Source organism: Schistocerca cancellata, chromosome 2, assembly GCF_023864275.1.
Source record: "Schistocerca cancellata isolate TAMUIC-IGC-003103 chromosome 2, iqSchCanc2.1, whole genome shotgun sequence".
Taxonomy (NCBI): domain Eukaryota; kingdom Metazoa; phylum Arthropoda; class Insecta; order Orthoptera; family Acrididae; genus Schistocerca; species Schistocerca cancellata.
In genome coordinates, this window is record NC_064627.1 from 702623475 (window position 1) to 702911832 (window position 288358).

Consider the following 288358-nt stretch of genomic DNA (forward strand, 5'->3'; position numbering starts at 1 on the left):
AGGTGACTTTATAGAACCACAGCTGTTATGTATCCCAGTCTATGTATCCCAGTCTATGTACAGTAGCTTCAAGACTACATGGTGCAGCTGCAACTGACACCTCTGTGACGCCATGACGAGCACAAGACTTTCATGCACCACAACCTCAGGTTGTACACTCATGTAATGCCTTGAGACTCGGGCCTCCAGTCGGGTAGACCGTTTGCCAGGTGCAAGTCTTTCGATTTGACACCACTTCGGCTACTTGCATGTCGATGAGGATGAAATGATTATGGTTAGGACAATACTACACCAAGTCCCTGAGCAGAGAAAATCTCCGACCCAGCCAGGAATCAAACCCGGACCCTTAGGTTTGACTTTCTGTCGCACTGACCACTCAGCTACCGGGCCGGACTACTCATGTAATGCTAAACATCAATAACTGTCAGCCTCAACTCTGCCCATGGAACTCAGGCCTTACCTCATTCTGCAGAGAAGTGACAAAAAATTCATTGGGCACCTCTATGGTGCCCACTCAGTGGTGTTCATTGACAGGCTAAAGCCAGATTATGTGTTCACCATTGATATCGTGGATGCACCACCAGCAGTCAGGGTATCCTTGCCAACCACTGACATCACGGATGCCACTGCTGCCACCAAGGCTGCCCTGACACAACCAGTGCCTGGATCCTAGGTGCAGCCACATTGTTCCTGTTCTCTACCCCTTCTGCCACCGATCCCGAGCATACAGACCCTGATGTCAAAGGCACAACACATGACATCGAGATCCATGCTTCATCACCGCTTCCTGCTTGATGCACCACTCCTCTGATACCCCAACGGCCCTGGCACAGCCCAGAACGCAATCTCCAGCACCCAAGAAGCGACGCCTTTCCTACAGCCATGCCAGGACGCCACTAGGGTGACTAGTAGATGGCAGACACCTGGAGCGCTCACTGAAGCCCGCACACTCCAGCACATGTTGCACCACATGTACTGGCAGCACCATGCGTGGCCACCGACGTTCTGCCTACCCTATTTCCTCAGTGCCACCACGCGTCCAGCGAGACTGCACTTTGGTGCAGCTCCTGATGCTATGCGGCCCACTTCCTGCATCTGTCACCACATCACGCAACACCTTCTTCCCTGAGTTGCAAGCCCAGCTGTGCGTCTCATGCCCCAGGCCACCACCCACTGTCACATAAAGCACACAGCTTGGACCAAGACTATGACGCTGCAGATATACGCCGCTGCCACCGCCACTGCCGTGGCGCAACTCCGCCTTGCAGCAGTCAGCTGCCTTCACCTGATGGTTGCAGCACATGCACACCGGAACATAAACGCAGGGGCTGTCAAGCTCACGGACCATCTGTGACTAACCGCCCGCCACTGCTGACCCACCATGCCGGCCGGCGTTAGTTGCCACACGGCTTCTCTGGCCACACCCAGGTGTCTACGTGGTCGGTGCCAAGGTCACAGACCAGCTGCGTCCACCTGCCAAACGCTGCATTCCCACCACCACATCCTGTGACAGAGGCCCAGCTGTTGCTCTGCATTGCACACTGCTATGTTTCGCTCCTAAGTCACGTGGTGGGCGTCGTCCATGCAATCTGTTGTCAGACAGGTGCCTCTGAACACCCTTGTCACCTACATTCTACACTCCCATCATCAGCGACCGATGATCCAGAACTGCACTCAACATCACTTACCTGGCATCTGCCTCTCGGGGTGGGGGTGGGGGTCTTATTTTGAAATCATTGAAAGAAACTAATTCAAATATTTCGGTTTTGAAAAGTGTCGGCCCGAGCAGTTGCTACGAAGGCACTTGTATATGGTTTATCACTATCAAGCAAGTTTTGAGTGACATATCTAATATCATGAATCAAAAGGAAGAGTGTGGTAATCAAGCTTACGGACTAGTTTCGAAGATGGTAAGTTGATAAAGAGAATAATGACTATTGCTTTGAATGAAATCCTAGAAGGCTTGCGAGAGACAAACGCTTCCTTGCAGTCGTCTGACCAAGACACCCTTTATAAATCGTTAGATGGGTACATCCGAGCATTGTAGTCCACATTCTCAGATACTGATGCAAAAGCTAAAGTGCCGATCGGCTGTGAAGAATAGAAGCAACAAACTTCAAGGTGACACAAGCAAAACAGAAAGTGTGACCAATTCAGGGGTCTGCTACACTCGATGCAGCATTTTGAAGTTTAGTTCTTTATTGTCATAATTGATAATGAGCCATCTGCATTAGTAGCTAGGCGCATGGAAGCATACCATTAGGTGACTGGTGTATTCAGAATACTTCAACAGCAGACGAGATATTGAAAAGAATTTTAATCACTATCAATGTTTAACCCAGACGATTTGGAAGGAAGCCTTGGTGACGAACTGGCGCAATTTGTGAAGCTGCTCAAAATAGATGTGATGGCTGCTATAGACGGCAAAAAGGGCAGTCCCTGGAACTGCAGTCTTATAAAGTTACAATGGCAAATTAGTTGAAATTGTGTTTCCCAAATATAAAATAAACTTATTGTAGGCGTTTACTTGTCATTGATGATCACCAACTGCAAGCTATTTCAAAGAGCATTAAAAATGAGTTAAGGGGCTCCGGAACGCCCTATACTTGCAATGTTAAAATAACGCTTATAAATTACATCTTTCCTCACAAAGTATTTGAGGTAGGAAGTTGAACTTTTTACAGATTATTTATTGAAATATGGGCTACAACTTAACACAGGGATTTTACAAAATTTTAGTTCAGTTGTTAAAGATAATTTTTTTCAATTGTAATGAAAATTCACAACATTTTTTTGCAATTTTTTATTTATATATTCAAAAATATACAGTTTTTTGGAAAAAGGCTGTGTTAAATTATGCAGAAGGTACTGTGTAACATTTACTGAAAGTTTGAAACAAATATGGTTGGAAGATCCTTAGAAAACATGTAATTAGTATGAGAAAATAAAAGTTTTGGGAATCGAGCGACAAAGATTGGATTAACTTTTTAGTGCATTCCAGGTCCATAGGATGGATTATCTTCATCCTCTGCAAACTCCTTCTCCAGCTTCCTCTTGTTCCTCCTCCTGTTTACTCTTGCTTGTATTTCTAGACTCTTTACAGCCCTGTCTGCAGCCCAAAGGCGTTCCTTGTCTAAAGCAAGCATCGCTCGTACCATGTTAGAACCAATCTTCATTCCCATATTTCTAAATACCTTGCACCTTACAATGTTGCCATCATTGAAAGTCGCAACAGCATCATACACAGCAAAGTGAAGTGTTTCTATTCCAACAAATACAGTCTTGGGGATTCTTGACCATATAACACTATTTACACTTTCATTGGGGTTTTGAGTTTTTCCGTGAATACACTTTTTCAACAGTTCAGGTGCTGCTAAGTCTCTGAAAATAGGTTTTATCACCTCCATTATTGCATGAGGCAGACTATGCTTATGAGTGTACACTTCACCAGTTAGCAATCCTTTGTTATATTTACACCAACTGTCTTCTTCTTTGAGACACAAGCTATGTTGGGGATTTTCATCGGTTGAAGAAGTATGAAAGAAAAGAGCCCAAACAGCCTTCTTCATTTCGTCGACACTTTGTGTATTTTGCCTAATAGCCATTCCATAATAGTTCTGTATTTTGTCAATTACACTGTCAGTTAACCTTCCCTTCCCAATGAACCCTTTACCATCACTGAGTTTTTGTTTTTTGTACGAAGCTTTCAGTCGCCGAAGTCTTGTTCCCATTCGCTTCTGTACGTGTCCAATACACTCAAATTTCTGCACTACAACATCATCACCATAGGGCTTCAGTCCTTGAACATGTTTGAAACTTTTAGAATCATGTCACCAAGGTAATTAACATATCGCACTTTATCACACGCCTCAGAACGCTGGAATATACTGGCAACACCAGCCACTTCCATTCCTCCACTACTGCCACTATGGTTAGCTTTGCAATTATTTTCATGTGTACCTTTATATTTTTGTGGACATCTACAATACTTTGATATTACTGCTACATCTAAAACTTTCCCTGTATACATACTGGTGGCAGATACTACACCATGAAGAGATGTGTGTCCCCGTTTATGCCAGGTACCATCGAACGCTGCAGTCAAATCTCTGGAAGATTCATGATGCCACAGAAAATTGCACCTGCAGTAGCACCCTTACCAACTGAATGCAAGGAATAAACAAATCTAATGTTGAGTTCGTAGATTTTGCTACCATTTTCTTCAGTTGCAGTTACTGCAACACTGTTCCAAAAGGTGGTCATGTATGAACACTTATCACATTTCAGTTGCATTTCACTAGCAAGTCCTACGTGCTTTATTATGGAGAGTTCCAGACCAACTTCACTACAATGAATACATCTTACACAGTTTGAAAAAATTCCTTTGAGAACAGACATATCAAATATTTCATTCACATCCGATTCGCCCATAAAACATTCATAGTTTTCACTCATTGAACTAAGCTTCTTCTGTGAAGTATTTTCTTTCCCACTTTGATTGCTATGGGCAGGTGTACTTGAGAGGTTAGGTTCACTCACTTGGTTATCGTCTTTATTGTTTACAGTAATAACACATACCTTTGACTTTCCAACATTTCTCCTTTTCTTAAAAGCCTTCAGAGGATTTCTAATAACTTTACTTTTACCCATTATTATACTTCAACAAAACAGAGACTCAAGAAACAGAATTAATTACGAATATTTTCGAGATAACGACAGAGTAAATAAACAATTAACAATCGACAATCACACCAACGATATATATTGAACCATCACAGGTTAGCCACAACACATACTTTATCTCACATCACTAAAATGTACCTGATGAACACGGACGTTAATAATAACACCATTTGACAGCAGTTTAACAGCGCCACAGTGGGTCACGCCCATGTCGAACACATTTCAAAATTTTTTTAAAAATAGTTGTAGTCTTCGGAATTGAATAAATTATATATCTATTAAAAGGTGATAGTCTGCAGATTCAGAAAACGCAAAAAAGTAAAAATTGAACTTTTCATGATTTTGAGCCTTTCCGGAGCCCCTTAAGGAACACCAAATGGAACAAGAACATCTAAATGATCTCACTTTAATGAACATTGAATGTGATTTGCTTAGCCACACTGACTTGACTAATGTTACCTCTAATTTTTCCAAATTAAATCGAGAAAAGTTTGTTCGTAAAGTGCTGTTTTATTTTATATCCTAAATCTTTTGAGGCCTAAAGCAAACCAAGGGCCTCTTCTTAGTATTTGCTGCGAGCCCCGCGCTGGCGTCATCCAAAATTGCAACAGTGACAGTGACAGAAATCGCCCAGAGTGAGTCGTGGGATTGTTGACGGTATTGTGTCAGCCATACGACGCTTGCGAAGATCCGTTTGTTATGTCTGGTGTAGCTGATACAGTATTCCTGAGTAGAGTTATTTCTCAAGTAAGAACACATATCGTACTAGTAGGTAATATGAACACGTGCTAAGGAGTGTTATGCGTTTATCGGTATCACATGCACGGAACACTATTAGTTTAATCATATAGTGTTGCAGACAACATGTTTAGTACTTCTTTCTTCAGTGATATAAGTAAGGACTTTTTTATATCTTATAAACGTTTTCTGCTATCTGTAGAGCGCAAGATGAAACGACAAACAGATGGAAATGCTCACTGTCTTGAAAGCTTAGAATCAGAAGCAATATTGCTTTATTGACTAGAGCCGCATGTGAATCTCTTGGAATGCGGAAACTATACATTAGATTAGATTAGATGTACTTTCATGCCAGTTGATCCATAGTAAGGAGATCCTCCAGGATGTGGAACATGTCACAAAAACAATAATACATGACAAATATTTACAACTGAAACAAATAAGCTAATAAATATGGTAATGCGGTGTTTGTGGAATGCGTGTAGACGGCTACCGTAACAAAGTTGTGTGAAAGTTCGTACATCCAGGTGTAAAAAAGGAGAGACGCCCTATTTTCACCCAGAGGCAAAAAGTTTTTCATTGTCCTTCATTATTGTTCTGTAGCCAAGATGTGTTCTCAGTTTGGGATATTGCTATAGTTATTACAGTTTTTTCACGCGTTTATATTCTCATATGGATACTGAATTTCAGTAATATTTTTATATTTTTTGATTCGTGCACCGGTATGGTTATTAATTCGAGTGCTCACAAAATTTTAAGTAAGAAATTGATTAAATTGCACTGTAGACACATGGTTTGCAGAAATTTTGCGGCACTCGGTTGCAGTTAATCCATTTACTTCTCAGCATTTGCAGAGCATACGCTATAGAATTCTGTTCAAATGGTTCAAATGGCTCTGAGCACTATGGGACTCAACATCTTAGGTCATAAGTTCCCTAGAACTTAGAACTACTTAAACCTAACTAACCTAAGGACATCACACACACACCCATGCCCGAGGCAGGATTCGAACCTGCGACCGTAGCAGTCCCGTAGTTCCGGACTGCAGCTCCAGAACTGCTAGACCACCGCGGCCGTCTAGAATACTGTCCCATCGCCTCTGTGGAGATGGAAAATGTAGGAAATGTCAGTAAAATGGACGAAGTAGAGATGTGATTTCAACAAAAGAAACTATTAGGCTAAAACACACCAGATCGTATCGCGTAAGTGGATGTGATCGGTTATAGGCCAATAAGATATTATTTTTCAATTGTGCGATCGAAGAAAGTCTGTTTGTCTACTAAGTTGAATCCAAATTCTGCATTTGAATAGATTTTATCACAATGTTCCAGCAGTCGGCTCATGAATATTTTCCTTACTTTAAAATTTACGCAGTTATTCTTCATATTTTTTATTTCTTTTGGTATAAGAAACATAATATTCACAGAAATTAACCCACATAAACTATTTAACTTTTGTTGCTTCATCATCAGATCCATCCAAACAGGCTGAACGGAATTCTATATTCTCATTGTAGTCGGAAGACTCGTCATGTGAGAGTCAGCAATTCGATGTCATTTGTATATTTTTTATTGGATTACCATCAACTGGCCCAACTTTTTCCTGTGTTTCAAGCTATGTCCTTCATTTTTGTTCCCAACCCCCCCCCACCCCCACAAAAAAAAAAATTGTGTGGAAAAGTGATGATTTTCTGAGTACAGTTTGACAGAGTGCATAATTAATCATTATTGTTTTCAAAAAAGAACCTTTTTTTCTTGAATGGACTAATGTTGCCCCATTGCACGACAACTTTACCCCATTTACAGTTTTATTTTTGGAAAATTCTGTAAGATGAAATAAGGTAGAAAAAAAGGCGGTTAAAGTTATGAACTGGTATTTTACGGAATATTTTACTCAATGAAAATGTTATACGTAGGAGTGCAACACAAGTAGGGGAAGTGTCAGTTTACGTACGAGATCAGAAAAGAGTGAAGTTAGCCCGGACCAAAGCACAGTAATATCCTCTCCTAATTGTCTTGGGCTCATTTAGTCTCGTTTTTTATCTGAAAAATCATGTGTCATTACATCTTCTTTCCCTTCTGCTGGCCACTTCCAAAAATTCATAGGTTTTTCCCCACGCATCACTTAAAATTTTTTGGTTTTTTTCTGCTGTGACAAAACAAACAGGTTTGACTGAGTAGTGGTATCCATTATAACTGACTGCAGAATCATTGTTTTCTTTCTGTTAATCTTTCGTGATTGGTCCTCTTTTTGAGTAGGGTTTTCATTTGTGTCACAACCTTTTTGCCCACACTCCATGTCATCATGTACAGAATCATTCATACTCGTCACTCGTCACTAGGGGAGCCGAAACATCAGTAATTTTTCTTGGCCTTCACACCATTGTCTTCTTCTCATTTACAGGTGAGTCAAGCATTTGCACTTACACGTTTGCAGGTGTGATTCCTCTCCCAGGCTCCACATTTACCAATTTCCCTTTGTTTTAGCACACAACAGATGTAGCCTCTGCTCTCTTACTAATTACCATTTCATGGAATGGTTCACTGACACATTCAGTTTTCACGTACCTTGCAGCACCAAAAAGCCTTTGAGAACAACATTGGCATCCAAAGGATAGATGCCACAACTTCTACAACTTTAAACCATGTTTTCTTCTTTTCCCTGTGGAGAAGAGATTCTGTCACTAGCTTCTTAATAATTTTGGGAACCCGTCATTAGGCATAGTCCTCAATTTTTCTCCATACTTAATTTTGTGCCATGAATAAGTGTATTTACTGAAACTGGGGCAGCTTTGGTCTGGGACAGAGTTGTTCTGGACAGCCTATATTGCAGCCCCAAGTGTGATTTTGAAATGTTGTAAAACAGCACACAGAAATTAAGCTTTATGAAAGGGATCATATTATTTGATACTAAATAACATTGATGAACTGGTACTTATTCAAATTTTAAGAGTGAAGTTAAGATCCACACACAAGGGAGTTGTTATAGGACTTTAACATAACCAAAGGGGGGAATCCCTTGTAACAGTGCTTCTAACATGAAAACAGAGTTGGAAACCAGTGTGACCAATTTAAGACTTGAGATTATACATACTACTGAAGAGTATAGAATACCTGGATTTCCAGTGCCTTCGGCATAAACTCTGGAGGGAAATAATATATTTTCTTTCTGTATGTGGATGAAAGTTGCCTTAAAGGGCCAAAGATGGCCCATTTTACAATACATGTTTTGATCACTTAGGATCATGAAATATCTAAGTAGTTGCATCACAACATGTCTTGTTTACTCAGAACACATGTCAGAGTACTGGAAGATGATCCTGAGTGAGTGAAACATGTAATCTAATTTATAATATGCAACTGAGTCCATCAACAATTGAGAATTATCTTGAATTCTATATTCACTAAAATAAAACTAAGACAAGCTCTCGAGACATCTATTACCCCACAAAAGAAAGAAAGAAGATTAGACTTTGACACTTTCAGTCTTAGAAGTTATTTAAAACAGAGCACTGACTGAGATAGAGGCAGAGGGAGCAGGGAGTTTACCCTCTCCTTGTTGGAATAACTGTTCCTGTATTTTCCAGAATGGCTTTTGGGAAACGACAGATAACGTATCCCAGACATTTGAATCCTGGCAAATTCTAAATAAACCGATGGAAGGAATTGTAGGAGAGAGCATAACATTCCATCAGTGTTTACTAGAAATGGAGTGCAAACTCAGACTGTGCAAAGATGGGAAAGAAAATCAGCTGTGGCCCACTATGACAAACAAAACGGACGTATAGCCTACATCACATGATTGTGGAGTACAGTAAGCAAACAAAAACATGAATCTGAATGCCTGAATAGGGTTTTGACCTCATTCCTTCTGAGTGCATGCGTGGTGCCTCAACCAGTTCACACCCGGCTCAGCTCATCCAATAGCACATCAAAAATTTTCAGTAGTGTACCCCAGCAGTGAAAATTAATTGTTTTGAAATGATACATAAGATACAATCAAGCTATTCTGTCCAATGCATTAATTTATCTCTGAGCTCTAATCCTACATGAAATCTAGAAGAGTGCTTGTGGTGTTTAACTCCCCCCCCTGCCGCCCCCCATTCCGTATTTCATGGGAACCACTGACTTCGATGTAAGAGCTGCATTGTGTACTAGTGTCAACCATCATGAAACCACAATCAAGATGATACACTTGTAGGTCATAAGTAGTTCTTTCCTAAATCAACTATTTCTTTTTAACTAAATATTCTGTCCAAGTATGTTGTTCACTTTGAAAATGATATGGCAGTCTGCTGAAGATTGAGGAAATCTAGTGGGTTATTGTTATGGATCGTACGAATTTACAGCAGTTTACTATACACTTTCATATAACACAAAGTGTGTTGTAAATACTAGCATTTTCTTTTAATAAATTGAAGTTTGTTCACTATAATATTTTCAAACATTGACAAATTATATAAAATATTCTGGATAAATTTCCACTCTGCTCATTAAGAAGGAATTTTGGACACTTGCTTTATCGGTTACATTACTCGTACAGATGTTTATATGTGTACTAAGTGTTATTCCTTGTATGACACAATCTGAGGTATACTCCCGTCTCGCTCATCTTCAATTTTGTTGAAATTTATGCAGATTGTACCTCACAGATCTGTACGAACTTCCACCAAGTGTCAGCATCATCCACGTTCTCGTGTAGATGCTAGAGCCCCTTTTCACAAGAAATGAAGGTAGTTTCTATCTCATGGTTTTGAAACATTACATCTTTTAAGTATTATGGTTTTTTGTATTAATACTTCAACAAACACTTATTTTATACCGTTGTTGTGGACAATGACATGTTATAATTCTACTTTGAGAAGTTTTTTTGCAATGTTCATTCAAATACAGAGTTTTTGAAGACACCTCTGATGTCTTTGGAAAATCATTTGTGTTATTCAAGAATAGGAATGGGTCAAGTATCATACCATGTGGGGCACTAGTTACCATGGAAAATCATTTATGTTATTCAAGAATAGGAATGGGTCAAATATCAAACATTATGAGGCACTTGTTTCCTACTTTGAATTTAGTTTCGTACCTGTGGAAACATCTGTTAATATGAACCTTTCTCTCTCTCCTTTTTTTTCCCCAGATGTGAGTCCATCCATGCTAGGTAGATTCCTTTAGCACATTTTAATTCTTTGCCAGTTTCAGTACAAATTATTTTTGTATACTTCTATGTTATAATGTTATTTACAGTTTATTCCACACTGCCTCCTTACATTTACATGTTTTTATCCTTTTGTTATATTACTTTTTCTGTGTTAGTGACCCCAAGTGTGACATTACATTTTACATTAATGTTGTACAAGATACCATTTTGTTTACTAGAAACTAGAATTAAAGATACTAACTACACTTACCAAAATCACAGGATAGAAAAAATCAACAGAAATTCTTATTTCTCTCTCTCCTTCCCCTCCCTCTCCTGTCCCATCCTCCCCTCACTCCCTCTCTCTCTTTCTCTGTCACTCACAATCACTGTCTCCCTCCATTCCTTCTCCTTTCCCTCAATCTCTCTCTCTCTCTCTCTCTCTCTCTCTCTCTCTCTCACTCACTCACTCACACACACACACACACACACACACACACACACACACACACACATACTGCATCTCATTTCTATTAGATGTCAGGCACATTTCCACTGGTGTTTTGTCAAATATTTTCAGTATTGTTTAGTTTTTGAAAACTCATGCATGCTCAGCCCAGTCAAATACTGCTCATCATGTGTTTCATGTGCTGCAGAGTGTCAACAAAAGCGTTGACTTGTTTCTCATCACAAAAAAATGGTACAAAGAGAAACGTTTTGCTCTTTTTGATGGAGTGGTCCCAAGTTAATGTAGTGCAATATTCAGTTTAATGAAATGCATTCAGGGAGAGCAAAATACAAATAATAACCAGAGCTACAACAATGACTGGGTAGTACAGGAAATGAAACAGCTGGCCATACTGTGAAAAATCCCTTCAAAATGATACTGTTTCAGAACATATTAATATTATGGCTGCATGGTTCGCTCTCTGTCTATAATGGAGCTGATAACAACAACAGACTCTAAAAAATTGCTAAATATTTGTCTTCCATGTCTTTCTTGCTATGTTTCATTGGACTCACAACACCCTAACTGTTTGCTATTGCCATGCAACACTGCTGCTAGTGAGATGGTCTATGCCACTTTGTATGTTAGTAACTTGCAGCAGTGCTATGTAGTTGCTGTTAGAGTACTGGCAGTTATTGAAGTTTTGCTGTTCTTATTGATACTTATTGCTGAACCAAATATCACAATAGAGATGATTTAATGAAAAAGCACATAAAATTCGTCTTAAAATAACACCATTATTTCTAATGAGAAAGAAATGGAAGCTTTTTGTTGATGCAGTGTATCACAAACAACATACGTTGAGCTGTCTTTATTTGGGCTAACTCTATTTACACAGTTGTCTGGACTCTTTCTGAGAAATTAGGTATTTGATTTTAGTATCAAAAAGTAGCTTTCTCACCCTGTATTTCTAAGTAGTGACCCAGCCACTGTAACCTGCCCACTTTTCAATGTGTATGTACAGGTATTTTAGCTTTGATTTTATCAAGTTATTCTGCAGAGTTCTGTCTACATTTTATGGATAGTCTTGTATTACTCTTATTACTCTCCTGATGTCAGTGCCATATTTTAAATGCCTTATGTTGATGCAGCTTTGTTTTAAATGTGTTATTATTTTTAAGAGATTTTTCACCACCTATGTGTCTATTTACACTGAGATGACAAGAGTCATGAGATACCTCAGGCCACATCATTATGGAATAACCACCAACTAGCACAGTGCCTTGTTGACAACTTGGGTCTATGGCTTCATGGGGTCTGTGCCACATGCATACTCTACCATCAGCTCTTAAAATCTGAAATTGTGACTCATGTGATCAGGTCACAGTTTCCCAATTGTCTATGTTTCACACAATATGACCACAAGTCCAGGAGATGTGTTGCGGGTGATGTGTTACTGTTAGCAAAGGCGCTCTTGTCTGTCTTTTGCTGCCATAGCGTATTAACCAATTAATGCTGAATTTCGCTGCATTCCTAATAGATATGTTTGTTGTGCAACCCCCACATTGATTTCTGCAGTTATTTCATGTAGTGCTACTTGTCTGTTAGCACTGACCACACTATGCAAACACTGCTGCTCTCAGTGATTAAGTGAAGGGTATAGGCTGCAGTGTTGTCTGTGATGAGAGATAATGCCTGAAATTTGGTATTCTCAGCACACTCCTGATGCTGTGGATCTCAGAATACTGAATTCCCTTACAATTTCCAAAATGTGTGTCTAGCATCAACTACCATTCCACATTCAATGTCTGTTAGTTCCCATTGTGTGGCCATAATCAAGTCGAAAACCTTTTAACATGAATTACCTGTGTACAAATGACAGCTCTGCCAGTGCACGTCCCTTTTATACCTTGTGTGTGTGATACTACCACCATCTCTGTATATGTGCATCTCACTTCCTCATGAATATTGTCATTTCAATGTATTTCATGCTAAGGCTCTGATGTTTTCAGCATTTAGTACCCTAAAACAATAATCACATCATATCATATGTGTACACAGTGAAAAAAATAAATTGCAAATATCTGATGAAACAGGAGGAGAGATACAGTGTATACCTGCATGGTGGAAAGGGAGAGAATGGGAGGAAATGACTGGACAGCAAAGGATGAGGGTAAGAGAATTAGAAGGAGACAGCTAAGGGTGTAGGCTACTGGAGATTTGGCCTGGAGGATGACTTTAATAGCAATTTTCGTTAACTGTTTGAAACTAACACATCTTTAACTTCTTTATGTACACACATTAAAAAAGTTTTGCATCAGCCCGGTTCCCAGAACTCTTGAAGATAAATGTTGACTGTGGATATTGCATCATAGACACAGTCCCTTTGACTGTTCAGAGATGCCACTAAACCCATCCAAAGATGTAAACAACCGTGCATGAGCAGTGCCTAGGAAGGAACTAAACAGCTTGTGTTGTCTGTAGTTCAACCATGCCTAGCCAATCAATACCGCAGTTCAATCGTGTCTGCATTGTTACAGTGTGCCAGGAAGGTCTCTCAACAAGGGAAGTATCCAGGCGTCTCAGAGAGAACCAAAGTGATGTTATTTGGTCATCGAGGAGATAAATAGCGACAGGAACTGATTTGGACATGGAGGAGATAAATAGCGACAGGAACTGTCAATGACATGCCTTGCTCAGGCCGCCCAATGACTACTACTGCAGTGGATGACTGCTATGTACGGTTTATGGCTCGGAGGAATGCTGACAGGAACACCACCATGTTGAATAATGCTTTTCGCACAGCCACAGGACATCGTGCTACGACTCAAACTGTGCGCAATAGGCTGCATGATGCGCAACTTCATTCCCAACGTTCATGTGAGGTTCATCTTTGCAACCACGACACCATGAGCGCAGTACAGATGGGCCCAACAACATGCCAAATGGACCACTCAGGATTGGCATCACGTTCTCTTCACTGATGAGTGTTGCATATGCCTTAAACCAGACAGTCGTCTGAGACGTGTTTGGAGGCAACGCCTTAGACACACTGTCCAGTGTGTGCAGCAAGGTGGAGGTTCCCTGATGTTTGGGGGTAGCATTATGTCGAGCTGACGTGTGTCGCTGGTGGTCATGGAAGGTGCCTTAATGGCTGTATGATACATGAATGCGATCCTCCAACCAATAGTGCAGCCATGTCGGCAGCATATTGACGAGACATTTGTCTTCATGGATGACAATTCGCACCCCAATCGTGCACATCTCGTGAATGACTTCCTTCAGGATAATGACATTGCTCGTCTGCCAGCATGTTCTCCAGAAATGATCCCTATCGAACATGCCAGGGTTGTTTATGGATGACGTGACCCACTGACCACTCTGAGGGATCTACGCTGAATTGCCATTGAGTAGTGGGACAATCTGGACCAAGAGTGCCTTGCTGAAGTTGTGGGCAGTATGTTATGACCAGTACAGACATGCATCAGTGCAAGAGGACATGCTACTGGGTATTAGAGGTACCAGTGTGTACAGCAATCTCTGAAGGTCGTGCTGTATGGTGGTCAACATGCACTGTGTGGTTTTCATGAGCAATAAAAAGGGCAGAAATGATCTCTATTCCAATTTTCTGTACAGATTCCGGAACTCTCGGAACCGAGGTGATGCAAAACTTTTTTGATGTGTGTCTATTGTTTCAAATTTTACAATTCCATAAAGTTCATTCATCAATCCACTCACACATTATCTTCCATAAATTCCACCTTGAAGGAGAATCTTTAGGAATGCAAAATGAGTCAAATTAAATATTAAGTGCAGGAACAGCATCTGTAGGATACTTTTGTAAAATGAGTATTAGGTTGGTGCTTAAGTTCATAGCATTTTTCGTTTGCATGTTTGTATTTTGGTTGATATGGGTTTCTTTAATGACTGTCATTTTTTATTTGTAGTGCACTACTGCTATTTTGTAGTTTACTATTGCTATTTGAGTTTACATATTGGTGAGTGGTGTTGTGGATGCTATAAAATGGAGTGCCAAGTGGAGAAATCGGAACATTTCTGACATATTCTTCTGTTTGAGTTCTATAAGAGGGGTGACAGCAGCAGAGGCAGCCAGAAACATTTGCGCCATGTGTGGGGGTAATGTCATTCAATGACAAGAAAATGATTTTCTGATTTTAAGGAGGATCGTTTTGACATTAGTGAATCTGCACATTCAGGAAGACCTTCAGGGTCATTTAAATACATTAATCCACAATGATCCACATGATTGTACTCAAGACCCGGCAGTTGTGATGAACTCTGGCCATTACTCCATTGTACAACATTTGCATGAAATGGTGAAGGTCATGAACAGCACTGATGATTCCTATTCTGTATCATTACTGGTGATGAGATATGGTGTCTTAACGCTAACACAAAAAAAAGAAAGCTATGGTTGAGTCAAAACAAGGCAGCTATGCCCAGTACAAACACCTCTGTGTATCCACGAAAGATAATGACATGAATCTGGTGGAACAGTGATTATATGGTGTAATATGAATTGCGTCCTCGAGGTGTAACCCTCACTGCTCACATTTATAGTCAACAGCTGAGATGACTTGCAGACACAGTCCAGGAATAATGGCCAGGAAGACTGTGTGAAGTGATGCTACTCCATGATAATGGCTACCCTCATTATGCTAGACGGACAAAAAAACACTATACAGGAGTTAGTTGGAAAGTCATTCCATACCCACATTATTCACCATCAGATTTCCACCTTTTCCACTTTATCAAACAACCTTCAAGGAACTTCCTTGTTGGATGAAAATGCTTTCCAGACATGGCCTGAAAAGTTCTTCATCTCCAAACCACATGATTTCGACAGACATGGAATCAGAAAGTTACCCCAGGATTGGCAGACTATTGTAAATAGTGAAGGAGAATACATCCACAATGTAGGAAAAGACAGATTGCTATTTGCCATAAAGATGACATATTAAGTTGCAAAAAGGTGCAATTAAAAGACACACATAAGCTTTTGGTCACAGCCATTGTCAGAAAAAGAGAAACATACAGCATTCATACACACAAGCAAGCACACCTCACACACACACACATGGTCGCCAAATCCAGCAGGTCAGCTGGTGTATGTGAATGGATCCTGTGTGTTTCTCTTTTTCTGATGAAGGCTGTGGCTCAAAGATTATGTGTAAGTGCTTTTTAATTGTGATGGTCTGCAACATAACACGTCATCTTTATGGAAAGTAGCAATTGGTCTTTTCCTACGTTGTTGATATTCGTACCTGGAGTTTTCATTATTTATTCATTTATTGATGACTCAGGTCTCTGTTATGTGTATCTGTTGTTGTAAAAATACCAACCCATTAACAACTAATTATTACGAGTGCCAATGTACTCTTTGATAATCATGCAGTTTTCTATGTGTGTGTGTGTGTGTGTGTGTGTGTGTGTGTGTGTGTGTGATAGAGAGAGAGGGAGAGAGAGAGAGAGAGAGAGGGAGAGAGAGAGAGAGAGAGAGAGAGAGAGAGAGAGAGAGAGAGAGAGAGACTGTATATGTGTGTATGTGTGACTGTGCGCATGCATGTGTTCGCACCCATAAATATACCTGTAAGTAATTTTAATTTGTTTGTGATTGCATTGTATCAATTTTTGTAAGATTAACGGCTAAGCTGCTTGATGTGAATTAGTTGTAGGCCTGGTATGATCTGGATGTGTTTGGACCTGAGGGAATTTGAAATAGTTGTAGGTAAACAACTAGAATTCTCTCAGATACAGATGTATTCACACTTAGCTTCTACACAGATACAAGTCCGGAGGCTAACTGCCGTTCGTGTCCAACATGCTCCCCAAAGCCCTCTCCTCAAAGATAGCACACTTACGCACAGAACAAATATCGAAATTTATGGCGCTCTACGCCACATAGCCCCCCCCCCCCTCCCCCCCGCACAGTATGGAGTACGTCCCTGTGAATGGGGGGGGTGAGAAGTTAGGAGGGTCGCACAGTTCTGCGTCAGGCGGAAGCGGTCGACTGGTAGGAGACCGGGGAGGTGAAACCTGGTACATCGACGGTGAAATCAGCAAGCGACGCCGGCGGTTGAAGACGACATCCCGTCCTGGAGTGGGGGTGTAGCACTTCGTCAGCCGGCAGGCGGAGAATCACCTTGCCAGAAGGCCTAACAAAGGCACGCAAATTGCCACATGCAGCCCCTTCTGCTCAATTTAAAGCGGCGCACCACACAAGATTCTGCACTTCCTCACTCAATATTGTCACACGCGAGTACCACACACACCGCATCGCCATCTATGACAACAGATAATTTATGTCATCAGGGTGCACGTGTTGTGAATTCTTGGATGGCACCTGTACGAGCAATGGTAGGGAGGCAGGGAGGTGTGGGAAAGCCATGGCAGGGGGAAGCATCTGCTAAGAGGGGGGTGGCAGGTGCATTGGACTGCGCAGGAGACAATCTCGGGCGATCAGCTGACAGACAAGGGAGCGTGACCGAAGGCAACGAGGAGCCAGTGTGGATTGAACGGCGTGACAAAGAGCTGTCACACGAAGATGGTAACACAATGGTAGAATCCGAGTGGTTGGCAGTTCGACTGCGAGGGCTGTGAGGAGTGAAGCCCCGAAAAGATTGGCCACTCGAATTAGATGAACGCGAAGAAGGAGCAGTGCTCGGCAGAGAAGCACACTGTGGAGAATCAATACACAAATGCATGGTGTGGGAAGATGGATGGCCGCTCGAAGCAGGAGTGGGAGAAATGGGCAGAATCAGGGAGGTTCACCTGAGGCTCAATGAAAGCTGGTTTCACTCGGTTGAGTGAGACCGTGGTTACAGAGTCTTTTATGAGGAGATCCATGTTATTCTCAGAGCGTTTGACAACCTTGTAAGGACCTGTGTAGGGCGACTGAAGTGGGGATTTGACTGCGTCGTCTCTGAGAAACACGTGCTCACAAGAGTCTAGCGTGCACGGTACGTACACACGTGGAGGTGTATGAGCAGCAGGAGGTGGCGGCTGAATTTTGCTGCAGTGCAAGCGCACCCGCTCGAGAAGTGAAGGGAGTTCAGAGGGCTGTGGAAATGGGGTCGGAGTGACTAATTCTCCAGGCAAAACCAGAAGTTGGCCATACACAAACTCGGCTACAGAACCCTTGAGGTCATCCTTGAAAGTCGCACGAAGGCCAAGAAGCACGAAGGGCAGTGCCTCTGTCCATAGTGAGTCATGGCAACGCAGGGCAGACTTTAAGGTGCGATGCCATCGCTCGACAAGCCCATTGCTTTGGGGGTGGTATGCAGGAGTATGAATTTTGACAATATCACACATTTCACATAAGTCAGAGAAAACTGAAGACTCGAATTGTCGCCCCTGGTCAGTGGTGAGGTAAACAGGTGAGCCAAATCTAGAGATCCACAAATCTAAGAATGCTCGACTTACTGTCTCAGAGGTAATGTTCGGAATAGGCACAGCCTCAGCCCATCGAGTCATCCTGTCAATAGCTGTAAACAAGTAACGGAAACCCTCGGAGGGGGGCAAAGGGCCTACGAGGTCGACATGAACATGGTGAAACCGGCCTGGCGGTTGGGCAAAACAGCCAAGGGGTGGAGAAGTGTGCCTGGAAACTTTGTTCTGTTGACACACCATGCATGCCCTTGCCCAAGACTGACAGTCACGGTGCATGTCTCTCCAGACAAACCGTTCAGCTACCAGACGGGTGGAAGCTTTGACACCGGGGTGTGCTAATGTCTGTAGTTTGTCAAAGACCTGGCGTTAAAGGGGCTTAGGAATGAATGGCCGCAACGTACCAGTCGATTCATCAAACCACACTAAGTCAGATATGCCAGGGAAAGTAGAGCGTACCGGTTGGAGAGAGGAGCTGTGGTCTGAAATTAACTGCATGGTATCGGGGTCTGCCGATTGCAACCGAGGTAGGTCCGTTAAGTCAATTAAGTTTGTGACAGCACCAACACGCGAGAGAAAATCAGCGACCACATTGTCCGCTCCTCGGATATAGCGAATGTCATTTGTAAATTGCAAGATGTAATCGATGTGACGAAAGCGTCGTGGGGGCCGGAGGATTTTTTTATGGCAGGAACCAACGGCTTGTGATCAGTGAGCACATAGAAATCTCGTCCCTCAACATCAGTTCTGAAGTGTCTTATGGCCTCGTAAACTGCAAGCAATTCTCTGTCGAATGCTGAGTATTTCTTCTGCGCGTTGTTTAGCTTTTTTGAGAAAAACTGCAGGGGGGTCGTAACATCGTTGTATGTCTGACTCAGTACTGCGCCGATAGCATTGTCACTAGTGTCAGTAGTGATAAACATTGTGGCATCCGCCCGTGGGTGAGCAATAGTGACAGCAGAGGCCAACAACTGTTTGAGTTCATTAAATGCCTTGTCCATGTCTGGTGTCCATGGTACCTGGCGGGTGCCAGAAGTTTGTGGGCCAGCGAGAGCATCTGTGAGAGGACCCTGCACCACAGAAGTGGCTGGCAAATGTTTCCGGTAATAATTAACTGTTCCGATGAACCTGCATAATTCCCTATAGGTCTGAGTGCGTAGCATCTCGAGAACAGACTTGATCTTGTCCTGTGGTGGTGTCAGACCGTCCGATGACGCAACATAACTTAGGAATGTGACGGATGACTGGTGCAATTGAGTCTTTTTATTGTTCAGTTCAATACCAGCGGCTGCTAAAATATCTGTCACGACTTGAACAAGCTCTTCACTCTGTTCCAAAGTAGAAGCAAAAACCAATATGTCGTCCATGTATATGAAACCAAAGTCTAGATGGGATAAAGTTTGATTGATGAAATGCTGCCACGTTTGGGGGGCGTTTTTCAACCCAAACGGCATAAATTTGTGTTGGAACAGCCCGAAGGGAGTGGTTATGGGAGTCTTTTCAATGTCCTCCGGAGCTATAGGAATCTGATGAAATGCGTGCTTACAGTCCAAAACAGAGAAGTACTTTGCACCTGCGAGCGCATGATTGAAGTCTGCGATGTGTGGGACCGGATATTTATCAATGATGGTGCGGGCATTTAAACGCCTATAGTCTCCGACCATACACCAAGTACCGTCTTTCTTTTGGTCAAACAGGATAGGACTAGCGCAGCAACCGGAAGAAGGTTCAATTATTCCCTTTTGTAACAGATCGTCCGATTGTTCTTTTGAAATTTTCATAAATTCCGGCTTGAGGCGGCGTGGGCGTTGCGATATGGGTGGCCCATCGGTTAGACGTAACCGATGAACTGTGCCGTTAGTGACTACTGCAATACGTGGCGCGGCACGACAGTCAGATGTCCGTGGAGCGGAGCAGGCAGTGGCAGACGGGCCAAGCTGTGGCTCTGAGGGCACGGAAGTACAGGTGTGCCACCCGCTCGTAGGCTGCGTAAAGGCCGCACACGTGTTAACGTGGGCGAGGTTGGTACACTGGTTCTTGGTAGTGGGCCGTGCCGCTACGAGCACTGTAGGCACGAGTGGGCGTGGGCGAACAGCAGATGGCCGTAGTTCATTGCCACGAGCTTGGCAAGTTAATTGTCCATTCGGAACGCAAGGAGCATGAGCACTCGGGCATACCCTATCATTACAAAAGGGGGTGCTGACACAGTTTACAGAGTTCACAACATTGCCGTTAACATGCGCGGGCACGGGAACACCAGATTGGCACGGACTGACCTTGTCTGTAGCCAACGAGGCGTCTGCTTGTAGTGCCGCGAGGCGTTGTTGTGTGGAGGCCAACTCTGTGGTGTATGTCGCGGAGATGCAGCAGCATTTCCATATGTTCCATCCGCAACTTCAAAGACTTGGCGCACTCCACTAGCCACTTGTTTGTCCAAGATTGCAGCTCCAAGGATAGGTTTACACACTTCTTAGCATAGCACACATGTTTGGTGTTAGCCGAACTGTCACTCGGCGAAGCGAAAGGAATATGTCTGTTAAGGGGGGGGGGGGGGGTAAAACACAGTATTTTGCACAAAATCTAGTGACAACTGATAGTGCTTGAGGAAATCAATTCCGAGAATAGGTTCTTCAATTGTTGACACTAGGAACGTCCACTCCAGCTTGCACTCGGGCGAAAGTTTCACTGTATACAAAGTGGAACCCGAACACTGTAGGGTAGACAAGTTCACTGCACGAAGTACTGTTTTGTGTGGTTGCACTTTATTGGTTGCTAGGCGAACCGGCAGCAAAGAGACGTCTGCGCCAGTGTCTACCAGAAAACATGCACCTGATCGTAAATCTCGAACGTAGACTCGACCACACTTACTGTTATTGTCCGAAACGGAGTGCAACGTGGGATGGTGCCCGTTGTTTACATCGCAGGAGGTGGCACCGTAGCCTACCTGCGGTTGGAGTTTGGGTAAGAACACGGTAACTGGCATTTGCGAGCTTGCTCCCCGAATCTCGCGTGGAAGAAACAGTAAGGTTGGGCGGGCCTGTGCTCCTGTGGGTAGTTGCTAGGTGACGGAGTATGTGCCCCAGAGTCTTCCACAGAGGCCGATGCACTGTCGTTGCGGGGAGTTGAAGGTGCAGGCAGGGCGGCTAGTTTAACAAACTTGTTATTAGCAGCACCAGACAAGGGTGTGGCGCCAGAAAGCGTCTTAGTGCGGTCACGTCCAGAATGCAGTGCACGGAGCTCATGTTGCCTGGCGGAGTATGCTCTGTCGGCGGTGCGTAAACGTTCATTTACTGGCCTATCTTCATACGCAGAGATTGCAGTCTGGAAAGCAAAGGCAGCTTTTCAGTCCAGATTTCTGCGAGCGTGTCATCAGGCATAACTTGCTCATCGACGAGAAGACGGATGCACCGCCACAGCTGGGACGGAGACCTGTCACCTAGACGCTCATTGTAGATGAGCTGTCGCACATTTTCTCTCCTGGTTTTAGAGACGCTCTCCAGTATCGTCTGTTTCGCCACAGCATACTTCCCTGCTAGGGGGGGTGCTTTGACCAGATCGTAAATTAAATCGACGCGGTCGTGAAGATGGTTCATGAGGCAGGCGAAGCGTGCGTCGTCGTCCAAAGCACAGACATTGAATGTTTGCTCAACCAGGTTAAACCAGAACTCTGGGGGAGCGGGTTTGAAGTCTGGTAATTTCGGCAGATTCGGCACTGCAGTCACTGTGGAGGTGCGCCTATTACTTCGGACGGAAGTAGAGCATGCAGAAGATTGCGAGTCCGAATTATTGGCGTCCCGTAATGCGGGAATCGCGAAATTCATTTGACGCCGGGGGGGGGGGGGGGGGGGGGTGAGAAGCGATGGACGCTTGAACGGGGTGAGGATCGTAGTCAAAATGTGCATTCTCATTGACGTGGTAGCTCGGAGAGAAGCCACAAGTGCTTAAGTACGCCGGTGGATGTCTGTTATGCACACAGTATTCACTCGACCGTGAGTGGTGGGGCTGTTTGTAGATGACGGAGTAATTACTGTCCAGCACAGAATTGTTGACTTGATTAGAAGCAACACAAGGATCCCACACACGTCCACTAGGATGTACACTCGGTGTGATATTTGCTGTTTGGCGAGCATTGAACACCTGTTGACTAGACGGCGCGGAAGGATACAGACGTGGCGGGAACTGATTCGAGTTTGAATTTACTACTGGATTTTCCAAAGTAGCAAAACCTTGCTCGACGCCACGAACTGTATTGAATTGTGTGTTGACACAGGAGTAGGAATGTTCCGACCAACACTCTGTGGAGAACACGTGGGAAGGTCCAGGCTAACAAAGCCAGAGTCCACGACCGTTGGCAGTTGGAAGAAACTGGCGGCACTCGATGAATTCCACTGCATGTTCTGGCTGAAGGATTCCGAAGATTCTTGCGGCATGTCCACTACAACGGCAGGAGTGCTGGAGAGATGTTGCTGGAATCCGGGCGGCGGTGAATGCTGAAAGGCCATTGTTTGAAGCTGAACAAAGGCCCTCGCGATCGCGGAGAAACCCGACGCGGTAGGCGCGTAAATAACCTTCGGGCGGTAACTCGGACGCGTATTACACAAAAACGGGGTCACCAGTGAGGGAATATGAAATAGTTGTAGGTAAACAACTACAATTCTCTCAGATACAGATGTATTCACACTTAGCTTCTACACAGATACAAGTCCGGAGGCTAACTGCCGTTCGCGTCCATCATGCTCCCCAAAGCCCTCTCCTCAAAGATAGCACACTTAGGCACAGAACAAATATCGATATTTATGGCGCTCTACGCCACAAACCCTTGATCAATATACTTCTCTCATCAGGAAATATAAGATTTTTGAGGAAATATGATGTCTTTATTAAGCAAGAATAGGAATGTGTCAAGTATTAAACCTTGAGGGAAACTATATGTATTGTTTCCTTACTCTGAATTAAGTTTCATTCCTGCAGTAATGTTTGTTAATATGACCTTCTGTTGTCTCTGTTTGAGATATGACCCCATCTGGACCAGGTAGATGGCTTTAAGACCATAGTTTAACTTTCCTAGTGATCAGACCAATCAAAGAAATTTTTGTATTTCATCAATTGAATCATGTTGAAGCATGTTCGTCATTTTTAAATGAAAACTGGTACTTCCAACAAAATAAATAAATAAATAAATAAATCAGAACTACAGGTTTTGAGATGTGGTATGACGGAATATTATTTTTCTACAGATACAAATATTTTATCACACTTTTAAAATGTGCAGAAAAGTGTTAAAATAAAGTTTTAAGAAGTCTAAATTTCAAAAACACCCCCCCCCCCCCCAAAAGGTCAAAGTATGGGAACCTCTCTTTTTAGAAATTGGCACAGTGGAAACCCATTTTAGTACTCCATGACATACATATTTTATATGCTAATGATGTTTTTAATCCTTCCATGACCAAGTTCCCACATTTCTCAGAAATATTCAGAGGTCTGCCTGAAGTAGTTTCGAAGTGACCTGCTTGTTAACTGTCGGACATACACTGATGATCCAAAATGTTATCACCTGCTTAATAACATTTTGGCCCACCTTTGAAAGGCAGTACAGCAGCAGTTCTGCATGGCATGGATTTGTCAAGTCCTTGGTATGTTTCCAAAGGTATGTGGCACCAGATGCAATACCTGTAAATTATGGACCGGTTATTTATGAGTGTGGAGCTGGAGCGTGCTAGTATCTCAGATGTCTTCTGTCAAGTTTAGATCAAGCAAATTTAGTGGCCAAGACAACAACGTGAGTTCACTACAATGCCCCTCAAACCACTGTAGTACAATTCTAGTCTTACGATATGGACAGTTATGCTGTTAGAAAAGACCACCACCAGAGGAAATGCATCATGAAAGGATACAGGTAGCCTGCAGTAGTGTTTGCATAGTCTATAGCTGTCATGATGTCTTGGGTCATTCCATGTAATCGAGGAATCATTATCAAAAAATTAATTTTTCTGTGGGAATATTTTACTCTGTTACATATGTAGTTTGGGCATTGAATTTTGTTGGCAAGATTGATTTTTCCCTCCAAAACCTATTGTTTTCTTGTGGGAGCCATTGTTGTGAAGACTATATTGTTGAGTTTGTTCATGCAGAAGATTTGATCAATTTCAAGGTAAGAAAAAATTCATGAAATTTATAATTAGTCTTTATGATTTATATATGGCTTTTAAGTGCATACTTCTACTTCTTCTTTTTGGTATATTTTTAGAAGCAAAAAATTTAAGCATGATAACCCAAAATGTGTAACATGAGTTACCAAATACCAATTTTTTTAAGATTTTTCACAAAGTACATTAAAGTATAGAAAGTTGTATGCCATGCTGTTCTTCACATAAGTGTACCTGATAATTTGGTGTCTCAAATAAATTTCCTCCTGGAAGCCTTCACTTGGTATAGGATATTTAATTCACATAATGTGGTTTACCTTTATTTATGTCACGCGAGTTACCATAATTGTTGTAGGATTAGTTATAATTTTGAGCATTCATATTGGTTCTTAATTACATACAGCACAATTAACAATATATTTCAACATATTTAATGTATATTTATCTCAATATTCCACATAAAATCCCATAGGGAATAGCTATTCCTACTTTACAACAATTTGCAATTTTTGCAGAATGCCTTTAAGTGCAGCAGAAAAGATGAGAAGAAGAAGGCAGAAATTGAAAGATGCAGTCAGATATGAAGAGTATAAAATCAAACACAAGGAAACTGTGGAAAAATTTAGGACAAAGAAGCAGGAACATGAAAAATGTTTGAGTAAAAGAGAACAAGAAAAGATTGCTGCAGACAGGAAACAGAATGTTAGCGAAAGAGTTGTGAAGTGCAGGAAGTGGCTAAAGGAAGCATCTTCAGCTGCACCAAGTAGTTCTGCCTATCCACCATATAAAAATAGGTCTTCATTGGGAAAAGCCATATCGAAAGTGAAACGTGTACTTCCAGCATCACCCAGAAAACAAAAATGTGTTATTAGAAGGTTGTATCATACATTTGTTGAACCTTTAGAAGTAGAAGGAATCTCTAAACAAAAAATAAGTGCTGAAATAATAAGTGCAGTGAGCAAATTCTATGAAAGGGATGACATTATTAGACAGGCCCCTGGACACAAAGACGTGACTGTAAAAGATGAGAAAGGTAAGAGTAAGTTTGCAAGTATGACACTTGATGTTTTCTTTGAAAGAAGCCCATGCAATGTTTTGTGAAGAAAATGGCAAAGTGAGTGGTAAAATTAAATTTGCATAATTAAGACCCAAACATGTCATGCTTGCCAATAAATTTCTACGCAATCTGTGTCTCTGCAGATATCACGAGAATTTCGTCTGTGCTATTAACTCTCTTCTTAGCATAGTACCCCAAATACCTAAGTACACCAGTAACTGCCCAGAATTTTTTCTGTGTGCAGAGCCTACAGCTGATTGTTTGTTTGGAAAGTGCATGAAATGTAAAGATTTATTGGCACTTAAACTTTTTGATTTATGTACTGGTGTAAAAGAGTACCGCGTGAAATGATATGTGTGGCAGGAGAGTGATGGCAGAATTTTGAAAGTAGAGGAAGAAGGTACATTACAGTATCTTATTGATCATATTCTTACAATGGGACCTAAATTTTTAGAGCACTGCTACTTTAAGAGAGAACTATCAGAGTGATAAGGAATCACTGCCTTCTGCGATGCTAACTGCCATGATGCAAATCAATTTTTCTGAAAATTTTATATGTTTAAGTCAAGATGAAATTCAAAGTCTACATTGGCAACAGAATCAAATTAATATTTTTATCGCCATGATTTGGCATTCAGGTACTTCTCACCACTGTGTGTTGGTATCTGATAATCTGGACCACATAAAAAACACTGTCATTCCCTATGTTGATAGACTTCTTGAAGAACTGTCAAAAAATATCTAAGTAAGAGTCACGCCAAAAGAATTACATGGAAGTACTTTGCAACTTCTCATGGGAAGGGGCCAGTGGATGGAATTGGTGGGGCTGTCAAAGGCCAAGTTTGGTCTCATGTGCAAAATAGGAAATGTGTTGGAAACAGTACAACAGATTTTGTGACAGCATTGTTGAATTCTTCTTCTAATGTGACAGCAGTTCTTATGGGTGAAGAAGACTTTAGCCAAAGAAGCAAAAACTGCAGCTCTCAGCCTTAATCAAGAATTGCAAGCCTTTCTTGAACATTTCTGAAATTCATCACTTGGAACTCTAGAATAATGAAGTTGTACAACACACCACTTCATCATCTGCAGAGAAAAACACTAACAGAACAGAAAAATCACTATAATTGCAAGTAGATGACTGGGTGGTGGTAAAATACGACAATTCATATTTTCCTGGTAATGTTACTAAAATTGAAAATGGTGAGTGTAAAGTTGATGTTATGATGAAAGAGGGAAAGTTTTGGAAGTGGCCTGAAATTAAAGATGAGATGTACTACACTAAAGACAAGCTTGTCAGAAAAGTGAACCCTCCAAGTGTTGTAAATTCCCATGATGTTTTCAAGTTTGACTGTGATCTGTGACAACGTAACGTGAGTTACCATATGTTGTAACGTGAGTTTCCTGTTCATTATGTTTTAGTATTTATTTTATTGGTGATTAAATGTTTGGAACTGTGTTAAAATACTTATAAGATCGTCTGGTATAGTGTGTAAAACTTACAAGAAATGTTCACATAAAACAGAGCAGACTTTTGTATTTTCTTTATTATATGCAAAAGCCATTTCTTGGAGATGTAATGTGTGTTACCAAGAATAATTATAAGATTTGGGTTTATAAATATAGTAATGTAACAATTATTGTGATATAGATTTATAGAGCCTTCTGTATAAAGTATGTTTTGAGGTATAAAAAATATTTAATAGAAACACTTCCTTCTGTTAATTGTCCAAAACTTACAATATAAACATCACTCAGTAACGCGAGTTACCATCGAATGACCCCATTCGATTACTATCACAGGTCCCATGGAAGACCAGGTCAGTGTCCCCACAGTACAATACTGCCCTCACCAGCCTGTGCTTGTTGTGTGGATAATGAAATATCTGGACACTACCATCACCAAGGAGTAATGAGAAGTGTATTTCGTTTGACCAGGTGTCAATGTTGATTGTCTTGCACTCACTGCAGTCATAACTGATGTCATTAGGATAACATAGGAACATGTGGTCGTCTGCAGCAGAGCCCCATATTTAGCAGTGTGCTCTGAACCACATATGCTTGCACCAGCATTGTGCACTGCATCAAGTCTACCACATATCACCACCTGTCTCACTTTACAATGTGAGCAAGCCTCCAATCTCCACATATTGTGATGAGGTGTGGATATCCAACACCTTTCTGCCTGCTTGTGATTTCACTGTCAACCAACCACTTACTATAAAACCCTATGACTGCTGCATGTGTACGGCCAACCAACTTTGGTGTTTCCAAGATACCTGTTTCTAGGCACTGGGCCATAACAATGTGCCCTTTCTCAGAGTAGCTTATGTCAGAGGAGCTCCACATTTGCAGCCTGTGTTGTCAGTAGAATGATACCCATTCATCTCAACTACATTTATAAATTTTCCTTGCTGTCACACATGCCTGCAGCACTGCTAGGAGGCATTCAGTCTAGCAGTGGGCAATGGTCATAATGTTTTGGCTCATCACTACATCAAGCATCATCAGGTGCTCTGATGTAACAGGGTCATACAATAATGGCATCATGGCAAAGTGGTATAATATAGTGAGAGTTCTATGATTCTCTCTTTGAGAGGAGTTGGAAGGACTCATTCATCTAATAAACTAGGAAAGTTTTACTAATTTTCCTTTTTCAGATGGATGGTTTTGTGAAAGGCCAAGTTCTCTTGGTAAAGACGAAGGAAGGAAATCTTCGTGGGTGTTTTCATTCAATATCAGATGATTGTTCCATATTGACATTAACTGATGTGAAGTGGCTGCCAATGGAGGACCCAGTGGATGGGTTGTTTCACATTAATTGTTTCGAGCTCCTGTCTAGTAAGTATAAATCTTTCTTAATGCTATGGGGAAACATTCCTTTAGAGTAGCACATAACCTGCCATGCATTGTCATTCGATTCTAGAAGAGCTGTATATAGACAAGTAAGATCTGGAATGTACATCTACATCTACAGTTCACACTTAAATGCCTGGCAGAGGGTTCATTAAACCACTTTCACACAATTTGTCTACTTTTCCACTCTGGAACAGTGCATGGGCAAAGCAGGCACATAAAACTTTCTGTGTGAGCTCTTATTTCTCCTATTTTATTACAATGATCATTTCTCTCTTTGTAGGTGGGTGTCAATAAAATATTTTTGCATTTGGGGGAGAAAGTTGGAGATTGAAATTCCATGAAAATATCTCGCCACAGCAAAGAATGCCATTGTTTTAATGCCTGTCTCCCCAATTCATGTACCATATCCATGAAACTCTCTCCTCTATTTCGCAATAACACAAAACAAGCTACTATTCTTTGAACTTTGTTGATGTCCTCCATAAATCCTAGCTGACAAGGATCTTGTACCACTCAGCAGTATTCCAGAAGAGGACAGACAAGTGCAATGTAGGCAGTCTGTTTAATAGCTTTGTTGTATCTTTTAAGAGTTCTGCCAATAAAACTCAGTCTTTGGTTCACCTTTTCCGCAACATTAGCTATGATCATTCCAATTTAAGTTGGTCATAACTGGGATCACTAGGTATTTAGTCGAACTGACAGCCTTAAGCTTCGTGTAACCGAAATTTAATGGATTACTTTTAGTGCTCATGTGTGACTTCACACTTCTCATTATTTAGGATCAATTGCTACTGTTTGTACCAAACAGATGTCTTATCTAAATCATTTTGCAATTGGATGACTTTGATGGACAGTAAAGGACAGCATCATTAGACAAGAATTTAAGAGTGCTGCTCAGATTGTCACCTAAATCATTTATAAACTCTGATCAGTCAGAAAATTATGACCAACGTATTTTTTATATAAACTCATCCAGTCAATAGGAACATCACCTGACGAGGAGTGACTGCTAGTCAGACACACATAGGGTGTGTGAACATACTGTCTATGTGTAGAATGGGGACGGTGTGCAATTTGAGTTTGACCAAGGCAGATTATGAAGGCCCAGAGGCTCAGCATGAGCATTTCGGAAACTGCACAACTTGTCGGTGTTGGGGGAGCACTGTGGAGAGTGTTTGTAACATGTGGCAAAACCAAGGTGAAACCACGTCCATAGGTAGTGTGGTTGGGCTGCCACTCCTGATTACAGATGCTGGACGTAGTAGGCTGGGCAGACTGGTAAAACAGGGCAGGCAGTGAACTGTGATAGAACTAACGTCAGACTTTAGTGCTAGGCAGAGTACCAATGTGTCTTAACACAGAGTGCACCGAACAATCCTGACGGTGGGCCTCCCCAGTCAATGACCCATGCTTGTGCCAGTCTTAGCACTACGACATTGGCAACTATGACTGAAATGGACATGTGACCATCAGTACTAGACATTGACGCAGTGGCAAACATTGCATGGTCTGATGAATCCTGATACCTCTTTCATCATGCTGGTAGGAGTGCGCAAGCCTGTCATCTTCCAGCAGAATAACTCCTTGACACCTGTACTGCAGGATGGAGACAAGAAGGCAGTAGCTCCATTATGCTTTGGGAACATTCGCATGGGCATTCATGGGCCCACTGGACATCATGCAAGACACCATGATGACCAATGAGTGCCATACACTGGTTGCAGACCACATACACCTTTTCAGGACGATCGTGTTTCCCGAGGGCAGTGGCATTTTTCTGCAAGATAATGTGCAGTACCACAAGTCCAGGAGCAGGATGGAGTGGTTTGAAGAACACAGTGGCGAGTTCCATTGGATGTTTTCACCCCTGAACTTGCCAGATTTGAAGAGCTCATTGCCCTCCTCCCCAGAATGTACAGGAATTAGGTGCCTTGTGGGTGTAGATGTGGTGCCAACACTCTCCTGCGACCTACCAAGGCCTCATTTGTTTCCATACCACCATGCATCACCGCTGTTATTCATGCCAATTAGGTAGGTGGCCATAACATACTGGTTGATCAGGCATATATCACTTCCTTGGGGAATGCCATATATACTTCTGTTTTACTCTTTTGCTGTCAAACGGTTACTACAAACTTTGACCTTACTGACAGGAAGTCATGAATCCAGTCACATAACTGAGATGATAAGCCATAGACATGCAATTTGGTTATATCACTCATGAAGAACAATATAAAAAAAAGCTTTCTGTAAATCTTCACTAAATTTGATATCCCCCGTTGATACCACTCATTACCTCACGGGAATAAAAAAGCTAGTTACTTTGAACAAGAATGATATTTTCTAAATCCGTGCTGACTATGTGGCAGTCGATTGTTTCCTTCGAGGTAATTCATAATAATCAAACATAGTATATGTTCCCGAATCCTACTGTAAATTGACATTAGTGATATGGATCTGTAATTCAGTGGATTTCTACTATTTTCTTTCTTGAGACTTGGTATAACATGTGGAACTTTCCAATCTTTAGGTATGGATCTTTTGTCAAGTGAGGAGTTGTATGATTGCTAAATATGGAGCTAAAACATCAGCATCACCTTAAAGGAACCTAACTGGTATGCAATCTGGGCCAGAAGAGTTGCCTTTATCTACTTCAAAGTCACTCCTGTCTGCTATAGTTCTTAATTCAAATTCTGGAATATTCACTTCACCTTTCTTGGTGAAGGAAGTTTTGAAAACTGTGTTTAGTAACTATGCTTTTGTGGTGCTGTTATTGGTGCTAATACATTTGCTATCACACAGTGAAGTTATTGATTGTATCTTGCTGCTGATGTACTTAACATACAATCAGAAACTTTTTGGATTTTCTGTTAGTTTTCAAAACGAGTTTCATTGTGGAAACTACAAAAAGCATCTTGCATTGAAATCTGTGCTAAATTTCAAGCTTCTGTGAAACTTCGCCAATCACAGGGATTTTAAAAGATTTAACGTTCTTTTAAATTTGGCATCCTTTTTTATTTTCTGCTGCAACAGTATTCTTACCTTTTTCTTGTGTCCTGGGGGATCAATTCCATCTCTTCAATTTATTTGGTATTAATCTCTATATCGTTGTAAATAATATTTCTTTGAATTTACGTCTGGTCTACACTTGCATAGTTAGTTTGGGAGAAATGGTGACAGTCTCTTAGGAAGGCATCAAGCAAATTTTTATCGTCTTGCTACAATGACCTTGTGGTCTCTAACACTTGTATCTGTCATCATGCTCTCTATTTTTTCAGGTTTATTTGTTTCTAAGAGGTCAAGTATGTTTTTACAACCAATTACACATAGAGTTGGTTTCTGAACTAACTGCTCAAAATATGTTTTGGAGAAAACATTTAGGACAATTTCTAAGGATTTTTATACATCCAGATTTTAATGTGTATATTGGTCAACACAACAAGGGTAGATTGAAATCACCACTGACTGTAACTGCATGAGGAGGGCACCTGTTTGAGAAGATGCTCAAGTATTCTTTGAACCTTTGTCACCTGAGTGAGGGGTCAGTGAAAGGTACCAATTTTTAATTTATGCAGTTAATGAGGTATAACCGTTAGCCTCACTAACTCACAGGAATTATCTACTTTAATTTCACCACAAGATAAACTATTTCTAGCAGCAACAAATACGCCAACACCAATTGTATTTAATCTTTCTGAACACAGTAAGGTCCTTTGTAAAAATGTCAGCTGAAATTATCTCTAGCTTTAGGCAGCTTTCAATACTATAAAGATTTGACCTTGAGTGCTTTCCATTAGCTCTTAGAGCTCTTGTTCTTCTCCAACAAAACTATAACAATTTACCACCATAATATCTGTGGTTTCTAGGTTTATTACCTTCCTATGTTTGATCTGCACTCTTTGAGATGGAAGGCTTTCTTGCTCTTTCTCTAGACTCTCCAATCTAAAAAACTGCTCAGTCCACTCGAAACAGACACTGCTTTGCATGTAGCTGTCTCCTGTGTGTAATAGACCCCTGAAATATTAAGCATAAGCTGATACTCCACCACCCTATGGCATAAGTCAAGGAATCTGCAGCCTACACGATCACAGAACAGAATGTAGGCCAATGTATCATTTTAATGCAGTTGTCAGCACAACATACAGTCTCATCAAGTATCATTTACCAATGTTCATCTTCAGTGCCTTACATTCTGTACAATGGAGGTCATTGTGATAGTCCTGTTGCATGAGATGAATTCTACATGTGTGTTCATAACAACAATGTATGTTCATAACAACAGTAATGAACATCTCCAATCCTATACTTAAATAAGTTACTGTTTTTCTTGACAGTTCCTGTTGTAATGATGCACTGTGAAATACTGGAATCATAATGATAAAATTGTGCCTCGTTTGGCAATTTATGATTCATGTTTTTCATTCTTTGTGGTTCAAAAGCTTCAGTAAATATTTTCCAGTTGCTTGGAATGCTTCATTGTCTCAGCAATCTATTTATTTAGTTTATTATGAGGTTCAGTTGATTTCAGTAGCAGTAGAATTGCTGGGATATGGAATGAGTCATGATTTTTTATAAAATTTAAGAACAAAAAATCCAGGATGGAGTGTAACAGTGTTATGAAAAGGAAAGTTGCCACTCTTCATATAGTGGAGATGTTGAGACGCAGATAGGCACAACAAAAAGACTGTCACACACACGCACACACACACACACACACACACACACACACACACACACACACACACACACACACATTCATGCAAATGCAACTCACACACACATGACTGCAGTCTCATGCAACTGTAGCCACATTGGCAGTGTATGAAGGTATCTTTGAAATTGCTCGGAAAGTGATTAAACTAATAAGACCCTGCAAAACAAACTCAGTAGGCATACTGCACATTTACAAGTAACATATGAATGCACTGAATATGAAACCACATACCTGCTGTTACCAGAATCAAACTGTGCTTCCACGTAATGGTGAACCAACAATATTCCCCTCTTCTCTACTCAACTGTAAGTCATTTTGTTATTCAGATCCAGGTATAGTTCCCTTATCAGTGGAAGTACTCTTTTAAATGGTTGTTGTGTTTCTGAAATCTGGTTGGTCAGATCTCCAATCTAGTCTGTCCTCTGCAAGTTTCTTCATTGCTGCATAACTACTACAACCTACATCAAATTGAATCTGCTATCTGTAGTCAAGCCTTGGCCTCCTTCTATAATTTTCCCCCTCTCCACCATTGTCTAATTATCTATCCCTTGACATCCCAGAGCATTCCAGATTATGGTCTAGTGGTTAGCATCACTGCCTCTAGACTGCAGGATTCTGGGTTTGGGTCCAGGGCGGGACAGAGATTTTCTTCAGTTGCGGACTGGGCGTTCTGTGTTGTCCTAATCCTTCCATCTCATCATCAAAATGGTTCAAATGGCTCTGAGCACTATGGGACTTAACATCTGTGGTCATCAGTCCCCTAGAACTTAGAACTACTTAAACCGAACTAACCTAAAGACATCACACACATCAATGCCCGAGGCAGGATTCGAACCTGCGACCGTAGTAGTCGTGCGGTTCCGGACTGAGCGCCTGAACCGCTAGACCACCGCGACCGGCCATCTCATCATCACCAACACACAAGTTGCTGAAGTGGTGACAAATAGAATGACTTGCACCAGGCATTTGAACAACCTCGGATGGTGTCTCTCTGTCAATAAAACCTTATCATCCCATCATTTCTTTACTGGTTATCATCCTTGGTTGACTTCAGTTTAAGTTGACAGTTTTACTCAGATAGTTTTGTGTTGCATACATCATTATTATGATTGATTATAATTATGTGGAACAAGTTATCTACACACTTAAATTTACGTTTTTCAGTAGGTGGCAGATATTTGTTGAGAATCATGTAGCATACTGCCATGTTTTATGAAAATGTTTATTATTGCTACTAGTTCTGATTGTTACTAATCATCGTTGGGGCAGTAAGTTTTTCAGTTGCAGCTTCTGTGTGGATACAAGATAATTGTTGAGCACCCTATGTACATGAGTGCACACACATGCACATGCATGTGCACACACACACACGCACACACACACACACACACACACACACACACACTGTTTTCTGCTTCACACTGTATGACATTAAAAGCACAAATTGGAAAAGTTAAAAAAAAAAAGGTATTCATTTGTATGATAAAAAATAGAGGAGAGAGAGTGTCACAGATGTGATAAGTGTGTTCATGTTTTTCATTGCTGTGAAATGTTTTCATAAAATATCAATCACTAAGTTTCTCTTCCAAATGCCAAAATATTTATTCAACTCCCAATTACATAGGGAGAAGTTACCATCATAATAAAATAAGAGAAATCTGAACTAACATGAAAAGATTCAGCTGTTCATTTTTTTCCTTGTGCAAGAGTGGAATTGTCGAGGAACAGTCTTTTAGTGACCACTTATGGTCACACAGGGGTTATACCATATTAAGTCAACACATGATCCAAATCTCATCGTCTCAGATTTTGTTGAAATATGGCGCAGGTGTAGTGTTGGTATAGACTTAGAAAATTATGAAATTTTACTGAGATATGTCAACTCATTTCTGAATTACAGAGCCATAAAGTTATAAGGTGGCCCACAAACAGAGAACAGCAGGTTTTAGATTTGCTGTAGGAGCTTTTCCAATTGAGCTACAGACCTGGGATGTATAATGTTTAACAGCATTTTTCACACCCTTTCCTATGGTATACAATAATATATAGATTAATATAAGAAAATTCTTTTCAAAACAAAATTTAAATTTTTCATTTTTTTTTCAAGAAGCACTTGTTTTATAATTTCCAAATTTATTCCATGCATAGCTAGTATTGTTGTAGATCACAGGCCAAAATATAAATTTGAGATGATAATTTCTGCATTGTTATTGTTGTTGTGGCCATCAGTCCAGAGACTGGTTTGATGCAGCTCTCCGTTCTGCTGCATCCTGTGCAAGCCTCTTCATCTCTGAATAACTACTGCAACCTACATCCTTCTGAATCTGCTTAATGTATTCATCTCTTGGTCTCCCTCTATGATTTTTATCCTCCACGCTTCCCTCCAATACTAAATTGGTGATCCCTTGATGCCTCAGAATGTGTCCTATCAACTGATCCCTTCTTCTAGTCATATTGTGCCACAAATTCCTCTTCTTCCCAATTCTTTTCAGTAGCTCCTCATTAGTTACATGATATACCCCTATAATCTTCAGTATTCTTCTGTAGCACCACATTTCGAAATCTTCTAGTCTCCTCTTGTCTAAGCAATTTATCATCCATGTTTCACTTCCATACATGGCTATGCTTCCTGCAAATACTTTCAGAAAAAGCTTCCTGATGCTTAAATCTATACTAGATGTAAGCAAATTTCTTTTCTTCAGAAACACTTTCCTTGCCATAACCAGTCTACATTTTATATCCTCTCTAAATTGACCATCATCAGTTATTTTGCTCCCCAAATAGCAAAACTCATTTACTACATTAAGTTTCTCATTTTCTAATCTAATTCCCTCTAATTTGTCTGAATTCCATTATCCTCATTTTGCTTTTGTTGATGATTATCTTATATCCTTCTTTCAAGACACTGTCCATTCTGTTCAGCTGTTCTTCCAGGTTCTTTGTGGTCTTTGACAGAATTACAATGTTGTTGGCAAACCTCAAAGTTTTTATTTCTTCTCCATGGAGTTTAATTCCTACATCAAATTTTTCTTTTGTTTCCTTTACTTCATGCTCAATATACAGATTGAATAACTGTGGGGATAGGCTACAAAGCTGTCTTACTCCCTTCTCGACCATTGACTCTTACTACTGCCACCTGGTTTCTGTACAAATTGTAAATATCCTTTCGCTCCCTGTATTTTGCCCCTGCCTCCTTCAGAATTTGAAAGAGAGCATTTCAGTCAACATTGCCATAAGCTTTCTCTAAGTCTACAATTGCTATAAATGTAGGTTTGCCTTTCCTTAACCTGTCTTCTAAGATAAGTCATGGGGTCAATATTGCCTCACATGTCCCAACATTTCTACAGAATCCAAACTGATCTTCCCTGAGGTCAGCTTCTACCAGTTTTTCCACTCATCTGTAAGAATTTGTGTTAGAATTTTGCAGTCGTGACTTATTAAACTGATAGTTCCGTAATTTTCACATCTGTCAATACCTGCTTTCTTTCGGATTGGAAATATTATGTTCTTCTTGAAGTCTAAGGGTATTTCACCTGCCTCATACATCTTGCTCACCAGATGGAAGAGTTTTGTCATGGCTGGCTGTTACAAGGATATCAGTAGTTCTAATGGAATGTTGTCTACTCTCGGGGTTTTGTTTCGACTTTGGTCTTCCAGTGCTCTGTCAAATTCTTCACACGGTATCATATCTCCCATTTCATCTTCATAGTATTGCCCTCAAGTACCTTGCCCTTGTATAGACCCTCTGTATACTCCTTCCACCTTTCTGCTTTCACTCCGTTGCTTAGGACTGGTTTTCCATCTGAGCTCTCGATATTCATACAGCTGGTTCTCTTTTCTCCAAAGGTCTCTTTAATTTTCCTTTGGGCAGTGTCTATCTTACCCCTAATGATATATGCTTTTACATCCTTACACTTCATTAGTAAAATAAATAAATAAGTAAATAAATAAATAAATAAATGAAGACCGAAGCTCTCTTTACAATAAAGTGACTGTGTACTCATGTTAATTGTTACAACAATACTCTCTGCCATAGAGTGAGTGCAGCTGTTCCTGAGGGGATGTGTTCTGAGTTGGTCGTGTGTAATAAGTTAGTTACTTATGAACTGGTATTAAAGATTAATTATTCTTATGCCAAGTATTTCGTGCTTCCATAAAACAAGGTGTTATTGGAAGCTATAAAGTGATTTAAAATCAATCATGAAAACGTAAAGGTTACTGCTAATTTTTAACAAATGATTTTCTATTTTAACATTAGGTGCATTTGAGTGTTTTCTTCCTTTCCAGATGCCTCTCAAGATGGAAACAGTCACATTGAGAATACAGTGTTGAGATCCATTACAGAAAACAAATCACTTTGTATAGACAGCAGAAAGCTCAGAAATCTCACATCATGGATGCTTGAATTGTATCCACAAATAGTCAGTGGTTCAAAAATCTGTGGTTAATGTGGGAAAAAATCATTATGTTAAAAAATGCACAGTTACCAAGTGACAAAAATGTTGAACACAATCATTCTCACTCAGAAACATTCCTGCATAGTGATACAGAATTTATAACTACTTCAGAAGTTGTCCAGTCACTTAATATATCTCTTGAGCAGTTGGGCAAGTCTCCCATTGCAAAGACAAAATGAATTACAAGAAGTTTTACACATTGAAAGTAAGAACAATTTCCACAACTACAAAGTGTTAACTTTTTTCTGCTTCTGCTGAAAGTTTGTCATCAGAAACAAATAGTGATGTTGAGAAATGTGAAGTTGTAAAAAGAATTTGAAAAGTAAGTTTTCCCATTGTACGGTAGGACAAAAAGGCTAATGCTTCTATCATGTTTACCAGATAATTGAATCATTATGAAGGTAATGTGTGAATTTAATCTACTGAACTAAGTGGCCAGGCAGTCATAAGTAATTCTTAAAGAAAAAGACTTTTTGGAGGATCCAATTTTAAAACCAGAGAAAAGCTTGCCAATAGAGACAATGGGAATTGTATATTTATTTTATGAAGATGATTTAGTTAGTACGACAGTGACAGATATTAAAGACTATGTAACAGTTACTGAATCAGATGGAAGTTAATCAAAGATTTTAAAAAGATTCATATTGCGTAACTGCAAAGAAGCGTACAAAAATTTTAAAGACAATTTTTTCAGCATAAAAATAGGTTTCTCTAAGTTCGCTGGATTGAGATCTAAACATTGTACTGTAGCTGGTCAAAGTGACACAAACTATTTGGGTGGGCACAAATTACCAAAACGTGAAACTAATGATAGAAAATACTAAATTGAAAACTGTAACAAAGGTAAAATTTGAGATGCCTCACAAAAGAGCTTTGTAACCCATCATCTATCAATTGCATCAGTGGGAACAGTGCCTACTGTCAGGTGGAACTGAGATGCATAAAATTTTGGAAGAACCTTTGTTGAAAATTCAATTAAAAAAGTACAATTTCACCAGTGTGTTTCAGTTGACCTTTGTAATCTAGAGACTGGAGATATATTCAGAGGTGTTTATTGATTTATTCTGCAGCAAATTGTCCTCTTTGGTTCAGCATAACTCCACTGCCATGCAGCAGGGATATTTTCTTAACTGCACAAAATAAAACTGGAAGGAATCAGAATTCATTGTCCTGTGTGATTTTTCTGGTAATTTGATTTATTCTGCAGCAAGTTGTCCTCTTTGGTTCAGCATAACTTCATTGCCAAGCAGCAGGTATATTTTCTAACCGCACAAAATAAAATCCAAAAGAATCAGAATTCGTTGTCCTGTGTGATTTTTCTGGTAATTACAGTGGAGTTCTGCAAGATGAACATGGAGTTACCACTGGACAACAATCCATCCCTTTGTTATATATTTCAAAGAGGAAAACAAAGTTGAACATCTTAGTTATGGGCGTATGGCATCATTGGTCGGGAGGCCCCATCCGGTTAAGTTCGGCTGCCAACTGCAAGTCTTATTTCAGTCAATGCCACATTGGTCGACTTGTGCACCGGTGATGAGGATTAAAGAATGTTTTAAAATACAAAAACAAGTACCCGTAGCAGTGTCAGTATATATTGAAAGACCCAATTTTTCAGGTAGCTAATACATGTCACCAACTCACCACTTCACAGCATTAGTGTATGTTTATACACTGAAGATCCAAAGAAACTGGTACACCTGTGTAATATTGTGTAGGGCCCCTGCAAGCATGCAGAAGTGCCGCAACTCGGCGTGGCATGGACTTGACTAATATCTGAGGTAGTGCTGGAGGGAACTGACACCATGAATCCTGTAGGACTGTCCATAAATTCCTTAGAGTACGAGGGGGTGGAGATCTCTTCTGAACAGCACGTTGCAAGGCATCCCAGATATGCTCAGTAATGTTCATGTCTCAGAGTTTTATCATCAGCAAAAGTTTAAGCTCAGAATAGTGTTCCTGGAGCCACTATGTAGCAAATCTGGATGTGTGGGGTGTCGCATTGCCCTCCTGGATTGACGAAGTCCGTCGGAATGCACAATGGACAGGAATGGCTGCAGATGACCAGACAGGATGCTTATGTATGTGTCACTTGTCAGATTTGTATCTAGACGTGTCAGGGGTTTCATATCACTCCAACTGCACACGCCCCACGCCATTAAAGAGCCTCCACCAGCTTGAACAGCTCCTTGCTGACATGCAGGGTCCATGGATTTGTGAGTTTGTCTCCATATCTGTACATGTCCATCTGCTTGATACAATTAGAAATGAGACTCATCTGACCAGGCAACATGTTTCCAGTCATCAACAGTCCAATGTCAGTGTTGATGTGCCCAGATGAGACATAAGGGTTTGTGTCGTGCGGTCATCAAGTGTACATGAGTGGGCATGTGGCTCCAAAAACCGATCTCAATGAAGCTTCGTTGAATGGTTTGCACACTGACACTTGTTGATGGCCCGGCATAGAAATCTCAGCAATTTGCTGAAGAGTTGCACTTCTGTCACGTTGAACAATTTTCTTCAGTCATCATTGGTCCCGTTCTTGCAAGATCTTTCTCTGGCTGCAGCAATGTCAGAGATTTGATGCTTTACCAGATTCATGATATTCAAAGTACACTTGTAAAATGGTCGTACCAGAAAATCCCCACTTCATCGCTACCTCAGAGATGCCGTGTTACACGCCGAATATAACACCACGTTCAAACTCACTTAAATCTTGATAACCTGCCATTGTAGCAGCAGTAACCAATCTAACTACTGTGCCAGACACTTGTTGTCTTACATAGGCGTTGCCGCCTGCAACACCGTATTCTGTCTGTTTATATATCTCTGTATTTGAATACGCATGAAAATACCAGTTTCTTTGGCGTTTTAGTGTATGTGTCTGGTGTAGAGAGTTGATCCATGTTGTTCTTTCATGTGTTATAGTGAGTTTTCCCGAAAAAATGGAAAGGTCAATGCAGAAGATGGTCGAGTTATTACATACCTCTGTACCAGTCTGAGGTCTGCTTGTTGAATTTGTGAACAAAGCAGTAAAAGAACAGCATAAAAAAGATGCTCTGCAGAATTCATTCTCCTTTCACATTCATAAGCAACCTGGAAAGTAATGACACTTGTAAGGAAGAAATTTTTGATGATTTATGCAGAATCATACCAACTAAATAAAAATTTGATAATATCCATATTTAATGATGTTTTTCACTTAGTTACACGTTACACAAACCTTCAGGACTTCCACCAATGCCCCCCTAATTTCAGATACTATTTGGAATTTAAAATCAGCGGATGACATCCAAGTGAAGTTTTGAAAACCAGTGCCATCTTCCGTATTCAGCTCCTATAGCAAGTTATTACTGCCAGTTCTTCTCTGTTATGTTTCATCCACAACAGTGACAACACCTTTTACTTTATTTGCGTAAACTTTCTTGGAGTATTAATAGTTCAGCACCACATAGCATTACAGTTTCCTCATCAGTAGACGTAACATAGCAGAAAATACGAAAACTATACAACAAACAGCGTCGTAGACTATGGAAGTACACTGCAGGAAATCACTGTCACCAGTGTGGACAGAAACCAGAAACAAAGATGGAAATATGTCACAAAATGACACAGGAAACATGTTTCAAGCACAAATATATTTCCATATGTTTCCTTTGACAGTTTTTACGGAGCTTAAACACAATAATGAAGAACGTGTGTGTGTGTGTGTGTGTGTGTGTGTGTGAGAGTGTGTCTTAAAATAGTGTAAGTATTTTGTTCTTCTTCTCTTAGTTTTAGTTTTTGCATATTTAAATTTGTGATTTCGTAGCAGTTTCCTTACCTGATGAAAGACTCACAGCAGTTCAATCATAATAATCGCACCCTTACTTGACACATACTTGACAACAGTGTTCTAAAATAAGCTTGATTTTTGTCAGTTGATATCACACATTTTAGCTTTACAGTTGAGTGTTTGGTATTTACCACTTGAGAAATATGCACTCTGTTTCCTTTCACACTTGCTAAGTAGAAATATTTTTCTACAGTGCTTAATATTCCTGTTATTGTTTGTAGTGACTGGTCTCTATAACAGCCTTGTGTTACTTGATGTTCATATGTAAATTGACTGAATATAAATGTTTGGGTCTTCTAGCCAGCATTAGATAAAAGACATTATCCTCATAAGTTGTTTCTGTGACTAAACAACTAAAGGCAATTTTCAGAGGAAATTTTTGGGTAAGCCTTTAGTACAACAGCACCAAATCCTTGTCTGTTCCCCCAGGTACAATCACTCGAGCCTCAGACTATTACTGGTTAGTGAAATCCCTGCTCCCCCAGAAGCTGTTGTCATAAAATTGTGAGACACTGAATTTCCTTTAATTGCTTTAAACCATGCATCAAGTGGTATGTTAAAAATATCAATAAATACTAAAAACAATGGACTGTTAACTAGTTTATGAAATTTTCTTTTTGTTTCCCACAGTTCGTCTATTGGAACCAGGAAATAATGCAGCATCAAGCAAAGAGAATAAATCGGTCTGCAACTTTAAACTAATGAGACATGTTCCACCACCTACTCATCCTGGACGTGATGTTGGAAATGTAACTGAATGTGATGTCGTTCCTAATTACAACCCATTTTTACTCAGTGGAAATCCTTCTTGGGGTCAGTAACAAGTTGAATAAATATTGTGGCATTTTAACTATTTATAAAAGGTTTGCTGATAGTATAGCTGTTTTTGTTCTTAGTAGTTGGGAAAAATATATCTCACCATAGAACAAGTAAAATAAAAAAAGGCACTGCATTTAGGCTAAAAATGGTGTTACTGCAAAGCATGTACAAAAATAATTATAAGCATGGCACTAAACAGGCAGATGCTTATTTTAAGGTATATCTATATTACCAGGGGATCCGTGTGAAACATTTACATTTTTAGAGTTTTAAATAATAACATACCAGTATTACTTGTAATTTTCAACTTCTAACTATAACATTTACATTTACCTGTTGTCGAAGGGAAGTGTAATGAGAAATATGAGTGTAAAATACAATGTTGTGTTTGCTTCTTACATGATATATCACTAAGGGCACAATAACCTCTAACTGTATTTTGAAATTTTGCTGCGGGGTCGGTATGTCGAACCCGGGACTCCAGATGGCACAGCTGAAGCCAGGACCCATCGTGCCATATTTTGTCAGGAGGCCGAGCAAGTTCAAGAGCGTCGAGGGGCAGTGCAGAGTGATACAGCGGTATTCGGTAACATTGCGTTATTCAGCTAATTTACACAGGGTGTATACGATCCGGGACAACCGGGAGATCCGGGAAAAACCTGGGAACTTTTTCATCCGGAAAAAACCCGGGAATTGTTTAGAATTCCGGGAATTTTTTATTGTTTTAGTTTTCAGTTAAATTTTTGTGATTTTGACTGGTAAGAACCAATACTCTAACAGAGTATATTATTGTATCCCGCTACTGCAGAATAATACTGCAGCAGCAAAACATGAACGGGGGGGGACTCAAGTTGCAAAGGAAATGCGCCGTATACAACAACAAAACGGTGCTCATACGAGCATCTGCCAACAGTAAAGTGTGTCAAAGGCTTTAGGAACACTATGCAATGCTTTACAACAACAAATTGCCTCCAATAAGCGTGATTCGTTTGAGCAGTTGCGTGCAGGCTCTTGCGCATGCGCAGTTGAGTCGCGTATGAGTAGTACCTTCTCCCGCTTCTGGTTACGGAGCAGTCCGAGTTGTGGTGGGGAGGTGGGTCGTCTCCACGTGACCTGTATTTACGTTCAGCGATTTTGTTGTTTTGTCTTTGTTTATTGCTCTCATGTTAAATGATAACAAAACAGATTTTTGTGGCCGAGAGCTATCAAATGAATTAAAATACGTTCGCATAATTATGGCAGGCTAAAATATGTTAATAGTTTCAGATTTTATTTCCATCTTTGACAGTCAAGCATTAATCGCCTTACAGAACAATGATGTTATTTTTGCCGGTTTGCTTAAGTTATTTTGCTTTTATTAATCCTTTCTACTGAGGCAGTCAATTTATTTGAAACTAAGTGTTTAATTTCACACTATTGGCTAGTTTCAGCTGTTCACTACATTTCAAGTGCACGTATGGCATTATGCTATAATAAAGAACCAAACATGAGTACTGGTACTCCAAGAAAATTTACATATGGATGTGCATTTTAAGCCAAATTATGCATTTTAGTATGGTTTGCGAAATCCCGATGCTCTTAAAGTATCCTTTGATGTCTTGTTTCTTTTATGACATAATGTAAAATCTTTTAATGTTTTACACGTACGAACATATGGGCTTCCTGCGTCATCGTAGCTGCACAAGCACGGTGATGCCAATTATCTGGCGCTTTCTTGCGACTGCAGAAACAAACCTATTTCTAACAGGTCGCGGGAAAATATTGCGAATGGTGGTTTGAAAAGCGTTACATTCAAAGCAGATTTCCTTCTCTGAAAGATGAACTATGTGGGAGAATGTACGATGAATTTCTTAAATCACAGAGCGCTTGACTCTCATTTAAAAATCAACTCTTTGAGGATGACCATTTAGAAGAATTTCGAGCCCAGAAGATGAGACACTTGCGACGTTATTAAAAATTTTACTGGCACATTTGTGTGATGTATCTTAAAGTGTAACATGCACAAAAAAAGATCAACATTATATGTGGAAGCTTAGCTTTTCTTCCAACTTATTAATCTCTGAGACCAATATTATAGTCTATGTATATTAATTTAAGCCATTAACTTTTCTTATTTGTGTATTTGCACTACTTAAGAGTGCTCTTGCTATTGGCTGACTACAACACGTGTCCTATTGCTGTCATCAGCTGGCGAGATCACGTGAATGAGCTATGACGCTTACAAAAGCGCATCGCAATCTCGATTTCAATGCTTCGGAAACTGACATGCATTGTTTGGTGGAATTCAGATTTATACCTTTGTAATATGAAAATATGCAGCGTACGTGTTGCTGCACATCAAAGGTCTTTCAAAACATGTTTTTGCCCCTGAGTTTCGTTTTCTAAAGTGCCGAGAAATTCTACGTTGGTATATAAAACCATAAACATTCAAAGGTTTGATGAGTTTTACAGTGCTGAGGAAGAGTATACTGTCACTTAACACAGAAAAAGAGTATTTTCACCTGGGAGAAAGTGTATTTTTAGCCGGGAAATCCGAGAAAAATCCGGGAATTTTTTTTCCCTTGTCCATGTATACACCCTGTTACCGTACTAGATGGTGAAGCATAGTGTCAGCATGCCGCCCGCCAATGTCCCGCGATTCCAGCTGGCTGTCATCAAGGCCCCTCCACCCCGTTTGGCCTGCTCTGTCCGACCATGGGATGAAGGTGGATGTACTGGTCACCCGTGGCCCTTAGGCCGCTGCTGCTCCCAGGACAGGACTGGACTCGAACCAGCACCCTCCTGGACACTGTGCCGCAACTTGCCGCTAGTGGTGCTTGCTGGATGGCAACACCTGCCACCGTCTCTTGCACTGTCGCAGCACTGCTGCGCCTCCCACAGTGTAGGCCTTGCCCGGACCCCGGTACGCCAGGTGGGAAGCGAATGTGGCCTGTAGACTGGAGTGGATCCAAGCCCCTCCTGGACCCGCTGCAGACCACTGTCACTGTCCTCTTTCAGGCAGACCGTGCGATCTCCAAGTTCCAGGGTGCCGTGCCATCCCGCCCTGGTGTTGTGTTCCCGGAGGTGGAATATAGCCCGAACAAGAATGTAGAAACAAAGTACAAGTTCATGCAGAATACTTATAACATTGCTGTCAGACTGACTATGAGTGTAGACCAGCACAGGTCCGTCCTGACGCTTGACTGACCTGGCACTTTCTGTCAAGCTTTTTTTTTAAAGAGCTGGAGCCCCTCCACGCCCACACTGGCATGATGGCCAACTCGAAAGGTCTACTGCCATCTCTGAGTAAGGGTTAGTTTTCACTAGAGTGAGGTGTTGCAGGATGTGGGTACTGTGATGTTTGTGTACATCTGGTTAAGGTTAACCATTAATACGCGCTCATCTCGAGATAGATTGGGTCGAAGTTGAACGAAGGGTAGCAGTCTGAAGGGCAGAGGAAAAAAAGTGCCAAGGCAAGAGCCAAGGGAAAAAAACCTCTGCGATAGTTAGGTCGGGTGGTGAGAGCAGTAGCGGATGTCTTGCTGGCTGCGACAGGTCATACAAGTGTAGGCTTTGTTAGTAGTGGGTGTCATACACGTCAATACCTTTGATGTTGTGTGGTGGTGTTGCTCAGCGGCTACCACTGGGTGCCGGTGTTGAACTCTCAATCAGTATCAGCAACCTGCAACAGTTAGGTTTATCATCATTTTTGTGTCCGATAGGTCATATATCAGATGCACAGTGTATGGAGATGTTGGCGATTTGTTTGTGCATCAGTGGGTGAGCTCGTCGGTTTCTCTCCTGTGGCTTGTTGGTCGGCTCTAATAGCAGCTGGTATATTGGTTTCTCCCTCGCTTCTGACGTAGTGTCAGAGAGAGACAGAAACTATGGCAGGGATAAATTCCCAAATGTCAGCCATTTACAAATTGCCACTCCTGGCTCTGGCCTAGTGCTCCACCTCATACATTGCAATAACTTAAAGCAACGCTGCAGTTTCCTGCCTTGTTTTGCTCCACTCAAAACAAATATTGCATGCAATACCACTGTTACAGCTCCGTGCTCGCAAGTGCCGTGTTTACCTTGTCTGGCCTGCTGGCCAGCAGCCCCAGATTTCATCGTCCAACCGTGCCATCATTGAATTTTGATAAAATTTCCCTTTCCCTCGACTATGACTGATACTAGTGCAGCAATTTTAATTGAACTTTGTATTTTATGTAAGCTTGTTAGGCTGTAGTAGCAATAGGTAAATCACAGTTCAAGGTGGCAGTGACAAATATATTTGTTGTTTCAGAGATTGTACTCCTTTAGAAAAGGCAACTTGTGTGACAGACAGAGATAATGGATTACCACAGTGGTTATGGTTGTAATCTGTGCTTATTTGTGTGCGAATTATCCAGTTAATAATTACTTCAAAACAAAAAAATGGTATTTGTAATAAGATAATAAGAAAAGAGAGTTTCCTATTTGTGATTAGTAAGTTAGCTTCGTAAAATGTAGGTATGCAGCTGGGCATACATGATGCCCTTTTGTGTATGACAGTTAAGAGTCTCTTTTATGTTACATTTTCCCACAAATAGTAAGTGTCAGGAGCCAGTTAAAAATCCTTTCTAGCGATACCTCATTCATATCTGTGTGGTTAGTATATGTCAACAAAATGGGACGTTGACTTGAGAATTAATAGATATGATATTGATAATTCCTTTTACATATGTGAGCTTCTTCATGCTATGACAAACTTGTATTTAAAATAACTTTTCAGATTATGGATGCCAGTGATACCACATTGTTTCTCAGCTACAGTTGTACCAATTTTTGGATATAAAGTAAATTATTCATTTTTTCCCATGATTACGCACAATGCACTAGCACTCTGATGAAGTTCTGTATTTCTCAAAGTTGGTCCGTTACGTATTGATAATTTTACATGGTTCTGGATTATAATACAAAAATATTGTTGCCTTCCCATAAATGACTCTACAAAGTACAAAATACGCCCTCGTTTTTATTTCTGGGTGATAATAGGTGTAACATTGTTGACAACAGATGCCACTTATATTTGATTAATTTACAGACCTACATTATGGGAAGCATGTGATGTGGCATGTCCTGATAAAGTTGTTTTATGTACACTGTATATCCGAAAGTTTTTCATTCACAAGAAGTATAGTTTAGTATAGATGGATCTTATCTTAAAAGTGGAAATGTTCTCATTGTTAATTTGTTCTGGATGTTTCCAGAATGAAATGTAACTTATATATATATTTTGAAATTCGTGCCAAAGGTGTCACATGTACTTCTGTCAGGTTAGCTGTTCAGTTCAGGACACACATTTTGTAAGCTCTTAGAACAATGAGATACTGTACATTATGTCTTTGCATGAACATTACAACATATAGTATACAATAGTGTTTCTGCATTAAGTGAAGGTGTTATTTGACAAGAATGATCTAAAAATAAAAAGTATTGATGGCAAGAAACTGGGATTAAGCTCTAGTTTTATCAAAACAAGCACCCTGGACCATATTTAATTTCAACAAGGTTATGCAATGAGAGCTACAACCATATGCTGATGCCTACTTCACGTTAAGTAATATTAATAATATATTGTCTTCCCTTAGAAAGACATTACATATATTGCAGAAATAGTGTATAACACTAGATTGCAATAAGGCTTTATATTCAATACGAAATATCTAAGGGGAATATGTGCGGGCTCTAGCTGGGATATGAATTTTTTCAAAAGTATGTTATTATGTGAAAACAATATTTTGAAAAAAATTGTTGAAGGGAACATGATGCTAAACATGAATTCTGATAACTGGGACTTCTAGCAAATGAAAGTACAAATTCAGACATAAGATTGTAAAGCAGGACTTCGAAAGAAGAGACAAGAAAAATGCAGAAGATACTTAAAAATTTCTGTTTTTTGATGTGTGTGGTTTTTGAAAGTAGTAAACATGGTAAAAAGTGAAAAATCTATAAGTGAGTCAGTGTGTGCTGCGCCAGGGCATCAGATGTGGGTCAGGACTCAGACCATTTGCAAGTTGAATGAAAACCAGACCAGGACAGTTTGTTGAGAACAATTTTAGCTAAATTAGAGGAACTGAAAAGTGAAATGAAGTCCAATAATGATTGCTTAACATCTGTACTGAAATCTGAAATACAAAAGAGCAGAGAATGAGTAAAAACTAATTTAGAAGAAAACAGTAACATAAAAAAGCATATAAGTAGCCAATTTACAGAAGTAAAAATCTCAAATAAATAACCAATTTACAGATGTAAAAAATCTCTTTGATAGTGAGGTAAAGGAAAGTAATAGCAAAATCAGTTGTGTTGTTGTAGGTTTTTGTGAGGATTTTGGCTCCAGTAATAGTTTGACAAAAGTGAAAAGATCTCTGTAAAGTCAGTGTTGCCAGTAACATGTTTTTTTTTTTTTTTTTTTTTTTTTTTTTTTAAAAAAAAAGATAAAACAGCTAGGAGAAAGTTCAGGTGTTGTTAAGGCATTATGTTGGACAGGTGCTAAACAGAGAACTGGTAAGACTGGAATTTGCTATTGAAATAATAACTGTATCTGAAACAGATGAGTTACAGGAAATTCCTGATGAGGATTGTTAATGAACATACCTTCAGAGGACCACAATCTCTATTTGTGATGTTGGTCTGTAACATTTTCGCTAAATATGGAAACTCTCTTGTATACTGTATGTCATAATGTTCGAGGAAAGACTTATTGTGCAGTATCTCATTGTTTTAAGAGCTTACAAAATGGAGAATGTCCTGAGCTGAACTGATCTGGCCTTTAGTGCCAATTTCATAGTACATATATGAGCAGCTGCATTTTACTCCAGAAACATACGGAACATTTGGTAAGTCCAATTACCTAAGAGAACATTTCCACTTTTTAGATTGAAGATCGATCTATACTAAACTGTTTTTTTTTTTTTCTTTTTCTTCTGAATGAAAAACTTTTGGAAATATAGTGCAAACAAAAGATGCTGAGATGAGTGTGAAAATAAATTGAATACTTTTTCGAAATAAGCCATGTCACATGCTTCACATTATGTAAGTTCGTAAATTAATCAAATGTAAGTTGTGTAGGATTGCATTGTGTACTTTGTAGGGACATTTATGGGAATACAACATAATTTTCATCTCATAATCCAGAAGCTTGAAAAATTATCAGGGACTTGATGCTCATGCAATATTATTTCAGAGACTGCATGCTTTTTTCAACTCATCACTTTAACTTTTCATAATTATCTTCTATCCATCTGTCATCTTCTTTTTTGTGTAGAAATTATTTGGTAGATACATAGGTGACTTATTATAAGGAAATAATCTCAGAATGTCAGGAAAAGATTGCTCTGTAATGTTATATGCTGAAATTGAAAATTTTCTGTATATTGAAACTAAAAGTATTTATTATTACTATTTATGTTGAAAACCTTTTGAATATGAAATAACATTTATTACTCGTTATGCAAATTGAATGTGGATAGGGGAGAAAGAGAAAGGAAAGGGAAGGAACTATTGATGTCAGCTGCACTGGTACTTTATACAGAATCAACAGTGATGAGTGAAAATGTGTGGCAGACCGGGATTCATCCAGAAATCTGCTGCTTACTAGACAGTTGTGTTAATCACTGCACCCTCTGGACACAGTGTTTATAGTAATTGCGTGCACTATCTCGTCACGTCTCCCAGCCTACCCGCATACCCACCAAGCACCACCTGTCCACAGTCACCATCCATGTCCTCCATGCTCACTACTTTATGATTCCCACACGAGATCGAATGTAATTATGCATCTGCACTGAAGGCAGTGCATTCGTTGTTCATTGAGGCGAATCAGTTATATGAATGGAGAGACATCTACAGACGTTAAAGTAACCTCTGGCGTGCCACAGGGGAGTGTTATGGGACCATTGCTTTTCACAATATATATAAATGACCTAGTAGATAGTGTCGGAAGTTCCATGCGGCTTTTCGCGGATGATGCTGTAGTATACAGAGAAGTTGCAGCATTAGAAAATTGTAGCGAAATGCAGGAAGATCTGCAGCGGATAGGCACTTGGTGCAGGGAGTGGCAACTGACCCTTAACATAGACAAATGTAATGTATTGCGAATACATAGAAAGAAGGATCCTTTATTGTATGATTATATGATAGCGGAACAAACACTGGTAGCAGTTACTTCTGTAAAATATCTGGGAGTATGCGTGCGGAACGATTTGAAGTGGAATGATCATATAAAATTAATTGTTGGTAAGGCGGGTACCAGGTTGAGATTCATTGGGAGAGTCCTTAGAAAATGTAGTCCATCAACAAAGGAGGTGGCTTACAAAACACTCGTTCGACCTATACTTGAGTATTGCTCATCAGTGTGGGATCCGTACCAGATCGGGTTGACGGAGGAGATAGAGAAGATCCAAAGAAGAGCGGCGCGTTTCGTCACAGGGTTATTTGGTAACCGTGATAGCGTTACGGAGATGTTTAACAAACTCAAGTGGCAGACTCTGCAAGAGAGGCGCTCTGCATCGCGGTGTAGCTTGCTCGCCAGGTTTCGAGAGGGTGCGTTTCTGGATGAGGTATCGAATATATTGCTTCCCCCTACTTATACCTCCCGAGGAGATCACGAATGTAAAATTAGAGAGATTAGAGCGCGCACAGAGGCTTTCAGACAGTCGTTCTTCCCGCGAACCATACGCGACTGGAACAGGAAAGGGAGATAATGACAGTGGCACGTAAAGTGCCCTCCGCCACACACCGTTGGGTGGCTTGCGGAGTATAAATGTAGATGTAGATGTAGATGTAGATGAATGCATGATGTCTGGTTCTTTTGGACATGTCTGAAAGAACAGACATCATACATTCATCTAACATTATTACATTTAAAGTTTTAGTCCAAAGTCTGTGTGATCGAAAGTTGTTTGTAGGATACTTATATGCTTTTTTCAGACACAATTTACATTTGATCTAAATTGTTCAAAGAAAGATGTGATGTATAGTATTGTTGCTGTTTTGAAATAGTTGACGATAAATGGTTATGAAATTTCAACGTTTTGTGGAACTTTTGTGAAATTTTTAAAAGTATGTGGTTTTGATATGGCCCAGTATCATCAAAAATATTCATTATAGCGCAAAAAAAAATATATTTGGAGCTGTTACAGACTCTTCATCGATGCACCAATTATCCAGAACACTGATATACAATATAAAAAAGTATCTGAGGCACATTCAGGCCACCGTACCTCTTGGAGCCGTGCCGAGTATATTGTTTTGGTATGGTTTTGTGAAACTCAAGTTTTTTCCAGATAAACCACATGCCTATTACATTCTGTATGCAATAAATGTGTAGTTCAAAAGACCATAGTTCTCAAGGCAGCAATATCACTTTGTTCCATAAGGGATTTGTGTCCGTCCTTACATTTTCCGAACTAAAAAACCCAAGTCTTTTAGAAGGCAAAGAATGGGCATTTCCAAACCCTCATTTTCAATTGTGTATTGTAGTTGGGTATGGACTTTACTGGCCGTAGGATGCTTTGCTCTGCTGTAGTATTCTAACAAATATTCCTTGCAGACCATGTCTTTATTAAAATTGTCCCTGTGACTGAGTCTGCATTTCCCTTTAAATTTCTTTCTTGGTGAATGGAAGACAGTACTTACAGCCTCTGAAGAAATTATGATGCCACTAACATGTGGCATTGTTATTTCTCAGACTCTTCTTGCTCCTGCCATTATGTTTGTGCTTGAACAAAGTTATAAGACTTTAAATATTACATCTTTAGTTTGTTTTTAATGTTCACATTTGGTCCTGGTAAACACCAATAAGATGTAGGCTAGTAACTGTGCTATGTACAAAATGTTACTCTACAGTACCACTTATAACAATCTGTGAAGGAGAACAATTTCATGGAACAAACCGAAACAATCACATCAAAGTAGGAAATTTTGATGACTGCCCAGCCTATACCTGACACAGCAACATTACAGGGGCAAATTGGCATAAGGCATAAGGGGCTGACACGCGTGCAACCTTGAGCCACCTGGTTTTATTATGGCAACTGTAGTGTTCATTATGACTTGATGAACACTGGGTTAAAAAACTGTATCTTCTGTTGTTTGATTTTATAACTGTTTATATATTCGGCATCAGTTATCGTCTTATTTTTATTCCTTTCTTTATGGACTTTATGCTGACTTTTCCAAATGGAGAAACATATACAACACATGTTGAATGTGCACGCTTCTTATGGTGTATCAAGATATAAAAGAACAAGGAATTGGGATGCATATTTAAGACCATCAGTTTTAAATTACAAGACAGGGATTAAATGCCCTCGGGCATCATTTTGATTCATTTATGTTATGACATAAATTTACTGATGAAGATGACTGGGATACAGTAGACACTTAATATACAGAGTGAACCAAAATTAATGATTTTGTGTGTCAAAGCACAATTCCTTGGATCCTAACAACACAAAAAGTCTGTAACAAAAATTTCTTTCTGTGCATATTTTTAGTACAAAATGAACAGCAAAGAACAGCTTAATCACATGTACAACAAGCATCTTAATTTAACATTGCAAAGTTATACTACTCAGTTAGTGCAGTGGATAGAATTTTGCACTATAATACATGAAGAAATGAACTTGCAGTTTTGAAGATAGATGGAAACTAACCCGAGAAAGCCTGCCAACAAAGTTTCAAGAACTGGCTTTAAGTGATGACTCCAGGAATATACCAAAAACCCCTACATGCCACTCTTGTAGGGATTGTGGGAACAAGATAAGATTAATTACAGCACACACAGAGGCATTTAAACAATCATTTGTCTTGCGCACCTTATTTTAGTGGAATGGGAAAAAGCCCTAATGACTCATACAGTGGGATGTACCCCCTGCCATGCACTTTGCAGTGTATAGTTGTAGATGTATGTTTCCTAATTTTAGACTTCGTGATATGGTATGTGGCTTCTTAATCACTATACAACAATTACAGCGGGTTTTATACAAAACACACGAAAAAAATGTGTGTGTGTGTGTGTGCACGCGCGTGCGCGTGCGTGTGTCAAAAAGGAGGGCAATGGAGAACAGTGCCAGATGAAGTGGTGTGCTGGAGACTGGAGCCTGTTACAGATACTATACTCTTCATTTGGGCACATCAAGACGATCCAGAAACCAAATTAACAAGAAGAATTATAGCGACACTGGAATCTGAAACAACAACTAGGACAGCGCCAAAGAAATTAGAGAGGATACGGAAGAACTAGAAATAGTCCTGGATGATCTTCAAAACGAAGCAGAAATTCTCAGGAAAATGTAAACAAGAAAATAACATTCAAACCAAAAATAGACAATTGACAGATGAGGAAATACAGGAAAGATTAGGACAAATTGAGAAATACTGGGCAGAAGGAATGAAACATGGATGCATTAAAAAAGTTGGTAAGAAAATGATTTTGCAAAGTGGTTTAATGAGGCCATAAAATTGTATACTAATGACATATATCCTAGGTAGTTCCTGTGCAGATATGCAAATCACATAGTCACATTGTGTAAGCATATTGTTTCACACTACTCCACCAACTGCATTAGAATCCAGTTTCCAGTATATCCTCGTGCCATGGGTTCTGTTGATTAGGACTAATCATCAAGCTTGCCATTTTTAAACCCATTACATTTCTTAAACACATTTCGTCACCAGCAGGGCTAGCAACTCACTTCAAAGGTATTCTGTTACCATTTGTATTATAATCATCTGGAGCTTCACTTCAGAGACATGTTCCCTTCTTTTTCCATCACTGAGCAAAGTTCATCTATAGGCTAGACTTACTCCAGTTAATGAGGAAGCCACTATAAAAGCTATACACCAAGAACTGAAATGAAGTACATGTGAGGTAGCTAGATAATTGCCTGCATTGCAACAAACAGCCAGAACCTTTCCTAGGAAATGGATTAGTCATGTTATGATCTTAATATTTGGCTGATTTGAATCCACTAGATTTCATCTTTGTGGGGGCACTTGAAGGAGTGTGTTTATGCTACTTCACTCATGAGTGTGGAAAAATGGGTAACATGCTTCCCTGCAGCTCTTGTAACTGTAGATGAAGTTATGCAGTGAAATGTTCAGGGAAGCAAGAAGCAGTGGCTTGCTCAATATTTAGAAATTAAAGAGAGGTCGCTTTGAGCATCTGTTGTGAAGGCTGTGTATGTTCTGTGAAAGACATGTTGTCAGTGGTAATGTGTTTGATATATTGCAACTGGCCCCTCTTACTGAATTTTATATGTATCTATAACATCTTCACATTGATAAGCCTTGTAGTTATTTCTTTCCTATGGTAGGTAATTTATTTTTAACTCTCCTACTCTTTACCCTTCATTAAGTTTTCTGACATGTTTGACTAATAATTGTTATGTTCAACATTGTAGTAATGGGATTTTTATTGTTTAAGGAATACCGTGTGCTACCTCATTATTGGAGAGATTAAAATCACAAAAATAATTAAACCCAAAATCAAATGCTGAACCCTACCCATCATCTGTGTGACACAGCTACATGATATTGAATGAAGATATTGTCATACGTGTGATATAGTATTACCCTATGTATCACATAAATTCATTGGCGTAAAACTGCTGTTGATTAGAGTCATTTGAATTAAATATTATATTGTTTTACATTTACATAATAAAGACTAATAATGAGTTACTTACTGTTGGAATTTACATTTCAGCTTTCGTGAATTTATTTAATGTTCAGTAATATCTCTGAAATAGAGTACAATGCTTTTTTCCTTTTTTGTAATTTTATTTATTTTTTACTTGTTGTGAATTATGAAAATAAAACAATGGATAATCCAGGATGGAATAATGACAGTATTATGGAAAGGACAGATTGCAACTCACCACATAGCGGTGACGTTGAGTCATGGATAGGCACAACTAAAAGACTATCGAACAAGTAAGCTTTTGGCCAAAAAAAACATTCTTGTGAACTAGACAACATACACACACACACTCATGCAGACACAAGTCACACACACATGACCAATATCTCTGACTGCCGAAGGCAGATTGTGAGCAGCTGTGCATGATGGGAGAGGCAGTCTGGGTGGTGGGGGTAAGGAGGAGACTGGAGCAGGGAGGGGGAGGGATAGCAGGGTAGGGGCAGGGATAGCAGGGTAGGGGTGGAGGACTGTAAAGTGCTGTTTGAGGAGACATAATGGGATGAGATGAAGGGAGAGTAAGGCAGCTAGGTGCAGTCAGGGGGTTAGAAGGCAAGGGAAGGACAGCAGAAAACAAGAGAACTAAAAAGACTGTGGGTGCATAGGTGGAATAGAGGGTTGTGTAGCGCTGGAGTGAGAACACAGAAGGAGCTAGGTGGATGAAGGACAATGACTAATATAAGGCTGAGGTCAGGAGCCTTATGGGAATGTAGGATATATTGCAGGGAGAGTTCACATGTGCACAATTCAGAAAAGCTGGTGTTGGTAGGAAGCACCCCTGTGAAGCAGTCATTAAAACAAATGTTGTGTTGGGCAACATGCTCAGCAAAAGAATGGACCAGCTGTTTCTTGGCCACAGTTTGTCAGTGGGCATTCTTGCAGACAGGCAGCTTCTGGGTTGCCATGACCATATAGAACACAGCACAGTGGTTGCAGCTTAGCTTGTAGATTACATGACTGGTTTCACAGGCAGCCCTGCCTCTAATGGGATAGGTGATGCCTATGACCGGACTTTAGTAGATGGTGGTGGGAGGATGTATGGGACAGCCTTCCATATAGGACTATTAAAGGGGTATGAACTATGAGACAAGTGCTTGGGAGCTGGGGTTGTGTAGGAACGGACAAGGATATTGTGTAGGTTTGTTGGGGGGCAGAATATCACTGTGGGAAGGGTGGGAAGGATAGTGGATAGGACAATCCTCATCTCAGGGCACGACAAGAGGTAGCAGAAACCCTGGTGGAGAATGTGATTCAGTTGCTCCAATACTGGGTGGTACTGAGTCATGAGGAGAATGCTCGTATTTGGTTGGGTGGTGGGACTTTGGTGGTGGTGATGGGGGAGGGGGGGGGGTTACTGGAGAAATAAGGCATGGGAGATCTGTTTGTTTCTGTACATGGTTTGGTAATTATGGTCTGTGAAGGCCTCAGTGGGAGCCTTGGTATATTTCTAGAAGCACAGCTCACCACTACAGATGCAACAGCCATGTGTGGCTAGGCTGTATGGAAGGGACTTCTTGGTGTGGAATGTGTGGCAGCTGTCAAAGTGGAGCTATTGCTGGTGGTTGGTAGGTTTGAAATGGGTGGAAGCACTGAAGTATCCATCTTTGAGGTGGATATTGTTAATGAGGAAGGTGACTTGTTGGGTTGAGGAGGACCAGGTGAAGAGAATGGGAGAGAAGGTGTTCAGGCTCTGGAGGAATGTGGAAAGGGTTTTGTCACCATTTATCCAGATCACAAAGATGTCATCAATGAATCTGAACCAGGTAAGGGGTTTGGTGTACTGATTGGTTACAAAGGATTCCTCTAGATTGCCCATGAATAGGTTGGCATAGGATGCTACCATGCAGTTGCCCATTCCAATACCCTGGATTTGTTTGTTGGTGATGTCTTCATAGGAGAAGTGATTGTGGGTGTGGATATAGTTGATCATGGTGACCAGAAAGGAGGTAGTAGGCTTGGAATCTGTCAGGTGTTGGGAAAGGTAGAATTCAATAGCTACAATGCCATGGACATTAGGAACGTTGGTGTAAATGGAGATGACACCAATAGTGATGAGCAGGACACAATGTGATAAAGTAGCAGGAACTGTCGAGTGTCTGTTGATGAAATGGGTGGCATCCTTTACACAGGAGGTGTTGGTCTACGAGAGCAGAGATTCTCTTAGTGGGGGGGACAGCCTTCCTTATAGGCCTATTAAAGGGGTATGAACCATGAGACAAGTGCTTGGGAGCTGGGGTTGTGTAGGACAAGGATATTGTGTAGGTTTGTTGGGGGGCAGAATTTAATTGTGGGAAGGGTGGGCCCCAATGGGGCATCCTGTGTGGTTGGGTTTATGGACTTCAGGAAGCATGTGGAAGGTAGGTGTGGGGGGAGTGGTAGGGGTGTGGAGAGACATTGATTTTAGGGAGAGGTTCTGGGATGGGCATAATGATTTGAGGAGTGACTGAAGATCCTGCTGGATTTCTGGAATGGGGTCACTATGGCAGGGATTCTAGGTGGATGAATCTGCCCTCTTGCCATGTACTCCTTGTGGTTCAAAACAACAGTGGTGGAGCCTTCGTCAGCAGATAGGATTATAAGGTCAGGAGCAGCTTTTGGTGATAGATTGCAGTTCTTTCTGCAGATGTAAGATTAGCTTGGATTTTGAGGGATTTGGGGAATGATGGTGAGGCAAGGTTCAAGGTTACGAAGTTCTGGAAAGTTAACAGGCAATGATTTGGAGGCAGTGGGAGTGGATCATACTTGGATGGAGGACTGAACTAAGTCAGATAGGGTTCAACATTGGTCTCTGGTTGAGTCTGACTGGTAGGGTTGGTAGCCAAAAAGTGTTTCCACTGTAGGGACTGGGAGAAGGAGAGAAGTTCTTTAACCACTCTTTGGGAGTGGGGCAAAAGGTGATGCCTTTGGAAAGGACTGATACTTCTGTGGGGCTAAGGCTTTTGGAGAAAGGTTCATGACTGTGTTTTTGATCTGTTTAGTTTGTGGTTCTGTGTGATGGTGGGTGGGAGTTTTTGAAAATGGGGTAACTGTAGTAGGTCTGTGAGGCAGGGTTTGTCAGCAATCAGGGGATGTTGGGGAGGTTTTGAGATAGTTGTAGAGGTGGTGTATAATGATAGTCCAATACGAGAGTGGGAGGTGAACAGCTTGAAGATATTTTTGGGGTGGTGTTGTGTATGCTGCTCTAATTCCTGGGGGGCAAGAGTTGCAGTGTGTGAGATAGGATCCACAAAATTGGGATTGCACAGCAGGAGAATTTTACAGATGGAGAGGAGGTATGGTAAGAAGGTTTGGGCCTGATTGACGTGGTTTTTCAGGAGCATGTTGATAAGGGTTAAAGACTGGCGGAATCTGAACAAATGGTGTTCATTGTGGAAGGAGAGTGTGCAACAGAGGATGGATAATTTGTTGTTAAGGCCATTTGGGGGGATTCCATGAGCCAAGCAACAATGCAGGAACAGTATGTGGAACAGGGTTCTGGCTAGGGATAAGGAAACTTTTCTGTATTGGCACAGATGGAAGGAACAAGAAGCCACATATAAAAACGTAGAAAAATACTTAATCAACCTAGAAATATGTGCCAAAAAAAAAAAAAAAACAAAAAAAAAACAAAATACACAAAAAATGTTGGAGAAATCACAAAAAGGATGGAACGGCTGAAGTATGGTGAATCAAGATGAAACCTGAGGGAGTAGGCTGATAGTTAAAGGCGAAAACCCACTGAAATGGATGTGAAAGCACAATGAGATCAAAGCAAGTTTGCAATGGAAGAATGGGGACAGCAGATATGACTAGATTAGGTGAGGTTGGTATAATATAAGAAAGGAGAAATAGTGGGAATGGGGAGGTGATAGAAGGCTGGGATACAAGTTCGTGTGTCAAGGGAAGATACAGAAACTGATGTGGAAATATAGCCTTTTAGCTGTGTGTTATGCGCAAGCAAGACAGCTGATACATTGTGGCTCGCAAATAATAGCATGGCGTGCAGTTTAGAAAAGAAAGTCGGACAGACACTGAGTACAGCAATGTCTTATCAAATAGTAATGAAGGAAAACAGCACTGGGTTTCAGCACGGAAGAAAAGCTGACACACACACACACACAGTCATGCTAACAGAACTCATACACATGACCAATGTCTTTGGCTGCTGTGGCCAGATTGTGAGCAGCTACGCATGATGGGAGACATAGTCCTGGTGGTGGCAGTAAAGAGGGGCTGAGATGGGGGTTGATTTGATTTGATTTTATCAGGGAAGCAAAAACAACATTGGTGAAGCCCATTGCTGAGTTTATTGTGTGGTATCATGCCCTGTGTCTCTAGTAAAGCCAACCAATGCCCTTGAACAGTGCAAGGAGATCCTTTACCAGTGCTTTGCTAGACACATTTTCTTCAGATCTGGTTGATTTGAATATTCTGTGTCTTTTAATCTCCAATGCCTCGCATTCAAAGATCAAATGTGATGTGGTTTCCTCTCCCACACCACACATCCTACATTTGGGGTGTTCTTCTATTATCCCCATTGTATGTAGGTGTTCTTTGAAATTCTCACTGCCAATCAATAGTCCAACTGTGAGTTCCATTTCTCTCCTGTTCAAGCCTAGGTTTGAGACACTTCTCTTAGGACATGGCTTCAGCATGAATACCTTTCCATGTTTTTGATTTTGGACCTTAGCCCAATATTCTACATGGTGTCTGCTTGTCCAGTCTCATAGTTTTATATCATTGCCTTGGTGATTGTCAGGATAGGTTGTGGTCCAATAAATGGTGTCATCGCCCCTATCCTGGCCACCCTATTGGCGTGCTCATTACCACTATTTCCTGAGTGACCAGGGACCAACAGTAGGTTTACCCTGTTGCTTTCCCCTAGCTCAACAAGGGCTTTTGCATTCTGCTACGATCTTTGATCTTGTTGCAGAGGCTCCCAGTGCTTTCAGGGCTGCTTGGCTGTCTGAATAAATGAAAATGCTACAACCTCTATAGCACATCCACAAATTCTCCTCCACACACACCCTGATAGCAGATATTTCTGCTTGAAACACGGTGGCCATCTTCCCTAGACAGAGTGCACTCTCCAGCCTTGACTGCACCCTGTATACCCTGGCCCCAACATCTTGGTCTGTTTTCGAACTGTCATTGAACCAGACTATGTCTCCAGTATGGTGTCGAAATTTGTTCTCCCAGAGCTCTCTAATTCCAATTACTACTTTGAATGGCCTGTTGAAGCAACTGGGAGTTATTATATAGTCGGCCAGCATTTCCCCAACCATACCTATGTCTACCTCACTAAGTATTTTACTGTGAGATCCTGGATATCCCAGTGAGTTCCAGTTTTTGCCAGTCTTTAACCTGTGTGCTCCTGCTGCTGCCTTCATCTTTACCCACAGGTATAATGGGAGCATGTCCAATGCGGTTCCCATCCCAGCAATGGTTGTGCTGCTAATTCCGCCTGTATGGCTAAGCAGACCAATCTCTGCACCTTAGCTAGCTCCTTAGCAGCTACCTGCTGTTGTACCTTTTTCCACTGCACTGTTGCCCCATAAGTGATGATAGGTCTTACTACTGTGGTGTATATCCAGTACATACTCTTGGGGCTTAAGCCCCAATTTTTACCACAAGCTCTCCTGGTACTCACTAGAGTACTTTTCGCCTTAGAACATGGGCTCCGTATGTGAGGGGTCTTCAATAGTTTCTCATCCAGGGTTCCCCCTAGATATTTCACTATCCCCTTCACTGGTAAAGTTTCATCGAGAAGCCTGAGATTCCAGTATGTGTGTGGGATCTGCTTCCTCATAAATGGTACTACAACAGTCTTCTTAGGACTGACCCTTAGATCCTGTTTCCTGCACCAATTTTGCTCAATGTTCAATGCTCCTTGTGCTATTGCTCTGACTGTACTTGAAAATTTGCCAAGTATTACTATGACAAGATTGTTGCATATCTGTGGCTCCAGTTTTTTTAAAAAAGTAATCTACATTTTTGTATAAATAACACACTAACTAATTATGCATTCATGTTCCAAGATTCAGCATAACAAATTTTAAGTGAATAATTACTTGAATTATGTTATGTGTTATGCATTGATAAGTTTCAGTGCCATTCCGGAAGCACAAAAGTAAAATATTAAGAAAAAATGAAGATAATATTACACGAATGAAAATACTTTGTACCAGAACTATGTAAAGCACAAAGAAAATATGTAAATTAACTGGTCACAAATGTATATAAATGATTACAAATGTTAAATGTCCTGATGTACAGTATAAACAATTACATATTTTGTTCAGAGATAAATTCAGAAGATGACCATTTTTGCTTTGCTTGGCGTTTATACACCTACTCGAGAACATCCCGTATGACTGTCCAGCAGAAATCTGCTGAAATAGTAGGGCTCCACTTTCTGGCATACCTCTTCTCAAATGTGGCAATATCTTGATGAAATCGCTTCCCACGTTCATCACTTACTGCACCACACTCTTTGGGGAAGAACTCAAGATGAATATGTAAGAAATGCATTTTCAATGACATGTTGCAATCAAGTTTTTCATAAGATGATAACATGTTATCTACAATCTCCTTGTAATTTATTGCTAGTTTGTTCCCTAAGAACTGTAAACAGACTGTCTTAAAACATTCCCATGCATGCTTCTCATCACCTTGTATGATTCCATCAGTAGTATGGTCTCTAAAAAGCTCTCAAATCTGTGGGCCTACAAAGATGCCCTCCTTTACTTTGGCATCACTTAAGTAAGGGAATTTTTGCCTTAAGTACTTAAGTGCATCACCATCTTTGTTCATTCCCTTAACAAAGTTTTTCATGAGACCCAACTTGATGTGCAAGAGTGGGAGCAGAATCTTTTTAGGGTCTACTAGAGGTTCACTCTTAATGTTCTTTATACCTGCTTGAAGAGATTTTCTTGTGGGCCATTGGTGTTTACTGTAATGAGATGCACGAGCTCTGCTATCTCATTCACAGAGAAAGCAGCAATATTTAGTATACCCTTACTGCCTATGTAATAGCAGTGCAATCACTTTCAAGTCACCACAAATCTGCCATTGAGAGTTATTATACTCGATGGTTTCTAGTAAAATTTTCATGTTTTGGTATGACTCTTTGATATGCACACTATGCCCAACTGGAATAGAAGGAAGCTCATTACCAATATGTAAAAGCACTGCTTTTAAGCTCAACTTTGACGTATCAATAAAGAGTCTCCACTCATCAAGGTCGTAATTAATTCTGAGAGCCTTCATTAGACCATTTATGTCTACACAGCCCACAAGACTATCTTTCATGTTAAAAAGAAAGTAGTGAATTGTTTCTCTCTTCTGTGGTAGAATGAAACATTTACATTGCTTTCCAGAAAATTGCGCTGCTGCAATCTTGATGCTAAAATCTCAGCCTTAGCTTTAGAGACCTCCCAATCTCTAATGAGATCACTTAATTCATTTTGAGACAATTTTTGTGTATCATCAGATGATGATATATTTGGAATAAACTCTGGATCTTGTGATGTACATGGTTCAGTACATTCAGAATCCCCATCAGAAGTAATCTCGTACTCTGTCGGTGGTTCAGGTATTGGCAATGCTTCCCCATGTAGAACTGGACACATGGCAGATGGAATGTTAGCATAGATCACTGTCCGCTTCTCCTTCTTAGATATTCTCTTCTTGATAGGAGGAACTTTACAATAGTAGCAGTCACTGACATGGTTTGTTGGCTCTTGCCAGATCATGGGCACTGCAAAGGGCATTGAACGTCCTTTCTCATGCATGAGATTCCTGAGGTTGCTGGCAAAAGTGTTGCAGATCACATGTGGAGCCCAGGGTTTATCCTGATGATCTATTTTGCACTCAAAATAACAACTGTCAGCTTTTTGAATCAATGGAGTTATTTGCTGTTTGTGCAAAGTAAATGTCACTTCTCCATACACATACACACACACACACACACACACACACACACACACATAGCAAAATGTGTCAGCACTGTTAACACAAACTGTGGCATTTTTGTTCGCTTCAGTAGCAGTCAACTTGAACAACTGGTAGTTAATCTGGAGACAAATGTGTAAAAATTATTACGTGCATTAATGAAGTCACTGAAGTTGAAGAGGAGGGAGACAAAAAGATCACTAAAATTGGTATCAAAATGTTTGTATCCAAAATATTGCACACAACCAAGAACAGGCACAATAATATAATCCATTGTTACTAATTATTATGACTTTGACAATCCATTATAATATTTGATTTTAAACTTTAACATAAAAATCTGTGTATAATTATCTCACTGTAATAAAAGAGTATACAATTAAAACTAGAGCTAATTTTGAATTGTCTTTGTGATATTTGCGGTCAGCATGTTAGCATTGATAGGAATTGAATATTTTCATTCGATTTACATTTTCATTATTGCAAAGTGTAATCATTTACCTTTATATACAATAACTGAAAGAAGCAGCAGTTCATGCATGGCACCAGTGTTAGGAAATCAAGCAGTATAAATAAAGACTTGTTCACTTAGGCTTAGATCAGGAAAAACCTATGAAAGGTTGGCATTATTCTGAAACACACCTTTTGAAAAACTTGCTGGCACTTATAGAAAGTCTGGTTTTGAATAATATGTAGTTCAAGAGTGCAAAGGGCTTAACGGTGACTTTTTCACTACATTACCAAATTGAGGAGAACAGAATGAAGCATATAGTATTAACAAAATATAAACCTCAGGAATTATCTTATACACCTCTGTATACAGGGTTGTCAGAAACAATCTGAAAAGCCAGTAAGGGTGTTGCAGGGTAAGTTGCATGAGAAATAATTGTCAAGGAAAAAATTTGGTATGTTGTGCTGTTTTTGAGTTAATTAGTGTTGAAGTCAGGCAACCAGGCTGTTGCACATGCAAATTCATGTGGCCCGCTAGAGATAGTGTCGCCAAACATGTTTTTCATTTGGTTTCCTAGAACCGAACAAGACAACGATACAAAAATTAGGTACGACATTAGTGAGGACTGAACCTGAGCCAAAGGTAAATTCAGTGTTAACTAACTAGGAAATGGCAAAACATATTGAATTCATGACAAGCTTTTTAGGCAGTTTCTGATCACAGTGTAACACAATTATATGTTTGTAAATAATTTTGTACCAAATTGTAGATAAAGAAGTGTTGAAAACTTTTTACCTCTTGCATATCCATGGACCATTTCACTTAGGATATTTGGAATTATCATTGTAACAGTTCTTTTGTAAATATTGTGTTTTGTGTTTTCACTTTTCTGAGATGCTTCACTTCTGTGAAGGTCTTCTTCTTGTGGGTCTATTGATGGAACAGTGTATCTCATCTAATGTAATATTAACTAATTTTTAGAATTCTGTCCAACAGAAAAATTATTTTATTAGTGATTGTAATTTTTCTGTAGCGATTAAAGGAGAATCCTATACATAAATATGAGAAATATAGTTTTTCATTGTGTTTGAACAGATAGAGAGGGTTTGACATTTATGATTTTGAGAAATGCTTGTTTTGGATATAATACTAGGCATGTGTGGCTGTGATTTTGTTATGCCTACCACACATCCACGTAGCGTGTTCACAGCAGTTGTTGATAATGTGGAGCATTGAACTTGTTTAACTTTTTGTGGTGTTCATCTTACATGTAATCTAAATTAAAGAAAAATTTTCAATAAAGCACATTCTGATGGTCATTTGAAAAGTATACGCATATTGATGAAAAAACAGGTTTTTTATTCTCTGTCTGGTGTAAACATCATTTCAGAAATAATATTCTTTGAACCAATATGGGTTTCTTGTTTGTTGGCAGCAATGATTTCACTTATGAGCTGGCTGATTATAAAAAAAAAAAGTTTTTCCCTTATCAACTATCACCATCTGATTAACTATGACCACCTAGGTGCATTCACTCTGGAATACATGAAGGGCTCGATCACATCCACAAAATAAATCAATTTAGTTCATTTTTTCTAAATGTTGATAAAAATTATTTGTTCCTTGCTTATATGCTTGCTCTCTGTGACACTTTTAGAATGTCCGAACAAACTCTTCAGCTTCACAGTTAAGGCTGAAAAGTTGCAATAGACACATGCTGGATGCTGGTGATGCTGTTAAAAATTTGGCGAAGTGAAGTGTGAATTATTGTCCAAGACAATGACCTCAGGAATAACTTCAAGACAAAAAATAGAAGACAAAGCTGAAACCATATTTGCAGTAGTGGTGGATGTCATAGGGACAACAAAAGGAAATTTACTGTATGCGGACATGGCCACTCAAAAAGACATTGTGATGGAGCTGAATGATGTTCCAAACATCTTTGCAATGAGACATCATTCATGCAGTTCAGGCATCCATACCCTACCATGTACAATGACATTTGGCAAGTAGCTTTGTGTGACATATACCCCAATGAATCTGATGCAGTAAAGACAAAACTTCCCATACAGGGATTGAGGTATCACAAGATGCACATTGTCATTCACCAATTGCAACAGCAGGACACCTGACCGTGCGGGTAGCATGTGACAAGAAAAGACAGAAACATGCCACTGGGTGGGGAATGTGTTTTAAAATACAAGATCACCTATGGTGCACATATTTTGAAAAAACCTGAAGAGCTGAGTCAGAAGCAGTTGCTGCAGCACTATGCTGAAAATTGAGAGTAAAACTTTAAAGATTTTAAAAATCCTGAGTATCAATTTGAAAACATGATTCCTCAGGTGAATGCTGTGTTGATACCGACTGGTAATCAATATAAGTCATCAGAATGTGGCACTGCAATTTTTGTGCTGTCGGAGATGGGAAAGGCTTGCAAGGATTGAACAAGGCCATTAAAGGCCAATGATCTGTAATCATATAGAAGCTCCGATTTTACAAAAGCTGGTGGAAATTGGTAACAACCGTAGATAATGGTGATTATCTCTTTTTAAAGCTGACTGTAATTACTCTGTGCTTTGTTAACAGTTTTTGAGGTAAAACAGTAGGTCTGTCAGAAGAATCAATTCTGTGGGAGAATACAGCTTCAATCCCACAAGAAGATGCATCCACAGTTAACAAAATGGGCTTACCCGGATCGAAATGTATCTAACAACAGTGGTTTGATAATGAGTTCTTTACTTGCTAAAATGCACCCTGACATTCTTGGGACCACACAAAAATATCATTTCTCTGGTGCTCCCGGTTCACAGAAGCATCAATTTGCACATTGGTTTTAATGAATTTGCAGGAAAGTACAAAGTAGCAGCGTGAATTTTCTGTGTGTTTATCATGTGTCTTGGAAGAAGGAGCACTTAAACTTGTTGCACTTTAAGCCAGCCACAGAAAGAACTTGAAACAACCAACCTAAATTTGTCAAATGTTCAGCAGTCATATGACCTGCAACAATGATATTCTCCAAATAGTTTGTACAAGAGGAACTCTTGTCATTAATTGTTTCAAGAACTGTTGAAAAACAGCAGGAGCTGAAGCACTTCTGAACAGTAGTCTTTGAAACTGGCGCAAACCTAGGTGAGTGTTTATCACAAAATATTGCTTGGACTGCTTGTCCAGTGGTAATTGTGCCTTGTGTAAATCGTCTTGGAAAAGAATCTTCCCTGCCCTAGTCTATCCATTAATACCTCAGGTCATAGAAGAGGAAAAGAATCCATGACAGTTTGTGGGTTTACTGTTGCTTTAAAATCAGCACATGGATGCAAACTGCCTTATGGCTTTTTTGAATGACCAAGGGCGATGCCCATTGACTTGCAGAAACAGGTTAGATAATCCCAGTGTCTTTTCATCATTGCAGTTCTACAGCAACCTTCTCACCTATTGCATGGGGTACAGGCGGTGCATGAAAAAATGGCAGTTGCACTTTTTCTTTGACAGAAATGTGTGCTTCAGAATTATTAGCCCTCCCTAAACCTGGTTGAAAAGGTCTGTTTACTTATCATACAAGTCAGAAACATTAGTGGGAGGCACTGAAACACTGAGTTGTATCACATTGCCTTGTACACAGGTTGAACAACTTCAACAAATTTAAACCAAAAATGTTTGCCATGTTTCCAGCATGAAGTACCTTTTATAACTCCACAAAAAGTTGCTGGCAAGCTGCACGTATGAAGTACTAGTACTTCGTGTCTGTTGTATGCAGCAAAACAGAAACATACTGCTGTAACTGTGGGCTACCTATCTTTTCGTATGTGTCTTTGTTAACAAGGGAAACAGATCCACCAGTGTTTTAAGTGAAATTTAATTGTCCTTCGAGGCACTCATAATTGATCAAAATGTTTGCTCTCCTGTCTACGGAAAGCAGCAAAAGAGTTCCATGATCCGAAAAGTACAAGCGCTTTAGGGGTCTCACTATTACAGACTACACTTGTTGATAGCAATGCTGCGACCGTGCGCCTGCATGCCATCAGCCAGCACTCGAGCTTGGGTTGCCTTGTAAAACACAATGTTTGAATATGACCTTGCTTTCCAAGCTGGAAACATTTTGCATCATGATATGAACAAGCTTTTTGGTCATGATTAGAAAACTGTTGAGGACAAGACTTCCTCTTAGTACCAGGAGACTGAAAGTTCTTACCTCTATTTTTACTGTTTGTCTGAGCCCTATTAATACTGGCATTAACTTTAGACTGTGAAGTGCACTTCGAATAACAGAAATACATGGAGCCTCAAAATGAACTTCAGTTGAGTCCACAATAGTCTGAGATTCCAAAGTAGACAGTGCTGTTTTTGATAAGGATCCAGCAATTTTAAAATAGTACACATTCTGCGTGATTGCGTCATGTAACATGACTTTACTGTAATTGAGTCCACAACAACACTTGAACCTACAATGTCTTGTTAGCCCTCTTGATTTCAGGAATCCAGTATTTGAACGTTTGTGCTGTCTGCCTCTTGAGCTGGGAAAATTTAATCCTTACTGCTGTGACATACACCTGACTCCCATAATGTTCATTCGTAAGCTGAATCAGATTGTCGTAGCTGGTAGTCTTGGGATGAGAATTGGGGCACAATTTTAAGCACATGCAATACATGCTGGCACTGACCATCAACAGTAAAAGTGCAGTGTGTACCATACTTGTGATGGTGTATTCAGCGAAGTGGACCTCCAACTGTGCACGATGTTCCAACCATTTCTCTTCCATGCTACTGAATGGGAGAAATTAAGGTGCAGCAACTTGTGGCAGCGTTGCTTGCTGTTAGAGGAAGGTTGTCATCTGTTGTACACTGAGTAACTTGACATTTATTATGCTGCACCTGAAACTGAACAACTTTGGACATGCATGCATGTGCCAAAGAAACACCATAATTCGGAATAACACAGACACAGCTATATCGTATTTATCCGCCAATACCGGACAAGTGATCTTCTAGTAAAATGTCTGCCCTGTATGGGAATATACGCAATGGATGTCTGAGTAAAGGTTGTAGACACATGGTTAAACAACATATGGAAGTTTGGGTTTGGCCGTGGGTCATGTTTGGATATCCAAATAGCAAGGTGACCAGAAAGTGGGAAATTGGGGCTAGAGTCCCACTCTGGCACAAATTTTCATTGTCAATCCATTATACAATTGAAGGTTGTCTGTATTCGCAAGTGCGAATATATTTCATGTATTTCATAATGGTTGTAGTCGCTGCAGTGCCTGTTGCTTCAGATGTTCATGCATGCCTGAAGGAACATTGCATCATAATTCAGAACAACACAGCCACTGCAATATCGTATGTCAAGTAAAATGTCTCCCCTGTATGAGAATGTACATAATAGATGTCCAAGTACAGGTTGTAGACACATGGTTGATGACATATAGAAGTTTGGGTCTGGCTGTGAGTTGTGCTTGGATAGCCAGATGGTAAGGCGACTGCTTGCGATAAAAGGAAAAATCAGATTTGAGTCCTGCTCTGCCACAAATTTTTGTTGTTGTCATTCCATTATACAGCTGATGGTTGTCAATGTTCACAACTGTAAATACATTTCATGTACACTCCTGGAAATGGAAAAAAGAACACATTGACACCGATGTGTCAGACCCACCATACTTGCTCCGGACACTGCGAGAGGGCTGTACAAGCAATGATCACACGCACGGCACAGCGGACACACCAGGAACCGCGGTGTTGGCCGTCGAATGGCGCTAGCTGCGCAGCATTTGTGCACCGCCGCCGTCAGTGTCAGCCAGTTTGCCGTGGCATACGGAGCTCCATCGCAGTCGTTAACACTGGTAGCATGCCGCGACAGCGTGGACGTGAACCGTATATGCAGTTGACGGACTTTGAGCGAGGGCGTATAGTGGGCATGCGGGAGGCCGGGTGGACGTACCGCCGAATTGCTCAACACGTGGGGCGTGAGGTCTCCACAGTACATCGATGTTGTCGCCAGTGGTCGGCGGAAGGTGCACGTGCCCGTCGACCTGGGACCGGACCGCAGCGACGCACGGATGCACGCCAAGACCGTAGGATCCTACGCAGTGCCGTAGGGGACCGCACCGCCACTTCCCAGCAAATTAGGGACACTGTTGCTCCTGGGGTATCGGCGAGGACCATTCGCAACCGTCTCCATGAAGCTGGGCTACGGTCCCGCACACCGTTAGGCCGTCTTCCGCTCACGCCCCAACATCGTGCAGCCCGCCTCCAGTGGTGTCGCGACAGGCGTGAATGGAGGGACGAATGGAGACGTGTCGTCTTCAGCGATGAGAGTCGCTTCTGCCTTGGTGCCAATGATGGTCGTATGCGTGTTTGGCGCCGTGCAGGTCAACGCCACAATCAGGACTGCATACGACCGAGGCACACAGGGCCAACACCCGGCATCATGGTGTGGGGAGCGATCTCCTACACTGGCCGTACACCACTGGTGATCGTCGAGGGGACACTGAATAGTGCACGGTACATCCAAACCGTCATCGAACCCATCGTTCTACCATTCCTAGACCGGCAAGGGAACTTGCTGTTCCAACAGGACAATGCACGTCCGCATGTATCCCGTGCCACCCAACGTGCTGTAGAAGGTGTAAGTCAACTACCCTGGCCAGCAAGATCTCCGGATCTGTCCCCCATTGAGCATGTTTGGGACTGGATGAAGCGTCGTCTCACGCGGTCTGCACGTCCAGCACGAACGCTGGTCCAACTGAGGCGCCAGGTGGAAATGGCATGGCAAGCCGTTCCACAGGACTACATCCAGCATCTCTACGATCGTCTCCATGGGAGAATAGCAGCCTGCATTGCTGCGAAAGGTGGATATACACTGTACTAGTGCCGACATTGTGCATGCTCTGTTGCCTGTGTCTATGTGCCTGTGGTTCTGTCAGTATGATCATGTGATGTATCTGACCCCAGGAATGTGTCAATAAAGTTTCCCCTTCCTGGGACGATGAATTCACGGTGTTCTTATTTCAATTTTCAGGAGTGTATTTCATAATGACTGTAGTTATCGCAGTGCCTGTTACATTGTGTCATAATTCAGAATAACACAGGCACTGCAGTACTGTATTTATCTGCTGAAACCAGAGAATTGACTTTCATGTAAAATGTCTCCCCTGTTTAGAAAGTACAGGTTGTTGGGGGTAGTTGGGTTGTTTGGGGGAGGAGACCAGAGAGCCAGGTCATCGGTCTCATTTGATTAGGGAAGAATGGGGAAGGACGTCGACCGTGCCCTTTCAAACGAACCATCCTGACATTTGCCTGGAGCGATTTAGGGAAATCACGGAAAACCTAAGTCAGGATGGCTGGATGCGGGATTGAACCATTGTCCTTCCAAATGTGAGTCCAGTGTACTAACCACTGCACCACCTTGCTCGGTACAGGTTGTAGATGCATGGTTGACGACATATGGAAGTATGGGTCTGACTGTGAGTTGTGCTCGGATAGCAAAATTTTAAGGCGACTGCTTGCTATAAGAGCGAAATGCAGGTTTGAGTCCTGGTCTGTCACAAATTTTCGTTGTTGTCATTCCGTTATACAGCTGATGATTTTCCATATTCACAACTGCAGGTACATTCCAGTGTCTTCTCTTGTGGATACACTGTATTTTTTGAGGTGCCAGCCTTACTTCGGCAACTCACTGTTCGGCCAACACCTCAAAAATGTAAATACATAAAGTGAATAAAACTTTTTTGTTGCTCCGTTTTGTTTACTTTGAATACACATTGCAGCATAGTTGTGATGTAATAATGGTGCAGTCAATTCTGTCTTTAAGTTACTGTAATGAATGTGAACACCAAGATGTTTGGATACCATAAATTCTGTGTGTCAGTGTTTTGTTGACTTACCACTGTTTATAGATCATTTCAAAATATTATTTTTTTCAACTACCTATATGTGATACACTTGTAACACCATCAGTCCTACATGCTTGTCTCCAATATATCAATTTATTTACTTCATCCTTAAATATATTTCACAGTATAATACAATAAGCATTGGTTGATTTTGGTTGCTATAATCATTTTACATGTGCTTGTTGAGCCTAAAACACCTATTTTCATTGTGTTCTTCTTATTTCCCAGGGAAGTCTTTAAAGAAGCTTGATGATACAATCAGGAGACTATGTGTTGTAACAGAGAAGTACATTTTTGTGGATGATGCTGAAACATTCGAAGCTGTGGTCTGTATATTATGTCGTCCCACAATATGTGCTTGGTAGAATGTATTATACTCTCTATTCTTATTCAATTTTCCTTGTGTTAGTGGCATGTAAATCTTTTACATTTAATTATTGCAAAACTGAATGTTTTCGAAAGAAAAGTAATGAGAAAAATCTGGGGACCAGTGTTGGAGAATGGTGTGTGGAGAATTCAAAAGAACAATAAAATTTATCAGCTAATGGAGCAACCCACTATCATCCAGAAATTAAAAAGTAGGAGACTGCAATGGGCTGAACATGTGGCTAGGATGGAAAACAACAGAATCACCAAAAAAGCCTTTGAAGGAACTATTGAGGCAACAAGACCATTGGGCTGACATCGTAAAAGATGGAAAGATGACATAGAGAAGGACATCGCAGCATTAGAAATTTCCGCAGGGTAGAGAGAGACTGCGAGAGATAGAAGGCAGTGGATGCAGATCGATGGTGCAGTGCCTGGTCTATAGGGCCTGTGATTACTGAGGAGAGGAAGAAGAAGAAATATTGTGAGATAATGTTTCACTTAGGATTGAATTAATTAAGTGCAGATGTATTTTCTCTTATACAATTTTATTTCGGGATGCTATAATTTTCAGTTGATCTCCATTTTTATAGTATTTCTAAAGCTTTGTACTTTTTAATGTTTTTTCCTGAATTGCTTCAGTCGATATCATTACAGTAAGTTTCTTTTACAAAGTGAGAGGAACTTTTATGATGGCAGCTTAGACTAACGTTTGGGATCAAAGTATTTTTCGCCAGGAGGAGAGAACTTTATTTAACAACAACTTACTCTAAAGAAGACACGCCAACTTGCAGACAGGCACAATTAAAAGACACTTGCATCAAGCTTTTGGCCACAGTCTTCATCAGTAAGAGAGGGACATTCACCTTTCACACACATAAGCAAGCACACCTTATGCACAAACGACTGCCAGGTCCAGCATCTCATGCTGAAATGGCATTCCTGCCTGAGATGCTGGAGTTGGCAGTCTTGTGAGTGTGAGGTGTGCTTACTTGTGTGTGTGGATCCTGCATGTCTCTCTTTTACTGATGGAGGATGCGGCCAAAAGCTTTATGTAAGTATCTTTTTAATTGCGACTGTCTGCAGCTTGACATGTCTTCTTTATGATAAGTAGCGATCTGTCTTTTCCTACATTGTTGATACTCCTACCTGGAGTTTCCATTGTTTCATTTTTGTAGAACTTTTATTTAATGTAGATGAGTAGACTAGCTTTAATCAAGACTAAAAGTAGTATATGGAATTCTTCACAGTATCATCAAAAATAGTGAAACAAAGCATTATGCAAATGAACCCACAGCCGTAGTGAGAAAAGTGGTATCAAATTCAAATTGGTGATCACTAAATCCAAAGAATTCTTCCTAGAAGTAGCTGAAACTACGAACAAAAAAAGTGCCATTAAAAGCAAATCTATGAGACTTTACAACAGAACATTCCCAAGTGTACACTGTGTGATCAAAAGTATCTGGACACCCCAAAAAAAACATATGTTTTTCATATTAGGTGCATTGTGCTGCCACCTACTGCCAGGTACTCCATATCAGCGACCTCAGTAGTCATTAGACATCGTGAGAGAGCAGAATGGGGCATTCCACAGAACTCATGGACTTCGAACATGGTCAGGTGATTGAGTGTCACTTGTGTCTTATGTCTGTACATGAGGTTTCCACACTCCCAAACATCCCTAGGACCACTGTTTCCAATGTGATAGTGAAGTGGAAACATGAAGGTACATGTACAGCACAAAAGTGTACTGGCTGACCTCGTCTGTTGACTGACAGAGACTGCTGACAGTTGAAGAGGGTCACAATGTGTAATAGGCAGATATCTATCCAGACCGTCACACAGGAATTCCAAACTGCATCACGATCCACTGCAAGTATTATGACAGCTAGGCAGGAGGTGAGAAAACTTGGATTTGCTGGTAGAGCAGCTGCTCGTAAGCCACACATCATGCTGGTAAATGCCAAACAATGCCTCACTTGGTGTAAGGAGCATAAACATTGGATGACTGAACAGCAGAAAAATGTTGTGTGGAGTGAAGAATCATGGTACACAATGTGGCGATCCGATGACAGGGTGTGGGTATAGCGAATGCCCGGTGAATGTCATCTGCCAGCGTGTGTAGTGCCAACAGCAAAATTCGGAGGCAGTGGTGTTATGGTGTGGTCGTGTTTTTCATGAAGGGGGCTTGCACCCCTTGTTGTTTTGCATGGCACTATCACAGCACAAGTCTACATTGGTGTTTTAAGCATGTTCTTGCTTCCCACTGTTGAAGAGCAATTCAGGGATGGTGATTACACCTTTCAACATGATCAAGCACCTGTTCGTAATGTACGGCCTTGGGCTGAGTGGTTGCATGACAATGATTTTTGGCAAAGTGGTTGCATCACAATAACATCCCTGTAATGGACTGACCTGCACAGAGTCCTGACCTGAATCCTATAGAACATCTATGGAATGTTTTGGAACGCTGACTTCATGTCAGGCCTCACTGACCGACATCGATACTTCCCCTCAGTGCAGCATCTAATAGAACATATGGCTGCGAGAGTGGAAGCTGTCATCAAGGCTAAGGGTGGGCCAATACCATATTGAATTCCAGCATTACCGATGGAGGGCATCATGAACTTGCAAGTCATTTTCAGTCAGGTGTTGGATACTTTTGAGCACATAGTGTAAGTAAACAATTTTGACATAATATGGTGGATGTATAGAGGGGGCAAAATAATACAACATGTTTTTTTGTTTATGCCTATTTTTACTTTTAATGTGTAAAACACACCTCAAAATGTCAGTTGGCATGTTAGGTTGAAAGGGAATATCTTTGAAATATAATTAACTTTCTTGAAAACTGCATAATCAGCTTTTGGAATAATTTGAAATTTCGCAAAATATCCCACCACCATTAATTTATTTTGAAAAAGGAAAACTTTTGTTATAACATAAATTATAGAAGCTTTTGAGCCATATACATCCATGTATAATAACGCTGGTTTCCGAAATACCATTTTTGGAAAACAAACTGTACACAATGTCCTGCTGCGTATTTTCAGTTTACCTAATTAAAATATCTCAAAACTTATTATTATTCTAATTATTGATTTTACTGATTTTTGTTTTATGTTTTAAATTGTTATTTTATTTTTTACATTGATGTTTTTGGTTTACCATTTCACAGATGTGTATTGTTGGTTGAAAATAATAAGTAATCATTATTATGGTGCAAAATTATTCCAGTAATTTTAAACTGTAAAGAAATTCTTAAAGCTTAAAGTTTTTTTACACCATGCACCTAAAATCAATGAAATTTCTTCACATAGTATATACAACAGGAAACTCAGTATTAAACAAAATTCAACAGGATTTCAAATTGTCATAGGTGATCCTCCAAATATCCTGATTTATACCAATCAGTACATTGGTAGGTCTTTATGAAGAGAATGGATTATGTACTAGTGACTGCAGCTTTATTATATTGTTCCTCAAGTGGAAACTGACACCGCCATAATCATTCAGCAGAAGTAGATCTGAAATTCTTCTCACAAAATTCTTCCAACATCAAAAGCTGTGTATATCCCATGGCTGTACGTATGCCATCGATACATTTGGAATCATCAGATGACCACATTCATTCTCCTCAGGTATGATGTTCTAAATGGTTCTTTCACATTCACCATCCCCAAAGAATCTAACAGTAATACGGATTTTTCTCCCTCACTCAGAAGGAAAACATCTTTCAAATATCTTTTGACTTGGTCAGATGTTTGTTTGCCAGATTTTGATGCTGTCATAAGGACATTTGGAGCTTCAAAAAGAGAGTCTTGAATTCTTGATTCAAAATCTCCATTAATCTTTAGTCTCTTTTAAAAATATGAGAAGTTGGGTGGTCAGTATGAAAAAACTATTTTGAATGTCATCCCCAAGGACAGGAAACTTGTTCACCTGGTCATCCCAGAGGACTTGACAGCAGCACACATACAACCATGGGATGTATGTGGTTTCAGTGTTGGAAGTACTTTGTGAGAAGATTTTCAGATCTAGTTCTGTTGAATGAGTATGTCAGTCTTCACTTGAGAAACAATGTAACCAAGCTGCAGTTTGTAATCAGTTCTCTTCACTAAGGTTTACGAATGCCCAACACAATCAGTATATTTAGAGGGTAACCCATGACAATTTGAAATTTTCTGAATTTTGTTTTTCATTGTGTTCTCCCTTTTGTGAGTTCACCTAACATTCCTCTCTCCCAAACCTACATAAACAGAGTTTGCCGGCCAGAGTGGCCGAGCGGTTAAAGGTGCTACAGTCTGGAACCGCACGACCGCTACGGTCGCAGGTTCGAATCCTGCCTTGGGCATGGATGTGTGTGATGTCCTTAGGTTAGTTAGGTTTAAGTAGTTCTAAGTTCTAGGGGACTTATGACCACAGCAGTTGAGTCCCATAGTGCTCAGAGCCATTTGAACCATTTTGAACCTACATAAACTTGGGTCCATCCCACATTAAAAATTTTGTAACTGTGTGCATAGCTTCTAACCCTTAACTTTTTAACTTCTAATGATGAAGTTTTCCATAGCATATTGAATTTACCTGGTTATTTTAAATGCATTTTTTCCTGACTCCTTCTTTTCTACCACTCAAGCTATGCTTATTGCAGTGCTTAACTCACATATATTCTGTTGAACTGTGTAATAACAAACCTTCTCTCAGGTTATCCTTTCTATATTGATTTTCCCTTTAATTATGCTTAACATGTATGCACATGTTGTCAAAAGGTTTTTCACCAATGATCCATTTATTCAATTACGATGTTTATGTTTCTTTATTATCAAGGTGTTCATAGTCTGCCTACCACAAAAATGATGACAAAGTGGAAGTTGTGAAGAGTGAATGTACTTTAGACGAATACTTGCTCTGTGTATTATAAAGTAGCTTCCCATGTTCTGTTAAGCTCACTACTATGTTTGTTGTCAGTCCACAATATTAAGAAAAGACTTCCCTTGAGAGGAGAAGTAGTTGTGTGTTAGGATAAGTTGGTTGGATGTATGAGGGATGAGGTAGTGGGTTTGAAGTGTGAAGGATGTTGGAGAGGGGGTGTTCAATAGGAGCAAGACCACACTTATGAGGGATGTTGATGTATAGGGGGGTGGTATCAACAGTGATGAGCAGAGATCCAAGAAGTAAAGGGGTGGGGAGAGTTGGGAGAGCTGTGAAGGGAGTGATTGATATCTTTGATGTGGGGTGCCAGATTTCAGGCAGTTGGTTGAAAGTGTTGGTGACTGAATGCCAAAATTCTTTCAGTTGGGGCACAATAGCCAGATAAATGGGGTGTCCTAGGTTGTTTTTTTGTTGGTGTTGGGAAGCATGTAGAAGGTGGGTGTGTGGGGTATCATAGGAGTGAGATGGGAAATGGATTCAGGGGAGAGGTTCTGGGAAGGACCTAAGGTCTTAAGCAGAGATTGGAAATTATGTTGGACTTCTGGGATGAGATCACTCTGGCAGAGTTTATAGGTGGAGGAGTCAGATAATGACCAGATGCCTTTCACCAGGAGGTCTGATCCATAAACACAGTGGTGGAACCTTAGTCTGCAGATAAGATGATTAACTCCTGATTTGTTTTGAGGTTGTGTATGGCTGTCCTTTCATCTGCTGAAATGTTAGTGTTCTTAGGAACAGACCTGGGTTAGGGTGGTGAGGCCAAGATGGAGGTAAAGATTTCCTGGAAGATGGCCAAGGGGTTGTTAGGTGGAAGGGGGGAGGATTGCAGTTGGGTGTTAGTATGTACTGGGTAGTGGGGGTGGGGGGTCAGGGGCAGGTTCAGTGCTGGTGTTAGGTTGTCTTTGGTTGGAGGAACTGGTGGCAAAGAAGTGTTTCCATTGCAGGGATCGGGAGTAAGAGAATAGGTCTTTGACAAGGCCAATATTGTTAAATTTGACTATGGGGCTGAGGACTTTGGTGGAAAGCTTAACAGGAGTGTTCTGGGAATGCTTCACTTCTGGATTTAGTGGAGTGTTGGTAGGAAGTTTTCGGGGATATGGCAAGTTGAAAAGGTCAGCTAGGCAGGGTCTGGATGCTATGAGGGGTTGACAGGAGGAACACTGTGAGTAGATTAGGGGGTGGATAGTGCTTCACCATGGTGGCTGTAGGATGTCAGCAGTGTTGGATAACTTATGGTATTGGTGTCGGGAATGTTCCTCCAGGTGCTGGATACTGAGGGATTCAATTTCAGTGATGTGATGTATGTAGCAGTGATTGCACAGTAGCAGTATTTTGCAGAGGGAGCAGAGGTGATTCTAGAAAGCCTGTGCCATGGAGATGTGTTTTTGCAGTACCAGGTTTGTGAGGGCCAGGGATGGACGGAATGTGACAAGGTAAATGTCATTTTGAAAGGAGGATGAGTGGTGTGATCCAGAGAAAGGAATTTTTATGGTTAGGTCATTGGGGAGAAGGAGAGGACGATTCCATGGTTTAGGCAGCATTTAAGGAACATGATGTTGAGTTGCATGCAGGCACAACAAAAAGACTATTTACACAAGCAACCACACTGCGCAGCATATGACTGCTAACTCTGGCAGCTTGGACTGGAATGCAGCTGGTACATTGAACAAAAGTTTCAATTTGGAGTTAGGCAGGGAAGGAGGAGGGATAGTAGGGTATGGGTGGAGAGTGAGAAGAGTGCTGTCTGGAGGAGCATGCGGGACTACAGGAAGGAATGAAAAGTGGAAAAGGAGAGGAGCAGGGAAGGGGAAAGATGGGCAGGAACATCGGCAGAGGGCGGCATACAATTAGGGTGGGGAATGAAAACAGGGTGGTGTTGAGGGTATGTGACACAGAGGCGGTGGTAGGACAGATGGGGTGGGAACTGTTAAGTGGAGAATATGGGGACAGAAGGTTACTTAGGTTAAGGCTGGAATAATTCTGGAGCAGAAAATGTGCTGTGAGGATAACTCCCAATTACCCAATTCAGAAAGGCTGGTGGTGGAGGGGAAGGTTCAGATGGCTCTGGTTGTAAACCAGTCATTGTAATGAAGCATGTTATATTCAGCTGCATGTGGTGACACAGACTGATCTACGATGATGCTGGCCACAGTTTGGTGGTGGCCATTTGAACTGATGAACAACTGATTGGTAGTCAAACCAACATAAAATGGTGTGCAATGATTGCAGCGGAGCTGGTATATGATATGGCTGCTTTCACAAGTGGCCTTGTCTCTGATGCGGTAGGATAAGCCTGTGACAGAACTGGAGTAGGAAATGCTGGGTGGGTGGATTGGGCAGGCCTTGTATCTGAGTCTTCAACAGGGATATGATGCTTGTGGTGATGAGTTGGGGTTTAGAGTGACATAGGGAAGGGACTAGGATGTTATGGAGTTTGTGTGGGTGACAGCATACACTTTGGGAGGGGTGGGAAGGATCTTGGGTAGGATTTCTGTCATTTCAGGACATGGTGATAGGTAATCAAAACCCTGATGAAGGATGTTGTTCACTAGTTCAAATCTGGGGTGGTACAGAGTGACAAAGGGGGCTTTCCTCTGTAGCTGGGTTCAGATGTTGGTGGGGGATTGATGTGTGGAGAAGTGACACAGAAAATTTCGATGAGCAGCAATCTGTCCCTTTAATAATCTTGTTAAGGACTAGGTCCGGGGGATAGTGGCTGTCAGAGTAGGCCTTTGTGAGACTGTCAGCATCCTGGGAAAGGGAGTATTTGTCACTGCAGATACAGTGTCCAAGGGTGGTCGGGCTGTGTGTGAGGGACTTTTTGGTGTCGAAGGAATGGCAGCTATTGAAACACAGATACTGTTGGTGGCTGATGAGTTTAATGTGAACAGAGGTGTGGATAAGGCCATTAGAGAGGAGGAGATCAATGTCCAGGCATATGACACCCGGGGTGAGGAGGACCAGATGAAATGTATAGGAGAGAAGTTTTTGAGGTTGTGGTAATGATGATAAGGCGTCTCAACCCTTAGTCCAGGTCATGAAGACATCATCAGTGAACCTTGAACCAGACCAGAGGTTTGGGGTTCTGGGAGGATAGAACGGTTTCCTCTAGATACCTAAAAATAGATTGGTGTAGGAGGGTGCCATGTAGGTGCTCATGACTGTGCTATGGATGTGTTTGTATACCTTTGATATCTTTGATCTGGGAGCCTAGATTTTGGGCACTTAGTTAGAGGCATTGGTGAGTGAGTGCCGAAGGTCTTTTAGTGCGAGCACAATAACTAACTATAATGGGGTATCCAAAATTGATGGGCTTGTGGATGTTGGGGAATATGTAGAAGGTTGCCATGAGGGGTATCGTAGGTGTGAGTAGGGAAATGGATTCAAGGGAGAGATTCTGAGAAGGGCCCAAGTTTTTAAGCAGGGATTGTAGGTTATGTGTTGAACTTCTGGAATAGGATTGCTCTGGCAGAGTTTAAAGGCGGGGCAGTCAGATAATTAGGAGATGCCTTCTGCAAAGTAGTCACTGTGATTCATAACAATAGTTGTGGCACCTTTGTCTGAAGGTAGAATGATTAGGTCAGAATTTGTTTTGAAGGGAGTGAGAAAGGTATGTTGTTTGATATTGAAGCATAGAGGACATACAGGATGTTCATTTTAACTAAAGACATTGAAATACCTTAAAAACTACCCATAGGATAAAAAAGTTATAATTTCAATTTTTTTGTGTCGGAGGTAGACACCCTGTGATACCACACTTGACCCGTCACTCCACCCCATGCATTGGTAGGGGGGATGCAACTTTGAAATCTTCAATCAGAACCCCCGTTTTCTATTGCTGATTACAGTTGTATGGCAAAGTCTACATCCTTTTTGCCTTAAACATTTTCTTTGTTTTGTCACAGATGGCACTGTAGTTGGAGGATCAGAAATTGGTACACAGTCATTACCGTATTTACCCGAATCTAAGCCGCACTCGAATCTAAGCCGCACCTGAAAAATGAGACTCGAAACAAAGGAAAAAAAGATTTCCCGAATCTAAGCCGCACCTGAAATTTGAGACTCGAAATTCAAGGGGAGAGAAAAGTTTTAGGTCGCACCTCCAAATCGAAACAAAGTTGGTCCATTGTAATATGAGACACAATTTAGGTCGAATGAATGACGATATAGCTACAGTAGTTTGGTTCGAGTCGTAAGCTTTACCAGGTAGCCATTGCTATGCGTCAGGCGCTGCGTCCGTATTTATACGGGTACCCTTCCTTTTTCACGTGCTTTGACTGGTTTGAATCGATTGCTTATTTTGTTTGATCTGATAAGTGCCGTTTTCTCTGTTATAGGTGTTTACGTCACTCTAAGCTGAAAATGCATCACTGTACTGTGTCATGCATTGTTTGTCGCATTCTGATAGTGCGTGTTTACGGCCTGTCGCCGTTCGCGGCATGGCTTGCTTTTGTGCGCGCTACCGCCGCTTACAACTAAAAAGAGGCGAATCGTCTCATTAGCGAAGCAATGTCAAGAGACTGCTATTTGTTGTTACTTACACTGCTGCTTTCTTTGAGAATGATCAACAAGAACCAAATAATAGGCTGCGTATGATAGAACATGTTCTGAACGAGAGTTAGGCGAAAATTTTTCTCCGTTTGAAAATCTTTGTGGCTGCTTCTTTAGTACATCAAATTCTGCACAGAAATTAGAGTCATCTTAGATTTAAAAATCTAGTCAGTTGCCGTGGTTCATTTCTGACTGTATCACTATTAGGCTAAGAATAATACGAATATAAACATGACACGATAAGTGTATTCTTCCGCGTTTGCTGTTGTCTCACTCTAGTTTCGTAGTTTATTAGGCAGACAGGATTTAAATGAGATAGCAACAAACACGGAAGAAGACATGGCAAAATGTTTATATTCGTATTATTCTTATGGTGAAGGGTGAAGAGAATACTGCTTGTGATTCACATTTCATCAGGTTACTATTAGCAACCATCTCTTCTCACAAGTAGGAAAAAATTCAGAACGTAGAGTTGGCCATATTGAAAAACATCCCAAACAGTCTTGCCAGTCGGATTTTCGTAGTACATTGAAATTCTAATACATTCGAAGATGAACAATACGGAATTTGTATTTACTTCGTTGGATAATGTATGAAAATGCAGTGGTCGAAACTCGGGGCGGAGAAAAAAAGCTCGTCTTCCACCTTTTTTTTTAATTTATTTACTGACACAGAGGTTTTGGCGCCAGTATTTATCTTTGTGCCTACAAAGCATGTCTGTGTAGCGCTACATATATTCAACAGCAGAAGTTAGTTGTGGCGGCACCTACCAACATTTTTCAGAACTTCCGCTTGCTTTGCACTCGATTCTAAGCCGCAGGCGGTTTTTTGGATCACAAAAACCGGAAAAAAAGTGCGGCTTAGATTCGAGTAAATACGGTACACACGACATGCTACACAATGGCCCTTAAATATGCAAGGGTACATGGGACCCTATTTCCATGCTGTGACTGTAGGACAGGCCAGTATTTCATAACTTCTAATTGGAAACCCCATTCACAATGTCGTATTCCTCTAACATATCGAACAGGGGACTACTAGACCTGCTATTGTGTCTGTGTAGTGAACTACGACATGTCATAATGAGTAGTACACTGTGACTGGAGCTCACGTACTGTGCAGATGTAGGACAAGCAGCAGCTCTAGACATTACAATACTTACACAGTGTTTGTTGCCTGTACACCTACGTATCACCTGGAGTGGAGTGCAACTGGATGGTGAGTTCTGCAACTGCAGAAGAAAAAATTGAAATGATCTTGAGATTTATGGAAAATGCAGCATAAATGTTGAGGCTGCTGTTGCCTCATATGCTGAACATTTTCCAGAGAAAGCTCACTCTCATTCGTTCATTTACAAGGTTGTGAACGCCATTATGTCTGATGGCAGCATAAAGACCAGCAAAGGGAACCGAAGCATACATTTCACAGGAGAAGATAATGAAATAGCTGTACTAGTGGCAGGCCACCACAAGCCATGGATACGCACATGGCAATTAAACATCGGTCCAGGTATGTCTATAGATAGCATTATCACAATACAGCATTGTCATAAGTATTGTCCATACCGAGTCTTACTGCATCAAGAACTTCATTGTCCGCCCCAGTAGCTGAGTGGTCAGCGTGACGGATTGCCGTCCTCCGGGCCCGGGTTCGATTCCCGGCTGGGTCGGAGATTTTCTCCGCTCAGGGACTGGGTGTTGTGTTGTGTTCATCATCATTTCATCCCCATCCGGCGTGCAGGTCGCCCAATGTGGCGCCGAATGTAATAAGACCTGCGCCAAGGCGGCCGGACCTGCCCCGCGAGGGGCCTCCCGGCCAATGACGCCAAACGCTCATTTCATTTCATTTCAAGAACTTCATTGTACTGATTTCCATAACTGGGTAATGTTTTATGAATGGGAATGTCAACTAATGCAAATGACCCCATGTTCTTTGCCAATGTACTATTTTCCGATGGGTCTACGTTCACAAACCATAGTAGCGTTGACCAAAATAACTGGAGTGTAAACAATCCCCACTGAAACTTCCTGGCAGATTAAAACTGTGTGCCAGTCCAAGACTCAAACTCGGGACCTTTGCCTTTCGCAGGCAAGTGCTCCACCATCTGAGCTATCCAAGCATGACTCACACCCCGTCCTCACAGCTTCACTTCTGCCAGTACCTCGTCTCCTACCTTCCAGACGTTACAGAAGCTCTCCTGCTCTGGTTTGCAGGAGAGCTTCTGTAAAGTTTGGAAGGTAGGAGATGAGGTACTAGCAGAAGTGAAGCTGTGAGGACGGGGCATGAGTCGTGCTTGGGTAGCTCAGATGGTAGAGCACTTGCCTGTGAAAGGCAATGGTCCCGAGTTCAAGTTTTGGTCCGGCACACAGTTTTAATCTGCGAGGAAGTTTCGTATCAGTGCACACTCCGTTACAGAGTGAAAATCTCATTCTGAAAAATCCCCACTGGTATATTAAAGTTGATGTTACTGTGTTTGAACTCTTACTCTAATTGGAAAAGTAGAGTAGGATTCACCTCCAGCTATGGCCACAGGCGCATCGAGTAGTCCCATGTTGAATATGTCAGAGGAATAAAATGTTGTGAATGGGGTTCCCAATCAGATGTTACGAAATACTGGTGTGTCCTATCCTTGCAGCATGGAGTTGGGGTCCCACGTGTCACTGAATATTTAAGGGCCATTGAGTAGCATATCGTAAATTACATTTGTGTCCCCATTTCTATTCCTCCAATTACAGTGGCACTGTGGCAAAACAAAGAAAATGCTTCAGACTTATGTAGATGTTGCTGTAGAATTATAACCTGCAATAAAAAATCTGAATCCCATAGAAGATTCTGAAGTTGTGCCCCGCTACCCATACACGAACTGTGGTGAGGGGTCGAGTGTGGTATCGTTGGATGTCACACTCTGAGACAAACAAATTGGAATTATAACTTTTTTTGATCTGATGTGTAGTTTTCAAGATATTTCAGTGCCTTCAGTTAAAATGAACACCCTATATATTATTAACTATATGATTATAAACAACATGTGTGCTCAAGCACACAAAACTCATGAATGCAATAAAATTTTTATTTAACAAGCTCTATTTGAATGTAGAAAATGTGCTTTTATATGTTCTGTATGTATGAATTGCATCTTATTCTTTCCTTTTATAAATAATGGTTGGTTTTTGTATATCTTTTAAAGGGTATGTTTGGTAATGTAATTTATTCATAAGTACTGTAAGTCATTAAGTACAGAAGTACTTATGACTGAGATGGAATATTATGCATCATACATACTTTTGACTGTGAGAAATGCTGTCATTGACTACACTCTTACAGACCGACAACAAAAATTTAATACTTCGAACAAGTCGTTACCCAATCTCTACTCACCTTGTATAGGGGTGTTGTTAGGATTAATTTTCAGGGCATGTATGGATGAAACTGAGACGTCTGTTCTGTATAGTGTAACTAACAATCTGCTTCCTCTGTCTCGGTGAAGAACCCTTCAGGGTGGGTATCTTGAGGTGAGATGGGAATCAGTCTTTGGAGATCTAACTTCTTTATTTTTTCAATTCTAACACATTTAATCTTATATTTTCTTTCTTTCTTCTCTGACAGGAGTGCTAGTTCTATTTTCCTTCTATCCAGATTCATTTGTTTTTTTCTTGCTGAAGCCCTTCTTTTGTCCGTACCACATTGTGGTAATTACAATCTGTTTTCACAGGTAAAGCCAGGAGATGAATCAGGTGATACAGGGTAACACACTTATGATGAATTGAGACAAACAATTTTTTATTTATTCATTTTTATTTAGTTATTTATATTTTTTATGCACAGTGAACTAGAGGATCGTTTATGTGGTGGTTTATAGAAGGTTTTAATGATGTCAAGAGATCAGGGGTAGAGGACGGGAAACTATTCCCTAGGTCCAATAAGGCTTGTGACATGCTAAATGTAAGATGAGAGGAAACAGTGTGTCAAGCAGGCTGTGTTGCCACTGCTGCAGTATATGGAATTAGTGTTACCACTGGTACAAGAGCATCGATGGCTTGTTTAGCAGATAAGGAGCAAAATTAATCTAAAGAAACTTGCACTATCTCTGATAAAGAGTGTCCTAGTGCATAAAAGACTTGTGTAATAGTCGTTAATATGTTTAATGTGAGATGGTAGGATAGTTATAGTTATCAAAAAAGAGGTGAAACTGAGACTAACAACAATGGAAAGTCCACTTTGGAATATCAACAACTTTAGGAAAAAGATAGATTGCTACTTATCATAAAGATAACATGTTGAGTTGCAGACAGGCACAATGGAAAGAATATTACACATTTGGATCTCTGGCAGCTGTGACTAGAATGCAACAGTCATGTTGAATGAAAATAGCAATTTGGAGTGAGACAGGGAAGGGGAAGGGATAGCAGTATATGAGCGGTGGGGGGAGAAGAACGCAGTCTGCCACAGCATGCAGTGACCGCTTGAAGGCATGACTTGCCTTCTAGGCGCAGTGCAGGAGGCTATGAGGTAGGGAGTTGGGGAGCAGAAAAGTAAGGGACCAGGGAAGGGAAAAGATGGAATGTGTGTTTGCAGAGAGCTGCATACAATAAGAGTGGCTAGTGTCAGGTTGATGTGAACAGGGGGGAGTCGACGGGACAAAAACTGTTGTGTGGACGGTGTGGAGAGAGTAAGTTACCAGTTACCATAGGTTAAGGCCAGAATAATTTTGGGAGCAGAGAATGTGTTGTAAGCATAACTCCCATCTGTGCAGTTTGGAAAAGCTGGTGGTGTAGTGGCGGATCCAGTTGGCCTGAGGTGTGAAGCAGACAGCATTTGTATAAGTTATTCAACCCTCTGACATCCTACTGCGCCACTATCCAATCCCTGTCCTAATTGTATTATTCTTACTCGTCAATGTGTCATAGCCCCCAGACCCTGCCTAGCTGACCTTTTCAACCTGCCACATACCTCAAAACTCGCTACTCCACTAAATGCAGAGCCAAAACCTTCTCAGAACACTGTTGTTAAGCTTTCCACCAAAGAACCAAGCCCCACAGAAGTTTTAGTCTCATTCAAACTCCTCACCTTTGCCATGCTCCCAGATTTAACCCTGTTGGACTTATCACTGACTATTCTCCTTGCAATGGAAACACTTCTTTGCCACCAACACTGACCTCTGCCTCTGCCTGTTCATACCACCATTTAATCACAATCCTCCCTTGCTCCCACCTAAAAACTCCCTGGTTATCTTCCAGGAATTCCTTACCTCGAACCTGACCTCATCATCCTTCTGCAGGTCCCATCCTAGAAAACAAACCTTTCAGCAGAAGAATGGACAGCTATACTCAACCACAAAACAGATCCTGATCTCATCATTCTTCCTGCAGACAAGTGTTCCACCACTGTCGTTACAAGTCACGATGACTACCTGGCAGAAGACATCTGCCAATTATCTGGCTTCTCTGCCTATAAACTCTGTCAGAGTGATTCCATCCCAGAATTCTAACATAACTTGCAACCTCTCCTTAAAGCCTGAAGCCCTTCCCACTACCTGTGCCCTGAATCCATTTTCACCCTGACCCCTATGACACCCTGTTCATATGCCTCCTACATATTCATCAGCATCCACAAACCCAACAGTGACGTCAAGAGATCAGGGTAGAGGAAGGGAAATTTTTCCCTAGGTCCAGGCTTGTGACATGCTAAATGTAAGATGAGAGGAAACAGTGTGTTGTTTATTGTACCAATGTGCTGGTTATTGTACCTGGGACTGATAGAATTTCAGCACTCAATGACAAACACCAATCATCTGCCTGAAATCTAGTTTCTCACATCAAAGATACCAAACATTTCCTTCACCGACTCAGCATCATCAGCACCCTTTACCTCCTGGAACTGTACTCGTCACTGATGATGCCACTTCCAAATACAACACTCGTCATGTGCATGGTTGTAATGTTGTTGAAAACTACCTTTCCTAATGTTCTTCAGACTTCACTTCCTTATCTCACATACAGCTTACCAACTTTCTGCTAAAGCACAACTACTTGTCCTTTCAAGAGAAGGTGTACAAACAAATCTGCAGCAGTCATGGGCACCTACCTGGCACCCTCCTATGCCACCAAAATTATTTGCATTTTGACAGCTGCCACTCCCTCCACGCTAAGAAGTACGTCCCATACAACCTGACCACCTAGGATGCGATATCTGCAGTGCTCCCATGCCCAGTACACTGAAAGTCTCACCAAGGATTTCACCAACAGACACAATCACATAGAGCTAGCCCATGAATAGATCTCCCGCGACTTTTCTCCATACGCCGTCAATCCTCCCACCGACCTCAAGAACCAGCTATGAAGAGTGCCCCTTTTATCATCCAATAATACCCCAGACAAAAACAAATGAACAATATCCATCATGAGGGTTTTGACTACCTATCATCGTTCCATGAAATGATGGACATCCTACCCAAGATCTGTCCCACCCCACCTAATGTGGTGTTCCGTCACCCACCCAACCTCCAAAATATCCTAGTCCATTCCCTATGTCACTCCCAATCCAAACCTCTTGCCACAAACATCATATTCCTGCTGAAGACTCAGGTACAAGACCTGCCCAACCCATCCACCCTGCAATTCCTACTCCAGTCCTGTCACAGGTGTATCATACCTTTATCAGAGGCCAGGCCATCTGTGAAAGCAGCCATGACATATATCAGCTCTGCCGCAATCAATGCATAGCTTTTTGTATTAGTATGACGAATGAACCAACAGCCACTGTCAAACTGTGGCCAAGAAAATGGTAGACTCTTCTTTGGCACAACATGCAGCTGAACATAATTGCTCGATTACAAGTGCTGCTTCACAACCTGAGCCATATGGATCCTCCCCTTCACCATCAGCTTTACTGAACTGCACAATTGGGAGTTATTCTTACAACATATTCTCTGGTTTCAAAATTATCCCAGCCTTAACCTACAGTAACACACTGTTCCCACTTGCTCCAAACAACAGTTTATGACCTCTCTGTCCTATCACCTCCTCCCTGTCCACATACCCTCGTGACCGCCTCACTGTTCACATTCCCCACCCTCATTGTGTGCTGCCCTCTGTCAACAACTCGCTTGTCTTTCCCCTTCCCTGCTCCTCTCCTTTTCTGCCCCCCCCCCCAATCCCCCTACCCCCCTGCCCACATCTCACTGCCCCACAACCTCCCGGCACAGTGCCTAGCAAGCCTGTCATGCCTTCATGTAGTCCCTGCGTGATCTGCCAGACACTGCTCTTCCCTCCCCACTCTCATACCCTTCTATCCCTCTCCCTTCCCTGCGCAACTCCAAATTGCAGCTATTGTTCAACCTGACAGCTGCTGGAGATGGGGTTCATGTGTGTGTGTGAGGTGTGCTTGCTTATGTGAATGTGTGTGTGTGTGTGTGTGTGTGTGTTTTCTATTCTGAAGAATGCTTTGGGCTGGAAGCTAAACTTGTAACAATCTTTCTATTGTGCCTGTCTGCAACTCAATATGTCATCTTTACAGTGAGTAGCAATTTATTCTTTTCCTAAAATTCTTGATATTCCAGCCTGGGGTTACCATTGTTTTATTTTGCCTAAGTTTTTTCTGTCATCCCATAACCCTGTGATGTTTATCTTTGTTACTATTCCCTAAAACATTACTCATCTCAGTGACCATTCCTTCTCTTCCGTCCAGTGTTTTATATTCGCTTTCCAAACCACACGCTCTCTGACTTCTGAGGTATACTGTATCAACCATCTCATCTGTGCACAAAATGCAGCTACTTGACTGTGTGGATTATTGGTGCAGCATGTCATGCACCAAATTTTTCCAAACAATAATTATGATTATTCCTATTGAGCACATTTCTTCACTCATCCTTGTGTATCTTCACATTTACTTTCCACACCTAGCCTGCCATACCCTACACGCCCACCTTCCCCAAAATCGATAAACCCAACAATCCTGGACACCCCATTGTCGATGGTAATTTTGGCCCCACTGAAAGAAATATCCCCCCCCCCCTCCCCTTTACCAACACTTCCCTCCATTTGCCCGAAGTCGTGCGTCCCACATCAAAGAAACCAACCAGTTCCTTCACTGAATCTCTACCATCCACACCCCTGTACCTCCTGGATCCCTACTTATCACTGTTGATGCCACTTCCCTACACTGTAACATCCCTCATGCCCATGGTCTTTCCCCTATTGAATGTACCTTTTTCCAATGTTCTTCAGACTCCAAACCCCTTTACCTCATCCCTCATACACCTTACCAACTTTATCTTAACACACAACCACTTCTCTTTTGAAGGGAAGGTATACAAACAAATCCATGGCACAGCCATGGGCACCTGCATGGCTGTGCCAACTGTGTGTGGGCCATCTAGAGGGAACCTCCCTAGCCTCCCAAAACACCAAATCCCTGGACTAGATAAGGTCCACCAATGATATTTTCATGATCTGGACTCAGGGCTAAGACACCTCATTCTCATTTGTTCATGACCTCAACACCTTCTCTCTCACCTGTTTCATATGGTCTTTCTCAACCTTGCATGCCACCTTGCTGGACGTTGATCTCCCCCTCTCTGAAGGCTCCAACCACACCTCTGTCCGCATTAAACCTACCAACAACACCTGCATGTTGACAAGTGCCCTCCCTTGCACACCAAAAACATCCCTTCCAGACAGACAGCCTGGTGACCAGGGGACAGCGCCCCTTCTGAAGTGATGTTCTATTGCCCACCCAACCTCCACAACATCCTAGTCCATCACAGTGTCACACCTGAACCCAGCCCCTTGCCTCGAGGATCTTACGCCAGTGGAAGGCTCAGGTGCATGACCTGCCCAACCTTGTGGCTAAACATGCAGCTGAACACAACACACTTGATTTCAATGGCTGCTTCTCACCCCGGGTGACCTGGATCCTCCACTCCACCACCAGCTTTTCCGAACTGCGCAGGTGGGAATTATGCTTACAACACATTCTCCAGTCCCAAAATTATCCCGGCCTTAACCTATTGTAACTTACTCTCCCCACACCCTCCATACAACAGTTTTTGTTGTATCATATCCTTTCCATTGATGTCACGCTCACATCCCCTCTCATATTATGCTGCTCTCTGCCAATGCACCTTTCATCTTTTTGCTTCCCTGCTCCTCTCCTTTTACTTCATAGAAAACTAAATATGAAGCTACAAAGCAATTAGCTGGAATTACCAATGAACATTACGTTGCTGAATTTGCAAAGGGTACTAATTGTCCAGGGATTTAAATTTCTTTATTGCATCAATATTATACTTTTTCTTGTCCCATTTTAGGGCCTACTAAACAGATTTTGGACGTCGAATACCAACTGTTTTAAAATGTCTGTAATATTTCGAAAAAAATTTACTATTCTCTTTATATTTGAATTACGGTGATAATACTCATTCAGTTCTAATTCATATATATTAAATATGGGTGTATTCGCATGTGCATTTTATTTCTGTGTTCTGATTTCTGCTTGCTTTATGTAGACTGTTATCTGCCACCTTAAGAAATTTTTCTGCTGCTATCTTTTCTTAGGTGGCACTTAAATAATTTTAATATTGGTTCCCCAGTAAAATTTTTATTCAAAACTTTGGCAGGATAGTCCTATAGACATGTGTGGTAATTTGTTTATGATCACTTGAAACTCGGGAATCATCTGCTCCCATATAGTACTTTTCTCAGAATAATATTTTTTGCACAATCATCTTTCTTGTTTCAGTATTCACTCTCAAGGTTTCTGTTGTGTTGTGGATGGTATTTTGAAATAGCTAAACCAGCATGTGTGTGTGTGTGTGTGTGTGTGTGTGTGTGTGTGTGTGTGTGTGTGTGTGTGTGTGTGTTTGTGGAGGGAGGGTGGGAGGGGGGGGGGGGGGAGACCACCAAATTTCGAGATGGTGGGAGAAGCTGATAGACTACATGTCACTCACAACTTGCCTGTTTACTTATGGAAAAAGAATTTGTGTGATTGAGTAGCAAATTACAAAATGTGCCAAGGAAGGGAGCAAATAATTTCATGACTGTTAGTGACTTGTGTAGCGTGGTAAGCTCATAATTGTCTTGGTGTGTATATACACTCCTGGAAATTGAAATAAGAACACCGTGAATTCATTGTCCCAGGAAGGGGAAACTTTATTGACACATTCCTGGGGTCAGATACATCACATCATCACACTGACAAAACCACAGGCACATAGACACAGGCAACAGAGCATGCACAATGTCGGCACTAGTACAGTGTATATCCACCTTTTGCAGCAATGCAGGCTGCTATTCTCCCATGGAGACGATGGTGGAGATGCTGGATGTAGTCCTGTGGAACGGCTTGCGATGCCATTTCCACCTGGCGCCTCAGTTGGACCAGCGTTCGTGCTGGACGTGCAGACCGCGTGAGACGACGCTTCATCCAGTCCCAAACATGCTCAATGGGGGACAGATCCGGCGATCTTGCTGGCCAGGGTAGTTGACTTACACCTTCTAGAGCACGTTGGGTGGCACGGGATACATGCGGACGTGCATTGTCCTGTTGGAACAGCAAGTTCCCTTGCCGGTCTAGGAATGGTAGAACGATGGGTTCGATGACGGTTTGGATGTACTGTGCACTATTCAGTGTCCCCTCGACGATCACCAGTGGTGTACGGCCAGTGTAGGAGATCGCTCCCCACACCATGATGCCGGGTGTTGGCCCTGTGTGCCTCAGTCGTATGCAGTCCTGATTGTGGCGCTCACCTGCACGGCGCCAAACACGCATACGACCATCATTGGCACCAAGGCAGAAGCGACTCTCATCGCTGAAGACGACACGTCTCCATTCGTCCCTCCATTCACGCCTGTCGCGACACCACTGGAGGCGGGCTGCACGATGTTGGGGCGTGAGCGGAAGACGGCCTAACGGTGTGCGGGACCGTAGCCCAGCTTCATGGAGACGGTTGCGAATGGTCCTCGCCGATACCCCAGGAGCAACAGTGTCCCTAATTTGCTGGGAAGTGGCGGTGCGGTCCCCTACGGCACTGCGTAGGATCCTACGGTCTTGGCGTGCATCCGTGCGTCGCTGCGGTCCGGTCCCAGGGCGACGGGCACGTGCACCTTCCGCCGACCACTGGCGACAACAACGATGTACTGTGGAGACCTCACGCCCCACGTGTTGAGCAATTCGGCGGTACGTCTACCCGGCCTCCCGCATGCCCACTATACGCCCTCGCTCAAAGTCCGTCAACTGCACATACGGTTCACGTCCACGCTGTCGCGGCATGCTACCAGTGTTAAAGACTGCGATGGAGCTCCGTATGCCACGGCAAACTGGCTGACACTGACGGCGGCGGTGCACAAATGCTGCGCAGCTAGCGCCATTCGAGGGCCAACACCGCGGTTCCTGGTGTGTCCGCTGTGCCGTGCGTGTGATCATTGCTTGTACAGCCCTCTCGCAGTGTCCGGAGCAAGTATGGTGGGTCTGACACACCGGTGTCAATGTGTTCTTTTTTCCATTTCCAGGAGTGTATATCATGATCAAATCCAGCCTCACTGAAAGCCTACGAGCTTCTACTTGTAAAGGCATGTCTCTCTATCATACAGCATTTAAATGACACTGTCATTTAGAATCATCAAGTGGCTCAGAAGCTATAAGATATGTCTGATGTTCAGCAGCTAAAATGCAAAGAGGTTGTATGGAAGTATGGGTTAAACACTCTGAGGATTGTATTTCAGCAGTTAAAATGCAAAGAAGTTGTATGGAAGTATGAGTTAAACACTTTGAGGATTGCATAACTATCATATTCATTGCATTGAATCATATTATGTAGGACATATTAAACAATAAAAGCATTTTCACAAGTATGATACAGTTCAAGATTCAAAGAGTGAAAAGATTTTTCTGAGAATAATTATTGTTTCACATTTCATGTTATGTTCTTCAAATCAAAAAACATCTTGATGTGTGATCTTAGGTTTTCCTGGGGTTCAGAAATCTTGAAAATTTCTCGGGTATTCAGCCGGGTAGTGTCGTCCAAGTGGGTAGCCTTTTGGATGATGCTACCCAGCTGAATACCAGAGAAATTTTCAAGAATAAACATCTTCTGCTACAAACTATCAGAAGCAGCCTACATGTTAATATAGAGTATAAGCAAATTCCTTTCCAAATTTCTCCCCACTCCAGCCAGCCATTTCAGCATGAAGGAGTAACAAACATACTCACACCCAGATGTTCACATTTATAATATATATGGGATTTTAGAGCCCCAAATTAACATTTGAGGTTTTTGTATACACCACACAATAGCTAACTAACATTTCTTTCTCAGTTGCTATACAGTTGAGCCCATGTTCATTTAAACCTCTACTCATGAAAGCAATGGTTTTATGTTATCTTATTTCGGGATACTATTCACCTTGTAATAGTTCACATGCCACACCATATCCTGAAGTATCTGTCACTAATTTAATTGCTTTGATAATTGTAGGGTGTTTTAATACTGGTGCAGTCATTAAAGCTTTCTTAATGTTTCAAAATGCCTCTGATGTCCCTTTGGTGCATTCCCATTTAGCTCTTTGCTTTAACAGCATCAGTAGGCTAGTATCATTTGTAAGTCGACCTTATATGAAATCTGACCAAACCTAGGAAAGAATGTAATTGTCTCACATTTTTCGGTTCTGGGCAGTCCTTGATTGCCCTTAGTTACTGTGGGTCTGGTCTTATTCCCTGTGTTACTATGATATGTTCTAAAAACTTGAGTTCTTCTCTTCTGAAATGTAATTTTGATAACTTAATGGTAAGGCATTTTTCATAAAACTTGATGTTTGAGTGAACAATATACGATATTCTTCCTATGTCACTGATACTAGCAAAATATCATCTACTTAAATTATTAATTCTTGTAATGACTCTTTATCCAGTACTTCATCCAATGCTCATATAAACACTGAGACTGAAATGTTTAATCCAAAAGGTAAAGATCTAAATTGATATGAATTTACACCAAACAAAAATTCAGTATGCCTTCAGGAATTCTCTTGCAGTTTTATGTACCAGCACCTGGCAGTCAAATCCACACAGCAAGCAATTTGTCAATACTGATGAGTCTGTCTCTCTCTGTCTCTTTATGTTTATTGAGTGTTCATGCATTTAATACCAAGTGTACCCGTATATTAGTTTTTTTTACTACTAAGGTGGATAATAGATTGTCAATACACTTAAACTTCTGTCCATTACCTTGGTTTCCACCACCTTATTTATCTTACTGCAGGTTGTATATTTAACGGAACAGGGAAAAGTTTACAAAATAATGGTTCATTGTCATTTTAAACTGGCAGACATACTCACCAATCACTCCAGATTTATCGGAGAATACTCTACTGTACTTTAACAAGATTTTATATAAATCATGCTTTCGTTCTTCAGTTAAAATGTTAAATTCTAAGCCTTAATCTGTATTTGTTCATTTATTCCTCACAATCCACTACTGATTGTTCTTTGCATACCGTCTGAGCAGTAGAGAGTAAATGCATTTTAACTGACACTATAGATTAGATAGATTACATTAGATTAGATTAGATTAGTTTTTTGTTCCATAGATCCGTGTTGAGGAGATCCTCGTGGATGTGGAACATGTCCCTCTTTTTTTTTTTTCGATCTGAAATAACAATACTAATAGTATGAATGTATACAATACATCATTTGTTTCTATTAAAAAATTCGTCAATGGAGTAGAAGGAGTCGGCCACTAGTAAGTCTTTCAGGCTCCTTTTAAACTGATCTTTATTTGTAACTAAATTTTTTATGTTTGCTGGCAAATTATTGAAGATGAGTGTTCCTGAGTTGTGGACCCCTTTTTGAACTAAAGTAAGTGCATTTAAGTCCTTGTGCAGATCATTTTTGTTCCTGGTATTGTATGTATGAACTGAGCTGTTTGTTGGAAAAAGAGATATATTGTTTAGGACAAATTTCATTAAGGAGTAAGTATATTGAGAGACAGTTCTTTGAAGAGGTTTCTACAGGACGTCCGTGAATTTACTCCACAAATAATACATATTACACGCTTTTGGACAATGAAAACTTTTGTTTGACTTGAAGAGTTACCCCAAAATATTATACCATATGACATTATGGAATGAAAGTAGGCAAAGTATGCAAGCTTTTTCAGTTTTATGTCGCCTATGTCTGATAACACTCAAATTGCAAATACAGATTAGTTAAGGCATTTCTGCAGTTCTGTGGTGTGCTCCTCCCAACTGCAATTATTATCAAGTTGTAATCCCAGGAATTTAAGACTGTCAACCTCTTCTATCTGCTCTTCTTCATACTTTATGCATATGCTAGGTGGAAACTTCTTACAGGTTCTGACTTGCATATAGTGAGTCTTTTCGAAGTTTAATGTCAGTGAGTTGGCTTTAAACCATTTATTAATATCCATGAAAATATCATTAGCAGATCTTTCTAGAACTACACTCGACATACTATTTATTGCAATACTTGTGTCATCTGCAAACAAAATGAACTCTGCTTCTGGCAGTGTAACTGATGATTTATTTGCTAAGTTATTTGTCTTAAATGGTACTACATAATTAGAATTTCCACTATTCCAGTGCAATACTTTAGCTTCAAAATCTAATCAGTTTATATGTCAGTTACCAATCAACATCATCTGCAAACAAAATGAACTCTGCTTCTGGCAGTGTAACTGATGATTTATTTGCTAAGTTATTTGTCTTAAATGGTACTACATAATTAGAATTTCCACTATTCCAGTGCAATACTTTAGCTTCAAAATCTAATCAGTTTATATGTCAGTTACCAATCAACATCTAATTAGTATTTGCGAAAGTCTTACTACCTGAGCTTGTGTAAATATCTGCTTGCCCTCCCCACACATTTCCTACTACTATAGGTTTCACTTGTTCTTCTTCTAACAGCTTATCTTCTTCCAATAACCATTCCCATGTAGGAATAGCCTTCGTGGAAGCAATCAATTTCTCTGTATATTTCTCTGTATATAGGCCTATGATTTCATTGTTACTTTGAGGTTTCTGGTCCATCTTTCAGGATGTTTCCCATTACTATAACGGGATAATTGCTCATTTCTTGCAGTGGTTAGTAAAGGACAAGCTATGTTTTACAATAGTGTCAACAGCTCTTGAGTTACTGGGTATAAATATCTGTAAGTTATTATTCTGTTTATCATTTTTTGTTTTCTTTCCAGTGTTGCTGTTCATTTTATGTATGCAACAGAAATTACAGTCTTTTCTCTTTTGAAATTTCAAGGGGTAACGAATGTCTTCAACTATCCTCTGGGTTGTGGTTTTCTCCTGCTGTGTAGTCTCCTCTTTCTTTTCTAAGCTGTCCAGGCCTTCTATAGAGACACTCAACAGTGGTCCATCCCCGATAGCAAATCCCTCTCTTAAGATAATCTCCTAATGAAGATCGCACAAAAAGTTTTTCCTCTACAGGATTATCTAAATATTTAGTCAAGTTAAGTGGCACTCAGTGAATTTATTGTAGCTACTCCATGTACTGAGAACCTACACAGCCACACAATGTATTTATTGTAGCTACTCCATGTACTGAGGGCATACATAACTGTCATGGCTGCTACCAAGCAGTAGTACTCCCTTCTTCCTGACAGTGGTGATACTGCTCAGCTTCCTACTCATGGGCAGAATGTGCTGCACATTTCCTATTACTACACCAGCTTGAGGCTGCTCTCCCCTCAACTGTGGCAGCTGGAACCTGTTATTGATACGCACAACAAAACTACATTTTCCTCCTCCCATCCTTTCCACCAACTGCCAATATCCAATCACTCCCCCCTCACCACTGCTCACCTTCATCCTCATTAGTTTTCTCCTAGCTTCTGCCACATGTGCATGAAGGGCACTGGTCTTCCATTCTTTGAGCTCTGCACATTTTGCAGTTCCAACAGATAGCCTCTCAGTAGTGACCTTCCAGGAGTTCAACCCCCCCCCCCCCCCCCCCCCACTCCCCAGTGAAACCATTTGCTACAGCTCCCACAAAATACCTCCTACTCACATTCCTATGGCAACTCCCACAATTTTTTCCACTCATGATCAAATAAAATAACTTTAGCCAAGGAAAGAAACCTAATACTTAAAACTAAAAGAGTATTTTGAGATCTAGTACGTTTACTCGGCTGTAAAAGTATGTACCCTGCAGTAATACGTTAAGTTCACCATGAGCGTAAGTTCAGTAACATCAGTTGTAAATATGTCAGCAGAAATGTAAGACTGAAGTCACACCTACCAGAAATTCAAAACAACATAAAATATTTCTTAAATGCAACACAGAGTTCTAAAACCTTTATTTGTGCGACAAAAGACACTAACGCAGATACTCACAGTAACAGGACCTTGTAAAAGACCAGTGAATGTGCACAGTTTGTTATGGGCTTGATTTCAATATATAGCGTGAATTAAAGATGCGACACTTGGCGGATGACGTGTGATTCCTTCGTGGGTACAGTAACATCATCTGTATCCAATGAGGTACAAAAAACACAATAGGTAGGCTACACTAGGTTTTACATTATGCTAAGCCCAGTAATTCCATTTGGAATGTTTGATTTCCAGGCATATCATCACAGAGCATGTATGAGCAACCCTTACTTTACAGATGATGTTCAAAGTGACCACCTTGCATTTGCAAACACTTTGCCACTTGCTGCATCGTACTTTGCTGGACCCTACCAAACACTCCTGCATCCACTATTGCCGAAGCAGCATGCACACCAGCTATTAGGCTGTATACATCCATGGATAGAGAACTACAGACTTTTTTCTTTAAGTGTCTCCGCATATAAAAAGCCAGTAGATTAAGGCCCAGAAAACATGAAGGCCAGAACACTGGACCTCCATGACTTACCAAATTTCTTGGAAATGCTTCATTGAAATAGCTACACACATTCATTCCAAAGAGTGGCAGTGCATTGTCATGCTGAAACCAGAGCTGTTGCCCAACACAATAGGTAAGGGCCCAAAAGTAGTCCTCGCACGATTTGAGCCCACAGGTTTATGCCAAAGCATGTCTGAAAGCCATGTTCATGGGGGACATGGGTTGTGTTCCGACCAATAATGGCTGTCATGTAGGTTGAAAATATGTTCACGAGTGAAGCTAGACTCATGTCTCATTATTTTAAAAAATATTCATTATCTTCTACTTGGTGCAAAAGCCATTCACAAAACTGTACTTGTTGAAAGCGGTCTTCTGAATTCTGGTGTTGTGTTGATGTGTAGTGATGTGAATGCAGTTCTTCATCACGCAACATGTAGTGATTCGAGAATTTCTGTGTAAATTCTAGAACCACTCAGCCTTCTACCATCTTGAACACACAATATTCTGGATATGAGTGTGGGATGGTAGAATCCTACCTACTGCGCGCCACATGTTTATGTGTGTAGGTTTAAAATCAGTCATGGGAAGAAAGTAGACGTGACGGACAAATGGCACCGACAGGTACCTGCCGGGCAATCCATAGATGTTTTAGTGAGTGTGCAAGGAAGAATCATGGAGTTTATATGCAGCTCTATGCTTATTGTGGCATTGACTATTGGTATTAAAGCAAGGACAGTTGAAAAAGAACTCTTAAAAAACTTGTGGCGACTATAGACCTCGCGCACCTGGCCCCAGCACAACAATCAGATCAAGAACTTGAAAATTGCCTAAACAATGACACAGCAGGCCTGTAGCTCAAGCTCATTGATGTACCAGAATCAGACACTAAGATATATTGTGACACCTCCAATAACAAAGCGAACCCATTCGCCCTGGCAGACCGGCGTAAGCAAATATTTAATAACCTCCACGATTTATGTCATCTAGGGGTAAAGGCAACGACAAAGCTCATATCTGGTCATTATGTGTGGCCAGGGATACAAAAAGATTGTGGTCAGTGGGCTTGCACGTGCGTCAGTTGTCAATGCAGTAAAATTTCATGTCATGTTCATGTGCCAGTAGGCAAATTCCCAGATACGACCAAGAGGTTCGCCCACGTCCACTTGGACGTCGTGGGACCTTTACTGCCCTCAGAGGGTCAACGCTATTTGCTAACCATCATTGATAGATTCACTCACTAGACAGAAGCTATTCCGATTGACAAAAGGCTGGCTGCCGCATTTATGTCCAGCTGGGTCACTCATTTCAGCTGTCCATTACATATAACAGCTGACAGTGAACTCCATTTTGAGTCTGAATTGTTTACTCATCTGAGCAAGTTTTGCGGCACATCACATCACATAACAACGAGATACCATCCAGCCAGCAACAACATGGTTGAACGGTGGCACCGGCCCTCAAGGGCCCTAATGTGTGACAAATCGAAGTAGATCATGGCTCTTCCTTTAGTGCTACTCAGCCTCCGCAGCATCACTAAGCCAGACCTCAATGCATCCCCTGCTGAGTTGGTCTATGGGGAATCCCTGCAGCTACCATGTGAGTTTATTGATGTAAGTGCCTCACCAGGGGACTTATCACAGTCGTCCCAGTTTATAATCCAATTGCGGGATCGGATTTCACACATTGGACCGCATCCAGCATCGCAACGTGGAACACCACATACTTTTGTATATAAAGAGTTAAAGTATTGCACCCACGTCATGCTATGTAAAGGCGGCATTAAACCAGTGCTCGCGCCACCTTACACTGGACCACACCGCATAATAACAAGACGGGACAAAACGATGGACATTACGGTGAATGGGAAAAGGAACACAGTGTCGGTTGACTGAGTTGAACCTGCTTTTGTCTTGGAGGAATCTTTAGATGCGTACAGTTCCCTCCACCGACTGGTGTTTTTGCCGGCTGATAATCCAGCACCTCACGCAGCTCCTTTGATGGGGACACAACGTACATCGCAGTCTGGACATCATGTGCACTTTCCGGCCAGATTCAAGGACAGCGTCTGAGGCAGTTACCAACAACAACGGTGCTCTGCTCTTCTGTGGGGGGCTGTGTGGTGACCAAGGCAGTTGTGCAGCTGGCAGCCGCCATCAGCTGACCGAACGCAAGTGTCAACGAGGTTCGCATGCCGGCCGCGTGAAGTGCTGACAGGTACTTACTCCTTGCTGCGGCGCGCAAGCATTCCATGACTTTTAAACGATGTGCTACGTTATAATTGTTCCGTTGTTGATTTCACAGAATGTTTCTTGGAATTTCTACCCAAGTTTTCTGTAACTTTCCATTGGTTATTATTGTGTAATCACTGCCTATGTTATGCATTCTTTTGTGTGATCTTCAATTATAATATGATAAATATGGAAGAAGTACTTCTTCCACAATAAGAACGCGATAGTTAGTTGCGAGCCTAATGCACAGTGCAAAGGCGACAAACTCTTGGCGTAACCTTGCTACAGGCGAAACTTTTTTCTGATTAGTGTTAAGAGAAGTTATGGTATCTAAGCCAACTTTCTTTTAACTGTAACCCAATTTGTTTCCGACATTCGGCTGTACGAGAGACTTACAGGAAGTTACATATTTATGTGTAAAGTGAGAGTTTATTGTGTATGGAGGTTAAATACATCGTAAATTGACGAAAAGTAAAGTTTGTATGTCTACTTATTTCATAAGTAGAAAGAGTCTAAAAATTCCTGTATCTAGTATTATTCTACAGAGAAGAAGTCAAGAGGGTTTCCAGTAGCGGCTAGCCAGGAAAGAAGAGTGGCTGCAAGTTCCATGTAAGTCTCCTCGTAATGAAGTGGAAGGTGGGTTGGGGGAATAAACTGATATAATTCAGATCCACACTCACAGTTTAAGTTGTTAGAATGTTAGAACGTGGGAACTTGTGTGAAAGGACCAAGAAACAGGAATTTGAAGTCAATAACAAGAGAAGGGGTCATGGGTGACTGGAATTCGATAGTAGGAAAAGGGAGAGAAGGAAACATAGTTGGTGAATATGGATTGGGGTTAAGAAATGAAAGAGGAAGCTGCCTGGTAACATTTTGCACAGAGCACAACTTAATCATAGCTAACACTTGGTTCAACAATCATGAAAGAAGATTATATACATTGAAGAACCCTGGAGATACTAGAAGGTATCAGATTATATAATGGTAAGACAGAGATTTAGGAACTAGGTTTTAAATTGTAAGACATTTCTGGAGGCAGATGTGGACTCTGACCACAATCTATTGGTTATGAACTGTAGATTAAAATGAAGAAACTGCAAAAAGGTGGGAATTTAAGGAGATGGGACCTGGATAAACTGACTAAACCAGAGGTTGTACAGAGTTGCAGGGAGAGCATAAGGGAACAATTGACAGGAATGGGGAAAACAAACACAGTAGAAGAAGAATGGGTAGCTTTGAGGGATAAGTACTGAAGGCAGCAGAGGATCAAGTAGGTAAAAAGACAAGGGCTACTAGAAATCCTTGGGTAACAGAAGAAATATTAAATTTAATTGATGAAAGGAGAAAATATGAAAATGCAGTAAATGAAGCAGGCAAAAAGGAATACAAACGTCTCAAAAATGAGATCGACAGGAAGTGTAAAATGGCTAAGCAGGGATGGCTAGAGGACAAATGTAAGGATGTAGAGGCTTATCTCACTAGGGGTAAGATCGATACTGCCTACAGGAAAATTAAAGAGACCTTTGGAGAAAAGAGGACCACTTGTATGAATATCAAGAGCTCAGAAGGAAACCCAGTCCTAAGCAATGAAGGGAAAGCTGAAAGGTGGAAGGAGTATAATAGAGGATCCATACAAGGGTGATGTACTTGAGGGCAATATTATGGAAATTAAAGAGGATGTAGATGAGGATGAAATGAGAGATATGATACTGCATGAAGAGTTTGACAGAGCACTGATAGACCTGAGTCGAAACAAGGACCTGGGAGTAGTCAACATTCCATTAGAACTACTGACAGCCTAGGGAGAGCCAGTCCTGACAAAACTCTACCATATGGTGAGCAAGATGTATGAGACAGGCGAAATACCCTCAGACTTCAAGGAGAATATAATAATTCCAATCCCCAAAGAAAGCAGGTGTTGACAGATGTGAAAATTACCAAACTATCAGTTTAATAAGCCACAGCTGCAAAATATTAATGCAAATTCTTTACAGGCGAATGGAAAAACTGGTAGAAGCCGACCTCGGGGAAGATCAGTTTGGATTCCGTAGAAATGTTGGAACACGTGAGGCAATACTGACCTTACGACTTATCTTAGAAGAAAGATTAAGGAAAGGCAAACCTACGTTTCTAGCATTTGTAGACTTAGAGAAAGCTTTTTGACAATGTTGATTGGAATACTCTCTTTCAAATTCTAAAGGTGGCCGGGGTAAAATACAGGGAGCGAAAGGCTATTTACAATTTGTACAGAAACCAGATGGCAGTTATAAGAGTCGTGGGGCATGAAAGGGAAGCAGTGGTTGGGAAGGGAGTGAGCCAGGGTTGTAGCCTCTCCCCGATGTTATTCAATCTGTATATTGAGCAAGCAGTAAAGGAAACAAAAGAAAAATTTGGAGTAGGTATTAAAATCCAGGGAGAAGAAATAAAAATGTTGATGTTCGCCGATGACATTGTAATTCTGTCAGAGACAGCAAAGAACTTGGAAGACCAGTTGAATAGAATTGACAGTGTCTTGAAAGGAGGATATAAGATGAACATCAACAAAAGTAAAACGAGGATAATGGAATGTAGTCGAATTAAATCGGGTGATGCTGAGGGAATTAGATTAGGAAATGAGACATTTAAAGTAGTAAAGGAGTTTTGCTATTTGGGGAGCAAAATAACTGATGATGGTCGAAGTGGAGAGGATATAAAATTTAGACTGGCAATGACTGAAGAAGAGAAATTTGATAACATCGAGTATAGATTTAAGTGTCAGGAAGTCGTTTCTGAAAGTATTTGTATGGAGTGTAGCCATGTATGGAAGTGAAACATGGACGATAAATAGTTTGGACAAGAAAGGCATAGAAGCTTTCGAAATGTGGTGCTACTGAAGAATGCTGAAGATTAGATGGGTAGATTACATAACTAATGAGGAGGTATTGAATAGAATTGGGGAGATGAGTTTGTGGCTCAACTTGACTAGAAGAAGGGACCAGTTGGTAGGACATGTTCTGAGGCATCAAGGGATCACCAATTTAGTATTGGTGGGCAGCGTGGAGGGTAAAAATCATAGAGGGAGACCAAGAGATGAATACACTAAGCAGATTCGGAAGGATGTAGGTTGCAGTAGGTATTGGGAGATGAAGAAGTTGCACAGGATAGAGTAGCGTGGAGGGCTGCATCAAACCAGTCTCAGGACTGAAGACCACCACCAGAACAACAACAACAACAACAACAACGAGAGAAGAAGCTGTTATGTGTTGCCATAGCAACCAAACATAATAAGACAACAGAATTACTCCGAGAAATTGGAATATGTGCAAGTATCTAATGGAGCAAAATTTGAATGGAAAAATGGTGAAGAAATGAAAAAATTCACAATGATAAAACAACAAAGAAGATTTTAAAGTATTTGTCTATGAAGAAATATGCATAGAATGCTTGAATGAAGAAGATCCAGTGTGGGGAGTATACAGCTCTCACACGCATTGCGGGGACGCAGATGTAGAAACCAACATACACCCGATGTCACCGACACCAGCTGCAGTTCACTGGTGCTGATCTGTCTCCACATCTGCTCACCTTCACCACGTGAATTCTACATCGGTTGAACATGAGACAAAACTTGATTACTTAGTATGAAGTGATACAAGATACTGTTGAGTGAACTTTTATTGTGTAATTATCATATTTAAAGTTATTTTTAAATGCTTAAAAGAGCTAAGGCATATAAAAGTATGGAAAATATACAACAGGTTGGGGAAACTCAATACCCTGCTATGGCCATGAAAGTTAGCAAACAAGTGCCTGACTGTGCTGATTGATAAATTTAATCAATGCTCAGAATCTTAACCCTTTCAGACCCTGTGGTTACAATTGTGTACATTAATTTTCACGACATCTTAACTGCAATAGAAATATTTTTCCTCAATTTGGAGCTGATGTACACATTTGTGAATGTTCATTCTTTTCACCATGCACAAGTGCTGCTATCTGTTGTGTAGCGCTATAAACATATCAACAGATTAATGTAGCAGTGCAGAGCAGTTTGTGACCTTGAAAGTACCTGGTAGTCTTTGGTCAGCTATAACCCACAGTATAGTTGAGTACCAGTATTGTTGTTTTGCGTGAACATTGTAGAATGTTCGATTTATTTATTACAACAATCAATACTTCAAAATCATTTGTTTTAGTCAACAAAAAGAAACAATGTTTTTCTGTGTGCACAATTGTAGCCATGAGGTCTCAAGAACAATGTTTTACATAAGTTTGAGTATCTTGTGTTTCCTTCATATGAAGTGCTTGTTGGAACAGTTTCTTTTTATCCTGACGATTGTACGAGTTTTGACTAGGAGTTATTTAAAACATATGAAGTATGTTGTATTACTAGGTATTGTTGTGAGCAACAATTAGCAAAATAGACATAGCATTGAAGCTCCAGTTGATGACAATGTCGTTAGGTCTACTGTAAACTATTATTTTAGGGAAATACCACTACTGATATTATTATTTGTGAATATTTCAGTTTTGTTGATCATGTCGAAGAAACAGTATTTCAACATTGAGTGAGATGCAGATGCCATTTTAGAGATGCTGCTGAATGGAGAAGTATCAGATATCGATTTATCTTCAGGTGAAGAATCATTTCCTAATGTAGAATCCTACTGTACTTCAAGAGAGAAGGAAGTCAGAGAAGGGGCTGACACAATAAACAGGGGAGAAACCAATGATGAGTCAACTGCAGATAATGAAAGTAGTGTGTGCAGTGACAATGATAACAACAATAGTGATATTCAAGACAGTGACCCACTTACCAACAATGAGCTCAGTGATATAAAATACATTTTATCAGAAAAAAAAGATATCAAGTGGCATCATCATCCTCTCTCTATACTGGATTCATATTACAAATGGGAACAATGTACTGAAGAACAGGAAATACTTTCTCCATCAACTTATTTCAGCAAGTACATTACCAATGATCTGTTCAGTACTATGGCTGATATGACAAACCTGTATACCTTGCAGAGAGGAACAATTAGCAATTTCAAACAAACTACACCAGCAGAACTCCAAATCTTGTTTGGGCTTCATATAATTATGCGAACTGTAAAATTTCCTAGAGTCTGAATGTGTCAGGACACAACATTGAAAATGCAATTATTCCTGGACAGTATGCCCAGAAATAGATTCTTCCAACTCAGAACAAATTTACATCTTGTTAACAACATGGCTATACCAGCAGACAATAAAGACAAGTTCTATAAAGTTCGGCCCTTTATATACTACCATCTGTAACAGGATATCTCAAATATAAAACGAGGCCGACCATCTGCCACACCTCCAGATACACCTGTTCAAACACGATGAGGAGAAACTAGGCCTCCTGAAGAGATTCAGTTTGATGGAACACAACACTTGCCTCTTCATGAAAATGGTGCACTGCCTACCAGGTGCAAATTTCCGGGATATAAGGGACGTTCATGAATAAAATGTGAAAACTGTAATGTACATCTTTGTTTGTCAAAGGAAAAAAAACTGTTTCCGTTCATTTCATGTCAATTAGAACCACATAATGAACATAATTCCTGACTCATTTCATTTTTAATTAAAACTATGGTGAATTTTGCATATATTTTGTGTGTAAATGATTCCAAATTTATCTGTAATGTTTAAATAAATTAGTTTTGTCTGCTATGATTTCAGTATTGATTGAGACCCAGTGTACACAAATGTGTACAAAATGTTTTTCGAAAATGGTAACATATCTTTTTATAAATGTTGCTTCTAAAATCATTAAAAAATCATCCAAGTCCATTACAGTATTTAAAAAAAAATTTCCTTCCTCCAGAAAAAATTCGGGTCTGAAAGGGTTAAGTTAAACTCATTAAGTTCTCAATTAAATATCCAGAGTAAAGCTTAAAATGCTCAGAGTGAAACTCTAAATATTTAAATGACAAATTTAGGTTTGTTAAAAGCCAAAGTTGACTCTCAAAGCAAAGAATTTAGTAATCTATGCAAAGGCATCTGTGCTTTGAAGACTGAGTCCGATGCTATAAGTAATAAAGTAGAGAACTTAAAAGTAGATTTAAAGAATGAGTTGACAAATTCTTTGACCACACACATAAATCATATGTTTACTGACCTTAGCCAGAAACAGAAGGACACTTTTCATGATTTATCGAAAAGGTTAGAACTTAACATTGAGAACAAATGTAAGAATGTAGAATATGAACTTATTGAAAAGTTAGGATCTTTTGAAAACATGTACAATATCAAGTATAATGATGTAGGGCAGGGATTACAGGTGTCAGTACACTGGTAGATAATGTAGAAAGAAATTTCAAAGAGAAAATAGCTAACTCTGACATTATAAATATAATTAATTTGGAGGAACAATTTGGATAAATTATAGATTGAAAGGTTACCGAGAGAATAACATCCAGAAACGTATCACTTATTCCTTCTTCCGAACTCAATGATACCAGGAAGGGTATGGATGACCTGTGGAGAGAAATTAAGCTTATCCAAGATTAAGTAGAAAAAAGAGTAACTTAATCTAATGTTGTATTAACTAGTGAGGTGGTGACTGATTGGCAATGGGGAGCTAATTCAGGGTTATCTAGACAATACCCTAAGTTTAAGCCGGATGGAGAGGTACATCTGACCCATTTCTTAAAAAGATTTAACCAAGCTTTACCAAAAAATTGGGAAGATTCCAAGAAGATAGAATTTGATGTGGGGTACCTTCTAGCGGAAGCCTCAGAATGGTGAATATTAAATACTGAAAATTTTTCCTCTTGGGGAGACGTTCAAAAGAAATTTAAAGAGAAGTACTAGTACACCAGTGTCCAAGAAAAGTTAATATCATGTCTATGGGACCCAAAATATTATAATAATACTTGGGGTACTATAAGGAAATATTTTGATTGGCATTTAACACAAGAAAAAAAGGGTGGGCGGGAGGGTGGGGGGTGGGGGGGGGGGGGGAGTGGGAATACAATGTAAAGGATGTAAAATTGTACATCCTCCACGAATGTTAACATTCTGAGTTAATGGGTGGAGTAGTGACCATCAGATCCCGAGTTATTTTTGATGTTTCTTCCAAAATAGTTTTCTTGCATCAAATTCCTTTAAAACCTTAAAGTATTCTGTCAGCTATCCCCCAGGGATGTTAACATTCTAAGTAAATAGGCGGAGTAACGACCATCAGTTCCTGAGTTGTCTTTGGTGTTTCTTCCAAAATAGTTTTCCTGCACTGAATTCATTAAAATCTAAAACTATTCTGTAATATTTTTGCTCAGAAAACGATATGACTATAAAATAGAGCACAACGTAAGAGAATCACAGAAAACAGTGATATCTAGATGAAATAAACTGAATACAGTATTATATTTGTAGAAAATATAGTATGATGTGACTAGCTGAACAACTGTTATACCGAAGTGTATAGATTTTCTATTTTGTATAGAGTATCTTACACCTTTTATGAGGCATGATATAGATGGGAGGGTTTGTATAAATTTTGAAAGGGGTTGGTATTGTAGCTAAAAGCATGATTTACAAGAACAGATAAAGCAGGATTGACAAAAATACACATCACACTTTTCATACAACTCTCACGAACAAGTGTGTCTGATTTTTCATCACTTGCCATTTCCATAGGGTTGGAAGGGTTTCCTGTCTTTGGGGCTATCTTCATTTTCTTCTTCGATTCTAGCATCCACATCTATTTTTCCTTTTCTTACTTCTCATTTGCGGACCTGTCTATTTTCTCCCTCTTTTCATATTCACAAAATTCTATTGCTGAAGTCCTTCCTTATTTCCATGTTTACTAGAAACCTAACTCTTATCTTCAGATAAGAAGGCCGAAAAATCAGACTACATGAACACACATTCACATATACAAAAATACACACTTCTACACAAACATTAAATTATGTAAGACAAAGCCTGTCATGATGTGAAAACCGCCAGGTGTTGTAGGGGAAAATGTGTGTACATATGGAAATATGCACCCATATATAGGAAGCTATGACAATTCCACATTGAATGTACATAAGAAGAGGTGCACATAAACAAAGCGCAGTGACAGTTCTAAACAGAGATTAGAATAGGCACAATGAACTGATGTCAAAGAGAGACAAAAGCATATAAGTTCATAGAACAAAAACTCTACATAATGAACAACTATAAAACAGTAATGAGTAATGGATAAATAAGAAAGAGGCATGAACAAAGAAAGAAAATGAAAGTAGGAGAGGAATTAGTCATGTTGATCATTAAGAAACGTCAGTGTAATAAGTACTCTGATGAATTGAAGGATAGTGGGACGTAAATAGTATATGTAGACATAGTAGCTATTGAAAATATAGAAGTTGATAAGTAGAGGAGGACTCTAGGGAGTAAATGATACATTAAAGAATGAATGTGAAGCTTAAGTAGATTTATATCTTTGCCAGACAATACTTAATTATAGTATACATAGAAATGTATACTAGGGTAATGAACCGTGAGGCCTACTAAGGAAGGATAAGGACGCTGTACGCGGCATTCACTAAGTATAAAGGGCAGGCATACCTATGTGGAGATAGTACAATCTGTGGCCTAAAAACAGGAATGTTTTACAAGGGGCGTACCTACCAGAATGGAAAGAGGAAGTTCTCTCATCAGGTCAACCCACAAGCAAGGAATAGATGCTGATCCTAGGAGAAGGGGACAGTATTGTGACAAAAGTCACAAATTTTATAGGGATTATTCTGAGAAGTGTGAATTCTATGAATGACTAGCATTATTATTTTTTGTGGAAATAAATGAGTGTCAAAAGAACACTTTCATTTTGTCCTGAGTTCCTCCAAGCTACAAATAATGAAAATAGTACATACTAGGTAAAAGGTAGTACAAAAGATAAGAATAGAAAATAGATTACTCATGTGTCATAAACAACTGAAATTTATGATTGAAAAAAAAAAAGGAAATAAAGAAAAGAAAGAGTCCTCACAATTCCTAAATATTAGTAAAGCTGACTAAAACCGTGAGTAAATGCTCACGTCTTAATAACAAAGATAAAATAAGAAAAAAGTAGAGAAACAATAAGCGAAAAATCGTTCAAGAGAGGACAGAGAATTGTTATTGAAAGGAAAGATATGTATCTAAACATATGAAAGATATGAAATGTTATTACGAGTGATATTATTTGCATAATCATTATGTATAAAATATCGTGTGTTCAGTTTGAGGGAGGGATATGTAGTGATTTGAGAATTTCTGTGTAAATTTTAGAAACACTCAGCCTTCTACCGCTTTGAACATACAATATTCTGGATTCGAGAATTTCTGTGTAAATTTTAGAAACACTCAGCCTTCTACTGCTTCGAACACACGATATTCTGGATATGAGCGTGGGATGGTAGAATCCTACCTACTGTGAATCACGAGTTTATGTGTGCAGGTTTAAAATCAGTTGCGGGAAGAAAGTAGACGCGGTGGACGAATGACACCGACAGGTACCTGTCGGGCAATCCGTAGATGTTCTAGTGAGTATGTAAGGAAGAACCAAGGGTTTATATGCAGCTCTGTGCTTATTGTGTCATTGACTATTGTTATTAAAACAAGAGAAGGAAAGTTGCTACTCACCATGTAGCGGAGATGCTGAGTCGCAATATGTGCAACAAAAAGATTCACACAATTAAAGCTTTCAGCCATTAAGGCCTTTGTCAGCAGTAGACACACACACACACACACACACACACACACACACACACTCATGTAAATGCAACTTACACACACATCTGCAGTCTCAGAGAGCTGAAACCACACTGCAAACAGCAGCACCAGTGCATGATGGGAGTGGTGACTGGGTGGCGGTAAGGAGGAGGCTGTGGCGGGGAGGGGGAGAGAGAGTTTGGTGGGAGTGGCGGACAGCGAAGTGTTGCAGTTTAGATGGAGGGCAGGAGAGAAGGTGTGGAGGGGGGAGGGTGTAAGTAACGGAAAGGAGAGAAATAAAAGAAATTAATTGACTGGGTGTGGCGGTAAACTGACGGCTGTGTAGTGCTGGAATGGGAACAGGGAGGAGGCTGGATGGGTGAGGACAGTGACTAACGAAGGTTGAGGCCATGAGGGTTACGGGAACATAGGATGTGTTGGTGGGAAGGATCCTTATGGCACAGGCTATGAAGCAGTCACTCAGATGAGGGATATCATGTTTGGCAGCGTGTTGAGCAACAGTGTGGTCCACTTGTTTTTTGGCCACAGTTTGTTGGTGGTCGTTCATGCGGACAGACAGCTTGTTGGTTGTCATGCCAACATGGAATGCAGCACAGAGGTTGCAGCTTAGCTTGTAAATCCCACCTACAAACCGTGCCACAGTGATCCCATTCCAGTAATCCAGCAGGACCTCCAGTCACTACTCAAATCCTTAGGCACATCCCAGAACCTCTCCCCAGAGTCCATCTCTCTACTTACCCCTACCACTCCCTGCACTCCCACCTTCTACATGCTTCCTAAAGTCCATAAACCCAACCACCCAGGACGACCCATTATGGGCGGTTACTGTGCCCCCATCGAGAGAATATCTGCTCTCGTAGACCAACACATTCCGCCTATTACCCAGAACCTATCCTCCTATGTAAAAGATACCAACCATTTCCTCGACCGACTCTCCACAGTTCCTGTCCCTTTACCACATGGTGCCCTGCTCGTCACTATTGATGCCACCTCCCTGTACACTAACATTCCTAATGCCTATGGTCTTACTGCTATCGAACACTACCTCTCCAGACGCCCTATGGATTCCAAACCAACAACCTCCTTTCTAGTCTCCATGACCAACTATATCGTCACCCACAATTACTTCTCCTTTGGAGGCATTATCTACAAACAAATCCGCAGTACAGCTATGGGCACCCACATGGCACCATCCTATGCTAACCTATTCATGGGCAATCTAGAGGAATCCTTCCTAAAAACCCAGTATCCTAAACTCCTCAACTTGTTCAGATTTATTGATGACATCTTTGCTATCTGGATTGAAGGCAAGGACACCTTATTCACATTCCTCCAGAACCTCAACAACTTCTCCCCCATATGCTTCACCTGGGCGTACTCAACCCAACAAGCCACCTTCCTAGATGTTGACCTTCACCTCAGAGATGGCTACATCAGTACCTCCGTCCATATCAAACCTACTAACCACCAGCAATACCTCCACTTCGACAGCTGCCACCCATTCCATACCAGAAGTCCCTTCCGTACAGCCTAGCCACCCATGGTTGTCGCATCTGCAGTGACGAGCAGTCCCTCTCAAAATATATCGAGGGTCTCACTGAAGCCTTAACTGTGCGTAATTATCCTCCCATCCTCGAACAAAAACAAATCTCCCGTGCCTTATCTTTCCAGTCTTCCACCACCTCCCAAAGTCCCACAGTCTGGCCACAAAGGAGCATTTCCCTCGTAACTCAGTATCATCCGGGACTGGAGCAGCTGAATTTCATTCTCCGCCAGGGTTTCAATTACCTCTCGTCGTGTCCTGAAATGAGAAATGTCCTGCCCAGTATCCTTCCTACCCCTCCTACCGTGGTATTCTGCGTCCAACGAACCTACACAATATACTCGTCCATTCTTACACAACCCCTGCTCTCAATCCCTTACCTCATGGCTCATACCCCTGCAATAGACCTAGATACAAGACCTGTCTCATACATTCTCCTACCACCACCCATTCCAGTCCGGTCACTAACATCACCTATCCCATCAAAGGCATGGCTATCTGTGAAACCAGTCATGTGATTTACAAGCAAAGCTGCAACCTCTGTGCTGCATTCTATGTATGCATGACAACCAACAAGCTGTCTGTCTACATGAATGGCCACCGACAAACTGTGGCCAAAAAACAAGTGGACCATGGTGTTGCTGAACATGCTGCCAAACATGATATCCCTCATCTCAGTGACAGCTTCACAGCCTGTGCCATATGGATATTTCCCACCAACACCAGGTTTTCTGAATTGCGCAGGTGGGAACTTTCCCTGCAATACATCCTATGTTCCCGTAACCCTCCTGGCCTCAACCTTCGTTAGTCACTGTGCTCACCCATCCAGTCTCCTCCCTGTTCCCGTTCCAGCACAACACAGCCGTCATTTCACTGCCACACCCAGTCTATTAATTTCTTTTATTTTTCTCCTTTCTGCTACTTAGCCCCCCCCCCCCCCCCCCCCCCACCCGTCCGCACCTTCTCTCCTGCCCTCTGTCTAAACTGCAGCACTTCACTGTCCGCCACTCCCACCACTCTGCACCACAGCCTTCTCCTTACCCCCACCCAGTCACCATTCCCATCATGCACTGGTGCTGCTGTTCGCAGTGTGGTTTCAGCTCTCTGAGACTGCAGACGTGTGTGCAAGTTTCGTTTACATGTGTGTGTGTGTGTGTGTGTGTGTGTGTGTGTGTCTACTGCTGACAAAGGCCTTAATGACCGAAAGCTTTAATTGTATGAACCTTTTTATTGTGCCTGTTGTGACTCAGCATCTCCGCTATATGGTGAGTAGCAACTTTCCTTTTTTAGAAAAACTATATAATAAACCAACATTTATTATTACAATAATAATAATTATTTATTTATTTTTAGCACTGTTAGCAGTTGTTAAAATCACTAATATTAACCAGGGACCAATTCGTAAAATAAGATAATTTACAAATGAATAAACCCTTACGATTAAGACATCCTTTAATTAAAATCATTAATAACTCTTTAGTTGATTTACCCGCACCGACAAATATTTCATTTTGATGAAATTTTGCGTCCCTACTAGGGTTATGCTTGGTAATTCAAATTGTAACTGGACTATTTTTAGCTATACATTATACATCAAATATTGAAATAGCATTTAGTAGTGTAGTTCACATCTGCCGAGACGTAAATAATGGTTGAATTATTCGAACCCTGCATGCAAATGGAGCTTCTATATTTTTTATTTGTATTTATTTACATGTAGGACGAGGAATTTACTATGGATCTTACATATACATCCTGGATTTTCCATTGTTTGATTGTTATTGAAACAAGGATAGTTGAAAATGAACTCTTAAAAAACTCTTGACGTAACCTTGCTATAGGCAAGACTTTTTTGCTTTTTCATGTTAAGAGAAGTTATGGTAGCTAAGCCAACTTTCTTTTAACTGTAACCCAATTTGTTTCTGACGTTCGGCTGTATGATAGTCTTACAGGAAGTCACATATTTATGTGGAATGTGAGAATTTATTGTGTATGGAGGTTAAATACATTGTTAATTGAAAAAAAAGTAAAGTTTGTATGTTTACTTATTTCATAAGTGGAAAGAGAGTAAAAATTCCTGCACCTAGCATTATTCTATGGAGAAGAAGTCAAGAAGGTTTCCATCAGCGAGCTAGCCAGTAAAGAAGAGTGGCTGCAAGTTCCATGTAAGTCACCTCGTAACGAAGTGAAGGTGGGTTGGGGGAATAAACCGATATAGCCCAGATCCACACTCACACTTTAAGTCGTTAGAATGTTAGAAACACTTAAACAACCAGTCTTTGAGATATCTGAATCTGCCTTGCAATATCGTGGATACTTCACTTTGGTGATTGGTGAATACTTTCAAGAATCATGTCCGCTATTTGTGGCATTTGTGTGGTTCTTGGACGATATCTGTCCGTTATTTGTGGATGAAGACCACCTGTTTCCTGAAGGCATTGTTCCAGGTGATGTGAAACATTCTTGGCGCCTTTGAGGGTACTGTGCAGTATACACACAAGCAGCAGCAGCAGCTTGATTATCATATGCGAACAGCACCATAAGCATATCGATGTATTTATAATTTGTGACTCCATCGGGAAGCCGCCCTACATGAACTTGACAGGCCCAGTTATGGTTGTGCACTGCGCATTTAGTAGGCACTTGCATGCAGTGTGAAGGATCCCACTGTCATGTGATAGGCTTTTGTCATGTGACAAAATGATGCCCTGCTTCTAAACAATGGGAATTAGGGAACGGACCTTCCAAAAGTTAAAAAGGAACCTGCCAAGGATTCAGGATCCTGATGAGGATTTGAACCATAGTTCTATGATGGATGTGGGTTTGATGTCTCAGCATCTACTCATTGAGCTATGACAGTTGTGCGGGATGATACATGTTCCTCTGTACATTCTGATTCGGTGCTTGATGTGGCAGTGTTTCCAGTTCCTCATTTTCATACATGTGTTTTCTTAATTCACCTAATATGATTGTGCTATATAAACTTTTGTCTTGAGTCTGGATGAGGAATCACATGAGGACCTCGCAAGTGCGGTACTTTTTCTTCACCCTCTATAAACAGAAGTCAGACTTAGATAACGACTATTGGAAATTCAATTTACAGTGTACAGGTAAACCTTCAATATACAGAGTGGTCTATTGATCGTGACCGGGCCAAATACCTCACGAAATAAGTGTCAATGAAAAAACTACAAAGAACGAAACTTGTCTAGCTTGAAGGGGGAAACCAGATGGTGCTGAAGGGGGAAACCAGATGGCGCTTTGGTTAGCCCGCTAGATGGCACTGCCATAGGTCAAACGGATATCAACTGTGTTTTTTTAAATAGGAACCCCCATTTTTTATTGCATATTCGTGTAGTACGTAAAGAAATGTGAATGTTTTAGTCGGACAACTTTTTTCGATTTGTGATAGATGGCGCTGTAATAATCACCTACATATGACTCACAATTTTAGATGAACAGTTGGTAACAGGTAGGTTTTTTAAATTAGAATACAGAATGTTGGTACGTTTGAACATTTTATTTCAGTTGTTCCAATGTGATACATGTACCTTTGTGAACTTATCATTTCTGAGAACACGTGCTGTTACAGCATGATTACCTGTAAATACCACATTAATGCAATAAATGCTCAAAATGATGTCCGTCAACCTCAATGCATGATGTCCATCAACCTCAATGCATTTGGCAATACGTGTAACGACATTCCCCTCAACAATGAATAATTCGCCTTCCATAATGTTCGCACATGCATTGACAATGTGCTGATGCATGTTGTCAGGCATTGTCGGTGAATTATGATAGCAAATATCCTTTAACTTTCCCCACAGAAAGAAATTCGGTGACGTCAGATCCGGTGAACATGCGGGCCATTGTGTGGTGCTTCGACGACCAATCCACCTGTCACAAAATATGCTATTCAATACTGCTTCAACCGCATGCGAGCTATGTGCCGGACGTCCATCATGTTGGAAGTACATCGTCATTCTGTCATGCAGTGAAACATCTTGTAGTGACATTGGTAGAACATTACTTAGGAAATCAGCATACATTGCACCATTTAGATTGCCATCGATAAAATGGGGGCCAATTGTCCTTCCTCCCATAATGCCGCACCATACATTAACCCGCCAAGGTCACTGATGTTCCACTTGTCGTAGCCATCGTGGATTTTCCATTGCCCAATAGTGCATATTATGCCGGTTTACGTTACCGCTGTTGGTGAATGACGCTTCTTTGCTAAATAGAACACGTGCAAAAAATCTGTCATCGTCCCGTAATTTTTCTTGTGGCCAGTGGCAGAACTGTACACGACGTTCAAAGCCATCGCTATGCAATTCCTGGTGCATAGAAATATGGTACGGGTGCAATCAATGTTGATGTAGCACTCTCAACTCAGACGTTTTTGAGATTCCCAATTCTTGCGCAATTTGTCTGCTACTGCTGTGCGGATTAGCCGCGCAAGCAGCTAAAACACCTACTTGGGCATCATCATTTGTTTCAGGTCGTGGCTGAACACTTCCTGTTTCCTTAAATTACGTAACTATCCAGCGAACGGTTTGGACACTTGAATGATGTCGTCTAGGATACCGAGCAGCATACATAGCACATGCCCATTGGGCATTTTGGTCACAATAGTCATACATCAACACGATATCGACCTTTTCTGCAATTGGTAAACGGTCCATTTTAACACAGGTCATGAAGCAAATATCGTCCGCACTGGCGGAATGTTATGTGATACTACATATTTATACGTTTATGACTATTACAGTGCCATCTATCACAAAACGAAAAAAATTGGTCCAACTAAAACATTCATATTTCTTTACATACTACACGAATATGTAATAAAAAATGGGGGTTCCTATTTTAAAAAACGCACTTGATATCCGTTTGACCTATGGCAGCGCCATATAGTGCCATCTGATTTCCCCCTTCAAGCTAGACAAGTTTCGTTCGTTGTAGTTTTTTCGTTTGATGTTTATTTCGTGAGATATTTGGCCTGGTCACTATCAATGGACCATCCTGTACAGTGAAGCCCCTACTTCACATTTTCGCATGGTGCACACTTAAAAAAAATGCAGAATTGAGGAAAATGTTAACCCCCCTCCCCCCCAAAAAAAAAAAAAAAAAAAAAAAATATGAGCAGAAACACATGTAAGTGGCATATACGATTAAAAATTGCAATCCTTTCCAGTAATTTTTATAAAATCTGTTCGAGTGAAGGAAACTAAATGTACAATACTGTATTTATACAATAATTTGTAGTAATGAATTTCATCAGTTCTTTAAAAATGATAGACATATAATAGCAACGAAAAAACTCATCAAAAATTGAAATTCGTATCTGTGTACAAGGTAATCGAGCTGTTTTCTGACATGCTATACCTACAAATTATTCATTCAAAACACAAGTTTTTGAGCAATCATCCTTTGTGCTCACCCAGAAAAAAAGCAAAAAATTGATGAAAAAAAAACCTGTTGAATTAATCCAAAAACGTTACAGAAGGTAAGTGGTTAAACGATAAGCATAAATGCGGATATCAGTGTAATGACATATTTTGCCAACATTGCTGTTACTGTTTAATGCTTTTCTTAGGAGCCGCACTTCATATGATCACCACCCTTAAAGTGTTAATTTAGGCTTGTTGAGAGACACAGAGCGTGAAAAAATGAGTTCATTTCCCCAACTGATATTACAAGATTATTAGAAGTTGGCTCAGTGAGTTTCTGTGCCCTGTGTAAAATGTAAATTTGAAAGAAAGCTCAGGTGCTACAATTTCGCTTCATTGCCTCTATCGTGCCCTTTATCACTGCTGCCAATCTTTACGATCTTCAGTGAGTGGCGCAAAGTATGTGCATGAGTAATGTATGTAGTTGTTGCATCTGTATCATGTTAGATTTGAGCACAAAAGTCTTAAAAATGTGCTGTCACAAAGTCATAGCATATCATCTGTACAAAAAGTATATTTTCAGCACTTCACAAAATGCTTTCACCTCTACCTGCACTCACTTCGCTGCTGCCCCTCTCCACCAGTCCAGTATGCAAGCTCATATTATGTACATTAGTGTGGCATGGTGGCTGTGCTGGCTGCTGGGTGAGTTAACAAGTCGCCAGCCATTAAGATTTCACTAGGCAGAAATGGGCGTTGTTTCCTTGGTTATGGCCGGGCGTATTCTCCGGGGCTCAGTGTTTCAATTTCAAAGGTTGGCAATTGATATTGTTGCTGAATACAGTACATCATAAATACTTGCAAAATTGATGAGGCTGAATTATAAGTGGCACAAGGAAAGCTGATGTCTGGGCTCCTTTGTCACGTATCAGCTCGGTCTGGAATACTTCGCATCCACTGTCTTGTTTTTCCATTACCGCTGCAACCTAACTGTAGTTATATCACATTTGTGCGATGAAGTTCTGTGTTGCAGGTTGTGATTGTAACACTGATCATGGATTATGTCAGCATTTCCTCTTTCACATCTCCCCTCTTCACAATGGACTAAAATATTCCCTTAATTCCATCAACACCCGTGGTGCGAACTGTCTGTCTTTTGAGTCACTTGTAACTTGTTCAGTCACATCAAACGTCAATACGAAGCAAAAATGGCAAAGTCAAGATAGATCTCATGTAAGAACTTAGATTTGAGGTGAACCTTACTAGAAAGAAATCTAAAATCAAGGAATTTTTAGCATTGATCTTACAGGTTTTTCACAGTTGCTATGAATTTATGGTGTAGAATTGCGAAAAACGTAAAACAGAGAATGCAAAATCAAAGTTCTACTGTAATAACAACTGAACTTACTGAAAGTGTGATAGAGGTGAAAAGAATGAAATTCAATCAAAACTGAAATCACACTTGTTGCTTGCTGGCCATCTTATCAAATCTGGGGAAAGGAATGTCTTGTTTTAATGCTCCTGTTTCTTCACAGTTACTACTAATTAACTAAACATGCCCTTAAACTACTTCAGGTTGCTAAATAATAAGAATCCATTTCTTACAAAAACTTAATTGATGCTTTTTGGGTGTGGCATGTCATCAGAATATCAGATACAAACTTGATACAAAGTATCATCTTAAGTGTCAGTAGAGCACAATTCTTAGTAGAGTTACCTTGAAAGAAATGTCAGGGGAAATAACATATTTGTAACCAGAATGAGATTTTCACTATGTAGCGGAGTGTGCGCTGATATGAAACTTCCAGGCAGATTAAAACCGTGTGCTGTAGTGAGACTTCAACTCGGGACCTTTGCCTTTTGCAGGCAAATGGTCTATCAACTGAGCTACCCAAGCCCGACTCATGACCCGTCTTCACAGCTTTAATTCCGCCAGTACCTTGTCTCCTACCTTCCAAACTTCACAGAAGCTCTCGTGCAGGAGAAGCTTCTGTGAAGTTTGGAAGGTAGGAGGCGAGGTAATGGCGGAATTACAGCTGTGAGGATGGGTTGTGAGGTGTGCTTGGGTAGCTCAGTTGGTAGAGCACTTGCCCATGGAAGGCAAAGGTTCTGAGTTCGAGTCTCGGTCTGGCACAGTTTTAATCTGCCAGGAAGTTTCATATTTGTAACCAGTTACCAAAACTTTTATTAAAATCAAACAATGGAAACTCTAGGTAGAAATATCAACAATGTAGGAAACAACAGATTGCTACTTATGATAAAGAAGACAAGTGAAATTGGAGACAGGCACAATTAAAAGACACTTACACAAAGCTTTTGGCCACAGCCTTCATCAGCAAAAGGGAAACACGCATCATTCATTGACGCATTCTGGCCCGAGCTGCTGGAGTTGGCAGCTTGTGTGTGTGTGTGTGTGTGTGTGTGTGTGTGTGGGGCGGGAACCTTTGTGTAAGTGTCTTTTGATTGTGCTTGTCTGCATCTTAACATGTCTTCTTTATGATAAGTAACAATATATCTTTTCCAACATTGTCAACAATTTTATTAATGCTTTGTAACATGATTTTAGGTTTCAACACTTATCTTCAAGATGTTTCTGTCTTCATTTAATAAGTAGTAATTTGAATGGTGTTAATATAATAAAAGAAATAGACAGTTTCTGGTATTTTTTCTTACAGGCTGTCATAAATCCTTACTGTTGAACATGGTTAGACTGAGAGAGTTGTTCATATTGATTTTTGCAACTTGACACTTGTTGTTGTTGTCTTCAGTCCTGAGACTGGTTTGATGCAGCTCTCCATGCTACCCTATCCTTTGCAAGCTCCTTCATCTCCCAGTACGTACTGCAACCTACATCCTTCCAAATCTGCTTAGTGTATTCATCTGTTGGTCTCCCTCTATGATTTTTACCCTCCAATACTAAATTGGTAAACCCCTGATGTCTCAGGACTTGTTCTAGCAACCGATCCCTTCTTCTAGTCAAGTTGTGCCACAAACTCCTCTTCTCCCCAATTCTATTCAATACCCCCTCATTAGTTATGTGATCGACCCATCTAATCTTCAGCATTCTTCTGTAGCACCACATTTCGAAAGCTTCTATTCTCTTCTTGTCCAAACTATTTATCGTCTGTGTTTCATTTCCATACATGGCTACACTCCATACCAATACTTTCAAAAAAGACTTCCTGACACTTAAGTCTATACTCAATGTTAGCAAATTTCTCTTCTTCAGAAACGCTTCCTTGCCATTGCCAGTCTACATCGCATATCCTCTCTGCTTCGACCATCATCAGTTATTTTGCTCCCCAAATAGCAAAACTCCTTTACTACTTTAAGTGTCTCATTTCCTAATCTAATTCCCTTAGCATCACCTGACTTAATTCGACTACATTCCATTATCCTCGTTTTGCTTTTGTTGATGTTCATCTTATATTCTCCTTTCAAGACACTGTCCATTCTGTTCAACCGCTCTTCCAAGTCCTTTGCTGTCTCTGACAGAATTAAAATGTCATCAGTGAACCTTAAAGTTTTTATTTCTTCTCCATGGTTTTTAATACATACTCTGAAATTTCTTTTGTTTCCTTTACTGCTTGCTCAATATACGGATTGAATAAATCGGGGAGAGGCTACAACCCTGTCTCTCACTTGACACTTTAATGCGACTAGAACATTCCCTCATCGAAAACAGGCATTAGAAAAATACATTACGAAGACTTCTCTTAGTTTTTAAATGAATACACTGCCATTTGACTATATTGTTGTTTATGTAGTTACAACCTAGGTTTTGGCCTTTTATGCCATTTTCAAGTGATTGAGTTTATTTCATTAACGTATATTGGAGGACATCAAGCTCAAAACTGTAAAAAAGGCCGAAACGTAGGTTATAATTAAATAAACAACAATACAGTCAAATAGTGGTGTTCTCATTTAAAAATTATTCTTTGACTGTTGCTCAGAAACATGAATAACTATTTATATTAGTATCAGTGCAGGAGATAAAACTGAAATATCATCAGTATTGCAGTTGATTTGGGTTGAGCTTGGTTACCATCATTTCCTGGAGTTTTATTCCAGTTAATTGAGTGGTATTAGAAATAGAGTGCACTCAAGATTCATTTTTTTCTTATGACAAACAGAGAAATAACTATATCTCTCACTTGAAAAAGTGTCATGACTGTGTGGGCAGTATTATTCCTTTTTCTTCCTGGAACTAATTGTGTACATGGATTAGGCAGTAATGCAGAAGAAAGAGCATTCATGAGTAAACATTTGTAGCTATTTTTCTGGTTTCACACCTGGTCTACTTATGGTAGATTATGCAACTGGCTGGAAGGAATCATTTTATTTAAATTATATGCTGAAATTAATGGAAATTTGAGCATTTGTTAACAGTAGACCGTTAGTATGTTTAAAACATAAACTATCACTCAAAGTGAGCTTTCAGTATGGTATACTTAGAAAGAATTTTTGAAACAAAGTTTTACGCTGTCATTTCTCTTCATGTGTTTCCAACAGTTTGGTTATGAGACACTACCTGAAATTTATATCTGCACCTGCTTTGCCTTTTCAGTGGCTTAATAAACAATAAATGCACTGTGTACTGAAATATGTAGTAGCCTTCTAAATGTTTTCACATAACAGTTAACATATTTATTTGTTTGTTAAAGTACAGATGTTCAGATTACTGCCAGTGCAAATATTTGCTGCATGCAAGAGTGTACTTTGGTTTCCAGCTTGAGAGGTTAAAATATAATACAAGTGCACTGCACTACACTCCCCTGCAAAAACGTTCATTGCAGAATCTGCAGCAAGGTTCTCTCATTCTGTAACAGCCCAGGTGAAGCCATGGGAAATAGGCTACATTGTGGTTTTAAGATTAGATACAGCCATATTCTAATTAAAAAGATGAAATGTTTTGAAATGAACTGAGTATAATGAATAAGACATTGGAATCCTAGGTATTAACTAAACGAAAGAACTTAAGAGTTAATTTGTGTAGCTAAACACTGTCTTAGACTCAATAAAATGTTCTAATACTTATTTCCAAAGTACTGACAGTCTACAATAGATATCATATCTGAATATGTTTAATTTTTAAATGATTATTTTCCCCTGTTTATCAAAATAACTTCTCTCACTTTATTGTTCATCACTTGAATACCCCAAATATGAACTGCATGATAGAACTGTCCTTAGTTAGAGAACAGAGATAAAATCCAAAGGTGAATAGCAAAACATTTGAGTTACTTTTGGTGGATAACGCCACACAAGAATGGAATTGAGTGACTAACACTAAATAAGCATAAATCACTAGACAAAATAGCATTTAGGCACATGTGTGGGATTAGTAGTTTGACAAAAATTCTTGAACTAGTTCCGACGATCACCAAGCAACTGTGATCGATTTGGAGCCATTGATTGAACAATTACTGCTAGCCACAGATAGTTGAAAATTGTCAGCATCATTACCTTAACATCTTTTTCACTGTATATATGTACATATTTGTTTTGGAATGCTTCTTGGATAGACCTATTACTATCCAAAGGATAGCTCCCCTAGCATTCTATTTTCATACCTCTGCTACTGTTTGTCATCTCTGTATCACTGCCACTGTTCACTGATGTGTGTGTGTGTTTTTCTGCAATCTCTGCTGAGGCTGATGCCAAAGCTGTCACTGAACCTGCAGTAGGATGTTTCCTTTTACATAAGCTATAGACACCTATTGCCATAGACTCAAACTATTAGGAAATGTCTGCACCTTGTGCTGCTGTGGAATTGTGTGGTTTTCTGTTACACATAATGCAATCATGTGAGCCATCTGTCTGCAGTCATTGTTCTGAAATGGTGTTTACTGCTACCTACCTACTTGATGGTTGCCTGATTCCTTGGTGGTGTACGGATGCAGTCCAGTTCATCAGCAATGCAGCATTTAGATGGAAAAGCTAATGTTTTTCACAGAGAGTGCGTGATGTTGGTTTACAAATTGATTGAATATGACATCTGCAGATTCCACCAGCACTTCAGAAATTGTTTGAAATCTCTGAAGGAGGTCATTCATTTGTTAAGACACTGGACTGGCATTCAGTTGGACAGGAGCACAAATTGCTGTCGGAACATTCAGATTTAGTTTTTGTATGTTTTTCCTCTATCTCTTAGGCAAATGTTGAGTTTGTGCCTCTAAATAAAAAAGCAATTAAAGAAAATATTTTTGTAACTATGACAAGCAACATAAAACACCATCTCTTTGGTCATCTATATGGACTGCATCTACATCTATTTATATACTCCACAAGCCACTGTACGGTGTGTGGTGAAGTGACTAATAGTCATTTCATTTCCTGTTCCACTTGCAAATAGAGCATGGAGAAAAATGACTGTCCATATGCCTCCATATGAGCCCTAATCTGTCTAATCTTATCTTCATGGTCCTTACATAAACGTACATTGGGGGCAGCAGAATTGTTTTGCAGTCAGCCTCAAATGTCGATTCTCTAAATTGTCTTAACAGTGTTCCTCAAAAGGAAAATTGCTTTCCCTCCATTGATTCCTATTTGATTTCCTGAAGCATATATGTAATACTTGCATGTTGTTTGAACCTATCGGTAACAAATTTAGCAGCCAACCTCTCAACTGATTTGATGTTTCCCTTTAATCTGACCTAGTGTGTATCCCAAACACTTGAACACCCAACAATAGGTCACTCTAGTGTCCTATACGCAGTCTCCTTTACAGTTGAACTACACTTTCCTAAAATTCTCTGAATGAAAAAGTCTACCATTCACCTTGTCTACTACAATCCTTACATGCTCATTCCATTTCACATCACTTTGCAGCATTATGTCTAGGTATTTAATCAACATGTCTGTGTCAAGCAGCATGGTATGCTGTACTCAAACTTTATGGATTTGTTTTTACTACTCAATTTTTCTACATGAAGAGCTATCTGCCAACTAGAAATTTTGTGTCATCTTGAATACTCTATAGTCACTCAATGATGACACCTTCCAATACACCACAGCATTGTCATCAAATGGCTGCAGACTGCTGCCTATCTTGTTTGCCATATCATTTACATATATAGAAAATAACAGTGGTCCTGTCGCACTAACCTGAGGCACTCCTGATGGTATCCTTATCTCTGATGAACTCTCACAGTTGAGGAAAACATACTGGATTCTGTTACTTAAGAAGTCCTTGAGCCACTCACATACCTGGGAACCTATTGCGTATGCTCGAACTTTCTTTAGCAGTCAGCAGTGTGACACTGTGTCAGATGGAAATCTAGGAATATGGAATCTACCTGTTGCCCTCCATCAGTGGTTTGCAGGACATTGTATGAGAAAAGGGCACTCTATGAGCTTTGCACGAGTGATGCTTTCTAAAACCGTGCTTATTTGTGGAGAGGAACTCTTCCCTATCAAGGAAATGTATTATATTCAAACTGAGAATACATTCAAGGATTCTGCAGAAAATTGATATTAAGGATATTGATCTGTAATTTTACAGGTCCGTTATTTTATGCTTCTTACATACAGGAGCCACCTGCGCTTTTTTCAAGTGACTTGGGACTTTGTGATGCTTGAGAGATTTGTGATAAATGCAAACTAAGTTGGTTGTTGTTTGTTTGGGGGAAGAGACCAAACAGTGAGGTTATCGGTCTCATAGGATTAGAGGAGGATGGGGAAGGAAGTCGGCCGTGCCCTTTCAAAGGAACCATCCCAGCATTTGCCTGGAGCGATTTAGGGAAATCATGGAAAACCTAAATCAGGATGGCCGGACGCGGGATTGAACCGTCGTCCTTCCGAATGCGAGTCCAGTGTGCTAACCACTGCACCACCTCGCTCGGCAAACTAAGTAGGCCCCAATGCTGTAGAGTACCCTTTGTAAAACCAAACTGGGATTCCATCAGGTCCTACTGACTTATTTGTTTTCGACTCTTTCAGTTGTTTCTCTGCACCAGGGATGCTTGTTACCATGTACTCCGTATGGGAGTCTGTGTGACTGTCAAACAGTGGTATGTTTATATAGTTCTCCTACATGAATGATTTCTTAAATGCCAAATTTATAACTTCGGCTTTACTTTTGCAGTCTTCATCTGCCATACAAGACTGATGAATGAGTGACTGGATAGAAGCTTTAGACTCACTTAGTTATTTTATGTAGGACCAGAATTTTTTCGTGTTCTCGGCAATATCTTATGCTAAAGTGTGACACTGGTAGTTGTAAGTGTCATGCATCAATCTGTTTACAGATGGACAAATTTCTGTTAACTTTTGCCTGTCATCATTTATGCATTCTCTTTTGAGCCAAGAGTGCAACAGCCTATGTTTCCTCAGCATTTTCCAATTTTCATCGTTAAATCACAGTTGGTCTTTCCCATCCTTAATCCACTTACTTCACCCATACTTCTGCAAGGTATGATTTACAGTGTATTTAATCTTTGCCCATAATTCTCCTCTGTGTCCATCATACTGGAAATAAATGATGTCAATTCATTGTCTAAGTGGAATGCTAACAACTTTGTATGTGCTCTTTCTAGCAGAAATATTCTCCTAGCATTCTTGATTGATTTATTAACTTTAGTAACCAAAGTTGCTACAATGATATCATGATCACTAATCACCATCTCTATACTGATACGATCGATTAGATCAGGCCTTTCTGTAGCTACAAGGTTAACAATATTTCTGTTGCATCTAGGCTGTTGAACTAACAGCTCAAGACAGTTATGGATAGGAAAAATATGTTACAGTCATGATATTGTAACTTGATAATTGGTCTTGTAACAGAACCTGTGGAATTATAACCAACTTTATACTTTCAAATATTACAACAAATAGTCTGTCAGTGTTGCAAACCTTTTCACATTGCATACACAGTTTCCACTATCATGATGATCACTACAAATCAGTATGCCAAAAGGAAAATTACTATGGACATACATAAACATAACTAATGCTCCAATTACAAGTGTTCATGTCAGAAACTGCTGACGACTGACGAAGAAGTGGTGTAAACACAGTGACCACCACGTATGTCCACCAGGTGGCACTGTGGTGGTTGACTGGATTATCTTCATGTATACAGTATAAAACATAGATACATAATTCCATATAATTATTAAAGACCATTTTAATTTACATTAATATATAATGCAGATCAGAGAAATATAGAAGTTTTATGTATATAATTAAAGTACATAACTGTGATAAATTTTGTAGGATGAAAATATTTATGACATATATTAGGGAACAAAAAAATTATTAGGCTCGTAGTATTTTAAAAATGTAGACAAGAACTTAAAAGGAAAGTTATCTTCAGGGAATGATATCAGTATTATGGTGTAATCTGTGTCATGTTCACAATTTACATCTGAATGCCCATAGTTACATTCTTATTTTCTCATCATAACAGCTAGACAATATATTCTTTTTTAATTTTTTTTAAAACAGTGGCATACACACAATATTTGAAAGCCATTGAGGTTAAAAACAGAAACAGAGCTTATATAATTTTAACCATAGTAATATGATATTCATGTGCATCATGTATGTTGCCCAATGTCTAGGTTACTCAGCTTGAAAGTGAGTTGAATGACAATCATCATGATCTATCTCATAAAAATAGAAAAATTAAAATAGTGGTGATTTGTACATAGAATTTATACAGGAAATATGCTAAATCTAAGTAGTAATCGAAGCAAATTTTAAGAACAGTGTCATGCTTTAAAAAAAAGAATACTCTATCCTTTATTACCAAATTTAAAAACTCTTTAATACATTTAATATATCCAAATCAGTAATGCAAAACTAGTACAATCAGTGTTTTCAAAAAATTGTAGGGTCATACAAGTGTTAAATGCCATCCAATGCCATAATTTAAATCAGGAGAAACACATGACTGCTGTCTTCATTTACATTTTACAAATGAGATAAGTTATCATGCACAGAGAAGGGTATTAATTATGTATGTAGAACTCCTGTATTTATCAGGTTAAAATAAATTTCTTGTTATATATGAACATGTCACTCATTGTCTACATGGACTCAACACATTGCAGCTATTGAGAAGCATACACATGTATAATATGTACAGGGTCAAGAGAAACGTACTAACAACTTCCTCGCACTTTATATACATGTCAGATCTCTCCCATAAGATGAGAATACCTTCTTTGTACGTGATAATTTATCTTGCAGATAAGATGTAAATGAAGACAGCAGTCATACATTTCTCTTGATTTATATTATGTTGTTGGATGACTAGTAACATTTGTTTTGATCCTTTAATTTTTTTTTAAATATATTGTAGTGGTTTTGAATTTTTGATTTGGCTGTATTGAATAGTCTCTGAAATTCTGTAATAAAGGACATTGTTCTCTTTTTTAAGCATAACATTGTTTTTAAAAATTTGTCCTGTATTTTGATGAACTACACTCCTGGAAATGGAAAAAAGAACACATTGACACCGGTGTGTCAGACCCACCATACTTGCTCTGGACACTGCGAGAGGGCTGTACAAGCAATGATCTCACGCACGGCACAGCGGACACACCAGGAACCGGGGTGTTGGCCGTCGAATGGCGCTAGCTGCGCAGCATTTGTGCACCGCCGCTGTCAGTGTCAGCCAGTTTGCCGTGGCATACGGAGCTCCATCGCAGTCTTTAACACTGGTAGCATGCCGCGACAGCGTGGACGTGAACCGTATGTGCAGTTGACGGACTTTGAGCGAGGGCGTATAGTGGGCATGCGGGAGGCCGGGTGGACGTACCGCCGAATTGCTCAACACGTGGGGCGTGAGGTCTCCACAGTACATCGATGTTGTCGCCAGTGGTCGGCGGAAGGTGCACGTGCCCGTCGACCTGGGACCGGACTGCAGCGACGCACGGATGCACGCCAAGACCGTAGGATCCTACGCAGTGCCGTAGGGGACCGCACCGCCACTTCCCAGCAAATTAGGGACACTGTTGCTCCTGGGGTATCGGCGAGGACCATTCGCAACCGTCTCCATGAAGCTGGGCTATGGTCCCGCACACCATTAGGCCGTCTTCCGCTCACGCCCCAACATCGTGCAGCCCGCCTCCAGTGGTGTCGCGACAGGTGTGAATGGAGGGACGAATGGAGACGTGTCGTCTTCAGCGATGAGAGTCGCTTCTGCCTTGGTACCAATGATGGTCGTATGCATGTTTGGCGCCGTGCAGGTGAGCGCCACAATCAGGACTGCATACGACCGAGGCACACAGGGCCAACACCCGGCATCATGGTGTGGGGAGCGATCTCCTACACTGGCCGTACACCACTGGTGATCGTCGAGGGGACACTGAATAGTGCACGGTACATCCAAACCGTCATCGAACCCATCGTTCCACCATTCCTAGACCGGCAAGGGAACTTGCTGTTCCAACAGGACAATGCACGTCCGCATGTATCCTGTGCCACCCAACGTGCTCTAGAAGGTGTAAGTCAACTACCCTGGCCAGCAAGATCTCCGGATCTGTCCCCCATTGAGCACGTTTGGGACTGGATGAAGCGTCGTCTCACGCGGTCTGCACGTCCAGCACGAACGCTGGTCCAACTGAGGCGCCAGGTGGAAATGGCATGGCAAGCCGTTCCACAGGACTACATCCAGCATCTCTACGATCGTCTCCATGGGAGAATAGCAGCCTGCATTGCTGCGAAAGGTGGATATACACTGTACTAGTGCCGACATTGTGCATGCTCTGTTGCCTGTGTCTATGTGCCTGTGGTTCTGTCAGTATGATCATGTGATGTATCTGACCCCAGGAATGTGTCAATAAAGTTTCCCCTTCCTGGGACGATGAATTCACGGTGTTCTTATTTCAATTTCCAGGAGTGTAGTTAGATTTATGTTATTTCCCATATAAATTGCAAATACAATTCTAATTTTTATGAGGTGGATCATGATGAGTAACCTAAACATTGAGTGACTTAAGTGATGTAAAGTACTGATTTGCATAAAAATACACTGATGCAGTTAATTGTTTGATAATTGAAGAAAAAGATCTTTATCAAATTTGAATCCTGAATAATTATCTCCTGAGTTTATGGCAGATATACATGTCTGGAAGTAATGTGTCTGGTGCAGACTACAGCCACTGTTGAACGTGAATAGAAGAACTCTTTAAGTACAGACAGACAACAAGAGGATGGTTGCTCATAATCACAACCACTGAAGTCAGTAAACTGGCAGATAGCAATTCCTGGTGCCTAAGTTGATAAGAACTGTTGTTGTTGAGGCTGAAGCTCATTGCTGATGGTTGGCTGTGAAGGCACGGTGCCCCTTTTGGTTCGGTGACTGGAACTGCTTGGCTGCTGCAATGCATAGAGGCACGGTTGTTTCAGCAAACTGAACTGACAGCAGAGCACCCATGCAGCATCCTAAAAAGCTGGGCAAAACAATTTTGCTTGGAGGGCAACTGATTCCCATATATGAAGTATTTCTTGCAATTGCAGCATTTTTGATGGTGTTATTGGACTGCTGGTAGTGAGGTTGGCTCCTTTTGTGGCAAAAGCAGTGGCACACATTTCTGTGTCTGCTGGTGGAGATGCTTTCAGTAACAAACCAGTGTGACATTGTTGTCCAGAGAGTTTACATTCAGTCCTTCTGAGATGGTGCTGCCATTGGACCAGAGCTTTTGTCAAGTCCCAACACAGTTCCCCTACACCAAATTTTTTCTTTTGTCTTAAGTGTTATCTGCATGGCTCTATCAGGATGTTAATGACTGTATGGATTTAGTTAGCTTGCTTGTCAACCTTTATAGTGGAGATGAGAGGTAAGAGCTTTCCTTGGATGGGGTGGGTGTTTGGTTACAACAGGTTGATGATTCTTGTGGAATTGGCAGGACTGATGCGCTGAAGTAGCAAGTTATTACTTTAGTGTTTTAAACAAACATTTGTTCTTTGAAGGGTCAGACCAAAACCCCTTAACAGCATGTCAGGTGCTTTCATTATCACTAAGAAGGACCTTATCAGAAATGAGTACTTTTACTGCCTCTCAGTCTGCTAACTACTGGCCACTTGGACTAAATAATAAATCATCAACAATTTGAAATAATTCATATCAATCAAGGGTTACTTGTCCTACAGTACAAGAGACAAGTACCAATCAGTAACTTGTCCCTGCTATTAACTGAAATTCCTTTCACTTAGTTGTTTGAGACAGCAACAGGCATTCTCTGTTCAATGCTATTCCAGTGAATACTGAAAATTGTTACTTAGCTTGCAGTTTCTGTGTGTCCACCAGAGACTATCACTGTATTCTCATAGTTGAAGTGTCTATTGCATTATTATATGTTGCTGACGTGTGTTACAGCTTTCTGGCTGCTTGAAGCACTCCGGCTGCTCACATTACTTGCTGAGTCTCTACTTTCCCTTAATCTGCTCCTGTGTGAGATTTTATTCTGTTCTACTTTGATTCTGGCTGTGCATGGCCTTCTGCAATATTTCTGTGAAATATTCAGTTGGAAGCTTACCTTGACATGTGGTCATCTTAATATTTGACTTCAACTAGAAATTCCTACATTACGTGCATTATGCATGTGACCTCAGCCCCCATCACCTTGGCGAACCACCAAGAATAATCCTCACTGGCGTGTTTGGTCACAGGGAAACAAATGGTTTTTGGTTGCCTCGGGGACTTGTTGTCCCAACCTGTTTTTCACTCATCTGTTCTGTGCACCTGAATGCCTGAATGCCTGTGTCCACTCCCAGTTGTGACCTAACATGAATTAAATTTATTAGCATTTTTTACAGTCATGACACTTTACCAACCCACCGGGCACACCTGTATTGCTGGTTAGCTGTTGTTGCAGGATGCTCTGACGGAGGATATTTGTGTGCCATTTTGGAGTTGAAGATCTAAATGGCTTGACCCTCACCACACCCCTCCATCATTATGTGATTTTTGGTAGTAATGTATTCTCTATAGTGCTTGGTTTCTAGTATTTGTCTGTTCATTAAGTAACTGTTTATTGCATGTTAATACCTTGTGTATGTGGAAGTTTTGTCGAAATGATAGGAGGTACCTTCTGTCTTTACTGACTTTTATGACGTTCACATCTTTCTCTATTGTATTTGATCTATGGAATTTATATTTAAGATGCTCTACAAATGTTGAGTGGTTTTCATTGTATTTCCATGCTCTGATGTGCTTCTTATATCTTGTGTCAAATGTCCTGCTGGTCGTCCCAATGTAAATTTTGTCTGAGTCCCTACAATTGAGCTGGTAGATACTAGATTGTTGGCATCTGTCTAGTTCTGGTTTTTGTTTTGAAACTTGAGCCTGTACTGAATTACTCATTTTGCAGGTAATGTTTATACCCTGTTTTTTAAAAAATATATTACCAATTTTGTATGTGATTTTATTGTAGTGCGATATTGTATGCAGTTTTCTTGTGATTGTGCTGCTTTTATGTTTTGTTATGATTTGTTTTGTTTGTTTGTTCCATCATTTTTGTTTTCATTTTTATGTTATATTTATCTGTCAGTATTTCTTTGTATCCAATTTAGTGCTATATGTTTCACAGTGTCTAGTTCTTTTTGGTTATCAGATGTGTTTAGGGAATTGAATCTGCTTATCATGTAACTGATTGCAGCTTGTTTGTGATTCTGAGGGTGGTTTGAGGCAGCATTTATTATTGTGTCTGTTGTTGTGGGTTTCCTGTAAAATTTAAAATGTGTGGTTCTGATTGTCTTTTTGTTCTGAAATTTATCTACCATGAATATAATGTCATCAATGTACCTGTTCTAGTAGATGATGTAGTTTTTCTTTGTTGTTACATCTTAAAATACTGGTTTCGTGTATGATTAATGAAGATGTGAGCCAGTGTTCCTGAAAGATATGAACCCATAGGCAACCTTCTTCTTGTATGTAGTACTCCTGACGGAAGATAGAATAGTTTTGTAGTCTTACTAATTGTAATTTTCAGTCGCAAGCCCTGTTGCAAATACCTTTCACTGTAGATCACTGAGAATGTTTTATTTCAATAAAACAAAACACTTTTAGTGACAAAAACACACATTTTCTTGTAGTTGCAAAGACAGATTCAAAATACCTTAAGTAATTACGAAACAAGTATGGGCAGTAGGGCCACACACAAGATTCAAGTTTCTCCTCCTCGTCCTTCAGATACTCCCTCCAGTACCTTTCAATGTTTACAGATTCTGGTATTCCAGTCTATGCAAGGTGTAGGTTTGTATTCCAGTCCAGCACACAGTCTTAATCTATCAGGAAGTTTCTGAACAGTCCTGATCATTACTAAGACCTTTGGTTGTGAGGACAGTGATATTCTACAATGCAAGTAATATGGCACCAGCCCTTTAGTATAGTTCTAATGTTATCTTCGTAAAAGAATTAAGTCTTGTCCTGAAAGTGTAAGAACCTCAACCTCGTACATTGCAAGGGCAAGGGATCAATGCTTCTGAGAGATTTTCTGAGTGTTGCACCACTACCTCTTTATTTTATGTTGTCTCGTTGTCTTTGTAGAGCTGTACCATGGGAAACAAGGGGAGAATGTAGTTTGGCGACTGGTACCTTCTTTCTACAACACAAACTGCATGCATCGATTAACTGGGTTCTTTATTCATAAGAATGGAAAGTTTACTTAACTCAAGATACTCGTTGTGGTGCAAGCTCTTCTGTATAGTCCACATTAGCCTCACTGCTGGTGAAGTACAAAGTTAGCTATGTACACTTTTATGATTGCTATGTGCTGCCTGTCTCTGAGTTAGCAGTGGAGCTAACGGCTACTGGGCTGCAACTGATGACACGGGAATGTACTATGGGCGACAGACTTGAGCAGACTCACCCTCCAGCCTGTGGCTGCGATCCTCAAATACTGGCAGCTGAGAGGGCATTGATGGCGTGTTTCCTGTGAGTCTGTTGTTGGTCTCTATCTATCATCTCGCTACCTCCTTGCTGCAAGGTGTGCTGGCACCAGCTTATGCTAGCACATTCCTTCCCCCCAAAATGCTGCGTCATTGTCATGTAGTGAGGCTGCGAATGACAACAGGGAGGGAGGCAGGACGCTGGACGTGCAGATGGATCAGTAACCATAGCTGTGGATGATGGCATACTCCCGACCATACCCACCATTACACTTGCAAGGCAACAGGAACATCCTCCAGAAAGCTGCTGCTAGGGCACACGTCCAGCCTAGAGTGCGTGTGCTGGGGTGATGGCAGCAGTGGGGACAGTGACGGCAATGGCGTGTCCAGGTCCATGGACTCATTGAGCAGGGACAGCAGGGGCAAGGGCGCATCGTCCATCCACTCCTCCTGGGATGCCCTGGTGGCACCAGTGGGTGGCTGTGAAGGCCATGCGATCCAATGACATGGCGTGAATTTGGTTCTGATGGCGGCACTGAAAACAATTCGGATCTGCATTCAAATACATGTAAGAGCCAATGTGTTCCTGGATCATGCCTCTTTCCCAGTGCCCACAGTTGCCATAAACCGTGAAAAGAACAAGATCACATGATGCAAAGCGATATTTGTGGACCATTGGTGGTGCCGGATGCTGCGGTGGGTGTAGCAAGTGTAGCAGTAGCCAATGGTGGCGGCCATGCAGAAGTTCCACCGATAATGCTCCATCTCATGGGTGGGAGTGATAGGAGGCGAGAAAGAGTTGCAGCGCATGTTCCCATGTGTGGGCGGTGTGAAACTTGGCCATCTGTTGCTTGAAAGTGTGTATGCTGTGATCTGATTTTCTGTTGGACTGCGGGTGAAACTGAGCACTTGTTAGATGACAAATGCTGTTGCATTCATAAAACTGATCAAAGACATGTGAAGTGAACTGTGGTCCATTGTCCGACACAAGTACTTCTGGCAAACCTTCAATGCAAAACGTTGAGGACAACGCTTGAATGGTGGTAGAGTTCATATGCACCGCAAATGGAAACTTGCTAAAAGAGTCTACCACTATGAGCCAGCGAGTGTTCCAAAAAGGGTCCTGCAAAATCAGTGTGCACTTGTTGCCTTGGAAATTGAGACTTAGGCCAAGGTGAGAATGTTTGTGGTGAAGGAGAATGGTTCTCCATGCATGCGCAACACTGTGACATCGTCTGTTCAATGTGGGCATCCATGCCCTGCCAAGTACAGTACTGTCATGCTAACTGTTTAGTGCAAACAATTCCCCAATGTCCTTGAAGGAGCAATCACAACACATCCTTTTGCAGCACTTTTGGAATAAGCACATGGGATTGTCCACTTTCATTTTGAACTAGAATTACACCTATGCCGATGTGCAAAACATCGGCGCGGAACTGAGTTCTGGATACTGCTCAATGAACGAGGTCAAGATATGTGGATGTTATGCAACAAAATCTTGAGGTCTGGGTCTGCTTCTGTGGCCTGCACATGTTTTCTGTAGTGCCGAGGAAAAGCTTCTAGCAATTCAGAGTCCTGTGCATCGATTTGGCAACAAGATGTGGCAGGTGCATCAAAAACAGAGTCTGGGCGAATCGGAAGGCAAGATAGGGGTCTGCATTGCCATACTTTGCTGTAGGTCTGTACACAATTTCATACTGATACTGCAAAAGCAACAAAGCCCAGCTTTGCAGTTTGTGAGCAGTGCACATAGGAACCGGCTTTGATGGATGAAACAAGGACTGCAAAGGTTTGTGAGCTGTCAGTAAACAGAACTTGTGACCAAACAAATAGTGATGGAATTTAGTTTCACCATTCATAATAGCAAGAGCTTCTTTTCCCATTTGCAAATTATTGCACTGAGTTTGAGTTAACAACTTTGAGGCAAAAGCAATAGGTCTGTCTCGTGCACCAATTCTGTACAAAACCACAGTGCGGATTCTGTAAGGAGAAGTCTCTACTTGCAAAAGTACTGTCTTGACAGGGTCAAAATGCACTAAACATATGTTACTAAGCAAAGCATTTTTGTGTTTCTGAAATGTGTTTTGACACTCTTGGGTCCACACAAAAGGTACATTTTTGTGACCCAAGCGGTGCAATGGAGCTGCGATCTGAGTGGCATTTGGTATGAATCAAATGTAGTATGCCATCTTGCCTAATACGGACTGCGATTCAGTCACATTTTGAGGAACAGACAGGTCACAGATTGCAAGCAAATGAGATTGGAGGAGGTGCACACCCTGACTGTTTATCACACGATCTGAGTACTGTAGTTCAGTTTGAAAAAATCTACACTTTTCGAGACAACACTTCTGCTTCTGACAACATCCAGAAAAGAGTACACAAATTGGCAACGTGCTCCTCTGGTGTACGACCTGAGACGACAATTTTGGCAAGGTAGTCTGAACAATATGGCACTTTTGCAGTCAGATGTTCCAAGTAACACTGAAAAATGGCGGGTGTAGAAGCACTACTAAAGGGCAAACACAAATATTTTAAGAGTCCTAAGTGTATATTTACAGCAAACACTTTCTGTGATTCTTGATCCAATGGAATTTGCAAATAGGCATCACACAAATCTATCTTAGAAAAGTAACGTCCTGCACCAAGCCTGTCCATGAGTTCCTCAGGGTGAGGTAACGGGTAAGTGTCAACTACTGTCTGTGGACTGACTGTGGACTTGAAGTCAACACAAAAGCAAATGCGACCAGAAAGCTTAGGCAACAAAACTACTGGACTTGCCCATTGACTAACTTGAATGGTAGCAATTACACTATTATCTGGCAATTCTTTCAATTCCATGGTTACTTTGTCTCTTAAAGCAATTGGAACGGGGCAGGCCCGGAAAAACTTAGGCTGCACACTGTCTTTCAATGTAACATGTACTACAAAGTTATTAGCTTTTTCCATTCCTTCTGAAAATAGTTCAGGAAATTCTTTAAGCAAGCTGTCTACAATGTCTTGTGATACAAATGTAGAAAGTGACTGTACATTGTTGTGGATGCTAAGGCCAAACTAATTAAAGGTATCTAAACCAAAAATGCTCTCGCTGTCTCTTGATTTCAGCACCGTAACATTCACTGTTCTAGTGTGAGGTTTGTAAGTGGCAGGCAATAAAACTGTCAAAACACTGGAATTTCCTGTCCATTGTAAGCAGTGAGATGTTTGCTAGATTTAGAAAGGCATGGTGAACCTAACTGTTTGTACGTGGCACAATTAAGCAAAGTGATTGATGCAACTGTGTCTGACTGAAAGTTCACACAGTGGCCAGCAATTCATAATGAGTGGACATAGCCTTGTTTTTCCACACGTGTAACACGCTGTGTTATGTGATGGGCAATCTTGTCTTTTATGGCGAGGAAATCATCTACGGTAACACTTAACTAAGTTCACAGGTATGTTTACGTGGCTGTGTATGCACTCAATATTGTGGCTGCTTGGGGCAGTCGTGAGCAAGGGGTGACTCAACCTGATAAATCAGGGCCTGGCCAAACTTATCAGCCACTGTGGCACTCGAATCCTATTGCTCTAAGATTTGCAACACTTGAGGAGTGAAGGATCAGAGTACTTTAGGATCTGGTCCAATATTCTACTGTCAGGGACATTGAATGTTATAGCATCCCTAATCATTAAGTCACTGTAAAAGTTGACACCACCACATTTAAGTTTACACTTCCTAGTCATACTCGTTAATTCTGTATACCACTGACAGTATGTCTGTTCCGGCTTTTTCTGCAAACAAAAAGACTAATATCTGTCCACAGCTACTTGAATTTGCTGGTCATTGTACTGAGTTAGTGCAGCGATTACTTCAACATAACTGAGTTCGTTGGGAGACGCAGTTGGGAATAGTTTTTGTATTAACCTGAACACTGGGGACCCTAAAATTGAAAGAAAGTATTGTAGCTTCATAGTACCGTGAACTCGATGAACTGCACAATGAGCTTGAAACTGAGTCAGGTATTTGAGCTATTCCTATTCCGTTTTGTTAAATTGCCGGAACGGTGGTATGCTGGTTGGCGGCACTTGTTAGGTGTGTCGGTTGGTTGGCTTCTGTTGTTGTATGGCCGACACTGCTTGTGCAGTCAGAAGTTGTTGTACCGTCATCAGCAAGGCAGCAGTTTATTAGTTCTGAAAGTGAAAAGCTTGTGTTAGATTCATTCTATCGGCCATCTGCAGCTGCGGCACAGTGGCAGGGGGTGGAGGGGGTGAGGTGGCCATGGCTTACACAAATATGTTATAGACAACAAAAAAGCAAGAAAAGTCTCTGAAAAGAGAAAGTTGATTAGTTCTGTTCCTCGCCTTCTCAAATACATGCAAGAACACAACAAAAATTTAGCAAACACTCGAATGCAATCATCCCCGCTGTCTGAAACACAAGAGAAGCAAGGAAATTCTTCTTCACTCAAGGGTTCTCGTTGCCATCTTTCATGTCACCTTGCTGTCTCGGTATGGTTGCACCATGGGAAAAAATGGGAGGATGTTGCTTGGTGACCAGTATTCTCTTTCTATAACACAAACTGCATGCATAGATTAACTGGGTTCTTTATTCATAAGAATGGAAAGTTTACTTAACTCAAGATATTCATTGTGGTACAAGCTCTTCTGTATGGTCCGCTTTAGACTCACTGCCAGTGAAGTACAAAGCCAGCTATGTACATTTTTATGGTTGCTAGTGCTGCCTGTCTCTGAGTTAGTGGTGGAGCTAACTGCTACTGTGATTCCTGCTGGGCTGCAACTGATGACACTGGAATGTACTATGGGCGACAGGCTCAGACAGACTTGCCCTCCAGTCTGTGGCTGCGATCCTCGTATGGTGTGCTAGCGCCAGCTTACCCCAGCACATTTTACATGGTGGATGTAGCTGCAGCCATGCTAACAGCAGACATCACCATTGATTAATGCAAGTAGCCTCAGAAAGGCAGGATGGGAGGAAGACACCAAGGCATTCTTTTGCAAGAAGCTGTAGACAGGCTGGGCTGACCCAGCAAGAACAGCCATTCAGCACCAGGTTGTAGGCGAAATTACCACACATATAGACCTTGACACCACTGCCAGGGCTGCCCAGCACTGACAGAGCAAAAATATGAAATCTAGACTGTAATAGCACTGACCTGGGGTACCACACATCCTGTCCAAACATCAGTCCCCTTCCCTGTCCTACACGACAAGGAGTGCTGGCCTGACAAAACAGTGGTGAGTCAAGCCTTCATAAGTACTACCCATTTTAGCCATGTAGTATCTGTCACCATTTGCAGCCAACTGTTAGAGGTATTTCATACCAGCTAGCAACCTGAAGTGGGTCACCCAGTCTGCTAATAAATGTTCGCTTTACTAGCTGCAGAGCTATGAGCTGCGCCGAAGTCCAGATGCCACTAGTAGCTCAACTGGAGCCTTCCAGATGGAGGAACACCTACTGCCTGACTTCTGTAAATTGCAGGATGTCTACTTGTTGGTCTGTGGTTCATAACTGGGCATGACTAGATGCTGCTTGCTGTGTCCAGGCACACACCGCTGCTGCTAGGTTGTCTTTGCAGACGTACCTTACTGCTGCAAGCCACTGTCACTGCTGCCTATTCTGGGATCCTTGGCTCAACAGTGCATGCATAAGTGTTTTCTGCACTGAACTGTGTGTCTGTTCCAGCAACCACAGATGACTACTGCATAGGACAGCATAGTTGCTTACTGTTTTTCCTGGACCCTAATGCTGCACATCCTTGCTGCCCTAGTGCTGACAATGGGTCTGCCTCATTACGGCCTGCTTAGCATTGTGATCTGTCTATGCCATCGAAGACTGCATGCTGATTCCTGCACTATTGCCATGCTCCAGGGTTAGAGGCTGACCTGACCTTTGAGTGCCAGAATACAACCACTGAACCTGATGAAATAATAAATGAGTGTTATCACGTATTGGCAGATGGCCACTTTGTTCCAAACCCTCCGCTTGGCTAATCAGCTCACACCATCACTTGTAATGGAATACTTCATCACAGCAACCGTCTGACACCTGGTCATAGAACTAGCTTTTGACAATTACAGTCAGAAGTGGCCAACTGTGTTTGGGGTGGTGTTGACAGCCACGAAGCACAGCCTAATCAACACAGTAGGGCAAGTTCAGTAACTACGAGGTGCATTCAAGTTCTAAGGCCTCCGATTTTTTTTCCCCGACTGGAAAGAGATAGAAACATGCGCATTGTTTTAAAATGGGGCCGCGTTCATTGTCAATACGTCCCAGAGATGGTAGCACCGTACGGCAGATGGAATTTTACCGCCAGCGGCAAGAATGAGAACTGTTTTAAATACTTAAAATGGCGACGTTTTCCTTACTTGAACAGCATGCAATCATTCGTTTTTCTGAATTTGCGTGGTGTGAAACCAATTGAAATTCATTGACAGTTGAAGGAGACATGTGGTGATGGAGTTATGGATGTGTCGAAAGTGCGTTCGTGGGTGCGACAGTTTAATGAAGGCAGAACATTGTGTGACAACAAACCGAAACAACCTCGGGCTCGTACAAACCGGTCTGACGACATGATCGAGAAAGTGGAGAGAATTGTTTCAGGGGATCGCCAAATGACTGTTGAACAGATCGCCTCCAGAGTTGGCATTTCTGTGGGTTCTGTGCACACAATCCTGCATGACGACCTGAAAATGCGAAAAGTGTCATCCAGGTGGGTGCCACAAATGCTGACAGATGACCACATGGCTGCCCGTGTGGCATGTTGCCAAGCAATGTTGACACGCAATGATAGCATGAATGGGACTTTCTTTTTGTCGGTTTGACAATGGATGAGACATGGATGCCATTTTTCAATCCAGAAACAAAGCGCCAGTCAGCTCAATGGAAGCACACAGATTCACCGCCACCAAAAAAATTTCGGGTAACCGCCAGTGCTGTAAAAATGATGGTGTCCATGTTCTGGGACAGCGAGGGCGTAATCCTTACCCATTGCATTCCAAAGGGCACTACGGTAACAGGTGCATCCTACGAAAATGTTTTGAAGAACAAATTCCTTCCTGCACTGCAACAAAAATGTCCGGGGAGGGCTGCACATGTGCTGTTTCACCAAGACAACGCACCCGCACATCGAGCTAATGTTACGCAACAGTTTCTTCGTGATAACAACTTTGAAGTGATTCCTCATGCTCCCTACTCACCTGACCTGGCTCCTAGTGACTTTTGGCTTTTTCCAACAATGAAAGACACTCTCCGTGGCCGCACATTCACCAGCTGCGCTGCTATTGCTTCAGCGATTTTCCAGTGGTCAAAACAGACTCCTAAAGAAGCCTTCGCCGCTGCCATGGAATCATGGCGTCAGCGTTGTGAAAAATGTGTACGTCTGCAGGGCGATTACGTCGAGAAGTAACGCCAGTTTCATCGATTTTGGATGAGTAGTTAATTAGAAAAAATATCGGAGGCCTTAGAACTTGAATGCACCTCGTATTTTGTTTTTCCTTCTTATGTTGTGTGGACAAGTGTGTTGACAGGACATCTTGATTGTCATAGGATCTTGAAGGCGAATTTTGTTAGACCGGACAAAGACTTAGACTTGTCTCAGTTTTGAGGGAATGCAAGAGAGAGCTATGCAGTCTGGTGAAGAGTGCACAGTGTAATTGCCCCAGTGTGCCCTGTACAGAATCAGCTCCAGTGATGTGCTTTTATTTGTGCTGTAGGTGTGACCTTTATGCTAGCCAGTATCATAAAACCAGATGGCTGATGATTAGATATTAGATAGAAAGATTAAAAGAAGTGCTTCAGAGTTATGATTGACTATGCTTTTGTTATTTTTGTTTTGTTTTGCTGTTGTATGTTTGTGTATCATGTAAAGGCTGCATAATGCCTGAGTCAAAAACACGGAAGAGGCTGTTGGGTCCTTGTTAAAACAAGTAGCTCAGTTGAAAGCAGATAATACAGAACTGTGTAAACAGTTGAATTCTTTAAGAGAGGACAGGGCCTCGTCCAGTTTGACTGATCCATCATTAGATTCAGCTGCCATTAAAGTAGTTAGTCCCTTTTCAGGTAAAACAGCGGAGGATGCATTAGCATTTATAGATGAGCTCTTGACAGTTTCAAAGCTGGGATTTTGGACTGATGTCCATTTGTTACAGATGACAAAGTTGCTCTTAATGGGGTAAGCAAAAACATTGTATCCTGAGGCCTTCAGGAATGCTCTGATATTCAAGGAACTCTGTGGAGTTATAAGCTGATTGTGTTGGGAACAGCTGGAAAGTGGGTTACAAGGACAGAATGAGTCCCATAAAGTGTTTTGTGGTTAGAATATGGATGATGAATGTCAATACTTATCAGTTGACAGATAATGGTGAAACAAATAGAATCATTCTGCAGGAATCAAGACATAGGACAGTAGATGGATTTCTATGGTGACTATCACCTGAATTGTCAAGAAGCGTATGCAGAGAACTTACGAAGGACCTGGCTGGTACCATTGATGTGGCCACAGCACTGATGGAAATAGACATGGTAATGAAAGTCCAGAATATAAGAAGGGACCTCTTAATATTGATGTGAGGTGCTATCAGGTAGATGTTCAGGTCACGTTTGAAGAAAGTGTCACCAGCCACATTGTAGAAAATGTGGGGAAGTGGGACACAGTGAGCAAGACCGCAGAGGTAAAGGATAACAGGAAAGTATGGAGTGCAAATAATAAATTGTTAAATGGCAACAGGAACACCAGTTATGCCAAATGGCATTCCCAGTAAGTTTTGATGATACAAAAATGGATGTAGATGTGAAGTGTTGCTTGATTGGTGTAGTAGACGGTAGGGAATATACATTTTATTAGGCACAGGGACTCACATGTGTGTGGCAAGTCTGGATGTCTTGGGAAAGAGGCTGTTAAACCCTCCACGATATATGTTATGTGGAGTGGGCGATAGTGATATATTGTCATTAACGTTTCAGGATGGAGCAAAGTGGCTCTGTGAAAATATGGATGTTTTGCCTCTTGTAGGTGAAGGGCACTTTATGATGCTAGGGTTGAATTTTCTGTAAAAATTGGTCTTTGGCAATGTCCAATGGAACTCTGAGGAACATTGTTACAATTGGGAAAAACTGTTGCCAGTGATGTACTGTTGGTAGGTTAATCTGTCGTCAAAGATAAATCAGTTAAGCTATAAAAAAAGTTGTTAGGATTCAATTTGCAGTATAAAGAGCTGTAAGATACAGGGATTTTACTTTGAGTGAACATGAGAACAGGATACCTTCAAACATAATGTGTGTCATGGTACTATTTGAAGAGAATGATGATCTGGATAAAGAGTTACGGTTTATACACAGGAGTGTTGTATGAATATGGGCAATAGACAGTGAATAAGTAGTGCCCATCAAGGTGAATAATTTTAGTGCTGAGGATTACATTGGTCAAAGGGATTATTGGTTGCCAATTTAGATTTTCGTAGGTGAAGATGATCTAGGCAGGCCAAGTTCAGATCCTTCCCATGAGCAAGCTGCCAGTATAAGTGCATTAGACAAAGATGATTTAGGCAGGACAAGTTCAGACCCCAGCCATGAGCAAGCCACTAGTATAAATGCATTATGTGCAAAACTGGAATACTGGAAGGAGTGGAGAGAGTGGTTACGGAAAAACTATTGTTGGAATTTGAAGACCTACTTAACCCGTATGACACATTGCTAGCAGTCGTGGTGACGCAATTCAGGATTCCAGCTGTAGGTCACTCATCTGTGTACTGAAAGCCATATAGTGTGACCTATCACCTACAACCCAACCGGTGATGGAGGAATTCTTCAACCAGCAATTAATTAATGGCGTCATTGAGGAAAGTGTTAGCCCATGAGCTGCACCTGTCATTGCAGGTTGAAAAAGTTGTAGGATGGAATGAAGAAACACTGATTTCATTGTGCTACTATTACCTAAACAATTACATTAGATTAATTATTCATTCCATAGACCCATAAAAGAGGAAATCCTCCTGGGTGTGGAACATGTCAGATAAACACATTACAAAAATGTAATTAGAAAAAAATTGAGTGTCATAAATTTAAATGATTCTGAGTCAATAAACAGTACAATTACGCACATGAATTAAATTTAAACTTCTAATATTTACAGGTTTAATACTTACATCTGCTTTCATTAAATCCATCATTCAGACATTTGCTAGTTTCTTGGCTATTACAACCAAGTATTGCAAAACTTACAGTGAATTATTCATTTCAGTGATCCTCAGTTAAGGTCAGTCAGATTATGTACAAGATTTAAAATTAAATTTCCAGTATTTACAGACTTAGACTTTCATGTGATTTCCATACATCCATCATTCACACAGTAGGTAGTTACTTGGCTGTTGCAACCAAGTATTGTCACAAATTAAAGTATAAAAAATTTTCATGAAAATGGTCTACTGCACTTGTTGAGGAACTCATGGATGGAATAGAAGGAGTTGGCCACCAAAAATTCTTTTAAATTATGTTTAAATTGTGCCTTGTCTGAAACTAAACTCTTAATGGTTGCTGGTAACTTATTGAAAATATGCGTTGCTGAATACTGGACTCCTTTCTGGGCAAGAGCAAGTGATTTTAAATCTTTATGTATATTGTTCTTATTCCTAGTATTGATACTGTGTACTAAGCAGTTAGTTGGAAAAAGACATATATTATTTGCAACAAACTTCATTAAGGAATAACAGGGTGTATACGACCCGGGACAACCGGGAGATATGGGAAAAACCTGGGAATTTTTTCATCTGGGAGAAAACCGGGAAAAACCCGGGAATATTTTAGAATTCCGGGAATTTTTCATTGTTTTCAGTTAAATTTTTGTAAATTTTGACTGGTAAGAACCGATACTCTAACAAAGAATATTACTGTATCCCGCTACTGCAGAATAATACTTCAGCAATAAAACATGAATGAGTGAAAAAACGAAAATAAAACTTAGACTGCAAAGTAAATGCACCATATACATCAACAAAACAAAGTGCTCATACAAGGGTCTGCCAACAGCAAAATTTATCAAAGGCTTTAGAAAGAATATCCAATGATTCGTAACAACAAATTGCCTCCGATGGACGTGACATCACAACTTTTTACATTAGATTCGTTTTAGCAGTTACAAGCGGAATCATGCGCATGCACAGTTGAGTAGTATCCTGCTTCTGGCTACAGAAATGTGGCTGTTGGCTGTGAAAGCAGCTGCAGTTTCGAATGTCTTGTTTCTTTTATGACCTAAAGTAAGATCTTTTAATGTTTTACACTTACGAACATACGGCCCCTACGACATCATAGCTGCGCAAGCGCGGTGACGTCTGTCATCTGGCGCTCTCTGGCAACTGCAGAAACAAACCTATTTCTAACAGGTCGTGGGAAAATATTGTGAATGGTGGTTTGAAAAGCGTTACTATCAAAGAAAATTTACTTTTACGCAAGTTGAACTACGTACGAGAATGTACGATGAATTTCTTAAATCAAAGAGCATTTGACTCTCATTTAAAAATAAACTTTTTGATGACGAGCCATTTAGACAAATTTCGAGCCCAGAAGAACAGACATTTATATCGTTATTAAAAATTTTAATGGCACATTTGTGTGATATATCTTAAATTGTAATACGCGCATAAAAGACCAACATTATATGTGAAAACTTAGCTTCTCTTCCAGTGTATTAATCTTACAGACCAATATTATAAGTGGAAGCTCTACTTTTCTTGTAGCAACACTATGTACATTAATTTAAACCATTAACTTTTTCTGTTTGTGTGTTCGCGCTGCTTAACAGTGATGTTGCTATTGGCTGAATTCATCATGTGTCATAAGCTCTGAATACCTGGTATCATTGGGTGATGAAAATCACATGACATGAGCTATGACTGACTTACAAAGGCGCATCGCAATCTCAATTTCAATGCTTCGGAAAGTAACATGCGCTGTTTGGTGGAATTCGAATTTATACTTTCGTAAAACGAAAATATGCAGCGTATATGTTACTGCACATCAAAGATCTTTCTAAAACGTTTTTTCCCCCCTGTGTTTTGTTTTCCAAAGCGCCGGGAAATTCTACGCCCGTGTATAAAACCATAACCATTCAAAGGATGGATAAGTTATACAGTTCTGAGAGAAAATGTACTGTCAGTTAACAGGGAAAAACTATGTTTTCACCCGGGAGAAAATGTATTTTTAACCAGGAAATCCAGGAATTTTTTTTTCTTTGTCCACGTATACACCCTGAATAAATATACTGAGAAGCTGTGGTTAATATGCCCAATTCTTTGAAAAGGTTTCGACATGATGTTCTTGGATTTACACCCATATGACATAATGGAGTGAAAATAAGCAAAATATGCCAGTTTTTTTATATCTCCTATGTCTAACATCATTCGCATTGCAAACACAGACATGTTTAGGCGCTTTAGCAATTCGTTAACTGAATTTATTATCAAGTTGTAATCCCAAAAAGTTTACACTCTCAACTTCTCCTATTTCCATGTCATCATATTTTATACACACACCAGAAGGAAATCTCTTGGAAGTTCTGAACTGCATATAGTGGATCTTTTCAAAGTTTAATGACAGTGAATTGGCTATGAACCACTTATTAATGTCAGTAAAATTTTGATTAGCTGCCCTTTCTAAATTTATATTTGATTTACTATTTATTGCAATGTTTGTATCATCTGAAAATAAGACAAACATGGCATCTGGTAATATAACAGATGACAGGTTATTAATATACACAAGAAACAGTAGTGGACCTAGTATGGAACCTTGGGGAACACCACATGTAATTTCTTCCCAGTAAGATGACGTCTGATTGCCTACTGCTGAAGTGTTACGTAATGCCACCCATTGTTTTCTATTAGTAACATATGACTGAAACCACTTTGCAGCACTAGCAATGACACCATAATATTTTAATTTACTTAAAAGAATGCTGTGATTCACGCAGTCAAACACCTTTGACAGGTCACAGAATATGCCAGTTGCCTCTAATTTGTTGTCCAATGAATAAGGACATTTTCGCTGTAAGTGTAAATGGCTTTCTCAATATCAGAACCCTTAAGAAACCCAAACTGTGACTTTGACAGTATGTTATTATCACTAAGGTGCTTAAGTAGATGCTTGAACATAACCTTTTCAAAGATTTTTGAAAAAGCTGGCAAAAGTGCGATCGGTTGGTTATTTGACGTTATTTCTTTGTCCCCTTTCTTGTGGAGAGGTATTTGTTGTTGTTGTTGTCTCCAGTCCTGAGACTGGTTTGCTGCGTTGTCCTCAGCCGATAGGCGTAACTGGATGCAGAGGTGGAGGGGCAAGTGGTCTGCACATAGCTCTCTTGACCATTGTCAGTTTTCATGACCAGTGGTGCTACTTCTCAATTAAGTAGCCCACAGAAGGTCTGAGTGCACTTGGCATACCTGAACGGTGACACATCTAAGTGCTAGCCAAGCCCTACAGTGCATAAGTTTGGTGATCTGATGGGAACTGGTGTTAACCACTGTGGCAAGGCCATTGAGTAAATAGTTTGTCACAAAACACAAAGAAGCATTCACAGAGTATTTGCTTAGTTATTGTGTGATCTGCAAATGACTGATTTCAGCAGGAGATGATAAATGTTTCTTTCCATTCCTTATCATAACTGCCTGTAGATACGGAGACCAGCTCCTGGTAGATTTGAGAGAGGAGCGGCTAAGTGTAGTTTTGCTTGCCAGTGTCAGAAACGCAAGAGTGAAGTTCTCTGTTCCTTTCGTTAGTAATCTAGAATTATAAACACTTGAGTTAAATGAGATGATGGTAGTAATTCATGCATATCATCAGATTTTTTATATATATATTGTTTTTTCAGGCAGCACTAAGTCGTCATGTAAATATAAATGATTTATTAATGATGAGAATTAATATGAAATACCTCGTCACAGAAATGTTTGCTTACGAATTTTGAAGGCAAAAATGGCTTCTTAAATGTTATTCACTTATGTGTAAATATTGTTTTTCAGACAGAGAAAATAATGTCACAGATTCATGTATAAGCTTGTATGTAAGTAAAATGTATTAGACCTCATGTGTCAGCTAATATTAAAATGACATTTATGTGTAGTTATAAGGAGCAAATTTACATCATGTTTTAATTTCTTTATGTAAGTGTTGTAAAATTTTATGCACTTCTATAAAGACATGTAAGGAAAGCTGTATATGAAAAAGGCGTTTAACATAAGTGAAATTAGAAGGGACTTCAAGAAAACTGTCTGCACATCATATGTTTACTGTGAGTTGAATGATAAATACACACTCGAGTGAAGTAGTGACTAAGCTTGTGTATACCTATCATGACAAAAGTGTTCTAACCGCCATTTGTAGTGCATTAGACACCAAACGTTACTACAAAGGATGAATTAAAGTAACAATTTTATGAGAAGGAAAGTTGCTACTCACCATATAGTGGAGATGCTGAGTCGCAGATAGGTACAACAAAAAGATTTTCACATTTAAAGTTTTCGGCCTATGGCCTTTGTCAACAATAGACACACATATAGACTCCGCTATATGGTGAATAGCAACTTTCCTTCTCATAATATTGTTACATTCCATCCTGGATTTTTCCATTGTTTGAATTACAATAAGTCATTTATGGACTTGCCTGTAATATGTGAGCTCTTGACGTGGTGCTGATGATACGGGATGGCCTCTTGGACCCTGAAATATGTGATGTACTATGTGATCTACATAAAAACGGCCAGAACTTTATGGCTCCTCTGTTGCAGCATCAAACTTTTTAACCAAACAAACATCAGTGTCCACTTATCCTACGGAACCCTCTGGACACTATAAGAACGTCCAATTCATCATTGTCTACAAAGTTATAGACCCAAGGCTGTGAACAGTTTTCCATAGTTGCACCAATGGTACTTCAAGGCATGCACACAATGAACACTTCTTTGTGTGTGGAGATTTGGGTGTGCAAACTATGGATGGTGGTTACACCTCAAAAATGGAGCAAAAGACTCTAATTCAAATGAGCCTTTTCTCGAGTCATGATCTCTCAGAAACTGAACCTTTAAAGTTTTGTAAATTTTGTGTAAATTAATTGTACTATAAATAAAGTTGACAAATCAGGGGATAAATAAAATATAAATTGGGCACAAGGAATGGGGGTTTGATACGTAGCTAGACCAAAAAGTAGTTTAAATGCTACGTGCATTTGATTATTTATGTTATGTATATTTGTAAAATGCACAACTACTGTACACTGTCATCCAGTAATTGTGATAAAATCAGTAGACAGTAGGGTGGCAGTTGTTATGGACCTTATTTTGGTTTAGCCATTAAATCTATGCCATTCAGTAAGTATTGGAACACTGTGCCTGGCAAAGATGTAAAACATGCCCATGCCAAAAGGATATATGTAAGAAAGGAAAGATGAACATATAGCTCCTTTTATTATTTCCTTAAACCAATATCAAAGTTTTTCACTCTTCAACTATCAATCTCCTCATGCTCATGATTCTGGGTGGATATATTGTGTCAGGCAACAATAAATGTTGGTGTAAAAGTTTTTACAATACATCCTCTGGAGAGAGAGACAGTTTCTTTCAGTTCCAAATTTCTTCGTTGTGAAAATGATACCTGGATGTATTGTAGCCTGCAAACTTTGGAACACATGGTGACATTATTTATGATTGTATTATACTGCATTCTTTATTACAGAGCTGAATGCTGCATTTTCTTCTTCAAGAAAAAAAAAAGAAATATCACTCTGTTCAAAAGAGAGTTAATATATCAATCAATTTAGACTGTTATGAATATAATAGAGGGAAACATTCCACGAGGGGAAAATATATCTAAAAACAAAGATGATGTAACTTACCAAACAAAAGCGTTGGCATGTTGATAGACAAACAAACAAACACAAACCCACATCCTTTCATCTTTCCCTCTCCTTCCCTCTTTCCTGGTGAAGCAACCGTGGGTTGCGAAAGCTACAATTTTGCGTGTGTGTTTGTGTTTGTTTGTTTGTCTATCAACATACCAACACTTTTGTTTGGTAAGTTACATCATCTTTGTTTTTAGATATAATTTAGACTGTTACATTGACAATCGTAGCGAGAAGTTGTGGAGGTGCGGACTTAGACGCATGAATTGCTGCTGGTGAAAGTATCCACCAGCCACACACTTTGAAATAATACACATTATTTGCTTCTCCTTAGGGCACCAGTACTTAAATTCCAGAACAAAGATCCGTCAAGTAGACTTATACTATGGGTGTTAAAATTGAGTGAGTTTGATTTTGAAGTAGTTCAGAAACCCAGTAAGAAAAGTGGTAATGCAGATGGGCTTAGCAGGAAAATTGACACAGTGTGGACAGTAGGTTGTAGCCTTGCTGAATAGCAGAGAGCGCAAGGTGCTGATGCAAATTGCAAGCTGTGTGCAACACAAGCACATTTTGTCATTCCCCACAGGGTGTTGTGGAAGTCAGCAAGACTGAGGCCTCACATAGTGTTCCCTTCTGTGCTGTGGGAAGATATATTGAAGGAAGCATATGATCATGTATTGTCTGATCATGGAGGATGTAACACCACAGACCGAAGAGTAGCTGAGCTATATTAGTAGAGAACATGTAAACAAGACATAAATCAGTGTGTGATAAACAGACTGCAGTGGGCAGCCACTACATTCTGACTATTATAGGTAATTTCTCCCACTATGGTGTGATTGTCAACAGGCAGACATAGTAGCACATGCATTGGTAAATAACTGGTTTGGTGTTCTGAAATTGATAATCACAGATCAGATGACCAACTTTAGTTTGTGTTGATGAACCATTTATGTCATATTTGTAAGCCAAGAACTAGCCTATTACATGCACAGAGGCTAATGGAAGGACAGAACACGAACATCAGATGAGAGGTAATATATTGAGCTGTTGCATCCATAATGACTGGGATACTTTCTTACTGTACAAGGTAACAGTTTCTAATTTGAAAAATCATGAGAGCATAGGCCTGTCACAATACTATGTCGTATGTGGTAGGAAAATCCCTTTACCATCTGAAGTAGTCAAACCAAAGATGGGGAAGAATAAAAGAATTGCAGGAGGCTATTGAGACAAGTGTGGAAACAGATGCAAAAAGCTAATACCAGGGCCATTGTGCAACAGGAAAGACTGGGACATCCATAATGTGATTAGTACACTGCTGAATTTGCTGTCTGAGTGACCAAAGGATATTTATTTCTTTTAAGATGTAATTAAAGAGTTTTTGCACATTGTGATTGTATGAAATAATTACAAAGTGTAATTTTTTTGTTTGATGTTGAATGAACGGGGATCAGAGCAGCACGGTTGCATTTAGTTTGCTCTGTGTGCACTATCGCTATGCTGGTCAGAACAAAATCTTTAGCTGATGGCCAGCGACTGTGAGAAGATACAGCTGCTTTGTTCAGATTACCTGTGATTACCTGTGGAAAATAAAAGATGGAAACTGTTGGAACTAACTGTGGAAATGATTAGTCTTCATGTTGCACCTAGTAACAAAAGAATGTCTGTTTGGAAAACTAAGCAATTGTGATTAAGACACACTTCTGTTAACTGTTGATGCTTTAAAAAAACGAAGAGTGAAGATAAGTGTTGTGTTACAGAGTGTTAAAATTAAACTGCGCTGTTTGAAAATTGGAAGCTTTCAAGAATGTTAAATGAAATTGGAGTTTTCTAATAATTATGAAGGTGAAGTGATCAAAGATAATTTATTGCTGTATCAGTAATATTAAAAGATCCGAGATATACAAGAAGTACTAGCTTTCAAATACTAAAAGTTTGGTTAAAGGAAAAGCTGTGCATATCCTAAAATAAAGAGCTACAGGATCAGTTTAATAAAAAGGAAATTTCATCTCTAGTTGATCCTCCCATTTCAAACAAATAAAGAATAAAATTATCTTTTGGTGATGCAATAGTGATGAAAGATAAACAATATTCAAAGGCTGTTATCTAAAGTAGCCACAGATTTTTGAGATGTAGTATGACAGAACTTTTGCTGTGGTTGAAACAACGTGAAACAAATGTATTCACGTTTAAAATGCTCAGGCCAGTGTTAAAATAACATTTTAAGAAGTCTAAATTTGAAAAACACCACCTGGAAGGTCACAGTGCCGGAACTTTTTTTTTTTAAATCATGCACCTGTTATAGGTATGGATCTTAAATGATGGACTTGGAAGGAGAGTGATTACAGAGTCTTTTCCAGATAAAACCGCCAACAAAGCTAACTCTGGGTTGCATTATAGTATAGGCAGCACTGCACCTCTACTGCGGCAAAGGAGTGAACATGTTGCAAGACTTGACTACTGGAGGAAGGTGACTTTTTTCCAGACAGGAAGACATCTTAACCAGCCCCCACTATACACTAAAACTAACATACAATTTGTGGGAAGTGAGAAATAAAGTATGGAGGCTGGGAGAAGCATTCTCAGAACTGCACTTCGAGACAGTGAATAAGGGAGTGTTAGGAGAGATAGTGGGAGAGTGCTGAAGGCTTATGTTCTCCTACAAATGCCAGCAAGATCAATTGTGGCAAGCAGTGTATTTGGTGCCATGTATGTTGCAACAGCATAAGAGAGGGTGGTTGCATGTGGGAGGTAGACCATTGAAAACAGTATTCGGGACAGTGATCATCAATGACATACAGGAGCTTAATGACTCTAGTACTGGCGGGGAGAGGAGCAGAAGGTAATAAGGTTCTAGTGGAAAGGCTCATCATATGGTTGGCAAGCCTATTAAAGCAGAGAGCATGAAACAACACCAAGATGCTATGAGGGCTACCAGTGGGACTAATGGGTTTTGTGAGAGTGGCCACCATTACAGTGAATCGGGATCTAAATGTAATACAGGCCCAGTTAGACTGGTGCTCCCATGACAGCTGTGAGAAGACTTTTGTGAGCACTTAGTGGAGGTAGTTGGGTTGCAGGTGGCTATTTATCATATAGAACATGGACAGTTAAGCCCTACCCTGCTGCCATGTAAACAGCTTCTGGCAGGACTACTTAAGGCACAAGAGGAACTACTGTCTCCACAAGAGCTCTTTGCTACTCCAGACAATGTGCTCATCTGATTCCTGGTAGCAAGTACTGATACTACGAATGGTATACAGTCCTCCCCTACACCAGGACAGAAAAACTGTGCATCCTGCAGCACATCCTTATTTTCAGAGAGCAGGGGTACAATGGATATAGTCCATGTGAAAAACTGAAGTGGTTATCATGAGTTGGTCATCATGAGCTGTAATGAGCAAGGTTGACTTGAGAATACAGTATGACTAGATTTGTGAGGCAGTGGTATGATGAATCAATGGCATGGCTGGTGACTTCTCAGGCCCAAGCATTCATCTTCCAACTACCATAACAGGAGCTACAACTGCAAATATGACATACCTTTTGTTATACTGATCTGAAAAGACACTAGAAGTACTCCTAGCCAAAAACCTAAAGCACCTTGAACTCTGACCTCCCCAGCTTTCCAGGCAAGCTAATAAAGGTTGCATTACAGCAGAGAAAATGCTCCAGCAAGTACAGCAATATCGTAGTGTACGACATGCAGAGCTGGAATAATAAATGTTTCAATGTGGGTAGAATTCTGGTCTTTGACTCTTGTCTGTCCAGTCTATATCTATTTAAGGCAGAGGACCACCCACCCACATGAACTCCCTATATACCAGTTACCAGCTGACTGGTTCGCCCTTAGTAAATAGTGATTAATTATACAGCCACTGGACATTGTGGTTCAAGTCGAGTTAAGGTGAGAGAAACTTGACTGGACTATATAGTGCAGCAAGTCAGTAACATAGCTATTGCCAGTCTGTGATCTGTTGAACTGGATAACTTCCAAAGAGGAAGGCTTATTGCAGCACAACCTTTTTATGTGGTGGATGGGCAGAGCTGACCCAGCAAGAATTGCCTTCCAAGGAAATGCAGTAGGCGTAATTATGACATATATAAATAGCAGTGCTTCTGCCAGCAGAAATAAGAAAACCAGACTGTAGTAACACCAACCTGGGTAATGACGCGTCCTGGCCCACACTGAGTCCCTTTCCTGTCCTACATGTCGAGAATTGCTGGCCTAGCAAAACAGTGGTGGACTAAGCCTATATAAATGCTGCTTTTTTTAGCCATGAACTAGCTGTCACTGCCTGCAGCCAGTTATGAAATGTACTCCGTGCCAGGCACTGAAGTGGGTCACTCAGTCTGCTACTTGGTACTGCCTCCATTAGCTGCGGAGGTATGAGCTGCATCTTATTACAGATGCTGCTGAGAGCTGAATTGGTGCCTTACAGCTGGTGGACCCCTACTGGCTGACTTATATTGTCTGCAGGACACCTACTTGGGGTACTACCTGTCCTGACAAGAGTTGCCATTTGCCGTGTGCTGTCACACTCTGCTGCTGCTATCTTGCCTTGTGTGAGTACACTCCACCCCTGCAACCACTGTCACTGTTGCCTATGCTGGGGTCCTGAGTTCATCCTTTGTGTGTGTTTGAGTGTTTTCTGCTTCAATTAGCACATCTCTACCAGCCACTGTGACAACTTCTGCAGAGGTCAGAATAGCTGCCTGCTGCCCTGGCCTGGGCTCTGGTAGAGTTCCTTTCTGCCGTAGTACTGATGATGGAACTTGAGCTGGCAGCATCAACAAAGGATACATACTGATTTCAGCACCCTCGCCATGCTCCAGGGCTTCTGACGCTGGCCACTGACTACAACAACACAATCCCTGTACCTGATGAAATAAGTAATCAATGTCACTTCTATTTATATAATTTATTGGTGGGCATCCATCCTCTTGATTTCAAATGCTCTGTCCAGCTTATCAACTCATACCATGAGTGCCACTTGTTGTGGGATATCTAATTACATGAGCCATCCTAACATACTACCACACCTAATTGAAAATTTATTTGCTTCTTAGTTTTCTTTTGAATCAAGATTTCAGTGTGGAGGTGGTCTTTAATTCCTCATAGTTCACCCAATTTCCACAAAATATTTGTAAATCATGTACACAAACCTTCCACATGAATTATTCTATTAGTCACATCAGATCAAAATCCCTACAGTAGTTCCTATGACAGAAAGCGTGACATGGGACTTTAATTTATATATATACAGAAGATAGATAAAGAGGTGGAAAGAACAAAATTATTTTATTTTATGACAATATATAGAGCATCACACTGTTCAATACACCGTCCCCACATATGAATCAGTCCATCAAGTACTAGCATTTAATATATTTAATGGATCGGTGGGAGCAGGGTCCAACAGTGACTTCCAGCTACTGGAAAGCTCCTATAACCAGTATATGCTTTTATCGCAGTTATTTGTAACAATGTATAGCACTAGAGAGAGTGATGATATCTGGTTACCTAACATTAATTTCTGAATTTTAATCATAACTCCACTCATTGGCCTGTAAATTAAACCACCACTACACCAGACAAGTTGCTCAGGCATAGATATTTAGTGCTGCTCATGTGAAGCTGGTGTGAGTTGCTAGTATATATATAAACCGAAGTTCCTTGCCACAGTTTCTGTCTGTATGTGTGGTCTAATTTCAGGAACTACTATAGGGATTTTGATAAAGTTTTCACTAATACATTGATTGATCCACAAATATTTTGTGCAATGTCATGAATTGAAGTCTCCCATTGCTCTCAAAATGATGCCATTGCCATCTAGCAGTGAATGGCGGAACTTCTCAGAATCAACTTTTGTGACAGAAGGTGCAACCTACCAATGTTGTGTATTGGTGTGTGCTCATGGATGACTGTCAGTGTAGTCAGGTGACTGACACTAGCTGTAGCTCATGGCAGAATTTTAATCATAAACTCTGTGCAGTGGCCCGCAAACAAAATGACCACTATGCTAGACAAGTTATCCGGACTTAGATACTTAGTGCTGCTTGTAAGAAGCCAGGGCAGATCACTACTGTGTGTAATAAATATTTCATCTTCCTTAATTACATGTTTCATAGATCATATTCATAACAAATGTTATGATGTGAAATGTTTCACCTGAACAAACTAGAACACATACTAAAATGTATAAAAATTGATAAATATTAGTATGTCTACCATCTTTCTGTATAAATGACTATTTATTTCTATTTCTCTATGGTATAGAAGGAGTTGTTAAGGAGAACCATCTGTAATCTACATTGGAAAACACTTCTGCTATCCTGTGAGAGATTTGTTTTTGCATGGGTAGATTTGGAAGGTGTTTTATAGCCGCACTTTTCACACCTTTCTGCGCTGAAGATAGATTTATTAAAGGATAATCCAGATCGGTTTTCTTTCTAATATCGTGTTTCGGAATATCTCTATTACTCTCAAACTCAGAAGGATATTTGGTAACAACTTTCATAAGGGGTTAATATTCCCAGCTTCTAAAGATATGGCTGTAGGATATACATCTGTGGACACCACATATAATTCTAATTACTATCTTTTTTTCAATGAATATGTGTTACCTAAGTAAATAATCTATAATATTACCCATAAAGACCGGCAAATGAAAATTACAGAATATGTAAACTTACTGGCTTCTGTATCTCCAATGTTGGCAATTATTCTTATGGTAGAAGTAGCCATCTTAAAAGTTTATCAGGTCTACTATAAGCTTTTTTGAAGCTAATGTTCTCACTAACACATAATACGTACATAGAGTGGAAGTGCTATCCTTGGGCTTTCATTAACAATTGGCGACTTTTCTTAAAACAAGATTCATTATTAACTTCATCGTGAACAATATCTGATGATGCCACTCAAGAATGTTTAAGGTACTGCATATTCTATAGCCATTCTCAGAGGCTCTGTCCAAGTTGATGGACAACATCCTATGAACCAGCTCCGCCACCTACTGTCCGCTGTGCTTGGATGTTTACACACAATGCATCATGGCATCACATCACTGAGGAGACTGAAAATTACAAATTGAACAACATAAGCTTATAAAGTTAATGGCTTAAAGGCTCCAAAAATGCTTATTGGAAATCAAGAAATACTGCATCTACCCAACTGTCTTTATGCATTGCTTTCAGGATGTTGTGAGGCTCTGGCTCTGAGCACTATGGGACTTAACATCTGAGGTCATCAGTCCCCTAGAACTTAGAACTACATAAACCTAACTAACCTAAGAACATCACACATATCCATACCGAAGGCAGGATTTGAACCTGCGACCGTAGTGGTTACACAGTTCCAGACTGACGCACCTAGAACTGCTTGGCCACACCAGCCGGCGATGTGAGGAAAGTGTGAATTGGGTTTTGCATGATTTCTGAAATCTGTATTGGTGGAATGGAGATGGTCATTCTGTTTAAGACACCTCATTATGTTTTAGCTCACAATATGTTCTAAGATTCTGCTCCAAATGGATGCCCAGCATATTGGACAGTAGTTTTGTGAATCATTTCTGCTTCAGTTTGTGTAGATGAGTGTGACCTGCACTTCTTTCTGACTGCTGGGCATAGGTTTTTTTTTTTTTTTTTTTGAATGATTTATGGTAGATTGTAGTACAGGAGAGAACTAACTTAACTGTAAATTTGGTACAGAATCTGGTAGAGATTCCATCAGGCCCTGAAGTTTTATTCAATTTTAGTAATTTCAGCTATTTCTCAGCACCACTGACACTAATATCAGGACCAGTCAGTTCACATGTTGCCCACTTCGCAGCATCTTTCTGTCTTTAGAGTTATGTGTTGTTACAAATAACAGTGATAAAAACAACCATTCACTCACCCACAGCTGATTGATAAGTAGTGCAGGAATAACATAACATCAACTAATTGTTGAGGAGCCACAGATGGTTGCATTTGAGGCTTCATGTGGCTGTATGTAAACTAGAGAAAGATTAGTAGCTTGAAAACTCATTAAGTATATGTGTTGTTACATTTGTCTATGTACCACACATCACTCAGGTGTTACCTTTTCCCACATGTGTTTGTTGTTTTCATCCTGGGATTTTCAGTTGTGTAACCCTTCTGATGTTAGTTCTGTTTTCAGAATTTTGTACCAATATCAATGCCACCAGTAAACTCTATTGGGAAGAATTTCCCTGTTACGTATTCTTGTCAGAAGTACTTGGAATTTTGATTCCTGAAGGTTATTATTAGCTAGCCAATCTGTCTCCTTGTAATATGTAGCTGACTTTGGTTAATTTCAGGTGGAGCATCTTGAAATGGAAACAATAATAGCTTTGGAATTTGAAGGTGTTACTTTTGGTGTCTGGAGAAAAATTAGGCTAATAAACATAGCAACATGGCAAAGAACCTTCCTTCTTGATCTGCGAGCTCTTGATACTGTGTTATTTATCAAGAAAATGAAGGGAATTTTAGAATCAGAATACATATTAAAGGTGATTCACAATTGCCGGCTTATTTCAGCAATTCTTCTTCAGGATTATAGCATAATGCTAAAGAATGTATTCGACACACAGGTAAATATAGAAATGTTTCAAGTTTAATGATTTTGTTTTAAGCTTTTGTAAGAGATCATATAAAATTTAGTTTCTGTCTTTGACAGTAAGTTTAGAGATGAATGGAGGTTTTGGAGAGAGAGAGAGAGAGAGAGAGCAAGCCTTACTGCTGAAAACGCAGCTGCAAAACGTGGGTATTAATCATGTTTGAATCTGTGTTAGTGACTAGAGAGAGAACTCACTTTATTCAAATGTTACTTCATTATTTTTGTGTTCTAGTTCATTCATATTATTCTCAAATGCCAAGGACTGGTTACTGTACTGGTGAGATAGGTGAAAAGTATATTGATACCTGTATTATTTTTTTCCCCATAGGCAATTGGAAATACATCTGAGGTTGTATAAAGTGATTTAATTTATTTATTATGCTTCAGTTTTTATTTAGTTTGGTTTTCATTCACCCAAAACTACCATTATAAATAAATAAATAATGAAAAACAGTCCTCTGTGGAAGTAGTATTGTCAAACATGGGGAATTACTGTACTGCATCTACTGCTCATTCGCTCTTGACACAATATACTATCTGTAAACCATTTCTTTAGTGCAGGGGACTAATTCTAAATTTTCAGAACCTTGAAGACTTTGTGCTGGTAGTAATTTGTGTCTTCTCACTTCCAGTCTTAGTAGTCCAACAACAATATGTGCAGTAATACTGTAATAGCAAGTGTAGAAAGCCAGCTTCATTTCACTGTGCTTTGTTCTGACCCTTCATTCTAAAATGAGTTGAAGCAGCTCTAGATCTTTCACTACTGTTATGATACATTATCAGAAAAGAAAAATTACTATCCACGTGCTAGGTACAAAGTACATAACACAGGTTTATTGAGGTCACTATGTGAGGGTTTTGGGAGCTGCTCCCACTGTACCATTCCATCCGCATAGCAGTCTATGTATTTGCTCCCATCACCCCTGCCGCCTCTAATATTAACAAACATGAAAGGGTTTGTTTTTGCAGTCATTCTGTTTTCAAGTAAATAGTAAAAGAAAGTAACAGTAAGGTTGGTTTGACTGTTCAGTACAAACCGTTGAAGTCTACAAGGATTGTACAAAAAGTATCAGGAAAAGTGTCAGTAAAATAGTTTATTTGAGATATTGCTACAGTGCTCCAAAATTATTCAAAGTACAGCCATTGAGCATCGACACACCTTTGCCAGTGGCTTTCCCATTACTCAAAGGCTCCCTGATAAGCAGTTTCTGAAATGTCCTTAGGATTGTGCGTGGAAGCCTCTTTGACAGTTCTTAGAATCCCATTGTGGTTTCCTGTGAGGAAGGATTTCACTCTTGGGAATAGGAGTTAGTCTGCTGGTGTCAAGTCAGGACTGTAAGATGGTTGGGAAATCTTTGTGATGCCATTTATCATCAGGCAGTCAGTAACAAAGGAGCAGGTATGGCTGGGCACATTGTAGTGAAGTAATTTCCAATTTCCGGCAATGACTGACCTCATCCAGTTGACGCTTCCCTTCAGTCTTCTTACTACTACAAGGTAAAAAGCATCATTAACTTTCTGCTCCCCAAGTACAAATTTGTAGTGGACAACCCCCTTGGTGTCAAAGAAAATGATGAGCATGGCTTTAACTTGATTTTTTTCAGTCGAGCCTGTTTTGGTTGATGTGATGCTCCAGTGTGACATTTTGAACTTTGTCACTTTGTTTCCAAGTCACTTTCGAATATCTAAGTTTTGTCTCCTGTGATTATGTTGTCCAAAAAGCCAGGGTCTTCATCAGTGCATTGCAGAAGGTCTTTGAACCAGACATACACTTCTGCCTTTGTTCACCTGTCAAGGCCTTCAGGGTGAGTTTAATGCAGATCTGTCATATCCTCCAAACCTTCAGTGATAATGGTGTGCACTGTCATCTTATCAATGCCAATTATATGTGCTCACTTAACCAAGTCTGAATCCAACACTTCATGCAGATGTTGCACATTTTTTGCATGTTCACTGTTTTGCTAAGCTAAATTGTTGTGGCAGCAACATCCTTGTTGCTATCTAGCTGGCTTCCTGGAAGTGTGGAGTGCCACTAGATATCAAGGGCATTCATTTAGCTTTGTGGTACATCCAAAGAACTTTGGGCATTCAAATAGCAGTGTAGTGCAAGCGGAGGCACATTTGTTGCCAATATACACAACTCTATGTATCATAAATATCAATTTAGTTTATATAAATATTATACATATATTTAAACAATGGAAAATCAAGGATGGAATGTAACAATATAATGGAAAGGATAGATGCTACTCACCTCATAGCAGAGATGCTAAATCACACAGAAAGGCACAACAAAAAGACTGTTGGAAAGTTAGCTTTTGGCCAGCAAGACTTTTGTCAAATGTAGACAACATATATACATTGACACAAAAGCAACTCACAGACACTTGACCACAGTCTCTGGCAGCTAGAGCCATACCTATATTTGTGTATAAAAATGAAAGATAAGCAGCAGACACTGTGTTTATTTCAGCATTGTCAAATAATGCATGTGTAATATTATGGAAGAACTGAGTTCATTTCTTCTGTGTCAATTCACAAATACATGGTGTATATAATACACCTATTGTTTGTTTGAAATGGAAACAAAAAGAAAATAATGTTCATATTTGCAAGTGGCAAGATTTCTTAGTGCTTTGTACAACGTGAAAAAAGTGTTACCTGATGTTGATTCAGCAAGAATAAAGTGTGTGTGGTGTGTAATTTAATTGTTGATGATTGACAAAAAGAAAAAGTAGAAGTAAGCTCAAGAATTAATGTTTATTTCTGCAATATCATTTGTCTCACAACAAAACTATGATTTCACTGTATTTCTGTGGCACCAGTGTAGCTATGAAATAAACTTTGCATACCATTTTAACTGAGTGCTTACAATGGTGAATGTAACATCGAACATAAAATAGAAATATTAAATGTCACCAATATAAAACACCAAAGAACTAAGAAATAGGGAATATATTAGCAGTTACAATGGTCATAACTGGCAAAAACAAATTGGGCAGTCCGCAGCTGAGAATCTACTGTTCACTGGGCCTGGCTGGGTAGCTGTGCCCTGTTGTTGCCAATTTTTGAAGGGTTGATATTCCAAGAGACCAATATGACTGCATGTCTGCCATCCCTGAGACAACTGTACAAGTTTTTAAGAAAATAAGTTTGTCATTTAATAGGAGAAATAGATGCAACGAGATCTGATGTTTGATTTTGAATAATTGTATTGATAAATAATTTTCATCAGGAATCTTTTCCATGTTTGGCAAGTGCTACATAATTCATTTTAAGTCAAGATACTACTAGAGTAAATTTTATCTTACCATGAAATGAAGTCATAAGAAATAGATACAGTTCATTTTTTGCCAACTTAAATGCTATACTGGACCAGCCTGGTATTTTAGTGGCAAATGAAGTCCATATTTCCATAGACATCACTTAAATTATTACAAAACTCTGAGTATGGCAATACATTTTTGTTTTGCAGGTAGCTGATCTCTGCGTTGCACTTAATAAGTACCAGGAACTACCTCTCTTTGTCCGAAGTCTACCTGATTGTCTTAATCTTTACTTGGATTTACCTGAAGTGCTTATTCATCGACCATATGTGCGAGATGGCTACATTGATGTAAGTTTCTACAATGTATATGCCTTGCACCGCTTAATAACATACTTTGAAGCTTTTCAAAACATATATAATTAACACGACCTATGAATGTGTTTATTGTGGAAGAGAGTTAGAAATGATGGTGGTGTATTTCTTAACAGACTGTTATTGATGAATTAGAGAGATATGTAACACATGATTCTTCATCTTAAAACTTATGTTTCATGTGGAAATGATTATTTCTGGAGTCACAAAGGTCTTTGCCAATAGCTGTTTTGTCTGCTTGATAGCTGAGATTCTGAAGGATTGCTGAAAATGACAATATTGCCAGTGATGACTGAACAAATGTGGTCAAATTCAAGAGAGTCCAAATTTATGCCAAGATATGTGTAACCTAACTTGATGCACAAGCACACAAAAACTCCATTAACATTATTCTAAGTAAATACTGATCTTAAATCAATCTTCTCCTTTGTTTTTAGCATCTACAACTCTTCCCATTTAACTAATGTGTTTCTTGTAAGATTTTGCTGTGCACTAATCTGATGGTGGTCTGTGACAAAGTTCCTTTCCACATCTCTATTTTAGCATAACTTACATGAGGGTAAGGCCATTATTATCTGCAATGTAATTATAAAATTTTATTGTAATCAAATAAGAAACTTACAAAAACATCGTTTTTTGACATAGAGTCACCTTGCATTTCAATGCACTGATCCCCTCATAAAAGGTACTCGGTTGAGCTGCGAGCCAGGAATGCACCGCTTCTTTCACTGCTTTGTCCGAGGCAAATTGATGGCCCATTAATGCCTGTAATAGTCAGAAGGGGCAAGATCGGGACTATATGGAGGATGATCCAGTACTTCAGATTTGAGTTTCTGAAGTGTTTCAGTAGTGTGGGCAGCAGTATGCAGATGGGCATTGTCGTGGAACAACACAACACATTTTGACAGAAATCCTTGGCATTTGCTTTGAATTGTAGGCTTTAGCCTGGCAGTAAGCATCTCACTGTAATCTACACTGTTTATTGTTGTGCCTCTTTACCCATAATGTTCCAGTACTGGATCTTGTACGTCCCAAAAAACAGTAAGCATTAGTTTTCCTGCGGACGGTGGGTGCTTGAACTTTTTCTTGCTCCATTCCATACTCTGCCATTTACTCTCCGGCTTGTAATGATGGATCCATGTTTTGTCACCAGTAATGATCCTGTACAAGAAGTTGTCCCCTTTGTTACCATAGTGATCCAAATGTTTTTTGCAGATGTCTAAGTGTGTTTGTTTATGCAACTGTGTGAGTTGTTTTAGGACCCATCTTGCACAAACTTCAATAAACCCAAGTCTGTTGTGGATGATTTCGTAGGAAGAACCATGACTAATTTGTGTCTGTCCTAGAGAATCATTTCACGTGAATGCTCAATGGTTTCTTCATTTGTGGTGGTAAAGGGCCTTCATTGTGTGTAACACTTGTGCGACCATTTTGTAATTTTTCAGTCCATTTGTAGATACTCTGTTGTGGAAAAACATTGTTCCCGTACTGTACTGAAAGTCTTTGATGAATTTCAGCCCCTGATATGCCTTCCGACCACAGAAAACGGATCACTGAACGTTGCTCTTCTTTGGTGCAAATAGACAGCAGAGCAGCCATGATTAACAGCACAGCAGTGATAATGAAACTAACCTAGCTGCTTGAAAATTGCAAAGATATAACAGCAAATAAACAAAGCAAGCATCATCAATGTAAAATGACACTACTACCAAAACAAACAAAAATATACCTAAATTGCCGATAATAATTGGCTTACCCTCATACCAATGATTGTGTGCATTTGAAGCTCTTGTCTGTAAATTTAACAGTTGGTGTGCAATGTGTTTATGGATGTAAAGTACACTGCTCTGCAAAACTTGTGGATGAGCTAGATGAAGTAGCATAATTGGTAGCATATTTGGTAGAAACTAATGAAAGTGCAGAAGCATGTTGCCAGAGGCCTTCTACTCGTGCACAGAAAGCTGGATGTTACTTTGCATGAGGTCAGCATGACTGTAGTGCAGTATGTGGCTGGCTCAACAACACAAGGCAATTCAAGAACAGGAAAAGACAGTATGCCTCAATCACTGCATTCATCTCCATCATTTTGGAGAAACCACTAATAATGATGAACAGGTTGCCTGATATGATAATCAATGATCATTTGTCTGTTGTGTAGAGATTCTCATATGAAATGCCTTACCTCTCTGTCTCACTGAAACACTTTTGCACTAAGTTTACGAATGTGACACTACTGGATACAGACAGGTATGAGAGACACTGCTTCACAAAGTGTGGACTACATCTAAATCAGTTTGGCAAAAATAAACTAGCAGCAGACATTGGAAAAGCTTTTCATGAAATAATAGGCCTAAACAATAACGATCATGAAAGCAGACCAGTCATAGCCCTAACTAGCGAGGGAAACTAGTGAGCTGGGCCAACTCTAGCAGGATTTGGTCCAGTAACAAAAATCTGCAACAAGTAATTAATACACAAACGAAAGTTCATTCAAACAGCAATACAATTAAAGACAAACAAAAGTTAACAGTGTTTCATCAGAACATAAGAGGCCTATATTGCAAGCTGGATCAGTTCACAGCAAATATAGAAGACCCAAAAGGTATAAACAGTGCCCACATCCTGTGTCTAACAGAACACCACATCACTGCTGGTATTGAAGTGGTCCCTATTCCCAACTATGTTTTGGCAGCGTCTTATTGCAGGAACTATATGGACGAAGGAGGAGTAGCTGTATATGTAAAAAACAATGTCTTGTTCACGGCAATAGATGTAGAAAGATTCTGCTTTGAGCTACATTTTGAAGTATGTGCTATAGAGGTGCCAGACACTGTCTCCAGATTAACAGTTGCGGCAGTTTACAGGGCACCATCTGGTAATTTTAAAGTGTTTGTTAAACAATTAGATACTCTTTTGTTGTACTTAAGTAGAAAAAATAGGGGCATGGTAGTTGTTGGGGATTTTAACATAGATTTCTTGGTTAATTCTCCCTGCAAGGTGGAGTTTGAAAATCTCATGTGCACGTACAACCTTGTTCCCATGGTTAGCTCGCCCACCAGAACCACAACCTCTTCCAGTACTCTCATTGATAACGTTTTTGTTGATCAGAGTAAAGTCAACCATATTAATATTGAAATGGTTATAAATGGTCTGTCTGGCCATGACGGACAACGAGTTACTTTCAACAGCTTGGGAATTCCTCTGAGTGACACCTCGCTTAGATGGAAAACAGTAAGGAAAATAAGTGAGGAAGCTATTCAAACGTTCAGATCATGTCTTCAGCATACTGACTGGACACCTGTTTATCTAGCAGAAACTGCTAATTCAAAATACAATTTATTCACAAATGAGATGGCAGGTACCTTTGAAAGTGTATTTCCAAAAAAGTCATACAAAGTCCAACCTGCTAGGTCTGCAAAAAAACCATGGCTCACTAAGCTAACAACCCTGTCAGAGAAAAAGACAACTCTACATAGCATCAAAGACTTCTAACAACCCTGCTCAGCTAAAACATTATAAACTCTACTGTAAAATTCTTGCCAAAGTAATTAAAAACTCTAAAAGTATGTGTATAGCATCTGAAATTACTAATTCTGAAAATAAAATTAAAACAATCTGGAATGAGATAAAGAGAGAAACAGGGACTGTAAACTACACCAAAGACAAAAATATTGTTTTAACTGTTGACAATTCAGAGATAACTAATAGTGAGGAAATTGCTGAAATCTTTAACCAACATTTTTTAACTGTCCCAACACAGATAGGTTGCCATGGTTCTGTAGATAAAGCTGCCTGTATAATGAAAAATAATTTTCCAGAACCTTTCAGTCAAATAAGTGTGCTTCCCATTACTGCCAATGAAATCAAAAAAATCACACAGTCTTTGAAAAATAAACATTCTGCTGGTATCGACGATATTTCAAGCAAGCTGTTGAAGGCTTGCTGTAGTGAAGTGACCGAAGTTTTATCTCACATCTGCAACACATCCATGCAACAAGGAGTGTTTCCAGACAGAATGAAATACTCTGTTGTCAGGCCCCTGTACAAAGCAGGGGATGCTACAAATGTGTCAAACTATCGCCCTATCTCTCTATTAACAACATTTTCAAAAGTCCTAGAAAAAGCTCTGTACAACAGGATTGTGGCACACCTTGGTGACCTGAACATCATTAACAGTCAGCAGTTTGGTTTTCAAAAGGGAGTTTCAATAGATAACGCAATTTTCTTATTCACAAATGATGTTCTAGAGTCTATAAACAGCAAGAGGCTGCCAGTTGGTGTCTTATGCGACCTATCAAAGGCGTTCGACTGTGTAGATCACCAGATACTCTTCAAGAAGGCCTGTCATTATGGAATTACAGGACCTATAGGGAACTGGTTAAAATTGTACCTCGAAAATAGGAAGCAGAAGATTATTCTAGATGTTTCAGATAGTGTATCACAATATATAGTGGACTCTGAGTGGGGAATTGTGCAGCATGGAGTGCCACAGGGATCAGTGCTTGGGCCCTTGCTGTTCCTCATATATGTTAATGACCTGTCTTTATCCATCAATAAGCAGTGTAAATTTACAATGTTCGCTGATGATACGAGCATTGTGGTGGATAATGTGCCAGCTACTGACTTAGAATCCGAGGTCAATGATATCCTTAAAGAAGTTCTGGGTTGGTTTAGTATTAACTCCCTTTCAATAAACCCGAAAAAAAAACCAATTTTATCCAGTTCCAGACAACCCACAAAACCCAAAAGAAATAGTTATCACACAGAATGATCAGATGATAAAGCAAGTGTGCTTATCAAAATTCCTAGGCGTATACGTGGACAGTAGGCTGAACTGGGAACATCATGTTCTTCGAACACTAAAACGGCTGACGTTGGCAACATTTGCTTCACGAATTTTGTCATGCTTCAATGACATTACCCTCTCAAAGTCAGCTTACTTTGGCTATTTTCATTCAGTCATGTGTTATGGCATCATCTTCTGGGGCAATACACCTGCCGCAAAGAAAATCCTCACAGCACAAAAAAGAGCAATAAGAATCATTAGTGGTGTACCCCCACGAACCTCATGTCGAAATCTTTTTAAACAACTTGAAATACTGACAGCAACATCTCAGTACATATATTCACTGATGTGCTTCATAATAAATAACCCCACTCTGTATGAAACAAATTGCCTACATCATGAACATAACACCAGAAGAAAAGAGGATTTCCACTGTGAGTTAAAGAACTTGACACTTATTCAGAAAGGGGTAAAGTACGCTGGAACGAAAATTTTCAATTCCCTACCCAACAGCATCAAAAGTATAAGGAGTAGTACATCAGTGTTTAAACGTAGCTTGAAAAATTATTTACTTGAGACCTCACTTTATTCACTAGAGGAATTCTTTCAGAGAAATAAGTAAAACCCAGATTGGAAAGATGTTTTTAAATTTTTTGACACTGTTTACTGTTAAACTAATGTAATAATGCCCTAATGTAAAAATTGCTGTTTTTCTCATTTCCATTTTTGGGTCACTTTTAAACCCAAAGTGGGAAGTTTTGATTACTGTTCAAGGTTAAAATAGATGCAATAATGCCCTAAATATGAAACTGCTATCTACACATTTATGTTGACTAGTTTTTAAGCTAATAAGTATGTTCTTTGTGCACTGTTAATAATACTATAACAATGTCTTTATTCTATGTATTTTATTATGTACATTGACACGTTCCACGTCTGAGTGACTTGCTCACATGTACAGATCTATGGAACAAGTATATAAATAAATAAATAAAATCGATGTAAACACTAAAATCATTGCACAGTACAGAAAAATGTGTGAACTTGGGCTGATTGAAGTGGCCAAGGATACTAAATAGTATTGATATATAGGGGTAGCGTAAACTATTTCGATCATTAATATTTGTCCAACAGGACAGGAAAGGTAGTGTCTGCACACTTTGTTATATGAAAAACATATATCACTGTCCTGCTTTAACTGTGTCAAGTCTATCAATAGTGAAGGTGCAGTATGCTGCCAATAGTGTATTTCCTTTGATGGAGTCAATCATCATGATTACTCCTTTCCCTTTTTAGCTGCTATATATAACATGGTGGCTCTTTATACACAGCTGGTCATATAAGTGGCAAATCCATGAGGTCAACATGCCACTGATGTCAAATTAACATGCTTGGATTATCAAATGATTATCATTTCATTGCAATGATACAGAATCGGTGTGAGTGACATCATCTACATTCTGTGTATCACATGGCCTCATGGTATGGTGTGCCATTGCATATACACTATGATCTCCTCTCGATCATGTAGTTGTTAATTCTGACGGCAGGTTGTTCATATCTGACATGTCAAAGTCAGTGGCTGTCATATCTGACGTGCTAAGGTCAGCGGCTGTTACCTGTTTTTAAAGTGTTTCAACATGATGATGGCAGGCCAAATCTAGAGTGTGCTGCCCTCACCTGTCTTGATACAGAGGGTGTTGAACATTCGCCCAGACAAGAATGTTCTAAAGATCTTTCACTCATTGAAAAAATTTGGCCATGGGTCTACAAGAGATTGGCATGCTACCACACACACCAGGCACGATGCTAAATGAAGTTTGGCATAGTGTTGAACCAGGATATGTCTACCTGTCAACCAAACTCAGTTAGGCTCAATACACAGACAAGTTGAGCATTTTTTACTGCTAAAGGTGACAGGTCTGTGTATTAATCCATATCTACTCTGCAGAAGAAGGAAGCTAGCTTAGATCCTGAGATGTCTAACATATCTATACCTGTCTAACATATCCTCTAACTTAATCAGAATTATTACTGATAAAACCATAGAAAAACTCGTACCCTCTCATTTGCTGCCATTTATAGATGAACAAGTGTCAAAATCACTATTCAAGTGTGATGAAACAAAAACTAGGATCAAACTTATTTTGAATATTAAATTATCCAGACGTCGTTTGTACGAGTATACACATAGTTACACAATATCAATTAAGCCATGGTTTGGTTCACCTTGAAGCCATAAATGTATTGCTTGGAATTATGTAAAGTCATGTTCACCTTAATAGTGAATCACTAAAGGAGACAGTAGGTTAAAATCTTCTCTTGTAGTCTTTTAACACTGAAGTTGTCCATTTTTTTCACCCTAAAACAGTAATTACTACAAAAATTCTCATTTGTTCGATATGAGATAGCACAAGTGTATCATATAGTGCAATATCTCAGATAAATAGTCTGTATCATAACAACCTATGAGTTATTATTTGATTGCTTAGGGAAATTCAATTATAAAATAATGAAATTTGTGCAGAAATAACGAAACTCATATTAGAAAGGCAAATCATTAATGCATCATCTCCAATGGACGGAATCAAGAGACGCTGAATTGTTTCTCTATTCAGTGAATTTCAGTGCAGCTCACCTGCATGCCGTTTGATGAGGCAATTGTGTGACTGGCCATTGAGAGATTTATAATGATACTTAAAGCATCTCACACTAATCTTACATATATTTATATGGAAAGATGGGAATGTGGGTGTTTTTATCAAGTAAAATTTCTTCTGTAAAACTTAATATGATGTACAAAACTTGATAGAGCTATACACAGATTTTGTCTTCTTCATATTTAATCATAAAAAACTTTTCATATCAACCCTTCACTACTTTAGAAATAGTACTACAGCACTGAGTATAGTTTGGCCACGTAACATGACATTTGACACGGAGAGACTCAGGAATTGCTTAAGCTCCATTTTGCCGTATTGCTAACAACATTAGTAACAACTCTGATACTAGGACCAATGCTTATTAAACAAGTGTTCCTCGCAGTAAGGTATGTAGTAAGATTCCTTCTGCAGTCATAATTGATGCAGTGACCTCAATAGTAAGAACAGTCTCCTTCTTCTGGAGATGCTACTTCTACGCATCTTCCATACATAAACTATCAAATACGAATATTGATGCAAAACCCCTCTGTCCAACCTAACATTTCATATTAAGATTACTTCTGAATCCTAACATTAACATTCATTATACGATCACATTTCAATTACATGCTCTTCGATAAGGCGCACACCAAAAAACTGATGTTATCATATTAATATCATAATACAGTGTTAGCAACTACATACCTATTTCTCCACTATAGGTTACTGTTGATACCTCAATTCAGCATAATGCTAGTTAAGTACTATTTTTAAATCTTTTAACTACTACAGGGCAAAATGTGACCCACTGTCAAGTGCCCAGTAAGTTGTCAGAAGTTTCCAAGTAGACTTTGTATACCAATAATTTTGAACAACATGTTACTGGCATTTCTTCTCCCTTTAAGCAGTTAAGGATGGTTGTAAATCTTGAGTACTATACATAAGCCTACATTTTTCTGCTTTTCTGCCTCTTTGGTTAACAATTCTTTAATGTTATCTACTGACACTGACTGACTGGCAATGTTATCCTCTGCCAATCAATCCCCTTCAGGATTAGTTCCCCTACTACCTGTCTTCCTGCTACCTCCACTGGAGAAATCTTGGTAACAGAGTGTGGTAATTCATTCAATATTTTTTCACATTCACTAACTTGCTCTGTCCATTTTAAATGTTTGCAGATTAAGTTCGCTGTAACCTACCTAGCTCATGCATAACTCGCTCTGCCACATTATTTTGTGGGCGGCAAATGGAAATCAAAATAGGTTTACATTTTCTGATGCCAGAAACTCCTTAAATTGTTTGGCTGTAAACTGTGTTCGTCAGACAGCTTTAAGATTTGCATAGAATGGCACTTTACCCAATTGAAATACTTAGACAATCTGTAAGAAGAAGTACATTTAGCAAAAGTATTAGACAGAAGTCTACCGTATCATGTTCATAAAGGGATTTTATATAGAGGATGGATAACAATAAATGAGTTGTTATTATCCTCTGTAGAAAGTCTGGATGTGATGTATAGTGAGAGGGGGTATAATAATCACGATGATATAAATAGTGATAATAACCAAATAAATAGTAAATTACAAAAAATTTGAGAGGCAAACTTTTGTCAAGTGCAGGGTTTGCCTATGGCAAGAATAAACAGCATAACACTAGATCAAGAACTGACATCCCCAGATGTTTATGAACACAGCAACAAATAACATTAATCCCAACTACAAGCATTTGTACTGTAACAAACTTCTGTAGTGATGGGAAAGGGGGAATATCCTGTAGAGGGAGCCAGGACTGGGGATATGTCAAAGTAAGATCAGACCAATATGTTGAAAGGCTCATTGCATTTACACAAACACTATCTGCAAAGGAATGGTTCTTAGAGGAAGAAGAGCTGGAGTGTATGTTGTCGGCACTAATGGGGCAAAAGCAAAGCAAATAGAACAAGAAGTATGATTACTTTTAAGTAGAAGCAATTTTCCTTCTATGCATATCTTCGTAGTTGTGCCAAATGTGAACTTACAGTTGTTACTTGGTATTTATTGGCTCCGAACGTGTAGAGTAATATTAGACATTGGTACAAAAGAGTTAGGTGCAAATACAATGACCATAACAATATAATACCATTTAAGAACCAAAACTTGGTGGAAAGGAAGACTTATGAAACAAGTTAAATTGCCACATTGACAATGATAAATTCAGAGAATCTAACAGTTTCCTGAGGTATTGCAAGCAGAGATTAAAATGAAAGCTTATGAATCAGATTTTTTTAACTAATTCTCAGAAAGAAGATTTGTATAAGATATTGATACAAAATGAAAAAGTATTTTTGGATAAACCAGGAATACTATGAGATATGTATGTATTTTGAAGATAAGGGATGAGACACTTTATTTATTTATTTTACTCCATACCTAGTGCCTTTGAGAACGCACCCAGTGGCACAAGAAGGGATAGATAAAATGATTGGAAATAATATTGTGGAATGTGGGCTTAATGTTCACAATAATCCATTGTTGGTATGTAAAGATACAAGAGGAGTCCATTTAGTGCTCAGTGCTTGAACGCTAAAAAAACATATAGAAATGGAAAAAGACCAGCTGTTTAGTACTGATGAAATTTTAACTAAATCTCAACAATTGAGCTATTTTAGTTCAGTGGACCTGACTGTGGGATACTGGGAGATGAAACTTGTTGCAGTTTTTTTGCATGAAGGTAAGTCCCACCAGTTTAAGGTTTTGCCATTTGACCTGAACATTTCAGTATCAGTATTCATTAGAACTTTACATGCGATGTTCGGAAAGGAACTCTTACGAGAGCTAATCGTCTGTGTGGACGACATACTGTTGGCACCCAAAACTTGGGAGGAACATTCTACTCTACGTGCAAAAACTTTGTACAAGTTTTACACAAAAGGCATTACACTTAAGTTATCTAAGTCACATTTCGGCAGGGAAGAATTAAAATCTTCTGGACACATGTTAGGAATAAACGGGATAGAAGCTGATCCAGAGCAGATTTGTGCAATCAAAGATCGTCTAGAACCCCAAAATATAAGGCAGTTAAAGTCATTCCTTGGATTAGTGGAGTTTTATCACCATTATGTTTATGCTCAACCTATGAATGACTCACATTTTTTAAAAACTTCTTAAGCAAAATTTGAAATGGGTTAGTGCTTGCACCCATCTTGAAACATCTGCATATGGATAAACTATTTAAATTTATAGTTATATGGATATGATGTGTGTTCTTTTGGACATGTCTGAAAGAACAGACACCATTGATGGCCTGCAGCCATCTAGAATGAAATTAGAATTACATATTAATACCTGCAGCTGCCGACGGCTGTAGATATATATCAGTGGGGACAGGTGAAAATGTGTGCCCCGACTGGGACTGGAGCCCAGGATCTCCTGCTTACATGGCAGACACTCCATCCATCTCAGCCACCGAGGGCACAGAGTATAGTGTGACTGCAGGGACTATCTCGCGCATGCCTCCTGCTAGACCCACTTTCTCACCTTATATGTCCACGCACTACATTCATAGCGTCCCTACACAACACACTCATTACTCGTGGAAGACATTTTTACCAAGTCCCGTAAGAGTTTGGGTAATATATGTGCATCCGCACAGAAGTAGAAGGTCATGGCCAGTATCATCAGAACTATATACTATATACTTGGCTTTTACAAATGTCTGCTTGTGTCTGTGTATGTGCGGATGGATATGTGTGTGTGTGCGAGTGTATACCTGTCCTTGTTTCCCCCTAAGGTTAGTCTTTCCACTCCTGAGATTGGAATGACTCCTTACCCTCTCCCTTAAAACCCACATCCTTTCGTCTTTCCCTCTCCTTCCCTCTTTCATGACGAAGCAACCGTTGGTTGCGAAAGCTTGAATTTTGTGTGTATGTTTGTGTTTGTTTGTGTGTCTATCGACCTGCCAGCACTTTCGTTTGGTAAGTCACATCATCTTTGTTTTTAGAACTATATACTAATATGGATATGATGTGAGTTCTTAATTTTAAATTTAGTACTGATGCTTTGGAATATTGAGTGGCTTGTAAACTATTTCAAGGTGAATGGGATCCTGCAAGAGAACATAATTCATTATCATTTGCCAGTAGAGCTTGGATGAAACATGGATTGAATTATACGGCAACAGAGAAAGAGTTACTAACTATAGTCTGAAGCATACAAAAGTTTCAAACTTTGATATGGGGATCCAAAGCATCCAAAATAGTGGTGTATATTGATCATCAAACTCTAGCATTTCCGGTGGTATTTGTTTAATACATGGCAGACTGATATGGTGGGTATTATTCTTACAAAATTCGGTTACTGATGCCCTGTAACATCTTCCATTGGGAATGAATGATCCAGTAAGGACAGATGGTCCTGGAATTACTTACAATATAATTCTTTTAAAATTAAGTTACACCAACAGTGAAGAAAAGAATTTAGTCTTATGCATAAGGAACGATACAGCTGATGATCCATATTTTAAAGATAAGTGGTTGACAATTAAAAGAGCTTTAACCATAGATGATAAAACATCAGAATGGATGATACATAAAGAGGTGTTATTGTGGAAAATGAAGAGAATAAAGTTGAAATGGGAACTATGGATACTTGTCACAATAGAATTGGGCCTTATTACATTTATTCACAAGGGATACGGACAGCTTGGAGTACAGAAGTGTGTAAAACATGCGGTAAAGTTTTATGATTTTAAGAACTTAATTAGAAAAATATTAACAATAATAAGAACCGCTGAAAGATGCCAGAAGATAAAGGAAGGCAATTGAGCTGTTGTGTATAAATTGTATCCTGTAACACCTTTCTGCAGTGGATTTTTTTTGTAAAACTTTCCTGCAGGCTGGGGTGGAGTATCATATATATTTGTGCTAGTAGAGTGCTGGTCCAAGTCTGTTAAGCTCTGCCCTGCGAAACATGCTAATGCTGAAACAGTGATTCACTGTTTGAGAGAATATTTCAGAGATTTGGGAAAACCACACAAATTACTGACTGATAATGGTCCACAATTTATAAATGAGGCATTTAAAGAATTTGCAGCCTGGAAACAAGTAAAGCAAATAACTATTTCTAAAAATCACCTGCAAAATATTGTAAACCTTGTGAATGATAGTGAATGAGATTTTGCATCTTTATAGGACATATTGTCCCACAAAACAGACATCTTGAGCACAGTTAATTCCTGAATTTTAGGGACTGATCAAGTGAATTACTGCATGTGATGACAGGACTATCACCTGTAAAGGTAATGTATAAACTTCTAATAGGATAATTACTATTAAAAATGTTTGGTTGGTCTAAAGGGGAAGAATTAACTATAGGTTAAGTACAGAGGCAAGTAGAGGTTAACCTACAACATAATGAACAATGTCTGCAGTGACGGAATAATATTGCCCAGGTACCGGAATTCAAAATTGGTGATTTGGTTTTAATAAGTGATCATCATTTAAGTTGGAATATTAAAGGAGAGACAAGTAAATTTTTTCCTAAATTGTGGGACCATACTAAGCATTGTTCTTAGTGGAGCCAGGAAGTGGTAAAGAAAATGGGTTGCATGATGTAGAAATGGTAAAATCATTTCAACCCAGAGTATAACTAGCTGACACACATTAATATGACATCATTATAAATAATTTTAAGTGTTATTTGTTTAGAATAAGTACACATAAATCAATCAATCAAGTTTTCTTGATGATACACAAAGGACAACAAATGACACGGTATAGAGGACCCAAAGCTTAATGAACATATACATGCACACACATATGTGGGTAACCACAAGGATCAAAAGGACATCAGAATAAAATTGTATAGTGTTTTTTGGAGGGAGAAATACAGTGCCATAATATTATTTTCTTATAAGACAATAAATGAAAAGCTAACACTGAAGAGGTACAGTGATCACAGTCACATGAGGTAGAAAGGGGATGTGATGGACATAGATAGAAGTATACATAAAATTTAAGGAGGAGGCCTGAACAAAGTAGACTGTATAGTGATCAGGAAGTCAGAAATGTCTGGTGGATAATATATTTGAAAGAAGATTGGACAGTAGTGAGTCTTGAATGGAATAATCATTATTAGGGTACTGGAGGGATATGATGTACCTTGTTATGGTATAATATGGAGTTGTGTTGCGTAGGTTAACACCCATAGATGGGAAACTATACCAGCTTTGGGTGGACCTGTAGGAGGGATGGCCCCAACCATATTTTTTGTTGATGAGTGAAGGAGGTAGAGGGATGCATCACATTGTATTTTGAGTAAGTAGGGGAAAGAGTACCGGTTCCTGGAAAGATGGAGGAAAGAATAAGTTGAAAGAAAAAGAAAGGGAAAATGGCTGAAATAAAGTGAAGTTTCCTCCAGATTAAAGGACTTACCTGTTATGAGCTTTATTAGTGGGATACTGTCATGTTCTGAGGTTTGACCTTTATAGTAAGATACTATAAGATAATCTTTAAAGAAGTGCTAAGGCACATGCACATTCCTGCAAATGGTAAAGAACCAGTCAACTTTTTTGTGAGGATTGTTTGAAAGGTGTGAAGTGTTTTCTGTGTTAGCCATGATTTATCTGTTGGTGTAAATCATGCTCTTATTTACACGATCCACTCCTTTCAATTTCAATACAAACCCTCCCATCTACATCACATCTCATAAAAAGTGTAAAATATTCTATACAAAATAGAACATTATGTGATATAGTATCATCATTATTTAATTATTCATCCAATATTATATGTTCTGCTAACGTAACATGCATTAGGAAATATGAATTTGAACTTTGGACCAACTATGTCTGTACAATTGTCAAAGAATAATGCAGTTGTAAGGCCAGCTCAGTGAGGACAGAAACCTCATGTAGAGCAAAAAGGTAAAAGCTGGCTTGAATATATTACATTTTGCATGAGAATAGTATTCCCATGACTGAGGGAAATAAGAACTGACCACCTAATATATCCTGTCTCAAGGCTGTGCCAAATGACTGAGATCGGAGACAACATGTGTGCAATTCTCCGCCTCATGCTGCAGCCGAGCAAAGTTTGGACATCTAACTGACCGGAACAAGAAAATATCTTACCAGGAGCAATTTTGGATGACATAATAACAAATGCTTGTTGGTATGTTTCTCTCACAACCGAGGACGACGCAATCAAAAATTTATATGGGGTTAGAGGTTGTTAGTAGCCTAAATGACTGGAACAAGTAAATCTCTTACCAGGAGCAATTTTGAATGACGTAATAACAAATTCTCACTGGTAAGTTTTTTTATCAGTACCTTTAAGTGTGGAAGGATAGAATAATGTAAGAGTTTGGGGGAATTCAGTGCAATAAAATTATTACATGAGAAACACCGAAAACAACTCGGGATCCGACAGTCATCACTCCGACCGTTGACACAGAATGTTAATGTCTCTGGGAGATATATAACTTTATGTCTTTTACATTGTATTTTCCCTTTTCTGATCTAGTTGTTGGATCTATTAAAAATAATGTCTTCGGATGGACTACCATTTGTACTCTGTAAGGTCCTATATATTTTTGGAAAAACTTGTGTGTTTCTTTCTTTAGGGCAGAGCTTTGAAGATGTTATTTTACTAGAGCTAGGTCATCAACCCTGTACTGAGGTTCGACAGCTTTCTCATTATATCTACTCGTTGTGCTTTTTCAACTAAATGTTTAGGAATTAATTCCTGTTTTAAGTTCGTAATCGTCATTAGGCTGCTCAGGCCAAATAAAACATTTAATAAGAAGTTCTCCTACAAAGAGTTTGCCTATTACTTCTAAATGTGTTAATCCAGTTGATAAATGTGGTAATTCATTTAAAATAAGTTCAAAGTATTTAATTTTCGTTGCCCATAATGTGTGTTTTTCATGGCAGTAGGTGCGGCATAATTTCCCAATTTCTTTCATAACCCTTTCACACGGATTTGAAGACAGGTTATTGTTGGATTTTAACACTTGGTGAATATCTTCCCATGCTAGAAATTCTTTAAATTTGCTACTCACAAACTGTGGTCCATTATCTGTGAGAAATCGTTTTGGTTTACCTACCTCCAGAAAGTATTGTTGCAAACAGTGTATAACTGTTGGCGTATTTGCTTTTTTGATAGGGCATAGCTTAATATACTTTGACAAGCACTCTATGATGACCAAAATGTATGACACTCCTCCCTTTCCTTTTGGAACTGGTCACAAAAATTCCGCTGCTGTGAGATTGTGTAACGACTTAGGAATAATTGGGTACATTTTGTACTTCGCATGAATGTTACTCTCTTTCACCTTCTGACAGATCTCACAGGTTCTGATTAAAGATGCTACTTGATGCCCTAGCTTCTTAAAATAATAGAACTTATTCATGTGAGCAATATACTTTGCTATTCCGAAGTGTCCATATCCCGTATGAACATACCACACAATTTACTCTTCCATTATCTTCGGAATATATCTGCACGAACAGTGCGATGTTATACTGTCTCTCCAAAACAAATTATGCCCTATAATTTCCACTTCCCTGTTTGATTAGGAGGTAAGGAATTTCTGACACACATAGCAAACATTTTTGTAAAGTAGGGATCATGATGGATGTTTTCTGTTATTCTTTGAGTCATCTCTTGCACCCTGGTGTGCGGATATTCTACTGTCATAAACGTAATTGCAAAAATTATGCTGGGTCTTTCTGTACGTTTTAATTCTTCCATACCTATGGGTAATCTAGACAAAGCATCTGGTACAATATTCTCAGTACCTTTTATATATTGTATCCTAATATCATATTCCTGGAGGAAAAGCATCCAGCTCATTAATCTACTATGTAACAATCGACTACTAATTAAAAAAGATAGGGATTGATGATCAGTATAGAAATGGATTTCTGACCCCCATACTAGTGTTTGGAATTTTTGGATACTCCATATTATTGCCAATAGTTCTTTTTCAGTAGCTGTGTGGTATATTTCATGTTTATTAAGACTAGGGCTAGCAAAAGCTATGGATCTATCATTTACAATATCTACACCCCACTCTCCTTGAAAAACTTCTGCTGCGATACCTTAATCAAATGCGTCAGTTGAAATTTTAAATGGCTCGCCCATACTCGGATGATGTAATATGGATGATTCTATCAGTGCTTTTTTTACGTTTGCAAATGCACCATTTGGCTCTTGATCCCAAACCCACAGTATTCCCTTTCTTAATAAACGTAAAATTCTCAGGTCGTTCAGTTCTTGACCTCGTATATACTGTCTGTAGTATCCGGCCATTCCTACAAAACCCTTCAACTGTTTTTAGGTTTCTAGGGGTGGACTGTCTTATGTTTCTAGTGGGTGGACATGCTTCAATAGCTTTTATGCACTCAGGGTCTGGTCTAATCCCCTGTACCACTACAATATGCCCTAGAATCTGAAGCTCTTGTCGCGAAATATGTGATTTAGACAATTTCCCTGTGATACCTTTTTCTTTAAATTTTTTCAGGGTCTTACTCAAGGTGAGTCAGTGTTCTTTCCAGGTAGCTGAGATTATGAGGATATCATCTACATATATTATTAAATCCTTCAATTAATCTCTTCCTAATGCCTCATCCAGAGCACGTATAAATACAGATATTGAGATATTTAGTGCGAAAGGTAATAAATTGAAATGATATGATGTACCATCAAACAGAAACGCTGTATACCGTATTTACTCGAATCTAAGCCGCACTTTTTTTCCGGTTTTTGTAATCCAAAAAACCGCCTGCGACTTACAATCGAGTGCAAAGTAAGTGCAAGTTCTGAAAAATGTTGGTATGTGCCGCCACAACTAATTTTCTTTTTCTTTTTTTTTTTTTTTTTTTTCTTTATTGTAATTTCATTCCCCTGCTCCATATGGGCAGGGGAGGGCTGTCAGCAGCACAATCCACCGCTCTTCAGCCGAGTGACATGACAACTAAAACAAGAATAAAATAATACATACATAAGGAGATAAAAAGGGGATCATAAAACAGAGTAAGGGGAGAAAATGGAGGTAAAAATACACTGACACGTAGATGTTCATTGGGGACAGTTAAAAAAGTCACCAGAAAGTTAAAAAACACAGTTGGCGATTCTTAAAACACAGAGAAGACACTGGATGCGCATGCACAGGTTAAAAGTTGGCCACAGTATTAAAAACACTCCGAAACAACACACTTAAAACCCACTCGGAGCACACACGACGAAGAATAAAATTACCAGGTGGGACCTGCCGAGGGAAAGGGCAGAGAGGATGGAAAAGGAGGGGAGAGCAAGGGGCAGCAGGGGAAGCGGCGGAATGAAGAGAGGAGGGGCATCAGTGGGTACACGAAGAGGCAGGAGACACATGGGGCGGGAGATGAAGAGGGAAGACAGGGCAGGAGGGAGTGCAGAGACACTGAAAGGAGGCACAAGAGATGGAGGGGGAGTAGGAGGGGAAATCCGCTCAGAAGGAGGGAGGGGGGTGGAGAGGGAGCCCTGAGGAGGAGGCAGGAAGAGGGGGTTAGAGTTGGTAGGAAGGGTAGATGTCAGGGCGAAGCTCATCATCTGGGAGGGGTAGACGGTGGAAGTTGTGTTGGGAAAGGAGATGGAGGGTGTGGAGATGGAGAGAGGGAGGGACACAACGGTAAAGGCGCGGCAACTGGGTGGGAGTGGAGAGGAAGGGAGACACCAGGGGGTGAGGGGGATCAAGGCGGCGGACAATATATAGTGCAGATGTGTTCAAGGAAAAGGAGAAGGTGGGGGAAGGGGATGAGGTCATAGAGGATGCGCGTGGGGGACAGAAGGCGGATGCGGAAGGCGAGGCGGAGTGCATGGCGTTCAAGGATTTGGAGGGCTTTATAGAACCGGGGAGGGGCGGAAATCCAAGCGGTGCTGGCATAACAAAGGATGGGGCGGATCATGGATTTGTAGGTTTGAAGGATGGTGGAAGGATGCAGATCCCACGTCCGGCCGGACAGGAGTTTCAGGAGGCGGAGGCGGTTGTGAGCTTTGTTTTGGATGGTAAGGAGATGGGGAGTCCAGGTGAGGTGGCGGTCGAGTGTGAGGCCAAGGTATTTGAGGGTAGGAGTGAGGTGGATAGGACGGCCATAAATGGTGAGGTAGGAATCATGGAGGCAGAAGGAGGGGGTGGTGCGGCCTATGATGATCGCCTGGGTTTTGGAGGGATTAACACAGAGGAACCACTGGTTGCACCAAGCGGTGAATTGGTCAAGGTGGGTTTGGAGGGTACGTTGGGATCGTTGAAGGGTAGGATAAAGGGCTAGGAAGGCGGTGTCATCAGCGAACTGGAGAAGATGAACAGGAGGGGGAGGTTTGGGCATATCAGCAGTGTACAGGAGATAGAGGAGAGGGGAAAGGACAGAACCTTGGGGCACGCCGGCAGAGGGGTAGAAAGTACGGGAGTTGGAATTGTGGATAGTCACATAGGAGGGACGATGGGAGAGGAAGGAAGCAAGGAGACGGATGAAGTTGATGGGGAGAGCAAAGGTCTGGAGTTGGAAAAGGAGCCCGGGATGTCAGACATGGTCATAGGCGTTCTGGAGATCAAGGGAAACAAAGATAGCAGAGGGACGGGAGTTAAGTTGGAGGGAAAGAAGATGGGCAAGGTTAAGGATCTGGTCGTCAGCAGAGAAGGAAGGCCAGAAGCCACATTGGGTGAGAGGAAGGAGGCGGTGCTGGTTAAGGTGGCGGTGGATACGGCGAGAGAGGATGGCCTCAAAGACCTTACTGAACACGGAGGTGAGGCAGATGGGACGATAGGAAGAGGTAGCAGAGGGGGGTTTGTGAGGCTTAGGGAACAGCAGGACACGGGATGTCTTCCACAGGTCAGGGTAAAATCCAGTGAAGAGGAGGACATTGTACAGGGTAGCAAGGACAGACAGGAAGGATGGAGGGGATTCCTTGAGGTGACGGTAGGTGACGCCATCATGACCAGGGGCGGTGTTGCGTTTGGAGCGGAGGACGAGTGTGATGTCTTGCGTGGTGATGGGAGTGTTGATGTCGGAGGGGGGTAACCGATCCAAGTACTGGAAGCTAGGGGCGAGTGGGGGGACAGAGGTGTCTGTGCGGTCAAGGACGGTGGGGAAGAGGGAGTAATCAAAATGGGGATCGTCAGGAATGGAGAAGACCTCGGATAGGTGGGAAGCAAAATGGTTAGCCTTACTGAGGTTGTCAGGAAAGGGTCAATCGTCATGGAGGATGGGGTAATGCGGGGTGGGACGGCTACCAGTAAGGCGGTAGAAGGCTGACCAGTACTTGGAGGAGTTGACAGGGAGGGTGGAGTTGAGGCGTGTGCATGTCTGACGCCAGTCCCAGCGTTTCTTTGCTGTAAGGAGGTTCTGGATATGTCGCTGTAATTGCCGGTGGCGGGTGAGAGTATCCTGGTCACGAGTGCGGAGGAAGGAGCGGTAGAGCCTGCGGGATTCACGCAGAAGAAGGACGGCCTGTGGAGGAAGCGTAGGGCGGTGAGGGTGGATGAGTTTGGTAGGGACATGAGCCTCCACAGCGTCAGTGATGGTCTTCTGAAGGAAGGAAGAGGCATGGGTGATGTCATCAGGGTGGCGGAAAGTGAGGGGGTGGCGTTCGACCTGTAAGGCAATGAATTCCCGGTAGGCATCCCAATTGGCATGGTGGTAGTCATGGACAGATTTTGGAGGGGCAGTTGGGCGGGTGGCTGCAGTGGCGGGACGGGTAGAGGAGATGGTGAGAAGGACAGGGAGATGGTCACTATCGACGGGATCGAGGACATCAACGGCAATGCAATAAAGGAGGTTGGGGGAAGCGAGGATAACATCAGGGGCACCACAACTAACTTCTGCCGTCGAATATATGTAGCGCTACACCGGCATGCTTTGCAGGCACAAAGATAAATACTGGCGCCAAAACCTCTGCGTCAGTAAATAAATTGAAAAAAAAGGTGGAAGAGGAGCTTTTTTTCTCAGCCCCGAGTTTCGACCACTGCATTTTCATACATTATCCAATGAAGTAAATAAAAATTCCGTATTGTTCATCTTCCAATGTAGCAGAATTTCAATGTACTACGAAAATCCGACTGGCAAGACTGTTTGGGATGTTTGTCAATACAGCCTACGCTACGTTCTGAATTTTTTCCTACCTGTGACAAGAGATGGTTGCTAATAGGAACTTTTATGAATTGTGAATCACATGCAGTATTCTCTTCACCATAAGAATAATACGAATATAAACATTTTGCCATGTATTTTTTTGTGTTTGCTGCTAACTCATTTAAGTCCTGTATGCATAATAAACTACGAAACTAGAGTGAGACAACAGCAAATGCGGAAGAATACACATATTGTGTCATGTTTATATTCGTATTATTCTTATGCCTAATAGTGATACAGTCAGAAATCAAGCACGGCAATTGACTAGATTTTTAAATCTAAGATGACTCTAATTTCTGTGCAGAGTGTAATGTACTAATGAGGCGTCTGCAAAGATTTTCAAACGGAGAAAAATTTTCGCGAAACTCTCGTTCAGAACATCTTCTTATACGCAGTCTATTATTTGGTTTTTGTTGATCATTATCAAAGAAAGCAGCTGTGTAAGTAACAACAAACAGCAGTCTCTTGCCATTGTTTCGCTATTGAAGACGATTCCTCTCTTTTTTTTTTAAAATTGTAAGCGGCGGTAGCGCGCACAAAAGCAAGCCATGCCGCGAGCGGTGACAGGCTGTAAACACGCACTATCAGAATGCGACAAACAATGCACGACACAGTACACTAACGCATTTTCAGCTTACAGTGACGTAAACACCTATAACAAAGAAAACGGCACTTATGAGATCAAAGATAAATAAGCAATCGATTCAAAGCAGACAAAGCACGTGAAAAAGGAAGGGTACCCGTATAAATCCCCCCCATGAACCATGGACCTTGCCGTTGGTGGGGAGGCTTATGTGCCTCAGCGATACAGATAGCCGTACCGTAGGTATAACCACAACGGAGGGGTATCTGTTGAGAGGCCAGACAAACGTGTGGATCCTGAAGAGGGGCAGCAGCCTTTTCAGTAGTTGCAAGGGCAACAGTCTGGATGACTGACTGATCTGGCCTTGTAACAATAACCAAAACGGCCTCGCTGTGCTGTTACTGCGAACGGCTGAAAGCAAGGGGAAACTACGGCCGTAATTTTTCCCGAGGGCATGCAGCTTTACTGTATGATTAAATGATGATGGCGTCCTCTTGGGTAAAATATTCCGGAGGTAAAATAGTCCCCCATTCGGATCTCCGGGCGGGGACTACTCAAGAGGATGTAGTTATCAGGAGAAAGAAAACTGGCGTTCTACGGATCGGAGCGTGGAATGTCAGATCCCTTAATCGGGCAGGTAGGTTAGAAAATTTAAAAAGGGAAATGGATAGGTTAAAGTTAGATATAGTGGGAATTAGTGAAGTTCGGTGGCAGGAGGAACAAGACTTCTGGTCAGGTGACTACAGGGTTATAAACACAAAGTCAAATAGGGGTAATGCAGGAGTAGGTTTAATAATGAATAGGAAAATAGGAATGCGGGTAAGCTACTACAAACAGCATAGTGAACGCATTATTGTGGCCAAGATAGATACGAAGCCCACACCTACTACAGTAGTACAAGTTTATATGTCAACTAGCTCTGCAGATGACGAAGAAATTGAAGAAATGTACGATGAAATAAAAGAAATTATTCAGATAGTGAAGGGAGATGAATATTTAATAGTCATGGGTGACTGGAATTCGAGTGTAGGAAAAGGGAGAGAAGGAAACGTAGTAGGTGATTATGGATTGGGGGTAAGAAATGAAAGAGGAAGCCGGCTGGTAGAATTTTGCACCGAGCACAACTTAATCATAGCTAACACTTGGTTTAAGAATCATGATAGAAGGTTGTATACATGGAAGAACCTTGGAGATACTAAAAGGTATCAGATAGATTATATAATGGTAAGACAGAGATTTAGGAACCAGGTTTTAAACTGTAAGACATTTCCAGGGGCAGATGTGGACTCTGACCACAATTTATTGGTTATGACCTGTAGATTAAAACTGAAGAAACTGCAAAAAGGTGGGAATTTAAGGAGATGGGACCTGGATAAACTGAAAGAACCAGAGGTCGTAGAGAGTTTCAGGGAGAGCATAAGGGAACAATTGACAGGAATGGGGGAAAGAAATACAGTAGAAGAAGAACGGGTAGCTTTGAGGGATGAAGTAGTGAAGGCAGCAGAGGATCAAGTAGGTAAAAAGAAGAGGGCTAGTAGAAATCCTTGGGTAACAGAAGAAATATTGAATTTAATTGATGAAAGGAGAAAATATAAAAATGCAGTAAATGAAGCAGGCAAAAAGGAATACAAACGTCTCAAAAATGAGATCGACAGGAAGTGCAAAATGGCTAAGCAGGCATGGCTAAGGGACAAATGTAAGGATGTGGAGGCTTATCTCACTCGGGGTAAGATAGATACTGCCTACAGGAAAATTAAAGAGACCTATGGAGATAAGAGAACCAATTGTATGAACATCAAGAGCTCAGATGGAAACCTAGTTCTAAGCAAAGAAGGGAAAGCAGAAATGTGGAAGGAGTATATAGAGGGTCTATACAAGGGCGATGCACTTGAGGACAATATTATGGAAATGGAAGAGGATGTAGACGAAGATGAAATGGGAGATACGATACTGCGTGAAGAGTTTGACAGAGCACTGAAAGACCTGAGTCGAAACAAGGCCCCCGGAGTAGACAACATTCCATTGGAACTACTGACGGCCTTGGGAGAGCCAGTCCTGACAAAACTCTACCAGCTGGTGAGCAAGATGTATGAAACAGGCGAAATACCCTCAGACTTCAAGAAGAATATAATAATTCCAATCCCAAAGAAAGCAGGTGTGGACAGATGTGAAAATTACCGAACAATCAGTTTAATAAGCCACAGCTGCAAAATACTAACACAAATTCTTTACAGAGGAATGGAAAAACTAGTAGAAGCCGACCTCGGGGAAGATCAGTTTGGATTCCGTAGAAATACTGGAACACGTGAGGCAATACTGACCTTACGACTTATCTTAGAAGATAGATTAAGGAAAGGTAAACCTACGTTCCTAGCATTTGTAGACTTAGAGAAAGCTTTTGACAATGTTGACTGGAATACTCTCTTTCAAATTCTAAAGGTGGCAGGGGTAAAATACAGGGAGCGAAAGGCTATTTACAATTTGTATAGGAACCAGATGGCAGTTATAAGAGTCGAGGGGCATGAAAGAGAAGCAGTGGTTGGGAAGGGAGTAAGACAGGGTTGTAGCCTCTCCCCGATGCTATTCAATCTGTATATTGAGCAAGCAGTAAAGGAAACAAAAGAAAAATTCAGCGTAGGTATTAAAATCCATAGAGAAGAAATAAAAACGTTGAGGTTCGCCGATGACATTGTAATTCTGTCAGAGACAGCAAAGGACTTGGAAGAGCAGTTGAACGGAATGGATAGTGTCTTGAAGGGAGGATATAAGATGAACATCAACAAAAGCAAAACGAGGATAATGGAATGTAGTCGAATTAAGTCAGGTGATGTTGAGGGTATTAGATTAGGAAATGAGACACTTAAAGTAGTAAAGGAGTTTTGCTATTTGGGGAGCAAAATAACTGATGACGGTCGAAGTAGAGAGGATATAAAATGTAGACTGGCAATGGCAAGGAAAGCGTTTCTGATGAAGAGAAATTTGTTAACATCGAGTATAGATTTAAGTGTCAGAAAGTCATTTCTGAAAGTATTTGTATGGAGTGTAGCCATGTATGGAAGTGAAACATGGACGGTAAATAGTTTGGACAAGAAGAGAATAGAAGCTTTCGAAATGTGGTGCTGCAGAAGAATGCTGAAGATTAGATGGGTAGATCACATAACTAATGAGGAAGTATTGAATAGGATTGGGGAGAAGAGAAGTTTGTGGCACAACTTGACCAGAAGAAGAGATTGGTTGGTAGGACATGTTCTGAGGCATCAAGGGATCACCAATTTAGTATTGGAGGGCAGCGTGGAGGGTAAAAATCGTAAGGGGAGACCAGGAGATGAATACACTAAGCAGATTCAGAAAGATGTAGGTTGCAGTAGGTACTGGGAGATGAAGAAGCTTGCACAGGATAGAGTAGCATGGAGAGCTGCATCAAACCAGTCTCAGGACTGAAGACCACAACAACAACAATAACCCGTATAAATACGGACGGAGCACCTGACGTATAACAATGGCTACCTGGTAAAGCTCAAGTGCTAAGCTTACGACTAGAATCAAACTACTGTAGCTGTATCGTCATTCATTCGACCTAAATTGTGTCTCATATTAAAAAGGACCAACTTTGTTTCGATTTGGAGGCGCGGCCTAAAACTTTTCTCTCCCCTTGAATTTCGAGTCTCAAATTTCAGGTGCGGCTTAGATTCGGGAAATTTTTTTTTCCTTGACTTCGAGTCACATTTTTCAGGTGCAGCTTAGATTCAAGTGTGGCTTAGATTCGAGTAAATACGGTTCTTCTTTGATTCAGGATGTAGCCTAATTTGCCAATATCCCACCGTCAGGTCCATCATGCTTTTTTCAAATTTGGATAATAATTCATCAGTGTTAATTTGTCTGTCTCGTTCTGTCTCCATATGCTTATTCAATGTATGTGCGTCTAGCAGTAATCGCTCACCTCCTGTAACCTTTTTTCCCACTACTAAAGGGTTATTCATGATGCTAGAACTATGTTCTATTGTACCCAATCTTTTGTCAATTTCCTCCGTAACTGCTTCTTTCAAATTACCTGTATTGGATATGGCTTACAGAAAAATGGAGCGTCGTCTTCGATTTTAAACTTACACATGTAATAGCTGATATTACCTGGAAGATTGGAAAATACTACTTCATATTCCATTAGAATTTTATATAAATCTTGTTTCTGTTCACTGGTTAATTTTAGAGACTCATTTACTTGTTTTGTATGTCAGATCGATGTGATACATGCTCTACATTATCAATCTCTGGTGACAATTGCACTGTAGCAGTTAATCGTAAACATTGACACTCAGTTATTTGTTTTGCAATGTAATTATAGGTCACAAATGGTATCCAAAATCTATTGTCATCTCTACCAAAACAAAGACTATTTTCCTCAAAATTCAATACGACGTTAAATTGTAATAACCAACCTAAGCCAAATAATACATCCCTATTGATATTTTCTACTATTAAAAGTGTTTGTCGAAATGGGATATTTCCAATGTAGCAGTTCACTTGGGTTTCGTGTTTCACAACTGTACTTTTCATCCCAGTTATACCGACTATGTACACTCCAGTTACTGGTACAGTGGTAATGTTTAATCTGTAACGTTTTATAGAACTTGCTAGAAATGCGTGACACCTCCCTCCCTGAGTCTATAAATATGTTAACTTCAGGAGTCTCCATGGTTCCTGCTACTATCGGTTGTGGATTATTGGTAGTCAAACTTGGTTCCTCCAGTAACAACCATTCTTTTGTAAGTATTTTGTGCATGAAATTAATATACTTATTATGAACCAGGCCTCCTTGTGTATCTCTTCGACCTGGGCTCCGGTTCTGGATCCAGATCACACTGTGTTTTCTTCATTATTAGTAATCACTGGTTGGTTACCAAATCAGGGTACTACGTTACCACTTTGTGCTCTATTATTACTTAGCACAAATTCCTGCAAAGTTACTGGACCTAAATTCGAAGGTGGATGCTTCTTCCGATAATTATCGTTGCCATTATTTCTGTTTCACTGGTGTACTCTAGCTAAGTTGGCCTCATGTCTTTTAAAATTATTATTACTATTCCTTTAGTAATTCTGATTTTCACTTTGGTGTTGGTGGTAAGGCCTTCTATGATATACGGGGCAGAGACATGGCCAATCACAGTAGCCCCGGAAAGGAAGATGGAAGTGGCGGAAATGAGGATGCTGAGGTGGATGTGTGGTAACAAGGAAGGACAGGATTAGAAATGAATTTGTTAGAGGAGCTGTGAAAGTGGGACCCATGGGGAAAAAGATACAAGAGAGCAGACTAGATGGTACGGACACTTACAGAGAAAAGGGGAAGAGTATATCGGAAACAGAGTTGAAGATATAAAGATTGAAGGAGGGGAAGACCGAAGATGAGGTGGAAGGATAAGATATACAGGGACCTAAGGGAGAAAGGATGGAAGAAGGAAGAGGCAATGGATAGAGTACTATGAAGGAGAAGGATCCAGAAGAGCAACGCCGACCCTATGTGGCATGGGACAAGGCGACAATAAAGAAGAAAGAAGAAGTATGCTCTCATTGCAGTCTTTATTTAAGTCATCAAGTGCGTCCACAAAGGACATCAATTCTTCTACTGTTTTCTACCCACTACATAATATATCTTTCCTCACGTAAATGGGTAATCATATTATTAAAATTCTTACTAACCCCTCTTCTTCCATTGGCTTGGGTCCCACAAATCTGATATCAGTTTTTCCTGTGCACTAGCGGGCGAGTATTTTTCCTTAAATTTCTTCTGGAAGTCTCCCCAAGAAGAAAAGTTCTCAATATTTACAGTACCCCACTCTGAGGCTTCCCCTAAAAGGTACCCCACAACAAATTCAATTTTTTTAGAATGTTACCAGTTCTTTGGCAAGGCCTGGTTGAATCTTTTCAAAAGACGTGTAGGGTGTTCATCCCTGTCTGGCTTAAACTTAGGGAATTGACTCGCTAACCCTGAATTGCCCCCCCCCCCCCCCCCCCCCCCCAATTGTAGATTCGTCATCATTTCACTAGTCAATACCACATTAGGAGAAACCACCTCTTGTCTACTTTATCCTGGATAAGTTTAAATTCTTTCCACAAGTCATCTATAACCTTTCGGGTATATGAAAGTTCGGAAGAAACAATAGGCGACACGTTCCTGGATGGTCTCTCTGTGACTTTTCGATCAATAATTCCTTCAAATTGTTTCTCCAGATTACTTATATTTACTGTATCAGAGTTAGCTATTCTCTCTTGGAAACTTCTTTCTACATTTTCTACTCATGTATTAACGCCTGTAATTTGCGATTGGATTATTGGTATTAATTCACTATTATTATTGACACTCCCTTTTAAAGTATGCAGTCTCTGTTTTACAGTATCAAACTTAACATTACACACATTTTCAAATGATCCTAACCTTCCACTAAGTTCAGATTCCACATTATTATATTTATCTTCAATATCAAATTCTAACTTTTTTTATCAAATCCTGAATTTGATCATTCTGTTTCTGACTAAAGTCAGTGAACAGTTGATTTACATGGAGGTCTGAAGAGTTAGTTACTTCATTCTTTAATTGTAATTTCAAATTCTCTAGTTTATTCTTTAAATCATCAAATTCAGTCTTTAATGCCCCCATGCTTTTGCATAGACTAACAAATTCTTTGCTTTGCGATCCTACTTTGGCATTTAACAAATTTAATTCAGAATTTACAGAGCCTAGTTCTTTACTTAAAGTAGCATTTTGGGCAGTTGAAGCTGCACTCTGGGCATCTAATTTAGCATTTTGAGCTTTTTAAGTTTCATTTAACTGTAAACTCTGGCCTTCTAGTTTGGCATTTAAAGTCACACTTAGTTCCTTTCTATAAGCCGCTGACTCTGCACTTTGGGCTTTGATTTAATTTACTAATTCAGACCAGTCTGGCACTTCCTTACTAATAGCCATGGCTAGTTCTGAAGTTTCCCAAAGTCTCTGTGTATTATCCAAGTTTCCCAAAGTCTCTGTGTATTATCCATATTCCTATTAATTTTAGATCTAGTTATCGTTTAGTGTATTAACTCTTAAGTATAATAACTATACCAATAAAAGTCACTCTACTGTTTGTATCACTTCTTGCTAAGGTACTAAAGTTCTATTTTGCACTCACGCAGTGTAGAATTCTCACAACGTAGGTAAGCGGATGTGACGGCAAGTCAGCTCTGTGAACAGCAAGCCAGTGTGTCAGGCGTTGGTGTTTACGCTGGAGTCGATAGGCAGCAGTGGAGGCAGGTCAGCACCAGTGAACCACAACTGGTGCCAGAGGTTCGGAAGTTGGTTCCGCATCAGTGTTGCCACAATGTGTGTGAGAGCTGTATACTCCCCCACTGGATCTTCTTAGTTAAAATTATTCTCGCTCGTATCTCTTCGTAGTCTAATACGCAGACGTCTTCTTTCCATTCTTTTCATGTTTTTACTTCCTTATGTGTTCCCTTTTCTGGCATCCAGAATTTTTCCATTTGATTTCTGGATTTAATCCAATTACACGAAACAGTTCTCTTGCCGTGTTATATCTGGTTGCTGTGGCAACACATCATATCTTCTTCTTCAACTTCTTCTCAAAATTCCCATTTTCCGAGTCCTTTTCACTGGTCGCCACACTCTAACGCTTTTTGACAATAGAATGTGTGGAGTAAATATACAAAATTTATGTTTTCAGCAATTAATGATGTATTGGATTATGCAGAATAACATTCTTGCATTTCACATGTAAATATTTCAGTCTTGTAGTATTTCACTTGTATTTCGAGCTTTAGAAATGCATTAAATTAACATTCATAAGCGAGTTGGTTTAAGAACCACTCGTAATTTATGTGAACATGTCTTGCTTCTAGCAAGTTCAACACATGAATTACTTGGAAGTCTAACCTCATTTCTTCATTTGTCCTTAACAATCATCACAGTCACTAAAAGCACAGAATAATACATAAACACTCCTTGTTCTTCTCTACACATACACTGAAACACTATGGATCATACAGCAGGTACTTGTAGGCCGCCGTGTCCACAATTTGGTCGTGACTGTTTTTAGACATGCACACACAAACATGCAATGCGCAGTAGGTCGGATTCGTCTCTCTCATACTTCTGTTTAAATACTGTGTGTTCAAGATGGGGGAAAACCAAGTGGTTGTAGAATTTATGCAGAAATTGTCGAAGCTCTACAACCTACGGGTAACCTTACTTGTGTGTTAGGTACCATGTTGTATTTTCCATTTATGTATCTAATTGACAACCTTAATTCTTGCAAATAGACAGCCCATCTTGTGAGTCTACTGTGTAAAAGTCTGTTTTTAATAAGAATGTTAATGTGCTGTGATCAGTGTGTGTCACTGTTTCAATGCCCACACATCAAAAACAGTTTGCATTACCTTGGTTCTGAGAGTTCCAGAACCTGTAGCAGAAAATTGGAGTAGAGATCAACATAAACATTATTTCCGCCATTTTTATTGCTCATGAAAACCACACATTGCATATTGTAACACCATACAGTAAGACTTTCAGAGGTGGTGGTCCAAATTGCTGTACACACTGGTACCTCTAATACCCAGCAGCACATCCTCTTGCATTGAGGCATGTCTGTATTTGTCGTGGCATACTATCCACAAGTTCATCAAGGCGCTGTTGGTCCAGATTGCCCACTCCTCATTGGCGATCTAGTGTCGATCCCTCAGAGTGGTTGGTGGGTCACGTTGTCCATAAACAGCCCTTTTCAATTTATCCCAGGCATGTTTGATAGAGTTCATGTCTGGAGAACATGGTGGCCACTGTAGTCGAGCGATGTTGTTATTCTGAAGGAAGTCATTCACAAGATGTGTACAATGGGGGCGTGAATTGTCATTCATGAAGACGAATGCCTCACCAACATGTTGCCGATATGGCTGCGCTATCGGTTGGAGGATGACATTCACATATTGGACAGCTGTTATGGTGCCTTCCATGCACTCGCAGTGTATGTCAGCCCTACATAATGCCACCCCAAAACAGCAGGGAACCTCCACCTTGCTGCACTCATGGACAGTGTGTGTAAGGCGTTCAGCCTGATCGGGTTGTCTCCAAACATATTTCTGAGAATTGTCTGGTTTGAGGCATATGCAACTCTCATCAGTGAAGAGAACGTGATGGCAATCCTGAGTGGTCCATTTGGCATGTTGTTGGGCCCCATCTGTACCGCGCTGCATGGTGTCATGGTTGCAAAGATGAACCTCGCCATGGACGTCGGGCATGAAGTTGGGCATCATGCAGCCTGTTGTGCACAGTTTGAATCATAATACGACATCCTGTAGCTGCATGAAAAGCATTATTCAACATTGTAGTGTTGCTGTCAGGGTTCCTCCGAGCCATAATCCATAGTTAGTGGTCATCCACTTCAGTAGTAGCCCTTGAGCAGCTTGAGCGAAGCATGTCATCGACATTTCCTGTCTCTCTGTATCTGCTCCATGTCTGAACAACATCGCTTTCGTTCACTCTGAGATGTCTGGACACTTCCCTTGTTGAGAGCCCTTCCTGGCATAAAGTAACAATGTGGACATGATCGAACCGCGGTATTGACCGTCTAGACATGGTTAAACTACAGACACCACAAGCCATGTACCTCCTTCGTGATGGAATGACTGGAACTGATCAGCTGTCAACCCCCCACCCCCGGTCTAATAGGCATGCATGGTTGTTTACAGCTGGGAGCAGGTTTAGTGACACTATGCATAATGTCTCCTTTTCTGTTATACTGTAATGTGCTCATAGTGCATTTGTATTCTGCTTGCAAGCTCCATAAGAAAGTGTTGTACAGTATCCTGCATAGGTCATTGCGGAAATATTTGACATCCTAGACCATAGTTTCCAACATCCTTTGCTACGTGAAATGGTAGGTTGCAATCTTAATGAAATATTAGTGGTATCAGAACTAAATGTTCCTTTGTTTTGATGAATCTCTACATACAAAGTGTATTCTAGTTCCATGGTGCTTCTAGTTTTAATAGTTTCACTGCATTTGGTGCTTTTAGCACTGCTTCTGGAACGAATTTTCTATAGAAACTTACCATTTCTAGGTAGAAATTTAATTACCTTTTATTTGTTGGCTCAAAACAAAGTTTAATAGCATCAAATGTATGTAGATCAAGTCTAATTCCTGTTATATTCTCAAAGTGTCCCAAAAATTTTACATCATTTCTGCCAAATTGTGACTTCGATGGCTCAACTGTAATGCCCTGTGAAATTAATCTATTAAAAAACCCACCCAAAGTTTGAACATGTTCACTGCATGATGTAGATACATCTACTCATCAACGTAAATTAAAACTCTAACTCAGCTCATTGTGTATGGTTCTGTCTGATGCTTGCATAAACACTAATACTGCAACGTTTAGTCGAAAGGTATTACCTGAAATTGATGTGACCTGTCCTAGAATAGAAAAGCTGTGTACTTTCAACAGTTCTTATGTAGAACTATTTACCAGTACCCCTGTATAAGATCCATTGTCGTAATGTATTTTGCTGTGCAAATTTCATTAACATTTCTATTATAGCTGGTCTATGTCTTTAAAGTTCAATTATTTTATTAACAGTTCTCAGCTGTAGTACTAGCTCTGCATTCTGTTGTTATAACAACTATCAGAGGGTTCAATGGTATATCACTTAATCATTCTGTCACTTTCTTCTTGTACTAACATCTTCGTAGACACTGGTGTAGTGTATGATCTCCTACAGAATGGATCAAGTGGCTTAATCTTTAGAATTAAAACAAAGTAATTAATTATTCCTGGTTTCATTGAAAAAAAATCTCTGTGATAATCTAATAATATACAATATCCTGCTTTTCTTTTGTGTAAAGGTTATTTGATTTACTAATGTTATTAACTACATCATGTAAAGTAACTCTTTGTTAATTTGCTGTATATGGAAATTTCACTGTAGCATTTTGAAAACCCAATGTAAACTTCCGTTCTGTAAACCAGTCTATTCCTAGCATTATAGGTACATTTCAACCTTCAATGATGAACTTTGGGTATTGAAATGAATATCCATTTCATGAAAATGTAATTAATATTTCTTCATGTACTGGTTTACTTGAGACTTATCCCTGTGATCTTGATTCTGGTTATCACAAATCTAAGAAACATGTGTAATATGTTGGTTTGTTCTAGAAAATTGTGATCTGTTACGGAAATATCGCTACCTGAATGTAGGATTATCCCTGTTGATGTGAGTCCTGTAACACCCTTCAGTTTTGGTTGGATATATTCTTTGATAGGTTGTGTGTTTCCCTGTAATGGTACCTATTATAAATTTATTAAATTATTGTATCTAATTAAATTAGAAATATTGGTGCGAATTGTTCTATTTTGAAGTTATTTAATTATTCCCTTTCCCCCATCTATGTTCCATTCTATTATTCTCTTGACTGGTGTCATCTGTTGTAAAGGAGATGCATTGTGACTTGTTGGTTACTGTTGTGGTGTCACCGCCAGACACCACACTTGCTAGGTGGTAGCTTAAATCGGCCGCGGTCCATTAGTACATGTTGGACCCGCGTGTCGCCACTGTCAGTACTTGCAGACCTAGCGCCACCACATGGCAGGTCTAGAAAGACGGACTAGCACTCGGCCCAGTTGTATGGACGACATTGCTAGTGACTAGACGTACGAAGCCTTCCTCTCATTTGCCGAGAGATAGTTAGAATAGCCTTCAGCTAAGTCCGTAGCTACGACCTAGCAAGGCGCAGTTAACCATATCTGGAGAGAGTCTTACTTGTATTCACCATAAACGATGTATACCAAAAGGATGGATTAAAGATAAGTAAACCGACATTACGTTCTTTTCTTATTAGCTTTCATGGAGCTTCCTGTTTCAGACTTCACGCCCGTCTGCATTAGTTAGCGTGCCTTTCGGCTACCTCCGAGTGGCGTGGCTGTCTTGCTACGCTAGAACAACTGTTATTACTGTCACTATTTGGTTGTTGCCTTTCAGATTGTCTCTCACTGGTGTCTGTTTGTTCCAAACATTTTAATAAATTATTAACTGTACCTCAATCTCTTCCTAATCAGTTGTCTCTTACCCTTACTATTTTAAGATTTGGAACATGAAAGTTGTACATGGAACTTCTTCTGTGCATCATTGATCCAATATTTCTTTTATTTCAAAGTGGTTTCCAAATTTTTATAAGATTTAAAATCTTCTAATTGTAATATTCCCCATTGCACTGCATCTCCAGTCATTTGGCTTATCACAAAACTTATTTTCTTGTAATCTGAACATTCTTTTAGGCAATAGACCTCTAAAAGATTTCAGTTATAAAACATGATTATATCTCATAATGGTGTAAATTTTGGAAATTTATTATTCAGTCCTTTACTTAATACAGCAGTGAAATCATTGCAGCTGTTATTTACGATCACACTTTTTGTTAATGAATTTTCAGCATCTCTCCATATTTCCCATTTTCCATCCTTTGGATTTGAATTAGTATTATTGTGTGATACCTCTTTTGCATTGTTTATGTAATTGTCATTGCCAGTAGTTGTTGATCAATCTTATTTGAGGGTAACTGATGATATGGGGTCCTTAAGTTTACTGTAAATTTCTTTATTTCATAGTTTCCATTTTATTTCGGGTATCTGCAGTTTAGATTCCATTTTATTAATGATTACTAAAAGTCCACCTATATTCTTATTTGTAAAATGTCTTTAGTTCCTAATAAGTCCTTACATTTAGAGTCATCTTGCATCCTCAGACTGTTGGCTGCCATTGTGTAGTTTTTCCAGTGCAGCTGTCCATAGTGATGCACTGTACTCCACACCTGGAAATGGTCGATCTACGTTGCTATGTTCTTAACACTGGATGCAGTAGGCGAACTTGTTGTCTCCCTGATTTGTTCATGGATGATAAGTTTGTGCACACCGTTATGAGCGTAGCACAATATTTTCCTAATCCTTATTGGTAAATGAGTTTAAATTTATTTTTGTGGCACACAGAATACCAACTAGTGTTGAAGTATTGCTTATCTGGTAAGTTTGTGTTGTGAACCACATATCAACTTCTGTTTGTTTGTATGTATCTCTCATTGCTTAGCAAACTCTTGTTCAATGCATTGCTGAGCTTCTTTCTCCCCCCACCCAGTGCACAACCCCCCCCCCCCCCTCTGGTCAGATGTAATCTTCTAAAGAATCTTCTTAATCAGTCATAACTTATCAGCAATTACAATTTTTTTTAATGTCACTGTCGTAATGTTCTAATAATGGTGACAAAATTTTTAGTTTTAAACACACTTTTGGTACTGTATTTCTGCTTCACTGCTTGCAATTACATGGTGTGAACTTTGTCTTCTTATTGATTCTTCCATATTTATTCTTGGAACTTTGTGTTGTATCTTGTGGCTCTTATTGTTAATGTGATCCTAATCCCAACACCAGTTTGGACCTCATTACTTGTAACAGTATTCTTCACTAAGTGGTTGCTAAGTGTGAGAGTCCTTGGCTGTAAAACACCTCTGCATTCAGTAAAAGTTGAAGGACTCCTGACAAATACTACTTAGGCATTCATAAGTTAGCAAATCTACTAGGGGAATAGTCAAACCACTTGAATACAGATGCAGAATTTAATCTTCTGTTATGACTTGCACTGAGTCTAACACTTACGTGATCAAATGAACATCATTAGCAAAACATAATGTAGTTGACATTATTGTCTGTCGGATGTTCGGGTCATTGATAGTCCTTGAAGCAGTACTTGTGATGATATCAGGTGCAGTTCAACTGTACTCAGCACCACACAAAGCCCAAAGGAATATCTCAGGCAGATAAACAGAACAACAACAGAAAGTAATCTAAAGTAACATTGATTTTAGATCAAATAAAATTCTCAGAAGGATGATATTATCTCACTTCCCAGTAATGTGAAATTCACCATGCCTGTTCATTTATATTATATTACAGTGTGAGGGTTTCTGATCAGTCCTCTAATTTTAATCAGTATTATTACTGATAAAGTCATGGAAAATCATGAACCCTCCATCAGACTTTTAATGGTTTATTATTGAAAAATCTATTCTGACTACACCCGTTCAAAATTAGGAAAAAATAGTAAGTATTAACATTAACATCTTTCCCTCAATGATATTAAATCATTAGCAGTAATGAAAACTACTTATGTTAACTATTATCAATAATATTTCTGTCAAGCATAAATTACTTTCTTTTGTTTGGTAAAAATTATTAATGCCTCACAGAGAGCTACAAGCCAAGTTAGTGATATATGGGGTGTTTCAAAAAGAATGACTTGATTTCTAAACTCTATATTTATTGATAAAAACATAATACAAATATGGAATAAAGTACAAAATACTCACAAAATCTCAAAAATTTAGCTATGCTATTCTGGACAGTGGCTAAATTCCTCATAAACTTTACACAGTGTATCTGCTTTTACAGATGCTACAGTGCCTGTTACTCTGTTCTTCACTTCTAATATGTCACAAGGTAAAAAGGAGATGAACAGAACTGCAGGGGGTCATGTGTGGTGATCTTAAGAGGCCAAGAATGCAGGGCAGTGTCTCGGGTCCCATATGCTGTATCCACTGATGAGGCAGAGTGTCATTGAGAAACTGATGTACATTGTTGTGCCAGTGTGAAGGAGCTCCATCCTGTTGGAAAACGAAGTAGTCAGAGTCCTCCTGAAGTTATGGAATAAGCCAGTTCTACAGCATTTGAAGATAGTTCATTCCAGTTACTGTTTTTCTTCAAAGAGGAAGGGTCTATAAATTTTTTGCAGTCCCCATATATACATTTTATGTTGGTTTACGTTACCGCTAACATGAAATGTTGCTTCATCACTGAAAATTAATCGTGTAAAAATGTATCATCTTCCATGTTCTCTAGCAGAGCATTGCTGAAGACAACCCATTTCCTTTTTATCACCAACCCAAAGAGCTTGCGCTACTTGTAGTCTGTATGGTTTATAGACCAAAAGATGCCTTAACACTTGCCAGACAGTTGTATGAGTGATCACCAGTTCTCTGCATGCGCAGCGAGTTGCTTTTCATGGACTCCACTCAACCGTTGGGTGAATTTTTTCCACTATGTCATCAGAAGTGCAGTGTCAACCTGCACAAGCATCCTGTCTCTTCAAATTGGCGGTAACCAGTGATGAACATTTTTGGGTACAGGCAGATCAGTGCCAAAATGCCTACAAAAAGCATGCAAGGCCAAAATCACTGACTCACTCTTTGCAAAGTGCAGTACACAAAACACTTTCCGTTAATGAGATGCCATCTTACTACTGACTGACTGCAAACTGAGAGGATGGATTGATTGACATCTAACGGTGATTTTCTGAAACCTGCGCCACGCTAATTCAAACAACACACATTTCCTTGCTGGCACATCCCATGTTTAGTAATTATTGCTGTCCAAAATCAGGTCATTCTTTTAAAAACACCCTGTATTTTACTTCCCACACTGGCCATTTTTAATGAAAAAAATCTGATTTCTTTTTACTTTGTATCCCTTGCAAAATGCAGTTAGGTAATATTTATAACCTTATCAGAATATATCTTCAAATTTAAAGTAACTTTCTTATATGTATTTTTCTTTCTTTTTTAAACTAGATGGCCATACTGGAATGGAGAACTCTTTGCTTTATATTTAATGCAATCACAGTTATCTAGAGCATGTTAGAATCTTCGCTTTTGTTTTAAAATAATCTTTCAAACTGTTATTTTTGATATATCTTGAGTAGTGGAGTTGATAAAAGTCAATTTATTTTAATTGTATGTCAGAAAGCAAAACTTTATTGTTTTTCTTTTATTTTAATATGTTGCAAGTGCGTGAGTGCGAAAAAATTCTCTTAGTCCGGACTAATGAAGTCTCTCTCTCTCTCTCTCTCTCTCTCTCTCTCTCTCTGTGTGTGTGTGTGTGTGTGTGTGTGTGTGTGTGTGTGTGTGTGTGTGTGTAATAAAAAAGAAAAAAACAAATGTGCCACCATCGCTATGGTCTATACAGTTAAACAATTTAAACAAAGTCTTCCTCTGTAGGTGTTGGCAATATGCGAGCCACTATAAATCCCAAAGGTCACAAGATACTGGTAAATCAGAAGTAAAAGTTTTGCTGTACAAATGCCTTCAGTAATGGTTCCTTAAAATGGAATTGTCTCTCTTTTACTATTTTAAGGCAGAACTTGTCAAACTCACAGGTGAATTTTTACTGAAGTACAAAATAAGTGTCCGCTATCCTGTGCTAGGGTATGTCACCTTAACCCTCATGCAGGGTCTTGCCCATGTATAAAGTCCACCATACACAAATAAATTTGTTTTGCACTGTTGTATTGTTTGATTCCCAATTGTGAACCCATAGCTATTCCTTCATTATAGCTTCAGCTAATACAGTGATAAATTGTGTTGTCATACTTCTAAGTGAGCAGAAATATAAAATGAAAGCAATCTGGGTGAGAAAAGATTTATGATCTCTGCAAGAAAATGACCCAAACTATCAGCTAGCAGCACAATCTCATAGTGAGGCAGTTGTCTACAAGATAATTAGTAATCAAATAAGTGGTTGGCTGGCATGTAATGCAACTGCGCTGCTGTGAGTGGGTTATTAATGTGGGATAACACCTGTCCATGGCAACAAAGTGATATAATGAAGTTTATTTCATTATTGTTTAATCAAACAGTGCATTAGCTAATATTGTATAAGTTTATTTTGTCATTGTTTACTTCAGCTGAGATTAAGAAGTGATTCTGCTCATACATGTTTACCTTGGTAACACAAAGATAACTATTCTTTACGTGTGTACAAAGTACACCATGTCCCCCCGCTCATGTTACGAAAAACTGCACACCTGTTCGAGGATTAAATACGATGCTTTTGAGACATTACCTCACACAGGGCCAAAATTCCACCCATGCACAACCACAAAATAGCAACAACTCCATTACTGTAGAGTGTGCTATGAGAACCTCTAGCAATACTCCACAGAAGTTTGCTATCGGAACCTCTAGCAATACTCCACAGAATATGGATACCAGTTCGCTATCACAAATCAGCAACTCACAATTGCTGTCATTAACACTTGTTCCTTACAGCCCATAAACAAACTATTGTAACAATAAACAGTTGCTCATGCCCAATCAACATTAACTGGATACAGAAGATCTCCCTAAAGGGAGATCTTCTGTATCTTCTTACAAGCCAAAAACATAGCATGTGAGAGGTACACAGAAGATGTCCAAATAAATGTAATGCAACGTGCAAAATTATTAGGCAAGATAATCTTTCCCACGAGGTATATAAAACTCTCTTTGATCCAGGAGAACTGAATGACTACTTTGTCACATTAGTCGTAGAACTTGGAAACCGAATTAAGACCATAGACACATCTGCAAGGGATCTGCTTGGTTCCAGCTGTCTGAATGGTGTGTCTTTCATTGGGATATGATCACACCAAATGAGATCACTAAAACAGTTCCTAAATTCCAAAAGTATGGACTGCTATTGGATATCTAATTATATTATTAAATGACCATTTCACTTGGTAAATAGACCACTAAGTTCTATTTCTAATAAATGTTTAGAATATGAAGTTTTTCTGGAATCACTCAAATTTCAAAAGTTATTCACGTATTCAAAAAAGTGATGAAAAACTACCCCAAAGCTACTGACCAGCCATTTTTGTGACAATACTCTCAAAAATATTTGATTCACTCATGTAAATTCAATTAAGTAACTATTCTGTACAGCTTGACTTATTTGCAACAATCGATATGGGTTTCAGCCAGGTAAAAAATAGCACTGCAGCTATTCTGGAAATTGTTGATCAAACTTAAGAATCACTTGCTTTATGAGATCTGAGCAAAGCATTTGACTGTATTCCTTTTAAAATATTACTAACAAAATTGGAGTGTTACGGTGTACAAAAATCTACATACCAGTAGAATACTTATTCATCTTTAAAGATGTTTACATGCAATTTTTGTTAGCATATATATATATATTTTGTGTTTATTTGTGTGTCTATCGACCTGCCAGCGCTTTTGTTGGGTAAGTCTCATCATCTTTCTTTTTAAATATATTTTTCCCATGTGGAATGTTTCCCTCTATTATATTCATATATATATATATATATATATATATATATATTTAAAAACAAAGATGATGTGACTTACCAAATGAAAGTGCTGGCAGGTCGACAGACACACAAACAAACACAAACATACACACAAAATCCAAGCTTTCGCAACCAACGGTTGCCTCGTCAGGAAAGAGGGAAGGAGAAGGAAAGACAAAAGGATATGGGTTTTAAGGGAGAGGGTAAGGAGTCATTCCAATCCCGGGAGCGGAAAGACTTACCTTAGGGGGAAAAAAGGACAGGTATACACTCGCACACACACACATATCCATCCACACATACACAGACACAAGCAGACACTTGTAATATATATATATATATAAATTTTATATGCTAACAAAAATTGCATGTAAACATCTTTAAAGATGAATAAGTATTCTACTGGTATGTAGATTTTTGTACACCGTAACACTCCAATTTTGTTAGTAATATTTTAAAAGGAATACAGTCAAATGTTTTGCTCAGATCTCATAATGCAAGTGATTCTTAAGTTTGATCAACAATTTCCAGAATAGCTGCAGTGCTATTTTTTACCTGGCTGAAACCCATATCGATTGTTGCAAATAAGTCAAGCTGTACAGAATAGTTACTTAATTGAATTTACATGAGTGAATCAAATATTTTTGAGAGTATTGTCACAAAAATGGCTGGTCAGTAGCTTTGGGGTAGTTTTTCATCACTTTTTTGAATACGTGAATAACTTTTGAAATTTGAGTGATTCCAGAAAAACTTCATATTCTAAACATTTATTAGAAATAGAACTTAGTGGTCTATTTACCAAGTGAAATGGTCATTTAATAATATAATTAGATATCCAATAGCAGTCCATACTTTTGGAATTTAGGAACTGTTTTAGTGATCTCATTTGGTGTGATCATATCCCAATGAAAGACACACCATTCAGACAGCTGGAACCAAGCAGATCCCTTGCAGATGTGTCTATGGTCTTAATTCGGTTTCCAAGTTCTACGACTAATGTGACAAAGTAGTCATTCAGTTCTCCTGGATCAAAGAGAGTTTTATATACCTCGTGGGAAAGATTATCTTGCCTAATAATTTTGCACGTTGCATTACATTTATTTGGACATCTTCTGTGTACCTCTCACATGCTATGTTTTTGGCTTGTAAGAATTTACTGCTAAGGTAAGCACTGCTCAGTCCCTTGATTATCCTAACTTTTTATATTAGTTACAGTGAACATGTTTTCCCTTATTTTTGTCAATTATTTTTTATTTTTAGGTTTACCCGAGGAGCTAACCTTTATTTATTGGAAAGAAGAATACCATAAATATCTACATTTTAAAAAGTAAAGCATTTTTAACACAAGCTTTTCCTGTTTACCACTCATATACAGTGCCAATTTGTGTTCTTTAACTTGTCACCTAAATAAAATAATGCATTCTGATCTTTTCCCCATGCCACCCTGAATTCATTATAGTAAATTGATTGGTTATGATAAAGTGTTAAAAGCAGTTGATTATGCCTGCAAATTCCTCCATCAGCTAGTCTAGCCACATATTCATCTCTGTAAATCAATTATAATATTATCTAAACATCCATCATTGCATGTTGGACACTTATTTGAGCAATGCAAATTTAACGATATTAAAATATTTAAAAAAGACTCTGGAATATTATTTCTATGAGTCTCCCATTTCAGTGTCAACATACCCACAGTTAGCAACAACTGTGTGTCTTAAACTTACAATAATGTACAGAAAGTTCTGCTTGAACATTAAGAATTATTTAAAAATAAAGGAGATGACTCACCGAAAGGCAGAGGCACTGAGTCATGGATAGGCACGCAAATGAAAGCTACAGAGCTTGGCTATCTTTCAGAATGCACTTCCTTTTTCTGGTTGTAGGAAAAATACACACACACACACACACACAATGTCCCACCTGCCGCCCCCCCCCCCCCCCCCCCCCACATTGTGCTCAGTCAACTACCAGCTCTTTACTGGGCCACGGTGAGTGTTCAGGGGTGAGGAGGGGGTATGAGGTGAGGTGAGGTGAGGTGGGGTGGGGTAGATGGAGGGATGGAGTGAGGCAGGAGACAGGGAGGGGTAGAGGGTAGGGGGAAGTGATTCATGGGAGAGTGGGGAGCCATCTGTGGGCTAACTAGGGGTGCAAGTGGAGGGGGCAGGTGGCAGACAGCTGGGCATGCGATTTCACAGAGTAGGTAGGAAGGTTACAGGAGCTAAGGATGTTCTGTAAGGATAGTTTCCATCTGCGCAGCTCAGAAAAGCTAGTGGTGGTGGGGAGGATCCAGATGGCATGGGTTTTGAAACAGCCAATGAAATCTTGCATGTTGCACTCTGCTACATGTTGTTTCACTGGTGGTCCATCTTGTTTTTGAGAATACTTTGGCGGTGACCGTGCATTCTAGATGATAGCTGGTTCGTTGTCATACCAATGCAGGATGCTGTGCAGTGGTTGTAGTGGAGCTGGTATATAACATGCCTGCTTTCACAGGTGGCCCAGTCTCTGATGGGGTAGGCTAAGCCTGTGACGGGATTGGAGTGGCACAGGGATGGACTAGATGTTGTGGAGATTGGGTGGGTGTCAGAACATTACTTTGGGGTGATTGGAAGTATCTTGGGTGGGATGTCCCTAGTTTCTGGGCATGATGATGGATAATCAAAGCCCTGGCAAAGAATGTGTTTCAGTTATTCGAGTCTGGAATTGTATTGGGTGACAAGGAGGGTGCTTCTTTGTGGTTGGTTCTTGGGATGGATGTGAGAATCAGGTGTGTGTGAGGATATGGCATGGAAAATCTGTTTGTGAATTAGGTCTGGAGGGTATTGCTTGTCTGCGAAGGCCTTTGTGGGACATTCAGTATACTGGTCAAGGGAGTTCTCATCACTGCAGATGCGTCTACCAGGGGTGGCCACATTATATGGGATGGATTTCTTAGTGTGGAAGATATGGCAGCTGTCAAAGTCCAGGTACTGTTGGTGATTGGTGGGTTTGATGTGGATTGAGGTATGGATGGAACCATCTGAGAGGAGGAGATTGACATCTAGGAAGGAGGCGTGATGGTTGGAGGAGGACCAGGTGAAGTGAATAGGAGAGAAAGTGTTGAGGTTGTAGAGGAATGAGGATAAGGTGTCGTGGCTTTGGGTCCAGATTATATAAAGATATCATCAATAAACCTGAACCAGACTAGGGATTTGTGGTTTTGGGAAGCTAGGAATCTTTCCTCTAGGTGGCCCATGAAGAAGTTGGTGTTGGAGGCTGCCATGTGGGTGCCCATGCTTGTGCTATTAATTTGTTTGTACACCTTCCCTTCAAAGGTGAAGCATTTATGGATTGGGATGTAGTTGGTTATGTGTATGAGGAGTGAGGTGGTGGGTTTGGAATCTGCAGGGCATTGGGAGACCTGTGCCATGTGGATCTTCCTCACCACCACCAACTTTTCTGATCTGCAGAGATGGGAGCTATCCTTACAGCACATTCTCTGCTTCTGTAACCTCCTTGGCCTAAACGTAAGGTAACTCACTGCCCCCCCCCCCCCACCCCCACACACACAATAATGTGTGTGTGTGTGTGTGTGTTTTGTACAGCTAGAAAAAGGAAGTGCATTCCGAAAGCAAGCCAAGCTCTTTTGTCTGCCTACCTGTGATGCAGCACTTCTGCCTTTTAGTGAGTCGTCTCCTTTATTTGTAAGTAGTGTCTTGTTTGAAACTGAAATAGTTACTCAACCAGCAATTCAGATTTATCAAAAAGTGCATTTGAAATTTGGGCCTGGTTTTACAGTTTTATTAATATTACGTATGCATATACTTTGCTTGGCTGTTCCCCTCATTTGGCTGTTAGCAAAAATGTCAATTCTATATGATGTGTCGCTGCAACTGTTGTTTTGATTGGCACTTATGGTAGCTGCTTCATTAAATTCAGTGACTGTGTGTTTAATTTTTTTTCCATATGTGCTGCTTCTATGCAGTTTGTGCTTTGCCTCATTACAATAAAAGTCATTGCTTTTGTTCAAGACGGATCTCTCTTCTTGGATGAACCGACCACTCCACCTTGCGCTTCAGCAGGAGGCTGTGAAAAATGGAGTGTTCTTACTTTTACTTCATGATAAACACAAGGTTCTAGGTGATGAAACTTTCAAACATGGATGTAATATTTATCTCAGCATTGGACATAAGATGAAGAAAAGTGAAATTGCTGCTTATCTGGTAAGATGCTCTTTTCCCTCTTTACTTGTCTGTGCTTGTGATGGACTGTACCTCTTTATGACATTGCCATATTTTTCTTCAACAGCATGTGCCCAGGAGAAAGACCAATCATTCACTATAGTTCAAGGGGTGTATTATCATTAATAGTGCTTAGAACCAACTTTTAGAAAATAGTGACTTTTAATAAATACCAATTTTAAGATTTTTCAAATTTGTTAAACATTTGAATTAGTTTCCAGAGGCATTAAATTCAAAAAACTGTAGTAAAACTATTGGGATCATGATGGAAGTAGAGCATAGAGCGTGTGATACAGTCATTTTTTCATTGCTGATGCAGGAAATTAACCAAGTATTCCATATGTGATAAAAATACGACATGACAGTATTGTGAAAAGGATAGTTGCTAGGCGTAACAGAAAGACAGAAAGACTGTTAGAAGGTAAACTTTCGGCTGAAAAGGCCTTCATTGGAAGAAGACAACATACACATACACAATGCACTCATGCAAATGCAACACACACACGTACACACACACGCACACCCATGATCACAATCTTTGGCTGCTGAGGCCAGACTGTGAGCAGCAGCGCATGGTGGAAGAAGTAACGGGCGATGGGGGGTTAAGGTGTAGGCTGGGGATGGGGTGGAGAAGGGGAGAGATAGCAGGGTAGGAGTCGGGGATGGTAAAGTGCTGCTTGTGGGAGCATATTGGAATGAGGTGGAGAGCGGATAGGGCAGTTAGGTGCAGTCGGGAGGTTAGACAGATTGGGGGGGGGGGGGATAAGTAATAAGTAGAAAGACTGTGGGTGTGTAGGTGGAATGGCAAGCTGTTTTGTGATGGAATGGGAACAGGTAGGGGGTTGAGGCCAGGAGGGTTACAAGAATGTAGGATATATTGTGGAGAGAGTTTCCACCTGTGCAATTCTGAAAAGCTGGTGTTGGTGGGAAGGATCCAGATGGCACAGGCTGTGAAGCTGTCATTGAAATGGAGAATGTCATGCAACTGGATGGTGCAGCTGTTTCTTGGCCACAATTTGTCGGTGGCCATTCTGGCCTTTCATGCTGACAGATAGCTTGTTGATTGTCATGCCCATGTAGAATGCAGCACAGTGGTTGCAGCTTAGCCCACAGACAACACGACTGCTTTTATGAACTGCAACATGAAAGTACAATCAAACAAAAGTCGTCAGGCAAAAATCAAACATGGGAATGTAGGATATATTGTGGGGAGAGTTCCCACCTGAGCAATTCAGAAAAGCTGGTGTTGGTGGGTAGGATACAGATGGCACATACTGTGAAGTTGTGTAATTAATATTGTAACATGAAACTACAGTTGCATATTTGCAGCTTTTACTGTTATTTATAAAAACTACTCTGCATTAGTGAGGATCCTGGCATTTTAGGAGGCATTAATGTGTGGCAATGCTAAACAGTTTCAATACACCACATTGTTCTTACTGACTGTACACAAGGAAGTTATTTGAGTGTGTACAACCATACCAATTGACTTTGCAAATGGTGATAATGGTTTAAATGGTGGGAGGGGGGAGGACAAGATACAGGATTAGGCTTTGGTATGTAAGAACTGAGATGTAGCCATGATGGTTCAGTGTGTCCCAATGGAAATTGTTTACATCTAAACCATTTTACATGTTAGTGTGAGGTCTCGCACTATTGTGCATCAAACACAGAATCTTCATCAATTTGTGAATGATATATTGGAGCCAATATGTGTACAGATTTATGGATTGCATTGGAATTAAAAACATAATTAACAAAATCCCTTACCCATGATAAAAGAATATTCTCATGAATTTTGGACATGGACTGTTTTACCTATCTGTTTCTTTTCCTATGGGGCACCATTATTTCATCACTACATCAGTCACCTTTTCAATTACAGTGTGCAACAGCCCTCACATTCCACTCCCCATCACAGTAGAATAGAGGAGTTATTCCCCCCCGCCCTCCCCACACTGATAATGATGTAGAAAATACCAGGCCAACTGAATGAGAATTCTTCTGGGCTGATTGCTAACTGACTAAGTAACTAACTAACCAGCTTAACCATCTCAGAATTCTCTGAGTGCAAAATTTTCAGACATTTGATTACACAGTTTATGTCTTGTACAATTTTACCTAGCACTTTATCAACAGTTAAGCAGGGAAATGAAATGACCATATGGCATTCTTGACTGGGAGACCCCATCTGACGCTGTTCAGCTGCCTAGTGCAGCTGTTTTCATGTGACACTACTTCATGACTTCTGCGTTGATGATGATGAAATGATGATGAATACAGCACAACACATACTCCTCAAGTGAATAAAATCTCCAACCTGGCCTGGAATCGAACCTGGGCCCCCTGCATGGCAGTCAGCCACACTAACCACTTTGCTACGGAAGTAAATTGTTGAGTGGTAAATTGAGTGAATCAGCCAATCCAGCTTGAGCTAAGAAATCCCCAGCCACCTGAATCAGATTTTTTTTGTGCTCATCGCTTAACAATTTTGGCATTCATTCAGCACTGAGTTTTCAAAAGTTTGAGCTTGCACTATTTGAGTAAGTTCTGCATACAATTGAAGCACTTTATGAACTATAGAATAGGGATCTTTGGGAATCAGCCATTCTAATATGTCCATGTTTGTGCCAGTCATCATAACATAGTTTGCTGATATTTAATTTCCCTAAACCACATTATACCCACAGAAATTGTTGATGAGTCTGTTGTTTTCCATAAGTGACAGCAGGTAATGGTACACACTTCACTCATGGTGCAATTAGGAATTGCTGAGTTAAAGTTTAGACGTTATTCTGGCCCAAGTGTTTAAGCTACCAACTGCTGTGGTGATATTAAACCCTAATCTTTCTTTCTTCTGTGTACACCACTTGCCATAGGAGCTTTAGAGGTGAATGGAGAATATTATGGGTAAATTTTCAGATTGCACTATTGTAATAAAGGCAGATTTGAACTTGCCAGCTGTAGACTGTGGTACCAAGAATAGAGATTCACATGACGCTGTTCTGGCTATGTCTTAGATCTCCAAGTAACTAACCAGGTGAACTTCTGAATCAGTTACATAGAGGAGTGAAACTGTGACCATAAGGGTGCTATAGCATCAGAGTGCAGAAATTAAGAGGAATGATATTTAAAATAGCACTAAATGTAAGATGTAACTCATGATAAGAAAAAAAGTGTTCAATTTGTGAAAAACTGAAAGTTTATAATAATGAAATATGTATCTCGTGTTACATAATTTTGAAAGTAAGTGAGAAAAAAAGCTATAAACATGGTTATGAGATACCCCATACAGTGTCAATGTTGTTTCATGAGCATACCTGCATAACGGAAAAAGTGATGAATTTAGGACGTGTTACTGAAAGAAAAAACATACTAAAGGTATTATGTGATTAAAATGCAAAACAATGTTTTATTATATTTCCGTAAGTGTAAATCTGATCTATAAATTATTTACATATGCCAACAAAGATTTAGCTTCAAAATATAGATTATGAAATTGAAATTGTTTCAGTTTTAACTAAAGAGAATATAACCTTAAAATATAAATGTGGGAAGTTTCAACAAAAGAAGATTGGACCTAGAATATCACAGTTCTTGGAAAATAAATATATTACAATGGTAGTTTCAGGATCCACTCACAAATTAAATTCTTCTAATGGTAAAAGCACGGAACCTGTTAACAGTGTAGTGCACAATCTTGAAGGACATAAACAATCAGAAAATAAGTGTGGCACAAAAACCACCCCAGTGATAAAATAGTATTACTTTCATATAACCATTGCGTGAACTGTGTGAGTATACTGAATAAAATCCAACTGCAAGTGTGTATCATTTATTAAGCTGAATGGCATGTACAAATATGTTACAAGCAACAATGAGAAAAAATGACCATGTAATTATTTTTGTGAAGGCTCTTAATTTAAATCACCAAATCAAACATTTATAAAACACATAAGATTAATGCTTACATTTGCTGTGGAAACTTGGTCATTAGCATCAAAAGATATTGCAATGCTGGATGCCTTTGAATGAAAGATACTTCACCTGTGAAAATGGAAGATGGAGGAGGAGGGGGAGGTACATTTATGAGCTGAACGCTGTTTGTAAAGATCCACCTATTAGAAAAGTAATGAAATCAGTCACATGGGTGGGCACATGATGTGGGTGAGTGATACAGAGATAGAGATATTAGATGGAAAAGCAAGTGCTCAAAGAGGTGTGAGAAAGGGGATACACTTACCCAATAGTTTCCTATGCCCATCCTCTGTCTCATCACCCCCTCCCAATCCATACTTCCACGTCACCCTCAATGTGTACCATACATCACTGGCTCTGGTCCCAGTATACCACATGCCTAGAATTGCCACCTCTCCCTCTTTTATTCCTAGCCACAAAAAGTGCAGCTTTCCTCAAAGCTACTAGCTACTCATTCCCAATTCGTGCTTCACAAATCTCTGTCCCTCTGCATACCCCACGTGACACAGCCCCTACCTCACCTGCCAATATACAATCCCAGCATGTGTGTGTGTGTGTGTGTGTGTGTGTGTGTGTGTGTGTGTGGGCACAGACATGCATATGCTCTATCCTGTTAAAGGACTTAATGGATGTATTTGGAAAGCTAACAAGTTTTCTTTCTCTCTAATATATGCTTGTTAATGACTCAACACCTCTGTTATTCAGTGAGTAGTCTCCTTTACACCTAAATTATTTACTACTCATATTTTATTGTTTGGGAATCTTATTTTTATAGCTTGTAGCGATGTAGGAGAAGTACTGAACTGTAAGCACTGAGTCATGTCAAAATTCAATTATAATCTACACTCCTGGAAATGGAAAAAAGAACACATTGGCACCGGTGTGTCAGACCCACCATACTTGCTCCGGACACTGCGAGAGGGCTGTACAAGCAATGATCACACGCACGGCACAGCGGACACACCAGGAACCGCGGTGTTGGCCGTCGAATGGCGCTAGCTGAGCAGCATTTGTGCACCGCCGCCGTCAGTGTCAGCCAGTTTGCCGTGGCATACGGAGCTCCATCACAGTCTTTAACACTGTTAGTATGCCGTGACAGCGTGGACGTGAACCGTATGTGCAGTTGACGGACTTTGAGCGAGGGCGTATAGTGGGCATGCGGGAGGCCGGGTGGATGTACCGCCGAATTGCTCAACACGTGGGGCGTGAGGTCTCCACAGTACATCGATGTTGTCGCCAGTTGTCGGCGGAAGGTGCACGTGCCCGTCGACCTGGGACCGGACCGCAGCAACGCACGGATGCACGCCAAGACCGTAGGATCCTACGCAGTGCCGTAGGGGACCGCACCGCCACTTCCCAGCAAATTAGGGACACTGTTGCTCCTGGGGTATCGGCGAGGACCATTCGCAACCGTCTCCATGAAGCTGGGCTACGGTCCCGCACACCGTTAGGCCGTCTTCCGCTCACACCCCAACATCGTGCAGCCCGCCTCCAGTGGTGTCGCGACAGGCGTGAATGGAGGGACGAATGGAGACGTGTCGTCTTCAGCGATGAGAGTCGCTTCTGCCTTGGTGCCAATGATGGTCGTATGCGTGTTTGGCGCCGTGCAGGTGAGCGCCACAATCAGGACTGCATACGACCGAGGCACACAGGGCCGACACCTGGCATCATGGTGTGGGGAGTGATCTCCTACACTGGCCGTACACCAGTGGTGATCGTCGAGGGGACACTGAATAGTGCACGGTACATCCAAACCGTCATCGAACCCATCGTTCTACCATTCCTAGACCGGCAAGGGAACTTGCTGTTCCAACAGAACAATGCACGTCCGCATGTATCCCGTGCCACCCAACGTGCTCTAGAAGGTGTAAGTCAACTACCCTGGCCAGCAAGATCTCCGGATCTGTCCCCCATTGAGCATGTTTGGGACTGGATGAAGCGTCGTCTCATGCGGTCTGCACGTCCAGCACGAACGCTGGTCCAACTGAGGCGCCAGGTGGAAATGGCATGGCAAGGCATTCCACAGGACTACATCCAGCATCTCTACGATCGTCTCCATGGGAGAATAGCAGCCTGCATTGCTGCGAAAGGTGGATATACACTGTACTAGTGCTGACATTGTGCATGCTCTGTTGCCTGTGTCTATGTGCCTGTGGTTCTGTCAGTGTGATCATGTGATGTATCTGACCCCAGGAATGTGTCAATAAAGTTTCCCCTTCCTGGGACAATGAATTCATGGTGTTCTTATTTCAGTTTCCAGGAGTGTATTTGCTTTCAGCCCCCTGTTAATGTTTCCAGAAATTTCATTAGTCCTATACTGATATCATCTGCATCTTCTGAGATTATGGTGGAAGAGTCACAACTTATTCCTGATTTATTGATTCTAGTATATTGCTTGTTAACGTAAATATAGCCTATTCAGTTGACATTCCCATTTGAAGTCCAACTGCTCCAAAACTTTCACTGTAGAAAATCTTCCTTCTTGATGCACTCTTTTACTATAATAAAAAAGTTCTTCCTCTGTTATGGTTTTTTTACTGACTCCTAAGTGGGTGGTGGGTTGTATCAAAGTCATCATTAATGCCTTGGACAGTGTCATCGTAACTGCCATCTGCTTCACATCTCCTGTGCAACAAGCTACGTAAATTTAAGTATTAACTGCATTGTTCTTACTTGTCACTTCTTTTTCAATGTGTTTTTGCTTTAAGAAGCTTTAATTTTCAAGTACTGGTAATAGTGTTCCATAGATTTCGTGTTTGTTTTGAATACAGTCCAGAGACAGTTAGTGCTTATTTTCATTGTTTCCAACAAGAAGTGTCTAGTAACCACAGTTTAGTCAGCTATCAGCTGCCTTTAATGAATTAGCAGTCTAGTTAAAAGTTGATTACTTAACTCTCTACAGTAAATTGTTGATTTCTTAGGATGGATAGGATGTGTGACTGCTGTGTACGGATGCAGGAGGAGTTGGCCACTGCTCGTGAACAGCTGAACATGCTGATGGCTGTGGTCAGCCATCTTCAGGCTGCTGCCTCAGAGTATAGCGGCAGTGGGGAGTCGCGCACGTCACATGGTACACCCCAGGTGTTACATGCTTCACCCGTGGTCTGTGCTGTCCAGACATCTTTGCGGGTACCGGACATGGTTGGGCCACCCTCTCCCCAAGGGGAATGGTGGGTTCAACAGCGTTCACGATGTCGCACGAGGTGGAGGGTCAATTAGTGATTGGGAGCTCCAATGTTAGGCAGGTGACGGAGCCCCTTAGGGAAATAGCGGAAAGGTCGGGGAAGAAGGTCAGTGTTCACTCTGTCTGCTTGCCGGGTGGTCTCATCCGAGATGTGGAAGAGGCCCTGCCGGTGGCGATAGGGAGCACTGGGTACACCCGACTGCAAATTGTTGCTCATGTCGGCACCAATGACTACTGCTATCTGGGTTCAGAGGTCATCCTCAGTTCATACAGGTGGTTGGCGGAGTTGGTGAAGGCGGATAGCCTCGCTTGGGGTGTGGAATCTGAGCTAACTATTTGTACTGTTGTTCCCAGAACAGATTGCAGTCCTCTGGTTTGGAGCTGAGTGGAAGGCTTAAACCAGAGGCTCAGACGATTCTGCAGAGATCTGGGGTGCAAATTTCTTGACTTCCGCTATCGGATGGAGAAATGTAGGGTCCCTCTGAATAGGTCAGGCATGCACTATATGCAGGAAGTGGCTATAAGGGTAGCGGAGTACATGTGGAGTGCACATATGGGTCTTCTAGGTTAGAGAATTCCCTCCATAGGCCCGACAAGATGCCTCCAGAGACGCGACAAGGTAGCAGTAGGGAAAATACAACAGGGAATGACAATATTAATGTGGTAATAGTAAACTGCAGGAGCGTCTATAGAAAGGTCCCAGAACTGGTCTCATTAATAAACAGTCACAATGCCCACATAGTACTAGGGATGGAAAGTTGGCTGAAACCAGACGTAAACAGCAAGGAAATTCTAAACTCAGCAATTGGATGTCTCTATAGACCCCCTGGCTCAGCAGCTGTTGTGGCAGAACACCTGAAGGAAAATTTTGAAAATATTTCAAGTAGATTTCCCGACCACGTTATAGTTTTGGATGGAGATTTTAATTTACCAGATATAGACTGGGAGACTCAAACGGGTGGCAGGTACAAAGAATCCAGTCAATTTTAGTTAAGTGCATTATCTGAAAACTACCTTGAGCAGTTCAACAGAGAACCAACTCGTGGCAATAACGTATTAGACCTTCTGGTGACAAACAGACTCGAACTATTTGAAACAGTTAACGCAGAACAGAGAATCAGCAATCATAAAGCAGTTATAGCATCGGTGATTTCAGCTGTAAATAAGAATATTAAAAAAAGGTAGGAAAATTATTCTGTTTAGCAAAAGTGACAAAAAGCAGATTTCAGAGTACTTGATGGCACAACACAAAATTCTTATCTCAAGTACAGATAGTGTTGAGGATCAGTGGACAAAGTTCAAAACCATCGTACAATATGCATTAGATGAGTTTGTGCCCAGCAAGATCATAAGAGATGGAAAAGAGCCACCGTGGTACAATAAATGAGTTAGAAAACTGCTATGGGAGCAAAGGGAACTTCACAGCAAACATAAACATACCCAAAGCCTTGGAGGCAAACAAAAATTACACGAAGCGAAATGTAGTGTGATGAGGGTTATGCGAGAGGCATTCAACGAATTCGAAGGTAAAGTTCTATGTACTGACTTGGCAGAAAATCCTAAGAAATTTTGGTCTTATGTCAAAGCGGTAGGTGGATCATAACAAAATGTCCAGACACTCTGTGACCAAAATGGTACTGAAAGAGAGGGTGACAGACTAAAGTTCAAAATACTAAATGTCTTTTTCCAGAGCTGTTTCACAGAGGAAGACTGCTCTGTAGTTCCTTCTCTAGATTGTTGCACAGATGACAAAATGGTAGATATCGAACTAGATGACAGAGGAATAGAAAAACAATTAAAAATTGTTCAAAAGAGGAAAGACAGCAGGACCTGATGGGATACCAGCTCGATTTTACACAGAGTACAGGAAGCGATGTACTGTAGGTCTCTAGAAGAGCATAGCGTTCCAGAAGATTGGAAAAGGGCACATGTCATCCCTGTTTTCAAGAAGGGACGTCAAACAGATGTGCAGAACTATAGAGCTATATCTCTAACGTCGATCAGTTGTAGAATTTTGAAACACATATTATGTTCAAGTATAATGACTTTTATGGAGACTAGAAATCTACTCTGTAGGAATCATCATGGGTTTCGAAAAAGACGATCGTGTGAAGCCCAGCTCGCGCTATTCGTCCACGAAACTCAGAGGGCCATAGACACAGGTTCCCGGGTAGATGCCGTGTTTCTTGACTTCCGCAAGGCATTTGATACAGTTCCCCACAGTCGTTTAATGAAAAAAGTAAGAGCATATGGACTATCAGACCAATTGGGTGATTGGATTGAAGAGTTCCTAGATAACGGAATGTGGCATGTCATTCTCAATGGAGAGAAGTCTTCCGAAGTAAGAGTGATTTCAGGTGTGCGTGTTGTAGGACCGTTGCTATTCCAATATATATAAATGACCTAGTGGATAACATCGGAAGTTCACTGAGGCTTTTTGCGGATGATGCTGTAGTATATCGAGAGGTTGTAACAATGGAAAATTGTACTGAAATGCAGGAGGATCTGCAACAAATTGACGCATGGTGCAGGAAATTGCAATTGAATCTCAATGTAGACAAGTGTAATGTACTGTGAATACATAGAAAGAAAGATCCTTTATCATTTAGCTACAGTATAGCAGGTCAGCAACTGGAAGCAGTTAATTCCATAAATTATTTGGGAATAGACATTAGGAGTGATTTAAAATGGTATGACCGTACAAAATTAATCATTGGTAAAGCAGATGCCAGATGGCTCCAGTGGAAGACTCTGCAAGAGAGACGCTCAGTAGCTCGGTATAGGCTTTTGTTGAAGTTTCGAGAACACACCTTCATCGAGGAGTCAAGCAGTATATTGCTCCCTCCTAAGTATATCTCACAAAGAGACCATGAGGATAAAATCAGATAGATAAGAGCCCACACAGAGGTATACCAACTATCCTTCTTTCCATGAACAATATGAGACTGGAATAGAAGGGAGAACCGATAGAGGTACTCAAGGTACCCTCCGCCACACACCGTCAGGTGGCTTGCGAAGTATGGATGTAGATGTAGCCATAGACAAAAAGAAGCACTTTCACAGTGTTAGTTATGCCCGTATTTTTACCCCTTGTAGACTATCAGTCAGATTGCTTACAGTTAACCAATTTGTTGTTCATATTCATTTCTTTGTCCTCAGTTGAGCACATTGTTGTCTTGACAGATGATTTCAGTTGCATTAAGTGTACATTTCTTGAAGAACTCCCTGTTTGCCAAAGTACCCCTTCTTCTTCCTCTTCTTCTACTCCTCCCCTCCCTGTTTATATGCCGCAAAAAAACTAACCTAACTGCTTCATGGTTATTTTGTTCTGATTAAAAGATGATGTTGTTTTTTCAATTGAACCATCATTTTGTGTCCTTGCAAATACCCCTGATATTCTGTTTCAAAATGTCATTTTAGATAGCTTTATTGGAAAACTGCTATGTCTTCATTGTAAATTAAATATGCAATGTTATCACCAACACTTGTTGAGAGAGAGAGAGAGAGAGAGAGAGAGAGAGAGAGAAGAAAAGTAGAAGAAGAAGTTGTTCACTCATTGTTGAATTATAGATACTGGTATCCATTTTCCTGCTTTTTTCATCATCCGTCACACTGAAACGTTATGATAACAGTTCACTGAAAGAGAACATCAGTCTTCCAGAAAAGCAGATGCTGAACAACTGAACTGCTGAAGCATTGTTGTCATGAAGCTAAGAAGACAACTGTCACCATGTCAGAACCATCACCAAGTTGTCGCACTTATTTAATGAGTGATTGTTGTAATTTTGAGCACTAATGGTAAACAGTTATTTAAAAAAATGATAATTTTTGTAATGAAGTAACAGATTTAGGAAAATATGTTATTAACTATCTTGATACTGCTGATGGCTACAAGGGAAACCTATTAACCCAGATTAAAGGTAGAAATTACAGAAGCAGATACATTCCACATTTTGCTAACAAGGTTGTGCAAACACATCCAATAGCCCATTTATAAAAATAGTAGTTGTATTTTGTCCACTTGTGGTCTAAATTTCTTCATAACTACTTTTTAGTCAGGCATTGTTTTAGAAGTAGTATCATATGCTGATTTAGCATTATTTGACACATGCTGTGTGTGTGTGTGTGTGTGTGTGTGTGTGTGTTTTTTTTTTTTTTTAATCATTATTATGATTTATTAATTAATGAGCTATCTGTATTTTACTGCATCATTCTTGTAAGTTTATATGTTATATTTTTCAGCCAAAAATATTCATGGTGCCTTCTGATATGCTGGAAGTGATGCATATGGTTCGTGGTGGTTCTGGATATTATGTATGAGCAACAAGATACCAAAGACATACAAAATAGAAATCAATAACTTGTCTCAATCATAAATGTTTGTGTAAAGTTATAAAACTTCAAAAACAAAAATAGAATTTTTCATTATTTTGCTAAGATTTCAATAAAGTTAACATTAGAGAAAATGCTTTTCTGATTCTGATGGCGCTTCACAGAGTACTTCTGCTGCTTTGTGTATTTTACAAATACTATTTTGTTTGTGCCACATAAAGGAAAAGGCACTGAAAAGAATCCTCGGGATTCATCTAAAACAAAATATCTATTGTCCTGACTTCATTCAGACACATTCTATCCTAAACCAAAATATGTATTAAAGAATCACCTTGCACTGGAACAATTCACTGAAAGAACACACATTTGACATTGTGAGGAGAATACAGGATATGAGGGAAAATTTAACTGTTGAAAGAAGCAGCTTGTGTGACTTGTGTTCTGTGCAGAATGAGCTGGTGCATTGTCAAGGGACAAACACCTTATTTGACAGCTTGCCACAACACTTTGTAAACCTACTATAACTTGGGTAGACACAAAGCATTTACAAACATTGGTTACAAGTGGGCATTGATTTAAAACAATGGATCAAGTTGAAAATTTGAGTGGAACTGGGATTTGAGCCTGTTAAGCAGATGCTCTGAACCCTAAGCCATCCAGACACAGTTGTGATTACAACTGGCTGGACTAACCTAGCCCTCCCATCAGACCCAAATTCTCAGCTTATTTATACACTACTAATGTACTGCCCTCTGCCCATTATCCATGCTACTCATGGCATTTTGTTGATTCCAGTAAGAGTTCAAGCCTGGTGCGCATCTGCACTGCAGAAATCATTGTCATCTCGCCTTAAAATATACGTCCATCCACATCAAACCCACCAACAAGCAACAGTACCTCCATTATGACAGCTGCCACCCATTCCACATCAAATGGTCCCTTCCATGCAGCCTAGGTCTTCGTGGCAAACGAATCTGCTCCAGTCCGGAATCCCTGAACCATTACACCAACAACCTGAAAACAGCTTTCGCATCCCGCAACTACCCTCCCGACCTGGTACAGAAGCAAATAACCAGAGCCACTTCCTCATCCCCTCAAACCCAGAACCTCCCACAGAAGAACCACAAAAGTGCCCCACTTGTGACAGGATACTTTCTGGGACTGGATCAGACTCTGAATGTGGCTCTCCAGCAGGGATACGACTTCCTCAAATCCTGCCTTGAAATGAGATCCATCCTTCATGAAATCCTCCCCTCTCCACCAAGAGTGTCTTTCCGCCATCCACCTAACCTTCGTAACCTCTTAGTTCATCCCTATGAAATCCCCAAACCACCTTCCCTACCCTGTGGCTCCTACCCCTGTAACCACCCCCGGTGTAAAACCTGTCCCATGCACCCTCCCACCACCACCTACTACAGTCCTGTAACCTGGAAGGTGTACATGATCAAAGGCAGAGCCACGTGTGAAAGCACCCACATGATTTACCAATTGACCTGCCTACACTGTGAAGCTTTCTATGTGGGAATAACCAGCAACAAACTGTCCATTCGCTTGAATGGACACAGGCAGACAGTGTTTGTTGGTAATGAGGATCACCCTGTGGCTAAATAAGCCTTGGTGCACGGCCAGCACATCTTGGCACAGTGTTACACCGTCCGGGTTATTTGGATACTTCCCACTAACACCAACCTGTCAACTCCGGAGATGTGAACTTGCCCTTCAGTATATCCTCTCCTCTTGTTATCCGCCAGGCCTCAACCTCTGCTATTTTGAAGGTGCCGCTGCTCATACCTCACCTGTCTTTCAACAACATCTTTGCCTATGTACTTCCGCCTCGACTGACACCTGTGCCCAAACTCTTTGCCTTTACAAATGTCTGCTTGTGTCTGTGTATGTGCGGATGGATATGCGTGTGTGTGTTCAAGTGTATACCTGTCCTTTTTTCCCCCTAAGGTAAGTCTTTCTGCTCCCGGGATTGGAATGACTCCTTACCCTCTCCCTTAAAACCCACATCCTTTCGTCTTTCCCTCTCCTTCCCTCTTTCCTGATGAAGTAACCGTGGGTTGCGAAAGCTTGAATTTTGTGTGTATGTTTGTGTTTGTTTGTGTGTCTATCGACCTGCCAGCACTTTCGTTTGGTAAGTCACACCATCTTTGTTTTTAGATATATTTTTCCCATATGGAATGTTTCCCTCTATTATTATCATATCATTAATTTGAACCCAACAATTACGTTTGTTATTGTCACTGTTGCATTTCGAAATCTTTTCTGTCGTCTTATTTTCTCTTTCTGTTTTTGCCAATAGTTTCACTTTGTATTCACCTTCTCCTTTTTACCGTAATCTACTATACACTTTTATCCCACCCATATATACTCAATAATACGTAACCTACTTCCAAACCATAACCAAAAAAATTTTTTCCACTTTCACACCACCGTTTCTAGTTCACAAACAGTTCCTTTCACCTACTAAACAACCATTTCGGCTAGTTCTAATAACTTTCACTTTATTTCCATTTCCGTTTTTCCAACATCACTGATCATTTTTAGCCGCTTCCCACAGGTTTTAATGTCATTATTTCTTCGTCAGACAATTGTTAGCACCTTTTTCATAATCTGCCACCTCAACACCACTCCTTTTAATTCATTTACACGTAGTTTTTTCGAAATTTTCCCGAATTTCTCCACCCTTTAACGTGTTTTGGTGGCAACACAACCACCTAACCTTTATGCACATCGATGTCTACCAACCCAAGTTCACCACAGGATCAACATAGCCCAGCTTTAACCAACACTTTTCGCCTTTTTTCACACCAGATCTCCAGTTGCTTTCTAGTTCACGTTTGTCTCTCCCCATATATTTTTATTTTCATTTTCATTTCAGCCTCATGTTACACTTTCCACCTTCTAATACCATGTCACCCTCACAACACCCCCACAATGAACCCATTAAGTTTTATTTACATTCCCTCCGCAAACATGCCTTCGCCTTAGCCAGATTACGCTCCCATATTTTATTTTCTCAGGCTTGTCTGAAATTTGGCATTACCCCCAAAGGCCTCACACTTAAAGTTCCCATCTCTGGCTGCAACCCTTCTTCCCATCAGTCCCTATACCAGTTCCAAACTGAACAATCCATTGCCCTCACCCACCTAATCCTTCACTTACACATCAACTCAGCCAACGAACACACCCATCAACTCCTATCCTTAATAAAAGTCCTCAATCTTTCCTCTCCCACATCCACACCGGCTATTCAGAGCATCCTCCTACAGGTCAACCGCAAATTAGAACAGCATGCCACCCTCCACCTCAAAAAACTATCCAATCTCCTGGTTTCCCACCTCCGGAAAGGCAACTCACTCACCCTTCACAACCTTTCCAGCAAACCTCAACCTCTTCTCATTGCACACAAACCCAGTCTCTCCCATCTACTCAACCTCCCACTTCCAGCTCCACTCCCTCCAAAACCTCGAAATTCCAATCAACACAATCTGGAACCACAACACCCTAATTCAGTAGTTAACCTTTCCTCCAAACCTCTCTCCCAATCCGAAACCTCTGTCCTATCCAAAGGCCTCACCTTCAGCCCCACTCCCAGATTCAACCAAACAGCCCTCGTCATAGATTTACTGTCTTACACTCATACTCTCTGCTGGAAATATCACTTTGCCACGAAGAAAAATGATCCTAATCCTACTCCTAATGATCCAACTCCCCAAGACACTATCCAAATTGAACCCTGCCTGGAACAGTTCCGTCCTCCGTCACAGCGGGACCCACCTCCTCTTCCTCAAAATCACCCTCTCCAAACCTTCCAGGAATTTCTGACTTCCAGCCTTGCCTCTCAATCCTTCTTAAAAAACCTTAATCCTACTCCCAACATCACCACTGCTGAAGCCCAAGCTATCCGTGATCTGAAGGCTGACCAATCCATCGTCATTCTTCCGGCGGACAAGGGTTCCACGACTGTGGTACTTGATCGTCGGGAGTATGTGGCTGAGGGACTGCGTCAGCTTTCAGACAACACCACATACAAAGTTTGCCAAGGTAATCCCATTCCTGATGTCCAGGGGGAGCTTCAAGGAATCCTCAGAACCTTAGGCCCCCTACAAAACCTTTCACCTGACTCCATCAACCTCCTGACCCCACCGACACCCCACACCCCTACCTTCTACCTTCTTCCTAAAATTCACAAATCCCTATCATCCCGGCCGCCCCATTGTAGCTGGTTATTAAGCCCCCACAGAACGTATCTCTGCCTACATAGATCAACACCTTCAGCCCATTACATGCAGTCTCCCATCCATCAAAGACACCAACCACTTTCTCGAACGCCTAGAATCCTTACCCAATCTGTTACCCTCGGAAACCATCCATGTAACCATTGATGCCACTTCCTTATACACAAATATTCCGCATGTCCAGGGCCTCGCTGCGATGGAGCACTTCCTTTCACGCCGATCACCTGCCACCCTACCTAAAACCTCTTTCCTCATTACCGTAGCCAGCTTCATCCTGACCCACAACTTCTTCACTTTTAAAGGCCAGACATGCCAACAATTAAAGGGAACAGCCATGGGTACCAGGATGGCCCCCTCGTACGCCAACCTATTCATGGGTCGCTTAGAGGAAGCCTTCTTGGTAACCCAGGCGTGCAAACCCAAAGTTTGGTACAGATTTATTGATGACATCTTCATGATCTGGACACACAGTGAAGAAGAACTCCAGAATGTCCTCTCCAACCTCAACTCCTTTGGTTCCATCAGATTCACCTGGTCCTACTCCAAATCCCATGTCACTTTCCTTGACGTTGACCTCCATCTGTCCAATGGCCAGCTTCACACGTCCGTCCACATCAAACCCACCAACAAGCAACAGTACCTCCATTATGACAGCTGCCACCCATTCCACGTCAAACGGTCCTTTCCCTACAGCCTAGGTCTTCGTGGCAAACGAATCGGCTCCAGTCCAGAATCTCTGAACCATTACACCAACAACGTGAAAACAGCTTTCGCATCCCGCAACTACCCTCCTGACCTGGTACAGGAGCAAATAACCAGAGCCACTTCCTCATCCCCTCAAACCCAGAACCTCCCACAGAAGAACCACAAAAGTGCCCCACTTGTGACAGGATACTTTCCGGGACTGGATCAGACTCTGAATGTGACTCTCCAGCAGGGATACGACTTCCTCAAATCCTGTCCTAAAATGAGATCCATCCTTCATGAAATCCTCCCCTCTCCACCAAGAGTGTCTTTCCACCGTCCACCTAACCGTCGTAACCTCTTAGTTCATCCCTATGAAATCCCCAAACCACCTTCCCTACCCTGTGGCTCCTACCCTTGTAACCACCCCCAGTGTAAAACCTGTCCCATGCACCCTCCCACCACCACCTACTACAGTCCTGTAACCCGGAAGGTGTATACGATCAAAGGCAGAGCCACGTGTGAAAGCACCCACGTGATTTACCAACTGACCTGCCTACACTGTGAAGCTTTCTATGTGGGAATGACCAGCAACAAACTGTCCATTCGCATGAATGGACACAGGCAGACAGTGTTTGTTGGTAATGAGGATCACCCTGTGGCTAAACATGCCTTGGTGCACGGCCAGCACATCTCGGCACAGTGTTACACCGTCCAGCTTATCTGGATACTTCCCACTAACGCCAACCTGTCAGAAATCCGGAGATGGGAACTTGCCCTTCAGTATATCCCCTCCTCTCGTTATCTGCCAGGCCTCAACCTCAGCTAATTTCAAGTTGCCGCCGCTCATACCTCACCTGTCTTTCAACAACATCTTTGCCTCTGTACTTCCGCCTCGACTGACATCTGTACCCAAACTCTTTGCCTTTACAAATGTCTGCTTGTGTCTGTGTATGTGCGGATGGATATGTGTGTGTGTGTGTGTGCAAGTGTATACCTGTCCTTTTTTCCCCCTAAGGTAAGTCTTTCTGCTCCCAGGATATATATATATATATATATATATATATATATATATATATAGTTTGGTTATAATAGAAGGAAACATTCCACGAAGGAAAAATATACCTAAAAACAAAGATGATGTGACTTACCAAATGAAAGTGCTGGCAGGTCGACAGACACACAAACGGACACAAACATACACACAAAATTCAAGCTTTCGCAACAAACTGTTGCCTCATCAGGAAAGAGGGAAGGAGAGAGAAAGACGAAAGGATGTGGGTTTTAAGGGAGAGGGTAAGGAGTCATTCCAGTCCCGGGAGCGGAAAGACTTACCTTAGGGGGAAAAAAGGACGGGTATACACTCGCACACACACACATATCCATCCACACATATACAGACATGTACAGACATATACAGATATGTGTGGAAGGATATGTGTGTGTGTGCGAGTGTATACCCGTCCTTTTTTCCCCCTAAGGTAAGTCTTTCCGCTCCCGGGGCTGGAATGACTCCTTACCCTCTCCCTTAAAACCCACATCCTTTCGTCTTTCCCTCTCCTTCCCTCTTTCCTGATGAGGCAACAGTTTGTTGCGAAAGCTTGAATTTTGTGTGTATGTTTGTGTTCGTTTGTGTGTCTGTCGACCTGCCAGCACTTTCATTTGGTAAGTCACATCATCTTTGTTTTTAGGTATATATATATATATATATATATATGTTTGTAATAGAAGGAAACATTCCACGAAGGAAAAATATATTTAAAAACAAAGATGATGTGACTTACCAAATGAAAGTGCTGGCAGGTCGACAGACACACAAACAAACACAAACATACACACAAAATCCAAGCTTTCGCAACCAACGGTTGCCTCGTCAGGAAAGAGGGAAGGAGAAGGAAAGACAAAAGGATATGGGTTTTAAGGGAGAGGGTAAGGAGTCATTCCAATCCCGGGAGCGGAAAGACTTACCTTAGGGGGAAAAAAGGACAGGTATACACTCGCACACACACACATATCCATCCACACATACACAGACACAAGCAGACACTTGTAAAGGCAAAGAGTTTGGCCTTTACAAGTGTCTGCTTGTGTCTGTGTATGTGTGGATGGATATGTGTGTGTGTGCGAGTGTATACCTGTCCTTTTTTCCCCCTAAGGTAAGTCTTTCCGCTCCCGGGATTGGAATGACTCCTTACCCTCTCCCTTAAAACCCATATCCTTTTGTCTTTCCTTCTCCTTCCCTCTTTCCTGACGAGGCAACCGTTGGTTGCGAAAGCTTGGATTTTGTGTGTATGTTTGTGTTTGTTTGTGTGTCTGTCGACCTGCCAGCACTTTCATTTGGTAAGTCACATCATCTTTGTTTTTAAATATATATATATATATATATATATAATAGAGGGAAACATTCCACGTATGTGTGGATGGATATGTGTGTGTGTGCGAGTGTAAACCTGTCCTTTTTTCCCCCTAAGGTAAGTCTTTCCGCTCCCGGGATTGGAATGACTCCTTACCCTCTCCCTTAAAACCCAATCCTTTTGTCTTTCCTTCTCCTTCCCTCTTTCCTGACGAGGCAACCGTTGGTTGCGAAAGCTAGAGTTTTGTGTGTATGTTTGTGTTTATTTGTGTGTCTATCGACCTGCCAGCGCTTTTGTTGGGTAAGTCTCATCATCTTTCTTTTTTTATATATATATATATATATATATGATGAAATGTCTGCTTGTGTCTTGTATGTATGGATGGATATGTGTGTGTGTGCGAGTGTATACCTGTCCTTTTTTCCCCCTAAGGTAAGTCTTTCCGCTCCCGGGATTGGAATGACTCCTTACCCTCTCCCTTAAAACCCATATCCTTTCGTCTTTCCCTCTCCTTCCCTCTTTCCTGATGAGGCAACAGTTTGTTGCGAAAGCTTGAGTTTTGTGTGTATGTTTGTGTTTATTTGTATGTCTATCGACCTGCCAGCGCTTTTGTTGGGTAAGTCTCATCATCTTTCTTTTTAAAAATATATATATATATATATATATATATATATATATATATATATATATATATATATATACCATGATCATTTTATAGCCAACATTTATATTATGCAAGTGGCAGTGGCTGATGATTTATTAAAGTAAAAAAATCATGAAAACACTTATAGCAACCTATGATAGACAACACTTCATTACCAATCGGTATCAGATATATATATATGTTTGTGTGTCTATCGTGGAATGTTTCCCTCTATATATATATATATGGGAAAAATATACCTAAAAACAAAGATGATGTGACTTACCGCCAAACGAAAACGCTGGTAGGGTAGGTTGATAGACACACAAACAATTACAAACACACACACAAAATTCAAGCTTTCCCAACCAACGGTTGCTTCATCAGGAAAAAGGAAAGGAGAGGGAAAGACGAAAGGATGTGGGTTTTAAGGGAGAGGGTAAGGAGTCATTCCAATCCCGGGAGTGGAAAGACTTACCTTAGGGGGAATAAAGGACAGGTATACAGTTGCACACACACACATATCCATCAGAACATACACAGACACAAGCAGACATTTGTAAAGGCAAAGAGTTTGGGCAGAGATGTCAGTCGAGGCGGAAGTACAGAGGCAAAGATGTTGTTGAAAGACAGGTGAGGTATGAGCGGCGGCAACTTGAAATTAGCTGAGGTTGAGGACTGGCGGATAACGAGAGGAGAGGATATACTGAAGGGCAAGTTCCCATCTCCGGAGTTCTGACAGGTTGGTGTTAGTGGGAAGTATCCAGATAACCCGGACGGTGTAACACTGTGCCAAGATGTGCTGGCCGTGCACCAAGGCATGTTTAGCCTCAGGGTGATCCTCATTACCAACAAACACTGTCTGCCTGTGTCCATTCATGCGAGTGGACAGTTTGTTGCTGGTCATTCCCACATAGAGGGAAGGAGACAGTGATTTGAAATCAATAGGAAATGTCTGCTTGTGTCTGTGTATGTGCGGATGGATATGTGTGTGTGTGCAAGTGTATACCTGTCCTTTCTCCCCCTAAGGTAAGTCTTTCTGCTCCCGGGATTGGAATGGCTCCTTACCCTCTCCCTTAAAACCCACATCCTTTCGTCTTTCCCTCTCCTTCCCTCTTTCCTGATGAAGCAACCGTTGGTTGCGAAAGCTTGAATTTTGTGTGCATGTTTGTGTTTAATTGTGTGTCTATCAACATGCCAGGTCTTTTGTTAGGTAAGTGACATCATCTTTGTTTTTAGGTATATATATATCAATGCCCACTTACAGCCAATGTCTGTAATTCATCTGTGCCTAAACTCACTATGGCTGCTGAATCGAAATAGTTCCTGTTCTTTTCTTTTGAACGTGTCAGACATGTCTTGTCAGCTACTACGTACAGTGTCTCCAAACAATTGGTTGCTGATAAATTTGTATGCATCATAAATGTTCATTGTCTCCATTTTATTTTGAAGGGGTGTTTTCTTCAGGAAGATTCACTTTGAAATATGTTTGCATCTTCTTAATATAGGTATTGATAAAAACATCACTCTGTTTCTACATGTAAGTTTCCATTTTCTATAGATCTTCAAATTTTGATAAGCAGCATTTTCTTTTCATCACTATACTTTTGTCCATGATCATTTTATAGCCAACATTTATATTATGCAAGTGGCAGTGGCTGATGATTTATTAAAGTAAAAAATCATGAAAACACTTATAGCAACCTATGATAGACAACACTTCATTACCAATCGGTATCAGATACTTATCTGAACATTGTGCGAATTTGTGACCACACTCAAGAACGATAGCCCCAGCAACTACAATCTGGTACAGTAAGATTTGATTGATATTGATAAGAGTTAAAAATTTAAGTCAGTAGGTGAGTTTATTGACAGTACAAAGTATTTGGATATGTGGAGCTCAAATAGCTGACGAAACTACTGCACTAACAAGAGTTTAGATACAAACAGAAAATAAATAATTCCTTAAAAAATTGCACTTACATGAGTAAAATAAGTTCAGACATCTGATTACTTTACAGAGGAGATAATGTGTTAAAAATACAGCATTAAGTATGTTATCAAGAAAATGTTTAAGGTTTGAAATTACATTTAACATTCAGTTGGAAGTTAGTAAGTGCTCTCATTATCAAACAGTTGATGAGTATAGTCTGAGCAATTTGCACTCTGTTTTAAGAAAAAGCTAGTCTTTCACACGTCTCAATGTTCGTGATGTGGTATCTCCTGAACTACGTATTGTATAATGAAGTAATTTTGCAGGTACATTTTGTAGTATATGCGGATACCATCTGCAGAAACATTTGCAAATAGGGTTAATAGTAAAGAAATAATAAATCGAAATGTTATGCCTGATGCTGAACATCGAAAATATAATAAGCGATAAACTTTTTCCCTGTCATCATTTTGTGAAGGCTGTCAGTGAGAAAAAGTTTTTTAAATATTTCAAATTATGTGCAAAGTTTATTAACAATTGTTAAATGCTCTCATTCTTGAACACTAGATGAATAAAGTCTGGGTAATTGTGCATCATCAGTCACACTGCTTCAAGACATATTCACAGTTTTTAGAGTAGCTACTTATAACTAAATAATAATGAAGTAATAATAATAAAAACAGTAGTAAAACACTGAAAACCCTATTTTATCTTTTTCATTGGTTGCAGACTTAACAATCACATAATTGAGGAAAATGCAAAATTGAGAAAAAAGTTAAAACCCCCAAAATATGAGCAAAAACATATGTAATTGGCACATATGATTAAAAATTGTAATCCTCACCAGTATGATATATAAAATCTGTACAAGTGAAGGAAATTAAATGTACAATACAGTGTTTATATAATAATTTGTGGTTATTAATTTCATCAGTTCTTAAAAAATCACAGCTGTGTAACAGCAAGTAAAATCTCATCTAAAAATTGAAAGTGTTATCTGTGTACAAAGTAACTGAGCTATTTTCTGACATGTTACAACCACAAAGTGTTTTTGATGAACACGAACTTGGCTTGCGTGGCTCTGCTAACACACTTGCTTTAATGGTTCCTCTATTGTAATACAGTTTTCTGTAGGGGTAAAGTTGGTCTGACTCTGCTCATATTTAGTCTGCTTACTAATTTGAAAACTATTCTTGCACGCCAAATAAGTCAAATAAAATACTGAAGATTCGTCACACTTGATTCGCACTACTTGCAACACAGCTTAATCCTGAATTACAAATATGATCCAACTAAATCCAACAGCCTTGTAGAAGAGAATCTAGATATTACTCAATGGCGAGGTTTCCGCTATATAAACGCAAGCGAGAAAATTATATGAAACATAGCTAACTCTACAACAAAAGATGTGTTAAGTTAAACATATATGGAATCTATAGCATAACTATGGCTCATTGTCAACTTCTCACATAAAATGGTTTTTTGATTTGCGTGCACTTATCTTTTCTCAAGATGTCTTTTGTATCGCATCCACTTTTGTATTCTCCAAAATTGGACACATAAAACTACTTATTACTTAGTTCCTATGTCCGTTATGTAGAGTATGTACATATTAACATACAAAGTTTTATCCAGTGTGAGGTAATTCACAGATCATGCCTGCAGACTACTCTCGAGACAATTGTGCAGTATTAGCAGAGCAGTATGAGTACACATTATTCTCCATTGCTTACTCTTTGTTGTCTAAACTATTTACGCAATATGCGATCATGAAAATTAAATGTATCCTGGGTAAGAGTTAAATTTGCGAATCGAAGTGGCAGTTTTTGTTTTTTTGTTTATTCCATAAGCTAATAGTATTGTTTGTTACCGGTGAAACTTTTTGAAGATTCTCTCAGAAATTTACTTTGCAAGTTGCTCATAAATTAGGCAGTGTGATTTGGCATAATTTTATTTATGGTTCCATTTCCTTTTTTCATCTGGAGTATTATCCTTGTTTTCTGCTTCCTGGGTTTTCTGTTTATAAATAACATGTAAATAATGAGGTATGAATTTTGTATAGATTAGTGTATATTTTTATAATAGAAGGAAACATTCCACGAAGGAAAAATATATCTAAAAACAAAGATGATGTGACTTACCAAATGAAAGTGCTGGCAGGTCGACAGACACACAAACGAACACAAACATACACACAAAATTCAAGCTTTCGCAACAAACTGTTGCCTCATCAGGAAAGAGGGAAGGAGAGGGAAAGACGAAAGGATGTGGGTATTAAGGGAGAGGGTAAGAAGTCATTCCAGTCCCGGGAGCGGAAAGACTTACCTTAGGGGGAAAAAAGGACGGGTACACACTCGCACACACACACATATCCATCCACACATGTGGATTTCTCTTCATAATCTCTTTACAGTATGTATTGGTAGCGAATAAATTTCTCTCAACCACTTCCTCGTATATCAGGCACTAATGTTACTTTATACATGTCTTAATTGAGTGCATTCATCAAATTTTCACTTATATTTCAGCTAAAATAAAGCTTATGTTCAGTTGATGCTTAATGTGCAAATTTCTTTTAACTCTTTGTGGGGGAATAAATCTCTTATCTTTCCTGCCTTTAAATGTGCCAAAAGATAACATCCAGTTGTGGAACATCAGTGATCACATGTGGACATGAGTACATTGACTGCCATGTATGGTTTAAGTTCTTTAGTGTAGTTGATTTTGTGTGTGTTCTAAGTAGAACTACTTCTTTGATCCAATAATCACGTGTGTGTGAGCCTTTTGTCAAAGAGTTATTTCCTCTGTTTTGCATTTTCACTTGAAGTTATCAGGGCTTGCCGAATCCTTTCTTCTGGAAGAACTTCGTCAGGTGGTATTCGAAGTAGTGTTTATCCCACTGGTCCACTTCTGACTTTCATAGCATCAATTCTTTTGGAGTAAGTCCTGTGGAAGATATTTACAATTTGCTCCAATGGACACACTTAGTCGGTGTTGTAGACACATACATCCTTATAAACCTGTTGAATTCCTTGAAAATCCTTCCCATAGGATTTGCTTTTGAATGGAGAAATGTGCTGTATTTGTTTGTCTTTCAGGAAGATTTTTCACGTGGGGAAAAGGGCCCACGGGATCCAAGGATACTAATTCTAAAGGCTTTGTAGGAACAACAGAATGTAATTCAATCAGGCAAGATTGGTTTGAATGTTTTGCTTTCTGGCAAACAATTTGATTTCAAAACTTACAGAACTTGCTGCTGCACACTAGGAAAATATCAGTACATGACAATTTTGTTCATGCACTTGGGAACTCTGTCACATCCCCAAACACAATGGTTATAATTAATAAATTACACATGCACAACCAAGAAGATTCAAATGTGCAATGATGAAACAATACTCCATTGTTTAAGGTGTCGGATTTACATAGTTCATCATGACTATTTTGTTGAAGCTCTTGCTTTACAGCTTCCCATTGGGAATCAGCATCTTGTGGAAGACTCGTGTTATTACAGAATTTTAAGTAATAGGAACAGAAGGTGTCATATATACAGGGTGTATATGACCCGGGACAACCAGGAGATCCAGGAAAAACCCGAGAATTTTTTCATCCTGGAGAAAACCAGGAAAAACCTGGGAATTTTTCATTGTTTAGTTTTCAGTTACATTTTTGTAATTGTGACTGATAAGAACCAATATTCTAACAAAGGATATTACTGTATGCCGGTACTGCAGAATAATACTGTTGCAATAAGACATGAATGAGAGAAAAAAAAGAAAACAAAACTTAAGTTACAAAGGAAATGCGCCATATACAACAACAAAACACAATACCATACAAGCATCTGCCAACAGCAAAATGTATCAAAAATTTTAGGAAGACTATGAAATGCTTCAGAACAACAAACTGCCTGCAATGAGTGCGACATAACAACTGTTTACATTAGATTCCTTTGAGCAGTTGTGAACAGACTCATGCGCATGCGCAGTTGAGTCGCGTATGAGTAGTACCTTCTCCCACTTCTGGCTAAGGATGTGTTGTTGTTAGCCATATAAGCAGTAGCTCCAAGCAGCGAGGTGCTACACGGAAAAATTTTACTGGCACTCATGCACAACAGGCCCAGATCTAGGGGACAGAAGAGTGGAGGGGCAAACCGGGGTGTCTGCCACGGGTGGCAATTTCAGGGTGGAGGGGATGCCAAATTCATATTCTTGAGGAAAAAACCTTGTTTCACAGTTGTTGGTCTATTGATAATTTGTATGATTTTGAAACACGTCCCTGTTGGTATTTGAACATTTCTGAACACTTTCTGAGTGAATCATAAGCTGATTTTTGAATGCGTGCATAGTATAAGCGATGTGTCTGCTAGGGGAATCCCCTTCGCATCTAGAAGTAAACTTCCCTGCAAACAAAAGTGGACGGGGCCATACAAGCTGAGCGGAATAAAGCCGAACAGTTGAATGCCAATGTTTGTTTGTGTGGTTGACTGTGTTAGCAAATCATGAGCATTGTTATGATTACTAGTGAAAGCCATAGATTCAGACTACCAGTGTGGAAATAAATGACTAACAGGAATAACAGGTAAGAAAGATTACTTGTTATCTTCTCCGTGTATCCAAGAAAATGAAATTTTGATAGAAAGCTTTTGGCCAGACCGCTACACTAGTAAGGGCCAGTTGTACAGTTCCCGGCCAGCAGGCCTTGAGTTCTATTCTGGAAGTAGCACAGAAAAAGCGTTATGGAAACACATAATAATGCCTAACCAGAGAATAAATCTGGGATAACTAAACTGTTGATTGTAGCAGGGTAAGTGAAGTTAACCAGAGAATAAGTTTTGACACAGTCAGGAATAGTTACATGTTTACTTACGACAAGATTGTTTGTTAGAATGAGGGAGGAGAAGTTGAGAAGGTGGAGTGTATGAATGAAATGTGAAACTATTTCCTAACATAAAGCTTTTTGCTTGTAGTAGGCCTAATAGGCATTTGATAGTGATTCTTCGTGAATTATATTCTGTCGTGTCGTAAAAATGACCCTTTGCTCCAAAACAGTCTTGTTTATTTGGGGTGTATTTCTGCATTCTTATACAAGCCTATTTCATTTTATCTAGCAGACAGTGACAAAATACACGTAATCAGCTCCAGAAGCAACACCAGTCTTGGGTACTATTTGTATTAACAGCTTCTTCAGTATTAGACAATGACATTTCATTTTTTCTTACAGCAAAAAGTGTGACGAACTTCTATGAGGAAATAGATTCTTTTGGAGAAAGGAAAGCATGCCATGTAAAGCCATAGCATGATTACAGAGAAAAAAACGCTATGACTTAAGAAATGGAGAAATGTGTACTGTGTCTTACTTGTGTCTTGTCTTTATTGGTTTTATGCATCCTGTATTTAATTTTTGGTCACACAAAACAGCAAGTTATTAGCAAATAGTCAATAAAGAGTGTAAATTTTCTGAAGAGTTCTAGTCCTCCTTGTTGCAAATAATCCCATCCAGTATTAACTGTGAGGTTTTTTTTTAATAATATAAAAAGGAGGGTAGGATGTCAAACCGGCTGACTGGGAGCCAGTTAGGCACCACAGGACATTTTAATTTCCACTGTCCTGAATATAGTTTGATGGCATCCATTACAAAATGTACACGTTTGAATTTGACAGAGCGAAATAGTGATGTGTAATAGAAGAATGCTGTGTGAAGTGGCATGACACTGTACTTTGGCACACTAAAGACCAAATAACATGTCTTACATTTCCTCGAAGACACATTTTTTATGTATCAGACTCTGCAGAAAGATATGCGCTACAAATCGAACATTTCTTGAAAAGTCTATTTAATTTTTAGCATCCTATTTCAAACACTCGAGGAAGGGGGGAGCCACTATCTAGTACTCGTATTGCCCCAGTTTGGAAATATCGTATGAGGGGGGACCCAAAAGTAACCGGAATCGTAATGCTCCACATTGTTTACTTGTCGTAGCAGGTTGCGCTGCCAGATGGTTGTAGTAGGAGCTCTGCTGAGTCATTCTGCCACGCGGCGTCACCCAACAGTGAGAAGTGTGGTTTCTTTGGCAGTTCTTTGAGTGTGCGTACAGTGCAGACGTGACATGAGGAAATGGCTAGTTCTTACAAACAACGTGCGGCACTGAAGTTTTGTTTCTTGCTCGGCGAGAACGCAGTAGAAACTGTTGCGATTATTCAGACAGCCTACAAAGACCATGCTCTTAGTAAAATGCAAGTGTACAAATGGTTTTCCCGGTTTAAAAAGGGAGAAATGGTGGTTGAAGATCATCCCCGTTCTGATTGACCTCCAACTGCTCGAAGCGAAGACAACATCAACAAAATCCGTGATCTCATCAGTGAAGATCGATGCAGGACAATCGACCAACTTGAGAACTTGTCTGGGTCATCCTGGAGCTCAATTCAGCGCATCTTGACCATCGATATGGGGATGCATACAGTGGCAGCAAAATTCGTGCCGAAGCTTCTTACCGGAGATCAAAGGGATCGTCGCGTTCAAGCCTGTCTCAAAATGAAGGACGCGATCCACATTTTTTCAACAAAATCACTACAGGTGATTAGTCATGGTGCTATGGGTACTATCCAGAAAGTAAACAACAGTCATCACAATGGAAGTCACCTGGCTCACCTCGACCAAAAAAAGCTCGAAAAGTGAAATCGAATGTGAAAACGATGTTGATCTGTTTTTTTGACATCAAAGGGATCGTATACTCTGAATTTGTCCCTGAAAACCAGACAGTAAACCAACAATTCTATTTGGAGGTTATGAAACGGCTTCACAGAAGTTTGTCGCGAAAACGTCTGGCTTTGTGGGATTCTGGCGTGTGGTTTTTGCATCACGACAATGCTCCTGCACACACGGCTCTCAGCGTTCGCCAGTTTTTGGCCTCAACAAAGATGACTACCTTGACCCACGTGCCCTATTCGCCGGATTCAGCACCCTATTCTTCCTATTCCCAAGGATGAAAAGAGACTTGAGAGGGAAGCGTTTTGCGTATGTGGAAGACATAAAACGCAATGTCATGAAAGTGCTAGAAGGTATCAAAGAGGACAAATTTAAAAGGTGCTTGGAACACTGGAATGAGCGTTTCGACAATTGTATTAATGCTAATGGAGAGTACTTTGAAGGAGATTAAGGTTGTATTTGAAAACAATAAAGTATATGCTTTCTAGAAAGAAATTCCGGTTATTTTTGGGTCCCCCCTCGTAGTTCCATGACAGAGGACTCTTGAGTTGTAGTGGGGAGGATGGTAGTCTCCATGTGACCCGTCTTTACGTTTAGTGATTTTGCTGTTTCCTCTTCATTTATTGCTCTCACATCAAATGAAAATAAAACAAATTTCTGTGGCCGGGAGCTATCATGTGAATTAAAATAATATACATAATTACGGAAGGCTAAAATAAGTTACTAGTTTCAGATTTGATTTTATTTCCACTTTTCAAACAGTCAAGCATTAGTCACCTTGCAGAACAATGAAGTTATTTTTGCCGTTTTGCTACAGAAATTTGGCTTTTATTACTCTTTTCCACTGAGGCAATCCATTTATTTGAAATGAATTGTTTAATTCCACACTACTAGCTGCTTTCAACTGTTCGCTGCATTTCAAGTGCACATTTTCATCTTCTAGCACGTATGGCATTATGCGATAATAAACAACCAAACACGAGGTAATATAGTGCCGGTACTCCAAGAAAATTTACATCCACATGTGCACTTTAAGCCAAATTATGCATTTTAGTATGGTTCACGAAATTCCGATGATCTTGGAGTATCCTTGATGTCTTGTTTCTTTTATGACGTAATGTAAGATCCTTTAATGTTTTACACATACGATCATATGGGCTACCTGCATCATCGTAGCTGCGCAAGTGCGATGACGCCTGTTATCTGGCACTCTCTGGCAACTGATGAAATGAACGTATTTTTAACAGGACGCCGGGAAATATTGAGAATGGTGGTTCAAAAAGTGTTACTTTGAAAGTAAATTTCCTTTTACACAAGATGAACTATGTGCTAGAAGGCATAATGAATTTCTTAAATCACAGAATGTTTGACTCTCATTTAAAAGTTAACCTTGTGAGGATGATCATTTTAAGAATTTCTAGCCCATATGATCAGACATTTATGTTGTTATTAAAAATTTTACTGGCACATTTGTATGGTGTATCTTAATGTCTAACAGGTGCAAAAAAGATCATCATATATGAAAGCGTAAATTCTCTTGCCGCCGATTAATCTTCGAGGCCAATACTACATGTGAAAGCTTTGCTTTTCTTGTAGCAACACTGTGTATATTAATTTAAACCATTAACTTTTCCTATTTGTGTGGTCGCACTACTTAACAGTGATGTTGCTATTGGCTGACTACATCACGTGTCCTATGCTCTGAATATCCACCGTCATCAGGTGGCAAGATCGCGTGACATGAGCTATGGCTGGCTTACAAAAGGGTACGGCAATCTCGATTTCTTTGCTTTGGAAAGTACATGTGGTGTTTGGTGGAATTTGAATTTATACTTTCGTAATATGAAAATATGTAGCGTACATGTTACTGCACATCACAGATCTTTCCAAAACGTGTATTTTCCCCATTTGTAAGACCATAACGATTCAATGGATTGATAACTTTTACAGTTCTGACAAAAAGTATACCGTTACTTACCTGGGACAAGTGTATTTTCACCTAGGAGAAAGTGTATTTTTAATCAGGAATCTGGGAAAAATATGGAATTTTTTTTTCCTCATCCACATGTACACCCTGTATATAAGTGAAATATGAAAGTCAGATGTTTGCCCAGTGAGTTCCACAAGCTCATTAGTACCTCATGGAAGATGCAAAAGAGCACCTGCAACAATGTTCTGTTCTCCATCTACCGTATTTACTCGAATCTAAGCCGCACTCGAATCTAAGCCGCACCTGAAAAATGAGACTCGAAATCAAGGAAAAAAAAATTTCCCGAATCTAAGCCGCACCTGAAATTTGAGACTCGAAATTCAAGAGGAGAGAAAAGTTTTAGGCCGCACCTCCAAATCGAAACAAAGTTGGTCCATTTTAATATGAGACACAATTTAGGTCGAATGAATGACGATACAACTACAGTAGTTTGGTTCGAGTCGTAAGCTTAGCAGTTAAGCTTTACAAGGTAGCCATTGCTATGCGATAGGCGCTCCGTCCGTATTGATACGGGTACCCTTCCTTTTTCACGTGCTTCGTCTGGTTTGAATTGATTGCTTATTTTTCTTTGATCTGATAAGTGCCATTTTCTTTGTTATAGGTGTTTACGTCACTCTAAGCTGAAAATGCATTACTGTACTGTGTCATGCATTGTTTGTCGTATTCTGATAGTGCGTGTTCACTGCCTGTCGCCGCTCGCGGCATGGCTTGCTTTTCTGCGCACTACCGCGGCTTAAAAGAGAGAGAGGAATTGTCTCATTAGCGAAACAATGGCAAGAGACTGCTATTTATTGTTACTTACACTGCTGCTTTCTTTGATAATGATCAACAAGAAGTAAATAATAGACTGCGTATGATAGAAGATGTTCTGAACGAGAGTTTAGCGAAAATGTTTCCCCGTTTGAAAATCTTTGCAGACGCCGCTTTAGTACATTACATTACATTCTGCACAGAAATTAGTCATCTTAGATTTAAAAATCTAGTCAATTGCCGTGCTTCATTTCTGAATGTATCACTATTAGCCATAAGAATAATACGAATACAAACAAAACATGATATGTATATTCTTCCGCGTTTGCTGTTGTCTCACTCTAGTTTCGTAGTGTATTAGGCAGATAGGATTTAAATAAGATAGCAGCAAACACGAAAGAATACATCGCAAAATGTTTATATATGTATTACTCTTATGGCGAAGAGAATACTGCATGTGATTCACAATTCATAAAAGTTCCTATTAGCAACCATCTCTTCTCACAGGCAGAAAAAAATTCAGAACATAGAGTTAGCCTTATTGACAAAAACCCCGAACAGTCTTGCCAGTCGGATTTTCGTAGTACATTGAAATGCTGCTACATTCGAAGATGAACAATACGGAATTTGTATTTACTTCGTTGGATAATGTATGAAAATGCAGTGGTCGAAACTCAGGGCGGAGAAAAAAGCTCGTCTTCCACCCCCCCCCCCCCCCTTTCCCCCCCCCCCCCCCCCTGGCACAGAGGTTTTGGCGCCAGTATTCATCTTGCCTGAAAAGCAAGCCTATGTAGCGCTACATATTTTCGACGGCAGAAGTTAGTTGTGGCGGCACCTTCCGCTTACTTTGCACTCGATTCTAAGCCGCAGGCGGTTTTTTGGATTACAAAAACCGGAAAAAAAGTGCGGGTTAGATTCGAGTAAATACGGTACATATACAGTTTCAAAATTAAACTCTTGAAGAAAAAGAAATCATTGTGCTAGTTGTATGTGAAGCAGCTTTCAAGTTAAAAGAACTGACAACGCTTGGTGGTTAAAGAAAAATTTTTCATGTTTACCTCACTTATAATTTTGAAATTCTCTAAAAGCTCGAACAACTGCTCATGCCTCTAACTCTATCACTGAGTACGATCGCTCACACCTCATGGGAATTTTGATCGCATGAGTTTTTGTACAAATGATTGGTCTCCCATCAATCTCTACTTTGAAACAGAAACACATCTGTGGCTAAACAAAAATCTTTATTCATGTCCCAGTGGTGCAACAGGTTTTTATTGACTAAGGCTTTCTTTAGTGTCTCAAAATCCTTGTGGCACTGGTTTGACCAAACTCAAGTCGAATTCTTATGCAGTAGAGCGCAGCAAGGCACACTGCATAAGATCCCGTCAGTCCAAGGAATGCTTTAGGTTATTGTTTTGTTTGAGGTACAGGAAAATATTTAATTGCTTCAATTTTTCTGCTATTTGGAAGTATTTCAGATGGCGGAATGACATGAGCTTAAAATTTAGACTCCTGTCTGCCGAATTTTGAATTTTGTATATTCACAGAAGCTCCAGAACTTGGGAATCTATTCAGCACTGTTTTAGTAGTTCCAAGTGTTCCTCCAGGATGTGGTCACAAGTGAAAGATTCTGTATACTGTTGCTCTGCATAATAGCTCTGGGCCCAAAACAATATCCAAAGATGAGATGAAAGCTTCTGCATCAATTATCAAAACAAAGGGAAGAACACAAAATTGAGAGCATCTGCCTGAGCAAACAAAGGCGCATATTTGCGACTGCCTGGAAGGAGAGAAACCTGCCAGTAAGAAAATTACAAATCTATGCAGGAATTTTAGTAGTTCGTCTAAATTGTCTGGTTTTGCTCTGGCTGGTATGATCATTTTATTAATTGCTTTCACGTCTAACTCTAGGTGAATGCTACCCTCTGGCTTCACAACTGCAGGTGGAGATTTTATTATTTTCTGTTGGATCATTCTTTCAATTTCCCTTCTAACAGCGTCTCTTTTCTCCTGAGGTATAGTATAAGAAGACTGACAAAAGTGTGGTGAGGAGAAACTTCCATCTTGCACACACATTCACGAATAATGTCAAGTCTCTTATCAAATTGGCAAATATTGTGATGACAACCCAAAAAGTGTGGTGAGGAGAAACTTCCATCTTGCACACACATTCACGAATAATGTCAAGTCTCTTATCAAATTGGCAAATATTGTGATGACAACCCAACTGCAGTTAGATAGAATTATTCCTTTATTTTCTCTTTTATGGCCTGAACATCAATTAGCAGATCGAAAATAATGTGACTGTCTATTCCCCTTGGGCAAAGAATATTTCGGAGTAAATAAGCAGAAAATTCACTTTCTGACAAACATCATTATGATTTTGTCTAGTCTTAACCAAATCCAAAGAAATTTCTTATTCACCAACATAGATGTAGCACTTGCCATTGTACAGATTTGTTTTTGCTTCGTGTTGCCAGAAAAACTCTGACAACTAATTTATCTACCACTAGAAATGGACATTTCACTCTTATACAATCAAATGTAGTAGGAATGTAAGCTTGGGTCATAATGCTGTGTGATCTACTGCCCACAGCACTCAGTACACAACAGTTTTGAACAGGAAAGGTGAGAATGTAAATCATTTTACTAAATACACCTGTAGATATGACATTGTGGACACACCAGTGTCAAGACAGGATGTATATACTCCTCAGGACAGCCAGGAAATCCAAGAAAAAGTAAGAAATTTTTTCATCCATGAAAAACCTGGGAATTTTTCAGTTTTAGTTTTCAAGAATTGAGACTCTAGTAAAGAATTTTATTTTAGCCCGCTACTGGAGAATAATACTGCAGCAATAAAACATAAATGAGAGAGCAACACCAAGATAAAACTTTCTTTGTAAAGAAAACACGTTGACAAACATTACTTTCAAAGTAAATTTACTTTTACACCGTATCAATTGTGTTACATTTGAGGAATTGCGGAGCATTATACTTTCATTCAGAACTTAACGTTGAGGACCAGTCTCTTCGAAAAATTTTGGGTACATGAGATCAGCCTTCTATGCCCTCATTTAAAATTTTTCTGGCATGCTAAAATGACCAAGCGTCAGTGTTAGTTTTTGATATTTATTTTTGTTCTTTCACAGATAATAAATTATGCAATAACAATGGCAAAAACTTTACTTATCCTTAAAAAACTTGCAAAGTGAGTTCTTGAGCAATTTCAGTCATAGTGTAACTGGCCTTTCTATTGAAAATTCAAAGTGCTGGACGAAATATGTATTCAGTCAGGTAACATTTGACATTTGATGCACAGCAGTGAAATTTATAATCATGCTTGTTAGATATATTCAGCTGAGCTCTTAGGAACCTGGTTAACCACACCCTCAGGAGGAGGGGGGGGGGGGGGGGGGGGGGAGCAGGGCAGAGGACAGCAAAAAAATTTTGATGATCCATATTATACGTGAAAGCTTAACTTTTCTTGTAGCTATACTGTATGCATTTTAATTTAAACTGTTATCTTTTCCTGTTTGAGTGTTCACGTTACTTAAGTGATTTTGCTATTGGATGATTGCATCACATGTCCTATGCTCTGAATATCTGCTGTCAGTGAATGGCAAGATCGAGTTGCATAAACTATAACCAGCTGACAAAAGTGCATAGCAATCTTGATTTTAGCCCTTCAGAAGCTACCATGCTGTATTTGATGGATTTCGTGTTTGTACTCCGGGTTTCGTTCCATAAAGTTCTATGCCAGTCTATAAAACCTTCGCCATTCAAAGAATTGTGAAATTGTACAGTCCCAAGGGAAACAATATTGTCACTTAACACCAAAAAAATGTACTTTCACCAGGGCTACAGCATATTTTTACTTGAGAAAAAGTGTATTTTTAATTTCTTCAGTTAGTTCTTGAGATGGTGCCTCCTGGAAGCACAGTTTGTCATGAATATCTTATTCGTGGTTATATTGTAAAAATTGTATATGCTCATATTGTCTGCTCCCACTGTGTGCTTTGATCATCGCTGGAAGATTTGGCGAGGCCAGTACATGTTTTCTGCCAAAAGCAGAATAATGTTGCTACTTTCCATTACTTTGACTATGTTGATAAGGTATTCTCTGTTCCACCACTTCATGTTAGTGTTGTTGTAAATATTTTGGTTATTCGTCCTTGCATTTATTTGGCATTTGCTGTTCTAGCATAACCACACATATTATTGTTTTCCCAGCTATTGTCAAGACATTTTGCTTGTTGTTAGAGTAGCAATTTATGTACTTCACCAGGAAGTTTGCTACAGACAGACTGTAGTTCAGACATCTTTGTTCAAACCACAGACACATCTTTTGTCAATTTGTCATGTTCAATCTGTAAAGTATTTTGTTGTTTTGTAAGATCATCCAACCTCTAGGAAACCTTCTGCTGTTCATGAAGCATTTGTGTACATTGGTTAGAAAACTTATTATCCTTTTGTTAAACTGCTTGCTTACAATGTCATGTTGAGTTAGCACTGTTTACATATATTTAAGTAGCAAATTTATGTTACTTCCTTCATTTAGAGTATTATTCAGCTTGAGGAAGAAGAAGAAATATTGTTGGATTTAAAGCAAGATCAGTCACCATCAGTGGTGTAGCTGTGGGTGGTGAACTGAGGTAGGAGTAGACAACATATCTGAAGAAAAGGAAGAAGCCTATAATGATAATGAAAAGCCTGACATATCCTTCATCCTTCTCGAACTTATCCAGTTGGTAATCCAGAAGTAATAGGAATTTAGCTTTCAGGTCTCTTTTATGCCTCTCACAAAATTTCTTAAAATCAGGGAGTATAGACCGAAAAAATATCCGCTCAGCATCACTAGCTGCTGTCTCCCGGTGTGTTTTTTTGCAGTAAGTTGTTAATCTCCAGCTTCGGCTTGTATCGACAGCATATGAAACAGAGATAAGCACCAAATAGCAGGCAGAAATAGCACCACATGTGGCTCATAGCTGCCAGCTTCTTCATGGGCAGCCTTTGACGTCTCTCTTGTACTTTCTTGAGATGTGAAAGGGGTATTGCTTATCTTCCACCATAAAACAATTTTGCTATGTTAGCTATAAATGACCTGAAACTTGGCAAATGTAAACTGGCCAGAGACTACATTTTTCATTGCAAACTTTTCAAAATATGCCCAATGAGAAAGACTGCGTAGCAGAAAACACACGCAAATCCCAGAATAACAGCTTTTAATATTTTTGTCCAAAAGTTAAAGTTTTGCTGAGAAACTAACCACAGAGACAAGTGTAGCTTTGCTTCATCTACACAAAATAAGTTTTTTAGGCACATCAGCTGACCTGAAACTTCCCTTGCCATGCTTTGTATGATGCTAGTTGCATGGAATGACCAGCACTCCACATTGCACTACGCGATATGACAGAGATATATGCTAGTATTATGTAACTGTCATTCCATTATGAACCAGTTAGGTCACTTCCATTATGTGTCTATGCGCTCCACTGATGCAAGTTGCTTCTGTGTCATATTGTGAGTTACATCATTTATTGTATCCCATATAGTATCGTCTCAGTGTGAACCGCATTACAGTCTAATCATTAGTGAGTTACATATTCTATAGATTATTGAAAGGATTCTTTTATCAAAATGGAACAGCAAAAGTAGTCGAACTTAACTGTTTGAAAAATATGTAACAGGCTTCTTCCAGTTCAACTTTTCATCAATATATCACCCAAAAATGTGGAGCACCATATTTACTGACTCCGATTCATGTGCTACATCAATTGTTTTTATGACTCTGTTGCATACAGTTGAATATAGTGTATTTTCTCAAAATTAAGGGATAGTCTATTTTCAGATAACCACTTAATAATATTATGGAAAACATCATCAACAATCCCTTCTGATGCCTTCTTTGTAATGGGATCTATTGCAACACTAGTATCATCTGCAAAAAGTACTAATTCTGCTTGTTGAATGTTAAGTGAAATGTCATGTTGTTGTTGTGGTCTTCAGTCCTGAGACTGGTTTGATGCAGCTCTCCATGCTAGCCTATCTTGTGCAAGCTTCTTCATCTCCCAGTACTTACTGCAACCTACATCCTTCTGAATCTGCTTAGTGTATTCATCTCTTGGTCTCCCTCTATGATTTTTACCCTCCACACTGCCCTCCAATGCTAAATTTGTGATCCCTTGATGCCTCAGAACATGTCCTACCAACTGGTCCCTTCTTCTTGTCAAGTTGTGCCACAAACTCCTCTTATCCCCAATTCTATTCAATACCTCCTCATTAGTTATGTGATCTACCCATCTAATCTTCAGAATTCTTCTGTAGCACCACATTTCGAAAGCTTTTATTCTCTTCTTGTCCAAATTATTCATCGTCCACGTTTCACTTCCATACATGGCCACACGCCATATAAATACTTTCAGAAACGACTTCCTGACACTTAAATCTATACCCAATGTTAACAAATTTCTCTTCATCAGAAACGCTTTCCTTGCCATTGCCAGTCTACACTTTATATCTTCTCTACTTCGACTATCATCAGTTATTTTGCTCCCCAAATATCAAAACTCCTTTACTACTTTAAGTGTCTCATTTCCTAATCTAATTCCCTCAGCATCACCTGACTTAATTTGACTACATTCCATTATCCTCGTTTTGCTTTTGTTGATGTTCATCTTATATCCTTCTTTCAAGACATTGTCCATTCCATTCAACTGCTCTTCCAAGTCCTTTCCAGACAGAATTACAATGTCATCACCGAACCTCAAAGTTTATATTTCTTCTCCATGGATTTTAATACCTACTCCAAATATTTCTTTTGTTTCCTTTACTGCTTGCTCAATATACAGATTGAATAACATCTGTGAGAGGCTACAACCCTGTCTCACTCCCTTCCCAACCACTGCTTCCCTTTGATGCCCCTTGACACCTATAACTGCCATCTGGTTTCTGTACAAATTGTAAATAGCCTTTCACTCCCTGTACTTTACCCCTGCCACCTTCAGAATTTGAAAGAGAGTATTCCAGTCAACATTGTCAAAAGCTTTCTCTAAGTCTACAAATTCTAGAAACGTAGGTTTGCCTTTCCTTAACCTTTCTTCTAAGATAAGTCGTGGGGTTAGTATTGCCTCTCGTGTTCCAACATTTCTACGGAATCCAAACTGATCTTCCCCGAGGTCCACTTCTACCAGTTTTTCCATTCGTCTGTAAAGTATTCGCGTTAGTATTTTGCAGCTGTGACAAATTAAACTTATAGTTCGGTAATTTTCGCATCTGTCAACACCTGCTTTCTTTGGGATTGGAATAATTATATTCTTCTTGAAGTCTGAGGGTATTTTGCCTGTCTCATACATCTTGCTCACCAAATGGTAGAGTTTTGTCAGGACTGGCTCTCCCGGGGCCGTCAGTAGTTCATTCACAAATATATAACGTTTAAGAACTCCACAGTGACATACACTCCTGGAAATGGAAAAAAGAATACATTGACACCGGTGTGTCAGACCCACCATACTTGCTCCGGACACTGCGAGAGGGCTGTACAAGCAATGATCACACGCACGGCACAGCGGACACACCAGGAACCGCGGTGTTGGCCGTCGAATGGCGCTAGCTGCGCAGCATTTGTGCACCGCCGCCGTCAGTGTCAGCCAGTTTGCCGTGGCATACGGAGCTCCATCGCAGTCTTTAACACTTGTAGCATGCCGCGACAGCGTCGACGTGAACCGTATGTGCAGTTGACGGACTTTGAGCGAGGGCGTATAGTGGGCATGCGGGAGGCCGGGTGGACGTACCGCCGAATTGCTCAACACGTGGCTCGTGAGGTCTCCACAGTACATCGATGTTGTCGCCAGTGGTCGGCGGAAGGTGCACGTGCCCATCGACCTGGGACCGGACCGCAGCAACACACGGATGCATTCCAAGACCATAGGATCCCACGCAGTGCCGTAGGGGACCGCACCGCCACTTCCCAGCAAATTAGGGACACTGTTGCTCCTGGGGTATCGGCGAGAACCATTCACAACCGTCTCCATGAAGCTGGGCTACGGTCCCGCACACCGTTAGGCCGTCTTCCGCTCACGCCCCAACATCGTGCAGCCCGCCTCCAGTGGTGTCGCGACAGGAGTGAATGGAGGGACGAATGGAGACGTGTCGTCTTCAGCGATGAGAGTCGCTTCTGCCTTGGTGCCAATGATGGTCGTATGCGTGTTTGGCGCCGTGCAGGTGAGCGCCACAATCAGGACTGCATACGACCGAGGCACACAGGGCCAACACCCGGCATCGTGGTGTGGGGAGCGATCTCCTACACTGGCCGTACACCACTGGTGATCGTCGAGGGGACACTGAATAGTGCACGGTACATCCAAACCGTCATCGAACCCATCGTTCTACCATTCCTAGACCAGCAAGGGAACTTGCTGTTCCAACAGGACAATGCATGTCCGCATGTATCCCGTGCCACCCAACGTGCTCTAGAAGGTGTAAGTCAACTACCCTGGCCAGCAAGATCTCCGGATCTGTCCCCCATTGAGCATGTTTGGGACTGGATGAAGCGTCGTCTCACGCGGTCTGCACGTCCAGCACGAACGCTGGTCCAACTGAGGCGCCAGGTGGAAATGGCATGGCAAGCCGTTCCACAGGACTACATCCAGCATCTCTACGATCGTCTCCATGGGAGAATAGCAGCCTGCATTGCTGCGAAAGGTGGATATACACTGTACTAGTGCCGACATTGTGCATGCTCTGTTGCCTGTGTCTATGTGCCTGTGGTTCTGTCAGTGTGATCATGCGATGTATCTGACCCCAGGAATGTGTCAATAAAGTTTCCCCTTCCTGGGACAATGGATTCACGGTGTTCTTATTTCAATTTCCAGGAGTGTAGATGCCGCTGAGACAGTTAATTTAATGTAAGACACACAGGGCTGCAAATATCAGGAAATACCCAAAAAGTGGATTACAAATGTTGAACTGGTGACATCACTAGATGACATATGTTGCATGTGGCCCATCAGGTCTTCTTTTATTTTTCAGGTCGTGGCATAGATTTCTTTTCTCCTCACTTCAGTTCAGTACCTCCTCATTGGTTATTCCCTCTACCCATCTAATCTTCAAAATTCTTCTGTAGCACTACATTTCATAATCTTCTATTCCCTTCTTGTTTGATCTGTTTATTGTTCACGTTTCACTTCTGTTCATGGCTACACTCCACATAAATACATTCAAAAAAGACTTCTGACACATATATTTATATTCAATTTCACAAATTTATCTTTTTCAGAAATTCTTTTCTTATTATTGTCAGTCGGCATTTTTTGTATCATTTCTATTTCAGCTGTCTTCAATTAATTTGCAGCCCAAATAGCAAAATTTGGCAACTACCTTTAGTGTCTCACTTTCTGCTCGAATCCCCTTAATACTACATGATTCTTTTTACTAAATCCCGTTAACCTTGTTTCACTTCTTTGATGTGCATCTTATAACCTATTTTCAAGACACTATCCATTCCATTCAGTTTATCTCCCAAACTCTTTGTTGTCATTATCAGAATTACAATGTCATCAAGAAACCTCAAAATTTTTCCTTCTTCTCCCTGAACTTCAATTCAAATTTCAGATATTTCCTTTGTTTTATGCAATGTTCGTTCAGTGTACAAATTGTATAATATCATAGATGACCACAATCCTGTCTCACTCCCTTGTCAGCTACTGTTTCCTTTTTCAAATTTTCCCCACTCTTATAACTGCATTCTGTTTTCTGTAAAAGACGTGAACAATCTTTCACTCACTTTCTGCATTTCAGACTAGTGTATTTCAGCCAACATTGCCAAAAGCTTTTTCTAACTCTATAAATTCTATAAACCTGGGTTTGCCTTTCCTCAGCCTATTTTCCAAGATTAGTCATAGAGTAAGTATTGCCTTATTTATGCCTATGTTTCTTCAGAACTCAAACTCATTTTCCCTGAGGTGAGCTTCTACCAGTTTTTCCATCTTCCATAAATAATTCTTATCTGTGCTTTGCAACCATGTATTCATGGTTTGGTAATATTTATTCCTGTCATGACCTATCTTCTTTGAAACAGGGTATACCACATTCTAGGTTAGTAATGTACCATTAATGTGACTCACTAGAAATGTGTAAAACTGAATAGTAGTTAGATGTAAAACTCTGCTAAATGAACAGAAATATGAACTGATAGTAATATAACATATTGTTGTTATATGAGAACGAAATTATTTGGAAAAGTGATTAATGTGTAAATAAATGTGCACTTACGATTTCACCAGTGTAGTCATGATTGAGCAATAAATTAGATCAAGGAGCATTTCGACATGAAAATTGGAAAGTACAAATGTGGCAGTTCCTTTTAATGATTCAAGATGTTTTTTTGTGTTTAGTACATTATCAGTACAGTGCTGAGTGTTGATTCCCATGGAATATTCAAGAAGCTGGTACCTTTTGTGTATTAACTTAAGTGTTATACTCATTTGTGTCTACAGCTGCTCGTAAAAAATTTGCAGAACCTGCTCTGAAAGTGTTTTGAAGTGGATATGTTGCTAATACTTGCACAAAAATGTGCAAACAGTTGCTTCAGTATTCTGTGTGAAGCATGAACTGTTATTTACAAAATGAGATGTCCTCCACATAAAGTTGTGCAGCTGTACTCGGCAAATTGGTGGCTTTTATGATCAGTATTGAAGCAGCTAAGCACAGAGTAACTAATCTGCAATGAGACTAAATACTGTTTAATGATCGAACTAATAAACTGTTGCAAGTACAGCAACTTACTGACAAACAAATACATCATAAGTGGATTTAGCACATACTGAAAATTCTTACACTTGATTATTTTTAACTGTTGGACTGTTATGTAGTGTATGACAACGTGAATTAAAATATACTACCTGTTAACATTTTTTGCCCTGAGCCATAGCACATGAAGCTCTATCACAAGGCCTAGCTGTTTTTAGTAATTTTAATTTACTTCAACTCGTAAATGGTTTTTATTATAGTAATGACATTACCCTTATTGAAAATCCTAAACTTTCTAGTTTGAGGCTATGTGTAATACTTTGTTCTTTTAATTAATATCTGCTTTCATGAAACTTTCAATTATAGAATTGTTTTTGAAAAGAGGAAAGATTGGTCAAGGATACATGCACTGAATGCTCAGAAGGAAAACTACATTATTTTAAACAAGAATTTTATTAATTATTTATACTGCTTGTTTCATATACAGTAACCTCCTTTGGCTTTATTTTAAGATGCAATTTTGTTCTTTGCATGATAAATTTTGAAACATGGTAGTCTGCACAATGCCACTTTGCATTCACTACACTGCTATCTTGTGTCTTTGCGCCACACTTTCCCAGTAAGCTTTTTGCCTCTCAGAGAACACACTACACATTGTTTTTGCTTCTGTTTCTTGCCTATTTTTGTCTCAATCTTTTCCAGAAAATGGTTTCCAGTTGATAGTCTGGAGAGTCCTGATGTACCAGGTTGTGATTCGAAATCTGTGCTGTCTGCAAGATCTGCACAGATAGTTGTCATAAACAGTGATGTTGTGAGGCATTTTCCAGTTACCTTGTTGTACAATATACTTGAATTTATCAGCACCATTAGTATTATGTGGAATGACAACTTTCTCCACCACTTCACAGTTAGATGCTCAAAAGCCCCATATGATAGTCATTGGTCTGATAAGTCAACACCCAACTTGTTTATATTATAGTCCACCACACAGGCTGGTTTTGACTTCTCTCTGTCTCTCTTATCAATATACGTCACAATCTCAGCAGTGTGCTTTGTACTTAATGTGTACATTTCTTTTGTCTTTCCAACAGAATACCAAGATAATTCCTTTATGCCTAAAAATTAGTTCACCTCACTGAAGTTTCGGATCTTTTAGAGCAGAAGGTAATCCGTGTCTAGATTTTCTTGTAGTTCACACAAGAGCAGTTTTTGCAGCTTCCAGTTCTGAAGTAAGGACTGGACTGGTGTAGAATCTGTCTGTAAACAAAGTGTAACCTTCTCCTGACAGATTCCCAAGCAATGTCTTTACGAGTGTCACTGTGTCAGACCTCTCACCTGTATAAACAGAAAAATTCCAGACATAACCTGTCTCTGACTCTGACAACATGTACAGTTTTGTACCATATTTATTTGGCTTCTGAGGCATGTACTGCTTGAAATACACATGGTCATGAAATTTGCTCATGCCTTCATCAATTGTAATGTTTTGAGAGGGTGCATATGCTCGCTGGAAATTAGCAGACACCATATCCTGGAGGGGTCTCACCTAGTGCAGTGGGTCATAGCCAGCTTCTCCTTTTTCCTTAGCAACTGAATTGTCACTGATGTGAAAGATTCTCAAAATAGAAAGAAACCTGTCACGGTTCAGGACGTTTGGACAGAAATTATGTGACACAACAGGATTCGTGGACCAGTGTACTCATATACAGGGTCTCACACTTACACACATATGGACTACAATTGTTAGAAACTTTCTTATTTCTATGAGGGTAACTCCTTTCCACATCGATAACGAGCAGGTAGGGAAAAGGGAATTTGTGCTTTGTAATTTCCTTATGCTTTGTTGTGCATACAGATTAGTTTGCTGCTTTATATGAGTCACCACACTCTCTGTAAGTAAACACAAAAAGAAGTCTAGAGATGTGCTGTTCTGGTCTAAACTGGTAAGGTTGCTCTTTCCACAGTGTTAGTGTTCTGGGAATGGATAGCCTTCCTCAGAATTGGTATGGCGCGAAGTTCTTGATCCACACTCACCCTTGGCCACCCACGCACTTCAGATGTGGTATCAGCAGGATCAATGACAACACATGCTTCTGAAGAACTTGGACGCTCGCTCTCCTCATCTCAGTCTACTAAAAAAGTGATATTTGCAAATAAAATCACATACTACAGTAGTTACATATTGAAAGCTCTTTCAATTGAAATCTGAGTAAAAATATTGCATATTTTGTTATCTGCATTCCTTACCTGAAGACTCAGAATCTTCTTCTTGAATATAGTCTGCATCATCATCAGAATCAAGCAAATCATCATCCTCTGAAAAATCAATATCACTTTCTTCAAACTCGCACGATAACTCACGAACAATTTCATCATCTGTCAAACTACACAATGACAACACAACTCAGGGTGTGCGTGTGGAAGAATATTCCCGCTCGCAAAGCCTCACACAAAAAAAGGAGTGCTTCTCCCTTGTGCAGCATGCCCGCACCATCTAGCATCAAATACTTCCAACTATAGCCTCTGCCGTGCCTCCCAGACCATTGGAAACCCTAGGAATGTGTAAAGGAAGGAAGGGGAAGATCGAGCAAACACACACACTCACACACATATAAAATTACGGGTGTCGGATTTTCGGGCTGGTCAGGCACGCCCGTATTTTTGTGGGTGTTGGCTCCTAAGTGTTAAGAAGAAAGCAGCTCAGTTTCATAATTGAAAATAACACTAGACAGAATATGGAGATTTAAAAAATTTTGACAGGTTTCTACATCAGGGGGTGTATTCCAGCTTCCCACACAAAACTTGGCCAGCCAGAACTGCCTACTATGATGTCTCTGGGGATTGCTAGTAGCAGACAGGACATTGCTGCTAACTGCAGCCACCAAGTATTTATTGTTTTAGTGTAGGTTGTGCTGTAGTTTAGGTTGTCATTGCTACTTTTCTAGAAAAAATTGAACAGGGCAGGCATTGTTTCTTATCACAGCAACATGATCCTTAAAAGAGGATGTTATGTCTCTTCATTTTCTAACAATACTGAATCTGATCTGGATTCAGCTACATTAGTAACAGACAATAAGGCAAAGACCACACAAAAGAACTACTAACAAAAAAATTAGGTCTAACAGCCATGTCATGCATTACAGATATATAAAATGAAACCTAAGACAGTAATGACATAGAGCTATTTTCAGACAGTGTTACTCATTAGGGCAGATTCAATCTCTACTATGATAGGGAAGGTGTATTATCTGGGGCATAGTCTTTTAGCTTTGTTAAAGTGTCAACAGATGCACTGATATGTGGAAGAACTCTGGAAAAATAAATCCCTAGACAGTCTTGGTTCAACCAGAATTCAATTTGTACAATGCTGTCATGTTTTTTGTATCACTTAAGAGACCACATATATGTCACATATAATTACAAACTGTGTAGGAAAGCTAATCCAATGACATTAGAGAGTTTCTTAAACCTCATTAAGGAACAAGAGTGGCAGGATGTTTGCAGTGCCAATAACATACATGACAAATATAATGCTTTCCTTAACATATATCTAATTCTCCCTGAGATTTGGTTTCCATTAGAACATTCTAAACGGGGTACTAGTAGTAAAAGGCAGCCTGGGTGGCTGACTAGTGGGATAAGGATATCATGTAGAACAAAGCTGGAATTATATCAAAATGTTAGAAGTAGTCACAACCAAGCTACAGTAGCCCATTACAAACAGTATTGTAAGGTGCTTAAAAATGTTATTAGGATGGCAAAGAGCATGTGGTGTGCCCCTAACTCACAGGATAAAATGAAAACCATGTGGTCAGCTGTGAAGGAAGTGTATGGTCAGCAGCACAAGGTCAACAATATAAAGTCAGTTTGCAGTAAAAATATTTCTGTTACTGAGAAGTCAGATATACATACAGCATTTAACAATCATTTTCTGAGTATTGCTGGTGAGTTAAATAAAAACTTAGTTTCTACAGGGAACCATATAACTCTCTTGGAAAATGCCTTTCTGAGACTGATGTCGGAAATACTCCTCCATGATACTGACAAGGGGGAGACTGAGTCAATAATTAAGTCACTGAAGACTAAGGACTCTCATGGATACAATGGAGTGTCTAGCGGAATATTAAAGTACTGTGCTGCACATGTTAGCCCTGTACTTAGCCATATTTGTAACTTTTCCTTTAAGAATGTTCAATTTCCTTAATGATTAACGAACTCAGTAGTAAAGCCGCTTTATAAAAAGGAAGAAAGGGATGAAGTAGACAATTTAGACCTATTTCTATGCCATCAGTGTGTGCTAAAGTTATTGAAAAGGCTGTGTATGAGGATAATTGATCATTTTATGTCACATAATTTGCTGTCAAATGTACAGTTCGGCCTTAGAAGTTATTAACAACTGAAAATGCTATTTCAAACATAGGCATATTTTTTTATTTAATTAAGGCTTTTTATTGTGTTGATCACAAAATATTGCTTCAGAAGTTGGAGCTATGGAATACGGGGAGCAGCTCACAATTAGTTCACCTCTTATCTTAGTAACAGACAGCAAAGGGTCATTATTCACAATGTTGAGAATGGCTGTGACGTGGGGTCTGAGTGGGGTACGGTGAAGTGGGGGTTGCCCCAGGGATCACTGTTGTGGCCACTCCTGTTCCTAATTTATATAAATGATATGCCCTCTAGTATTACAAGTAACTCTAAAATATTTCTGTTTGCTGATGACACTATCTTGGTAGCAAAGGATGTTGTGTGCAACATTGGCTCTGTTTCAAACAGTGCAGTTCATGACATAATTTCATGGCTTGTAGAAAATAAACTAATGCTAAATCACAGTAAGACTCAGTTTTTACAGTTTCTAACACACAGTCAACAAAACACGTTGTTTTAATATAACAGAATGGGCATATGATTCGTGATACTGAACAGTTCAAATTTCTAGGTGTACAGATAGGTAGTAAACTGTCATGGAAAGCCCACATTCAGGATTTGTTCAAAGACTGCTACCATTTTTACTGTTCGAACCATATCTTCAGTAAGTGATTGTTTGACACAAAAATTAGTCTGCTTTGCTTATTTTTGCACTTATGTCGTATGGTATTGTATTTTGGGGTAACTCTTCCCATTCTCAAAGGATATTTTTGGCTCAGGAATGGGCAGTTTGGGTAATAAGTGGTGTAAGTTCGCTAACCTCTTGTCAACTCCTGTTCACTGGTCTGGGTATTTTGACGTTGCCCTCTCAATATTTATGTTCTTTAGTGTCCTTTCTTGTTAACAACATCAGCTTATTCCCAAGAATTAGCAGCTTTCACTCAGTTAATACTCGGCATATGTCAAACCTGCACATTTGGATTGGACTCCCTTAATCCTTGTGCAGAAAGGTGTGCAGTATACTGCTGCATCCATTTTCAATAAGCCACCACAAGAATTAAAAAATCTTAGCAGTATATCACATGCTTTCCAATTGAAACTGAAGAGTTTCCTCATGGGTCACTCCTTCTGTTCTGTTGAGGAGTTCCTTGACAAATTAAGCTGATTCCTATGTTATATTGTTGATTGCATTTATTTAAACTTATGGCTTGACTTTTTTTGGGTTCATAAACATTTTATTTTACCTGTTATTGCTTCTATATTGTAATTTCATGTACTGACACGTTCCATGACCGTGGAGATTTGCTCCTCAGTTTGGTCCTACAGATGTAGACATGTAAATAAATAAATAAAAACCAGTGAATGTTGAATCACGGTTGGAAAATGTGGTTTGTAAAATACTCATAGTGGCCCTTTTTCCTACTACCATAACTGAACAAACTTCCAAAACTCTTCTTAAAATATTCTCACGGTTTGTAAAGTCAAGGCCTTACCCACTTTTCAGGATATTCTGATCTTTGGAGTACCTCAAGTTTAATACCTATTGTTAGTTTGTTCAGTAACATTACCTTCACATTTTCTTCTGCACATATTCCACAGCATGCAGTGTGTGGTTATCTTCACACTTTAACATGCATGCCCAAGAATATTCAGTGCACCTTTGAAATATGAAATGCACTTGAAAGATCATCCTCCTTTATGGACACAAGATTTTATATGAACTTCTTTGTCATTTTATATGAACCTCTTTGTCACCTTGATGAAATCTGACAAAGCAAGTGGTTTCTTGACTATTTCTACAATGGGCATGTTACATAACACCAATATTTGTCTGTCACAATCCACATGGTTTGAAAAATTTGTGTGTGGACCAAGCTGATTTCTTACTTTCAAATTTGTTGCTTCCATGTCTCAAACAATAGTTAAAATGAGTGGTTCAACTCCATCCAGTTACTTTACTATGATCTAACTGCAAGAGGAGCTGTGCAACGTTGTGTTACTTTCAGCAGTCTCATTCCATGTTAACCCTCTTATCTTACAGTGCATGCAGCTTGACTAATTAGGTCAATAGTTGTTTTAAAATGTAAATGTAATGTCGTGTATGATCAGCACCAAACATACACTTAAGAGGCAACATCATTGTCACTGCTTAGCACGACAGAGAACTGTAGTGTGTGGTGCAGCTGTTTCCCTAGTGAGGTCAGGAGGTGCCGTTTCCCTGGTGCTGTCAAGGGGCACTGACCAAGGTCAGTGAATTGGCTGGTAGTGGCCTACCTTGTCTCTATGCATTGCTTTGTAGTTGTAAAAACTTCTGCTGAAACTGGTGACTATTTGATTTCTGTTATGTGTGTATGAATTAGGGTAGACTGCTATTTGTCAGTTAGAGCAGGCATTAACCACCAGACAGATACATTTAAAAGTAGACTGTTGAATTTTTTTGGCTACTAGCCGAAGTCCAACATATCAAGAAACACACACAGCTGTGTGTTTTCTTCCTTCTTTTTCCTTAGGTTGAGCACAAGGGCATTATGAGAATGAAGAATATGTTGCAGGAAAGTTCCCATCTGCACAATTTAAAAAAAACTAGTGTTTGTGGGAAAGATTCAAAATGCATGGTCTGTGAAGTAGCACACACCATATTGCGTATCATGTTCGGCAGTTGGTTTTGGGATGGACCTAGGGATTTGAGGGGAGACTGAAGACTATGCTGGACTTCTGCAGTGGGATCACTGTGGCAGGCCATTCAGGTGGATGTGTCTGACACCCGGTGAAGGCCCTTCATAATGGCAGTAGTGGAGCCTTTATCGGCAGTTAGGATTATAAAGTTGAGATCAGTTTTTAGGTGGCATTTTACTTCTTTCTGTGGATGTGAAGTTGGTTTTCGCTTTTTGGGATTTGGGTACTGACGGTGAGGAAGGGTTTGAGGTTAGGAAATTCTAGAAACCTATAATGTAATGACCCCCCCCCCCCCAATGAACCATGGACCTTGCCATTGGTGGGGAGGCTTGCGAGACTCAGCGATACAGATAGCCATTCCGTAGGTGCAACCACAACAGAGGGGTATCTGTTGAGAGGCCACACAAACATGCGGTTCTTGAAGACAGACAGCAGCCTTTTCAGTAGTTGCAGGTAGCAACATTCTGGGTGATTGACTGAGCTGGCCTTGTAACATCTACCAAAACAGCCTTGCTGTGCTGGTACGGTGAATAGCTGAAAGCAAGGGGAAACTACAGCTGTAATTTTTCCCAAGGGAATATAGCTTTACTGTATGATCAAATGATGATGTCATTCTCTTGGTAAAATATTCCAGAGGTAAAATAGTTCCCCAATTGGATCTCCGGGTGGGGACTACTCAGGAGGATGTCGTTATCATGAGAAAGAAAGTTGGCGTTCTACGGATCGGAGTATGGGATGTCAGATCTCTTAATCGGGCAGGTAGGTTGGAACATTTAAAAAGGGAAAGTTAGAGTCAGTGGGTATTAGTGAAGTTTGGTGACAGGAGGAACAAGACTTCTGGTCAGGTGAATACAGGGTTATAAATACAAAATCAAGTAGGGGTAATGCAGGAGTTGGTTTTATAATGAATAAAAAATAGGAACATGGATAAGCTACTATGAACAGCATATTGGATACATTATTGTAGCCAAGATAGACATGAAGCCCACGCCTACCACAGTAGTACACGTTTATATGTCAACTAGCTCTGCAGATGATGAAGAGATTGAAGAAATGTATGATGTAATAAAAGAAATTATTCTGATATTTAAGGGAGACAAAAACGGGATGGTCATGGAGGACTGAATTCGATAGTAGGAAAAGCAAGAGAAGGAAAAATAGTAGGTGAATATGGACTGGGGGTAAGGAATGAAAGAGGAAGCCGACTGGTAGAATTTTGCACAGAGCATAACCTAACCATAGCTAACACTTGGTTTAAGAAACATGAAAGAAGGTTGTATATGTGGAAGAGGCCTGGAGCCACTGGAAGGTTTCAGATAGATCATATATTGGTAAGACAGAGATTGAGGAACCAGGTTTTAAATTGTAAGACATTTCCACAGGCACATGTGGCCTCTGACCACAATTTATTGGTTATTAACTGTAGATTAAAACTGAAGAAACTGCAAAAGGGTAGTAATTTCAGGAGATGGGACCTGGATAAACTGAAAGAACCAGAGGTTGCAGAGAGTTTCAGAGAGAGTATTAGGGAATGAATGAGAAGAAGAGGGGAAAGAAATACAGTAGAAGAAGAATGGGTAGCTTTGAGAAATGAAGTAGTGAAGACAGCAGAGGATCAAGTAGGTAAAAAGGCAAGGGCTAGTAGAAATCCTTGGGTAACAGAAGAGATGTTGAATTTAATTGATGAAGGAGAAAATATAAAAATGCAGTAAATTAAGCAGGAATAAAAAGTCTCAAAAATGAGAGCAACAGGAAGTGCAAAATGGCTAAGCAGAGATGGCTAGAGGACAAATGCAAGGGTGTAGAGGCATATATCACTAGGGGTATGATGAATACTGCCTACAAGAAAATTAAAGAGACCTTTGGAGAAAAGAGAACCAACTGTATGAATATCAAGAGCTCACATGGAAAACCAGTCCTAAGCAAAGAAGGGAAAGCAGTAAGGTGGAAGAAGTATAATAGAGGGTCTATACAAGGGTGATGTACTTGAGGGCAATATTATGGAAATTGAAGAGGATGTAGATGAAGATGAAATGGGAGATATAATACTGCATGAAGAATTTGACAGAGCACTGAAAGACCTGAGTCGAAACAAGGCCCCGGGAGTAGACAACATTCGGCCCCGGGAGTAGACAACATTCCATTAGAACTTCTGATAACGTTGGGAGTGAAAGCCATGACAAAACTTGACCATCTGGTGATCAAGATGTATGAGACAGGTAAAATACCCTCAGATGTCAAGAAGAATATTGTGGCGGCCGCAGTGTTCAAATGCGCGAAGGGCGACACAAGTAAGCAACGCCTGGCATTCACGAGTGCAGCTGTACCATTACGCCAAATTTTGACAACCGTGCATCACGCACCGGACTGCACAGGACAAAGCAGACTGACAGTGCGAGCTGGTCAACGCGATGCGACACACGTGCCCAACTTCTCCCGCCGTGAACCACGTGCGTCGAGTTAATGCGACTCCACCGCAAATACGTACGCATTTGCAGTAGAGTCGCCCATTTCGCGGTGTGCACCCTCTCATTGGCAGTGCCTTTCGCTCCTTCATGGACATCATGATGCCTCCGATCCCGCCAGGAGCTGAACATTTGGTGACGTGGCTTTTGTCTCGGTCAGTCCATACAGTCGCGCCATGGCTCATCACTGGAGTGTACACCCTCCTAGATCGGTGATCGTGCTTTACCACTAGCGCAACGCACCTGTACGGATGGACATTAATGATGAATGGTATTTGTTACTTATTGTAAAACAAGTGAAGAATAAATGCATCACAAACAAAAACTGCCATAGTCGTTTCCGTCACCAAGCCTCTCCCTTGAACACAGTACATGGGCATGGCAATAAAGTCTGTTCACTGCACATCATGACTGTAAGTGGTGATACCACACGTCCCCACTTCACTGGTGACCCCGACGTGATCCGAGGCTAAAAACCCATGACGACGAACGTTCATCGGTACTAGTGATGTGGAACTGCAAGTAGGCCAGCATGTATATGCCCGCCCTCAAACAGTGCTCCGTAGTGATAAACTATTTTTTTTGCTCGAACCATTTTTTTGTTTATTTTTTGTGTGTGTATGTTTCATTCGCGAGCTTTCTAGTATTATTATTATTATTTTTGTGTGTTTTCTTTTGTCGTGTTACTTTGTGTGCTTTCCTCTTATGCAAGGATTCGACTCTAGCTAAGATGGCGACATTAAAAGAGTTGCAAAAGACTGTCGAAGACCTGCTTGCACGCAACAAGGGGCTGGAGAGTGAGCTACAAGCACGGACTACACGTGCGGACACCGTGCAGCCACAGTCAGATCAGGAAAATTTTGGCACGCAAACCCCCGTCACACCAACACCTCCTACGATCGCCGGAGTGCCGACAAGCACTGGACGGGTGTTGATCAGGTTGACAGCGGCACCTAGCACCGCGACCGCGGCAGCTTACGACACCACCTCCCCACCACAGTGGAGGCATGCACCTCCTGCACCCACATCGGATGCTGACCTGCACCAGCTAGTGCAAAACTTGGCCACACAGGTGGTAGCTCTCTCCGGGCAAGTCAACAGGTTGGTGCGCTCGCGGCAAGAGGGCAGCACGCATCGCAGCAGCAGCAGATAAGGCTACAGGCGGCATGGCTCCCGCAGCTGGTAACGCAGCAACAGCCACTCCAACAGTACCCCACAGATGTCAGAGCATGCGCAAAGTGGCTACTGCTGGTACCGTGCCCGTTTTGGCAACGAAGCAACCAGGTGCCGGGCTCCATCCTCGCACCCAAATGCCAGCTGCGACTGGACCTATGTGCACCTGGCTGGTGACCGGACCTATGTGCAGCTGGCTGCAGTACAATATGGAAGCGTCTGTTTGTCGCGGAACAGGGTGCGGGGGTGAGGTACCTTGTCGACATCGGTTCAGACCTTTTGATATTCCCCTGTTCTACGTTACGAGACCACAGGCAGGTCAAGGTACTTTCCCTCATAGCGGCGAACAATTCAGCAATTAAGACTTATGGCACACACAGCCGCAATTTAGATGTAGGTCTACGCTGCACATTCTTGTGGACTTTTACTGTGGCCGATGTTAATGAGCCAATCCTGGGTGCGGACTTTCTCGGCCACTACGGGCTGCTAGCCGACATCGCAAACGGCCAGCTCATTGACGTGACAACAAATTTAAAGATAGCAGGACAGCGCCGGCAGGCCGCATTTTACAGTGTTAAACCAGTGAAGTGCCCGGACTCTACGCTGATATCTATACTAACATCCCCAATGCCTATCACCTTTCCGTCATTGACCACTACCTTTCTGAACACCCAACTGACTTCAAAGCCACAACTTCCTTTTTAGTCACTGTGCCAACTATATCCTCACCCATAATTACTTCTCCTTTGCAGCCACAACCTAGATAGAAATGTGTAGTACTGCCATGGACACTGCATGGCACCATTGTACACCAACCTATTTCATGTCCCACCTAGACAAACCCCTCACGTGGTTCTGATTTGTTGATGACTTCTTCATGATCTGGACTGAAGGTGAGTACAACTTACCCTCATTCATTCAGAACATCAACAACTTATCCATTCACTTCACCTGGTCCTCCTCAGCCCAACAAGCCATCTTCCTCTCTGTCTACCTCTGCGTCATGGATCACTCCATCAGTACTTCTGTCCTCATGAAACCTACCAACCCACCACCACCACCTTAATTTTGACAGCTGCCACTTATTCCACACCATGAAGTTCTTTCTATACAGCCTAGCTCCCCCATGGTTGTCATATCTGTTGTGATGAGCAGTTCTTTTACAAGTGCGGTAGGGATCTCACTGAGGTCTTCAAAGATTATAATTATCCTGGTAGCCTTGTCCAGAAATACATCTCCCATGCCTTGTCTCAGCAATCACCTACCACCACCTAGGACTGAATCACATTCTCTGCCAGAGTTTCTACTGCCTTTCATCATGCCCTGAAATGATACATATGCTCCCCACCAATACCACAGTGGTATTTTGCAGCCCATCAAACATAAACAATCTATCCTTTTTATATTGTTGTTATTCCAATCTCATAATTGTGGTCTTGTTGCATCCCTAACTGTGTTTACTTATAAGTGAGACTGATGACCTCAGAAGTTAAGTCCCATAGTGCTGAGAGTCAACTTATAAGTGAAGATTTGACTTTTTTGTGAGATAGATTTTTCTGTAATAATGATAAAAGCATCACAATCAATAAGATTTTTTTATTCACAGCTAAACTTGGATCTAATGTCAACTCAGATGACAATATACATTTCTTATCAATTGTACATATAATTCCCACGTTATAAAAAAAAGTCTGCAGCTAGTAGTGTGTCTAACAAGTTATTTTGAAATTTTACTGTGCCTTGTGTAATTTAAGACATTTCCAATACAAAGCAAAAAAGTAAAAGTGCTTTATAGTTATATATGAGTATTGCAGAGCTGAGCATACCACACAACAGAGTGCGCTTGACTTTAAATGGCATATTCAATCTGAATCCTTCCCAGCAACATCTTTTCTGAATTATGCAGGTGGGAACTCTCACTACAGTGTGGTCATTTCCCTTATCCCCCTGGCTTCAACCTCCTTTGATCTCTGTCCCCTACCTGTCTCTATCCCCTCAACTGCTCCATTCCATTCTCACCTGCCATCTATTCCCTTAATCAACTGCAAAGCTCTTTCCCTCTGTGCTTCTCTCCACCTACCCCCAAACGCCCCGTCCCCCTCCACTTCAGCAAAGCTCTCCTGATGCTGCATTCAGCAGCCAGCCTTGATGCTATCCCCACCATATTTCTGCACACATCCACAGACAATACTACAGCATCTTCTCTCACTCCTACTCTACTATTCCCCTTCTCCCTTCACTATGTCTCTTCTGTACCCCCACAATCCACCTCCCCCAAGTTAGCTACTCAGTCCAGTAGTAGTGCTACACCTAGAGAAGACTGTGGCCCTGTGTGTGTGTGTGTGTGTGTGTGTGTGTGTGTGTGTGTGACTTCACATGATGAAAATCTGTGTCTGGTAGTTAAAAAAATACAGCAGACTATTTTTAAATATGTCTCTCTTCTGTTCAGCCCTAATTCTAAGTGGGTGGATAACAATCTATCCCGATTCTTGTTACTCTGGCCCAGGTTTTCCATTTTTTGTGCTATTTTTCTATGTGATGGTTTTGCCTTCCCAGTAATTTCATGCTACTTGAAATTACCAAGTCAGAAGTGGATGTCTTAGCAGTGATGCAGTCTGCTTTGAATGTTAGCTGAATTTTATTTAACGAACATTTGTGCAGTTTTGACCAGCAGTCACACCAGTAGCTTTGATGTTGTTTGCAAGTGGTACATGACATCAGTAATGAGCTCTTGAAAATATGTTAGAATAGGTACATATTAAATTATTCAACTGTGGGTTCCCTGTGAAGCATTGTATATTTATTAACTAAACGAAACACTTCTTTAGCCTTGTTTCACAAACTTTATTATTACTGTTTGGTCTAGGTTTCAGGTTATTAAGCCTTTTCTAGTACATAACTGATCCCAAAAATGAGGACCAAGCAAAGATAAAAATGTCACCTATTTAGATCTATTGATTCGTGACTTAATGTGTAAAAGTTATCTCTGTTGATAATTCTGACAGATTACATATTGATTTACAAAATTCATTACAACAGCACTATGACTAAACATACATTGCAGTCAAGCTATGCACAGGAATATAATTCTTTGTTATCCGAATGAAGACACCAAGGTTTTTCTTCTGTGTAGGAGTTCTAACATTTTCTAAAAGAGGTGAATAATTGAATTGCGTTTATTCATTCAGTGATAAATGTGGGGATACACACATCCATTACATAGTTTCTGAAATTTCTCACTGAGTGAGCCATGCACAGGCACAGATGCAGTAGGGGTATGGCTTGCTTCTTCAGTTTCTTATTAAGAATTTCGTCAATAATGTTGGAATCGAATGTGTTATTTGTGGCTACTGTTTTTATTGTAATGAATTCCTGGTCATAATCTTCTTGGAACAAGGGAATAGAAAGTAGGTAGTGGATCTTGGGCTGATAGACTACATGTTTGTGGGATGTTGATGAGAAGCTGGGATGAATGTATCAGTAAAGGAGTCTTTTTATATATATATATATATATATATATATATATATATATATATATATATATATATATATATATATATATATATATATATAAGTTTATGGTTGCTATTTTCGATCTGTAAGCTGATGTGTAGGAAAATAAAAATGGAACCTCTAACTCATTTCCTAGACAAAAATTGAACAGTGGAAAGTTCAAGTTGGAATATCAACAATATTATGGGACAAGTCTGCCAGGGACAGCGTCGAGAGACTGTGGGGGAGGGGGTTGTCAATGGGGAGGGGAAAAGGAGAAGAGCAGAGAAGGGAAGAAAACGGGTGAGTTTTTTGACACAGAGCAGTGCACAATGGGGCTGATGGGACATGAATTGGGAGGAGGTGTTTGGACAGAGCTTGCAGGAACTGTTTTGAGTAGGTTATCATAGGCCGAGGCTGGATAATTTTGGACTGGAGAATGTGTTATAACTCCCATCTGTACAGCTCAGAAAAGCGGTGCTGGAGGGAAGGAACCAGATGGCCTGTGTTGTAAAGCAGTCATTGAAATTAGGCCTGTTATGTTCAGCTGCATGTTGTGCCACAGAGTGGTCTACTTTGCTCCTGGCCACAATTTGATGGTGGCCATTTGGTTGGTAATCACACAAACATAAAAAGCTGTGCAATGACTGCAGCAGAGGTTTGGTTGGACATGGCTGCTTTCACAGGTGGTCTAGCCTTTGATGAGGTAGGATAACTGTGTGACAAGACTGGAATAGGAAGTGCTGGGTGGGTGGTCTGGCCAGGTCTTGCACCTGGGTCTTCCTCATTGGTGTGATCCCTGTGGCAAGGAATTGAGAGTGGCGTAGGAATGGACTAGGAGCTTGCAGGTGCTGGGCGGGTGACAGAACACCACTTTAGGAGCGGAGGGAAAGATTTTGGGTAGGAATCCCTCAATTCAGGGCATGGTGATGGATAATAAAAGCCCTGATGAAGGATGTGCTCAAGTTGTTCCAGACCAGGGTGATACTGCTTGACGAAGGGGACACTCCTTTGTAGCAATGTTGGTATGATTGGGTGTGCTTGGGGATATGGCATGAGGAGTGTTGGTAAATAGCGATGTGTCCTTTTTGTAATATTGTTCATTTTCTAGACATCAACTTGCAGATAGAAAATAGCAACCATAAACTTAAAATTTACAGAAAAGTTTAGTTTACTGACACATTAATCCAGTTTCCTCTCAGCATCCTAAGCCTACAATATGCAGCGTTCCACCACATGATCCTTCGCCTCCTTTCCATCCCCATGTCCCAAGAAGACTAAGACAAGGAACTCAGCACAGTAAAAACAATAGCCAAAAATAATGAATTTTATTTCTACTTTAATAACAAAATTGTCAATAAAAAGAACTGAAGAAGCACTATTGTACCCAGTGAACAATATAAATAGACCGAATAAGAAATGGCACAATTTATTGTTTGTAGGTTAAACTTCAAATAGTATAAGCAACATTTGAAAAGCAAAGGGTTTCTCTGTGCTTTTCTGTGTTTCACAGGCAGTATCGATGTCTCTTCAATTTATAAGGTAAACAACGACACATCATGGAAATTGGGGTTTATAATATAATATGCTGAGAATGCTATATTGGAGACACTGAGAGGTCAATCTTCACTAGGCTGAGAACACCATACAAGTTAGAGATTAAAGAAGCCAGACTCATCCTTTGTGGAAAATTGCATAAGTGAAAACAACAAACATGTGTAGTAGACTCTTGCTGATCCAGCCATTCCTTACACATATTGGTGTCAGATTAGTGGAAGAGGTAGAGAATTGAGTGTGTCTTCAAAATGGTTCAAATGGCTCTGAGCCTAGAACTTAGAACTACTTAAACCTAACTAGCCTAAGGACATCACACACATCCTTGCCCGAGGCTGGATTCGAACCTGCAAGCGTAGCAGTCGTGCGGTTCCGGACTGAAGTGCCTAGAACCACTCGGCTGGTGAGTGTGTCTTCAGTTTACTTTAAACACACAGGGATTGTACATTATTAAATCCAAACATACATTCATTTTCACAGAAAACTTAGTCCTTGAGCACGTACAGATACAGTAGTATCACTCACTACACCTTCATAGACACTCCACAAGCCACCATATGGCTAGTGGCGTAGGGTACCCTTACCACTACTAATCACTTCCTTTCCTGTTCCACTCACAAGTAGAGTGATGGAAAAACAACAGTATATATGCCTCCATATGAACCCTAATTTCTTGTATCAGAGATTCCCATTTGAGTTCCTGAAGCATCTCCGTAACACTTGCATGTTATTCAATCCTACCGGTAAGAGACCTAAGAGCCCGCCACTGAATTACTTCGATGTCTCCCTTTAATCTGATCTGGTGCAGATCCCAAACATTTGAGAAGTACTGCCTTCCCTACCACAATTCTCACATGCTTTTTCCTTTTCATACCGCTTTGCATTGTTATGCCTAGATATTTCAGTGGCATGACTGTATCAAGCAGAACACTACTAAAGCTGTACTTGTACATTACAGGTCTGCTATTCCTACTCATTCACATTAACTTCAATTTTTCTACATTTAGAACCAACTACCTGTCATTACACCAACTAGAAATTTTGTCCACATCATGTTGTTTCATTCTACAGTCACTCATCTTTGACACCTTCCTGTACACCACAGCATCATCAGCAAATGACTGCAGCCTGCAGCCCACCGTGTCCACCAGATCATTTACATGTACACATAGAAAATAATAGCGGTCCTATCATGTGTTCCTGGGATACTCCTGATGATACCCTCGTCTCTGATGAACACTCACCATTGAGAACAACAGTTGGGTACTATTACGTAAGAAGTCTTTGAGCCACTCACATATCTGTGAACCTAATCCATATACTTGTACCTTTGTTAAAAGTCTGTTGCCCTTCATCCATAGTTTGCAGTATATCATGTAAGAAAAGGACAAGCCGAGTTTCACATGTGCAATGTTTTCTAAACTGTGCTGATTCACTGACATAAGCTATTTAATCTCTAGAAAACTTACTGTGTTTGAACTCAGAATATTTTCTAGAATTCAGCAGCAAACCAATGAAAAGGATACTGGACTATAAATCTTCAGTCCCTTCTTTTAGCCTTCTTGTATAAAGGAGTCACCTCCACTTTTTTCCAGTCACTTGGGGCTTTGCGCAGAGGTTCCCAATAAATGCAAGCTAATTAAGGGGCCAATGCTTTGTTAAACTGAATTGGGATTCCATCGGGACCTGGTGACTGATTTATTTTCAACTCTTTCAGTTTTTTCTCTACACCAGGTATGCTTATTACTACGTTGTCCCTACAAGACTCTGAGCGATGGTCAAATGACAATATGTTTGCATGATTCTCCTACACTAGCGATTTCTTAACCCTCCGTTGCTCACACAGATTACAATCATCATCCACTCAATTTTGTCTGACAGGGCTGGATTGAGTTTGCGCCATTTTCAGTACCTTTCTGTTAACTCTCCGGCTGTAATCATTGTTGCCTTTCAGTTACGAAAGATACATTGTTAATGAAAAATTATTATAGTCTGGAGGACACTTGTCATCTGCGTGAGCTCTGCTGCCACAATCTGAAACAAAGTAAGTCTGTATTACTTTATTGCTTTCCTAGATTCAATTGATCTTTCATGTGTGTAAATTTAGATGTATTGAAACTGATTGTAGTTACCTTCCGTGGTACCTAGTATTCTATTTATTTTTAAATTGTGGAAGAAATGTCAAAGGCAATAAACCTCAGGCAGAGTTTAGTAGAGATCCTAATGTATGGCTGGAATAATTCAATGAGCTTAGTGATGAAGATGCTCACAGTGATAGCACAGACTGAGAGACTGAGGATTGTGTTCATGAAAGCGGTCATGATTCAGGAACAGAACAGGAAGTGTTAGAAAATGATGAATGTGTATCACAGGAAGAAGTAACTCAAGAGGATGCATTTTTTAGGGAAAGATGTAATAACTAAACAGAGGAAAAATAAATATCCTACCAGTGTTAGAAGCTGATCTTGTAATCTTATTACGCATTTGTCTGGACCAAAAAACAAACTCGTATAAAAAAGACAGAAATAGAAATTCTGAATTTGTTCTTGGATGAAAACATAATAAGCATTATCGCAACATGCACTAATATATACTTCAATTAAGTTCGTGGTAACTTCTCTAGGGAAAGGGACGCTAAAGAAACAGATGCGATAGAGATCAGAGCATTCATTGGTTTGTTGTATCTATGTGGATCTTTGAGATGTTCTAGGAAGAGAATATTGAAATTGTGGGATAACTCAAAGGGAAACGGACTTGAATCATGTTATTTATGCATAAGTGAAAACTGATTTAGGTTTCTGTTGAGACATTGGAGGTTTGATAATATCCGTGATAGAGGTGTTCGCAGAGAGATTGACAAGTTGGCTGCTACCATAGCTATCAGAGAGACACTTGAACTATTCACGAACAATTGCCAAAAATATTTTTCACCTTGTGAATATCTTACTGTTGACGAATGGCTTTTTGGCATTTAGAGGAAACTGCCCATTCCGGCAATATATTCCTAGCAAACCAGCAAAGTATGGGTTAAAAGTATTTGCTTTGGTTGATGTAAAAACAGCTTACACTTTGAATTTAGAACCATACATTGGTAAGCAACAAGAGGGACCACATAAAGTCAATAATTTAGCTGAAGATATTGTTCTTCGAATGGTCAAACTGTTTCAAACATTAGAATATATTATACTTTGTACAAATATTAAATGTATTGTATTTAGATTTAATAAAAAATCATAAAACCAGTCATAAAGACTGTTCAAAGTGTACAAATAGACCGCTTGCTTTGAGGATGACACCAGTCATCCACGCGAGTGACGATGTCATGAATTTTCGCGTGAGCAACGGAGGGTTAAATGTGGAATTTAAAACTTAAGATTTTGTTTTGCTATCTTCAACTGTCACACCACACTGACTAATGAGGGTCTGCATGGAGGCCTTCAGCCCACTTAGTGATTTTACAAAGGACCAGAATTTTCTCGAGTTCTTGGCCAGATCTTTTGCTAAGGTAGTTGGGTGGCAGCTGTATGTCACATGTAGATCTTTTCACAGATGCACGAACCTGTAGTAACTTTTGCCTGTCATCATTGCATGTTCTCTTTTGAGCCAAGAATACAACAGACCTTGCCTCCTCAGCTTTATCAAAATTTTATTGCTAAATCACATCCTTCATCCACTTACTAGGCACCTACTTGTCCAGAGCATGATTCACAATGTGTCTATGTCTATCATACTGGAACTACATTATGTCAGTTCATTGTCTAAGTGAGATGCTAACAACTGCTTATCTACTCTTTCTAGCAGAAACACTCTCCTAGCCTTCTTGACTGATTTATTAACCTTCATAACCACTGCCACCATGATGGCATCATGATCATTATTCTCATTGCTATAGTGATTTCATTGATAAGGTCCAGCCTGTTTGTAGCTACAAGGTCTAAGATACACTCCTGGAAATTGAAATAAGAACACCGTGAATTCATTGTCCCAGGAAGGGGAAACTTTATTGACACATTCCTGGGGTCAGATACATCACATGATCACACTGACAGAACCACAGCCACATAGACACAGGCAACAGAGCATGCACAATGTCGGCACTAGTACAGTGTATATCCACCTTTCGCAGCAATGCAGGCTGCTATTCTCCCATGGAGACGATCGTAGAGATGCTGGATGTAGTCCTGTGGAACGGCTTGCCATGCCATTTCCACCTGGCGCCTCAGTTGGACCAGCGTTCGTGCTGGACGTGCAGACCGCGTGAGACGACGCTTCATCCAGTCCCAAACATGCTCAATGGGGGACAGATCCGGAGATCTTGCTGGCCAGGGTACTTGTCTTACACCTTCTAGAGCACGTTGGGTTGCACGGGATACATGCGGACATGCATTGTCCTGTTGGAACAGCAAGTTCCCTTGCCGGTCTAGGAATGGTAGAACGATGGGTTCGATGACGGTTTGGATGTACCGTGCACTATTCAGTGTCCCCTCGATGATCACCAGTGGTGTACGGCCAGTGTAGGAGATCGCTCCCCACACCATGATGCCGGGTGTTGGCCCTGTGTGCCTCGGTCGTATGCAGTACTGATTGTGGCGCTCACCTGCACGGCGCCAAACACGCATACGACCATCATTGGCACCAAGGCAGAAGCGACTCTCATCGCTGAAGACGACACGTCTCCATTCGTCCCTCCATTCACGCCTGTCGCGACACCACTGGAGGCGGGCTGCACGATGTTGGGACGTGAGCGGAAGACGGCCTAACGGTGTGCGGGACCGTAGCCCAGCTTCATGGAGACGGTTGCGAATGGTCCTCGCCGATACCCCAGGAGCAACAGTGTCCCTAATTTGCTGGGAAGTGGCGGTGCGGTCCCCTACGGCACTGCGTAGGATCCTATGGTCTTGGCGTGCATCCGTGCGTCGCTGCAGTCCGGTCCCAGGTCGATGGGCACGTGCACCTTCCGCCGACCACTGGCGACAACATCGATGTACTGTGGAGACCTCACGCCCCACGTGTTGAGCAATACGGCGGTACGTCCACCCGGCCTCCCGCATGCCCACTATACGCCCTCGCTCAAAGTCCGTCAACTGCACATACGGTTCACGTCCACACTGTCGCGGCATGCTACCTGTGTTAAAGACTGCGATGGAGCTATGTATGCCACGGCAAACTGGCTGACACTGACGGCGGCGGTGCACAAATGCTGCGCAGCTAGCGCCATTCGACGGCCAACACCGCGGTTCCTGGTGTGTCTGCTGTGCCGTGCGTGTGATCATTGCTTGTACAGCCCTCTCGCAGTGTCCGGAGCAAGTATGGTGGGTCTGACACACCGGTGTCAATGTGTTCTTTTTTCCATTTCCAGGAGTGTATTTCCATTGCATGTGGCTGCTGAAATAGATGCTCAAGACAGTTTTTGGAAAAGGTGCTCAAAAGTGCTTCACAAGACTGTCTGTCTGCAACCCCTGCAATGAATCTGTAGACATCTCTGTCTATACTCAGCAGGTTAAAGTCGCCTCCAACTAGTACTGCATGATTTGGATATTTACAAACTACTGAGCTTAGGCTTTCCTCGAATGACTGTAAAACTGGCACAGCAGTATCAGATGGCTGGTGAACATCCAACTATTAACTTGGTTTCACCTAGACTTGTTATACATGAGCAGGTAACATCACTATGACACTCAATTTCAGCCTTAATTGAGACAACATTTTCGTCAACTGCAATCACAGTACCCCTACTATGGCATCTAATCTGTCCTTCCGATAAACGTGCCACGACTTGATAAATATCTCAGAGAATTCTATTTCTTGTTCTAGCCAGCTCTAGGTCCCCAAGAATAATTTGAGCATGAAAACTTCCCTTGAGGGCAATAAATTCAGGAACTTCGTTACAAGTACTTTGACAATGAACTGGTAAAATTTTGACAGTCAACCTGCCTACTATGAATGCAGTCTGATGTCTCCTATCTGCACATTGACTGGCGAGTATTCATCAGAGTATCTCAAATTACAGCCCAAAAAACACCATGTGCTCTCCGCAAGTACAAGAGTAGCTACTTCCTTTGTATACTGCACCCATAACTTATCAAGGGGAGTCTTGCAATTCTGTACCTGATAACACAGGTCTAGAAATCTGCAGCTAAGATCATCACAGTCAATGAAGCCTTTGGTTGAAACCCTCCACTTGGCTCCAAAGCAAAGGACGATGATCAACTCTGGTAACAATGCTGCAAATTGCAAGCTCTGCTTACATCCCGCACGCGAGGCCAGCAGCCTCTGCCAGCTGCCTGTATGAACTGAAGACGGCCTCAGAACCAGTGCGACACGAGCCACAAGTCGCAGATGACAACACTGTGCATGCTCAATAGCTGATGTTCAAGGCCGCCTCCATATCTCATAGCAGGCCCCCCTGGTGGACATACTGAGCGCACATTGGCTTTCTTTCCAGACCTGAACGCTATCTTCCCAAGGGGCTCAAAAACATGCCTAATATTGGAGCTCTCAATAATTAGCATGCCCGTGTTCATTTGGGCCTACTTGGACCTTGCAGAAGGAACAGCCACCCATTCACTCACAGGGCAAATAGGTGAGGCCATCCGTCCAGCCTCTACATTGCCCCTCTGCCTCAAGTGGCAGAGTCTGGCCACTCACCCTGCTGTGAGGACTGGGAGGTGTCTTGGCAGCAGAGAACACGGGTAAAAAAGCGACACCTGAGGTGTCCTGTGTAACGCACCATATTGTCTGCCACCACTATACCTCGAGGAAGCAGCCTGCAGGTGCCTGACCATAGCCAAAACCACACTCAACTGTTCGTGAACAATTCGTCCTGCATCCACACACAGCGCACACACATCCTATCCATCCTGGAAATACTAACTGAAGAAGTAAAGTATAAAAGTTGACAGATACCGAGCCCTCCTTAAATATCACCATTGGACACCGATGCCTTAATGAACTGTGTAACAGTCTGTGAAACATATAGTGGATTACCCTTTAGCACATGATGGCTTTACAGGCATTACATGGGTACTGCATGTTTCTGATTGTTGCATGATGTACACCCAGAAGATGTCTGCAGCTCCAGACCAGCAGTGTCAGATATTGTGTTACCTCATTCTATATTCTCTTCTTCATCACTTTCACTGTAACTTCCTTGTACACTTTTGATTTTCTCTTCCTCTGTTAATGTTTGTCCATAGACGATTGCTCGTCCATCATTGTACCCAGCAGCAATGGCTTCTGCGAAGAACCTCAGTTCAACTTACATATAATTTTGAGTTTCCAGTTGAGGTCTAACATAAAGTTTTCTCTTTTAGGAGCCTTGATAGTGAATTGTAAAGAAAGCCACAAATGGATTTCCAAGCAGCTGGACTACCAAGGGCCAGAATAGCAAGAGTTTAGTGTAATAGATATAGAAATCCTACACACAAAAGGAAAGAGTGCATAGCTCACTCAATTAAAAATTTTAGAAATTATGAAACAGATGAAGGTATCTCCACATTTGTTACTGAATGAACAAACTGAATTCAATTATTCATCTCGTGTAGATAATATTGCAACTCCTACATAGCAGGAAAACCTTGGTGCCTTCATTCACATAATGAACATTCATATTCCTGTACATAGCTCTACTCCGACACATGTTTAGTTAATTAATGCTGTCCTAACGAATTTTGTAAATCCATATGTAATTTGTCAAAATTGTGTACAGAGATAATTTTTGCAGATTAATTTTGGACTCACTAGATTTAAAAAGTTGACTTGTTTATCTTTTTGCTTGGTTCTCATCTTTGAGATCAGTTATGGACTAGAAAATGGGCTTATAACCCGAAACCTAGGCCGTACAGTAATACTAAAATTTCTGAACCAGCCTAAAAAGTGTTTTGTTTAGTTAACACAATAGGTGCATATTTTAATAGTTGCTTTCAACTAGCAATAATTAAAAAAAGTTTGTTTTAATCATGTGTACCCTAAATGAGATTTGTTTAAATTCTCTCTCTCTCTGAAAGGGCATGGTCAATTCCCTTCCCAATCCTTCACATAATCCCACTTGTGCTCCATCTCTAATGACCTTGATGTCGACAGGACGTTAAACCCAATCTTCTTTCCTTTATTTTCTTTGTCATTACAGGCCAACTAAGAACCACATCAAGATAACTATTTGTTTGCCTTGGGGTGTTCGAAAAGTCCGTGCAAAGTCTGAGAGATGGCACCACCAGTGCGTATCGAGGTCATGTTGAGATAGTAGCACCCTTGGAAAGAGCACACACCAAGTTTCGTCCATATTGGTCTATTTCTTTGTGTTTGGCATTCCTGTGAATCAAGGATATCGAGTGATTGTCAAAAAATGGATGAAAAAGAATTTCGTGTGGTGATTAAACAGTACTAAGGAGACTAAATAGAAGCTTGACCAACATCCGCAAGATGGGTTGCGCGATTGCTCACGCTTGACCAAAAACGGAATCACGTGAAGTGTTGCAAGGATGGTTTGCAGCTGTTCAGGAAGAATCCGCAGGACTTTAAGCATCGTTTCGTCACTGTGGATGAAACATGGATACACAACTATACTCCTGAGACCAAACACCAATGTAAACAATGGATTACCAAGAGAGAATCTGCACCAAAAAAGTTGAAGACCATTCCTTTGGCCGAAAAGGTTAAGGTGACTGTCCTTTGGGATTCGCAAGGAATAATCCTTATCGACTATCTGGAAAATGGTAAAACTATTACAGGTGCATATTATTGATCGCTACTGGATCGTTTGAAAACCAAACTACAAGAAAAACACCGGCAATTGGACCACAAAAATTCCCTTTTCCATCATGACAGTGCACACACCTCAGCAGTTGTGATCGCAAAATTATTGGAAATAGGATTCCAACTCATTTCACATCCCCCTATTCGCCAGGCTTGGCTCCCTCGGACCACTATTTGTTCCTCAATTTGGAGAAATGGCTGGCGGGACAAAGATTTTATTCAAACAAGGAGGTGATTGCAACAATTAATAGCTATTTTGCAGACTTGGACAATTCCTATTATTTGAAAGGGATCAACAAATTAGAACAGCATTCAACGAAGTGCATATGTCTAAAAGGAGACTATGTCAAAAAATAAAAATGGTTTACCCCAAACACATAAGTAGTTTTTATTTTTGCACTGACTTTTCAAATGCCCCTCATATTCCTTGGCTTCTAATCTGAATTTGTTCTGGTGAGTAATATCTGTTCAATCTGCATTTCTTTCAAGTCATTTTTGTCTTGCCTTCCCTCCCATTTTCTTTGTCTGTTTTCCCATTTTAGAACAACATGCAAATCTTGTTTGTTTGTCTTCCAATGTTCTCTTTAGCTGTCCATTGACTGAAACACATTTCCTGATCTCATCTGTTATAAGGACAAAATGATTATATTTCCTTATTGGACATAATTATTTTAGCAGCATTATTCTTTCGTTTTTCCTTATCTTCCATACCCTTTTGCATCTGGATGAAAGTAGTGCTTTGGACTCATGTAGTACTTCTTGTTTTATAACTGTATTATAATGCCTTAGTTTAACATCTTCAAAAAGAATTTTTTATAGTACAGATTTCTCACTTTCATGTTTGTTCTTTTCCTTTTTTCAGTCCTGATATTAATTTCTTGTTTGTCTTTTATGTTTATATTTTCACTCAGATTTTTATAGCTTTTATTCAAGTTGCCATACTTGGCTTTTAAAATTGTTGGCGGGTTACTTTTATTGGTCATGTACTCAGCCTTTTCAATTGATATTTATAGACCTATCTTCCCAGTTGTTTCCTTTAGAAGTTCTAGTCTTTTCTTTGCATCTCTGAGGTTCTGACTTATTACGAGGTTGCCTACAAATGTCAAACAATTTGTTGCATTTTTTCAATCTATACAACTTAATAATTACATAAAGTATTTTTGTTTTTCCCCCATTTTCCATTCTCTTACAACTTTTTCCAGCACACAGTTGAATGATAATAATGTGGTGACCACAACATCGACTAATGGATTAACTCCAGTGAAATGGCTGTGCATGGACTTCTTAAGAGATGTTTTCATGGCTTTTTCAATGTGTGTTGAGTTATATGTATCAGCGCTGCTTGCAAGTGTTTTGATGCTAAATAAATTATTTGCGGTGCTCTATGACAGAGCTGTTTGTTCGTAGTTGAGATTACTAAGAAATTCCTTTCATTATTTCTTACATTAGTGACCATGACTAAAACATGGGTAAACCAGTGACAACAGAGTCATATCCATCACTGTTGCATCCTGCTTCGGATCTGTTTCCATGTCAGTCAAGTGGGAACACACACCAGTTTCTAGGCAAACGGATTCTACTTCAACCACAGTTGAGGAAATGTCATCATGCCGACCTGGATCTGCATCATGCTTCACCTCTGCCAAGCATTGTTAATGTGAAGCTGCTGCCAATTTGGTTGGCAAACAGGGAATTGTTGTTTACTCAAGAGGAAGCAATATTTTACAAATATCTAATGCACTGTGACTTTGACAAATATGTGTTAGTGTTAGCACAACTAGACTGATCGCATAAAAAATATTGAGCATGTGCTACGTGAACAATCATATGGTTACCTGAGACAGGCTCTGTTTGAACATTACTCTCTACCACTCCATGAACGTTTTAAAAAAACTTGCTCTCATCCCAAAACTATGTGCATTTGAAGTCTTCAGAATTTGTAGGGGACTTATGTTCATTTTTATGCAGATATTTGTTGGCTGAGACTGCTTTACACCTTATATGGCTCAACAAGCTTCCCACAAATTTATGCCCTGTTTTAACTGTTGAAACTAATCTATCAGATTTAGCTAAAAAGGCAGACACTATAGCTACCTATCTTGAAGACAGTGTTTGTTGTGATCAATTACTGTGTGCACCTGAGAGTGATCCTGGACCGCGCATGATCAGCGATTTAATGACTAGCGGCTCTATAACGCATATGACTACTGCGGACAAATGACTACAGTGGGCAAAGCTAGCTCTGAAGCGTGATGTGCCACAGTGTGTATACAACATGCAAGTGGTACTTATGCTGAAATCTGATGTGTGTTTGCACCCTCTAACGAATCTCTAGGACACAAAAAGTTTAGTGTAAGTGCATACCCAAACATGAATAGTGAGCGTTAGTGGACATTCCTGCTTGTCATCCAAACAAAACACACCCAACCACAACCAGTGCCTTACATTGCAGCAATGTGACAGTTGCAGCAATGTGACAGTTGCAGTGCTGTAACATTCCAACAGGGTGTTTATCAGGGACAGAAACACTGGTTATAAATTTCTTGTTGACTCTGACTTGGAATTTAGTGTTTGCACATGGCATCTGTGCTCTGAACCAACTTAAGCCACATCCCATATATTGACTGCAGCAAACAATACCTGCATCAACATGTATGGCGAACATGAAATTTCACTGCATTTCTGCCCATCATGGAAGTTTATTCTTGCTTATGTTAGTGGTCTGATCACTGGAGATGATTTCCTACATTTCTATTATTTGATGCCAGACTTGATCAATGGCTGTCTAGTGAGAATGCACACTGGCAATTTTCCAGCTATCACGTCACCCATGTTGGTTCGTGACGAGTGTGCTGAGCTCACTTTGGCTCGCATGAAGATCTCTGCAGCATCCTGCACTAAATGCGAGAAGCAACCCATTCCTTCCAATACTGTACCTACGACAGGCAATCTCCAGTGACACTATTGGTGCTCAATTATTGTGTGAATTTTCTGCTCTGACCGACCCTGCCAAAGCACATGAAAAATGTTCGCACCCCCACAGCATGACAACAAAACAACTCCTGGAAAGCCTATCTTCTCCTGTGCACATCACCTACTATCATACAAATTCAAAGCAGCACAACAGGCAATGAACAGAATGTTAGCAGAGCACATTGTATCCATGTCACACAGTGATTGGGCATTGCCACTCTGGATGGCAAAAAAGAAAGATGGTAAATGGAGGTTATGTGATGACTACCGAGGTCTAAACGCTTCATACCATGCCAAACTGTTACCTGATCCCCAATATTGCAGACTTCACCTACACACTCTGTGATGCATCTGTATTCGGTGTCGTCAATTGTATTAAAGCGTCTTCCAAATTCCTACGGTCAAAGAGGATATAAAAAAAAAAAAGCCATTATAACACCATTTGGACTATACTAGCACAACTTTATGCCCTAAGGATTATGGAACACTGCACAAACATGGCAAAGGTTTATATGTGGTGTTTTACATTATCTCTCATCTTTTGTTATGTCGATGACATTTTGATCTTTCCCCATATACCTGCAAGATCATTTGAACATCTGTGTCAGCTCTTTCAATGTCTTGAGGATTATGGTATTGTCATCAATCCTGAGAAATGCATGTTCGCCAAACCTAAAGTTCCTATTTTGGACTATGAGGTTTCCCGTTCTGGTCTAACTCCACTACAGGAAAAGGCTTCTGCGGTTCAAGATACGCCATGCCCCACAACATATAAAGGACTCCCATAAATTATTGTCATTGCCATCTACCAAGTGTGGAAGTGACACAACAGCCTCTTGATTGACTTCTCTTGGGCAAAAATACCTTTGGCAACAGAAAGGCTCCATAGAAAGTGGAAACAGCCACAGCATTTGAAAATCTAAAACAGCACTCTGGAAGGCTACATTGCTCTCATCCAGAGCCTGTGACACCAATTGGACTCTTTGTTGATGCCAGTCAGCAGTGGGTATGGCCTTACAAAAAGTGCAATGTTCGTGGCAACCCTTAGCATTCTTCTCCAAGTGTCTGAAAGGAACATAAACAAAATGGAGTGCCATAGACAGAGAACTGTTGGCCACGTATCTTGCTGTCAAACACTTGCAACCTATACTACAGTCATGCTCATAAATTAAGGATAATTGCAGAATATGGTGCCACACAATGTGGCACTACACAAAACTGGCGCTAATAGCATAGGCACATTGGGAACACACATGACACAGATCTGTAAGTCCACGGTATTGGTGATAAGTTGAGAAAACCATCCCAAAACACGTGCTACAAAACGCCATTGTTGCTTGCGCATGTACCCCGGCATCAATATGGGACATGATAACCATGCACATGTACACAGACCGCACAATGGTTTGGCATACTCTGGATCAGGTGGTCGAGCAGCTGCTGGGCCTCCCATTCTTGCACCAGTGCCTGTCAGAGCTCCTGAAGTGTCGTAGGCGTTTGAAGATGTGCAGCAATACATCGACCAAGAGCATCCCAGATGTGCTCGATGGGGTTTAGGTCTGGAGAACAAGCAGGCCACTCCATTCGCCTGATATCTACTGTTTCAAGGTACTCCTCTATGATGGCAGCTCGGTGAGGCCATGCATTATCATCCATCAGGAGGAAGGTGGGACCCACTGCACCCCTCAAAACGCAGACATACTGGTGGAAAATGACGTCCCGATACACCTGACCTGTTACAGTTCCTCTGTCAAAGACATGCAGGGGTGTACATGCACCAATCATAATCTCACCCCACACCATCAAACCACAACCTCCATATAGGTCCCTTTCAAGGACAGTAAGGGGTTGTTACCTGGTTCCTGGTTCACGCCAGATGAAAACCCGGCAAGAATCGCTGTTCAGACTATACCTGGACTCGTCTGTGAACATATCCTGGCACCACTGTTCCAATGATCATGTGCTGTGTTCTTGACACCAGGCTTTACGGACTCTCCTGTGACCAGGGGAGAGTGGAATGGACCTTGCAGGTCTCCTGGCGAATAAACCATGTCTGTTTAGTCATCTGTAGACTGTGTGTCTGGAGACAACTGTTCCAGTGGCTGCGGTAAGATCCCGAGCAAGGCTACCTGCAGTACTCTGTGGCCGTCTGCGGGCACTGATGGTGAGATATCGGTCTTCTTGTGATGTTGTACACTGTGGACGTCCCGTACTGTAGCACCTGGACACAGGATATGTTCACAGACGAGTCCAGGTATAGTGTGAACAGTGATTCTCGTCGGGTTTTCATCTGGCGTGAACCAGGAACCAGGTACCAACCCCTTAACGTCCTTGAAAGGGACTTACATGGAGGTCTGCTGGAATCATTGCCATAATCTTGAGATCACACTTTGTGGCACACGGAGGGCCCGTGCTACGACCTGCTGTTTGACCAGCCTCCAGTCACCCTAGTATTCTACCCCTCATAACATCATCAATATGTGTTCTCTGATCCATTTTCAACACACAGTCAGCATTAGCAAATCTGAAAACATCTGCACACTTACTCGCTGCACCATACTCTGACATGCACCAACACACCTCTGCGCATGTGGACTGCTGCCAGCACCACCGTGCGATGACCGCAGGTCAAATGCGCCACATGGTCATACCACAAGGTGATCTAAACCCACAAACCGCCCACCAGAGCGTTGTTTCACCCTGTGTCAGCATTATCCTTAATTTATGAGCATGAATGTAGAAGATCAACACTTTGTAGTTTATAGTGGTGGTCGGCCTCTCACGACCGCTCTCCAGTGGCCAATGGAATACGCCTCACAATGTCGAGCCAGACATGCAGACTTCGTGGCTCAATTCACAACTGACATTTGCTACATCATAGGTCAAGATAACACTGTCCGTGACTGCCTCTCACAAGCGATGGCAAATATTACTTGGGTGGACTTGGCAAAGATTGCAGACAGTCTGCACGCAGACGCCTTCATTCAACAGTATGTTCACAATGCAAACTCTGCCTCACTTCATCTGGCGCATGTACCAGTTGATGGTTATTCATATGAAATGTAGTGTGACAGTGATGGCAACCAATTATATCCACTCATCCCGCAAAAACACCATCGAAAGGTCTTCAATGCAATCCATAACATGTCACATCCCTGTATCAAGGCAACAAACTGGAGATGAGCAAAGTTGTCTGACCAGGAGTAAAACAGGACAGTTGTAGATGGGCCCATTCCTGCCTTGAATATCAACAAAACAAAATCTCACAGCACATGCATGGCACTACTCAGGTCTTCCCTCTACCATCGGCACACTTTGCTTACATCCAGCTAGATCTGGTTGGCCCAATACCATTCATTGACGAAACTTTACCCCCTAACCACTGTTGATCATTACACCAGATGGCCCGAGACTACACCTTTCGCCAACATCACTGTTAAATCTGTTGCCACAGCACTGATCAACATACAGTTTTCTCACCATGGCATTCCTCTCATCATCATAACTAACCGTGGTACCAGTTTGAGGCATCACTATTCAACGACCTACTCAAATTGTGTGGTACCTTTCACCTTTGTACCATGAGCTATCACCCTGCTAGCAATGGCACGGTTGAATGCATGTGTCAGTCACTCAAATCCGTCATCACATGCCACAAAGAGTCATAGACTGATACTCTGCCCTGAGTACCCAGACAGTGTTAAAAGAGGATTTGTCCTGCTCTCCAGCACAACTACTATTCAGTGAACAACTGCGGGTTCCGAGTGACTTCATCGCTCCTTCACCAGCACAGATTCACAGGGAACAACTGAACTTTCTTAAAAAATTGGAGCAACATATCAGTTGACTAGGCCCACACAACCCACACCACCATGGACAATGTGATCAGTTAATCTTCAAAGAACTACACACATCAGTGCACGGATAGCTGCATAACGATGCAGTTTGGCCACCTCTCACTTCCCCATATTCTGGTCCATACGAAGTGCTCTCGAGGGAACCTAACACTTTCATCATCTGCACAGGTGAAGGCTCCGAGACAGTATCAAGAGGAAGACTCAAACCTACCTTCATCACTCCTCCACAAAATAACCTACTGTGCAACCCGCCTTTGCCAAACTCGCCTGCTGCCACAACACTCTGCTCCATCACAAGTGACACTCTCATCAGCGGATGCCAGTAGTGTCAGTGTCGTCGTAACTGCCGCCTGCTTCACGTCTGCTGTGCAGCGAGCTACCTTAATTTAAGTATTAACTGTATTTTTCTTACTTGTCACTTCTTCTTCCGTGTGTATTTGCTTTTAGGAAGCTTTAATTTTCGAGTGCTCTTAATAGTGTTCCATAGATTTCGTGTTTGTTTTGAATACAGTCAGAGAGAGTCCCTTTAGTCAGCCATAGTGCCAGTAGTGTCAGTGTCGTCGTAACTGCCGCCTGCTTCACGTCTGCTGTGCAGCGAGCTACCTTAATTTAAGTATTAACTGTATTTTTCTTACTTGTCACTTCTTCTTCCGTGTGTATTTGCTTTTAGGAAGCTTTATTTTTCGAGTGCTCTTAATAGTGTTCCATAGATTTCGTGTTTGTTTTGAATACAGTAAGAGAGAGTCCCTGTAGTCAACCATAGTGCCAGTAGTGCTAGAGTTTGTTTTCAATACAGTCCAGAGACAGGTAGTGCTATTTTCATTGTTTTCTACAAGAAGTGGCTAGCAACCACAGTTTAGTGAATAAGCAGCCGCCTTTAGTGAATTAGCAGTCTAGATAAAGGTTGATTAACTCTCTTCAGTAAATTGTTTCCTTAGGATGGATAGGATGTGTGACTGCTGTGTACGGACGCAGGAGGAGCTGGCCAATGTTCGCGAACAGCTGAGCGTGTTGATGGCCGCGGTCAGCCGTCTTCAGGCTGCTGCCTCGGAGTGTAGCGGCAGTGGGGAGTCTGGTGCGTCGCAAGGTACACCCCAGGTGTTACATGCTTCACCCACTGTCCCTGCTGTCGAGACATCTTCGCGGGTACCGGGCGCGGTTGGGCCACCCTCTCCCCAAGGGGAGTGGCGGGTTCAGCGGCGTTCGCGGCGCACGAGGCGGAAGGTCAATGTGGAGGCTGGCCGTGTGGCATCGCCCGCTCTGCCTGTGAGGGGACATGTGGCTGCTCCTTCAGCAAGGTCCGAGCAGGCACACGGGGGGAGGGGTTTATTAGTTATTGGGAGCTCCAACGTTAGGCGGGTGATGGAGCCCCTTAGGGAAATAGCAAGAAGGTCGGGGAAGAAGGCCAGTGTTCACTCTGTCTGCTTGCCGGGGGGTCTCATCCGAGATGTGGAGGAGGCCCTACCGGCGGCGATAGAGAGCACTGGGTGCACCCGACTGCAAATTGTTGCTCATGTCGGCACCAATGACTCCTGCCGTCTGGGTTCAGAGGTCATCCTCAGTTCGTACAGGCGGTTGGCGGAATTGGTGAAGGCGGAAAGCCTCGCTCGCGGGGTGGAATCAGAGCTAACTATTTGTAGTATCGTTCCCAGAACCGATCGCGGTCCTCTGGTTTGGAGCCGAGTGGAAGGCTTAAACCAGAGGCTCAGACGATTCTGCGGAGATCTGGGGTGCAAATTTCTCGACCTCCGCTATCGGGTGGAGAAATGTAGGGTCCCCCTGAATAGGTCAGGCGTGCACTACACGCCGGAAGCGGCTACAAGGGTAGCGGAGTACGTGTGGAGTGCACATGGGGGTTTTTTAGGTTAGAGAATCCCCTCCCTAGGCCCGACAAGACGCCTCCTGAGACGCGGCAAGATAGGAGTAGGCAAAATGCAACAGGGAATAACAATATTAATGTGCTAATAGTAAACTGCAGGAGCGTCTATAGAAAGGTCCCAGAACTGCTCTCATTAATAAACGATCACAACGCCCATATAGTACTAGGGACAGAAAGTTGGCTGAAACCAGACGTAAACAGTAACGAAATCCTAAACTCAGATTGGAATGTATACCGCAGAGACAGGCTGAACAGTGAAGGGGGAGGCGTGTTTATAGCGGTAAGAAGTGCAATAGTATCGAAGGAAATTGACGGAGATCCGAAATGTGAAATGATTTGGGTGAAGGTCGCGGTTAAAGCAGGCTCAGACATGGTAATTGGATGTCTCTATAGGCCCCCTGGCTCAGCAGCTGTTGTGGCTGAGCACCTGAAGGATAATTTGGAAAATATTTCGAGTAGATTTCCCCACCATGTTATAGTTCTGGGTGGAGATTTTAATTTGCCGGATATAGACTGGGAGACTCAGACGTTCATAACGGGTGGCAGGGACAAAGAATCCAGTGAAATTTTTTTAAGTGCTTTATCTGAAAACTACCTTGAGCAGTTAAACAGAGAACCGACTCATGGCAATAACATATTAGACCTTCTGGTGACAAACAGACCCGAACTATTTGAAAAAGTTAACGCAGAACAGGGAATCAGTGATCATAAAGCGGTTACGGCATCGATGATTTCAGCCGTAAATAGGAATATTAAAAAGGGTAGGAAGATTTTTCTGTTTAGAAAAAGTGACAAAAAGCAGATTTCAGAGTACCTGTTGGCTCAACACAAAAGTTTTGTCTCAAGTACAGATAGTGTTGAGGATCAGTGGACAAAGTTCAAAACCATCGTACAATATGCGTTAGATGAGTATGTGCCAAGCAAGATCGTAAGAGATGGAAAAGAGCCACCGTGATTCAACAACCGAGTTAGAAAACTGCTGCGGAAGCAAAGGGAACTTCACAGCAAACATAAACATAGCCAAAGCCTTGCAGACAAACAAAAATTACGCGAAGCGAAATGTAGTGTGAAGAGAGCTATGCGAGAGGCGTTCAATGAATTCGAAAGTAAAGTTCTATGTACTGACTTGGCAGAAAATCCTAAGAAATTTTGGTCTTATGTCAAAGCGGTAAGTGGATCAAAACAAAATGTCCAGACACTCTGTGACCAAAATGGTACTGAAACAGAGGATGACAGACTAAAGGCAGAAATACTAAATGTCTTTTTCCAAAGTTGTTTCACAGAGGAAGATTGCACTGTAGTTCCTTCTCTAGATTGTCGCACAGATGACAAAATGGTAGATATCGAAATAGACGACAGAGGGATAGAGAAACAATTAAAATCGCTCAAAAGAGGAAAGGCCTCTGGACCTGATGGGATACCAGTTCAATTTTACACAGAGTACGCGAAGGAACTTGCCCCCCTTCTTGCAGCGGTGTACCGTAGGTCTCTAGAAGAGCGTAGCGTTCCAAAGGATTGGAAAAGGGCACAGGTCATCCCCGTTTTCAAGAAGGGACGTCGGACAGATGTGCAGAACTATAGACCTATATCTCTAACGTCGATCAGTTGTAGAATTTTGGAACACGTATTGTGTTCGAGTATAATGACTTTTCTGGAGACTAGAAATCTACTCTGTAGGAATCAGCATGGGTTTCGAAAAAGACGGTCATGTGAAACCCAGCTCGCGCTATTCGTCCACGAGACTCAGAGGGCCATAGACACGGGTTCACAGGTAGATGCCGTGTTTCTTGACTTCCGCAAGGCGTTCGATACAGTTCCCCACAGTCGTTTATTGAACAAAGTAAGAGCATATGGACTATCAGACCAATTGTGTGATTGGGTTGAAGAGTTCCTAGATAACAGGACGCAGCATGTTATTCTCAATGGAGAGAAGTCTTCCGAAGTAAGAGTAATTTCAGGTGTGCCGCAGGGGAGTGTCATAGGACCGTTGCTATTCACAATATACATAAATGACCTGGTGGATGACATCGGAAGTTCACTGAGGCTTTTTGCAGATGATGCTGTGGTGTATCGAGAGGTTGTAACAATGGAAAATTGTACTGAAATGCAGGAGGATCTGCAGCGAATTGACGCATGGTGCAGGGAATGGCAACTGAATCTCAATGTAGACAAGTGTAATGTGCTGCGAATACACAGAAAGATAGATCCTTTATCATTTAGCTACAAAATAGCAGGTCAGCAACTGGAAGCAGTTAATACCATAAATTATCTGGGAGTACGCATTAGGAGTGATTTAAAATGGAATGATCATATAATGTTGATTGTCGGTAAAGCAGATGCCAGACTGAGATTCATTGGAAGAATCCTAAGGAAATGCAATCCGAAAACAAAGGAAGTAGGTTACAGTACGCTTGTTTGCCCACTGCTTGAATACTGCTCAGCAGTGTGGGATCCGTACCAGATAGGGTTGATACAAGACATAGAGAAGATCCAACGGAGAGCAGCGCGCTTCGTTACAGGATCATTTAGTAATCGCGAAAGCGTTACGGAGATGATAGATAAACTCCAGTGGAAGACTCTGCAGGAGAGACGCTCAGTAGCTCGGTACGGGCTTTTGTCAAAGTTTCGAGAACATACCTTCACCGAAGAGTCAAGCAGTATATTGCTCCCTCCTACGTATATCTCGCGAAGAGACCATGAGGATAAAATCAGAGAGATTAGAGCCCACACAGAGGCATACCGACAATCCTTCTTTCCACGAACAATACGAGACTGGAATAGAAGGGAGAACCGATAGAGGTACTGAAGGTACCCTCCGCCACACACCGTCAGGTGGCTTGCGGAGTATGGATGTAGATGTAGATAGATGCAGAGATTCCTGTTCCATCACTATTCGCTCCCACTGGCAGACAGATAGCATGTAAATTCCCAGAGATTCCTGCTGCACCAGACTATCATGTACACAGTAAAGGAGGGGGTTGTGATGGCTTTGCTCTCCAAAACTCCAACGGCACTGCCCCCTCGTGTGCCAACTTATGCCCAGGTGCTCAATACGGCTCCTGCCGTTTTCATCTCTGTCGAGAAACAGGCCAGCCGTGCCTCTGCGCAGGGGGCCTGGTCATCTCCACCAAATTCCTTGGGAAGGATAGAAGCCAGATGAGGTACAATGCATTATTGATCCGAGCTGTAGCCTCTACAGCATTCCAAGAGTGGGGAGCTCCTGTGGTCAACACAGTATTGACTAATCGATCAACTCCATTGAAATGACTGTATGAACTTCTCAGATGTATTCATGGCTTCTTCAGCGTATGTTGTGTGTGTGTATTTATCTGTGCTCCTCACAAGTGCTTTGGTGCATAATAAATTATTTGCTCCGCTCTGTGACAGTTGTACATTGATAGTTAAGACAACTCAAATTTTTTTCATTACCTCCTACAATAGTAAGCCGTCTCCTTGTCTGACTCAAGATAGAATTTGTAAGGGACTAGAAGTTGTTCCAAAAAATTTAACTTTAGCTACTGTGTTTGTGAGAGTTTCTTTAGCTGTTTCTCTAGTTTTCTATCTAGTGCAAATTGCTTCAACATTTTGAGAATGATTTATCTGGCTATTGAATTATACTCCCTTTTTAAAACAACATAGTTCAACACTATCTTTCTATTTGATACTTTTGTACATCTCATTATTTGTGTAAAGTTTAAAAGTTGCTCAGGACAGAATCTATTAATCTTAAATACTGCTTGATACTTCCAGTTTGTTTAATCGACGATTTAATGCACCAGAATTTTGTATTCTAAGGATAGCAGTGAAATTTGTCTAAGTATTGATATTTATTTTGTCACCTTTTTATAAAGTGGACAAATTAATGCGAACTTCCTGTTTTCTGGAATTGTTTCCGTGGCCCAGATGTTCTTTAGTTTTGCTTTTATAATTGTGACACCTAAATCTCCAACTTTTAGAACTTTTGCTTTGAGACCATACTCATCTGTGGCTTTGTTATGTTTTTAATTGTTTGATATAACTTTTATCATATTATGATTTAACAAGGTGTTCCACCCCTTCCTCACTATCAGATGAAAGATGTTCACATAAAAAGTTGTTTAGGTTGGCAGCATGTAAAGAATATCCACTGTGCACACCGATTTTTGTTTGAGCAGTCGTGTGAGTAGATTAGCATCGACTATGGCAAGGCATGATGCTGTGAAGTGTATCTTCTCAGCAGGTAGTGTTCTGGAAAGCGCAGACAAAGCATCTCTGCTGACAATGTAAACACCTAAAAACAGTTGATAGAAGATGTGGAAAAATGTCATTCTCTTACGTGCTGAACTGAGATCCACTTCAGATATATTGTTCTAGGTAAAAAGAGATTTGTCATCACACGTAATTATTGAATACGAGAACAGCCAACTACAGAAGTGGTCTCTAAAAGACAGTTTCATCATTTCATTATGAGTTGGCATATTTAAGAGCTACAGCCCTTGACCCTCTACAACTGGAAATGAAATCCCACAGCACAGTGGGAATGCACAGCACGTCCACTGCATCAAGGAAGAAGAAGGTGGTGACTGTAACTCTTTCATGTTATTAAAGTACTCTTGAGCAACGTTGAGGTGACAGATCAATCAATATGTGAGAACTTAGTTAAAATCTATAACTAGGGACACTATTACAACACTTCTCTTAGTGCTTGCTGGTTTTAAATTTTCATTTGGAATACTGTCATGGAATTCCAGTTTTTGGTCAGTTTTTCAAGTTCAACAGCTTTTCAAAATATGCTGCCAGTAATTTAGTTTTTTTCATTGTTAAGTGCAGGTTTTCCATTTTCTCTTCCGAAGTGTAGCAACTGCTGACTATACCGAGACACATAGTTCTTGAACGTTTTATAATAGCCTCTTGTATCATATTTTTTTGTGTTCTTACATACTTTTAAGTTGCTCCTTTTCAAAGGAACTATTTTGTGTGCTTGTAATTTTATCTGCTCATTTCCTCTCAAACTGATAGATTTTCCAATTGCTGCTCGTTTTCCTGCTATATCAGGAATTTCAAGGTTGCTTTTTTGTCTGAGTGCTTCACATTTATGACTCCACCATGTTTGCTTTCTTTGCTTGTTCTCTGAAGATATTTCAAATTCAATATGTTTAAATCATCTGTGATGTTGTTGACATCAACACTTATTTCCTTCAGCCAGTTTATTTCAATTAGCACAACTTCTCAAGACTTTGCACTAGTCACATTCCCATCAAAGAATGTCTACAGTAAGACACACTTTTTTCTTTCAAAATTGCCTCCAAAATTTAGGTACATCATGCTCAAAATTAATGTAAAAAAAGGCCGATATTTCATTTAAAATTCCTGCCAATGTTAAAAATGGCCATATACGCAATGCTGCGGGAAGGCTATCTCTCTCTAGCAACATTGGATTAAACTGGCAGCAGTAGTGCACAGATGTCACAAATGTGAGCTACGAGGATTCACAAGCCTACTAACACTGTCTCCCTCCTGCCCCATCAAAACAAACCCAGAATAATGTCTAGCCTATGATGTGGCACTGCAGTCTATGATGCAAGTGAACTTGAATTGAGAGCAATTTGTGTTATCGGTAACAGTACACGATTTTTGTTAGCAGATAGTTTCTTACAGGAAAAAATAAAAGGTATTAATATGGTGTGGGCTGTAAGTTGAAAGTAATAGTATATGCAGAAGAACATGGAAGCAGAGCAGCTGAGCTGCATTTTGGCCCTGCACTAACAAAAGAAAAACATTAATAATTGGTGGGCTAGTAAAGAACAACTGAAAAGAATTAGGAAGACTAAATGTACAAATAGAGGACTGAATGCAAATTGGCCAAAACTGGAAAATGACATATTGAAAAGGATTCAAGAACACTTTCAAATGGCATTGGAATTAACACAAAAATGATTCAAATACATGCTCGTAAGCTAATGCTACAGTCGAACATAACAGATTTTAAGGGTGGAGTTGATTGGTGCTACATGTTTTTGAAGCATCAAGGACTTAGCATGCAAACCAAAAGCATAATACCTCAAAAAATGTCACAAGTGTATGAAGAGCAAATATTATCTTCCCATCACTTTATTATTCAGCATAGAAAGAAAACCAGTGTGGAACAAAGCCAAATAGCGAATACAGATTAAACTCCTCTGAAATTTGATGTGCCAATTGATTGATTAATTGGAATTAAATGGCAAGGTCATCAGTCCTGCAACTCTGAAGTTCCTCATGGAAGAGAGAGGGTTCAGTAAAGGTGGAAGGATCCAGTCAAAGGAGTCAAACTATAAATGCGGAAGTTAAAACACAGTAGAAGGCATAAATGAGCAGATCAAATCTAAAAACTGGAAAAAGGGGTAAAAGAGCAGTCTTTCCAAGGCAGAGTGGTCATAGGTCCCAGACTGAGAAAACATGAAAGAGACCCCAACCACAGCCACCCTGCCCCAGCTCCAGAAGTAAAGCAAAACCTTATATTTGAAAATAAAAACCACTTTCACAGAGAAAACTGAGGACCAGTTCAACCATCTATGAATCATCTGTTAATATTAAAAGTAAGTAATCTAGAAGACTGTAAATAGTTATGAGGGCCAATAGAGGGAGACATTTCATCAATGTACGGGATACTGTCAGTCCAGCTCCACAACCACATTGTGGAGGTGATTCGTTACACAAGAGGAAACAATGGGTGATCCTGGTATGATCAATGTGTAGATGGCATAAGATAATGGACTCCTTCCGAGAGGGTAGATCCACAGCTGGAATCATGAAATGGAATAGGGAAAGTATGTGCTTCTCTAGCCAAACAGTCAGCTAGTTCATTGTCTGGGATGCCCACATGACTTAGGACCCAGAGAAAGACGACTGAGCAGGTGGCATGGACAAGGGCAAAGAGGATGTTATGGATAGCAGAGGCCAAAGGCCGACGAGAGTAGCATCAGTCGATAACCTGCAGGTTGCTCATCGAGTTTTTACATATTAAAACACTTGGGGGGAGGCCTGAGTAACAAAATGGTGGGATCTGTTGATGGCTATCAGCTTTGTCATGAACACCCTATGTGATCCTGGCAATAAATGGTGTTCTAAGCCAGTAGGAGACATGAAAGCGTATCCCTCATTAACTATCATCTTAGAACCATCCTTGTAGACAATGGTAACACCCTGGAACTCTGCAAGGATGGAACGTACAAGATGCTGGAAGACCACAGGGATGACAGAGACCTTAGAACCCTGAAATAGGTCAGTCCTAATCCGTGGTCTAGGCACCATCCAATTGGAGGTGAGTGAGGAAATACACGGGGCATATTCCAGTGAGTGGAGATGTAGATCCCAAAAGAGGGAAGTGAGATGCATACCAATCAGCAATCGCACCCGTGAGCGGTTATCAGGAAGGAGATATCCCTCCTTTGCAAGAGGACTGGGTACACCGGATGGTCAGAGAATTGACAAATCACGATTGTTTACGAAACCAGGAGTTGGCTCCATCGTATTTATAGAAGAGGGTTCCTCTCTCCTGCGAGGATACTGTCAACATGACTAGTGCGAGAGGCACCAATAGCTAGATGCACCCCACAATGGTGAACAGGGTAAAGTATTTTTAGAGTGGAAGGAGCTGCTGAGCCATAAACCTGACTATCATAATCTAGTCTAGACAAGACCAGAACAAAGTAAAGATGTAGAAGAGTAGCACAATCTGCACCCCAAGATGTATGAGCTAGGATGTGGAGAGCATTAAGCTTCCACTTGCATGTAGTCTTCAGATGGCAAATATGGGGCAGCTATGTCAGCTTTTTACCAAAAATAAGGCCCAAGAAACGGGACTGTTTTACAACATTTAGGAACTGGTCGTCTAAATAAAGTTCTGGATTGGGGTGTATTGTGGGTCGACAACAAAAATGCGTGACCTGCGTTTTGCAGGGAGAAAACTGGAAGCCATGGGAGGCAGTCCATGCAGAGGCCTGTTGGATAGTGCCTTGGAGCTGGCTATCAGCAGATGCTACTGAGTGAGTGCAGCACCAGATGCAAAAAACGTCAACATACATTGCTGGGGTAAACGGAGGTCCAACATAGGTTATGAGCCCATTGATGGCCATGAGGAAGAGTGTGACACTTAACACAGAACCCTGTGGGGTACCATTATTCTGAATCTGAGGGTTGCTGAGTGAAATGCCAACTCAAATCTGAACGAGCAGGTGGGACAAAAACTTGCGGATAAAAATCTGAAGGGGGTTGTGAAGCCCCAATTGTGGAGGTTAACTAAAATGAGATGGTGCCAAGCAATGTTTTATGCCTTATGTAGGTCAAAGAAGACCATGATAAGTTCAAAGAAGACCACAGTAAGTTGCTAGTGGTTAATAAAAGTCTGTTGGATTGCTCTTTCCAATCTGAGTAAACGGTCAGTTGGAGATCATCCTTCCCAGAAGTCATACTGATATGGTGACAAAAGGCCCCGAGATTCGAGTACCCCATATAATTGGAAGCTAATCATCCTCTCAAGCAGATTACAAAGTATGTTCATCAGGCTAATCTGGCAGCAGTTATCTAGAGACATTGGGGTCTTCCTGGGCTTAAGGACAGGGATAACTCTGCTGTCTCACCACTGCAAGGCGAAGGCACCTGGAGCCAAATGCAGAGAGACCCTGCATGACTGCTCAATGCAGTTCAAGAGAGATATGTCAAAGTGCACAGCAGACATATATAAAGGCCAAGTGGCCCTGCGGAATGCCCGACGTGAGGGCCTGTCGTCCTTGCAGCAGCAGGGGGAGTGATAGAATCACCGGAAAGTGGTCACTGTCACAACAATCATCATGATGTGACCAATGTAGGGAAGCCATAAGAGCAGGGGAGGAGATCATGAGATCAATACCAGTGAAGGTGCCACGAGCGGCACTGAAGTTGGGAGTGGAAGCGGCACTGAAGTGGGAAGTGGAACTGTCATTGAGGAGAGAAACATCAGTTTGTAATAGGTTCACCAAGACCCCTACCTGTGGAACTAGCACTCCCCCACAGCGGGTGGTGTGCACTGAAGTCCTTGGGAGGAGATACAGGGGCAGGAGTTTCTGAATTAAGGTAGGCAGTTTAACATAAGGAAGAGGCCTACCTGGAGGGAGGTAGGCACTGGAGACAGTGATTGCCAGAGTTGTTCCCTCTCCAAACACTATTGCTTCCAGGCTGGTAGGAAGGGGGCATCAGTTACTGACATTGGCACGGACCAAAGTGCAGACCCCTCCAGTTGCTATCCC

At 40.5% G+C, this 288358-nt stretch overlaps 1 protein-coding gene across 1 annotated transcript; it reads left to right on the forward strand.

Moving 5' to 3' along the window:
* Positions 1 to 24487: 24487 nt before the first annotated feature.
* LOC126162487 (piRNA biogenesis protein EXD1-like) lies at positions 24488 to 215905 on the forward strand. The gene is made up of 8 exons (XM_049919030.1): positions 24488 to 24563; positions 28273 to 28453; positions 42108 to 42290; positions 71506 to 71603; positions 156907 to 157179; positions 160681 to 160821; positions 204161 to 204352; positions 215775 to 215905. Exons 2-8 carry the CDS (start codon positions 28273 to 28275, stop codon positions 215850 to 215852), a joined length of 1146 nt encoding a protein of 381 aa, XP_049774987.1. The 5' UTR covers positions 24488 to 24563; the 3' UTR covers positions 215853 to 215905.
* Positions 215906 to 288358: the final 72453 nt, after the last annotated feature.

Coding starts and splice junctions, on each gene's coding strand:
- LOC126162487 (XM_049919030.1), top strand. CDS start 28,273: ATGGATGGTTTTGTGAAAGGCCAAGTTCTCTTGGTAAAGACGAAGGAA. Junction 28,454..42,107: donor TTGTTTCGAGCTCCTGTCTA/GTAAGTATAAAT, acceptor TGTTTCCCACAG/TTCGTCTATTGGAACCAGGA. Junction 160,822..204,160: donor TGCGAGATGGCTACATTGAT/GTAAGTTTCTAC, acceptor CTTTTGTTCAAG/ACGGATCTCTCTTCTTGGAT.